The 285,990-nt window shown below is 47.7% G+C and overlaps 4 protein-coding genes across 5 annotated transcripts; 3 read left to right on the plus strand and 1 right to left on the minus strand.

Moving 5' to 3' along the window:
• Nucleotides 1-1,853: 1,853 nt before the first annotated feature.
• Nucleotides 1,854-13,809, plus strand: LOC139017684 (probable inactive 1-aminocyclopropane-1-carboxylate synthase-like protein 2). The gene is made up of 15 exons (XM_070426290.1): nt 1,854-1,875; nt 3,798-4,312; nt 5,748-5,807; nt 6,251-6,321; nt 6,661-6,730; nt 7,200-7,266; nt 8,237-8,334; nt 8,589-8,666; nt 8,990-9,090; nt 10,090-10,179; nt 10,509-10,554; nt 10,640-10,781; nt 12,584-12,726; nt 12,813-12,966; nt 13,646-13,809. Exons 1-15 carry the CDS (start codon nt 1,854-1,856, stop codon nt 13,807-13,809), a joined length of 1,821 nt encoding a protein of 606 aa, XP_070282391.1.
• Nucleotides 13,810-16,956: 3,147 nt separating this feature from the next.
• On the plus strand, nt 16,957-32,301 carry ACCS (1-aminocyclopropane-1-carboxylate synthase homolog (inactive)). 2 transcript variants are annotated; one of them, XM_070427834.1, is made up of 15 exons: nt 16,957-17,190; nt 18,406-18,678; nt 20,081-20,140; nt 22,063-22,133; nt 23,252-23,321; nt 24,008-24,074; nt 25,383-25,480; nt 26,002-26,079; nt 27,237-27,337; nt 27,998-28,087; nt 29,293-29,338; nt 29,669-29,810; nt 31,484-31,626; nt 31,719-31,872; nt 32,017-32,301. In XM_070427834.1, the coding sequence occupies exons 2-15, from the start codon at nt 18,406-18,408 to the stop codon at nt 32,112-32,114; spliced, it is 1,491 nt and encodes a 496-aa protein (XP_070283935.1). In that variant the 5' UTR covers nt 16,957-17,190; the 3' UTR covers nt 32,115-32,301. The 2 variants fall into 2 exon arrangements, with proteins under 2 accessions (XP_070283935.1, XP_070283936.1); XM_070427835.1 differs by having other exon boundaries at nt 16,957-17,163.
• Nucleotides 32,302-37,184: 4,883 nt separating this feature from the next.
• EXT2 (exostosin glycosyltransferase 2) lies at nt 37,185-159,972 on the plus strand. Its single transcript, XM_070427837.1, has 14 exons — nt 37,185-37,318; nt 41,636-42,201; nt 43,354-43,443; nt 49,470-49,586; nt 58,563-58,758; nt 60,495-60,634; nt 63,149-63,242; nt 92,414-92,545; nt 119,759-119,948; nt 128,875-129,041; nt 147,515-147,658; nt 149,387-149,515; nt 151,233-151,315; nt 159,103-159,972. Exons 2-14 carry the CDS (start codon nt 41,666-41,668, stop codon nt 159,239-159,241), a joined length of 2,157 nt encoding a protein of 718 aa, XP_070283938.1. The 5' UTR covers nt 37,185-37,318; nt 41,636-41,665; the 3' UTR covers nt 159,242-159,972.
• Nucleotides 159,973-179,524: 19,552 nt separating this feature from the next.
• On the minus strand, nt 179,525-212,612 carry ALX4 (ALX homeobox 4). Its single transcript, XM_070426487.1, has 4 exons — nt 212,165-212,612; nt 186,823-187,133; nt 180,465-180,593; nt 179,525-179,851 (listed from the first exon to the last, which is right to left on the minus strand). Exons 1-4 carry the CDS (start codon nt 212,610-212,612, stop codon nt 179,525-179,527), a joined length of 1,215 nt encoding a protein of 404 aa, XP_070282588.1.
• Between the last annotated feature and the right edge of the window lie 73,378 nt (nt 212,613-285,990).

A 285,990-nucleotide genomic window follows, 5' to 3' on the forward strand; every position in this document is an offset into this window, starting at 1 on the left:
ATGATACTTGCAGAAGACACACTGGCGGCTCTAGGAGGGGTTCTGGGCCTTCCCAGGCCTTCCCTTCCACTCTCACCCTGGCTTCTGAGTCCTGAGCTGTAGCTGCCCTGAGTTTTCTGAGCCAGGAAGGAAAGTTAGGATTCAGCGACCCCTTTTGGCAAATCCACGGGACAGCGCTGTGCTGGGAGGGGGGCCCACTGCTAGGAGAGAGCATCAGCTGAGGGAGTGGTGGGAAATGCAGGAGGTTGAGGGACATGAGGGTTTTCCTCTGGGCAAATCTTCGTTCCACCATCAACATTCACCTGGAGCTACGACTAATCAATTCCTCCATTCCTGTCATCCCTCACTAATTGGTTAGTTACCAATAATCATCAACAAACCCTAACCAAAACCCCTTGGAAAAATGGCAGAACCTGAGAAACCTGTAGTCCAGAAGGGGACCCAGACTTCGGATAATCGCATTATAGTATCATTCATCCACTCATTCATTTGTTCATTTGTAAATGTTACTGAGCTCCCCAATAGCCAATATGGTTCTTCGCATTTGAGAAAACAGCAATAAACAAAACCATCTGAGACCCTTGCTCTCATGGAGTTTAGAAGGGGGAACTGAAAAGAAACTGTAACATAATAAGTAAAGTTGCGGTACGTTTGAAGGGGAAAAGGCTAAAAAAAAAAAGGAAAGGTAGAATGGGCGGGGGAACTGCTGTGGGAGGTGGAGCAGTGTGTGGAATTACCTGGGTGGTCAGAGAAGGTGATTTGAGGAAAGACTTGAAGGAGGAGAGGGAGTGAGCCAGGCAGGTGTCTGGGAGCAGAGCAGTACGGGCGTTGCAGCCCAGCTAGAGCAGAGGCCTGAGCCCTGCCCACCTAGCCTGCTCTATACTGGAGGCAGTTTCACAGTGCAGCCTCCTGGGCCCAATGATGACCTCCTGACTCTGACCCTGAGTGGAGTCCAGGCACCTGCCCGTTAAACAAGCACCCACTGAAGTTGGAGAACAGTCACAAGGCAGGGTATTTTCAGACCACAGGCTGCTTTGGGTCTTGCTTCTCTTTGTCAGGCTCCAGGGAAGGAAGGACAGGAGCTGACCAGGGTGACACAGACTCAGTCATGGGGCAGTCCTACCTGTCATTTTGGCATGTCCTCCCATTTAGCCTTCACAGCACCCTCTGTGAGCTGGATGTCATGGCCTCCCCCCTCTCACAAGGAGAGACTGAGGACCTGCAAGGCTGGGGAGGTTTGCCAAGGACACAGAGCCAGTAGGGCTGGGGGTTGGGACCGACCCTCCTGACGATCACTCCAGTGCCTCCTTGTCAAGTTTTCCCTCTGCCCTAGGCTCACCATTTCAGATTGCTCTCAATCTCAGTCTTTTCAGAGGCAGAGAAAGTTAGTAGCTCATTTGTGATTTCAGTGAGATTCACTTGGTCCAGTGGTTCTCAAAGATTGGTAGGTATTCAAAGCACCTGTGATTTTGAGATACTTCCCTGGCCCTGGCCCTAGCCTACCTCCAACTGCCTGTAGGGTCTCCTTAGCTCTCCAGGTGGTGCCAATGCCACCAAAGTTTGAGAACCACAGCTCCAAGGTGGGGTGACCTCAGGTGTGGGCACTGCAGACCCTTTCTCTGTAATGGGGCCAAGGAAGGCCATTTTAGGTGATAGGGAGCTCCTGGAGAGATCCCCTCAAAAGGGAAAAGGTGGATCTCATTGTTGCCCTGAATAGCTCTTCTTAAAAGCAGAGCTGCTGGCCCAACACAGGAACCAAGCTTAGTGAGAGGAGGAGGATCCTGGAGCGGTGCCTGAGCCCTGGTCGTCAAGGTTGATTTCTTTGTGCGTAAGAATTTGGGACCAAAGAAGAGATGAGTGGAAACAGAGACCCACGTAAGTCTTGGTGGCAGGGTTGGGAGAGCTGTGGGATGTGGAGCGAGAGGATGGCTTTGGACCAGACACTGCCTGGGGCTTCCTAGACCCTCTCCAGCCAGTGGGGTTGGGCAGCGATGGACTTATTGGGCTTATACATCCCAAGGAGTGAATGCCAAGCCTTGAATACATGTGCATCCTTCCAGAAAGAAGCCTTGAGGGCGGTGGGGTCTGAGGGTAGTGGACTTCGTTTTAAAGCTCCCCTGACCCAAACTTGTGTTACCTCCTGCTTTTGGGCCTCAGGTTTCTCATCTGTAAAGTGAGGCTAATGGAGGTGCTCTCCTCATAGAGTCGTGTTGAGGATTCAATCACGTGTGTGTCCAAAGACCTTAGACCAGAGCCAGCCATTGATGATCATGTGTTTTCAGAGGGTTCCGTGTCCCCCAAAGTAACCTACGCCATTCATTCTCATGCTGGATATATTGGGCGACTTCGTTAAATTCAAAGGACTGTAATAAATTATGTCCTTAATTGCTCTATGTGAAAGTTGGGGAGAATTCTGACCTCCCAACATTTAGGACTAAATGAAAACAAAGCTGCCGTTAGCTGGGCAGTCGTTGGGCTCACCAATTAGGTAAATGATCCAGATTGAAAATGGGGATCTAGCATTTACTATTAAACTCTGTCTGGCATATACGTGCCACATAGGTGTAGCTACGTTACAATAAAACTGTAATTGCAGAAACATGAGGTGGGCCCCTAGCCTATAATTATACCAGTTTATCTTCTAAATCAGTGGTCCTCAACCTTGGCTGCACATTAGAATCACCTGGGAATCTTTTTTAAATCCTGATTTCTGGGCCCCATCCTCCAGAAATTCTGTTTCTTTGTTACTGTTTCTTTGTTGTAGCTCCAGCCCATAACAAAGAAATAGAATTTCTGGAGGATAGGGCCCAGGAATCAGGATTTTAAAAAGATTCCCAGGTGATTCTAATGTGCAGCCAAGGTTGAGAACCACTGTTCTAAATCATCTGTTAATTCTGTCTTCCAAGAAGACAGTAACAATCTGCAGAAAACAACAACCAAATTCCCAATCTCTAACCCTGATTTATTTCCTTGCCTAATGTTCTTGGCTAAGACTTCTGGTGCAATGTACAATTTTGAACACTGACAATGAATGAATGGCCTAATAATTCATTTAGAAGTTCAAACTCTTCAGATTTTCCCAATTAAGTAGGAAGCTGGTGTTTTGGCTGAGACTGTCTTTTGTTAAAGAGGTATCCATTCATCTTAAGTTTTCTAAGTCAAGAATCGGTGTCTAATTTTCTCAAATGTCTTTTTAGCATCTATAGGTGAAGTGATTTTTATCTTTTTAGGATTTTTTTAATGAAGTTAATATAAATGTAGAATTGAACTACCCTTCCATTCTCAGTTAACCCCACAAGGTTATCTTATCATGCTGTTGGATTTGTTTTAAGTGCTATTCAGCTTTTAAGTATTGATAATCTAATCACATGTGAGACTCATTCATAGTTCTTCCTTTACACTTCATTAAATTTGATGTCACTTTTTATAGTAAAACTAGAGGCCCACTCATGGAATTTATGCATGGGTAGGGTCCCTAGGCCTGGCTGGTGATCAGGGCCGATCGAGCTTCCTTCCCCCAGCTGCCAGCTGCTGACCAGGGCTTTCTTTCACTCTGTGCCGCCCCCTGGTGGTCAGCGCACATCATAGTGAGCAGTCGAACTCCCGAGTGGACAATTTGCATATTAGCCTTTTATTATATAGGATGTGGATTCTTTTCCTTTCCTCTAGCACAGGGTAAGTAGTATTGGAACAATATATTATTTTAAATACATGCTAGAATTCCCCTTGCAGGCTTGCACCTGAAGGTCAGGAGAGTCAATGTTGCTGCAGTACGTGGTTTCCTTTTTTCTCTGCAGGTTCAGGCCAGCCTCCTAAGGCCAAAACTAAATGCCAGAATGTGAGTCACCAATCAGACACCCTTCACAGGCCCCACCCCCGGGTGATGAAAGTGATCCAGCGTCTGCGTAAGATCATAAATGAGTACATCCTGCAGCTGGAGAGCAGGCACCAGCAGGAGGACCTGGAGCAGGAGGAGCAACAGCACAGCCAGAACATCAGGGACCAGGAAGCCATCCTCGTCCATTTAATGTGCGAGGTGGTCAACCTCTTACACTCCGGAGCCTCAAGTAGACTGGAGCTCCAACCGCCTCGCCTTTCCCTGGACTCAAGGGGTGGTGCTGGAGGTGGGCAGCAGGCCCAGTCATCCAGGGAGCCTGACCAGCTAAGTCACCAACTGAGTGATTCGGAAACTGCATTCAACAGCTGTGACCTATCCAACCGTGGGATTGACCTCTCTGCCTTATACAAGTCCAACCTCCAGGACTTCATAGCCTACCAAGGAGACAAATACCATGAGGACAAGAACACCTCGGTGAGGATGTGGGTGGTGGGAAGGGCACACTAGAGAGGCCCAGTCACTAGGATTTACTGAGTCCTGTGCCAAGTACTGTGCTCTCTCGCTTACTCTTCCCAGCCTTATGAAGTAGGTGGTATTTTCCCTTTATGGATAAGGGGATGGGCTCAAAATAGAGTGACATGCCCAAGAAAGGTGAAGGGCTGAGACTGGGTTCCCTTCTTCCCTTCTGCTTTCCCTAATCCCTGCTCTTACCTTCTAGGAGTCACTGTGATCACAGTAGAAGTGGGCCTGTTCCTATGGGACCCAGTCTAGAAATGATAGTCATCAGCCATGAGGATTTAAAGATTAATGATGTTTCAAAGAGCACTAAGGGGATACCAGGTTTGGGTGGTCTGGGAAGGTGTCTTAAAGACTGAATCAGCCAGAGTTAGTGGGATGTGGGGACCTTTGGGGTCCTTCAACAACATGTGTGAAGCTTTAGGTGGAAAGGGCTTGGAGTGAATGGAAAAGGAGGCCCATCTGGATAGAGTATGGGCAATGAGGGCTGTGACAAGAAGTGTGGACAGGGGTAGGACAGGGGTAGGATATTATCCTAAGGGTGACAGGGAGTCAATGAAAGTTTTTCAGCAAGGGATGTTCAGAACAGCTCTCTAGCCAAAGGGTGGAGGACAGCACGAGTATATCATCTCTCTGCTTCTAGCTGAGTGACATGTGCTCAGTGGCCATGTGCTTTTCTGGGGGCCAAGTGAGTCAGATACCCCGTGGGACTCTGAAGAACTATAGCTCCTGTAATAACTTGAAAGGCCTGCACATGGAAATGGGAATAACAAGAGATGGGTATGTGGTACTTATGGATCCAGGCTCTGGGCAGGCAGGTAGAGTCTGTCCATCACCAAGGACATATGGCAAGGGTAAACTAGAGAGTCAAAGTCACTAGGATTTACTGAGTCCTGTGCCAAGCACTGTGCTCTCTTGCTTACTCTTCCTGGCCCTATAAGGTAGATGGTATTGATCCTTATAGATAAGGGAATGGGCATAAATAGTGACATGCCTAAGAAAGGTGAAGGGTTCCCCTCTTTCTCTCTGGTTTCTTTCCCTGAGAAAGTTTACTTGTCCTTTCTTAGCTTCACTCCCTTTAAAGCAGGAATCATCATAGAACCCTTTTCTTAGGAGTTGTGAGAATGAAGGCAATGAACAGGAAGCACTTAGCCTAATGATAGCCTATTGATTCTAGTCAATAAGAATCAAGTGACTGGTCACTGGTATGTAACTATCTCTATGGCTCTAAAGGGGGATATTGTAAGCTGTATGATTTGGGGGCTGTGAATTGCCTCATGGGACAGTGAGCTCTCCCCTTTGGAAATCATCCGGGAAGAGTACTTTTTGACATGTTTAAAGGGTTCATCTAGGCTGGGCAGGAGGACTGATCTCAGATTCCTTTCATCAGCAGGGCTTCATTAACCTTGGCCTCAGTGAGAACAAGCTCTGCATTGATCTGCTGACTGAAAGGGTAAGCCAAGTTCCGGGCTTGCTGGGGCCCATATTCAGGCCCAGTCCCCCTAGCATGTGGTAGCTATAGGAGTGGGACTTAGGCGATTGGGAAAGGGAGTGAGGAAACGGCTTCTAGAATAGCATGTGTCATCTCCTGGATTTTCTGATTGTTCAAAGCTATTCTTTGGATGTGTATATTTTGGGTAGAATGACAAGGGAGCCCCTGGCCCAAGTGTACAGTTGGAGAGGTTGTTAATTCAGCAGTTCTCAGTAAGTTATCCATTTGTGTGATCTGATAAGAAGGTCAGGGCCTCCCTTCCTTGAGGAGCATGCAGCATGTGTCCCCATTGTCCTCTGGGAGGCCCTGTGTTGTAGGGCAAATGCCCACCTGCATCCTAGGAGTAGGATGAAGACTGTGGGGCTTCCCTGGTCTGGCTGTCCTCATGCTTTATTTGTCAACAGTTGAGTCGGAGTGACATGAACTACATTGATGATGACCTTCTGCAATATCCTGATTGGAGAGGACATGCATTGTAAGTAACTTCCAGATCTATGGCCTCCTGGTCCACAGGCACCAGTTCTCAGGCAGGGAAGAACTCAAAGTATCAGGTTCTTGGTTGGCTACCTCTGTTTCTTTCAATGAAACCTCTAGAAAATGTCTAGAACACAATTTAGGAGGCAGCCTGGTATAATAAAAATAGCCCAAGCTCTCACACTAATTGTCTGTCACCTCGGGAATCAATAATCTTTGTCAGTAACCCTGTAACATGAGATTAGACGCCTTGCTCTTTGGAAAAGACTGAAGTCTAGATACTGAATATGAAAGGGCTCCTGGGCCTGAAACCACAAGATCTCTCTGGGTCTGTCTACAGCCTGAGGGCAGAAGTAGCCCGGTTCCTGACCTACTACTGCAAGGCACCTGAGCAGCTTGATCCCAAAAATGTGAGTCAGTTTCCCAGCCTCACTTATCTCCAAGTGGGGAGATGTATTCTTAAGGTGCCTGCCTTTCCTAAAGGGTCCAGGGAGAACCAGCAGAGGCCTTCAGGGCCAAGATGGAATAAAAGCCAATGGATTCCAACTTTGGAGGCTCCTGGTCCCTGTCCCTACTGAGTGGGTGGGAGACAGAGGGACTAGCCCAGCCGTGGGCAAACTACGGCCCGTGCGTTTGAAATGAATAAAACTAAAAAAAAGAAAAAAAAAAAAAAAAGACTGTACCCTTTTATGTAATGATGTTTACTTTGAATTTATATTAGTTCACACAAACACTCCATCCATGCTTTTGTTCCGGCCCTCCGGTCCAGTTTAAGAACCCATTGTGGCCCTCGAGTCAAAAAGTTTGTCCCACCCCTGGACTAGTCCATCATTCATGGAGATTGGGTTTTTACTTCTACCTTCTGTGCATCTTCTTCAGGTGGTTGTTCTCAATAGCTCCCTCTCTGTCTTCTTGACTCTGACCATGGTGCTGTGTGATCCAGGTGGTAAGTTGATGGGCTCTGCTTTCCCTCAGGGAAATAGCAGCACACAGGCACTGGGCCTCGAAAAGAAGAGCATCTTGACTCAAGGCCCTTGCCCTAAAATGCCGGGACTCTCCTACACTGGTTATATTTTCCTGCTGTTTCTATAGGAGTGAGGGATTTGCATCCCCACTTAATGAGGAAGGAAATCAAGGGAGGGTCCTCAAGGAGGTATGCCCTTGGGAATGGTGATGGTGAGAATCAACCCATTATATTAGCTGGGATTTGGGGCTCAATTCCAATACAGAGAGCCCTGGTAAACTGGCTTAAACTATATAGAATTTCTATCACCTTCTCCTCCTCCAAAACAATGTCTATTGAGTTCTAGATCAAATAAGACTGAAAGATCTGTTCTCAGTGTCCCTCTTAACAATGTCTGAGCAAGGGTCTCGGACTTTAATGAGCTTTGGCTGCTTGGAAGGGAGTTACCAAGGTGGCCAGTTTCATTCAAATCAGTAGGTCCTCGGTTAGTTCATGAATAAGGCCAAATGATGGGAGGAGAAGCATACTTGAGACCACCAGATGTAGATAACATGAGTCACATGGAGAGAAAGAGCCCTCCGTGTGCAGGGGCCTCAGCCTCTGGTGTTTGCCCTGGAACTGACCAGAAGTTGTAAATGTTCAGTGCTCACCATGCTAGCAGGGTAGGCTTGATTTGCACCTTGGTTTCTGAGCCATTCAGAGCACTGTTCTTCCTTTGTTTCCTTCTATAGTGTAGCCCCAAAGCAAGGACACTTGAGTTTTGTTCCCCAAATATTGTTTATAAGAATGGCTACCTTTTACAGAGCCTGAGCCCCAAAGCATTTCCCCAAGTAGCAGGGATTTCCCAAGTAACCTACCCTGTCAGAGTTGCTGCTGGTCTGGGGGTCATGTGGGTGTGGTGGGTCTGACCGAGAGACCCTGGACTGACAGCCTTGTCTCCCTGTGCTTCCAGATGCCTTTCTGATCCCCACCCCCTTCTATTCTGGCCTCACATTAACTGCCCGCCTGTATTCAAAAGTTGAGCTGATTCATGTCCACCTGCAGAGGAAGGTCAGAATGGGGCCCTTTTCCTGCTCAGCCCACCATGGCAATGAAATGTTCTGGGTGCATTCCAAGGTTTGTGGGTGGGGCTAGCCTTCCTGCCATGTAAGTGATGATGGGGTGAGGATGGACAAATCGGCACTAGAGGGCCTGATTGGTACCCTGGGTATGAAGGCCAAGGATTATTCATGGTTTATGGGAATGAGGGATCAAAGCTTAGAAGCAGTCAGATGGGCGCTCCTCAGGCAGTGTTTGTGTTCCAGATCACTGAGGCGGACACCCAGCCATTCCAGCTGATTGTGGACATGTTGGAGAAAGCCCTGCTGGAGGCTAAGTTTAAGGTAAGGAGAGGACCACGGGTCAGGGTGGGCACTGCTGCCCTGAAGGGGGTTTAGTGCTGAGACTCTGCTACAACCTCCTCAGCAAGAGCATGGGGGCTCCTTCTTCAGAAGAGGCAATGCCCCAGTGGCATGTCCCTCTGGGAGCCCTGAGCTTTCTCAGTGGCAGTCCCCAGTGCTACTTCCTGCTCTGCCCTGGGGGCAGTATGGTAGTTGCTTCAGGGTTCTATGTAGACCTTGGTTATGTGACCTATATTGGGTGTCCTGACTGATATTGGCTGAATGTGAAGTATTTGTGTTCATTGGGTTATGTTTGGTTCTTTCAGGGGAAAAAGGTCAGAGGTCTTGTTCTCTTCAACCCCAATAATTCTCTGGGAGACATTGACAGTTTGGACTCACTGAAGGAATACCTGGAATTTGCCAAGAGGTAGGGGTTTAACCCTTAAAATTAAACAAGTTGCCATCGGTCATGGACAAGAAGTCAGAACCAGAAATAATTTTCCCTAACTATGCTTACTGCTTATTGTACTCTGCAAAGTGGTGTACAACTAACTGAAATGGGAACGAAGGAAAATGCAACCACATGCTTACAGCTTCCACCAATCTTTCCCCCCCCAATTTCTTTCTAGTATTTTCCATGTGCAGACATCTACGTAACAATCATCCTATAGTTTTGTTACTCAGCCACTTGTAGCATGAGCGCTTTTCCAGCATCTACTTCCCAAACTACTTGGCCTGAGATGCCAGGGAAGAGAGACTGTTGGACGATTTGGGGTGAAGATAAAGACACATCCCCACAGAACTTTATGTCCCACTCCTAAGAACATGTTCACGTCTGACATGTCTGGAGTCCCTAAATAGCCCTGTTAGGAGTAGATAGTCTTCTATTCTCTAGAAGAGAGGCACTTATCTAAGCCTCATAACTAACCCAGACCAATTAATGGTGAAGCATGGGGATAAAAGGAAGAACATTGCAAGTCCTGGGTTAGAATTTGACAGAACTGGGTTCAAGTCCCTGCTTCAAAACCTGCCGATAGAAGGTATTAACTTTGTCTCAGAAACTAGTTTTCTCATCTGTGAAATGGAGAGAACAGTACTACCTCAGAGGGCCAATGGGAGAATAAACACAATGTGCATATAAGTCTTAACCCACTTAACACCACGAAGTGGCCTCTGCTTGAGGATTGAAAGGTTCAGTAAGATTTTCTCCTGTGTGTCTTTTGTATTCTATGCCTTCCAAGTACTCCCTAGCCATGTGTAAGGTCCTTTCTGGTGCACCAGCCCCTCTGCCTCACCATGATCTTTGGTGGATGGGCTGCTGGGGCAATAGGAGGATCTGATCTGTATCCAGAACTGACCATAACAGAAAGGGAGTTAAGATTCGAGAGAGAACCTTGATGTTTTCACTTTTCTGCCTAACTTGCAGGCACAACCTACATGTGATTATTGATGAGACTTCCATGCTGTCTGAGTTTCGTGAGTCCATCCCATCCCACAGTGTTCTGAGCATGAAAAGGTGAGTTAGTCTCAGTTGGAGTGGGAATAAGAGCATTAGCTTCCTGCTTTTGCACAGTGATTTCATGTGTCATAAATTTACCTGGCTAAGTTTCAGGAGTTGAGTTAAATGTGGAAATAAACAAAGTATGATCTTTCGTCCTAAGTACCTTTGATCTAAATACCATGTTGTATATGAGATACTTGAGGGCAAGGTAGAAATAAAGATAAACCTCTATAAAAGGTCTAGGTAGTGGACCTCAAGCCAGTTCCCAATTCCCACACACAGACCTTAAGACTTCAGCACTCAAACATTTCTCCATAACCTTGATTGTACTGTCTCCTCTCCAGTTTGCCTGACCCCAACAGGACACATGTGATCTGGGGCACCAGTAAGGTGAGTCCCAACAGCCTATCCTTGGGTTGGGAAGGAATGGGAGCCAGGAACATAAGGTATTCCCTCCCTTACTCTCTTCCTCTAGAGTTTTGGGATCTCTGGCTTCCGTTTTGGCACTCTGTACACCCACAACAAGGAGGTGGTCTCTGCCATAGGTGCTTTTGGCTTCCTCCACGGCATCTCTGGCATCACCCAGCACAAGCTGTGTCGGCTGCTCCAGGACAGAGGTACTGAGCTCCATCCAGGCATCTTGGTGCTCAGGGCCACGGGGGATTCCTGGGTCTGCTTGGGCCTCTGACATGCCTTCAGTCCCCTGACATTCTGTTCGCTGTCTCAGGTGTCATGGTGGAGGACAGGAAGTTTGAAGGAAGGCAGGATGCAGCTCAGAGGGGGCACTAGGATGTAGACAGAAGCGGGAGGCGCTGGTCTAAAAGCCAGGATGGGCTTTAATTTCTGGCTGTCTGGTCGCTCGTGCTCTGCCTGGAAAGGGGATAGACAATCATATGCAGACTTCAGGGGGAACTTCAGAAATCCGTCCTTATGTCAAGGCCTCTTTCCCCTTTCCAATACTCTGCTTGCTCAGGCAAAGATTACAAAGAAATAAGTGCCCTGACTCCTCAAGTCTGACCTAACTTCACCTGCCAAGGTGGCCAAGGAAGCGCTGCCATTTGGGCAAGTTGCTGTGGCTACATCTATGGCCCTTGGGTTCTTCTGCCCCTTGGATCTGATGTGAATGCTGGCTTCAGGGAGAACTTCCCTCTTTAGTGCCATGGCCCAAACATAGAGAAGGGCCCCTTTCTTTAATTCCCTATAGAACAGATGCCAGTCTAGCAGATTTAAATTAAAAGCTGGGATATCTATAATAAACTGGGATATCTGTAATAATAAAAGCATAATATGCTAATTAGACCAGACAGCTGAATGACCTTATGGATGTCCTTCCGGATGAAGCCACAGTGGCAGGAGGCAAGGCAGAGGCAGTTAGGGGCATCAGGCAGGCAGGTGAGCAGTTTGGTGTGATCAGGCAGGCAGGCAACTGGTTAGGGGCTACCAGGCAGGCAGGTGAGCGGTTAGGAGTGATGAGGCAGGCAGAGTGGCTAGGGGCGATGATGCAGGCAGGCAGAGGGGTTAGGGTGATGAGGCAGGCAAGCAGAGGGGTTAGGGGTGATCAGGCAGGTAGGCAGAGAGGTTAGGGGTGGTCAGGAAGGCAGGCAGGCAAGCAGTTAGGAGCCAGAGGTCCCGGATTGCGAGAAAGTGCAGGCCGGGCTGAGGGACACCAACCTCCATGCACGAATTTCATGCACCGGGCCTCTAGTAATTAAATAAATGAAAGTAACCAAATAATCTGGTTGAGAAAACGACTTAACTTTAATCTTTGGGTGAGTAAAAGTATAGATAGGAGAAATCCAATTACCTGTTTCCCTACATGGTGCCAGGCCCTTTGATATTTGGCAGAAACCAGGTTCCCAGCCCTGTGAACATGGCTATCAATTTGGGAATTACATGGGAGCTTAAATGCCAATGTGTGGGCTCCACCCCAAAGTTCTGACTTAGGTGATCTGGGGATATAACCTGGCCATGAGCATTTTCACAAGCTCCCCTGGTGGTTCTATGTGCTGCCAATGCTGAGAACAACTGGGCTAAGATCATCGCCAAATACCTCAAAGTCCACTGTGTGAGGCTGTAAGGCAGGAGGTATGGGGAGCTGTGAGTTCCTGCTTCTTGCTCATTTGACAACAGCAGCATCAAACCATTATAGGAGGATGCCCTGACTCTAAACTCAAACAGAACTGTAAACTCAAACAGAACACTCCTACAGGTTTACTGAGAAGCCTAGTGTCTCCTCCACAGCTGTAGGTAGGTAGGAGGTGAGTTTTGAATATGGATTCCATCAGCTCAGATATAGTACAGAGTCAGTCTTGGACAGAAATAGCTGCCAGGAAGTCCAGGTAGGGAGCATGTGGCAAAGAATTCTTGGCAGTTCTGTGTCACAGGACCTGTGACAGCATTCTCCCCTATCACCATCCAGAATGGATTGACAACGTGTACCTGCCCACTAATCGCTCCCGGATGCAGGAAGCTCACAGGTACATCACCAACAAGTTGAAGACAATGAAGGTCCCTTTTCTTAGTCATGGCTCTGGCCTCTATATCTGGGTCAACTTGAAAGAGGTGAGCTCTGGAAATGAGGACAGGTGTCCTTGGGCAGACCTGCCTGCTAGGTCTTGGGCTCAGCTCTGTCCCTCTGCCTTCCCTAGTACCTGGACCCATGCACATTTGAGGAAGAGCAGCTCCTTTATCGCCGCTTCCTGGACAACAAGCTCCTATTGGCCCCTGGCAAGGCCTACATGTGTAAGGAGCCTGGCTGGTTCCGCCTCACCTTTTCGGATAAGCCCCTCCGCCTGAAAGTCGGTGAGTGGTGTTGACATTCCAATCCTGGTGCCTTCCACTCCTGTAATCCAATAGCTGAGCCCTCCTTATTGGCCTTGAGTAGCTATAGCTACAGCTCATCTATACCATAGGTGGTTTGCACTTTCATATTTTGATTAAGTTCCTTTGCAAAGCAGGGCACTAATCAGAAGTGGTCCTCTGCCCTGTGGGGCTTGAGTTAGTAAGTGTGATAAATAGGATGTCCCTGGATGTTATTCTATGGAGGCAGATTCTGCTCTGAAGGTTATGAGAACAGAACAATGATGTGTTGCATTCCACCACATGCTGGACACTGTTCTACCTGCAGGGAATTGAGCAGTGAAGAAAGAGCATTTATGTTATAAAATTTTTGAGCCACTGAGGAGAATAGACTATTTGAAGGGACACTAGAGGCAATAGAAACGTTGAGTCCAAGTCTATTGCCAGGTTACAGGATTTGAAATGAGACAAAGTGTCTTGCAGCACATGCTGTGTCATTGAAGCTAAAAATGAGCTATCAGGGATGTTGTGGGTAGACTTAGAAATGCATCCCAAAGAAGGGTAGGCTGAAGTTCCACATTCCTGAAGAGTGGCTCCGTGATGGTGTACCATGACCTGGGGATGTCCGGGGCCCACCTGAAAACCCACTAATTCTATTTCTATCTCCATTTGGACCCTAAAGCCATGCAGCGGTTCTCTGAGGCGCTAACCGATAAGAAGCAGAATTGGATAGAGAAACAACTGGAGGATGCACTGGTGGAAAGTGTGTCCTCCCCATCCACCGGGCGATCCAGCTCATCCTCCAGCTCATCCTCCTTTGTAAACCTGGATACCTCTCATTTTTGAGAACTTGATTTTTTTTACTCTTTGCTAGCCATTGTTTGAGAGCAAATGTTTTTATGGGGTTGGGGTTGGAAATCCTAGAGAAACAAAGGGAGCTTTCTGCTTCCCTATTTTATTTATTTATTTATTTTTCCATAATACAAATTTATTGTTGCACAAATGTACAGTGTTTGAACAGAAAAAGCCTCGCTGTCGCGTAGAAAGAGGACTTGAAGCAGCAGGTGGGAAGCAGGGTGGCTCCGGGATGTCAGGTGTGTGGTTACCGCTCTGCTCAATGTATGTGGAGATGTCCCTTTCTTCAGGAAGCTCCGCCACATTGACTTCAAACCTACCCTGAACATCACTGAGGATTTTGGCATCCTTGTCATGAGACACAAAAGTGATAGTCAGCCTTTGGTGCCAAAGCGACCGGCACGGGCCACCCAGTGGATGTAGGTGTCCGATTCCTCAGGCATGTCATAATTGAAGACGACGTTGACTCGCTCAATGTCCATCCCTGCCTCCCTATTTAGATGGGTTTATTTTTGTATTTGAAACCTAATAAAGTTCATATTCTCTTAAATTCCAGGCCTGTTTTGTTTCTTCCTCACTCTTCATAATCACCTTTGGGAACTATTAATTTTTTTTGTCCTTTTTATTTTTAAATTCCAAGGCAGGTTATACATGAAGAATAGAGTCTGGGGCAGGCAAGGAAGCAAGGGATAAAAAGACCCCTCATTGAAGGAGGTTTTCTAGGGTTGGATGCAGTGTTCCAGAGAACCCTACCGAAATCACAGCCACCTTCCACGCGAGTTGCCAAATGGCAGGGTGGTGATATAATTGCAGATGTTCCTGCTTAAATACAGGCTCTTTCCCTTCTTGCCTTTTCAAAAAGCTTTTAAAATGAATCTCTGGTGCCAAGCCTGGGGTCTTCCATTTTCCTCTCTAGCCTCTTTGGCTGTTCAAATAACACCACCCATGAGTGTTTCTGCAAAGCCCTTGCTCGCTTGGGCTTCAGTCAGAGCACTGGTTCTGTGAAGTAGACAGAGCAGTGACTACCCTCATTTTATAGACAAAGAGCTTTCAGCGCTAATAGATGGCTTTGGTCAGTCCCTTGAGTTTGTGACCATCCTCTCGTTTGGGTCCAGGTTTGGTGGTTATTGTTCCTTGATGACAATCTTCTGATTTTGTGTTTTTTAATCAAAAAGCGTAAGAACAAATCATGATTCTTCCAGTTGTTTTTTTCTCTACACGTGGTTTTTTAGAAATCAATGATGGCTAATAGAAACAGAAAGGAATTCATTGGATGAATGAGGGAGCTCATGGAATCAGAAAAGAAGGTACATGGAAACCAGAGATGCTCTTGGGATCTTTGAAATGGCAGCTAATATACAATCCTCAAAGGCAGTTTGCTATACACAGATTCACATCTACAAGTATATACATACTAGAGGCCTGGTGCACAAAATTTGTGCGGGGGGAGGGTGTCCCCTAAGCCCAGCCTGCATCCTTACCAATCTGGGCTTAAACCGGCAGTGGGGCATCCCTCTCACAATCCGGGACCACTGGCTCCTAACTGTTAGCCTGCCTGCCTGATCGCTCCTAACTGTCCCCACTGTTGGCCTGGTCACCCCCAACTGCCTCCCCTGCCAGCCTGGTTGCCCCATGCAGCCTGTTCGGTCATCCGTTCGGTTGCAACGGTCACTTAGGCTTTTATATATAGAAATCATATGTATAATATCTTTGGAAAACATAGCCTAGAACAAAGGCAGTCAGGGCCCCTGCCTGCAAGACAAGCAATAATGTGAGAGACCCAGAAAGAACCATCACCCAACAATACTGTGATCTTGTTAAATTCACTTATTAGCTCTCATTGTTTTGTGTGTGTTTTTTGGGGGGGGGGGGGGTGGGGAGGCGTTTCTTTGAATTTTCAATGTACACGATTATGTTGCTAATAAAGGTCATTGTCCTTTGTCCTTTTTGGTATTTATTTCTCGGTTCCAATTGCATTGCCTAGAACCCCCAGTACAATGTTGAAAAGTGGTGAGAGAGGACATTCTTGTTTTGTTCTCAGTCTTAGCAGAGTTGACTTCAGTCTCTCAGTCAAGTATCATGTTGTTGTATTTTTCCTGTTGCCTTTAGTGAGAATTCCACTGTCCTTACCATGGTTTATGTAAGAGTCATGTCTTCACCCCTGCTTGTATCTCTGGCCTTTCTGCCACACCGGTCAGTTCCAGAGGTGCTGGATTTGTACTGTTCACGAATGTTCTACACTGACCCTAACCTTCAAGGCCCTATCAAAATGTTTTTTCCTGCTTTAACACCCCATCATCCAGCTAGCTAACTAGGACTTATCCTTCAGGACCCAATCATCGCTTCCCAAGTGTGTAGGGTGAGTGTGTGTGTCGGGCTCCCTGTGGGGGCCAGTGCATGTGTTTGTGGGGGTAGGATTAAATCTCCCTGCTGTATGCTTCCATCGCACTCAGCAGTCCATTCCAGCACTGGCAGAGATCTGGCACGAAACAGCCCTTCAATAAGACTACTGGTCTGGATTAAATAGAATGCTATGAGGTGAACAGAGAGAAGTGGCTTATTTAACAGAACAAAACACGGAGGACTGAAAAAGCCACGAGAGCTGCTTGAGGTCACGATGCTAATTAGCGGCAAGGCCAACGTGAAGACAAATGGAGTGGTCAGAAAGCCCCCAGGTCTTCCCGCTGTGCTTGCACGGAGGGAGCCTGCTGCTGTCCTGTCGCGGGGAAAGGAGACTTTTCTACTCAAGCCTCTGAGCAAGCCGGGGCCCTGGGTGGTGTAACTCGCCGCCAAAGCCAGGAACATGCAGGGTCGGTGGCAGACTCCAACAAATGTTGCCTAGATCCAAAGGGAGCAACTACAAACTCCAGGGTACACGCTCATAGGGAAGGATGTTTTAAGGATGACCTCGCCTTACTCCGGAAAGGCTTCTCTCTGGCGGCATGCAGGCTTCAGTTGCCTGGGCACTGCGGGGGGTAAACCAGGAAGCAAAGGGAGGCGCCCCAAAGAGCCAGAGGGAGGAGACCAGAGTCAGGGGGCGGCGGGTGGCCCGCCCCTTCCTCGCCAAGGTCTGGAGCCCGGCCCCGGGCCCCTTCCCCTTCTCCTTCAGCGCCCGCTCCCTGGGCGCCGCAGGATCCCAGAGGGTCAGGAGCCCCAGCCCCTGCGGCGCGAGCGCGCGTGCGCCCCCTATCGGTCGGTCGCGAGGGGCGATCCGCGCTCTCCCCGCCCCGAGCCCCGGCCGGTGGGGACGTCCCTGCGGAAGCCCAGGTGCCCGGGCTGTGCGGGCGGAGGGAGCGACGCTGACCCGCGTCCACGGAGCGCCCGTCGCTCCCCCAACTCGGCCAGGTCCGTGGGATCCTGCCGTGCACACAGGTAGCCCTCCCTTAGCGACTGGCTCCCGGACTCGGCGAAAGGCTGTGCGCGGCCACACTTCCTCCTCCCGGCCCCCGGAGCGGCCCTCGGCGGAGGCGCTGGCGCCTTTCCGTCCGCCCCCCTGCGGGTCCGAGGCCCGGGCGCGGGGGTGGGCTGCGCTGTGGACGCGCCACCGCCTGGACGCCCGAGCCCCGGTGGGCTCCGCGCAGCGCGGGTGTCCGCCTCCCTCCCGGCCTCCCTCTCGGGCCTGGGCTGGGGGTGGGGGTGGGGTGGGGTTGGGGGTGGGGTGGGGTGAGCGCTGGGGAGCGCAGCCAAAGGGGGAGGAATCCAGAGTAGACTTCGGGGAACACAGTTTAGCAGGAGCCCCAGAGTCCCTGAGCTGCTGGCTGGTCCCTCATCATTGCTGTGTCCCCCATGACTTGGCACGTGGGGCTTGTCTGTTAGGACTGGGAAAATCAGCGAAGAGTGACGTTGGACTGAAGTTTGACTATGGGCCAGGATTTAAGCCTTTATCTACATTAACTCCCATACTTCTGTCCGCACTGCTACCGCACGAAGTAGGTGCAGGTGCGGTTATACCCACTGTGCAGGCCGGGAAACTGCCTTGAAAGGGGAGGAGCTGGCGTCCCCCCAACCACGGCCAACGCCTCCCACCACCGAGAGGGAAGAGGGCCCCTGGAGCTCTGCCAGGTGCCTGCACTTAAGAAGGACCCACGAGCAGCCCTTCAGGCCCCACCCAAGGGCGGCTTCAGACCAGCAAACTCCCATCCCACCCTTGACCCCTGTTTACATCAGAGACATCCTACCCCCACGCCCCACCCCTGGACTCCAGGCGCTTTCTGCTTTTCATCAGAGTATTTTAGCCTGGCTTTTTGAAATTGAGATCAGCAAAAATGGGAGAAGTCCAGCGGTGACCCCTTAGGCTGCCGAATGAAAAACCCACAGAAGGAAAACAAATGAAAGCAGCTATATAGTAAAGTTGTATAAAAGTAGCAAGGGCAGACCCCTGGCACGGAAGATACACTTTGCAGAATGTACTCGAAGTGATTGCACACATGGTTGCAACTAGTCAGGGACACAGGATGCGGTTAGTATATAAAATCAAAGGAGAGGCAGGGAGAGAGAGGAGGAGGCCTCGTGACTCCCAGTTCATTTTGAGGCTTGTTCCCGTGGAAAGTCCTTGGTGAGGCATCGAGTGCTTTTGTCTCTTTGCAGATGGCTACCCTCCCTAAGAAGGAGTCCAGGGCACCTACCACCTATCTGGGCCTGGACACTAACTATGGGGATGGCTTGGAAAGAGAACGCTCCAGAAAGCCAGACCACAAGCGGCCAGAGCACTATGGCGTGGGTGATCCCACCACCACGTTCTCCTCTGACAGCTCCCACCTCTCCTCCAGAGGAAGAATCAGTAAATGGTTCTGGGACTCGGCTGAGGAGGGCTACAGGACCTACCATATGGATGAGTATGATGAGGACAAGAACCCCAATGTGAGTGAGCCCTCCTCCCCACTGGACTGCAGGGCGGGGATACCCTACCTTGACCCACAGGGCAGCATCTAGCTTGCTCTTGCCAGGTTAGACTTATGGTCCTCTGACCTCCAAGAGGGCTTCTGATGCAGCATAGAACACATAGAGAGAATAGCATAACGAACCCCCAAATATCCATCACACAGCTTCAACAATTATCCATTTATCGCCAATTTTGTTTCATCTATATACTCACCTATTCCACCCTCAGATTATTTTTCATCAAATGCCAGCAGTATCTCATTTTATCTGTAAAATTTACAGTACATTTCTCTAAAAGATAAGGATTAGAAAAACCATAACTGCAGTACCATTTACACCTACAAAACCCCCCAACAGATTGGGGAGATGTGTTTTATTTAAAATTCTGCAAGAACTGGGGAGAACAAACAATATATTTCACCAGTACTCTGAAGAAGGGTGTAAAAAGCCCCAGTTTATTACCTGGGTTAGAAAATGGCCCAGTTAGGCCCAGCCGGCATGGCTCAGTGGTTGAGCATCTACCTATGAACCAGGAGGTCACAGTTGATTCCTAGTTGGGCCATATGCCCAGGTTGCCGGCTCGATCCCCATTGTGGGGCGTGCAGGAGGCAGCTGATCAATGATTCTCTCTTATCATTGATATTTCAATCTCTCTCTTCCTCTCTGAAATCAATCAATAAATCAATCTTCATATATATATGAAGAAAATGACCCAGTTGTAATTAAGGGGAACTTGATTTGTGAGGGAGGAATTTGAGAACCATGGAGTGCTCTAATGTGGATTCTGACCCACCGACCGTCAACTATTTGCCTTGAGAGCTGGGGCAGAACTAGGGTTTGGGCCACAACTGTTTCACTATGGGGTGTTGTGTTCTTGAGCTAATTACTTAACCTCTTTGAGCTTTAGTTCATCTCTAAAATGAGATAATGATACCTGTTCCATAGAACAGTCCCAGTGAAATGAGATCAGGTGTGCAAAGTTAGCACAGTGTTTCCACATGGAGCATTCAGGAAATGGTAGCTGCTGTTATTATGAATGTTATTTGTCCTGGTTGTTGTAAGTTATTCCCAATAATACCTTCAGAACTGTCGCAAATAAAAACCTTTAATAATCTTTATTTGTTGAGCATCTTTCAGATACTGGGCACTGTCCTAGATGCTGGGGGCATAGCAGTGCACAAAAATAAAGTTTCTGCCTTCATGGAGTTTATAGTCTGGGGGACGGGGGGGACAGATAGTAAACAGTTCTATATATTGAACCAAGTCAAACAGGGGTGGTTGGAAGGGTGGGATTGCAGAGAGCTCCGCTGTGCTGCTTCCTTGATCTTCCATTGGCCTCCCTCTGCCGTGTTTACCCTCCCTCTGTGCCTCTCCTCTCCAGGGCATCATCAACTTGGGCACCAGTGAGAACAAGCTCTGCTTTGACCTTCTGTCCAGTCGGGTGAGTCCTGGTGCACATCTGGGTGGCATCACCAGCTCTGAAGGCCTGGTTTCTCTTGGACTCCCTAGAATGCTTCTCCCACCAGAGCCTGCTGCTTACCTCAGTGGCCTTGGCCGGGGAGTCAGGAGTCTAGATTCTAGATCTGCCTCAGGGACAACTTTCTATGTGGTCTTGGGCGAGTCACTTTGCCTACTTTGATAACTGCTTCTTTTTCTCTTCACGTCCTGCCCCTCACACAGATCCTCCTGTTGACTGGGTCCCTGCTCTCAGGGAAAACACTCAGTGGGGTTAGTGGGGGTGTAGTTAGTAATGATCAGCTGGCTCTGGGGGGTAGGGGTGGTGCTGATTTGTAGCTTTTGCCAATTCCCATAGTGTCAATACTCCCACCAGGACCGGTTTCAGGCTACTGATATGACACTATTGCACACAAAATTGGGAAGAGAAGTGCAGTGGCACTCATATACAGGGGGGAGCAAAAGTAGGTTTACAGTTGTGAGTACACAAAACAAGGGTTTATTCTTGTATTATTAATTATTAATTTTCATATTATTTTCCATATGGACAACTGTAAATCTTCTTTTGTCCCACCCTGTATAGTATTTTCTCTTCTAGACACACAGATAGAATAGCCTCAAGAGCACAGAAGGTAGTAAAATGTAGTAACATAATCAAGAACAATATCGTTTGCGTATTTACTACCTTTGTTTTTAATGTAATTCACTTATATAATTTGTATAATTTAAGTTTTGAAATGGCTGTCTATTAACACAGCTTGAGCTGGTGCCAGCCATCTCTAGCAAACCACTGGAAATGCCTGTTAAATGTCTCCCAAGGCCTAGCAGTCAGACTTGGGATTGTAGAAAGAGTGATGCTTAACTCAAAGGGACATGTGTCCAAAGGTGACAAATTCACATCCCAAGGGGAGAGGGGTGTAGTGTAGGCAGTGGGCTTGAAAGGCATGCTCTACCTAAAGCCAGCTCCCCACACTCCAAGGTTGCTCAGCACCATCCAAAGAAATAAAATTTGAGCCACATATATAATTTTTAAACTTTCTATTAAGTAAGTGAAAAGAAACGGGTAAAATTCATTTTAGTAATATACTTTATCCTAATATATTTAAAATATGACCATTTCAACACATCATCAATGAGGCATTTTACGTACTTTTTTCAGATCAAGTCTTCAATATCCAGTTTTTCTCAGTTCAGACTAGCCCCATTCCAAGTGCTCAATAGCCACATGTGTCTAGCAACTTCCGTATTGGGCAGCGAAGCTCTAAGGGATGAAGGAGAAAGGGAAAGGCTCGAGTCGTATACGAGTGGCTGCCTGCCTTTCTTCTTATCCCACTGCCCACGGGCCCGGCCTTTCCTTGACATTGTGTGTGTGTGATGCCCTGGGTGTCACTACCCCAGCACCTGCTCAGGGTCAGGATGGTCTAGAAATGGCCACATTTTCCAAAGTGTGAGGTTGAACTGAGCCTGCAGGACGACAGTGGCCTGACTCCCTCCAGAAGTTGGCATCAAGACCCAATTCCAGGACTTCTTCTTTCACCCCAGGGTGGAGCTGGGTAGCACGGACTCCCACCACGGTCTCTGCAAACCCACCCCTCTGGGTTTTTTCAGGTGACAGTGTTGAATAAAGAGCACTCGACTGGAAGTCAAACATTCTAAGATGCTCAGCTCTGACACTTGCTAGCTCCGTGACTTGGCTGAGGCACCTGACTTTTTTAGCCTCTGTTTCCTCATTAGCACATCGGACATGAGAATGCTGGCCCCGTGAGCCCCTCTCACAGTTTCTTTGACAAGGAGACCAAGCCCTTGGCTGTAGAGGCCCTGGTGCTATGTGATGCAGGTGGTAGTGCCGACCGGCCCTACTGTGAGCACGTGTGACCCTTGGCCCTGCTCTTTCCTCTCTGTCCCCAGCTGAGTCAGAGTGACATGCTGCAGGTGAAGCCGTCTCTGTTGCAGTACCCTGACTGGAGGGGACATCTGTTGTAAGTAGTTGCAGAGGCCAGTGGCTCTCCACCCCAGGGCAGTTTTGCTCCCCAGGGGAGCAATGTCTGCAGACATTTGTGATTGTCATAACTGTGAAGTGAGTGCTACTGGCTATTGGGTAGAGGCAAGGGTTGTTGCTAAACCTCCTACAATGCCCAGGATAGTCCCCAGAACAAAGAATCACCTGGCCCCAAATGTCAATAGTGGCAGGTGGAGAAAGCCTGCCTTAGGCTGAGGGCTACCTAGTCCTGGACCTGGCGGGTGATCATGGGGTCTCCTAGAGCATTTGCAGGGGCCTGGTGCCTCCTGCTAGCCCTACCCCAGCTCAGGAGCTCCCTAGGTTGGTTTCTCTGGCTCTGAGGCATGGGGAGGGCCTTCATATGAGGAGTCCTTAACCCCACTTTCTCAGTAGCTTTAGAGGAGCCAGAGTCAGTTGAGGGGGAGCGGGCTGGGGATTTCTCCTACTGGTAGGGTGGGAGATGGTAAATAATACTCGTAAGAGTTTGTACTTACTGAGCACTGACTAGGGGCCAGATGCTGTCCTGGACGTAGTGACTTAGCAGGACTTGATTCCAAGAGTGATTCCAAAGCACATGTTCTGACAGTAATTAGGATGGTGGGCCCAGACCATGGCCTTGAGTGTGGACTCTGCCAAGTGACCTAATTTTTTCAAGTCTCAGTTTCTTTGTCTATAAAATGAGAATAATAGTAATAATAGTTACATCATAAGGTTGTTTCAGATAATACCTGCATAAGGTAAGTGCTCAATAAATATTAGCAATAATAACTACGATAATAGTCATTGTTATAACAACATTATTATTATTATTATTACCACCTAGGTCTACATAGAGCGTTGCTTATGATGTCCCTGAGGTGTGCTGATTCAGTGGGGTTGGCTGTCCTAGAACTACTGAGAATGAAAGTTTTGATGCCTGTGGATAGTGTTGGGGTGGAAGGGGAGAGGTGGGTGGAGATATTTACTGATCACATTCTCTTGTGGGAAACATTGCTGGGTAATGGCCGTTGCCTGAAGATTCGCCAGAGGAGCTTTGGGATGGACTGTGGGTTGAAGGCCCTCTGACAAGCACTGCCCCTCTCTCTGTCTTACCTGCAGCCTCCGGGAGGAAGTGGCCAGGTTCCTGTCTTTCTACTGCAGGAGCCCTGCACCCCTTAAACTGGAGAATGTGAGTAGCCCTCCTCCTCTTTCCTGCTCTTCTGTCCTTCCCCCAGCTTTTGGCTGGCCAGGGATAAGGGTTGGGGGGTGGGGGGTGGATTTGCCTTTCACTTTGTTTTGATTTATTTCCAAGAGGAATTAAGAACACCTCGCTTCGCCCCTCCCTTAGAGTTTGGGTGTGCTTTCTGCCCCACTTTGTGCTGTTGAAACCGACAACCAATGGGTCCAGACTGCCTGTCACTACTTGAGCCAATTAAGCAGAGACAGGGTAGAATCATATAGGTTAACTCCCATGTCCTGGGGCGTACAGCTCTCAGCTAGGGTAGAATGTGCTCTCTCTAGTCAGAACAGAACAATCACGGTTATCAGAGCAGGATTAATATTTCTTATAATTATATCTAGTCCCCACTATTCTATTTCTGCCCCTAACACTGTGGCCCCTCTTTGCCTCCACAACTTTGGACAAGACTCCGAGTGGGCAGCTCCCTCTTCCTTGCTCAGTTGACTTAGAGCAGTGTCCCCACAAATAAGCCACAGGAATGAACTGGGCCATTAGTCAGGAGAGGCCTTCAGAGTCCTGAAAGGCACCGAGTTGCAACCTGGCTCTCCCTCTGCGCCGTGCAGGGACAGAGGCTGCAGGGCCTGGATCCCTCCTAAAACAGACTCACTTTTGTCCCGTGGATGTGTCACCCCCAGGTGGTTGTCCTGAACGGCTGCGCCTCTCTTTTCTCTGCTCTGGCCACGGTGCTGTGTGAGGTCGGGGGTAAGTGGACTATGGCCCGCTTCGCACTGGGAGCTGCCCTGTGCCTGCAGTGTCCCCGCTGCCTGTCCTCGAGGGCTGCATCAGAATGCTTTTGGCCATAATAGACTCCTAGCCTACAGGGAGCTGAAATAAGCCGCTTGGCATGAGCTACCTAGTCATACGGAGAACACATGGACTGCAGTCATGGTCAGGAGTTACTGGTTGCCAGGAACTGAGGCCCACCCATGCTATCATAATCAGTAGTGATAACATGACTAACATTTCCTGCCCATTCTAGGACAATCACGAACGGGGTCAGTGGAACACTATCTCTCACTGGGATATGCAGTCTCCCCCGCCCCTTTTAATGCGGCCTTTCTCTGGACCTTCCCGGGTCTTGTATGGCCCAGTGGTGCTGGTCCAGCTGCCACTCCACGTGGCCTTTCCATTCAAGTTCACATCCTCACAGGTGTCTGTGCTTCTCAGAGCAAAGTCTTGAGGGAGAAGATGTGGTGGGTTTCTGGCCAGCCAGTGGATTGGCTGCCTCGGGTCATTAGTCTAGCTCTGGTCCAATCCCTGTGGCTGGGGAAAGGAACACATAGGACAAAGGCTACCCTTTTTAGCGGTGAGCAGAGTGGACTGTGCCAGTGGAAGTTTGGAAAGGGAGAGTAGCTTGACCTCTGTGTTTTCTTCAGAAGTGGAGCAATGCCTTTAGCTCTCCGTTAGAGTAGAGCTTACAGTCATCTCATCAACCCCCACCCACAGCTGGAGTCTCTGTGTGACATCCCTCCCCAAATGCTCTCAGCCTTTGTGTGAATGCCCCCACGGGTGGAGAACCCGTCTTTCTGAAGCAGCATATGATATCTCTGGGCAGTTCTATATGTCGTCAGGTTTTTCCACTTGCTGAGTCCGGATCATCACCCTGCAGCGTCGACTCCTGGGTCCAAGTCTCCTAAGAGTGACCCTCCCCATGCTGAGTGCCTCAGTGGGATCCTCTAAGCTTTAGTTTCCTCATTGGTAAAGTTAGGGGACAATAGTACTTACTTCACAGAGTGACCATGAGTATCTAAGGAGATGCAATGCAAATAAATGTTTAGCACACTTCCCAGCACATAGTAAGTGCTCAATAAATATTAGCTCCTGATTTTTAGATGAGGAACTGATCTCAGTGGAGCCCAGCTCTAGAAAGAGTTTTTGGAGTTGAGAGAGGGAACTCGCCCCGAATGTTCTCCAAGATCATTGCAGGCTTAGAGAGCCTGGGGTGAATGGACAGGGGGTCCATGAGCTCCAGCCAGAGAGTGATGAGCTCTGGCCCACTCCTGCCCCCAGAGGCTTTCCTGATCCCTGCCCCTTACTATGGAGCCATCACACAGCACGTCTATCTCTATGGCAACGTCCGACTGGTCTATGTCTATCTGGACAGTGAGGTAAGAGTTCCTAGAACCCCAGGTAGGGGTTCCTGCAGGCCAAGGCTTTCCTGCATCTGAATCTGAGGGTGGACATGGGAGAAAGTCCATGCTGAGGGCTCGGGGGCTATGGCTGAAAGGGGAGTAGAGGCTTCTGTTGCCCATGGCCAGTGCCTGGGTTCCCCGGGGGCCCCCCCATTCTCCCAGCTCTGAGATCCCTGGGATTGATGTAGAGGCCAAGGGCAATCCCAGGGGACCACACCAAAGTGGTGGGGTGAGGATGGGGCAGAGCAGACCTCAACATGGAAATCCTTGGACCCCAATCTGAGGACCTTTGGGCCTCTCCCTGAAACCTAGTAGTGATGAGGATGTCCCTGATGTGGCGGTGGGGTGGGGGCGGGTGGCAGTGAGAGGGGAGTGACCCCACCTGCATTTTTCCAGAGACTATTCTAAGGAGGCTGGAGATGACGGGCAGGAGAGGCCCCCGGAGTTCATGGGTTTGAGGAGGGAGTCACTGAATTTGGCTGTGGATCTTTTTCCAGGTCACTGGGCTGGACACACGCCCCTTCCAGCTCACAGTGGAGAAGCTGGAGGTGGCCCTGCAAGGAGCTAATGCTGAGGTCTGGAGTCAAATCAAACCAAGGCTCGGAGTGGGTGGGTCTGAGCCAGGCACAGACCCCGCTTCCTGTGGCTGGTCTACTCCGAGTAGGGGTGGCACTCGGTGATGAGATGGGGGTAGGCACCGAACCATTCTAGGGGCCAAGCAGGAGCTGCCCATGGAGAGTCTTCCCCCTAGAGCAGGGGTGAGGAAAGGCAGGCCTGTGAAATCATTTGGTCTGGCCCTGCCAAGGCATTAGGGGTGAGTTAATTAAATGTTTGACCAAATATAGCAGGCTAATTTTTAAGTTGATAATTTTGTGTGGCCTGTGAATGATGTTATCAATATCCAAATGGCCCTTGGCAGTAAAAAGGTTCCTCACCCCCGCCCCAGAGGAAGACTGAGACCTCAGTGCACAAATCATCAACCAGGGAACTTGGTTAAAAGTATTACCCCACGTCGCCTGGTTCCGGTTCAGCAGGTCAGTCTGAAGCTCAGCAGCCTCCCTGGCCATTCGAGGAGGTGGTCCTCCCGCTGTGGGGGATCTGAGGCCTCCCGGAGAGAGGCAGAGAGCAGGGATCCTCCAGCAGTTCCTTTTCAGTCCACTTTTCAACAATCTGTCAACTTATCCCTTTTTACTGTAGTAGTGAAAGCTGTCCGTGCCCACTGAGGGAATTTTAAAAGTGCAACCCCCTCCCATCATTCTACCAACAAAGGCAACCCCTGCTGGCCGTGTGGGCATATTTCCCTCTAGGCCAGCGGTTCTCAACCTGTGGGTCGCAACCCCTTTGGCGGTCGAACGACCCTTTCACAGGGGTCGCCTAAGACCATCCTGCATATCAGATATTTACATTACGATTCATAACAGTAGCAACACTACAGTTATGAAGTAGCAACGAAAATAATTTTATGGTTGGGTCACAACATGAGGAACTGTATTTAAAGGGCCAGAAGGCTGAGAACCACTGCTCTAGGCTGTGTTCTCTGCATATTTTCTTTCATAGCTGACCCGATGCTGCAGATGTAGTTCTCTGCCCTCGTTGGCTTCCTGTTGGGTGGTGAACACGGTCCCATCACATTTCCCTGGGGGCCTGCCTAGCGACCAGCCCCGCCCCAGGGGTCCCTGTGGCTCTGGCCTTTGGGAGGAACTGATGGTGTCCTGCCCCCTGGTGGTTTCAGGGTGTGAAGGTCAAAGGCCTCATCCTCATCAACCCCCAGAACCCTCTGGGTGACATCTACTCCCCGGGAGAGCTGCGGGAGTACCTGGAGTTTGCCAAGAGGTGAGGCACCCCACACTCACCCTACAAAGCATCTGGCAGATGAGGGTCCTGGCGAAGGCTTTGGGGCAGGTCCTTTACCCTCTTTTCTCCACTGTGGCTTCCATGTGCTTTGGCTTTCCTGGCAGTGGGGTGGGAGGCAGCGGGTAGTGGGATGCTAGTTCTTTCTCTCCCGCTTTGTAACAACTATCATTTACTACATACTCTTGGGGCCAGACACCCCGCTAAGCACTTCCCGTACCCATCTCACCTAATCCTCCCAATAACCCTGTTAGGTACAGATACTGTTATTACCCTGTTTACTGAGTCTATGAGGGTGGGGGGAGTCAGTCTGAATCTAGGTCTGTTTGTATTTAACTGTCTTGCACTTAACTGTGCCCTTCCTCCGTGGGGGTGCCCGAGGGCTCTGCCTCTGCCCCACAGGGCTTCAAAAGCCCCATGTCATCTGCTTGTGTATGTGGCTTCCTGTGTGTTTGAAAAATATAGTCAACAGCAGGGTGTTCCTGGATGAAACAAGTTTGGGAACCCTGGGCTGGATCCCGTCCCTCTGGATTTCTGGGTCACTGCCACCCCGCCCTGGGGGATGCATTGAATCCATAAACCAACTTCTTTCTCCTTTGCCTACCACCACTCCCCCCCCCCCCCCCCCATCTCCGGCCCCAGGCATGAGCTACACGTGGTGGTGGATGAGGTCTACATGCTGTCCGTGTTCGAGGAGTCACTTGGTTACCGCAGTGTCCTGAGCCTGGAAAGGTGAGGCTGCCATAGCAGAGCTGAGTCTGCTCTCCCCATGTCCCCCATCCCGCCCCCTGCCCTGGCCCCTCTGTGGCTCAGCCCCAGGGCATGGCCTGCCCCTGGTGATTCCTTCTCCATCCAGCTGATCTCATTGTCCTCAGAGCCCTAATGAGAACAGGGGAGAACTGGGCCAGATCCGTGGTTTTCAGATTATTCTGTTGGGTTTCTGAGAGCTCCAAGGGGGGGGCCCTTAGGAGTCCTAAGGGAGGGCTGGGTGGGTGGAAAATTGGCCTTTGTGGTTTCCTTCATCCGCAAAGTAGCTCCAGATTCATTCATTCATTCATTCAGCAAATACTCTGGAGCCCCTTGCATATGCCGTGCACTTCTGGGTATTTGGACTTTTTCATTAAATTTAGTTTAAGCCCAGAATTTGTGGCCAAAATACCTTTGGAAACACTTGGACCAGATCACCTGTAAAGTCTGTAAATCTGCCGTTCAGAGAATCTAACAGTTTCTGGTCTCTGTTCAGAGCTTGCTACGTCCCTTCTCTCAGCCCGTTCTCCCACAGCTCTGCCACATGCATGGAGCATGGGCTTCAGGTAGGGATTAGAAAAGTGAGACACAGGAAAAGCGAGGCGCTGGGGATGCAACAGCGAACAAGAGAGACATGGGCCCTTTCTATGTAGAACTTTTATTTCTAGCCAGAAAACAACATTTCAGCAGCTAAATACACGGCTGGTCATTTGACTAAGTGCTAAAATGGAGAAGCCTGGCAGTCCCGGGAGGATCGCCCGGGCTACCCACTTGGCCAGGTCTACTGGGAGGTGGTCAGAGGAGGTCTGTTTGAGGAAGTGACGCTTGAGCTATGCTCTAGATTAGGTGTTGGCAAGCACTTTGAGATCAAATGGCTATTTCAGGCTTTACAGGCCATGTGGTTACTCATTCAACTCTGCCATTAAGGCGCCAAAGCAGCGTAGACGGTACATCCATGAAAGAGTGCGGCTCTTTCCCAATAAAACTATTTGTGAAAATAGGCAGCAGGCCGGATGTGGCCTGCAGGCTGTAGTTTGCTGACCCCCACTCTAAAGGATGCGTGGGAGTTGGTGATTCAAGAGACCAGGGCTGGACCCAGATTCATCCATCCATCTCCTTCTGTGTTCAACCGCACATGTGAGCTCCCGCGGGTCTGTGTTGCCTCCATCCCCACACTGTGCTCTCTGCAGGCTGCCTGACCCTCAGAGGACCCATGTGATGTGGGCCACCAGCAAGGTGGGTCCCTGGCTGGCCTTGGGGTGTCAGGGAGGTGGGAAGGCGGAGAGGTGGGTAGAACCGGCTTTCTCAGTGGAGGGCTGGCTACCGCCTAGGGCAGTGGCTCTCAATCTTCTAGCCCTTTAAATACAGTTCCTCATGTGACCCAAATATAAAATTATTTTTGTTGTTACTGCATAACTGTAATGTTGCTACTGTTATGAATCGTAATGTAAATATCTGATATGCAGGATGGTCTTAGGTGACCCCTGTGAAAGGGTCGTTCGACCCCCAAAGGGGTCGCGACCCACAGGTTGAGAACCGCTGGCCTAGGGTGTCTTTCTCCTGCAGGACTTCGGGATGTCCGGGCTCCGCTTTGGCACGCTGTACACAGAGAATCGGGACGTGGCCACTGCAGTGGCTTCCCTCTGCCGCTACCATGGCCTCAGTGGCTTGGTCCAGCACCAGGTGGCACAGCTGCTCCAGGACCGCGGTGACTGCCTGGGCCTGGCCACCTGAGAAGGGAGGGAGGGTTGTAGTAGGTCTGGGACTGGCCAGGGATCATGGATGCTTCGTGCATGAGAAAGATTTACGGTGGTGTTTGAGAGTACCGGCTGGGGGCCCAGGCTGGGTTCACACCCTACTCAGTCACTTCCTGGCTGGGAGGCACAGTCCTTCACCTCCTCAAGCCTCAGTTTCCTCATCTGTAAAATGGGGATCATAATGGTACCCATCTTGTAGGGCTAAAGTGATTTTTCATTCAGTTAGAATAGTAGCTGGCATATACTAGACCAGTGATGGCGAACCTATGACACGTGTGTCAGAGGTGACACTCGAACTCATTTTTTTGGTTGATTTTTCTTTGTTAAATGGCATTTAAATATATAAAATAAATATCAAAAATATAAATCTTTGTTTTACTATGGTTGCAAATATCAAAAAATTTCTATATGTGACACAACACCAGAGTTAAGTTAGGGTTTTTCAAAATGCTGACACGCCGAGCTCAAAAGGTTCGCCATCACTGTACTAGACACTTGGTCAATGTAAACTCATTATTATTAGCTGTGAGCACTTAGAAAAAAGCAGAAGCTACTATGGGAAAATGTTATAATGGAAGTCTCTCTCTGTCTCTACAGGGGTCTGTTCTGTTCCCAGGCTCAGATAGCGAGTTTAGGTGGTAAAGGGACATGTAATTGCCCCCAGGTATTGAGCCCAACTATGTGCTCTCAATCCATCATCTCCGTTGTCTCTCCCAGAATCCTAGGAGGCAGGTATTCCTGTATTTTCCCCACTATTTTATAGATGAGGAAAATAAGGATCAGATACTGCACACCTGCTATAATAGCTAGAACTTTAAAAATAGTGGCAGCATCAATGTTGGTGAGGACACAGACAGCTGGAATGCTCCTGCAGCGCCGGGGGGAATGTAAGATGGTGCAGCCACTTGGGAAAACAACTGGCAGTTGCTTTTAAAGTTAAATACCAAATGGCCCAGCAATCCCATTCCTAGGTATTTCCCCTCATGGTCCCGCCAAAAGCTCTGCGTGAATGTTTATAGCTGATCTCTTCATCGTCTCCTAAACTGGAAACAACCCCAATGCCTTCCGCGGGATAGTGGAGGAGCACACACACAGTGGCCGTCCACACGGCAGGGCGTCACTCTGCCATAAAACCCACGACAGTGCGGCTTAATCTCAAAGGCAGTAGACTGAGCGCAAGAAGCCAGTCTCGAAAGATGACATGACTGTGTGACTCCATTGCTATGACATCCTGGAAAAGTGACAGAGAACAGAGCAGTGTTTGTGGGGAAGGGGATGATCAGGGAGGGGAACTCGCCCACACCTTGTCAGAGGCCATGCTGGAGTTGAACCTCAGCTGGTATGACTGGGAGGCATCACTCAGTGGGGTTCACCCTTTGATTAGGGTCTGTATCTTGAAGGACTCTGTCAGCGGGACCTGGCATTGTCAGGGCCAAGTGTCCTGATTTAAGGTGCTTTACCCTCAAAACTGAATATTCCCATCTCCCCTCATCAACCAGTTAGAGGAGGGGCTCACCCAGCCTTGGCTGCTGGTGACCTTTTCTTTTCAGCATTTTAGCCTCATGGGGCAGAGAGTGGAGGGTCGATGGGGGATTTATCTTTGGCTTCTCTTTCACCCAAATAGACTGGATCAACCAGGTGTACCTGCCCGAGAACCATGCCCGGCTCAAGGCTGCTCACGCCTATGTCTCCGGAGAGCTCAGGGCCCTGGGGATCCCCTTCCTGAGCCGGGGCGCAGGCTTCTTCATCTGGGTCGACCTGAGGAAGGTAGTGCAGGTGGGGAGGGGACTTAAGCCTCCCTCCAGCAGGTGAGGAGCGGGGATGTCTCCTCCACATCCTGAGCCCCTCCACCCTCCCAGTACCTGCCCAAGGCCACCTTTGAGGAGGAAAGGCTGCTGTGGCGTCGCTTTTTGGACAACAAGGTGCTGCTGTCCTTCGGCAAGGCCTTCGAGTGTAAGGAGCCAGGGTGGTTCCGCCTGGTCTTCTCGGACAAGGCCCACCGGCTTCGCCTGGGTGAGCAGTCTGCCCTTGCAGCCCCCCTCCTAACTGTATCCTTCCTGCCTCCTTCTGGCCCCACGTGTGACCCAGCAGCCTCAGCTATTTCTCCCCGCCCACCCAGCCATCAGTGCTGACGGGGCCCTCACTACCCCTTCCCAGGGATGCAGAGGATCCGGAAGGTGCTCACGGGCACACTCCAGGTGGCAGAAGACCCCCCTTCCTCTCGGACCCAGGAGCCAAGAGGCCAGCACATCTGAGCTGGTCATTGCCTTGTGGCCAGTGCTGCCATCCTGAGGTGTTCAGGGATTCCAAGACTGGTCGTGGCTGAGCCGTTGGCCAGGAAGATAGCCCTGCCCCTGAAGAAGAACTGTTCTTGCCTCGCTCAGTGCCAGTGGAGACCTGGTCCATCCCCTTCCCTCTCTATTAAACAAAACTGGGAGAAACTAGAGGCCTCTGTGTGAGTAATTTATAGAATGGAGGAGTCGTGACTGCCCCCAGCCCCCTGTGGTCGTGAAAAGAAAACAAACAGCCTGTACCTTCTTTTTAGCAGCCTTTTCATTCTTCCTCCTTTGTTGCCAGGGAAACAACTCAAAGGAATGACACATATAAGAGAGAGTACACCCCCCAAATAAAAAAGAGTGATAATTTCCAAACTATAAGGAGAAAAGACTGCATTCTACATGTTCAAATTGTTCTCCACACACTTAGAACCTGTAGACCTGGGACCTGGGGCCAGGGGCCTGGGACAGCCTGTTTGGGACCAGATGAACAGGACCCCATGGTGGGAGTCAGGAGGGGCTTCTCTGACTCTGGGATGCTCTTCCTCCTCCTTCTCCCTGAGAAGGAGCCACCTTCACTGATGATTCCCAACCAGAGTGACCTGCCCATGACTGGGGCGGGATGGTGTGGGGCTGGCCCCTGAATGGAGGCTGCTGTTGAGACAAGCTGACCAAGGCTGGGCTCTCCACTCTATGAGTGCAAAAAGCCACCCACCCTGTCTCCCGTTCAGAGCCCAAATGTGCTTGTGATTGCCCTTAGGGCCAGGTGCTGAGGACCCTTCCTAGTGCCAACACCCCTGTTTGTTTGTTTATTATTTATTTATTTTAATTTATTGAAAAAAAATTTTTTTTTAGAGAGAGGAACACTGATTTGTTGTTCCACTTACTTATGAACTTGTTGGTTGATATTCATTGGTATGTACCCTGATCTGGGACCAAACCCCCAACCGTGGTGTATGGGGACAATGCTCCAACCAATGGAGCTACCAAGCCAGGGCCCGCCACTTCTGTTTGGAAAAGCTTTCCTTGTTCTTCTTTTAAGAGAATGTTGGTGAAAGCAGCATTTCCTTTCCATCAACAATGCTATTTGGTTTAGGATCCTTCCTTCCTTCCTTCCTTTCTTCCTTCCCTCCTTTCCCCCCTTTCCTTCCCTTCCTCCCTCCCTCCCCCTCTCTTTTCTTTTCTTTTCTTTTCTTTTCTTTTCTTTTTTCTTTCCTTTCCTTTCCTTTCCTTTCCTTTCCTTTCCTTTCCTTTCCTTTTCTTTCCTCTTTCTTTCTTTCTTTCTTTTTTTCTTTCTTTCTTTCTTTCTTTCTTTCTTTCTTTCTTTCTTTCTTTCTTCTTTCTCTCTCCTTCCTTCCTTCCCTCCCTCCCTCCCTCCTTCCCCCCTTCCCTTCCTCCCTCTCTCCTTCCCTCCCTCCCTCCTTCCCTCCCTCTCTCCTTTCTTTCTCTCCTTCCCTCTTCTTTTTCTTTCTTTCTTTCTTTCTTTCTTTCTTTCTTTCTTTCTTTCTTTCTTTCTTTCTTTCTTTCTTTCTTTCTTTCTTCTTTTTCTTCTTTCTCTCTCCTTCCTTTCTTCCCTCCCTCCTTCCCCCCTTCCCTTCCTCCCTCCCTCCTTCCCTCCCTCTCTCCTTTCTTTCTCTCCTTCCCTTTCTTCCTTCCTTCTTCCTTTCTCCTTCCTTCCTTCCTTCCTTCCTTCCTTCCTTCCTTCCTTCCTTCCTTCCTTCCTTCCCCCTTCCCTCCTTCCCTCCCTCTCTCCTTTCTTTCTCTCCCTTTTTCTTTCTTTCTTTCTTTCTTTCTTTCTTTCTTTCTTTCTCTCTCTCTCTCTCTCTCTCTCTCTCTCTCTCTCTCTCTCTCTTTCTTTCTTTCTTTTTCTTTCTTCCTTCCTTCTTTCCTTCCTTCCTTCCTTCCTTCCTTCCTTCCTTCCTTCCTTCCTTCCTTCTTTTTTTAATATATTTTATTGATTTTTTACAGAGAGGAAGGGAGAAGGATAGAGAGCTAGAAACATCGATGAGAGAGAAACATCGATCAGCTGCCCCCTGCACACTCCCCACTGGGGATGTGCCCGCAACCAAGGCACATGCCCTTGACCAGAATTGAACCTGGGACCCTTCAGTCTGCAGGCCAACGCTCCATCCACTGAGCCAAACCGGCCAGGGCCTTCCTTTCTTTCTTTCCTTTTTTCTTTTTTCTTTCTTTCTTCTCTTTCTTTCCTATCTGTCTTTTCTTGAATGCCTTCAATGTGCCAGAGACTGTGTTGAGTTAATTACATGTATTATTTCTAACTCTGGCATAGTGAGTGCCTGGGAAACTGTCATTAATATCCCCCATTGTAGAGATGAGGAAACTGATTCTCAAAGAGATGGAATGATGTTCCCAAAGTCACATAGCTAAAAAGTATCAGCCAGGATTCAAAGTCAGTGTGGTTTGATTAAAAATCCTGTGCTCTTTGCACTCTCATGATGCCACTTTCTTTGAGAGCACTCCTTCACATTTCCTGTCAGTGCGATCTTTGCTTTGTCCTGTACCTTCCAAGTGAGTAATATAATAGCCTCTCCTCTTTTAACCACCAACTACTAGGACACTTTACTACCTTCTCAGAGACTTTAGGTCCTGGCTCATATTCTCTTTCCTTCTCTGCAGTCACCCTTGGCTTCTTTAGCTTTGTGTAGCTTCTAATATCACAGCTTCTATCCTTTCTCACCTCCAATTACTTACATGGTTCCACCCCTAGAAATATAGCCATACTATTTTAACCTCACTGGATTAACCAGACTTGTTCTTTCCAATTGCTTCTCCTTCTCCTCCTCCTCCTCTTATTAACCTTCTGATTCTTTATTTTTATTTATTGCTTTTTATTTATTTTTATTTAAAAAAATCTTTATTGTTGAAAGTATTACATAAGTCCTCCTTTCCCCCCATTAACCTCTTCTAGCCCACTCCCATCCGCCCCCAGCCCCCAGGCCCTCACCACCCCATTGTCTGTGTCCATGGGTTATGCATATATGCAGACAAGTTCATTGGTTGATCTCTTCCCACCCACCCTCCTCTGCCTTCCCTCTGCAGTTCAACAGTCTGCTTATGCTTCTATGACTCTGGGTCTATTTTTGATCATCAGTTTATTTGCTTCTCACTCTTTATAACATCAGTGCCTTTGTTCATGACTTTTTCCTCTGCCTGGAATGCCCTATTGACCTCTCTACTTATCTAAATCCTAAATGTCCTCCAGGACCAGCAAATATGTCAGCATGAAGTCTTCCTACATCTTTCCAACTAGATATGATTGCTTTCTCTCTTTACTTTTTCTAATCCTCACCAGAGGATATTTTTCCGTTGAGTTTTAGAGAGAGTGGAAGAGAAAGGGAAAGACAAGAGAGAAATATTGATGTGGGAGAAACACATGGATTGGTTGCCTCCCGCATGGGCCGGGGAGGAGCCTGAAACTGAGGTACAGGCTCTTGACTGGAATCGAACCTGGGACCCTTCAGTCCCCAGGCCGACGCTCTATCCACTGAGCCAAACCAGCTAGGGCTGCTTTCTCTTTTGAGCCCCGTAGCATTTTGTTTATATTTCATTAACTCCTATGCCACCTTTCACCCTCTGCTTTGGCTAATCTTACTTGTGCATTTGTCTTCTTGATATTGAGCTCTTCCAACTTGGGGCTTCCTTTACTCATCCAAAAAAAGACTCACTGAACATTTACTATGTGCCAGGCATTATGCATGCCTCCGTTATAAAGTAAACATGATAAGTTCTCAAAGGCTGTGCCCAACACAGGTCTTTAACACAGAAGGTTCTCATTTAATGAAAAAATGATTAATTAAAAACATATATGTATATATTTAATACAGAGAAAGACAGAAGAAAACAAAATGCTCTCCACTTATCCGGTTCTCTATTGGGGTGTATGTATGTGTGCTAAATTTCCTATTCTTTTAGGGGGGTGTGGATTTGGAATGCTGAGACCTGCTTTCTTGGGTGTGGAGAAGTGGAAGTATTCCATCTCCAGAATACTCTTGTCCCAATCTCCCTAGATCTGTGACAAGCAGGCATTCGTTCACAGGAATGTTTCTGAAATCACTGTTGCTGCTGGAAGCCCCCGTGAGTCTGGCGTGGAAGTGACAACTTCCACCAGATGGCGCTAAGGACCAGCTGGGACCAGAAATAGATTTGAATTTTGCAGCCAGTACCAGCAAATTGCATAGGCTCAGTGAGTGGGTCATTTCATTAACTTCTCAGTAACATCACTGACTTTTGATTGAATTTTTTAGGCTCCACTTATTACCTTATGACAAGAATTTTACTGGCATGTAGAAGGCTAGATCATAATACAAAAACAAAATGAAAAAGTTTCCCCCATTTCTTCCTCCACAATTGCTCTCCCCCATACTGTTAATTTCTTCTTGGATTCATTCCAGAAAAAAATATTACACATATGCCTTAATATAATCATCTACATATATATTTTATCTCCCAAGTTGTTTTACTTTTTAACATAAAAGGAGTCATACTTGCCCACTGTTTTGGACCATGCTTTTATATGAACATATCTGGAAGATAATTCCATACCAACACATATATGCATTTTTGTATTATTTTATTCTAATGATGTTCCATAATTTATTTTGGTTGAGTCCAATGTTTTTGCTATTATTAGAAATCGTGTTGTAATGCATATCTTTGATAAACAATATTAAGAATACCCATAAGGTTTCCGCATTTTACATTTAATGGATACTGACAGTTGCCTTCCAGGGATGTTGCACGTTCACCAGTATTGATTATAATAAAATATTACATTTTTTCCGGCTTTAGAAGTTTTATAAGTGAAGCATGCTGCCTCGTTGTTTCGGTTTGCAGTTTCTTTAATTATGAACTAGGCTGCCTGACTGAGTTTCACAGCGGATCCTGAGCTGGACGCGCCGGCCTGGAGAAACCCTAAGCGGGGCCCTGACTCCTCCTGTCCAGCAGGGGGCGCGGGCCGGGCCGCTGCCGCATGCGCAGTGCGGTAGGTGTCAGCCGCCGAGCCCGGTTCTCGGCCCAGCACTCCTCGCTCGTTCGCGCAGCCCTGGCACCCGCGGTGGCGGCCGCCCACTCGCCGCGACCCCTCCCGGGCTGCCGTGGCCCCCACCCTGCGGTATGAGCCGGTGACCGAGCGCGGGGCCGAGCGGGAGGCAGCCGTGGCCGAGGTAAGCGCCGCGCGGAAGGGCCAGCGGGTGCAGCGGGGCGGGCTCGGGCCTCCCCAGGCCGCGGCGGAGTCTGGTCGGGCCGCCGGGAAAGCACGGGCGGTGCGGAGGCCCGAGGGCTGCGGGAGGCGCCTCCACCCCCCGGGGCCGCTCACGACCATTTACCGCTTTGATTTCCGAACTGCCTTCTCCTTCACCCGCCAGCCCCGCACAGGGTTCCCACCTGTCTCCCCGCCCACTGCTCTCCTGCAGTTCCCTCTCCCACCCGCCGCCGTGACCTCTCCCACCCGCCGCCGTGACCTCTCCCGCTCCTCCTCCCCGCGGGCTCCGGGACCTGCTTCCTCCCACGGGGGCTTCTTGTGCTCCGGGCTGTGCGGGGCCCGTGGCATCCAGGACAGGGCAGGATACCGCGGGCAGGACTCGGCGCCCCGTGCCCCACCCCTCCCGGGAGGAGGACCGGGTGGGCAGGGGCCCCGGGGCCTGGGCTCTGGGCGTCCCCTGGAAGCTGAGGGGCATTAGGAGTTTTCCTACCGGCGGTGGGAACTGCATCTACGTACTGAGACTCAAATAATTGCTCGGGTCCATTTTAATCCTAGGTCAGTGGAGTGCTCTCAGGACTTGAACTGGGCTTGGTTTGTCAATGTCAGAGCTCGAAGGCTGCTCTCGGTCATGGAATATCTGATTCCGTTTCCGTCGTTTCTCACTTCCGCTGATTTAAGCCCCCTGGTTGCGTATGCCGGTGTGAATGGATAGATTTTCCGCGGTCAGGCTGTGCTGGCTTTGCTCCTGCAGGAGTGAGAAAGGGTTATCCGACCCAGGCTCTGCGAGGGGATCAGGGGAGGCAGCTTCCCACGTGACGACCCAGGCTCCAGTGCCAGGCTGCACCCCCCAAATCTGGCCCCGGCGTTTTCTAGTGGGGTGCCCTTGGGGGTCACTTAGCCTGGCCCTGTCTGTAAACGGAGGATCATAATAGCCTGTCACATGGCACTGTTAGGAAGATTACCCATGTTAACTCAAAGTGCTTAAAACAGATCTTGGCATGTAGTACATTCTCAGTGAAGTTTAGTTATTAGTTACTTAATTGTATGCATTGACTTGATCATTGTATAATCCCACTAACAAAGGCACACAGGTTTGTTTGTGTTTTTTTTTAAAAATTGGAAACCATTTTTAGGGCTGGTTAATCACAACATAACTTTTTTATGAAGAACTCGATCAGGTACGGCAGTGAGGTGCGGATTTTTCTGCTTTCGCTGCTGTTGGGTTTCTTTGTTTTCAGGCACAGTTGGTTCAGTTCTGTCCCGGTGGCCCTGGGAGTTCAGCTCTGAGTGCTTTTCTAGAAAGGTGAAGGGAAGAGATTGTGACTCAGAGCATTGGGCTAAGTGGACTGGTTGTAGCCTACAGCACCAAGGAAAGGTTAGTCAGGCAAATTTTAGGAATCAATAATTCCAGGAACAGAAAGTGCATCTCATCCGGACGGTAGGATGGGGCTAACAGATTTTTCCAGTGACTCAGTGCTTGACAGCCAGCCAGACAGTCCCAGTGTTTTGCGGGGACAGGTTTGATGTGTTTCAAGAAGGGTAAAGTTTGTAGGGCTCTGTTGTGAAATTCCGTTTTGATTCAGGTTATGGCATTATATGGGACAGACATGCATTAGTACGAGATTCCTTTTGGTCTGTCCTCTCTCCTAACAATCAGCTTCCCTGAAGAGGACAAGGTGGACACGGAAAGTTAGGTACCTAGCCATTTTTTCCCCTTTGGAAACTCTAATAAGAAAGAAAAGAATCATTCATCACCACATAATAACTCAAAACGTGGGCCCTAAATAGTGTGTGCACGGATGGACCTGGGAAGGGTAGAGACAGTCCTTCCTTCAGCAGACTCTGTGGTTATGTGAAATGTGTTCTGGACATGGTATTAGAGCTGAGAATACTGGGCAGAAATGAAAAACCCTGACTACAAGGAAACCACGGCCAGTAGAGGGGACAGACTTGCCATTACTTAACTAATTAATGTAATGTAGCAAGTGCTGCAATGAAGTATGTCACAGGTATGTGGATACTCCCAGAGAAGGTTCTCTAGCGCTAACCGCTTATGGGCTGTTTTATTCATGTCTCATCCTTCTCTTTTTCATTTGAAGCTTTTAACCTTATCTCTCTTATTGAGTTTTTATTCTACCTCAAGTGCTTGCCACATCTCTCAGCTTGTTGGCACAGACTTGTGGGAGCTTGCTTGGCCTGTGTAGGCAGACCTTTAGAAATGTGAGCGTACATTTCCGGGAATAGCCCTCAATCAGTAGGGGATGGGTCTCGGTGGGTAAATGTCATAGCTCCCTATCCTTCAGAGGGACAGTTTGAGGGTGCATTTTCCAGAGGGACCCTAGTGGGACTGAGCCCCATTTATCCAGCTTAGTATGGTAACCAGCTCCACAACGCACCCTAATGGCTTTCTGTTCTGCCCTGACTCCACTCTGGCTTTTTCTATTACTTCTGTGAGCTACTTGCACACAAGTCACTTCTTAGTTTGGCAGAACATAAACTAAGACAGTTGGTACTAGAAGTGGCTCTAGAAAGCAGGCTCTGAGAATAGTTGGTGAAACTACAATCACTCATCCTCAGATGGCAACAAGGACCCCTTTGCTGGTAATGAGGTGTTGACAAGCCCTGGTGCTTTCTACCATCACAATTGTAAGACTCATCAGTGGTGGATGGGGATGAGGTTCAGGTAGAAGGGAAAGCACTGGCTAGTACAGTAGCTCTGGCACTGTACCAGTATGTGGCAAACGATAATGATAAGAATAGGAGAATTGACTGACTTTTTTAATTTCCCTTAGAGGCCTTGAGGTAAGATCAATTTCAGGTCAGCCAGATATCAACTTAGGACACCCTGTGAAAGACAGAAGGCGTATGGCAGCATCTTTTGCAGCTGGCAGGCAGATTGTATCGAAATCAGACCCAAAATTTAATCATAATTGTGGCAGAACTGCAAAGGAAGCTGAATGCACAGCTTACACAGGCTGCTTCTGCTAAAGTCAGTCGTGAGACCTGGGATAGAGATATTTGGATGGATATTCTCTGCTGTGTTGTAAATATTTTATAGGTTTACTTGTACATATAGGTTTGTTAAGTATCTTAAGTTGCGATCTACAGGGGAACTCTGCGTTTTCAGTGGAGGACTAAGAATTTTCTTTGAATCAGTCAGTGTGCTTGTTGACTGTTTCATTTACCGATGGCTGAGTAATAAACAACCCAGTACTTAGTGGCTTAAAAACAGCATCAGTCATTGTTTGCTCAGGATCCTGCAATCTGTGTAGCGCTTGGTGAGATGGTCTGTGTCTGCTTCACATAGTCTGCATTGGGGTCTCTCTCAGGTTGCCCTCACTGGGAGCTCTGCTTCCTCACAGCGTGGCAGCTGGGCTCCAAGAGGACAACAGCAGCAACTGGAGGGTCTCCTAAGGCGGGGACTCCCTGCTGACACATTCTGTCAGTCAAAGCAGGTCACGGGACTAGCCCAGGTTCAATGGGAAGGGAAGTGGGTTGAACCTTTTGGTTGGAAAAGTGGCGTGCACATGCACTGATGAGAAGAAGTGTTGGCATCACTCTCCCTCCCCATTCCTTTCTCCATTCCTTGCTTCCATCTAAATGTGTCAGCTGCCATCAACTTATATTTTATTAAAGATTAAAGATTAATCTTTTCTTCTCTAATACCCTTGCCACTTTCTTGATATTTTTCTAGTGGTATTTCTGTATTTGGCATTTTGTTACAGTTTTGTTGGTCTTATCTCCCTTACTAGAACCTAAGTTCCTCTAAGGTGGGGTCTCTGCTTTCTTTGTTTCCTCACAGTGTATGCTAGTTGCTCAATAGAGGGCAGGATGAATAAATGATTGAAAGCAGATTTTAGAATTACCAAGATCAGTGTGTCCAGATGAAGCATCAGTTTATGGTGGGCAGTGTTTAAAAACAAAACAAAACGACAGTCTTTAGCTATTCCACTTGGGATTTCTCTTTCTAGTCAGCGCCCCACTTCCTAGGCCCCACACATTTACCAGCTTCTGCTCTTGGCGAATAAATACTTATAGGCTATAGTTGCATTTTAACATTATGTATCAATATTTATATTAAGTAGTATATGTAGTATTAAATATTAAAGATATTACATAGCATATATTCATCTAGAGACAAAGAAGGGTCAAAATTCCTTTTCATTATTTCATCAAACCACTTAAGGGAAAGAAATAGTTATATGGAAAGTTAAACAGTCCTTTGTATTGTCATTTGCCTAAATACTTCATTTTTCTCCCTTTTCCACCTGGTAACCAGGAGCGTGAGGAAGAGGCTGTCTGTGCCATTATGTGTGCGTCGGTCAAGTACAATATCCGGGGTCCTGCCCTCATCCCAAGGATGAAGATCAAGCACCGAATCTACTACATCACCCTCTTCTCTGTTGTCCTCCTGGGCCTCATTGCCACCGGGGTGTTTCAGTTCTGGCCTCATTCCATCGAATCCTCCAACGACTGGAGCGTAGAGAAGCGCAGTGTCCGAGATGTGCCCGTGGTCAGGCTGCCGGCCGACAGTCCCATCCCTGAGCGGGGTGACCTCAGTTGCAGAATGCACACGTGTTTTGATGTCTACCGCTGTGGCTTCAACCCAAAAAACAAAATCAAGGTGTTTATCTACTCTCTGAAAAAGTACGTGGATGACTCTGGTGTCCCAGTCAGCAACACCATCTCCCGGGAGTATAATGAGCTGCTCACGGCGATCTCAGACAGTGACTACTACACCGACGACATCACCCGGGCCTGCCTGTTTGTTCCGTCCATCGATGTGCTGAACCAGAACACGCTCCGCATTAAGGAGACAGCGCAAGCACTGGCCCAGCTCTCTAGGTATCTAGCACTTGTGCAGCCTGGAGCCAAGTCCTTCGGAACTGAAGGGAGGGAGAGCCGCTTGAGCTGGCTCCCAGCTGCTGTCTCTTTTTCTCATGGGAGGGGATGTGGTGGGTGACTGGCTTGAAGCATGAGGACAGTTCTGTGAGCAGCTGGCTTCTCCCAGTAAAAAGCAGCAGTCTGCCTTTGGGGCTGCTGCTATGGCTCACAACTTCTTAGTGTTTAAAAACTAAGGATGGCTCATCTTCCTGTACCATTTCTTTTAAATTTAAATACTTTCCCCTCCCCTTTATTACTCACAAGTACATGATTACTGTAAAAGGTCTGAAAATACAGATAAACAAAAAGAAGAGTATAAGACTCATTCCATAATCCCGTTTCTAAGAAATAATCATTATTAATGTTTTGATGTTACTTTACAGTAGTTTTTGTCTAAAAATTACGCATATGCATGAATATGTATTTTTGTATAAAAATATATACATAGCTCTGGCTGGGTGGCTCAGTTGGTGGGAGCATCGTTCTGTACACCAAAAGGTTGTGGGTTCGATTTCCCGTCAGGGCATGTATGGGAGGCAACCAATTGATGTTTCTCTCACATCAATGTTTCTCTTCCTTTTCTCTCTCTAAAATCAGTAAAACATAACCTCTGGTGAGGATAAAGAAAAAATAACACACACACATAATACATCTTTTTTGTCAAGAATGGGATCACACAATACATACTCTCTTGCTGCTCTTTCCCCTTAAATAATCATGAGTATATTTTCAAATAATGTCATATTCTATTACTATATACTTTTAAAGGCTGTATAGCATTCCATTTTGCACATGTTCCATAATGTTTTTAACTAGTCTTTTATATTTATTTTTGTTTCTTTAACCAAATGGTACACATTTAGAGAGTTTTCATTATCATAAGCAGTTCTGCGGTGGACAAGCTTGGAGTATACATCCACCCATTTTTTCCTTTCGAGGCTCCAGGCTAATGCCCAACGTGCTGCTGGGATTGCTAGACGCTCACTTTGCTGCCTGCAAAGTGGCTTGTTTCAGGTTGGGGATACTTGCCACTTGTCATCTTATAACTGACTCTAGTTTTTATTTCTTCATCATCGACATGCTAATTCTCTTACATGTTTAATTTCTTCATAGGTGGGATCGAGGTACAAACCATCTGCTGTTCAACATGTTGCCTGGAGGTCCCCCAGACTATAACACAGCTCTGGATGTCCCCAGAGACAGGTAGGTGCGTTTGGGGTTGTAACTGTGACGGGTTTCTGAGGAGTAGGTAAGTACAAGACCCTTTTGTTCATGTAGAATCATATTTGTAAGCCTTTTGTAATCAGAATTGAGTGTTAAAAAGTTGCCCTAGGTATTTCCCACCTCAAGACATAGAATTTTTAAGACCTGCTTAAATCCCTTGTGGAGAACCGATGACAGTTTATGTTCTAGCATAACATCTTAAAAAACTATCTTTTTTTCCTTAATCTGGGTTATGCTCTTCTGAGTGCAGCACCCTCACCCCCCTAAGGCCAGGTTCATGACTGGCTTGTGTCAACTCAATTTGTGAGCATTTGCCAAAAGTAGAGCCACAGCTTACTGAGGGAAGAGGCGTGGATGTGTGGAAGTCAAGCATGTCAAACTCGTGGCCTGCGGGCTGCATGCCTCATTTATTTGGCCCGTGTTAGCCTTTGAGTTTGACATGCTTGGTGTAAGTGATGCCCAAAATCTATAATGCTGGGAAAGGAGACCACTCTTGTTATCATTTTGTCTCTGTTGTTTCAGCTAATGGGGTTCTTGCCTTTCTTCCTTTTTCTTTCTCTCTTCCTCCTGTTCCCCCCCTTCCTTCCCTCCCTCCCTCCTTTCCTTCTTTCCTCCCTCCCTCCCTTCCTCATTAACCTTCCAGACAGCAGATGTGGTATGGAGTGGCCATGATTATGTGATTATGATTTTGAGTTCACTTACTATGTTTATCAGCCCTTTTATATACATGGACAGACCTACTATGGCTGGAGGCATCATGTGAAGCTCAGGACTGAAGTGCCGCTTAAGGTTCCTCTCCTGGTACTGGGTTCAAGGCTTTAAGGAGAACAGAAAGCTTAGGTCCAAGATAAGAGTCCTGGGCAATACTCGAGGTATAGGATTGTTATAAATTTATGCATGAACTCACTTATAGCCAGTTTTATTATAGTTGATGTTTAACTCTTAAAATCATTGTTACTGAAAAAGATGAGTGAACAGCTCAAGGCCAGCTGTGTTCTCAATTTGTTAGAGGCCAGTGTTTACATTTATGAAAATCTACACTTAGTACTACTTTCCCCAGATGATTAAATCTAAGCCCTCTGTGCTTCAAGTATTATCTAGAGTCAGTGTTGTGTTTCTATCTGGAAATACAGTTATCACTAGGAGAAATACACAAGGACCACTCCTCAAGTTTGCCGTGGAAACCATTTTGGACAATAGAGGGCAGTCACGCTACACAAATTCTATAGAAACCAGCTAAACCCAAAGTAATCCCTGATTTGGCTCTCAGCCCCAGTGTTCCTGAGTGGACTACTGTTTTATGGATTTGGTTGTTCTGGGAAAGGGAAATACTTTAGTGAATAGAGAAGGGAAGGAAAAGAGCTGTTAGGAATGCAATGTCTTCACCTGCTGTTCTTGGGTTTATTTTGAGAAGGGCTTATTTCTGTTTGAGACATTTCGCTTTTTGCTGACATTTTGGTATATGTAACTGCTTGGGAGAAGGATTTTATTTTTATCAAGTACACATGTTAAATAAGGTTTCATTTCTCTGCAGGAAAGTGTCAAGTAGTGAGGAGAAAGTTTAAGTTCTTGCTATTTCTTAGGTGTTAAGGATCAGGAAGGTTAAATTGTTTTCCCTGTGCATGTATTTTTGTAAGTGATTAGAAGCAATCCTGTAGCAAGTAATGAATCACCATATAGTCCTCTATCTTTAAATGTGGGAAATTCATTTGAAACTTAGGTGGTCCCCTGGTTGGGGTAAGGAATAGAAGATTTGTTGGTTAATTTTTCTTATCCTTTGTCCTTATTTCTGGATTCAGAGGAGGCAAGAACCAGGGATATAGAATGGTTTCAGCAGGAGCTGCATATCAGATTATTCGGAAATTAGAAACTAGACGGGCTGGATTAGATTGCGTTTAAGATCTAAAGTCATCGATGTGATTACTTTGCTTTTTTTGATGTGATTACTTAATAATTATTTTACTTGGGGAAATGCAAGGACCGGGTCTGAAGGAAATGTCTGCTCAGCGAGTATCTTTTATGCTGCTTAAATATGTTTTTATTTTTCTTTCAATGTTCAAAAATCATACACATGGTACCATATACTTTCTTTGTGCAAGGTTTGAACCATATGCAAGTGTATAAAGAATAAAATTTAAAACTATGCTTTCAAACCCTCCTTTATTTTTACCCCCTTACTGAAAGGTAATCACTGTTCTCAAATATTTTTCTATGGGTTTATACACAAACTATATAGCTTTTTTCTTAAAATCCTCACCCAAGGATATTTTCTTCATTGATTTATTTTTTTAGAGAGAGTGGAGGGGTGGTAGGAAGTGGGGAGAGAGAGAAAGAAACATCGATGTGAGAGAGACACATCGACTGGTTGTTTCTCACACACGCCATGACTGGGGCCGGGGATCGAGCCTGCAGTTGAGATATGTGCCTTCACTGGGAATCAAACCTGAGACCCTTCAGTCCTCGGGCTGACACTCTAACCACTGAGCAACTGGGCTACACATATATATTAATTTAATTGGGAGCATATTATACTTCTTCAATGCCTTACTTTACTGATCTTTGTTTTCTCAGATATGCTGTATAATATTACTTCCTTGGATTTTTATTCTTTCTTTGGACATATCTCTCACAAATTTCTACCTTGGGTGTATATTTGTTAATTTAAACTTGTTGTGGAGATTTTCAAACCTATATAGAAGAAGAAATGCTGGTACAGTGAATACCATGTACCCCTGTCCAGCTTCAGTAATCATTAACTCGAGGCCAGTCTCCATTCATTTGTACTCTGACCCAGATTATCTAGAGGCAAACCCCAGATGTTATGTCATTACATCCTATATAATAAAGGCTAATATGCAAATCGACCAAATGGCTGAACGACTGGTCACTATGATGCACACTGACCACCAGGGGGCAGAGCTCATACAGGAGCTGCCCCCTGGTGGTCAGTGTGCTTCCACAGGGGGAGTGTTGCTCATCCAGAAGCCGGACTCATGGCTGGTGAGTGCAGTGGTGGTGGCAGGAGCCTCTCCTGCCTCTGTAGCAGCCCTAAGGATGTCCGACTGATGGCTTTGGCCTGCTCCCGGTTAGACATCCCCCAAGGGCTCCCGGATTGCGAGAGGGCGCAGGCCGGGCTGAGGGACCCCCCTCCCCTGAGTGCACAAATTTTCGTGCACCAGGCCTCTAGTCTGTAAATATTTTTATTTGAATCTGCATGATAAGAGCTTTTCGAGAAACCTAACTATAGTACTATTATCATACCTAAAAATAAATAGTAAATTTTAAAAAATATTTTTATTGATTTCAGAGAAGAGAAAGGGAGAAAGAGATAGAAACATCAATGGTGAGAGAGAATCACTGCTTCCTACCCACTCCCCACTGGGGATTGAGCCTGAAACCCAGGCATGTGCCCTGACCAGGAACCGAACCATGACCTCCTGGTTCATAGGTCAACACTCAACCACTGAGCCATGCTGGCCGGGCAATAGTAATTTTTTAATGTTACTAAATATTTACCAAATATTTAGCCATTGCTCAGATTTACCTGTCTTATGGGTATTTTTTTTTTTAATGTTTGTTTGATTCAGTAAATAAATACAGGGTGGGACAAAAGCAGGTTTACAGTTGTTCACATGAAAAATAATATAATTGTTAGTAATAATACAAGAATAAATAAACTGATTTGCATACTCACAACTGTAAACGTACTTTTGCCCTACCCTGTATGACCTGTACAATTGGTCAGCTTTTTTTTTTTTTTTTTTTAAACCTGAAGCTTTATATTTGAGGAATTTGCAGGCCTGGTTGCATGGGTGGGTTAAAAGAAAGCCAAGGAAAGACTTGCAGACCAACTGTTTAGGCACTGTGAATGCTCAGATAGGAGGAGGAGAACTATGAGAACATCTGAGGAAAGATCTGGACTAGGGACCATGGGGAGGGTTCAGTGACAGAGGAGATGACCTAGAGTCAGGAAGTCCTGGAAAGTGCTAAAAACGCCAGAGGACATTTGAGTGATCTAACACTTAGCCTGGCATGAGTCTGATCATCATATTAATAATTTTTTAGCTGTGAGTTTTCTGCCCACTTTCTTGCAGCTTTGGAACTGATCTCTGATTTTGGGATGCATAATGGGAAAACAGAATGTGCTTCTCAGAGGCTCACTTTTCAGTCAATGTAAAACATGTGTTTTTTAAAGCAAGGGGTGCTTACAATTATTTTCTCCATTGCAATGTTATGGAAACCTTGGCAGAAGAAGATGCAGTGACTTAAAATTGAAGTCTTGTCAGTGACAGGGTTGGTGTGAGGTCTGGGTGCCTAATGGCAGTTGTGGCTGTTTTCAAGATCACAAATGGAGATTGCACGTGTATTATTTGTGACGTTAAGGCATGCTTTGGATTGCATGCTTTTTTACTATCAGTGCATAAACTGGAACAGGGTGAAGTTTGGGGCCCCAGGGACAGAATAACAGTAGAAGTTGGTGCTTCTTTTCTCACCACATACACACACCCCTCTCCTCTGGAGCTGTGGGTATAATTATCTAATCACTCACTACCCTGGCTTACCTAAACTGCCCACTGCCTGTATATTGGCTCTGTGTTTGCTTCTCTGCACAGAGGTCATGGGGGCCCATACAGTCTGCTTGCCATCATGGTCATGGAACCTGCCAAATTCATGTTGGATGTATTCACTGCTGAATGCTAATCAGGAAGAATAAGACCGTATGTTGATACTAAGGATAGTCATTAAGTTTTACAGAGTAGATTGGCAGCTGGAGAGATTTTTAGCCTGTACATTACCTCACTAGCCAATTCTTGGTTTCAGAAAGCTTAAACAAACAGATTGGGATTTCCAGGGGTGGTTTGAAAATCTTTGAACTTTAACTGGTCATGTTAGAAGGAAATGCACACTGTCATCACAACAGGGAGGGGATTGGTAGCAATCAGTATTGCAAAAAATGTGGTTTCTCAGTTCAGACAGTTAGACCTAGACTGTGCAGTGCAAGGAACTGGCAATGCTCTGCTCCAGTAAGTGATTTTGATGGCTTTGGAACCCCAAAGACAGAATAACAGTAAAAGTTGGTGTGATATACACCTGCTTCCTTTCTCTGATGAAGTGTCATTTTACTACTTGCTGGATCCAATTAAAACAGTATGTTCCCAGCTTTCTGATTGAGAATAAAAACTAGTGCATGTGAACTGCAAGAGAAGCACTGAAGGTCCAGGTCTGGATTCTGCTTCCTGTACAGGGAATTGGGTTAACAAGATTAACTAGAATGGAAGGTGATTGCTGAGAGAGGCTACATGATTCACACGTAGCTCTGGGATAACAGTGGAAAGAACTGTTTGGGGCAGGGTTGGAGAGAAGCTGGGGCATATGCAGTGAGATGTGATGCTTTGCTGTCACCGCTGCTTTCGGTGCCATTGTCTCCTGAGATTCTGGTCAATGAGTAGGTAAGTGACTGTCCCAGCCAGTCTTCCTTTCAGAACTGTTGTTATTGTAAATATGTTTAACACCAGGATATGACTTTTGGGGGAGGTGAATGGGAGCTGAATAAGATAGCAGAGGGTGTCCTCTGGCCTGTCATCTATTTTTTAAAAATGGAAAGTAAGGAAAGACTACTAGGACCTTGCAGGAAAGCTGGTAACTCAGGGATGGAATGCAGCTGATGCCCAGGAGATGTGATGTAAAACACTTAGCACCATGTCTTTTTGGAAAAATGACTAAGTTAACATTAGGTGTTGTTGACTCAATTATAGCAGCTCCTTGAATAATGTCATTTCATTCAACTTCGTTTCCTTAAAGCATTCATGAGATGCAGTAGGAATTTAACTCTTGTCTATATCAATTAGCCTATGGTAAAATTGATTTCGTTATATGTTGTTTTGCTTAAGGGCGCAGAACCTATCCACCATGTTAAGTGAAGACTTACTGTACTTCTGTCCCTTTCTACGGAGCTTATTAGCATGAAGACCTTCTTATTGTTTGACAAAATTTTTTGCTTTCAGGGCTCTGTTGGCTGGTGGTGGCTTTTCTACATGGACTTACAGGCAAGGCTACGATGTCAGCATTCCTGTCTATAGTCCGCTGTCAGCTGAGGTGGACCTTCCAGAGAAAGGACCAGGGTAAGGTGCACTCAGCACAGCCAGCTGTGCATTCTCAGAGCTTCCCCTTAGAAGCCTTCCAAAGTGAAGACATTTCTCTCCTCAGTATGTGTGTTCTGCCATGTTGTCTGGGACCAAATTATGGAAGTTACTTCAAATTTTATTCTTTAGACAATGTATAAAAAAGCTCAGATGAGATCAAACCATCTTTTACTCTACCCTTAGGGAAGTGCAAAGAAAGACTGGATCTTTCATGAATGTGTTGCTTAGATAAACTTTTGAATATTTTTCTGTTCGTGGGTTCCCATAATTGACTTTTGTTTTTTTAATTGAGATATAATTTATATACCATAAAATTTTAACATGTACCATTCAGTGAGTTTTTAAAAATTGAGATATGATTGACATATAACACTGTAAGCATTAGGTGTATATTGTTTGGATTTGATACAATTCAGTGGTTTTTAGTATATTCACAACGTTTGTATAACTATCATCATCACTGCTATCTAATTCCAGAACATTTTCATCACCCCCAGAATAAACCTAATACCTACTAGCTGTCACTCTCTATCCCTGCCCCTAAACTTCACATCCTCTGCCCCCAGCAACAACCACTAATCTGCTTTCAGTCTCTATGGATTTGCCCATTCTGGACATTTCATTTAATGTCGTTATACAATATGTGACCTTTTGTGTCTTTTATCACTTAACATAATGTTTTCAAGGTTTAGTCATCTTGTAGCATGGAATCAATACTTCATTCCTTTCTTGGCTGAATAATATTTTATCATATCGATGGATATACCACATTTTGTTTATTCCTTTCTCAGTTGACAGACATTTCAGTTGTTTCCACTTTTAGCAGTTTTAAGTAATGCTGCTATCAACATCCATATCCAGGTTTTTGTGTAAACATATGTTTTTAATGCTCTTGGATGTATATCTTGGTGTGGAATTGCTGAGTCATGTGGTTACTCTATGTTTAACTTTTTGAGGATCTGCCAGATTGTATTCCAGAATGGCTGCACCAGCAATGTATGAGGGTTCCAGTTTCTCCATATCCCTGCCAATGCTTGTTATGTCTTTCTTTTTTATTCTGGCCATCAAAGTGGATGTGCAGTGGTATCTTATTGTGGTTTTGATTTGCATAGGTCTAATGATTAATAATGTTGAGTATCTTTTCATGTTCTTATTGATCATTTATTAACCTCTTTAGAGAAATATCTATTTAAATCATTTGCCATTTTTAAGTTGGATTTTGTTTTTATTGTTGCTATGAGAACTTTTTGTATAGTTTAGATCCTTATCAGATATGACTTGCAAATCTTTTCTCTCATTCTGTAGGTTGTCTTTTCACTTTCTTGATGGTGTCCTTTGACACACAAAAGTTTCTAATTTTAGTGAACTCCCAATTTATTTTTCCTTTGGTTACTTGTGCTTTTGGTGTCATAGCTAAAAAACCATTGCCTAATTCAAGGTCATAAAGATGTACACTTATGTTTTCTTCTAAGAATTTTGTAGTTTTATCTTTTACATTTTGGTTTTTGATCCATTTTGAGTTAATTTTTCATATAGTGTGAGGTAGGGGTCCAACTTCATTCTTTTACTTGTGGATATCCAGTTGTCTTAGCAACACTTGTTGAAAAGACTATTCTTTTCCCATTGAATGATCTTGGCACCATTGTTGAAAATTAGCCGGCGATAGATGTGTGGGTTTATTTCTGGACTCTCAGTTCTGTTCCATTGGTCTATGTCTTTCCTTATGGCACTACCCTACTCTCTTGATTACTGTAATTTTGTAGTAAGTTTTGAAATTGGTAAATGTGAGTCCTCTATTTTTGAGTTTGTTTTTCAAGATTTCTTTTTGGTAGCTATTCAAGGTTCCTTGATTTTTTTTTTTTTTTTTATCCTCACCTGAGGATATGTTTATTGATTTTAGAGAGAAAGGAAGGGAAAGAGAGAGAGAGAGAGAGACATCGATGTGAGAGAGAAACATCAATCGTTTGCCTCCTGTACATACCCCAACTAGGAATTGAACCTGCCACCTTTTGGTTTGTGGGATAATGCTCCAACCAACTGAGCCACCCAGCCAGGGCAAGGTTCCTTGACTTTAATTACTTTTAAAATAATGCAACTTGAATAAGTACAAATAAAAAACAACAATCTAAACTCTTTGTGCTTATACAACTACAAAATTAAAACAAATTTACAAATTAAATACAAACAAATCTATAAAACTATCATTAATATCATTCAGATTAACATAATGTGATGGCTGGGGCTTTTTCTTTGAGACTGAGTTGCATTTTACAAGGTGAACATGGAGTTAATAAGTTTTTTGGGTTTGACTTGCCTATACTGTTATATGCTGGGTGATGCTGTCCTTCTCCATACTGCTTTTTTAACAATAGGAAGCTTCCCTTTATATAGCATATTATATTATTACTGGAATCCCGGTGCCCGAATTTGTGCACGAGTGGGGTCCCTCGGCCTGGCCTGCGGGATCGGGCCTAAACTGGCTCTCTGACATCCCCCGAGGAGTCCCGGGTAGTGAGAGGGCGATTGGGGCACGATCGGGGCCAGGGAGGGACGCAGGAGGTTAGCCAGCTGGGGAGGGACCGTGGGAGGGCTCCCTCGATCCTGATCGGCTGGACTCCAGCAGCAAGCTCACCTACTGGTTGGAGCATCTGCTCCCTGGTGGTCAGTGCACATCATAGCAACTGGTTGACTGGTCAGTTGTCTGCCCCCTGGTGGTCAGTGCACGTCATAGCAAGCAGTTGAGAGGCATTAGCATATGATTAGCATATTACACTTTGATTGGTTGAAAGGCCAACTGGCCGACCAGACACTTAGCATATTAGGCGTTTATTATATAGGATCTTTATCTTGTAGAGATGCACAATTCATATTCCACCCCACATTTTATTATGAAAATCTTCACTCAGCAAAGTTTAGAAAAATTTTAGTCCACTGAATACAAACTTGAATATTGAAAAATACTTAGCGGTATTCATCATTAAATATGAGCAAAATATGCCTGTCCTAATTTTTTTGGATCATCATGAGGCGAAAATTAAAAAATAATTTTTACAGAGAATTTGTAGACTGGAAAAAATGATATAGTTCATGTTTTGTTTCAAGGCTGGATTTCCATAAAATGAAAAGGATATTCTGTGTTAGTACAGCTTGTACTCTTTGGGGTGGTACAGTTTCTGTCATCCACTGGTATCTTAATTTGGTATATTTATGTAGCACTAGACATGAATAACTATAATAGGTAGAGAAAAGTCAATTGAGTTTGAAACAAGTTCACTCCTCTGCTTGCAGCTTCTGTGAACATTTACTGAAATTTAAGTCAGTTGTGTGATTTCTGAAAATTTTTTTTAACCCTTTGCTTTATTTCTCCTGAAGTTCTGGAAATTGTTTTAGTCAGTTCAGTTCACTTCAGCTCAACTCAAACCTTTATTGGAGGCCATTTGGACCAAGTATGGTGAGGCTGCTGGTTCTCAACAGGAGAAGAGGGTTGATTTGTTCCCCTAGAACATTTTGTCCCCCTCCAATATATGGAGCCATGTTCCACTGTTATCACTGAGGGGTGTGTGTCGGGGTGCCCAATACCAGCTTGAATTTCAGTGATTTGCCAGAAGGATTCACAGGAGTCAGCATGTAGTTGTACTCTCGCTATGATTTATTGCAGAAGGATACAAAACATAGTCAGTAAAGGGAAAAGGCGCCTGCGGTGAAGTCCAGTGAAACCAAGTGCAGGCATGCCAGGGTCCCCTCCCAGTGATGCCACACGGGACTGCTTACTTCCCCAGCACAAGTTGTGACAACATGTGTGAAATATGGCCCACAGGGACACACCTTAGAAACTCAGTGCCCCGGCTTTTTATTGAGAGCTAATCTCACGGGCATTCACTGCCTGGCATGTGCCACACTTCCAGACTCCCAGAAGGAAAGCAGATGCTCAGTATAAGCCATATCGCTTGTACAAACAGTTTGGGCACAGTTCTTTTTTAAAAATGATTTTTTTAATCCTCACCTGAGGATATGTTTTTAGTTGATGTTAGAGAGAGAGGAAGGGAGAGAGGGGGTGAGAGAGAGAAACATTGATGTGAGAGAGAAACATTGATCCGTGACCTTCCTTATGTGCTCCAACTGGGGATTGAACCCACAACCTTTTTTTTTGGTATACGGGATGACACTAACCAACTGAGCCACCCTTCCGGGGGCTTAGCTCTTTTTTTTTTTTTTTAAATATATATTTTATTGATTTTTTTTTTACAGAGAGGAAGGGAGAGGGATAAGCCCCCTTTTTAAAAAAATATATATTTTATTGATTTTTTTACAGAGAGGAAGGGAGAGGGATAGAGAGTTAGAAACATTGATGAGAGAGAAACATCTATCAGCTGCCTCCTGCACACACCCTACTGGGGATGTGCCCGCAACCAAGGTACATGCCCTGAGTGGAATCGAACCTGGAACCCTTCAGTCCGCAGGCCGACGCTCTATTCACTGAGCCAAACCGGTTAGGGCCCGGGGGCTTAGCTCTTATCAGTTCTGGGGATGATGGGAAATCTCCCAAATGGAAGTTCCCACACACTAGCCAAGGGCAAACCTTTCAAAGGAAAACAGGCCTGCTGTGTTACCTGGCATCTGCTGGGTGGAGGCCAGGGATCTACAATGCTCAGACAGCTCCCCACAACAGAGAATCATTGGATCCAAACGTCAGCAGTGCCAGGAGCACCCTGAGAAGCCTGGCTGAGGCAGAGAGTGAGCTGTGAGGATCAGGTTTGTCAGGTTGGTTTGGTGGCCTCTGTGCCTCTGTCTTTCTTTTTTAAAAAAAATATATTTTGTTGATTTTAGAGAGAAGGGAGAGGGAGAGAGAGAGAAACATCAATGATGAGAGAGAATCATTGATTGGCTGCCTCCCGCACACCCCTCATTGGGGATCGAGCCCTCAGGCATGTGCCCTTGGCCGGAATTGAACCTGGGACCCTTCAGTCCGCAGGCGGATGCTTATCCATTGAGCCAAACCAGCTAGGGCTCTGTCTTAAGACTGCTTGAGCTAAGCTCTCTTTACTATCTGATCTCTCCAGTATAATATCACTCTCTTATGTTGGTTTATGACTCTTAATTCCCTTTAGATTTAATCCAGGATAGAAAACAGAGCAAAAAGAGAGGATGTAAAAACAGAGAACAAATCATGCTGAACAGTAAAATTATTTTTAAATAGCCCTAACCAGTTTGGCTCAGTGGATAGAGCGTTGGCCTGCGGACTGAAGGGTCCCAGGTTCGATTCCGGTCAAGGGCATGTACCTTGGTTGCGGGCATATCTCCAGTGGGAGGTGTGCAAGAGGCAGCTGATCGATGTTTCTCATCGATGTTTCTAACTCTCTATTCCTCTCCCTTCCTCTCTGTAAAAAAAATCAATAAAATATTTTAAAAAAATTATTTTTAAATAGTTTCAAAGACTTAAACTTCTATATTGGTATTATTTTCTTAGTGAATATCTCTAATTATTGTATATAATTAGACTCAAATTTAAATCTTTAGATCATTTAGGTTCTCTGAGTTTCTGAAATTCTTTGCTTCAATAACTGGATACTGACACGATATATCCTCAAGGGCAGCAGCAGATGTTAAAGGCTGCACTGGGCATGATCCTCCCTCTGCTGGCCAGTTGGTGCATTTCACATCTGAATGTGGACCCACATTTCCCCTCTAGCTCACAGTTTGGCTCTGCAACTGTGGTGTTTCTTTTATAAACACCTCCCCCCCCACCCCCCCAAAGTAAAAATATAAGGCAAAGACAGGCTCCAGACTCATCCTTTCCAGGGACTTGGGAGGAGGCAGGGTGGGGGACCTCTTGGCTGCGTTTGGTATTTGTTGCTCTTTGTGAGAGTTGCTTTTTAGGGGAATTCCCACATCTCTTGAGGGCTATATAGAGTAGCAAGAACTTTGTTTTTATTTTTATATTAAACCCCTCTCTGTTTTTTCAATGGGAAGCTGAGGGTTGTTGCTATTGATAGTTCCTTCTCACAGCTGTGCTGGCCTCAGCTGGAATTCTTGTCATTTTCTCTCTAAAAGGAACTAAATTGGGAGTTTACAACTGTTACTGTTGAGGGAGACTTCAAATTCTCAGCATGATTTTACTTAAACTTAGATATCAGCACTGCTGAGAGGAACCGTGAAAGTCATAGCCAGTAATTTTAGTCCTTAAAAGAAAAACAAATCCACCTGAACATTTTGTTTGCTTAAAACTAAAATGGGTATGCTCCATCAACCATTTGTCAGGTCAGGGAGAGCCAGCATGACGCAGGGGAACATTTCAGACTCTTGTTCACATCTGCACATTTATGTTGAAAATGGAGCAGTAACAGCAGGGATCCAGTGGTCCTGTGACTGACTGTTCTGGGATTCCCAGCTGCCCCCTCACCTCACTTGGTCTCCAGCATCCCATGGGTTGTCATAACTACCTCTACCCCTGTCCATAGTGCAGAAACCCTAGCCAGTCACCCTTTTAGGGCTCTGACACCTGAGCTGGGCCACCTCCCTGCTATTTCCCAAGTAGAAAGTCTTACTCCACAAGGCCTTCAACTCTCCATGTGGGCCACCCTCATACAGAAACACCCTCTTCCTGCTAGGACTCCAACACTACATCGTCCTGCATGGACACCCTCTTGGATGCCAACATGCCTATTCTTGCAGCTGGAGCACCCGTTTTTGTTAGCAGCTCTACTGAAATAGAAAATCTCCAGAAACACCCAGCAAGTACCATGTTCCAGTGTCTTAGGGATTGGGAAGACCCTTAGGGGCCATTTAGCCTTAACTTGATGCATGACTTTTCACTATAATTTTGAAACAAAAAGTTTTCTGATTTGTAATAAGAAAAACTCTTGCAGTCCACATCATTTTCAGATAGCTTTAATTGTTGAGGCAGTTTCCCTGCTTATCTTGTGAATTGGGCTATAGCGCTTTCTCCTGTTTAAACAGACAAGATTGATTATGGAAATACTTTGAGGTGATCTGAGAGTGCTCCCTGTATCTGGTCTTTCCACCACTAAGTCATTCCTCCAAAATGAATGCTTTCACAAAAGAAAAATTGTTGGGGCTCAGAGCTGGGAATAGAAACCAAGAGTCTGTTTCAGTGTCCAGAAGAAACACATTAGATGTAAATATTCAGCTTATTGTTCAGTAAATTACAGTTTAGGGGGACATTGCCCAGGATGAGAGGAACCAGGCTGTGCAGTTGATCCAAATGGTCTCCCTGATGGGATGCTATTCCATGTGGCTCTTACTCCCACTTACCTTTCCCCGGGCCTCTGGGTCTAAGCTACCTCCTGGGGCAGCTCTAGCAAACAGAATCTCCCGTGTTGAGGTGGTGGCCTGCATCTGTGCTGTCAGGCACCCACTAGCCACATAGTGCCCACACTTGAAATGAGGGTGATGTGGCTGAGGAACTGAATTTGAAATTTTAATTTAATGTAAATGGCCCGAGGTGGCTAATTGCTATTGGACAGTGAGGGTCTAGGGAATCGGCTTATTCTTTTCTTTCCTCACTGTGGTGTGGGCAATGCCTTTTGCTTTTAGTTCAGTTGTACAAAGAAATTACAAAAAAAGTGGTTCTGAAGATTTATAAGTAACCCGGGGCTGTGGTACCTGTTGCTCTGTTTTCTGGAGTCTGTGAGCTGATCTGGCTGGCCAGGCCAGTTCACCTTCTCCATCAGCGCTCTGTGTGGTCTGGACCTGAAGCTTAGTGCTCAGTAAAAGATGGGCCCTCAGAGAATGATTGATTAGTCTTTGGCAATGGATATATGAACCTTTAAATAAGAAACTAAAGAAAAGTGAAACGATTACCCCCCCCCCCCCCCCCCTTTCTTCCCAAAGCAAGGAAAAAAGAGAGCGAGATGGTTCACAGAGCATAGGTTTTTGGTCCTTTCTTATGAACAGACTCATGTTATCATCCAGCCTATGAGATGCACAGCCCTCGTATTTCCTGTGCTCTATACCAGTTAGAGGTAGATTTAAGTGAGCATTCAATCTCACTAGGTGTGATGGGCATTTCATTTCCTCCTGGAACCTGCTTTGTATTACTCTTTTCTAGTGGTCTTTCAACCCATATAGGGTTTATGCTCTGTAACCTTTCTGTTTTCTGGGAATCTTGCCTTCCAGGAGGGAATTATGTACCATATGGTCTCCCCAAAATTTCCCCCTTGACTCTGGCTTACTAGTTTTGTGTCCTCATTTTTTATCTCTGATGGAGTTCTAAATGGTACTAGGCCCTTGGGAATCCTTTCTTCACTCCATTTTCTTTTAAGCATCCTTGTTGTCCAGATGTTAAGACTGAGTCCACCTGTAAAGACTTTTTTCCACCTGTTCTCAATGACCAATTCAGTCTTCCTGATGGCGGCTGACCGCCATGGAGCTGTCTTTCCCTGGAGCTTCTTCATAGCACTAGGTGCCATTCAACAGCCAGAACAGTCCTCCTCTCTCCTGGTCTTACAGCCAGTGCTGCCCATCAAGTTTCCCTCTTCTCCCATTTGAAGGATGCTGCCAACTCTCAGTTCCTTTTCATATCAGAGAATCAGCTACAGATAATGATAACATGTTGATGTTTCTTTTCCAATCAACCAGTCGGTCGGTTTCTCTCTTTTTACACACACACACACACACACACACACACACACGTATTTTAGCATGCTAAGCTTGGCTTGGCATATTGTAAGCAGTTTCTCAAAACATTAAGAATTTTTTCCAAATAAAATTTTTACCTATTGCATAATATTTCAGCATGTGAATGAGTCACACCTTACTCTCGTATGGCATATAATATTTTAAACAATCAGCCATGCTAGAGTATTATTTCCCAAAAAGTCAAAAGATGTAGAAACTGATGAGAAAACACTACTGGCATACGTTTAATGTCAGTTTGTCTTACCTTGACTGCCACAGCAGCTGCAGCTTCCCAGTCACCTTTTCCCTCCTTTCTAGTCCCCGGCGATACTTCCTCCTGTCGTCTCAGATGGCTCTGCATCCCGAGTACCGAGAGGAACTGGGAGCCCTCCAGGCCAAACACGGAGAGTCAGTGTTAGTCCTAGATAAATGCACCAATCTCTCCGAGGACGTCCTTTCCGTCCGCAAGCGCTGCCACGAGCATCAGGTCTTCGATTACCCACAGGTGCTGCAGGTGAGTGTCATTCATTACCTCTCTCGAGCCTCGGTAGAGATCACTTCCACAAGGTGAAATTAGCCCCAACAAACAGGAGCTCTCTCCACTGGCAGCCAGGAGAACTCCCCCAGGGGAGGAGGAAGCGTAGTATTGCTCTTTACTGGGTGCGTAGACCTAAAGGTGCTTCGATGTCTGGCATAGTGTTTGTGCAAAGCTGCTTGGCCTGTGAGTGTTCATAGGCCTTTCAAATATTCATTATACTTCAAAAATGCAAATGTGAGAGGTCTACCAAGAAGCCACATAGACAAAGCAGGCAGATGTAGTTTGCTTTTACACCTGTATTCATAAGCCAGTCAGAGAAATGGTCTTCTTTAAGCGGCAGCTTGAACCCTCTGACTGCTAGCCCACAGGCTACAGTCAGCTTTTCCTGGGTGTGGAAGGTCTTTATTTTTAGTCATTGTTTCGTTTTTTGGTGTTTAGCCACCCTTTGCATGTCCTACTGGTGGCATGTCCTGTACTTAAATATACATAACCATGGGCAAAGCAGTCCTTTTGGGGGTGTTTTATAAGCAGGGTATTTGACATTCAAAGGGCATGGGGGCTAAGAAAGGAGACGTTGAGTTTTGTTCACTTAAATATTTAAGATGCAGACAGGTTAGTTCAAGGGGAATATCAAGGTGCTGGTATGATTTTTTTTTTTTAAATCTCCAAAGAGAACCAGCCCATGCTGAGATTGTTAAAATACTTTCTCTCAAAAAGTGCTGCATCTTCTCTGGAATGTCTGACTGATAACAGTGGTGATGTGAACAGGAGTATTTATAGTAACCTTTGTCTAGACAGGAAAAATGGTTATCAGCACGTGTGTCCACATCTGGATGCCGACTCCTCAGGGCGGCGGAGCTGTCCACCTGCGCCTCTGGGCGCCATGACTGATTCTCTTCTCTGACTCTTGCTGCTTCTCTTATTTATCCCCAGAGGAGTTTGGCATATTGAGTTTCTTCACATTTTTTTCTAAATGTTCCTTTTCTCTAGCTTTAAAGTTTAATAGTCTGTCTTTTTAAAAATCTTTTTTCTCCTGACGAGGCAAAAACTGAGAGAAACTGAGTGTTAGGTCTTTTCTTATTTTGGTTTACCAAATGCAACTATTTTTCTTCCTGTGCATCTCTTATTTTCCCAGATGTTCCCATGCTGAGGGAGTGAATGAGGAACATCTTTTGAGATTTTTCATTTTGTCCAATTTATTTTTTCTAAATAGAACATTTCTGTCTTAATGTGTTTTCAAAGGTATTGCATTCATGAAATGACTATCTTCTATATGCAGAGCACACTGCTAGATGCCATGGGGAGTGGAAAGATGAAATGAGATTTGATACCTTTGCCTTAGGGGGTCCTCTAGAGAACCCGATATGCCCAGACAAAATAATTCTATTACACGGTAGGCTGCGGTACGTACACTGTGCCACATGTATTTTCATGGTACCATAGGGCTGAAAGAGACAGTCTGTGCGAAGTCATATTGTTGAGTGTCCAGAGAAGACTTGGGCGTGGGTTTTAAACATTTTCAGGATGCCAACAGAGGAGGCATCGAAGTAACACTGAAGAGCAGAAGGGTGAATTAACCATTGCACTTCTGAGTCAGGACGCCTCAGTGTTGCTTGGCTTCAGCCTTTGGGAGAACTTCATGCTCTGCAGGGATCACAAGTGGATCAGTGAAACTGGTTTGTAAATTTCTCCTTCTGCTTCTGTTCCTGCAGGAGGCTACTTTCTGTGTGGTTCTTCGTGGGGCTCGGCTGGGCCAGGCGGTATTGAGTGACGTTCTACGGGCTGGCTGTGTCCCAGTTGTCATCGCAGACTCCTATATTTTGCCTTTCTCCGAAGTGCTTGATTGGAAAAGGTGGGTGTTACTTCTAATAAAGTTTACACTAGTGGTTCTGTGTGTATTAGATTTCAGAAGCCTTCGAGTAATTGTGATGCCTTCCTAAGTGTAAGAACTACTTCTGTAGATTGTTTGGCTATGTTTTCCTTCAGGAGAGTTGGTTCATTGGCCTGGAGCAGAGATTGTGAGCCAAATATGGCAGATTGCCAGTTTTATAAATAAAGTTTTATCGAAACTCAGCCACATCCTTTCACTTATATATTGTCTTGTGCTACAGTGGCAGAGTTGAGTCATTATGGCAGAGATTGTATGGCTCACAAAACCTAAAATATTTGCTCTCTGGCCCTTTACAAAAAGCATTTACCAATTCTCGGCCAAAAAGCAGCGGTTTATAGAGACTGCAGGGTATACTTACCTGGAGAACTTTTCAAAATGCCTGAGCTTAGCCTTATGAATGCTGAATTTTAAAGCTCCCAGGTATAATTTATAAGCCCAGTTGAGAACCATTGCTCTGGAGTCTTTATTGAGTTTGCATAATGCGACTAGCTGGAGGTGGAGTGCCTCCCCATGGATGAAAGCTTAGAAACATTGACAGATGGACAGACGGAGGCTCTGCTTGGTTATGGCTGTTAATGCTATAAAAACAGACTAGCTCAAGTGGCTCATGCTATTTTATTTCCCTAGGACTTTGGAGGTTAAAGTTTATTGGAATTAGTTTCTTTTATATATGCTTCTCAGGCTTGACTTGGTCTTAAATGCTTAATTGCTTTCTCCTTGCCCAGTTTTTTTTTGATACTTCTATCCAACTATGATCACTACAGATATTTGAATAATTTAAGTAGCATTCATTCATATGTGTATTCACTCATTCATCTCACATTTATTGGGAAGCCTACTGTGAATAATACAGTCTCTGCTATTAAGGAGGTTAGAATCTAGTGAGGAAGACAAACCAATTATAATAATGAGTGTTAAGGGCTATAACAGATGCATGCACAGGGGGGCGATGAAAGCCCAGAACGTAGGAGGAAGCCTAAATCAGCCTGGAAGAGGAGGGTATGCAATTCTTGGTTCCGAAGAGAAGTGATGAGCCACTTGCGGTCATTTATACATCCATGAAAACATGATTGAGTGTCTTCTATTTGCCAGATACTGTGTTAGGAATGGGGATACAAAGATGATCAAGGTCAAATCTTACCTCCAAGAAGCGCATAGTTTGGTGGTGGCAGATAGACAAGTAAACCAGTAATTACCAAATACTGTGATGAGACTCAGCTCTGGGTGGGGTGCTTGGAGAAGAGTGAGAAGGAGACACATACCATTGCTGGGGTGGAGATGTGAGGGCTTTGCAGAGGCAGTGACCCTGAGCCAAGTCTGAAAAGATATTCCTATGGAAGCCAGATCTGCTTGGGTAGTTGAATAATGGATAAGTGGTGTAAGGGCTCTGGATTTGGAGTCAGGGAGCCTGGCTTCAGATAACCAGCTAGCTTGGTGATCTTGGCAAATCATTTAACCTTTTCTGAGCTCCGGTTTTCCCATCTGTGTAGTTGAAATCGTGTATTTATTTAGCAAATATTTATTAAGTGCTAACTGTATGTGCTAAACAATGTACCAGATGTTCAGGATATGCTGGTGAGTGGAACTAGGTGTGGTTTCCATCCCAATGGACTAGTCTACTAGTAATGTGGGGAGGGCTTCAGATTTTAATAAATTAATTTATGCAGATGTAATTGCAGTCTCTGCTCAATGCCACGAAGGGTAAGTCACTGTGGAGTCCTCCCTTTCCCTTACCTACCATATCCAATCTGTTAGCAGATCCCGCCGGCTCTCCTCTTTCATCACTCTCATCAGTTCCTCCCTCCTCAGCAGGTCTTGCCTAGATTTGGCCGTGGCCTCTAGCTGTTCTCCCTGCTTCTGGTCTTGGTGTTGGTGGAGAGTGATCCTGTGGAACATAGTCAGATCATGCCATGCTTGCCTAAAATCTCCCAGTGACTTTCTACCTCAGTAAAAGCCCACGTCCTTACAGTGGCCCATATGCTTTGCTGTAAACCTCCCTCCCCGGTTTCTGTTCATCTCCATCTTCGTTACTGTTCTCCAGCCACACGGGCCTCATTGCTGTTGCCGGAACATTCCTGACACGCTGTTTTCCCAGAGCCTCTCACTTTGTTAGTCCTTCTGCCTGGAGTGCTCTTCCCTCAGGTATTCTCATGGCTCTCTCACTCCCATGCCTTCCTTGTCTGCTTTGTTCACTGTCCCATTACCAGCACCTGGTTCCTAACAGGGTCTCCATAAATACGTGCTGAGTAAATGAATGGATTGGGTGTGCAGTCCAGCTGAAGTAGAAAAGTCCTTGTGAGTTCAGAGTGGGCACTGGAGAGTGAGGAAGAGTGTGCCACTCTCCAGAAGGAATGCAGGGGAGGGGGGCTGAAGGAGGTTTGTCATTTCTGCTTGTGAGAATTAAACAGGCAGTGTATGTAGAAGTGCTCCGTGAAAGGGCTGTACGTATGTAAATTGTTCTGCTGTTGTTTCCAGAGCCTCTGTGGTTGTGCCAGAAGAAAAGATGGCAGACGTATACAGCATTTTGCAGAGCATCCCCCAAAGACAGATTGAAGAAATGCAGAGGCAGGTAAGAGGCCAAGCAGTAATTAAGGTATCTCTTTTCCTGAACCCTCTAGTCACGAGGGCCAGTTACCTCCTCTGGTGGTGAATGCCCTACATTATGTCAACCTGCAGAAGAAAGCGGCACTTTCCTGCCTCCCTTTCTACGTCTCTCTCCTGCTTTCTGACGCCCCTTTCTTTGTGCTACTTTGAGACCTTCTAAAGCACTCCGCTGCAGTGCCCTTTCTCTGAGTATCCTATGTTCCAAAAGTGATCTCTTCCCAACCCCATATTTCTAGACTGGACTGACCTGAACTAGAGGTGAGATGATCAGGTTGAAGTAACTCCCAGATAGGTATAAAGGTTTAGCCACTAGATGCCAATAGCACACCCTCATCCCAAGTGGTGACAATCAAAACCATCTAGACATTGCCCAATGTCCCCTGCGGGACAAATTGCTTCGATTGAGAGCCACTGTTCCATTGATAGTTAAGGTCTCAGCTCTAGGGTTAGAGAGAGTTCTTTTGTTCTGTAGGACCCTTTCCAGAGTATGCTGGACACTTTGCCCTCTTTTTACTGTCCATCAGTTTAAAACTGACCTTGGCAGGAGTAGCTGAAAAAAATAGCATGCAACTGATTCTGGGAAGTTTTACACCTCAGTGAATTCTCTTTGAGGAGGTCTCATTTGGATCCTTTTGTAAGACAGGCATAAACCTCTTGCCTCGGTGGTTGATCCATAGAGTCCCTGGTTGGTATGCCAGAGTGACCTGAGGCTGAGGAGCCCAGTGATTTATTTGCTGAGCAACTCAGAACTAGTTGAAGGAGCTGCAAGGACAGTTGTAGCCAGCAGAGGTCTCCATCCACTTTTAAGTGATCATTTTCCTTCTGTGTCAATGTTTCTAAGAAATCCTAAATCCTGAATGCCATGAGCTGCTCTGGTGTTTCACTCTGACATCGTCCTCGAAGCCCCTCTCCAGAAACTATTCTTTCATTGAGGAAGAAAGAGTGCTCAGCACAGGATTTTGCTCTCCCTAGATGGGATAGAGCTACCGTTTCTGAGTTGACCCCAAGAATGTGGTGTGGGATCTTGGTGATGAAGGGATTGCAGTAACATTTTGCAACTTAGAGTTCAGTATCAAAAAGGCTATGCTCTGATCAGTGTAGACAATGGCTAAAATCCTTATTGTGCCTTGGGAATTAGCATGTACCGAGACAGAAACATATTTAGCCTCACAAGAAGAAATTACATGTTCCCCATGACCTTAGATGTGATAGTGAAGCAGCCATAATGTGAAATACAGGGCTAGAGCTGTCGTTAAGGTGAGGCTTTTGAAGAAAAGTACAACTGATGGCTCTGTTATCTACCCCTGAAGGGCAACAAGAGTGCTGGCATACAAGGCATGGACAAGCTAAGGGTGGCTTATTATTTGTTGTTGTAGTTTTGTGGGTAGGTTAAAAGCCAGTCCCTTCAATTAGTAGAGGATAATAGTTAAAACAGTATCAATCAGCCTTTTATTGTCCTATGAGCTAAATTAACTAGTTGATTAATTTAGTGAAACCCTAATTAAGTGTGGGGTTTTTTTCAAGGGGAGATGATAGGAGATGAAAAAAAAATCTGTGATCCTCACTCTAAAAGGCCTAACAGTCATCTTGTGGACATATGGGTATGAGCACAAAGAACGTTGAGGAGATGGTGCAGATTTTCTAAAGTACATTAGGGGTCTGAAATGGAAGGAAGAAGATACGGAGTAGGGATCGATTTATTGGAGAGGTGGCATTTGTGGAAGGCTTTAAAGATGGAGTGTCCCATCAACCATCTTTCTCATAATGGAAAGCAGGAAGAAGTGTGCAACTAAATACTTTTCTATAGTCAAATGGAACATTCATATCCCCAGTCTCCCTTGAATCACAATGAAAAAGAAAGCAATCGAGGATCTTGGAAGGCTGGATAGACACTAGACTGGATAGTTAGAAATGTTTGTGTAGATAGGGAGGAAGGTGTAAATGGATCCCTAGTTTTATCTATTGAGTGGAGTTTCCAAACATTGTTTTATTGGTCAGTGGCTCCACCAGTAGTGACCTCTAACCTCAGCCACACTAGGAGGTGGAAGTCAGAAGCCTGCCTTGCCTTTGAACTCTTCTTTGTACTCAGTTGACTCGGAGCCTTTGAGGTGGCAGAAACATTCAGCATCTTCTTTTCTCTCTCACCTTTAATGCTTGGGTGCGTTAAAATATTAGTTTTTCCTCAGTCTATTGCACTGACTCACTCAGTTTACCTTCATATTTCCCTACCAGGCATACCAACTATTTGGGCTGCAGAGGCATTCTTGATCATATAATGGGCTGATTAGGAACAAGAAAAAATGCTTCTATTTAAGAGAATAAAACCCCAGGCATGTGGTACCATCACCTACCAGGGCAGAGTTAGGCCTGGTGGTGGTAAAGGAGAGAGCAGAACAGACCTCAGAACAGCAAGAGTGTGTGCACTTATTCCCAGGAGCATCCCTAAAACTAGGCTCTCATTTTATCTTATTTACACATAATTTCAACACATTGAATTATCTGATTTCCATAGCCATAGTATAAAAATCACAAATTTGAAGGGGTGAGAGACTAAAAGTGAGGGTCTCTGAGATGGCTCACCTGTCAGTTTAGCATAAACTGAGAAAGTGGAAAACCTATTTTAAAAATATATCTCTTGCCTGCCTGGGGTGGCTCAGCAGTTGAGCATCGACCCAGGAACCAAGAAGTTGTTGGTTTGATTCCCAGTCAGGGCACATACTGGGGTTTCAGGCTCAATCCCCAGTGGGGGCGCATGCAGGAGGCAACTGATTGATAATGTTCCTATCTCATCATTGTTTCTCTCTCTCTATCCCTCTCCCTTCCCCTCTCTCTAAAACACAACAGCACAAGTCAATAAAAACATTTAAAAAAATGGATCTCTTTGCAACATGGATATACTGCAGGCAGCTTTGCAGGCTTCACTCCATCACTATGCTCGGGGTGTATCATTGTAAGATGGCAGAATCCTTCAATTCAAAGAAGTACATATTTGTTTGTGTTACATATTTTAGATTTCTGACATCCAAATGATTTTCACCCCGAAAACATTGAACATAGGTCTTTTCCTTCCCCCTGAAGCTGTTATTGAGGCAGTATCTTAAAGTGTAGGAAATACAGAAATTGATATTCCTTGTGATGCCCTTGAATCTTTAAGCAGAGGTTTAAATTGTTTAGTATCCTATATAATAAAAGGCTAATATGCAAATAGACCGAATGGCGGAACAACTGAACAACCGGTCGCTATGACATTCACTGACCACCAGGGGGCGTGTGTGGAACATGGCAGACAGCGGCCGTGGCGGGACGGTGGAGCAGGTGAACGGGGGCACCAAGGCTGGGTGCCAGTTACTGTCATCGGGGCGAGCCTCTGGTGGTTACTGAAAATTCTTTGCTCCTGCGAGCTACGGTCCTGTCCAGAGCTTGCACCTGCTGCCGGCACCTGGCGCCAGTCCTGATCGCTCAGTGCCATCAGTGGGTCTGAGCGGCGGCTGCTGGCCCTGATTGCCCCTGAGGGCTTCTCCATCTCCCCTTGCTCCTGAGGGGTGATTGGGGCAGAAGCTGCCTCTTGCACCTGCTGATGGCGCAGAGCAATTGGGACTGGTGCCAGGTGCTGCAGCGGGTGCGAGCGGTGGCTCCTGCACTGGCTGCAGGTGCGAGCAGAGCTGGCACCATAAGTGAATGGGAGCGGCGGCAGCCAGAGTGGGCCAGCCAGCAGGGAGGGGACTGGGGCCGCCGCAGGAGGGGCCAGGAGGTGGCACGGAGGATGGGTTGAGACCCATCCCGGTGCCCACCGCAGACTTGCGGCCCACAGTTCCTTTCAAGATGCACAAATTTGTGCACTGGGCCCCGTGTGTGTGTGTGTGTGTGTGTGTGTGTGTGTGTGTATTTATTTATTTAAAAATATTGGCTCATGTATTTTATAAAGTTTTCTATCTAATTTTTTTTATTTTTTAAAAGTGTTTTTGTGATTCATTTAAAGGTATCTCACTACGCTTTAAACAGAGTAGTGAGATAGCTAGTTGGAAGAGTAAGGTGAAGTTTTCAATGTGAAAAAACAGGATAAAGAGACGTTAAGTAATCCTCCCAAGACCACACAATATGTGAGGGACAGACAGGGAGTCCAACCTATTTTGCTGCCCACAAATTATTCAAATCACTGTGTGGCCAGGATTGAGACTGGAAATCAGGATGAACTTCCCAATGATTCAGACTAACTGCTTATTAGATAGTCTTTAAAAAGTTATTACTTGAGACATTTAGGTTGGACACATCCCTGGAAATATATTGTAAAGACTGTGGAAAAGATTTCACTTCTAATTTCCAGAATCAATATTGTAATGCCTGTCATTCTTATCCCCCCAACTGTGAAAGTGAAAAATTTTTAACTGAACTCTCAAGGCTTTTAAAAGATGCCTAATATCCGTGCCTCTCTTTCTCCCCCATACTCCAGTCCCAACCTGCCACTCCAAGCTGTTTCCCAATCTCTGCTTTCATACCTGCCCTGAAGAAAGGTATTGGATTGCTTACCCTTAAACAAAACACATTGACCTGATCCTGGAGTTCTTCCTGTGAAACAGACAACCATGGTTCAGATACAGAGTCTGCTTCTTGGCCAGTGGGAGAGCCATGGGGATGAGTGTAACCACTTCATGGGATATTTTGAATTTCGTAATACTTTTCCAGAGCGCTGTGTACTCTGTGTTTGAGTTTTTCTGAAGGCATAAATCCATACTGTGGAGGATGCTGGCCCACGTATGTTGTGGAAAGCAGGATAAAATAAGGACTCATTTAATTGGAACTCTTAAGGAAGAGCATTTTTGTGTGTTTTAACTTTTTCCCCCCAACTTTAGTATTAAGAACCTATTGGAAAAAGACTTTTGCCAAATATCTGATGGGAAGCCAAGAAAAGCATTTTAATAGAACTGTCTGAAATTTATAGTGCACTAGGGCCTGTAAATAAATTTTCTTGTCTTTAAGGTTTGGGCTGATTTGCAGTTATTTTGTATAGCTTCTGAGATTTAAATCCTCACAGGCCAGATGGAGGGACCATAAAGCTGCTTTCCTTGGCAACCTTGGCCTACCTTGTCCATGGCAAACATGAGTGAGTAGTCTATGGAACTTAGTCTGCAAATGCTCACTCACCTTATTGTGATACCAGCTTTAATTGTTTTTGTGACTTTTCCTAGAGCAGCCCACCTAAATAGTCTCTAAATTTAAGGTACAGTCCTTAATTTCATAATGCAAACAAATCGAATATGTATCAGCCACCTGCTTTGTTCCTAGTTGTACAGGCGTGTTGAGGGAGATTTTAAAAGGGGGATCCTGTCTTTAAGAAAGCCCTCAGTACTTTCAGCAAAATACATTAAAGGCCGGAAGTGCTGTGTAGTTAGTTGGGGGGGAAGGGGGAGAGGGGGTGTGTCAGGGAGGGTGATGCTCTGTTAGTGTACTCACCTTGGGGGGGGCGGGGGCAGTAGCTTCTGTGAGAGGCTTAGTAGGTAAAATGGAGCAGTTGGGGCTGGGGGGACTTTGAATTCCAGTAGGGAACTGAAGGAAATTCTCTGCAGAGAACTGAAGGCAAGGATAGTAATGACAAGTGAAGAGTAATGAAAAGATGTGTGATGAAAGGGGAAAACAGTTTCAATCAAGCAGATTGAAAAAAAAAATCAAAGAGCTGGAAGGGACCTTAGAAAAGATTCAGCCCTTTCCTCATATTTTACAATCACAAGTAAGCCCTGGAGTTTAAGTAAACTTGGGTTGTCAGGACCAGAGCTGAGCCCCGCTGGAACCCAGGTCTGACTCCCAGTCTGATGATTCTTTTTTTTTTTTTTCATTGTCACTGCAGTGTTTTCCAAACTGAGGACCATGATTCATTAGTTGCTCATGAAGTTAAATCATTGGTTCAAGACTGGCATTCTATTTTTAAATAATGAAATATGATAGAAAGGAAAATACCATCGTATTACCTAGTAAGGGTAAATATTTCCTGAAACCTTTCAGTTATGTATGTATATATGTAGGGAGTTGCAGAATAAAATGTGTTTATGTGTTTCTTAGTGTGGTTCCTAGTCCAAAAAAATTGAAAAATGCTGGTAGTGGAAAGCTTTTGAGTTGGAGAAACCTGAATTCATAGCCTCACCTGTGCTGTCTTACCAGCTTTGTGACTTCGGGCAAGTAACCTGACTTTTCCAAGCTTCAATTTTTCTTCACGCAGGCCTGGGACTAACAATACTGTAGAGCAGCTGAATGGTTCAGTGAGTAACTTGCTTGAAGCATGGAGATTCTGGTCTGTCTGCTCCATGCTGGCAGTGATTTGGGAGCGCTCCGCCTGGGTCTGGGTTTGAATATTGGAAGGAGCCTCCTGGTATGGAGTTTGGGCTTCAGGAACCACAGTGAATTACTAGCGCGGATGCATTATGCATTTGCTTCTGGGCTTGGAAACTGGAAAGATAATTTATTCCTGTGGGTTCTGATACACTCTCTACATCTTGACATTCACCTCTCTGTTTTTCTGTTAGAATCAGAATTGCTTATTAAAATAAGTGGTTTTCTAGTTGGCCTTTAAAAAAATTCATTGGCACATTTGGATAAAGTACTATTACTTTTTCCCCTTTTCAGTGAGAAAACAAATTTTAAGGCTTTTTTCCCCTCTTCTAAGTGTCTCTGCCAAATCATGATTTTTAAAAAAGTTTTTTAAAAAATGTACTTTTATTGATTTCAGAGAAGAGAGAGGGAGAGAGAGAGAGAGAAACATCAGTGATGAGAGAGAATCATTGATGGGCTGCCTCCTGCACGCCCTACACTGGGGGTCAAGCCCACAACCCGGGCATATTCCCTGACCTGGAATCGAACTGTGACCTTGTGGTTCATAGGTTGATGCTCAACCACTCCGCCATGCCAGCTGGTCCAAATCATAATTTTTATTTTATTTTATTTTTTTCAGTTGATCAGCACAGCGAGGTTCTCTTGCCAGGTTCTCCCAAATCATGATTTTTGAATTAAAAAATTAAGAAAGATAAACTTATGGAGAGAAGTTAAAACTAAAATTGACATTTGGAGTGGTGAGTAGTTGAATCAGAATTTACTGGGTCTGAACTAAAAATAAAGGATTTTCATGTGAATTTAAGTCAGGTATCCTTTAGACTTAGCTGGTCGTCGCCTTCTACTGAAAGGAGAACAGAGTTCTTCTATATGATCCTCCTGTACTCACTTCTTCCCTTCCTCTCCTCCTCCTACCTCTACCTCCCTGCCCCCGCTCCTTTCTGGCCAGCTCCATCCCATATTTGTAATCCCGCTGGAGAGCAGAGAAGAGAGCCTCATCCCAGATGAATTGGGCCAGGGGCTAAAACACTGCCATAAATCTGCAGCTCATTTTAATGCCACGTTAAAACAGTGTGAGCGGCTGGTTTCCGTGGCCCCTGCCCTCTTTCTTTATGGCCTTCTTTGGCTCTTCTTTTTAAAGAGGCCCTGTGGAGTAATTTTAAAGTTCTTATCAGTTTGCTGACAGCTATATGGGCCTCTCTGCCGAGTCCAGGAGCTCAGGCAGGCGTGTGAAACTTCTGATATTAAAATTGGAGGAAAATGCCAGGCAGAAGGGACTGGGTGGTGCAGCCGTGATTTGGAGGCAAAAGACTAGCAAGATCATTAACCTTTGCAGGTCCGGAACTTCGCCATTGCGGGATACATTTCTCTTGGTTGGTAGGGGCAGGGCAGTAAGGGTCAGGCAAGGGAGGATTTCCCAAGGTCTTTTATATTCATTCTGATTAGAAATGCCGTTCTGTTGACAGTTTGTGCTTTCAAGCTCCCGCAAGTGAGCTGGGCAGCCCTGAAGAGTTAGGGGAGCCAGGTTTACAATGTATTTTTTTCCCTAAAGGCCGTCTGGCTGGCTAGACCTTTGCATGCCTGTCTTCACCAGCTCCGGCTTGTTGTCTCTGTGTCCACAGCATCACTTATCAAATTTAAAGGGACTTTCATCAGTCTGCTTTGCTGCCCTTTTAGACCCGATTGCTAACCCCCAGTAATCCTCCCAGAGTGCTCCCTGGAAACGCCAGGCCCCCTATAAATGTCAGCCTGCCATGCGTGGCCCTTTTACTCTCCCTCACAGAGAAGCGACTGGAAGCTGCTCCTCCCTCTCCCCTACCACTCTTCCTTTCTTTCTTTGCTGGAAAGCTCCTGCAGCAGACAGCTGAGGGGAAGGAAAAACCATTACCTGGATCTAGGCCAGCAGCTTGATGGGAGCTTTAAACTCTCTGGCATCTCCTGACCAGAATGTTTTTCCAGAGAGTGCATCCTTACCCTCCTCCTTTCAGCTTTCCAGCCTCGCTTTCCAAAGGGGTGGGGTGGGCGGGATATGCCCTCACGATGGGCTTCATCTCTGCCTGTCCTTTTTCTCCTAACTAAAGCTTTTAGGAAGAGGTTAGTAGAGATAAGCAAAATCCAATGGATATATATTTTCAACTGCTCTGCCCCTTTTGGCACAAACCCATTACTTTTCTTTTTTTAAAAATAGTTTTGGACATGAGCAGTTTTGCAAGTGTGTTCAATTTAAAATAGCCATTTAGCTTGAGGTTGGGGCAAAAAGCAAGGAATTTTTGTAGTAAGTTAGTGAAATTATAGCACTGTTGATCTAGGATTGATGATTTTCATTGAGCAAACAATAAAAAAAATACTGATTTGTTTTATTACTTGTGTAGCTCCTGTGGGGAGGGTAATTAGGTATAAAAACCTAATACAAGCAATAAAACAAAACAAGGCCCCAGACTCCAAAGCAATAGAACTGCTTTTTTATACATTTCTGGGGACTGAATTGATACCCTGTAATTACTAAGAAGTTTAGTGAACTGGATGCTATTGCTTATGGTATAATTTTAACAAATTTATTAAAATAATAAATATCTTGGAGGTTCTCAATAAATATGATTATTATTATTCAATACACAGCCTTTTCAAGGGTCAGGGTAAATGCCTCATTGGGCATTGGTTAGGTTAGAGAGCTCTCTCTAAAGAAAACCATGGGTTAATCCCTCGTAGTGAGTTCCAAATATGGGGTGTTGCTCCTAATACTGGCCTCTGTAATAAAAGTATTAAGTATTAACTTGCAGCCTGTATAAGAATTGTCTAACTCTTTGGAGCTGATTTCCCACAGGGTAGGGCTATTTGTGAAGCATTTCTGAGAAATAATTACTCCTGCAGGAAAAGTAGTCCAGGCTTTGTGAATTCATTATATACCTACTCAGAAAATATCTAGGTTTGTTTATAAAACAATAACTTATAAATTACCAAGTGTTGATATGTTTGGTAAAGAATTCATTGTTTCAAATCTTCTGTAAGGGTTAAACTGATCTGTAGGATTTCTGCCTTCATTTATAAATATTAGTATGTATGACTAGAGGCCCGATGCCTGAAATTTGTGCAAGGGGCTCAGCCCTCGCAACCGTGGTGGCTTGCCTTGGCCCTCACAGCCCCAGCTTCATCTGGAAGGTCTGGTAGTCCAGAAGGATGTTTGGAAGGTCATTTGGCTGTCTGGTCTTATCAGCATATTATGCTTTTATTATTATAGATTATACATTTATGTATTCAGTCTCCCTCAGCATCACAGAGGTTGAGAGAATTTGGAGTTGCTTAATTATTTTTATCATGGCATAATTTTCAGTTTTATAATAACATTGTCTTATAATTCTGTGCTATTGTTCTTGAGAATGTATGACAGCAATCATGTATTCATTTATTTTCACTTTAAAGACCATTAAGCCCTGGCCACTGTGGGTCAGTTGGTTGGGCATAGTCCTGTGCACCAAAAGGTTGCCCGTTCAGTTCCCGGTCAGGGCACATGCCTGTATTGCAGGCTCAATCCCCGGTAGGGAGTGTGCAGGAGGCAGCCAATTAATGTTTCACTCTCACATCGATGTTTCTCTCTCTCCCTCTCTCTTCCTCTCTCTCTACAAACCAATAAAAAAATCTAAAAAAAAAGTTATTTAATACTGAATCAGATCAGGGTTGGTACGGAAGTAGCTTCACAGAAATCATTTCTGATATTACAGATACCTCTCTCCTTGTAACTTATAAGGGGAGAGGTAACTAAATATAACTTAATTTGTTATATTTAAATATGTACTTCCAATTTTATTAAGGAATTTAATGGTAGGGGAGCAGTTCACTTGTTATTTTTCAGATTCCAATACTGTTTACTAAAAGGAGCAAGTGTTTTCTTGTCAGGTATTTGAAGTCCATATATGTAGTGAAGTGTTTTTAACTTTAGCTTATTTTCACCAGATCTTGATCTTCTAAATGTACCATTTGTGTTCCAGGAAAAGCTTGCAGTTTTTGGTTTCAGCTGCAGACTGAGGGCTGAGCTCTGCAATGAGGCATTTTGGCATTTGATGTGAACGACTAAAGGTGGTGGCAGACGGAAGGGTCAGAATAGCATCCTGAAGGATTGAGCACAGTGCGGAGGGAGCAGCGGTCCTGACTGTACTCCGATTGGCTCAGAATAACCACAAATCAGTGTTCTCCCAAACCTCTTTGCTTAGCAGGTTGTAGGTAACTTTACATATGACGTAACAGCAAGCATAATCTTTGGAAATCTTTTTGGCATAACTGGCAGATGGGAAAGTATGGAAGGAGAAGATTTCAACTGTCTAATTAGCTACCATAGCTGTTTTTAACTGTGAGATGAAGGGAGGATCAGAATTCCCTGTGGGATTTTCAAACTTCACATATCTCTCTCACTGTCACTCAAATTCCTAAATGCTTTCTGGGCTAGGGGGTGTGGGTGTGGATTTCTCTCTAGAATCTCTGCCATGATGAACCTGAGTTACTCTTACTTGTGGGTATATTGTTAGCCTTCAGGTGAAAAAAGTGGGGAGGGATTGAGAACCTCTGACTTAGCATGTGGAGCTATTTCAAGCTTCTCTGTCTGTTCAATTCTGGGAACGTACCTTGGGGTTTCTACTCAGAATCAATAGGAGAGCTCACATTGATGACACTTAATCAGAAGGTGGGGCTTTCCAGCAGCAAACAGCTGGTAGAGGACTCCTGTGTGGCTGTCAGGGGAGCAGTGACACTGTTCTCAATTTCTCCTTTCCTGGGAGTGCACAGGGACAGTGAAAGGCTCTCATGAGCTGACTGCTGACTTAATGTCCCCAGCCAATTAAAGAACCTGCCAAAGAAATCTCCTTAGCTTCTCTGGAATCGTTACATCATGGGCAACAGTAGAGGAGAGAGCGCCACCCTAATGTGGCGTGACATGATGACAGCTTTGGGGATGACAGAAGTTTCCAAGTTCTGTCTTCTTAGTCCCTTCACATATTGTGTTTGTGTGTGTATCTTAATTAAAAGAGGCAGGCAGGCCTTTCAAGTGTGCCTGGTTGGAGTGAGGCTTGTTTTATATTTGCCTTCTCTAATCAAACAAACGAATGCTTGCTTTCTCCGGGTTTTAACATAGCAAACATGGGAAATCTCACCCCAGGCAGATTCCTTTGCAACAAGTTGACCCAAGGTATGCTCTTATTTATTTATTTTTGATGACAGATCCTGATTAAAGGTTTCCAATCCACCTTTCAGCTCTTTCATGGGAGCAGTCAGGAGAGAGCTGGTCAGCTGCTAATCACTACCCAGGCTCCCTGACCGGACCTAGGGAACAGTGGGACCCAGAGGCGTGGATAACTCAGAAATCTGGACACAGCAGACATGAGTCCCTCGTCTCTTAGCTGGGAAGGTTTGACCAAACACAATTTTATTGGTCAGTGGCTCCTGCTTTAGTAACCTTTCACCCCTATGGTTCTCGGTGGTGCAAGCCACTGGCCGGCCTTGCCTTTGAACTCCTCATGGCTCCTGCCACCTCAAAGGCTCCCAGTCAGAGGCTCCTGTTTTGCTTGGGATCTCTCCTCACAGCAGGATGTCAGCAGTTGGGAAAACTGATCCATCCTTAGAACATTGACATATCTGAAGGTGATACCCCTGAGACTCGAAACCTATGGCTTTCTGTTTCAGGAGCTGTCTGTCATATGTCAGGAAACATGACTCAGGCTCCCCCTTTTCCTCCTCGATCCCTTCTTGTTTCCCATAGGACAGGAGATCATAACATGGGAGCATTCCCTACGAGTATTCACAAAGTCCTCCCCTACCTTCAAGCTCTTTCACCCACTTTCATTCTGACTTGCCCCAAGAAGCATGCATTTTTAAAGAATTTTCCTTTTAAATAGGACTAAAACATGAAAATCACATTCATCCTTGGTGTCTGGAAGCATAATTATAAAGATGACATACTGAAAAAATAATGGGGTTTACATGTTCCAACACAGTGCTTCTAGATCAGAGGAGCCCTGCTTGTGAGATAGCCCTGCAGTACTTTTCACTGCCTTCTTGATTCCATTCTACCTTTTGGGAAAATTAACATCTTGCAAGAAGACAGAAATATCATGGACTGCCCTCCCACATCTGCTTGGCTTCCTGCCTAAGGAACAGGAGTGAGAGCTTTAGTATTGAGAGGCAAACCCAGGGACCCACGGATGTTAGATGACTTCAATATAGCTTCTCTGGCAAGAAATCAAACTTCTCATTCTAAGAATATTGATAGCGAATGCCTCTTCTACTCATGATGCCTGTAGCTTAGAAAAGGAGCAAATGATCTCCGTTGACATCCTCTGCTTTTCTGGAGTTCAAATAGAATATCACTGAAATCTTTTGTAAAAAGGACATGCTGGCAAGGTCTTTTCCTGCCTCTGAGCAGAGGTTGAATTTTTAGCAGCCCATCCAGGTTTCAGAAGAGCCAGGCCTAATTTTACCACTGTCTTGCTTAAATTTCCCAGTTGGCAAAGGGAAGGGGGAAATCAACATTTCTCCTGTGTCTGGTGCTGTATTGGGAGCTTCCTCATGAAAATTTGATGAGCTACTTGTTATTCTAATTTTTATAAAGGAGGAAAGTGAAAGCTAGAGGTTAATTGATGGCCTGAGGTTACAAAGTTTATGTAGCCGACTTGGGATTGGGTAGAATTTGTGGCATGTGATTAAAAAGTATGAAGTTTATTTATAATGCTCTATTTTTCTTTGTTTTGAGCACCTTTTGAACTTCTATAATCATCTACACTATTTATTAAATGCCCATGTTTGGTAAGACACTGTACATGGTTCAGAACTGTACAAACGATGGTCCTTGTTCTCAAACAGCCAGCAATCTTGAAGGGGGAGGTATGCAGTGTCACTAATGTCTATATTAGTTCGCTAGGGGTGCAGCACAAAACGTCATAGACTGCGTGACTTAAGCAACAGAAACTTATTTTCTCACAGTTCTAGAGGCTGGAAGTCCTAGATCAAGATGTCAGCAGGGTTGGCTGCTCCTGAGCCCTCTCTCTTTGGCTTGCTGATGGCCACCCTTTTGCTGCCTCTCTGCGTGTCATCCCTCTGTGCATGAGCACCCCGGGGCCTCTCTGTGTGTCCAAGTATCCTCCTCTTAAAGGACAGCTGTCAGATTAGAGGAGGGTCCACCTATAACCTTATTTTAACGTAATCACCTCTTTAAAGCCCTGTCTTCAACTACAGTCAAATTCTGGGGTACAAAGGGCTCCAACATATAAATTTTGAGGGGTCACAGTTCATCCCATACCAATGTCCATATAAGGTACAAGAGCCAAAGTCAATAGGTGTCCTTTATTTTTATTTATTTTTTTAATTTCTTTATTGATTAAGTTTTTACATAAGTGTCCTTATCCCCACATTATCCCCTACCCCCCCACTCATGCCCTCACCCCCCTGTTGTCTGTGTCCATTGGTTAGGCCTATATGCTTACATATAAGTCTTTTGGTTGATCTCTCCCCCATACCCCCACCCTCCCCTACCTTCCCTCTGAGGTTTGATGGTGTGATCGATGCTTCCCTGTCTCTGGATCTGTTTTTGTTTATCAGTTTATGTTGTTCATTCTATTCCATAAATGAGTGAGATCATGTAATATTTATATTTCTCTGACTGGCTTATTTCACTTAGCATAATTCTCTCCAGTTCCATCCATGCTGTGGCAATGGTTAAGAGTTCCTTCTTTTTTATAGCAGCATAGTATTCCATTGTGTAGATGTACCACAGTTTTTTAATCCACTCATCTGCTGATGGGCACTTAGGCTGTTTCCAAATCTTAGCTATGGTAAACTGTGCTGCTATGAACATAGGGGTGCACATATCCTTTCTGATTGGTGTTTCTAGTTTCTTGGGATATATTCTTAGAAGTGGGATCACTGGGTCAAATGGGAGTTCCATTTTTAGTTTTTTGAGGAAACTCCATACTGCTCTCAGTAGGTGTCCTTTAGTGGCTCAATTGCGACAAGAGGGATTTTGCTCCTACTGTGGAATCCACTTCTGAGGTGTTTTTTCCTAATCTCATTCTCAGCTTCTTACCAGGTATGAGCAGTAGCAATAAGGTACACCAAAAAGGTGGGTGGGGTGGAATGGGTAAAGAATAATTTTTTTAAAATATATTTTTATTGATTTCAGAGAGGAAGGGAGTGGGGGAGAGAGATAGAAACATCAACGATGAGAGAAAAGCATTGATCTCCTTCCTCCTGCATGCCCCCCTACAGGCCATTGAGCCCGCAACCTGGGCATGTACCCTTGACCAGAATTGAACCTGGGACCCTTCAGTCTGCAGGCTGATGCTCTATCAAAACAATATAAAAACTGAGCTAGGGCAAATGCTCAGTTTTTTTTTTTGTTTGTTTTTTTTTCTGATGCAAAAGCATAAGAATCTGTATTTCAAGCTAGCTTTAGCTCCCCTCCACCAGACTCACCGACACAACGGCAAACCAAGTAGCCGAGAGCAATGCTCAGTTTTTATATTGTGTTTTTGGAAAGGTTCTTAGCAGTGAGATTTTTTTCATTGAAAGTTGAAATATCACAATTCATGTTTTAATTAAGAGAAAGGGAAAGTTCAAAGTATAGGAATATGCACCAGATTGAGAGCTTTAGGACTTCAAAAATGCTTGAAAATTCAAAAAAAATTTAACAATGCAGAAAAACTCTTTTTGTGATAAAGATGACTTGTCATTCTTAATCTTGTGTCATTCAAGATTGATTTGGGTGCAGGAGAAACGGAGGATAGTAAAAGAAAAAGATATATAAAAATATTGTACTTCTGTTTCTAAAGAGATTATTAACTTAGCCTATAACCATACATGCCTACTATTTGTTGACTCATATAAATACATCGTCTGGATCAAACCACACAACACACGCCCCAACTCATACATGTACACTTGGGCCTCACCTTGTCCCATGTTCTAGTTCTTTCTCTGTATCCTTTCTCTGATGATAACTCAGGGTTTTAAACTCTTTATAGGAATCAAGCATGTAGTCCAATGCCATGTGAGTTGTAAAGAGCTTGTAAATACATACCCTTGAAAAAAACACCTGGTCTGATTAAAAACTATCAAACTTAAGCAAGCGCCCTATTTTGCCATTAGAAAGTATCGCCCTAGACTTCATCATTTAGACCTCTTTCTCACATTTTTGTGATGACTAAGGAATATATGCTGTAGCCATTTTCTCTGATAAGTATAAGTGGAACTAACTGCATATTAAATCTGTAATCACTTCCCATAAATATGAATGCTGAGACTGGAGGTGAGCAGAGGAAAGCTTTGCTTCCAAGCGGGTGAAATGTGCTTGTATATGAACCTTTGAGAATTTTCCCACCAGCGCTGTTTCAGAATAGTATTTGGGTACTGGTCCATGTACTTGCTTGTTTTTCTAACCTTTGAGTGACTCATAGTTTGGGATGGAAGAATGAGATCAAGAATTCCTAGGAACTGAGCTATACAAAGGGAAAGTTGTGTCTTCAGCTGTTCACTTGGGATAGGACTGCTCTGATGTTGAGAGTTCTTCAGAAATTCTTGGGACAGTGATAGGGAGACATTGCCTGGGGCGCCATGTAAAAATATCTTCATCGAAGTGCCAGGAGAAGGGGGAAAATGAAGAGGTGGCTAGCAAAATGCTAGGCATGGAGAAAGTTAGTTTTAAAGAGGTAAATACCTTGTAGCCAGCCAAGAGACAAGGTTTTGAGCAAGTTCTCAAAGTTCTGAGAAGGGTGAGAAAGAGAAAAATCCATTTAGTGTGGTGCAGTTCCATAACAGCATTTGTTAATATTAAGGTGATTTTTTTCTTTTCATTTTCTATGTGCCAACTGGATAAAGACTATTTTAAACAAGACAAAACAACAACAACAAATCTGTGGATTCTAAATTCTAGTATATTTTTAGAAGGCTGAGAATGTGGGAATGAGGTAAAAATAAAATTGAGACTAAATCCTAGGAGTTACTAATTCCTAGTAAGAATCATAGGCTCTGTATGAGATCCTGGGAGAAGAGCAAAACCATACTCACTAAGGTGTGACACGTTGGGTCTTGCACGGGACCGTGGCTGCATTTAAAAGGGTTCTCAGCTCTTCCCTCAGAGCAGCACAACTTAAAATAGAGACCCTACCGGTTAAGCCACATCTAGTCCTGTGTTGTTGCTGCTGTTGGAAAAAATGAGTGGTGACATTGACAAGGGCATTCTACCTTAATCCATTCCAGTTTTCCAAGACACTTGAGCCTTACTCTAGAAGGGCTGCAGGACACCAGTGTAAGAAGTCATGAGAACCCACAGAAACCCACTACCCTAAATCTGTAGTGTTTATGGGCCAATTTCTTGAGTCCTTGCCCTTCAGTGGGGGCTAGTAAATTGTTAGTTTGGCTGGGAAGGTAAGTTCCACCCCCTAAAACATCAGGGAGTAGAGTATACATCCTGACTTTTGTGTTAAAATTGTCAGATGAATTAGAAAAGGAGGTGATGGATGATGGGGAGTCAGCTGCCGTCTATCAGAAGGACTAAGAATAATCTGGACTGTGAGAAGTTGGGGTAATACTAATTCGTGTGTGTGTGTGTGTGTGTGTGTGTGTAATTTTTTTGGAACTCCTTCCTCCAGGAGATGGAGCTTAATTATCTTCGCCTTGAATTTGGACTGAACATGGTGACATGAATAGAATATGGAATGGGAACAGTAGTAACCTTATCATGGAGAAACCTCACAGACCCCGTCTTAACCAGGTGACCAAGGTTAACTTCACCTGTAATAAGTCATGTTGATATCAGATATCTCCCAATACGATGTGAAGAGAAGGGCATATCACCTCTAGTATTCTCTAATATCCATAACCTCTAATAATTAGAAAACACCAGATCAATCCAAACTGAGGGCCAGTCTACAAAATTCCTGACCATTTCAAGTCAAAAGTGTCCAGGTGATGAAAGATGAGGAGAGACTGAGAAACTGTCACAGATTGGAGGAGACTAAGGAGACATGACAACTAAATGCAATGTACTGTCCTGGGTCAGAGTTCACAGAAAAAGCCCTTAGAAGAAAACTGAGGAAATCTGAAAAGTCTGTGGTTTAGTTAACTTCTTAGTTTTGATCATTATACCATGGTGAGGCAAGATGCTGACATTGGGGGCAGCTCAGGCTGAGGGGGACCTGGGGGCGCTCTGCACTAAGATTGCACCTGTTCTCTAAAATTATTTCAAAATAAAAAGTTTAAAAAGAAAGCAGTTACAACTTTGCATGGTAAAGAAGTAAAAAACACACACAAATATTTACACTTACCAAAAATTGTGAAATGAACTCTGCTTCCTGTTTTGTGAACAAATGTCTGTGGTTTTGGGTAAAATTCCAGTGAGTGTGATATGTGTGGGTTCCTCAAGTGCCGTGTTCAAGTGATTGAGATGATGGAGCTGGAAACACTGTCCCCGAGGATGGAAAAGGACCTCGAGAGATATCACAGACTTCCAGGGGGAGGACGCATGTGGAGAGGGCAAATAAAGCAGCTTTGTGAGGGAGGAGAGAAAAAAGCACACTCGTATTTTATGTAGTAAGGTATTTTCCATGTAACTAAATTAACAAGATAAATGTTTTAAGAAAAAAATGGTGTACTGATAAATCCCAGGTATCGTAGCCTTTTATGTTTCAGGAATCCCTTTTTATTTTAAAGAAGGCAAGTTCTATTGTTGTTTATTGAATCCTTGAGTAAAGGTGTATCAAATATTTGTGAACTTCTCCTCCAGAAAATCTGGTTACATGGGCATTGTACAGTTTTCTAAAACCTTCGCCACATGAGAAATGCCTCTGAGTGATTTTGTTGATATTCTTTTCCCTAATTTTAAGTAAGTTGTCATCTAACTCTTACGTTTATAAAAATGGAGTAAGCAAAAGAAGGAAGAAAACTGGTCTTGCTTGTGTCCAGTCTCAGTTAGAAATCAGGGTGCTTGGGAAGTTCCTCATGAAGGGCCTTGGCTCCCTGCTCTTGCGCGCTCACCCTTATGGCACAGACGCCCGCTGCATAGGAAGCCTGGGACAGGCAGGGATGCTCGCGGTCCCATTTGTCACAGCAAACAAAGGAAAGGACGTGGGCGCCTTTCGTACATGTGTTTGGAAAGACTTGGAATCCCTTTGGAAGTTTCAGATTCATCTTCAGACACAGCTTTGAAAAATTAATCCACAAGGTGTGGAAATATTTTCCAGCCCTTCGCCTCTAATAAATGGTTCTGTCAGTGTGAGTGTGTTAAGAGAAAGTTTCCTATAGCTCACATCTCTTGAATTTCCTAGTTGCTCAGAGGCAGAGTACTTTTGCATCTTTAATGGTGCAGCTGTGTGTTTTTTTTAAGCTTTTTGAGGGAGAAGGTGAATGTTTTATTTAGTTTCCATCTCTCTACTGAAAACCCCCACCTAGTCATGCAAGTTAGTCGTGCAAGTTGCTTACCTTTTTCACTAGAGTCTTTAACTTACTACTAATAATTATTTTTAAAGTCCCTGTCGGATAGTTCTACCATCTTGGTCCTCTCTGGGTCTGGTTCTTTAGACAGCTTTGTATTATGGCACTGGGTTGTTTACTCTTGTTTTTTTTGTTTGTTTATTTGTTCCTGATAAATTTTGGTTGAATGATGGATACTCTGTAGAGAAACAGGAGACTAAGGTAAATGTCGTGTCCAGAAATGCACACACCGCTTCTTCTGTCAGGCCATGCATGTGGGAGGTTACTCACTCTGGTCTTTGGGCTGGGTTTGGGTTTTCCTGTTGCTAGACTTCCTTCAGCACACCCCAGACTCAGATGCCGCCAGTGGTCAGCTGCTGCTACTGTGTTATTAGTGTGGGGCCCGAGGACTGAGGTTTTTCTCAGACTTCTCACCTCACCCTGCGCTTCCACAGGCCCTGCTACCTGTGCCGCCAGGAGGTCTTCCCCCTCAGCGGGAGACTTTCACTGCTTGTGTGAGGTGCTGGCTCTTGATGGGGGCAGTAGGGTTCTCCCTACCCCCCGGCCCAGCCCAGTCCCAGGCAGGCCCATTTGTGGGGCCTTCTCAGAGTTCCTGCTTCTTCTGTCCATGGCAGCTGTCTGCTGCAGGGAATCTTGGGTTGGAGAGTGCCCTGCCCCTCTCTTAGTAGTACCTGACCTCTGCGTGGTGTCAGAGCAGGATCCTGACCTGCGTAAGTTTTCTTACTTGTCCTCCAGGGACCGGTGGCTTTTGCTTCTGCTCGCACAGGGCGTGTAGCCTAGTCTGGGATTCCTGGTGGGAGGGTGGAAGGGTGGCTTCCTCAGTGCAAGGCTTAGGGCAGCCGTGGGCAAACTACGGCCGCGGGCCGGATGCGGCTCGTTTGAAATGAATAAAACTAAAAAAAAAAAAAAGACCGTACCCTTTTATGTAATGATGTTTACTTTGAATTTATATTAGTTCACACAAACACTCCATCCATGCTTTTGTTCCGGCCCTCCGGTCCAGTTTAAGAACCCATTGTGGCCCTCCAGTCAAAAAGTTTGCCCACCCCTGGCTTAGGGTGTAGATCGCAGGGGCTGTGGCTTCAACCCTCCCCAGTGGCAGGCTGCCTTTCCTTCCTCTCCCAGAGGCAGTGCCTCTGTGCCTGACCTTGGGTTGGGAGCATTTTCTGCTCCTCCCGCAGCAGTTGAAAAGCCTTTGCTTTGGATAAGAAAAAACTCCAAGAAATGGGCAGGGATTTTAGGTGTGTGCTGTTCAGGACTCTCTTTGGTTTCCTCCCCTTCTGCAGTCTTTCTCAAAAACACCCAGTAGAATAGAACTTGCAAATGAATGCGGACTACCCTGTTTTTGGAGCTTCCACAGTGTTTTCCTAGCCCACTCAGTTTTAAGAATTCGTTAAAATTTTAGTTGCCTCCTTTGGCTGCATTTATGGTAGCCACCTCTCCCTTCCATACTCTTCCAAAGCTGAAATCATGTGTGTCCCATCTCTCCTGGAGGAGCTTGACACCTTCTGAAATTTTATTTTTCTCCCTCAAATCCACGTCCCTCATCTTTCATCTTTTAAAATTCTGTATACAAGATGCAGTCATTATTATTAAATGATTATTTGCCCCTTTAACTTCGTAGGTTGGAACTTAGAAGATTTGGAAAATTCCGTGAGTTGCCTGTGCCTCCTTGTGCCGATGAGGCAGTATTGTTGGGTGGGTTTGTTCTTTCAACAAACATTTGACTGACTGCTCTTTGACAGGCACTGTGCTAGAGGCTGGGAATTCAGTGTGAGCAAAGCCAGATGCATTCCCACGCCCATGGTTTCTGCAGAAGTACTGTCCTCTTCCTTGAAAGCATAGAGAGTCGGCTACAAGGCACATGTTATTGGTTGCTGTACTTGTCATTATAAAGTTCTGTCACACTCCCATTTGATGTATTTTATTATTTCTAACTCTACTGTCTGACCAGTTGGATTTCTTTACTGTCTATCAGAATTGAGATGGCTGGAGTGTAACATTGAGATCCTACTCTGTCTCTCTTCTTCCTTCTTCCATTCCCAAAACAAAAAGTGTTAAAGGCATTCTAATATAAGTGATGAAGACCCTAAAAGGACAGGATGAATGTAAGTTTTGAGGAGAAAGCTAACATTTTCTGATTGTCTGTTTTGCATTAGGACTTTATAAGAAAGAAGCTTCATAAACCTCATCTCATCAATCATTAAAGCTTCATGAGATAGGCGTTAGGATCTTCATCTCACAGATTTCAAACTTGAAATTGTGCAAGATGCTCATAGCCATGGCTCTTTATACTATACTGCACTGGCTTCCTTTAAACTTGTATTATTGCCGTTAGTTTTGTGGTATTGAAAATCAGAGACATTAAGTACATTTAATTGATGTATACATGTAACTTCAATTTGAAGTACCTATTTGCTTATGGTCGTTTTAAGTTGGCCTAATCCTTGCCCTTGAGGAACTTTATTATTCTCGTGCTTGAAAGGATTCTAGGAACTTTGTAATTTATATGCTTTGGAATATGCTTGTTTTATAAAATTATGGTGGTATTTGTTTAATGAGGAAAGGTTAAACACTGTGTCCACGGTTATGTTGGTATGCCTGTTCACATGTGACTTACCTCTTCAACTGTGTAGCTCCCACAGTGTAGGGTGACGGGCTTTGCATAGCTGGAAAGAATCCCTCATTTAAACTTTTCAGATAGAGATAAATGTGGCTCATGTTTTAGGGGGGAAAATCCCCCCAAACATAAGCTTCTGCATTTGGGTATGGCCAGGATAGCTGCAAACTTCTTTCTACCGACAAGTGGCTGCCATTGGGTTCTGGAGGGGCTGTAAATTATAATGCTCCTAAACACTTCAAGGTGGTACAGAGGTCCCGCAGAAACAGTTAAGCCTGAGAAGTTCACTTATCCTCAGGTTGAAACACTTGCGCTATGATTATTGGCAAAGCTTGCTTCCGTAGAGTGACTGCCATTTGGTGTACAGAGGGAGATGATTTGAGACATCTTAAATGAGAAGCTCTGTCCTACAATTGTGCCTTTGGCTGGTATTCTAGGTGGATTTGTTACCAATCATTGTTGCCTATAAATCCCAAAGGCTGCTGTCTCCACTGTGATTAAATATGAACATAAAGCTTGAAATTCTTAAGTTTGAGCATGGTTTAATTTGAATATGATTTAAAATAAAAGAACATATGATGATGGACCCATCTGGGTAGAAAGGAAAGTAAATTTTAGGATGTGAGTATTAATGTGTGGGCTCATGCTTCTTAGTGCATTTTTATACCTCTCAGTTTCTTAAAAAAGAACTATTTCCTAAAACTTACTCCTAAAACTTACCATGTGCTGATACTCTGAATTCTCTGGAATGGAATAGGGAAAGGTCTGAGTTTAGAGTTAGAGTTAAGATTCATAGATTTTAGTTGTGACTCTGCCACTTAACATCTTTGTATCTCACATATGAAATGAAACTTGTACGTATCTGCTCCGAATAAGGGACAAGCTGGTTATAAAGAGCAGAGGTGATCATGGATACAAAAGTGCTTTGCAGCAGGTAAAACATTCTTACATTTGCAAGGATGCTAATAAAAAAAGAAAAAAAAGCCTATTTCTACACCCAGGGAACTCATAATCTAGCTGGAGAGAGAAAAGTGATCATCTGAAATAACAGTAAAACAATTATAGGACAGTATATAACATGACTAACCTGTAAGGTAAAGGCTGTAAGTGCTGCGGAATTTCATCGTAACGGGAGATTGTTGATATTTGGGGTGATCAATTAAGGTTTCATAGAGAAGAGAGATTCTTTCAGGTCTCATAAATCGTAAATATTTTGACTGGATGATGGCAGGTTGGGGGTGGGGGAAGCAGCAACGTGAATTTACACAGGAATGAGGTTGGAGAAGCAGCTGCAGGCAGCCAGCCGGTCCTCAGGCTGTACCCAGATGGGAAACTACAAGACAGCTTAAGTCAGATGTCTTTGGAAACTAAATCTGTTTCAGCTTTTCATTAAATAGGAGAAATTCTCATTGTGATGCTTTTGCCTTTTTCACATAAGTAGTGGAGAGGATAGTCACATAACTTAGAAGTTATCCTGGGCTTTAACTGATGAATTGAGGACTTGCTCAGTAACAGAACTAAAGTTGACAAGACTAGACTAGAAAGTATTCTTTCCCTCCACTTCTTTGGTTATGCTTCCAATTTCCTCATGTTAAATTTTCATAGTTCACCCCTGTGTAAATCCTAATGGTCTCTGATTTTGAGTGGAATCGTAGGTCTCAATGAAGTTGAGATCATCTAGACCAGGGTGGGCAAACTTTTTGACTCGAAGGCCACAGTGGGTTCTTAAACTGGACCGGAGGGCCGGAACAAAAGCATGGATGGAGTGTTTGTATGAACTAATATAAATTCAAAGTAAACATCATTACATAAAAGGGTACGGTCTTTTTTTTTTTAGTTTTATTCATTTCAAACGGGCCGGATCTGGCCCGCGGACTGTAGTTTGCCCACGGCTGATCTAGACCAGCATCCTGCTTTGTTAATAACTTGAGTTTAAACTCTGCTTGGCAAAGAAACTGTCTTCTTTCAGAAGACTATATTGGACGATGACAGAGTAGCTGGTATTGAAGTAACCATTGCTACCAAAAAAAGAAAAAGAAGTATAAAAGCTTATTAAAGTAGATAAAACAACAGTGTAGGGACTTTGAAGAGCAACCAATGCAGTCAGTATTTGAGGGACTGGGATTCCTGACAGAAAGGAAGCACACTCAGGTGAGCTACATTGTCACTCTAGTCTTTTCCCTTAGGGCACATTCTAATTCACAACATAGGGGTATAGAGTCATAGCAGAAAGCAGTAGTACCACAGGGCTGAGAGCTGGAGTTAGGGCTTATGAAGGTATTTGAAATTTAAAAGACAGAATCCAAGGGAAAAGGGGACCACAGGGAAGTAAGATAAAATGGGTATGCAATGTCCCTTGAGGTGTTTGCCAACTTCCAAGGTGCACATGATCAGAGCAAGACTCCAAGAATCTCTTTAGAAAGAAGCAGCTGGGTGCCTAACAAGCTGTGTAAATCATATATAGTGCTGACAACACAAAGGTGTGTTCAAGCCTGCCAAGATGGAAGCGTCTGGTAATTAACCCAGGCTTTAACTGAAAGCTCCAAAGGGCCATACTTTAAGAGTAAGAAGAAGCTGAGAAAAGTGGGGCCTAACAAAACTTAAAACCAACCACTAACAGGATTAAAGTGTTCTGACTGCATTTGCTGTGCCTGACAGAATATATTACACTCTTAGAAGGAAGATAATCTGGATCATCCAGAACCTCAACAGTTTTTAATACACAGAATATCTAGCAAATGAAAAATTAAGAGGCATGCTAGAATTTGAAACCAAATGACAAAATGAAAAGATAAAACAGATAGTAGAAAGAGACCTACAGATGATTCAGATATTGGTGTTACCTGTCAGGAACTATGTTCAATAAAATAGAAGAATTTCAACAAAGATATGAAATCTGTTTTTAAAAAGTCAAATGAAAATGCCAGAAGTGAAAAATGTAAGAATTGAAAGTAAGAATTTAACACATGAGTTTAATAGCAGTTTAGACACACACTAAAAGAAGAGAGAATTATTGGACCATGAGAAAATTGGTAGAAAATATCCAGATTGGAGCACAGAGAGAAAAAATACAGAAAAGAGAATAAGAGACACGGGATGCAGTAAAAACATTTCATATGTGTGTATTTAGAGCCCTAGAAGAAGAGGAAAGTGACAGAACCAATATTTAAAGAAAGATTGTCTGAGAGTTTTCTAAAAGCAGTGAAAGACATCCAACCACAGATTGTAGAAAGCTCTGCACTCTTTAGTAGGGTAAATGCAAAGAGCCAAACTTAGGCATGTCATGTTGAACTGCTGTAAGCCAAAGACAGAGGAAGCTTAACTGCAGATAGAATTAAAAGTCATGTTGTCTTCAAAGGAGCACCGGTAAGTCCAACAGCTTTGATTTATTAGCAAAAATTGCATGAATCAGAAGACAATGAAATTGTATTTATAATGTGCTGAGGAAAAAAGATTCCTAGCCTAAAATTCTCTATCCAGCAAAGATATGCTTCCAAAGCCAATGTGGGGGGAAAAAGAAAATTTCAAACAAATAAAAATTAAGAGAACTTGCTGTCAGCTGACCTGCAGCAAAAAAAAGGAAAAAAAAAACCCAAAAACAACAAAAAAACACACCAAACCAAAAACCCCCACAAAAACAACAAGTTCTTCAAGCAGCAGGAAGATAATTTGAGATGGACGCTCAAATGTGCATGAAGAAATGAAGAATATCAGAAAGGGAAAATATATGGTAATTGTAAATGAAAATTTATTTTTAAAATCAATGATAATGTCTTATGCTGATGAAAATATGTAGAAGAAAAATATTTGGTACTGATAGCACAACAGATGCGAGAGAATAAACAGAGGTTTTCTTATATTGTCGATAAGTTGTGAAGTTACTAATTTGAAGTATAATATCATACATAAATCAATGATGCTTACTTTAATTGCTAGGATAGCTACTAAAAGAATAACAGAAGACTAAAAAACCAGCAATCTAATGAAGAAGAAAAACATGGAATAATAATTAAATTTGTTTGATCAATTTTAAAGGCAAGAAAGGAGAAATAAAGGACCAAAGAACAGATGAATCAAACTGAATGATCACACTGTAAATGGGACCATATGTACAATTGGAAGGTTGAAGATTTTTGGATGGAATAAATATTAAAATCTATTTATATTCTTTTTACAAGAGACAATTTTGAAACAAGCCTTGAGAACACTAATTTGAAAGAGTGTGGAAATAAACACATATACATGTACATATGTGTACCCACAAGTAGAAAAGAGTCAGTAAGGATATCGAATATTTAAACAGCACTGATAATCAACTTACTCTACTTGATAATTATAAAACACTAGAGGGCCCGGAGCATGAAATTCATGCACTGGGGTGGGGGCAGGGGATCTCAATCCAGGACCACTCGTGGGAAGTCCGCCTGCTGGCTTAGGTCCGATCCCCGTCCCTCTCGCAGTCCAGGGCTTTTGTAGTCCAGGGCTTTTGCAGTCCAGGACCCCTCGCTCCTTACCACCCGCCTACAGTGGAGGTGGGAGAGGCTCCCGCCACTGCCGCTGCACTTGCCAGCCGTGAGTCTGGCTTCTGGCTGAGTGGCGCTCCCCCTTTTGGAGCGCAGTGACCACCAGGGGGCAGCTCCTGCCTTGAGCATCTGCCCCCTGGTGGTCAGTGTGCATCATAGCGACCAGTCGTTCCACCATTTGGTTGATTTGCATGTTAGAGTTTTATTATATAGAACTAGAGGCCTGGTGCACAAAAATTTGTGCACTGGGGGGAGGGGGGTTCCTCAGCCCGGCCTGTGCCCTCTTGCAGTCTGGGACCCCTCGGGAGATAACGACCTGATGGCTTAGGCCTGCTCCTGGGTGGCAGAGGGCAGGCCCAATCCCTAGGTGCAGCCCCTGGTCGGGCTCAGAGCAGGGCTGATTGGGGAGTTGGGACGCCGCCCCCTGTCATGCACAGAGCAGGGCGGATTGGGAGGTTGCGATGCCACCCTCAGTCACGCTCAGGGGGGGGCCGATTGGGGGTTGGGGCACCGCCCCCTGTCACACTCAAGGCAGGGTCGATGGGGAGGTTGCGGTGCCACCCCCTGTCACGCACAGAGCAGGGCCAATCAGGGGTTTGGGGCGCTGCCCCCTGTCACGCACAGAGCAGGGCCCATCAGGGGGTTGGGGAGCTCCCCCCTGTCACGCACAGAGTAGGGCCGATAGGGGAGTTAGGGCACCGCCCCCTGTCACACACAGAGCAGGGCGGATCAGGGGGTTGGGGCGCCGCCACTGTCACACTCAGGGCAGGGCCGATGGGGAGGTTATGGCTCTACCCCGTCACACACAGAGCAGGGCCCGTGGGGGCGGGGGGGTTGCGGCGCCGCACCCTGTCACACACAGAGCAGGGCCCATCAGGGGGTTGGGGCACCTTCCCCTGTCACGAACAGAGCAGGGCGGATAGGGAGGTTGTGGCCCCGCCCCCTGTCACACACAGAGCTGCAGGGCGATCAGGGGGTTTGGGCGCTGCCCCCTGTCATGCTGATCCGGTGCCAAGAGGCCTCGTGGCTCCGCTGATCCCGGTGCTGGGAGGCATATTACCCTTTTACTATATAGGATAGAGGCCTGGGGGCCGGCTGGTTTGCCCTGAAGGGTGTCCTGGATCAGGGTGGGGGCCCCCACTGGGGTGCCTGGCCAGCCTGGATGAGGGGATGATGGCTGTTTGCAGCTGGTCACACACCCTTCAGGGTGGGGGTCCCCACTGGGGTGCCTGGCCAGTCTGGGTGAGGGGCTGAGGGCTGCTTTCAGGCTGGCGGTTGTTGACTGAAGTTCCCAACCGCTCCTTTTTTTTCTCTTTTTTTAATTTTATTCTGGGCCAGCTTTAGCTCTGGCTCTAGCTCTGAGGCTTCCGCTGCTGGTTTGTTTGCCGTTCTATAATCGAAACAATGTACAACTTCAGCTCTGAGATCCTGGCAGGCTGAAAGCTGGTTTCTGGGGTTTTGTTTAGCTTCTACATTTGCAACATAGTACATAGTTGCTTAGAATTGCAACTCAGAGGCCGGCAAGTCAGGCGGGGAACGTTGGAGTCCGCAGTCACTGGAGCAAGCAAGCCTCATGTTCGCTTCTAGCTGCCTGGCTGCCGGCCGCCATCTTGGCTGACAGTTAATTTGCATAAGGATATGCTGATTAGCCAATGGGAAGGGTAGCGGTCGTACACTAATTAACATGTTTCTCTTTTATTAGTGTAGATTATAATCATCAATGGCAGAATATACTTTTTTAATAGATTATTTGCAAGAATAAAGTGCTTAGGCCACAAATCAAGTTTAAATAAATTACAGAGTATTGAAAGAACACTTATATTCTCTGATCTCAGTGCATCAAAGTAGAAATCAGTAACAGAGAAATAGAAAATCCCAAAATGTTTGGAAATTAAACAATATACTTCTAAAATGACTCATGGTCAAAGAAGACATCACAATGGAAATTAGACAATTTTAACCTAACATATAATGAAAATGAGATACAAATGTCTGGTATGCATTTAAAATAGTGGATAGAGGTAAATTTATAGCTTGAAATGCACATATTAAAAACAAATATTGAAATTAGTTATCTCAACTTCAATCTTAGGAAACTCAGATACCAGTGAACTCAAGTCCTCCAAAATGAAAGAAAGGAAATGATAAAAATAAGAGCAGAAAAGAAAAAGTAGAGAAAATTATATGATAAAAAAATCAACAAAACCAAATTTTTTAAAGATTATTAAAATTGATAAACCTTAGTAAGACTCACATGCAAAGAGAAAACACATATTCTCAATATCATGAACAAAATGTGTATTACTGCAGATTCTATAGGCATTAAAAAGATGTTAACACATACTTTTAGTCTAATAAATTTAACAATTTATTTGAAATGAACATAGTCCTTGAAAAATACTACTTACAAAACTGACCCACACATAAAGATACACTCAATTATATATCTATGAAAGAAATTAATCCATGATTTAAAATCACACACAAGGAACACCTAGCCCAGATGGCTTTTTTGATGAATTCTTCTAAACCTTTCAAGGAAGAAATAATGCCAATCTTACATAAAATTTCTCAAAGAATAGAAAAAGAAGGAATATTTTTCAACTCATTTTATGAGTCCAGCATAATCTTAATGCCAAAATCTGACTTAAATATTATAAGTGTTGAGCAAAAGTAGTTAGAAAAGAGTAAATATTTGATTCCATTTATATGAAATTTAGTAGTGGACACATTAGAAATCAAAAGAAGGATTCACCCTTAGAGGGGTGACTGGGGCACAGCAGAAGGGGATCTTCTGGGGTGCTGGAATGTTCTCTGTATTTACCTGGGTAATAGTTATAAGTATGTACATACATGTAAATTCAGTGAGCTGTGCACTTAAGGTTTCTGCACTTTATGTCATATTTTTAAAAAGACTATAAACTTGCTCTGGTGTAACCATGATATTTTCATCATCACAACATTTCTCTTATATCTAAATTGAATCCAGTGTACGGGTCCCTTGCTCACATTCTGTTTTGATTGCATTTGATAAATGCACACTTCTGATGGAGCTGGTGTGAACAGCAGGGAGCACTTGCCATAGGCTCCCCCCTCTTTGGGAATAAAGGAATTACCCAGACCCAGCGTCGGGTGCGATAGAGCAGCTAATTCTTCCGCTCTATCTCACTTGTTTGCTCACTTAAAACAGTGTTGTTTTCTTTGCAGGCACGGTGGTTCTGGGAAGCATACTTCCAGTCAATTAAAGCCATTGCCCTGGCCACCCTGCAGATTATCAATGACCGGATCTACCCCTATGCTGCCATCTCCTATGAAGAATGGAATGACCCTCCGACTGTGGTAAGTGAATTCCAGTGCTAGCCACGTGGGGCACGGTCCAGCTGTTGGGATGGGACAAAGGACAATGTACTGAATTTGTAAAGGTTATTTAAATTCTAGCTTTCTAAGATGAAAGTGTGCTGTTATACTTTGGGGTCTGATAAGGCCAGCTTAATTCTACAATGTTGATAAAAGTAAGAAATACAAAAGCAGCAGCTTCTAGTTTATTTTAAATGTGCTTAGGAAGATAGTATGTTTATTGCAGAGATCAGCAGGGAGGCTTGGGTCTTGTTGGGAATGAAGCCTTCCTGATGACTTGCAGCAGCAGTGCTTAGAACTCTTGAAGAGATTCTGTAAATTACTTAATAATAATAGTTTCTATCTTAAGTGCTTACTCTCTGCCTGGGACTGTGCTAAATGCTTTACATGGATTATTTCAATGAATATTTCTAACACCCTGTGAGGAAAATAGCCAGCAAAGGTGATCTAGAGGCAGCATGGATTGCCACATCACTTGCAGAGGTCCCTGGGTATTTCCGGCAGAGAGGTGAGATGATCAGAAGCTGTCCTCAGGGCTTCTTCCTTGCTTGAAGGAGTCACAAGGCCCTTGTGGCATTGTGGGGATTGTGGAGTGGCCACACCTTCTTTCACATGGAATATGCCTGAGGCTGAGGGCCTGGCAGTTATTGCTTCCTAGCTGCTTTGGAGCACCTGGCTGTCTAGTTCACAGACCCCAAGCTTTCATGTAAGATAACTCCATTCCTCATTCTAATCATTGCTCTCTTTCCGGCCAGCCCTCCTTGTCTCCTGATACGACCTTCTCAATAGTGCTGTATACTGCTGCCTCGTTAATCTTCATATAGGACTCTTCTTCTCTTCCTCCCTCCCTCCTTCCCTCTTTCCCTCCTCCAATCTTTACTAAGCAGTTGCTATGTGTCAGGCACTCCACCAGGTGCTGAAATGTAGAAAGAGAAGCCAGTCCTTGCCCTCGGAAGAACGCTCCACTAACTTGAGAAGCCAGTGAGTAAGGCTACAAGTGAATGTGAAGTCCTCTCATAGAGTGGTGTACAGAATGCCGTGGGAGCACAGGGGGAGGCAGCCCTTCTCGGCGGGAGGGGTCACAACACTTCCTGAAGGGATGCCTGAGAGGAAGTAAATATAGGCTTTAGGGTAAAAATGAACAAAACAAAACCTTTCTGTTCTGCTTGAGGTAAAGTTTACTTCTGTTCATCTCCTTCCTTGAATCCATTACCAAAGGTAAACTTACAGAATGTTTGTAGTCACACATAAGCATCTATATATATAAAAGCCTAAACGACCATCCGACTGGTAGCTATGATACGCATTGACCACCTGGGGGCAGATGCTCAACGCAGGAGCTGCCGAGCTGTGGTGACTTGGCAGCTGCGGTTTTTGGGTGACGCACCTGGAATCAGAGAGGAGGGAGCCCGATTCTGGGGTGTGTTATCCAAAAAACACCCTCTTGCAATGCAGGACCCCTTGGGGCATGTTAGAGAGCCAGTTTCGACCTGATCCCTGCAGGCCAGGCGGAGGGACCCCACCGGTGCAGGAATCTGTGCACCGGGCCTCTAGTAGTTATATAATTTTAGAACAAAAATGGGATTATATGACACACATTGTTCTCACCTTGTCTTTTTTGCTTTAATAGACCATTGACTTATTTCCATTTCATTCTGTATTGTATACAATTGACTGTCTATGTCCACTGGTTTCAATTTTCTGAGTTTTGCATTTGTGGATTCAACCAATTACAGATCAAAATTATTTTTTAAAAATCCCAGAAAGTTTCAAAACGCAAAACTTGAATTTGCCACATGCTGAGCACTATACTGAATCCACAGGAATGAAGTGATATGTAGGGCATACCCTGCCATCGTCTATCTGCAAATATAGATTATATGCAAACAATATGCCATTTTTTATAAGGAACTGGAGCATTTTCAGATTTTGGACCTTTCCCCAGGGGAGGGTCCTAGAACCAATCCCCTGCTATACCAGCAGATGATTGTACTTCAGTTTTAAGGATGTCTATATAGTATTCCAGTTAGGTGTATTCTACATAACAAATCTGTTATTGAGAAATTTAGATTGCCCCCCCCCCCCTTATTTTCAAACAGTAATACAACAGACATACTTCCATATATGTTTGCCCATAAATGTGTGAATATAGTTATGGAATTAATTTTAGCTGAGAAATTGCTTAAAGAATAAACACATTTTGATGTTGATAGATATTAAGAAATTGTCCTTTCAAATGACTATACCAGTGGTCGGCAAACTCATTAGTCAACAGAGCCAAATATCAACAGTATGATTGAAATTTCTTTTGAGAGCCAAATTTTTTAAACTTAAACTATATAGGTAGGTACATTGTTATTAACTTAATTAGGGTACTCCTAAGGCTTAGGAAGAGCCACACTCAAGGGGCCAAAGAGCCACATGTGGCTCGCGAGCCGCAGTTTGCCGACCACGGGACTATACCAACTTATAGTTCACCAATAACATTTTGATTATTCTGGTTCTCCTTGACTTCTGTAACCCTGAATACTTGAATTTTTGCTCATATACTAGGTAAAAATGATCTTACATGTATTTTTTAAGTGGAAGGTTGATATTTCTGTCAGTTCCCCTCAGAATACACATATAAATCTAATTTGTATTTTAACTTGTCACATTGAATTTTTAGATTTTTAGGTATTTCTGTAGGTATTCTGTAGGTATTTATTGAGTGCCTGCCATATTCCAGAACGTGTTCCTAGTACTTGAAATGTATTAGTGAACAAAGCAGAGAAAGGTCCATGCCTTTGGGGAGTTTACATGCTATCTGGAAGCAAGATTTGTTTTTCTAGTAGAATTTTAACATTTCCCTTCATAAGTCTGGAAACATTTTCTTAGATATTATATCTTTCTTATGCTCTTATAAAGAAATACTTTCTGACATTATAGTTTCTTAAAACCTACCATTTGTATAAAGATACCTTATTGGCTTTAAAAAAATATATATTTTTATTGATTTCAGAGAGGAAGGGAGTGGGAGAAAGATAGAAACATCAATGATGAGAGAGAATCATTGATTGGCTGCCTCCTGCACACCCCACACTGGGAATGGAGCCTGCAACCCAGGCATGTGCCCTTGACCGGAATTGAACATGGGACTCTTCGGTCCACAGGCCGACGCTCTATCCACTGAGCCAAACTGGCCAGGGCACCTTATTGGCTTTTGTATATAAATTGTGTATTCTTTTACTGAATTCTACAATTGTCTCATTTTTTAAATTTGATTCTCTTATGTTTTCTAGATTTATAATCATATCTACAAATGCTAATTTTTGCTTCCATTTCCCAACCTTTTACTTTTTTTTAAAATCTAATTGCATTGACTAGTACTTCTAGAACAATGTTAAATGTAATATGAGTGTTAGAAGAGTAGGTATTATCTAGTTAGAGGAAGAGGGAAAGTTAGGTTTTATCCAGAAGGAACAGCAAATTCAGAGGTGCAGAGAGGTGAAGAGAGCATGGTATTTTAAGGAATTTCAAGGTCAGTGTGGCAGAAGTGAAGGAGACTTGTGAGGGAGCAGCAGAGGATGAAGCCTGGAGAAATCACCAAATACCTTGTGTCTTACTGAAGGTGTTGCAGTGTTATCTGCAGGTAACAGGAAATCACTGAAACATTTAAACAGGAGTAATGTGGTGAGATTGCGTTTTAGGTCAGTCTTACATCAGTGTGGAGAATGGATCAATTGCAGTGGGACAAGACTGGAGACAGGAGACTATTTCGGGAATCTAGGTGAGACCTAATAGAGGATAAATTTGAGCAATATCCTGGAGAACTGACTATCTGAATTGGCAAAAGAAGGTGTTTAGGAAAATTGAGGTATATGGTGTAGTTTATCCAGATAGAGAATGGGGGCACATGGGGTGTTCGGTGAGAATAGCACTGGAGTCCAAACTCAGTCTGACTGCAGGGCCGTCCTCAGTCTGACTGCAGGGCCGTCCTCAGTCTGCCTCCAGTCTGCCTTTTTAGCTTCATTTCCTTCTGTTCTCTTGAACAGAGTTCTAGATTTCTTTGTTCTTCCTGGGAATACTCTATGCTTTTCCTTCTCTGTTCCTGTGACTGTTGGTCCTTTTTGCTAAGATGCCTTTCATCACCGTTGCCTTTAATTGTCCACATTTGATCCAGATCTCAGTGGCCCGCTCATATACCCCTTCCTCCGTGAGGTTTTTCTGGACCCCTAAGCAGGAAGTAACCTTTCCTCCTCGTAACTCTTAGAGCATATTATCTGTATTTCTTTCCTATCACTTAACATGCATAGAAGCATAATTCCCTGTATAGTTTTAAGGGGACTTCTGGATTATCTTTGTATTCCTCACAGTACCTAGACAATTTAATTCAGACAGGAAGCCCTTGATATATAAAGAAGAGGAGGAGGAGGAGGAGGAAGATTGGGATCTCAGGATTTGAGCCATCCAAGCCCTCACTCACACACTGATGTGACATCCGTTATTTTATTGGACCTTCACCCATGGGAAGGTGGGGAAGTGATCAGTTCTTTCTCCGCTATAAAGCTGATGTAATGAGACTCACGGTGCCTAATGATTTATCTGAGGTCATATAATTGGCAAGTTGTGTAAGCAAGTGAGAACGCAGGTCTTCCACCTGTAGATTATTTTGAATTGCTTATGGAATTTTATGGGAGCCATTGAGCCTCCTCAGGGCTGAAGCATTTCCACTATTTCAAGCATTTGGTACAGGTTTGAGACAAAAAATATCACATCTGTTCCTCTGCTTGAGAATTCCTGCAGGTGGGATGGTCATGACCCAGCCGGAAAGTGTGGGCACAGTGGGACTCGATTCTATACTTTTATCTAAAGCACTAAGAAAAGTGTAATAAGAATAAATGGTTGGAATTTTGGTTCTGTCTTTCATGAGAATATAAACTAGAAGAAAATAGTACATGAAATTTTGCAGTTTTGAAATAGATGTGCTTTAATTTAGGACAAAATAGTCAAATTTGGCAAAGAACATAGGTTTAAAAAGCATAAATCCTGATATGCAGTTGGAAAATATATGCCAAATTTTTATGTTGATCTCTTTCTTAAATAGTCCTTTTCAGGGAAATTTAGTGTTTATCACATTTCTAGGTTCTCAGGTGGGTTTTAAATTCTGCATCTTCAGTGAAAACAACTGGCCTGAGTAGCAATGATTTATTTATAGTTAACTTTGCTCCTCCCCTTCAGAAATACTTAACCTACTCTAGGTATGATTACTAGGAACCTAACTTTCAGGAGAGTCTCCCTTCTGATTCCATCAACTTTACAATATCAGAGACCCTGAGGTGAGAGTAGACATGGACCTTGGTCACTAAATCAAGGGAGGTCTGATTTTTTCAAACATATGCTATCATGGCCTACAGCCATGCACTGAGCTTGCTCAGGCTGGAGAGAAAGGGGTGAGAGTGGAGCCCTAATTTGGCCAGATGCTGCTGCCTTAATCTAATGTTATAAAAAACAAACAAATAGTCTGGCTCGTGTGACTCCGTGATTGAGCGTTGACCTAGGAAACAAGAGGCCACAGTTCCATTCCCATCAGGGCACATGCCCGGGTTGCTGGCTCAATCCCCAGTAGGCAGCCAATGGATCGATGATGTTTCTCATTGATGTTTCTACCTCTCCCTTCCTCTCTCTCTAAAAGTCAATAAAACATATTAAAAAAACAAACAAACAACAAAACCCATTGTATGGATTATGAAGACAGTGTGGGGTGGCCTTGCAGAAACCAAGTATTTGCGTCACCAGATGCCCTGTCATTCTTTCCTTTAACCAAGAGACTGATCACATTATGCATATTGTGTCACACTCTCAAAACTTGAAAAAGTCTGACAAAATAATTCTTGAGCAGCTCTGTTGGTTAGAGACATTGGCTCTTTGTTTTGAATCTCTTCTTTGGGAGGAATTTCTCACCAAGCTAAGGTTCTTTATGAGGGGATGAGTTTGTTTTTGTCATTAATTTTCTTAGCTCCTCATGTCAAGGCTGTCTGTATTTTCCTACCTTTCCAGTCTTTTCATGCTTTCATTTTTCTCCCCTTTTTGCACATATCAGCAAAACTTTATCACCTCCCCAAATACTCCGTACCTGTATCACTCCTCATGTTAATGTTATTTCTGGTCTTGCTCCTTGGCAGGCCTCACCCCTACACCTGGGCCTCGCCCGTGTAGCTGGGAATCTCCTTGGCCCCCCTCCCTTGCCTTGCCTCTGGTTCTCTGCCAGATGTGCGCATGTCTAGAGGACAGAGACTGAAACGTGATACGGGGATGGAGTAGGCAGGAACTGTGAAATTTTGGATTCCTGGCATGTCACCCAAACCATATTTTCTCAGCAATAATTTTTTAAAAACTAAATGTAATATAGCCCTAAAATCATGTTGTAGAGTGGAATATTTCCCCATGTTATTTTTCTACAATGTAATTTAAAAGATTATTCCCTACCTTTTCAATGTCATAATTTTATTTACCCAGCCCTTTGACAGACAGTTGTTTCCAAATTTGCTATTATACTAGTAGATAACACTAGCAATTCTATATTTGTTTATTTTCTTCCTTGATCATAAGACCTATAACAGAAAGGGGAGAAGGTAGGGGTCCCATGGCCATTAATATAAATTGATGTGGAAAATGGGAAGTGACTTAAAATGGATTATTGTATTCAGCATAGGAATAAGGTTGAGAAAGAAGAGCCTGTTCCTATGAAATCTAGCCAGAGTGGATATTTAACTGCAGGAAAGGCCTCAGATGAGGATCACATACTTACCTGCACTTCCTGTTAGCCTCAGTCCAAGTCCAGTTTTTGAAGACAGGGAAGGGATCAGTAGGCGGGATATAGCATAAGAGTACTTGATTGGCAGTTACCACCCGTGAGGAGCAGGAATCCGAGTTGTGGGTAAAATGTGGCAGTTTGCTGTGGTCCCCTAAGATCTTAGGGAAGTGGTTTTCCACGTTAGTGTGCATCAGAAACTCCCAAAAGGCTTGTGACAACACAGATTGCTGCCACTTTACCCCAAGTTTTGGATTGAGTAGGTCTGGGTGGGGTCCTAGAATTTGCATTTCTAGGGAGTTCCCAAGTGGCGTTGATGCTGCTGGTCCAGGGACCATACTTTGATGAGGGATTGATTCACTGTGTGTGTCCTAACATGATGACCGGAGAAGGCTCGCCCTCTCTCCCCATCCAGTTCCTCTTCTGGACCCTCAGGGCTTGGATTAGAAGCATAGAGACTGGGTTCAGACTACATCTGTGTCAGCCGCATGAAAAACGCAGAGGGCTGCTTGTACTTAGTAGATGTCCAGACAGCGGCTCTCACTCACAAAGGTTATAGTTGTACAAGCAGCTGAAAATATCACTCAACTGTAAACACTAACAAGCAATAAATCACTCCGCAGGCTGAAGAGGCACCAGCTCAGATACATGAAGCAGTGCTCTGAGTTGAAAAGATACCAGGTTAGCAGCCTGTTTAACTCAACCCAGTGCCCTTTAACTTCCAGGTTGTGGAATGTTTCTCTGGAATTTGAAAGCCTACTCTGCCCCCCAGGAGGCCTTCTGGGCTTATTCTCCCCTTCTTCCTCCCACTGCCTAGATATGACTAAAGTATGTATGGAATTTAGAAATTTTAGCTTGAATTTTAAGTAAGTTTTAGCTTTTTGAAGTCTTTGTTTTTAGAAGTATCACACTGATAGGATCACAGTTGCACAAGCAATCCATTATATTCCCCCAAATTCCAAATCTTGCTTTGAGTAGTCTTTGCCTTTGAATTGTCTGCTGTCTGCAGTTACTTCTGTGGAAACAAGCTATTCCCTGGTCATCAGCAGCTAGGGAATAAAGAAAGCTGAGTTGGGTCTGCAGATGGAGAGCTGCAGGAAGATCCAAAGAGCTTGATCCAGCGTCCAAAGCAAAGAATTTGGCCTGTTCTGGTGGTCAGAAAGAAAAAGGAAAAAAAGACTAGCTCACTAGCCAGATCCAGATTGGGGGTAGGCGTGGGGGGAGGCATCCAAGACCCTTCCTAGCAGAGAGAGATGGGTAAGCCTGTGTAGCACACATCTGCACGGCAACTCCAGTAGTGGTGGGTGAATCTGTACACAATGTTTCCCTGGATGCAGTCCTTCCCCTGCTGTTTGCTTGAGAGTCCACTTTTATGGCTCCAGTGGTCATGAATCAAAACCTGGCTGCTTCCTTACAGCACACAGCTTGTAGGAGGGCAGTGAGTAGAGTACTTTTTCGGAGTCTGTGGGAGCTTGATCTGGCAGCAGAGTAATTAAGAACATATTGAATGTTTGGCAAAGTCATCCTTCATGCCCCAGCTCTCACTTATTAGCGCATCAAATTCCCTTTCTCCTTGTTTCAGGGGCCATTTTAATTCTCTCTCAAAGTCTGCTTAAATGATCCAGTAGCAGAAGTTACCAGGAAAATGTAGTTGTTGGGTATTTCGACTAATGAATTTTGTTTCTATTTCTGATATCCTATTCTAGATAACTGGCTCCCAAATAATTAACATTTAAGTGTAATTTTCTAATAAACAGTCATTACAGTTTCAGAGTAGAAAAATTTCCATATTGCTCCATCTAGAAGCATCATTTTTGGTTCTCTTTATTTTTTTTTTATCTCAGCTATATTTCTTAATTTTATATTTGAAAAATAGTACAGCTTAACACTCGTATGGTTTTAAAATTCAAATAGTAAATAAAGCATATAACCAGAAGTAAGGCTTTTCCTAAAGGGCAGTTGCTTTCAACTCTTTAGGCTTCCCTCTGCTGCTTATCTTCCTGTCTTCCAATAAAGCTTTCATGCTACTCTTTGATTCCTCAATCATAGACATTACCTTTTTGTTTCCTTTGAGCTAGCACTTTTTCTCCTGTTCTCCCTTCTTCCTCTACACATTTCTCTTTCTCCCATCTTACCAGTAGGGCTGAATTGTTATTTTTTATTAAAGCAGTATTTATTATGTACATTATTAGGACTGTATAAGTATTATTTTCAACTGAACCAAGCAGTAAACAGTGATTATGTTTCCTATATAACTTTTCATTTTCCAGGTAGTTAGTAACTGCCTCTTTTTTCCTCCTAGTTTTTCATATTCCTATCACTAATTAATTTTTATTAATTTCTTCAACAAAAGAATAAATGTCAAGCACAGGTAAACTATAGGACTTTTCTTTCTGGGTTGACTGCTCTCTAGGTCTCCTCTACAGTGGTCATCCTGAACTCAGTGTACCATGCTTCTGGGAATTCCCTTTTTTTCTCTTTTTTTGTTGGATTCTGTTTCCAGGTTCTAACATCATCCTCATTTTTGGTTTATCTTTTTCCATTAGCTTCCTAAGAAGAGGACTACAGGGAAATAAATTTTTTGTCACCTTGAATGTCTGAAAATGTATTCCATTTCACATTTGATTAATAGTTGGGCTAGTGTACATTTCTGATTGGGTGAGTTTTCTTAAGAATTTTGACAGGATTGTTCCATTGACTTCTAAGCTTCCATTTTAATATCAAAAAGTGAGATGTCATTCTAATTCTTAATCCTTAAATGTGACATTTTAATTTTCCTTGAGAATTTTATGTTCTGAAATTTTATGATGGTATGTATCCCTTGGTATGAGTTTTTGTTGTTGTTGTTCTTAGATACCAATTTGAAGATTCATGTCTACTTGTGAGAAATTTATGTGTTTAATATTTTTTACTAGAGGCCCAGTGCACGAAATTTGTGCATGGGTAGGGTCCCTAGGCCTGGCTGGCAATCAGGGCCAATCAGGTTCCCTGCCTCCCCACCTTTCTGCCTCCCCGCCTCCTTCCCTGGCCACTCACACACTGCCACCACACGATCCCCGCTCCCTCCCCCCCCCCACCTCCCGGCCTCCTCCTTCCCTCGCTCCCTCAGCGCCCCACTGCCACCACTGGTCTCCTGCTGTGTTCTACCCCGCCCCCTGGTGGTCAACGCATGTCATAGCAAGGGATCAAACTCTCCTTCTCCCAGTCGAACTCCTAAGGGGACACTTTGGATATTAACTTTTATATATATAGATATCGATTACTTTCTTCCCCTGTTTTTTCTTTCCTCTCTTTATGGAACTTCCATTGTCTAAATAATGAATGTACTAGATTGATCCTTATTTTTCTTATTTCTTCTGTCCTATTTATTACCTCTTTTTGTTTTAATGGGTTTTTTGTTTAATTTCTTAGATATTTTCTCAATTTTATCTAATGACTTTTCTTTTGATTTTTTAAAATTTTGTGCATTTTTAATTTCTAAGATTTTTTTCATCTTTTTTTTATAGGTTCCTAGTCTTATTTTTTTAAGGATACAATACTTTCTCTCTCTGAAGATATTTATGGTTTTAATTTTTCTTTAGCTCCTTGTATTGTTTATTTCCTTTGATTCCTTTTTCATTTTGTTATTTTCTATCTTTCGTATTGGAAACTTTATTCAATAGCCTGATGTTTCTCAGCAGGCTGTTCTTATTTAAGAGTGAGGCACTCAAAGCTGATTAGAAGCTCTTTGTACACAGGTAAGGTTTGTGAACTGATAGGCCTTCTTAGGTTTAGAGGATGGGGACCTGGTTGATTGCTCAAATGTTGATATTCATGGGTTATTTCTGTTGGATTGGTTCATTGATCCAGAGAATAATCTTCCTGCCTTGGATGTGTGGGAGAGGAGGGATAAGTCTGGGCTACAAGCATTTTGGGAGCTGAATGGAGGAAGGAGATGGGTTCTCCTTCATTTTATAGATGAATACTTGGTCTGCTCTGTTCAGTATAGTGTCTCACCCTGCCTTTCATGCCTAGTGTCTCTGAGTATGGAATCTTTCTAACTCATTTTCTCCAGAGAGTAAACTGCCCTCCACCTGCTAAGCAGGACAGCGAGAGGGTTGGCCTGCTTGTGCATGTCAGTTAAGGGATCTTGGGGCCAACTAGTCCTTATTCCTGTTTTCAGAGTTCCTCTTTCTGAACACCTAATACCTCCAATTTCTGAGTCGTTTTATTTTCATACTTGGAAAGTTCAGCTTTTTTTTTGCTTTGCTGGTAACATATTCTTCTATCTGCATTTTTTTGTTTTATTAAATAGAACTAAAATTCTCTGTATTTTTTTATTTTAACATAATCTCAGACTTAAAATTCCAAAATAGTAGAGTTCTGTACACATTTCATCCATATTCCTTGTGTTAATATTTTGCCGCATTTCCTTTATTCTTCTCTCCCCCTCTCTCTCTCTCTCTCTCTCTCTCTCCATATATACATATATATACACACACACTAAAGGCCTGATGCACGAAATTCGTAGAATAGGCCTTCCTTCCCCCAGCTGCTGGCACCAGCTTCCCTCTGGCACCTGGGACCCAGGCTACCCTCACAGCCCCGGCTTCATCCAGAAGGTCATCTGGAGGACGACTGGTCTAATTAGCATATTATGCTTTTATTATTATAGATGTTGTGTGTATGTATATACTGGGGTGGGCAAAAGTGGGATTATAGTTGTGAGTATGCAAAACAGTTTATTCTTGTATTATTTCCCATACGAATAACTGTAAACCTATTTTTGCCAACCCCTGTATATATACATTTTTTCTTCTGACTCATTTGGAAGTTGCAGATATGAGGTACCTTTACCCCCAAATACTTCTTGTATGGAATCACCTGTGGGGAAATACTTTGAGACTATAAATATCCTGTCACTCCTCAAACTTTCACCCACTAGTTTTAGCATCCACTGATGATTTCTTGCCTGAATCAATTGTTATAATGGTTGCCAAATGGTGATTTTCTAATTCCCATTCTCTAGCTGCTTAGGAGAGTGATTTTTCCTTAAGTTTGGGGCTCATGTCTTTAATCAGTTTTGGAAAATTCTTAGTCATTTTCTTTTTGAATATTACATAGCTGTCACTCTCACTAATCTTTCCTTTCGGAATCTTATTTAATGTATGTAGACCTCTTTCATTCTGTTGTTATGTCTCTCAGATTTTTTTTTTTTCTTCTCATGTTTTCCATATTTTTATCTCTCTGCATGCTGGATAATTTTTCACATCAATTTGCTGTTTTCTTCAGCTATGACCAGTGTGATTTTTACCCATCCATTGAGATTTTAATTTCAGTGGATATTTCTAGAAGCTCTATTATTTTTCAAATCTGACTGCCCCAGTTTTTTTCATTGTCTTTTTTTTTAATGTTTAATTCATTCTTCTGTATCTTTAATTATTTGAGATATTTACTTTATATTCTCCAATTTTTAACTTTCTTTTAAGGTCTCTAATCCTGTCATTTGTGTACTGCCTATTGCTCTTGTTGCATTGTTTTCTTATATGTTTTATAATTTTGGAATGTAAATTCATCTTCCATAGGTTTTCTGTGCAAATCTTTGCCACTGGGGATAAGGCGGTATTTCTTCAGAGAGTTTATCTGTTCTTGTGGTTTTTATTTGTTTGTTTGTTTTGTTTTTTGCTTCTGCCAGGTGTTCCAGAGCTAGTGCAGAGATAAATCACTTTTTTTTTAACATTAATTTTTCATAGGAGGTTTCCATACTACACAGAGTTTATTTAACCCCCAGGTAGAGTTTCTTCCAGTGAAGTCTTCCTCCATACCATAGCTGACCTATATAATACAATCAGTGGCTGCCAGCAAACATTTTTATACCCAGGCCAGAGAACAAGCCTCTATTTCATACTGTCATAGTAGTTCAAGTATGGGATAGTCCGATGAAACTTAAAAATTTTTTTTACTTCTCATGAGAAATAGTAGTTTAAGCCACCATTAATGTTCTCAGACACTTTGGATTGTAGATTGCCTTGTTTGTTTGAATCAAATAAGTTCAAGTCTTTTCATTGAAGCATTTCTTTTAAGTGTTTGCAGTGTACATATTAAGCAACAGATCCAGGGATGATGACTGTGTATTTCAAGGCCATGTTCTAAGAATAATCCAGATCTTTTGCACTATCAAAGAGCTGAATTATTATTTTTAACATATCAAAATATAAATCAGTGATGTGTTTTTGGAGCTCCTGCTTTATTGTATTCACCCATTTAATTGATTAGACAGTATCTTAAACCATCTTACCATAGATAAACTTAGTGAAATTTATTACTTGCAGACTGATATAACTCATGAATTATTAAAAGCATCAGCATATGGAACCTGCTCTTTTCTCATTCCAAATTCTTTTAATATGGCTTATGTTGAGCCATTTAACTGGCTTCTGTCCATCCCACTGATGGAAGCCGAGCCAGACCAGAGTTCTTATAAATGATTGGTTTGTCTTCCAGCGAGGAGGATGAAATGTCAACTTTTTCCTTCACTACCTGAAAAGCAATCAGTGGCAACCCTTCCTGCTCTTCTTGACAGTAGTTTGGCTTTACAAAAGAAGGGTGGGCATCAAGCCAAATGTGAATTTCAGTGCTTTATAAAGAAAAAATTTAAGTAGCTGAACCTCAGATAGTAACTGGAATTTTCAGAGAGGCATTCAGATGGGTTTAACCTGTGAGCCTTCAGTAAGCTAACTATAGCTCAGAAATTCCTGAACTGCATGTTTTAATCCCTTCTTTCCTGGGGGTGATCTGAGAAACCTACAGTTACTTACCAAATCTCTCTTTGTAGTAGTTTGCTCATCTGTAGGACTGGGTTTAGGTAAGAACAGAGTGACTGATTTCCAATTACTAATCAAGGTCATTGAAAAGGACATTTTAGATTCAAACCGGAGTTCAAAACCATCTATTTGCTTGACCTTGTGCTTTTTTATCGCTTTGAAATTCATTTTCCTTACCTGTAAAATGGGGGTATTACTTATTTCACAGCGTTACTATGAAATAATACTTGTGGAACCATTTTGTAAGAGGTATAGTGCTATAAAAAGTGAAGTGTTGTTAATGTAAGGCTGCTAGTTTAATGCTTTATTACATGGAAACATAGAGCTTAGAATTGGTGGGACTCTGGAGGGGAAATTTGGAATGTATTTACTAGAGCAGCGGTCGCCAACCGGTGGTCCGCGGACCACTGGTCGTCCATGAGGTCCAAAAGGTTGGTGACTGCTGTACTAGAGGGCATTTTTTGAACCCAGATAGGCTCTATTTTTTATGTTCTGTTGTTCAATCCTCACAACCACAAGAGTATCATTCTGTTAGCTCTATTCTTACAGAGTAAGAAAGTGAGACTGATTTATTTTTGAGATCTACCTCCCCATCATCCTGTTTTATAAATGAGGAAGTGGAGGTCTGGAGAAGTATGGTGACTTGTCTAAAGCAGAGATTCTCAGTTGATCATGCCACCTATTATACTGCCATATTTTCTTTCTTTAATTTTAATTTTTTTATTTTATTGTTTAAAGTATTATAAATAGTAGTACATATGTCTCCTTTTTTTCCCTATTGACCTTCTCCTGGCCTCCCCTACCCCCCGGCACATGCCCCCCCCCCCTCCGCCACAGTGTCTTGTGTCCATTGGTTATGCTTATATGCATGCATACAAGTCCTTCAGTTGATCTCTTATCCCCCTCCCCCAACACTCCCCAGTCTTCCTGCTGTAATTTGACAGTCTGTTTGATGCTTCTCTGCCTCTGTATCTATCTTTTTGAGCATCAGGTTATAATGTTCTTTATTATCCATAAATGAGTGAGATCATGTGGTATTTTTCTTTCACTGCCTGGTTTATTTCACTTAGCATAATGCTCTCCAGTTCCATCCATGCTGCTGCAAATGGTAAGAATTCCTTCTTTTTTATAGCAACATAGTATTCCATTGTGTAGATGTACCATAGTTTTCTAATCCACTCACCTGCTGATGGGCATTTAGGCTGTTTCCAAATCTTAGCTATGGTGAATTGTGCTGCTATGAACATAGGGATGCGTATATCCTTTCTGATTGGTGTTTCTAGTTTATTGGGATATATTCCTAGAAGTGGGATCACTGGGTCAAATGGGAGTTCTCCTTTTAGTTTTTTGAGGAAACTCCATACTGTTCTCCACTGTGGCTGCACCAGTCTGCATTCCTACCAGCAGTGTATGAGGGTTTCTTTTTCTCCACATCCTCTCCAGTACTTGTCGTTTGTTGATTTGTTTATGGTAGCCATTCTGACCAGTGTGAGATGATACTGCATTGTTGTTTTGATTTGCATCTCTTGGATAATTAGTTGTTGGGGTCCAACCCCAACGGGTTCAGGGATCCCCAAAGGTGTGGACGGAGTCGGCGAAGAATGAATGACATGGAAACTGGTTTCAGTTCATCAGCATAGCGAGGTTCTCCCTCCAGGATCTCCAGCGAGGTTCTGGTTAGGAACTCCAGCGAAGTTCTGGTTTCCAGCGAAGTTCTGGTTAGGATCCAGCCAAGTTCTGGTCAGGGTCTCCAGCCAGGTTCTGTAGCCATGTTCTCTTGCTAGGTTCTCCATCCAGCTTCTCCAGCCAGGTTCTAGCCAGGTTCGGTCACCAGGTTCTTTAGCCAGGTTCTATCCAGGTTCTTTTGCCATGTTCTGTCTAGGTTCTCCAGTGAAGTTCTGTAGCCAGGTTCTGTCCAGGATCTTTTGCCATGTTCTCTGGCTAGGTTCTGGTTAAGATCTGATGAGGGTCTGATGAGGATCTGATGAGGAGCTGATGAGGAGCTGATGAGGAGCTGATGAGGAGCTGATATTTATTGTCTTGTTACATCCGTATTTATACCAGCCAATTTTAATCCTGTCAATTTCTATTACAAAGGTTAGGGCGTTTCTTATCTCCATTCCAGGGAGTAAAGATTATGTAGCTTAACTACCCGCCTGGCACTTAATTAAGGGGTTGTATCCCCTCCCTAACCTCAGGGAAAAATCCCCACCTGGGGAAACAACCTTTCTCAGAGAGGTGACCTTGGTTAAAACACATGGCTCCAAGAAGGGGAGCAAACATATTAAGAACAGTATGCCATATATGCCAGGTCCCTTGAAACAGCAAGGATGGACCGGCTCCCGGCAATTAGTGACTTTGAGCATGCTTTCATATGTTTCTTGGTCTTCCTTCTGTCTTCTTTCGAAAAGTATCTATTTAGGTCAATTGCCCATTTTTTGATTGGGTTGTTTATCTTCCTTTTGTTAAGTTGTATGAGTTCCCTGTAAATGTTGGAGATTAACCCCTTACTGGTGATAACATTGGCAAATATATTCTCCCATGCAGTGTGCTTTATTGTTGTTTTGTTGATGATTTCTTTTGCTGTGCAAAAGCTTTTTATTTTGATGTAGTCCCATTTGTTTATTTTCTCTTTAGTTTCCATTGCCCTAGACCAGTGATGGTGAACCTTTTGAGCTCGGCGTGTCAGCATTTTGAAAAACCCTAACTTAACTCTGGTGCCGTGTCACATATAGAAATTTTTTGATATTTGCAACCATAGTAAAACAAAGATTTATATTTTTGATATTTATTTTATATATTTAAATGCCATTTAGCAAAGAAAAATCAACCAAAAAAATGAGTTCACGTGTCACCTCTGGCATGCGTGTCATAGGTTCGCCATCACTGCCCTAGACAGTGGTTGGCAAACTCATTAGTCAACAGAGCCAAATACCAACAGTAGTTCTTCAAAATAGACTCTCCCAGGCCGAAAACTGACTTCTGCGCATGGGCCACGAAGTTTCAATCGCACTGTGCACGCGCCCGCACATGGTATTTTGTGGAAGAGCCACACTCAAGGGGCCAAAGAGCCGCATGTGGCTCGCGAGCCGCAGTTTGCCGACCACGGCCCTAGGAGCAGTATCAGTAAAGAAATTGCTTCGGCATATGTCTGAGATTTTGCTGCCTGTGGATTCCTCTAGTATTTTTATGGTTTCCCGTCTTATGTTTAAGTCCTTTATCCATTTTGAGTTTATTTTTGTGTATGGTATAGGTTGGTGGTCTGGTTTCATTTTTTTGCATGTATCTGTCCAATTTTCCCAACACCATTTATTGAAGAGACTGTCTTGACTCCATTGTATGTTCATGCCTCCTTTGTCAAATATTAATTGAGCATAGTGGTTTGGGTCGATTTCTGGGCTCTCTATTCTATTCCATTGATCTATATGTCTGTTCTTGTGCCAATACCAGGCTGTTTTGAGAACAGTGGCTTTTTAATACAGCTTTCTATCTGGTATTGAGATCCCTCCTACTTTGTTCTTCTTTCTCAGGATTGCTGCAGCTATTCGGGGCCTATTTTTATTTCAGATGAATTTTTGGAAAGTTCATTCTAGGTCTGTGAAATATGCCGTTGGTATTTTAATGGGGAGTGCATTGAATCTATAGATTGCTTTGGGTAGTATGGACATTTCGATGATGTTGATTCTACCAATCCATAAACACGGTATATTCTTCCATCTGTTTATGTCTTCCTCTATCTTTTTTCAGTGTCCTGTAGTTTTCCGCGTATAGGTCTTTTACCTCCTTAGTTAAGTTTATTCCTAGGTGTCTTAATTTTTTTGGTGCGATGGTAAATGGGATTGCTTTTTTAGTCTCTCTTTCTGTAAGTTCACTATTGGTGTATAGAAATGCCATAGATTTCTGGGCATTAATTTTGTATCCTGCTACATTGCCGAATTCATTTATTAAGTCTAATAATTTTCGATGAAGTCTTTGCCATATTTTCTTAGTAATTGTTTTTATCTTGACCCCAGAATTAAATAGGAAACACAACAGTACACAATTAGATTGACAGTATAAATATAAGAAGACTCTGTCACTGGCTTTATGATAGATTAGATGACCTTCCCAACAGAACTAAAATACTGAATGAAGTATTATAAAGCAGCTTTAGCCTATTGCTAAGCTTGTATGAAAGGATGACATTTGTTGGTTCCCTAAACAAAGTGAAACGAGGTATTCTGGGAGGTGATTGTGAGCCAAAGCCAGCTTTTGCTGTGGAGATTTTTGCAAGTTTGATGACCTGGAGCTTCTACCTGATAATTGTATGAAGCAGAGGACAGGGGACCAGGATTAAAGCCTGTGAGCTGGAGGATCTAACCCAGGCTTCCTGGATGGCAACTAAAAGATTGTATCGTCAAAGAAAGAGTAAAGAACGGTAAGTCTGTATTGACCAAGATGTTGAGAACTGAAGTCATAAGCCACCTTCGTGGCTTTGTGGTCCAAATTCATACTACATGTGTGGCCCAAATAAGCCTTAAGAGGAGAATTTGATTAAAAGTGGCCTGAGGTGATAGGGACCAGCAGAAGTAGACACAAACTCTTTGAGGAACTCTTCTTTAACCTGGGTCTTAAATAATTTTTACAAACAAAGGGTCTAAGGAAAATGAGCAGCTCACAGTTAAAAACCACACAACCATAAATAAGGCAGACACCTGCAAGGATCTTCAGATTATAAGATTAGATTATTAGGTTCCAATAAATTATTCAGAATACAGCCCACGGAGACAAAGAGATGTGAAGGAGTCATGGAGTGATGTGGGGAACAGAACAATTCCAGCATATGTGTAATCAGAGTTCCAGAAGGAGAGAGAAAAAGAAAAGATGTTAAACACACCTAGAGGAAAGAGACTAATAATAGAACTATTTGGCCTGCTCCTGTGACCCTGATTTAGACTCTATGGCTCAGTTTCTTGGGATGTCAGAGAGTTGCAGCACCTGTGACTACAGTAAAATGTGGTTAGATACATTCCAGCTCCACCAATGAAAAAACTTATTTATGAACAGATTACTGCAAGTAGTTGTAGGAATTCTAAGTTGATAATTTATTCTCTCCCTTAGTTGAGTCTGCAGCACTAAGGGGATTTCTAGCCTGCGATTTCATCGTCTTTCATATGTCTGTTTAATGTGAAGTCAGTGAGATTTAGCCATCAGTGTTATTCTTGTTTTTCAGAACAATCCGTTATTTTTTGTTGGTGGAATGAATTAAGGACATCATGCAGCAAGTAGACTTCAGACTTGTTCCGAATCTTTTCTCTCTTGATCCTCCTTGAAGACATTGTTAGATCTCTACAGTTCTCCAGTTTCCCAAGTCAGTGCACGCCCAGAAGAGTGTGCTGCGGAGTCATTGGGGCTGCAAGAGGTTTAATGGTTAAGGCAGCACGGGCCACATTACTGACTGCCCCTTTCAAATCTCCCAGTAACCATTAACATAAATATCATCTCACCCTTTTGGACAGGGGACACCACCCCTGTGCACGTTAGTAACATGATGCTAATGCTTAACCCTTTCATTGCTCTGTTTGCTTCAAAGGCCCTGCCTTACAGCCATTGATAAGGAGTCTGTTTGAACCTAGAGGAGAAATGAAAGGGTTAGCTCTTTTTGGTTTTGCCCTCTGACCACTTCAGGATGAGAGGCATGATGAAATACTTTTCAAAGTCTTCAGTGGAAACACATCATGCATAATTGGAGCAAAAAAGAATAAATCAAAGCTTTTCCCCCCCTTTTAGTCTGGTAATTCATAATTGAAACCACATTGAGGTAAGGGTTGATAACTTCAAAACAACCAAGAAAACTGCCCTTTCTATCAAGGTAGGGATAGGTAAGGCTACTCATTACCAGGGACTCAAAGGCTTCTGTGCAACAGGCCTGTCTTCTCTTTCTTCTCACTTTTCTGCTCAGGCAAAATACCTTTATTTAAGTCAAATATGGGTTGACTCAAATATCTGCTTACTTCTCTTCTTGTCACATAAAGTTATACATAGTGACATTTTAAAAAATCTCTGATATGGTGAGTAATGGGAATTAAAGTTTGCATCATCTTGCTTTGAGCTTCATTTCTCCTGTCTGGAATTGGGTTGGTTTAGACTGAAAGAGTCCTTTGGTTGGTAATGAAATGTGGTTTTCCTCACTCTTGACTTTATAATCCTCAAGTAGTTCCAGTAGGAACATTTCAGAATGGTTAGCAAAGGCCGTTTGCTCCCCACCTTCCTCTAAGTTTTGTGTGGTAGGTAACCTTGGCTAGAATGGTTTTGGTTAGTCATATGGGGCTACCATGACCTTTCCGCTAAAAGAAAGCACACCAGGACTTGAGGAAGGGCTCAGACAACTTGCTTCGTGTGAGGTGCCAAAAGACACACTTGGTTGTTGGAGTTTGAATCTCTTTCTTGAAGGAGAAAAATCCCTTTGCCTCATCTCCCAAGGCCTTCTTTGGAGGCATCCTGAAAACCGAACCTACAACTCCCTCTCGCTAGTCTGTCTGCTCACCACTAGCTCATCCAACAGGGCTTTCCGAATAAGCGATAGGAAAGAACTTTTCTAAAGCGAGCACTGTGACCTGACTGTTGCCATGGCTATTATGGATTACTTTTATACGCTTGCAGTTTAATCATCTGGATTTCTTACTGAAGCTTCTACAATGAATATTTGTTGCAGGAGTGAGAAGCAAAGGGTGGGCAAAAGAGAACATGGTATCTTGGCGAAATGCCGGTACTCTGTCAGGATGATACACACTTCTCCTCTTGGTACCTCCTTCCATCTTTGAGTGAACAGCTTATTGAGTATATTTGAGAGGTGTATTGATAACCACGATTCCGAAGGTGCAGCTGCAATAGGTGGGCTTCCCTTTTTTTTAGATCTCTGCTGCCGAGCGCCTGGCTCCATGCCCTATCTTGCCGTGATGGAAATTTAATCAGGCAACAGAGTTAATTGCCAGCATTGTTTCCTTTTTCCTGGCAGAAGTCAGAGTCTTGAGTAAATTATGGAGGTTTAAATTTGCTTGATTTCCTGCAGAAAGTGGGGTCAAGAGGTCCCAGACTGTAGACACTCTCTTTGGTCAGCCAGCAGGGGGTTAGGTCTTAAAGGTATTTCAGAGGTGACTAAATGCCGTTTTCAAATGTCCTTCTCCAGTATGGTTTTTTCCTCTGGGGGTTAGTTTGTTGACCTTACCCCAGTGGAGCGGAGTGCCTCTGTGAAGGCATACACCCCAATTAAAGCTGCCTTTCTCCACGCCGTCACTGGGCTCCAGAGGCAAATGGGATTATGTTTGAGGAGGGAAAAAGCAATTGACAGAAGCTTAGTTGCAGATCAGTGTTTCCTATTTCTGACCTTTTGAAATAGAACATAAAGGTAGCAATGTTAAATTTATCAAACAGTACTCAGGAAAAGAAAGTTTCAAAAGCTAACCATGTGACTTAAAAACAACTTCTGTCATACAAGGCTTTGTCTGATGTGGCTGTATCCTGCCTGACTGAGTTTCTCTCATTTCTGCTCTCCCTCCTGCCTCCTCCCAACTGCGCAACCAGGTGGAATCTTCCCCGGCTTGTACGCATGTCTCAACACTCGGCACAGTTTGCCTTTCGGCTTCTTTGGCCAGCACTCTCCTGCTTGTCCTTGAAGACTACTCAGGAGTTCCCTCCTCAGAGGTGATTGGGGAGACCTTTATGTCCCCACAGGACTTTAATCCTTGCTTTAGTACTTGTTCTTTTACATTGTAATTTATCTTTTTACCTGGCTGTCTTTCCCACTACGTTATGAACATTTTGAAGGGAAGGAATTTGTTCATTTTTGCATCTCTAACATTATTCTAGGCTTACAGTATGTGCTCAGGAAACGTTGCCTGAATGAATGAGCACCAGAAATAACATTGGCAGGAATGATTGCTGTGAATGGCTAATAACGTTGTTTAAGCAGACAAGGAGAATACAAACTGGGGAGAGCTGGACGTTTTCTGTGTTTGTTTTAACTGCCATTCATGTAGGTCTATGTTGAACCCTCTGCTAAGTGTATTTGTGCATAATCTCATTTAATCATTAAAACCCTAGGAGGTAGATGCTACCACACTTCCCATTTTATTGATGAGGAAATTAATACAGAAGTAGCTTTACACATTACTAGAACTAGTCAATGGCAGGGCCCAAGTCGAACTCTGTTAAATATCCTAATCCTACACTTCTTCAGAATACTTAGCAAATAAGATTCTTGGTAAGTACTTTCAAATGAATGAACTGAGTTGGAAATCATTTCAGAATTCATGATGCCACTCATTTGAGTGTACATCAGCTGTTCACATCCGCACATAAGAACAGAAAGAACATGACCTGCATCATGTGGGTTTAATTTACTAACTCTAAACAAGGTTTTATTGAGTAACACTAGGCACTGGGCTAGGTACTGGGTGTTATAACATTTATGACTCCTGCTTTCATGGAGCTTTCCAGATAGTAAAAGCATAAAAAATAGGAAGGAAAAGAGAAAATCGTAAAGAAAAGCAGTTATTTGGAAAAGGTGAGGTAGAAAAGCCAGGTAAACCATGACCCAAAAGCATTATAACATAAAGGCAGCGAAGGATTCAGAATTCTTGGTGCTGGGATATACCTCATGATTGCTTAGGCTACTGCGCACCCCACTTTTGACACATGCAGAAAATTAAGCCCAGAGAAATTGTTACTCGCACAAGATCAAGTACTAGCTATCACTTATCGAATGTTTGTACATGCCAGGGACTTTACATATACACCTATTTACTTTCATTAACAACCTCTGGATTGTGAAATAATAATTAAGAAATGATAATAATATAAGTAATTATTACAATGTCAAGTCATACCGTCTAGAAAACGAGTCATATTATCATGATTTTATAGATACAGAAACTGAGGTGTAAGGAAGGCTGAGTACATTGCCCAGGTCACACTGCTGATGTAAGTGAGAGAACCTGGATTCAGATTAAGGACTCATGATTCCAAAACCGACTCTGCGCTTGCTGACCCACTTTTTTAAGTCATTTGCATCAATCCTGGGGTGTATCCTGCAGTAAAGCATCGGAGCCTCTATCAAAGCAAATATGTGCTCAGTAGCTAGATGTCGCCTCCATGTTCATCTCAGTGTCTGTATTTTATGGGAAAGTGATGGCAAGATTTCAGTCCTTGTTATGCTCCTTCACATGCTCTGTCTCCTCAGTGTGTGGCCTTTTCCTGCTTCTCGTTTTCAAGCTCGATTTGGTATGCGAGTGAGTAGTGTGGAAAAATTGAACACCAAGACGAGTAACTGTCTGCTTCTCACTCACCCGTACCTTCCTCTCCTCCTCTCTTCATAACTATCCTCTTCCGAGGGAGCTGGCATACGGGATGAGATGAGATCTGTGGTCTCGCCAGAGACTTCGGCTCGTTCTGCCTGGCGGGACCTTGAAATCAGAGCTGCAGTGCCTTTCAGGGGTGCCTCAGTTTCAGTCCCAGGGGATTCCTTGTGTGAAACCAAGCTTTTCCTCTCCCAGGGAATTTCCCTCTCCTTTTAACGTCACAAAGGCATCCAAGTGTTAGCATTCCCTGCTGCTCCCCAAGAACAGACCTTATTTTGTTGGTTTTTAAATGTTTTTTCCTGTGTCAGAGGTGTATGTGCCTTTTAAAATGTATGTGCTCCCTTTGTGTCAGTGTTATATCGTTGGCGTGTTTTATACCCTCTGAAATCATAGTTGTAGGGTGGGCTGTTGCTAACTGGCGCAGATTTATTATCAAGGATAAAGAACTTCTAGCATGTTTTTCTCCGAGAAGAGCTAGAAATAATGAACTCTGGAATAACCCACAGTTCCTGTTTCCAAAGTCTGTAAAATGGTGATGCTGTACCCAGGCTCAGAGTAGGAGGGCGGGGGAAGGGCCGTGAACCACCACCATTTGGTGTTCTGGAGTCAGACGGTTTGGGCTGTTTCCAACATCTGTCACTTAGAGGTTATGTGACCCTGAATATCACCTATTTTCCCTCCCTCCTTCCCTCCTTCCCTCCCTCCCTCCCTCCTTTCCTTCCTTCCTTCCTTCCTTCCTTCCTTCCTTCCTTCCTCCCTCCCTCCCTCCCTCCCTTCCTCCCTCCCTCCCTCCCTCCCTCCCTCCCCTTCCTTTGGTAAAGCAAATGAGACATCATTCACTTTTCTGATTTTATAATTTCATCATCTATAGACTGAGAATAATGACTATATCTGTCTTGGGGGTTGTTGTCAGACTCAAATAAGATAATACATGTAAAGCATAGTGCTTAATACTCCGTAAGTATGTGCTCAGTAAATCTTAACTCTTTGAACATCACACATTAAATTATTTTACACACTTCTTTTTTTTTTAAAATATATTTTATTGATTTTTTACAGAGAGGAAGGGAGAGAGATAGAGAGCTAGAAACATCAATGAGAGAGAAACATCGATCAGCTGCCTCCTGCACATCTCCTACTGGGGATGTGCCCGCAACCCAGGTACATGCCCTTGACCGGAATCGAACCTGGGACCCTTCAGTCCGCAGGCCGACGCTCTATCCACTGAGCCAAACCGGTTTCGGCTTACACACTTCTTTAAAAAATATTTTTTCTGCCCTGGCTGGTGGCTCAGTTGGTTGGAGCGTTGTCCTGTACACCAAAAGGTTGTGGGTTCGATTCCCGGTCGGGGCACAGGCCTAGGTTGCATATTCAATTCTTGGTCAGGGCATGTATGGAAGGCAACAAATTGATGTTTGTCCCTCACATCCATGTTCCTCTCTCTCTCGCTCTCTCTTTCTCCCTCCCTCCCTCTTTACTCCTCCCCCCTCTCTCCATCTATCTCTCTCTCTCCCTCCCTTCTTCTCTCTCTAAAATCAATAAACATATCCTTGGATGAGGATTAAAAAAATCACGTATCTTTATTTTCCATTTAAATGGTGTTTTTGAAGCATAAGAGAGTATTGTTTTTGGAGTAGTAGATGAGTGGGTTGGGATGAGGATGGCAGAGGGTAAACCTTGAGGATTAATTATGACTTGAGCACAGGGCAGCTTTACTGACTTCAGTTCCCATAAAAGTCAGGAAGATACAAAGAATAAGGTTTGGGGAAGAAAACTAAAAGGGGTTCCTACAAATGAATCAGATGCTAGGGCATAAATACTAAAATCCAGGCACCTTCCTAAGCCTATAGCTTAATTCAACATGTGATGTCATGGAAACAAAGTCAGTGTTAAGAAGGTAGCCTTTCCAATTGTGTCTCTCAGCTATGAAGTCTAATTATGGTCTGTTGTGGACATTTTGGCTTTAATATCCTGATTACATTAGGACTCCTGGAAAACCATCCAGTCTCCTTGAGTTCCCATCCCATGTGTATTCCATATGCTTGTGTACATTTCCTGTCCTACATGGTTCCATCTGGCAGACAGCTGTTGTCATATACGTGGTGATGGGTGTCCATCAGTGATATGGATGAGGTTGACGAGGAACTTGGGAATCCCAGATTATAAAAGACATTAGGGAAGTGTAAGCAGCCAGAATAACAGGTAGGACATTTCAGATTCAGCTGCCTTCTGGCAGAAATGAAGTTAGGTTCTGGGGTTTTCCATAATAACATATGAATGTGAATGTATTAATTCCACTGAATTGTACTTACAAATGGTTACAATAGTACATTTCATGTTATATTTTACCACAGTTAAAAAACTATAATATATTAAAAACTATTATATACTTTAAATGAGTAGATTTTATAGGATGAGTTATTTCAATAGAGCTGTTTTAAAATGTAATAATGTTTTAATACTTTCTGATTATCAGTACAAAAATATTTTTGTTTACTTTGCTGCAATAAAAATTACGTATTTTAATGGTAGCAAAGAGGTTGAATGTCCTTCATTACTTTTTAAATATATTTTTTAAAAATTTCAAACTTACAGAGCTATAACCTGCAAGGATTGTCCAGCGAACTCCCATGCTCATCACCTGGATTCACACACTTTATTCCCAGCACTCAGAAGTGATGTGCTTTGATATAGCTGTGTTTTTTGATTCATTGTTCTGTTTTGGGTTTTGTCTTTTTTTAAAATCACTTTATTATTACTTATTGGACCCTTTCAATTTGAATAATTGGTGTGTCTCATGTCATTTGTTCCAAGAACTTATTTAATTTCTTTGATAGTTTTGTTTCTTCCTTATTCTGTGGTTTGTTTCTTTAGGAACCTCCTGTTAGATGGATGTTGGACCTCCTAGATTTTCTCATATTTTCTATCCTGTTTTTCATCTGACTTTTTGTTCACCATACTGGAATATGTTATCATCTTTATCTTTCAATTCTGCCTTTTGCATAGTTATAAGCTATCAAATTCTAAGAGTTCTCTCCTGTTCTTGATAGATCTTTTAAAATGAAAATAACAGTTCATTCTTTCATGGATGAAAATCTCTCGCTGAGGATATAATTTGTTGATTTTGTTTTCATTTCCTTCTGCTTCTATTGTCTCTGTTTCTCCTGAGTTCCTATTCTTCTATTTGTTGATTTGGTTTCTTTTGTTCATGCTGAAGATGTTCTTGAAATGTCTGTGATTCTAGGATCTGCTCATGGTTATGAGAGAAGCACTAAAAACTGAATCAGAAGTTCTTTGTATGAGGGCAGCTTACTGCCTGGAAGGCTTTGCTGTAAGATGACGAGTGGCAAGCTCACCACACAGCTGCCTGCGGTTTAGGAACTGCAGGGGAAGAAGGCTGTCGTGCTCATCATTCAGAATATAGATTTTCACCTGCATTTTCCTCTCAGCTGTGCCTGTGTTTCCATGTCTGGAGCTTCCGTTTCCTCAGAGAATAAACCTCCTTGTTGAGTGGGGGTGGGGAGAAGAGTAGAGTTCTGGCTGAGTGGTGGGTGAAGGAAAAGTTTGTGAATCTGGGTCTCTCACTGCTCCTTATCTGTGTCTTGTGTGTGTGTTGTTTTTCCAATTGAAACTTTTTAAAAAATCATTTTTTATTTTTCAGTTACTCCTGTGATTTTTAACCATTCCTCCTATTTTCAACCCTATCCCTCCTCTTACCCTCACAACGTACCCACTGAGCTTAACTCCTGAACCTTTGTGGGGTTCAACACTTTGACCTTGAACCTTGTTGGCTTCCCCTTTGTAGGTCCTTAGGTTTCAGTTCTCACTCTCCTACACTGTTGCCACTTCTCTGGCCCCTTTGAGAAACATGTTAATATTGCTCATCAGCAGCTCTCCTTTCTCCTGTCTCATTGTCAATGTAGATTTGTATGTTATATTTAGTAACTGTCATTTCAGTGGATTTGGGGAGGGGATAGAGATAAATGCATGGGTTTAATCTGCCATGTTTAGCTAGAAATCTCTCCTCAGCTGCAACAATTCTCTGCTCTGTTTTTAATAGTATCAGAACCAAACTGAATTACAGAGAGTCAGTATGAATGTTGAGGAAGGGAAGATTTTGAAAAATTGCTTAGCTCTTGGATTGGTCATGGTAGAAGCCACCAAACCTCCCATGTTCGGGTTTATTGATGATGTTGGGAAAGAGATCAGCCCCGTTGTTAGTAGATCCTTCTCTGACCCTCATTAATCTATTCTCTTGCAGAAGTGGGGTAGTGTGAGCAACCCACTCTTCCTCCCACTGATCCCACCACAGTCTCAAGGTTTTACCGCCATTGTCCTCACCTACGACCGAGTGGAGAGTCTCTTCCGGGTCATCACAGAAGTGTCCAAGGTGCCCAGTCTATCCAAGCTGCTAGTCGTCTGGAACAATCAGAATAAAAGCCCCCCAGAAGGTAAGAAGAGTGAGGAGGTGGTGTGTTCAGGAAAAGGCCTGGTGGTTTGGGTGTTAGTACAACTTTCAGCTGGATCCATTATGGCTAGCCAAGTTAATTGCCTCCTTTGTTTTAAATGAATTTTTCCACTTTGTCAGCAATAATGCCATTTCTGAGGCAGCTTGACCCCAGTTTTATCTATCATTTCATTCTTGTTCTAGAATGGCCCATTTAACTCCAAGCCCATGGCTTGTTCTGTAGCCACAGTGGTAGGGCTTAGGAATCAGTAGGATCAAAGCCCATCGGCCTTGGGAAAACAGATCTCAGCTTCCCTCAGCCCTCTCAGCTGATTTGTTTACATGAAAACTCGGTTTAAAAGGCATTTGTTTTCTCCTTCCTTATCTCAGCTCTGATACTGTGCTCTTCAAAAAAAAAGGATGGCTCACCTCTGTTGGGGAAGTCAGCAAAGCATGCCCTCCCAGACTGCGAAGCAGTTCCTTAAGTGAGCACTTGCTGCAGTTGCCATTGGTTCATCTTTAATCACTTTGTTCCTTGCCTTGGCCACCCTTGCAATCTGCTGGCTGGCAGCTAGGGCCCAGGACGATTTGATTAATTGGATTTGTTTTTAATTCAGAATGCATAGAGTATGTCCCACCTCCATTTAGTTTCTCATTCAGTCCGTCTACTACTGATCCTAATCCCAGGGACTTCAAAGCTCCTGCCCTTTATAGCCTATTAAAGCCAGGAAGTTTCTGATGGATTAGAGCACGGAGTCAGTTTGAAGTTTGTAATGTGCACCACTATCACCGATAAGGTCTAGTTTATTGCCTGACAGTAGTATCTGCACTTTGTATGGCTAGTCCCCTTTAATTGGTTATACTGGAGTCGGGACAGTCAACTCTGGAAACTCCCAGTAGTCGATGTGTAGTCTAGGCTGGAAGAAGACTATGCTTCTGTCTGTTAGGCAAATCAGAAATTGCTTTACAAAAATTCTTTAGTTCCTCCTGAGACACTTAAAATGTTTCATTGAGTGGTATTTTTGTTCTCTGAGAGAATCATGTACTTTCTTTTTAGATTTAGGGAGCCAAGGTGTGTGTGAGTTAACAAAGTAGCATTTTAAATGAAGGTCCTGCATTTTGTCCCGAAGCGCACTGCTTTTTTTAAAACATGTTTTTATTGTCTCCAGAGAGGGAGGGAGAGATAGAAACATCAATGATGAGAATCATTGATTGGCTGCCTCCTGTACGCGCCCCTTACTGGTGATGGAGCCCACAACCTGGGCATGTGCCCTGACTGGGAATCAAGCCTGACCTCTTGGTTCATAGCAGCGGTTCTCAACGTGTGGGTCGAGACCCCTTTGGGGATCGAAGGACCCTTTCACAGGGGTTGCCTAAGACCATCGGAAAACACATATATAATTACATATTGTTTTTGTGATTAATCACTATGCTTTAATTATGTTCAATTTGTAACAATGAAAATACATCCTGCATATCAGATATTTACATTACGATTCATAATAGTAGCAAAATTACAGTTTTGAAGTAGCAACAAAAATAATTTTATGGTTGGGGATCACCACAACATGAGGAACTGTATTAAAGGGTCACGGCATTAGGAAGGTTGAGAACCACTGGTTCATAGGTAGATGCTCAACCACTGAGCAACACTGGTTGGGCAAACACATTGCTTTTTAAAAAAAATTTTGTTAACTATATTTTTATGTCAATCTTTTTTCTTCTCAGCTTCTAATTTTGTTTTGTTTTGTTTGATGCTCAATAAAGGGGAAAAGGGGGTAGAACAAAAAGGGAGGTGGTGTCATCATGTAAGGAGGAAGGAAGAGACTGATAGGCAGGAACAGGTAGAGAAGACAAAAAAGGAGTTGCAAGGGAGGGGCACGGGAGGGCCTCTAACAGCTGCCTTGGATTCATCAGTACAGTTGTTCCCTTTCCCCCCAAGGTGAAGTGGATTGGATGGTGCTGTATTGCTAATTAGTCTCTTCATTGATAAAGGATGAGCCATGTTTTTGTTTTTCAAATATATTTTCATTGATTTCAGAGAGGAAGAGAGAGATAGAAACATCAAAGATGAGAGAGAATCATTGCTCGGCTGCCTCCTACACATCCCCCACTAGGGATTGAGCCCACAACCTGGGCATGTGCCCCTGACCGGAATCGAACCCAGGACCCTTCAGTCCGCAGGCTGATGCTCTGTCCACTGAGCCAAACCAGCCAGGGCAGGATGGGCCATGTTTAAGAAGGAGGGCTGTGTATGCCTCGGCTCTAGAAAGCAGGTGGTGTCATTCACAATCAGCTCATGCACTTGCTCCTGCTCACAAAGGCCACTAGCTTTCAGAGGGCCTCTCAGCCCCGCTCCCTACCCAGAGGCAGAGTTGCAAAGTCCAGTGCTAAATGTAAAAGGGACTTCTCCTTGGAAAGCTTGGTTAGCCACTTTGGGCTTGAGGTAAATTATTTATTGTGAATTTGAGTCCCTTCTTTTGGGCAGGTATTCATTGCAAACTATGGGAAAGGAGAGATCTTTTTCGTCCTTCTTGGTCCAAGCCCCCATGTTGACATAGCTAAATGCAATAGCAGGAAGCTAGGTTTCGGAGCAGGGTGTTCAGTTTGAGTTTTGGTAGACCCTACTAAAATGTACTGGTTAATTTTATGACCAAGAGTTTAGTTTATTTTTGAAATATTTTGGCTCCTAATTTTGACACGTTTAGAGACTGGACCAGCCTTTTTCTAACAGTGGTTTTTAGGTCAGGGCTCTGGCCCCGGCAGTGTGGTTGTTTGGGGAGAGCATGAACCATGTTTAATCTTCTGGGGGGTGTTTGTTCAGTTGGTAAATGGGGCTGTCAGCTCTGGCTCTCGTGCCAGCAAAGTCATCTGATTTTTGTGTGTGTATAGCATTAGTAACATATATGTATTTTAAAAAACAAATCCACGGCTTTGAAATATTAGAGGCAGAAGTGATGTTTTTCACTTTCTCTACATTTACTAAGATAAATATTGTGGTTAGCATGTCTGCTGCTGGGAGGATTAGTGTAGTCAGAACCCCCCCCCCCCCCTTTTTTTTTTTTTCACTTTCCAATCCAACCAAATACTTTTTTTCTTTTTGGTTACATTTAAGTCTAAATTGCTTGGTTTGAAGTTTAAATAAATACTTAGACAAGGCAACAGAAGTTTCCAGTGAGCTTTCGTCACGTTGGTTTTGAGCCTTGTCAGAACAAAAAGGCAGCCCCTGCCTTCCTGCTCCCCAACTCTTCAGTTCCCCGCTTGATGGATCCAGGAGTTATTTGGCTTGGCCCTTGGCCTCAGTTTGAAGGAAGCCATTCCATTGTCCATTTCAGTCAAGTTGACCTCAGCCTTCTTTTTTAACTGATGTCAGTTTAAAATTTGAATTGATCTCAAGAGCTCCCAGCTTTTTAACCTTGCAACTTCCATAGTTCTTAGCAGGAGGGATGGGATTGGCTGCGTCTGTCAGGATGGTCAGCTCCGAGGAGGCAACAGGAAGTGGAAGCAGCAGCTACCTTCCTTTAGAGCTAAATTCTGCAACTGCGGGGATTAGGATCCTGGGGGCCAGGTGGTCACCAAGCAGCCGAGCCCTCCTGAAGTGAGCTCCAGGTTTGGCGGAGATAATCTCACCATTCGTGTATGGACCTGTGGTTGTGTTTGTGACAGTGACCGCCGTGATGGGCTGCGGTCATCCTCACTCAGCCTGAACATTTGGTGGTACCTTTGCCAAGCTGGAGAAAAATTCTCTTTGCTCACATCTCCCTTGGCATCCAACATGGAGAAAACGGTTAATCAAGACACATTTTTTAAAAATCTTTAATAAAAGGAGGTTTTGTCCTGCTTCGAGCTGGACTAAAGCTCATAACTGTGAAGTTACCGGGTCAGCTAGTTCAGCTGTGTGTTTTTCATAAATTTAGTGTGTGTGAAAATCCTATTTTTCAGACTTCTTTGTTGGTGAATGGAAGGGGGCATTTTTATTTTGCCAGCTACAGAGCCACAGGATGAGACACAGGATACAGGGCCAACTGTTCCATTTAGAACTTAAAGGTGTAAGGAAAAATACCCCATCTGGGCTAAGTGACGGAATTAGGGCCTGAGTACTTCTGGCCATGACACTGTTTCCTTCTGCATCCTAAGAGGTCACCACATGTCCTCTCTCTACACCTCTTCGGGTTGTTGGTAGAGAAGTAAAGATCATAAGACTGTAAGAATCCACTTTTAAGATAGTGATATGATGTTATTATAACCATGTATTGTATGCCTTCTCTATCCCAGGAACAGGAACTGTGCTAAGTGCTTTACATATATTATCTCTCGTTCTCTGAGAAAGCTGTTATTATCCCCACTTTTCTAGGATGAAATTCAGATTAGTTGAGTAATTTGCCTGAACCACAACACTGCAAATCGTGGAGTCAGAAATAAACACAGGCTTCTCTGGATCTTAAAGTTCGTGCCCTTTGCACTAAGCCCCACTGGATGCAAAGATCACCCATGAGCAGTAGGAAAATCATCATGTCTTCTCAGTTCTCCGATTTGGGATTATGTAAAAGAATTAGGTCCTTTCAGGGACTCAAAAAGAAACAGGGAAGTACAGTCAAACCTCATTTCTCCAATGCCTCCCATCATGAACAATTTGGTTCTTGACCAAGATATATACTGAAAAAATGTCTTGGAGGTCGAACCAGACTTGGATTTTCAAGCTGATACCTCAGCATGACAAAAAGTGTCTGCTAATGTTGCTAAGAGCCTGAAAAAAAAACAATGATCACAGGCAATTGAAGAGGTAAAAAAAACAAACTGTTGTTGATTTGGATAAAGGAAAAGCAGTTAGCCAGTGAGAGCCATTTGGGAGGCAGTGGTATATGAATGAGCAAAAATGCTGTATTCTGACTTGAAAGACATCCCTGAACCGAGTGCTGAAAGTGATTCATTTAAGGCTGGTAGAGGGTAGTTTGATAAATTTAAGAAAAGAAGTGTTTGTTTATAGGTTAAACAGTACATTAAGCATGTAGTGTATATAAGAAAGGTTAAAACAGGGAATTCTTTGGGGGTCTGGAATGAATGAATTCAATTTACATTAATCTAATGGGAAAAAATTACTGTTTTTCAACATTAGCTTCTTGAACAGCCCTCAGAAACAAAATAAGTTCAAGAACCAAGATTCTAATGTAAATCTATTCTTTGGAAAATACCAGTGGAAGAAAAAAAGAAACAAACTTTCCCACCAATTTTTTCTTCCTACCTCATGCTTTTGCCCTGATTTTATAAACAGAATCAAAATCCCATATTGTTGCTGAAGGCATTTAATTCCATCTTAAACAGTTTATGCCATGAGAAGTTCTTACCTATTTTGAGTCTAAATCAATTTTCCTGTAACTTTCACCCAGCTGTTGGTCATGGTTCTAACTTTAGAGGCCATAGAGAACAATTCCCTTTTCATCTGATAGCCTCTCTGATAAGACCTGGTGTATAGCTAACGTCCAGGGAGGAGACAGAAACCTCACAGTAATTTGAACAGGAGAAGTTTAATGTAAAGAACTGTTAACTAGTAACAGGACATTGGTGACTAAGGGGTAAAAAGAACTCTTAACGATTACAGAAAACAAATTTGGGAGCGTCCCTTCTCCAGCTAGGTCTGAGATTCAGACCATGCAGCTCACTGCATGGTGAGGTTTGCTAAGGCGTGCCACAGGCCAGGTCTGGCCAGCAAGAAACTGACTGTCTCCTTGGATACCCCTGGAGCTCAACTGGAACCTGCCCAGGGGGTATCATTGACCTTGTTGGGAAACTGGTGAGGGCTTCAGGGCAGCTCACTGGGAACCACGTGGGCAGAGCCTCAGCTGCCTTGCTCTTGGAGGTATCCCTAGGACTTTCCGGGAAGCTGCCTACAGAGGGGCTGTTGAACTCACTGGGTAGCTGGTTGGGGTGTCTGCAGGACCTGCTGGGAAGCTGCCTCTGGGGGGCGGGCAGTTACACTTGCTGGCAATAAATGCTCCTGCCTGCCTGTCAGCTGGCCAAGTACAGAAGGAGCAGAAGTGACAAAGCACCCGGAACCGGAAGAAAAGCCGGGTTCCTCCTGCAGTGTCCCTCCAGCACCCTCTACTGCCAGAGCTTAGCACGGTGCCAGCTGGCAAAGGAAACTGTTTGCAGGCCCCAGTTCCAGCATCACAGTTAGGGCAGTGAAGGGTGAAACTGAAGCTGAGAGGCAATACATTGACCAGTGGCACATTTTGTTTCTTAAGCGTTCTTATAGAAATCCTGGATTCAGGTGCCTGCACTATTCTTGTAACTCCCCCCAAACTGTCTTCCAGTTTGTTCAGACTTTCCCTGGATTGTGCTACCCAAACCAGACCAGTCTAGCACAGAGGTTCTCAAAGTGTGCTCCAGGGACCATGGACATCACTGAGACCCTTTCAGGGGTCTGTGAGGTTGAAATTATTTTCATAATAATACTCAGTCACCTCCCTTCCCCACTCTTATTCTTTCACAAATGGACAAGCTCCATGACATGGGTGACATCATCACTCTCACGGCAGATGGAAAGTGTTCTTGTGTTTTCAGATTTCCTCAGTTTTAATTTCTAATACAATAAATTGTGTGTATATCTCACATAAACAATCTTCTTTGGGGTTCTCAACTGTTTTTAAGAGCACAAAGAAATCCTAACACCAAAAAGTTTGAGAGCTGTTGGTCTAGTAGGTTGGACTATAACTTTTTTCATTTTAGATATTACAGATATAATCCTTTATATGGATTTGGACAGTGGGTTTATGACAGCACTTTTATTTATCTGGAAGAGGGTGTAGGAAACAAGCAAGAATGATTGCTGGAGAAAATTATTGAACTTTAGTGTTTTGTTCCAGATCTAGAGGAACATGAGATTTTCAAGCTGCAATAGATGGTATAGGTCCTATTTGGTCTTTGATACTAAACAGACTTAAACTCAAGTACTTGCCTTATCATTTATTAGCTTGTAACCCCAGCCAAGTTACTTCACATCTCTGAGCCTTGTAAAGATTGGTCTGTAAAAAATTTCTGCCCCATAGGGTTCTCAGGAGGCTCAAATGACACTGCATCTCTTAGGTGTCTGGCATATACTAGTTGCTTAATAAAGGTCCCCTTTTCTCTCTGCTTATTCTTAATCTAAGAAGAAGGGACTTGCCTAAGATCCCATAGATAATGCAGCACCCAGGTCTCTGGTCTCTAAGTCCTATGCCAATTCACTTGTTCCAGAGATATTTATTAATGATGTAATTCTGTGCCAAAAATGAAGCTACAATTAACTGTTGTTATTGATTAAAAGACAGTGACCCATAGGATCATTTTTGGTCTCCAGTTCAGTCCTTTTCCAGGCACGCTTCTTTTGGAGTTGACCTCTTTTTTAGGCTCTGTGCTTATTTGAGACTGAATATCGTCCTTAATTACAGGGCCTCTTGATTGCACAGGCTTCTCCCAAGGCCCTGTAATGGCCCAGCAAGGTGGTGAATGGATTTACTGTAGAATACACAGAAGTAAGATTTTTTTATTGTAGCCAATAAAGACAGCCTTTTTCCCTTCTGACTTTCCCTCTGTCATTTGGGGCTTCAGTACTCAAAAGCTAGATCGTCCCACAGTTACGTGATGAACTTTTGGGAAGCAGTTTAACACCTAGCTTTCCTATTCTAATTTAACAAATGTGTGAAGAACAAACTGCCCTCGTGTAAAGTCCCCTGAGGTGTGTAGAGATGGGTACAGTACCAAAGAAGGATTAATTTCATGCTATGCTAAACGCAGCAGTTTAAAATAAGGAACCTGCGGTTGAATTGCTTCTCTCATTTCAAAGTGGAATGGGGAAAATGTAAGGCAAGTCATGGGTTGGTGTTTCTTCACTATACTAGAAAATCCCACATAATTGAACTAGAAATTTGATATTTACTCTGTAAATTGGACATGATGAGAATCTAAAGACAGTAAATCATGGGGAAGGGCTGTTGAGGGGATAAAGTGCTCAGTTAAGGAAGATGTGCCCATTCAGTGAAACAGTTGGGTGAGGGCGGATTTTCACGGCCTTGATGGCTGTTTGTGGTTGCATTTTGGAGGTGGGCACATTGGAGCAGACATCTTCAGCACATGCACTGTGCTTTCTAACAGAGACACAGGCAAGCTTTGAGCTGGGGTGGACCAACGTGAATGTATTTTGCAAAGGTGGTAGGGTTCTGATGCTAAAACCATGGGCCTGAGAAAGCCAGTCCAGACTCCATTTCTTTTCTTACCATCTCAGTTATGAGCAGAAGCCAATTTGTGCATTCTGGTGGAGACAGCGATGAGAATGAGTAGTGCTGTAGGACTTAGAATAGAAGGAAAGGTGGCTCCACCCGGAGCGAAGGCGGTGCTGGCAGCCAGGGGAAGGAAGGCCAATTCTTGCACAAATCTTTGTGCATTGGGTTACGTGTGTGTGTGTGTGTGTGTGTGTATGCCTAAGCTGCCATCCGGCTGGTAGCTATGATGTGCAATGACAACCAGGGGGCAGGCACTCCGACCGGTAGCTATGATGCACACTGACCACCAGGGAGCAGACCCTCAACGCAGGAGCTGCTGAGCTGTGGTGACTTGGCAGCTGTGGTTCTCTGGTGACGCACCTAGAACCAGAGAGGAGGGAGCCCGATTCCAGGGTGCATCACCCAAGAACCGCCCTCTTGCAATCCAGGATCCCTCGGGGAATGTTGGAGAGCCAGTTTTGGCCCCATCCCCACAGGCCAGGCTGAGGGACCCCACCAGTGCACGAATCCATGCACCAGGCCTCTAGTATAAAATATTATAAAATTGCATTTGTAAGAACTGCCCTTGCACACTGTGTGTGTGGATTTGATTCTTCCAACTCATTTGTGATATGCTGCTGTCACCACCTTTTTTTTTTTTTAAGATAAATACCTTGTGTTTTCTTTTTCCAGAGTCTCTCTGGCCCAAAATCCGGGTTCCATTAAAGGTTGTGAGGACGGCTGAAAACAAGCTGAGTAACCGTTTCTTCCCTTATGACGAAATCGAGACGGAGGCTGTCCTGGCTATTGATGATGACATCATTATGCTGACCTCTGATGAGCTACAGTTTGGTTATGAGGTAAGGAGATTTTAAGCAGTATATTTACATACTTAATATTTATTGCCTATTATTGCTTACTTTTCCTAATAAAGATTATTATATTTCATTCTCCAAAGTCATAATAATTAAGTTCAAATAGATCCAAAGCTGTGCATAGGGTTATGAAGCTGTTCTTTAAAACTTTGGGGAAACCCTATCCCAAAATGACAACTGTCCCTCCACCAGTTTGGGGAACTCCCAAGGAGAGTCCCAGGGGACATTTTCAAAAGAGCATCTATAGCATTTAACAAGCACTTAATTGATGTCTCCTTTTGAATAGCGCTCCCCTAACTCCAGCAGCTGGGCGCTGCAACAATAAAAACATCAGTAAGTGAAGAAGCTGGCGACGCTGACAAACAGAAAGCAGACCCTGTTGATGGCTTTCTTTCTGAGTTTTAAGTGGGGAGGCTGGCTGCCTGTCTGAAGGGAGAAACATTCTCTATCACTGTTCATTCGATGCGGCTGATGGATTAGGCAGGGTTCAAGGGTTAAGTATGGAGACCAGTAAAGGTCTCCCCAGGGGAAAGTGCCCTGAGCTGAGGCCTGGTGAAAAGCAATAGGAATTGATGAGCTCTGTCGGGGAGGATGTACGAGAGATGCACGATGGCGACAGGAGAGGCCCGTGGCTGCAGGGGCGTAATGGTGGATCAGACCTAAGCAAAACAGAGTGTATAAATCAGTTAGCTACAGCTGGCATGTGCGAAGGCGGTGGCATTGATCCCCTGGAGTCCTCCCGCCTTTGGGAGAGAGGGAACCATCTTCCTTAGTTGACTTGGGATTTGTTGAATTTGGGGCTCTAAGAAATTGTGAAGTTTTATTAAATGAATCCATATTTGGTACATGTATTATAGAAATTTATTTTCTAGCCCTTAAGTAAAAAGTGAATTTAAAGGGGAAGAAATAAGAATCCCTCTATCAACCACTACCACCAAAAATTAAAAGCTCAAGTTTTCCTTGGTTATTTTTTAAAATATGTATGTATTTAGCTCTATTTGGGTGTAAAAGAAATTGTGGAATAGGTGAGTGATACCCTGGTCACTATAGTTACTGACCAGTGAAAGGCTTGAGAGTAGCTAATCACACACACATTCCTCTTTTTGGACGTATTTTCATTCATAGAGATGTCTTTTACATCGACACATTTAGGGTGTTGGATGATTTTTAGTAAATCTCATTCCCATTTTTTAAAAAAAGCAGATTACCTACTTGTTTCTCCAGCCAACTCAGGGCAAAAGACCAATTGTTTCTGCAGGTTTTCTCTCTCCATTGTCTATATGGCTTCAAACTATACCCATGTATCTATTTCTGTGAGAAAGGGAATATTCAGAGTGATGTAGCCTAGACGGACATATTCTTGTGGAGTCTCAGCCCCAGCATCCCAAGCAGGGGTGGGGCTGGGAGACAGTAACTAATAACTAGCACAGTCTGCCCCTACTGTAAAAGGTAAGAGATGTAGGAGGAATGATGGGGGAAGAGCTACCTGGACTGTTAGTCTGAAAATGATAGTGAGCCCTAGAATCCCTTTCCAGGAAGAAGTTCTTAGAGCCACAACAGTGCTTTCCCAGCCTTTGTTAAAACATAACACAAACCCTAACCGGTTTGGCTCAGTGGATAGAGCGTCTGCCTGCAGACTGTAAGGTCCCAGGTTCGATTCCAGTCAAGGGCATGTAACTTGGTTGTGGGCACATCCCCAGTAGCAGGTGTGCAGGAGGCAGCTGATCGATGTTTTTCTCTCATCGATGTTTCTAACTTTCTATCCCTCTCCCTTCCTCTCTGTAAAAAATCAATAATATATATTTTTAAAAAAGCATAACACAAACAGGCGATGTTAATGCTATGCACTGCGGCACATAGACAAGGCTGCTGCACTAGACGGGACCTGCCCTCAGGCCTCCCTGCTGATCTGGCCGAAAGGATCAGAATCTTAGCTTGCCTGTTAAGCATCCAAAGTCATAACATAGAGGGAACTAGAGATATCCTGCTGTTTCATTCCTGAGGAAACTGAGGTGCAAAGAAGTTAAATCCCTTCTTCTTTTAATCCTCACCTGAGGATATATATAATATTTTTTTCACTGACTCTAGAGAGGGAGGAAGGGAGAAGGAGAGAGAGAGAGAGGGAGAGAGGGAGGGAGGGAGAGAGGAAGAGAGAGAGAGAGAGAGAGAGAGAGAGAGAGAGAGAGAGAAACATTGATTGGTTGGTTGCCTCCTGTTTGAGCCCTGACCAGGGATCAAACCGCAATTTTGTGCCTGACCAGGAATTGAACCCACAACCCTTCAGTGCATGGGACAGCGCTCAACCAACTGAGCCACACCGGTCAGGGTTAAATTCCTTCTTTAAAGTGTTAAATGAATATAGCCATTAAAGGTATACCACAGCAAGTTTTTGAGAATGAAAAGCCGGTCCATGTAGGAAAGGCCTCTTTTCTTCCACTGTCTATGACTTGAGCACACAGACATTAGGATTAGAGACCTAATGCTGGGTATCATTATTTATTTTATTGGAAGAAAACACAGGGGTCATTGCCTGTTTAAATGGGTCATATTCCCTGTTGGAAGGCAAAGAGCTTTGGGAAATGTTACATTCCCTCTCCAGCCCCAAAATCAGGAGCTAAGAATGATCTTCCCTGGCCCCGCGTGCTTCTGACTTGTTTGACAAGCTCTAGCGAGCTGCCAGATGTTGAAATTCTTTTCAGCCTGGAATAATTTATTTATCTGTTTATGTATTTTACCAGGAAAGTATCTATTGAGTTCTTGATACTCATTTGCGAGGAACTCCTGGGGGAACAGTAGCAGTGTATAGTGTTACTCGAATGTTTGATTTTTTTCCCCCCCTCCAAGTCTGTCTGCTTTTATTTCAGACCTAAAGAGTGGGGAAATAAAATGCAACTTTTCCTCCTCCCCTCCCCCGCCTTTTAGAGAGACCATTTAAAACATGTGGCAGAAAATGAGCCATGCAGACTTGGCTGAATGTATGAACCCGTGAATTTATTTTTCCTTTCATACTTTGATCCTCATTTCCAACCATAAAAATTATTAGTAGCACTTAAGTGTTGAACATTTTTCACCTGAGAGATGTGAAACACTCTGGGCTAGTAATACTGGCTATAAAGTCAGTACTTCACGTGGTGAATGGACTTCACTAAGAGCTAACTGCATGTTGTTAGGTGCACAAAATGCCTAACATTTTACTTTCTCTTACTGCCTGGGTATCCCATGGGCGGTAGAGGCTGGTCAAACCTCTTGGGTGCTAATAAATTTTGAGAATTTATTTGTATTGTTTTGTTCACAACAACCCAAGGTAATGGCAAGTATATACTCTCAAAGAATCATGGGAAGACAGCAAAGTATCTTGGAATGCCCCACTTTTTTTTATGAGAACATAAAACCATCTTTGAGTGTTCCTGGTGTAGGAAACACTGAGGGGAAAGGCACCAAAGTGAGAATGAGCCTGGTATGTGTGGTTACACAGGGAGGCCATAAGCAGATTGATGTGCTGAGGGTGGGACTTGTGTTTTGGTTAACAATGGACTCGAGGTTGGTTAGGCAGTAGAGGCCCAGCTGACAGATAGGCTCAGAGGCCAGCTGAGAAGGCTCAGGTGGTAAAGAGGGACTGTGGGTTTGTAGGGAGGTGTATGGGAAAAGCAGTCAAATCACAGAATGAAGTGGAGATGACTGAGAGTGAAGACAGGGACAGGCAGTGGTAGTCGAAAATCTATCAACTGGATGTTCAAATGGATTGAAGAACCAAGGAGAAGAAAAAGGCTTACACATAGCTTAGATTTAGTTCGTGATGAGGAGAATTGGAGAATTTCGCTAACTGAAGAATTCCAGAGCTGAGGCGCTATATAACAGTCACATTTTAAACATAATTAGTGAAATTTATAGCTATCCATACATTCATCCAGGAAGAGGGTGAGAGATGATAAAATCTGTGGTCCTAAATAAACTATCCCACGTTTTCCCTTCTTACTAGAAGAGATGAAAGATGGAAACAACCTATCATGGAATTAGACTTCATAATAATCTCTTTTTAAAGCTAGCAGGCCAATAATAGACTCTCTGTGCTTCTATTCGTCCCTCTCTGAGCTCCCTGCCAGTGAAAGTGCCACAGATACCAGGTCTGGGGAACAAACAGATGCACATGCAGCCTTGGCCTGGGTCTAAGATTGCTCCTCACAGACTCATGGTCATGATCCTTCTCTCAGAAAGTTAACTGCTTTCCTCCCTGAATTTTAAGCCTCAGAGGCCTAACTGAAAATGCGCTCAGTTTTGTTTGGAATCCAGGATGCTTTTCTTTGTGATTCATGGAACCACCTATCATCCTGCCATGGACTCTAGAGCAGACTTTCCCTTGGAGTTCATCCAGGGCATGAACAAACTCAGTTCTTGCATAACCAAGACCAATAAAAAGGGAACTTCCCTGAGGGGGGGGGGGGGGGCATAAATGAAGGGACATCCCTGGATAGGTACATAATCCAGTTATTGGAAGTGTGTCAGCCTTCATGAGAGCCAGTACCTTAGATTCCCATTCCTTGACCTCTTGGCTGACTCGGGTCCTTGAGCCTCCACAGGATCTGACCCGATGGGTGACTGGAAAGACTGGGATTCCAGTATTTCCTTCTCTTACTTGGCTGATGGACTGTAGCTGGAGTGCCCAATGGGGCCAGTCCAGCAGGGAGTGCATGTGGCGCTGGGGAGCTGAGGGTGCTGAGAGCTGGGCCCGTTTGGGGCACACACAGGGTCAGACCTCGCCGACATTGTTCTGAATCAGCATTTGCCGGGTCTGACACTAAAGCTTTACAATGCAGTTAGAACCACTGTGCCCACGTTGCACTTTTTGAAAACTCTCCCTTTCTTAGGATTTGTGGTGCACCCTCTTCACTAAGTATCTGAAGAAGCTGATGGCTGTAAGCGCTCTTGGAGCCTGCGTATTACACATGAGTGACAGTCCCCCTCTGAGTACCTTTCCTGGGCCTGGGCATAATGTCAGTACAATAATAAAGATTAAAAAGACCATCTGTCTGTCTTTACTTCATTTTTCACTTTTCTTACTTACCTGAAGAGTTGCTCTTAATAGAGATTGTCATCTTTGGAAGAAGGAATGGGCCAAATAGCTCATCTGTGAGTGACCCCGCCCCCTGCCCGTGGTGTGTAGTCAGAGCTTCCCTCAGAGGAGCCTGGAAGGCTGTGGCAGAGGTGAGCCGTTCTTTCTTAGAGACTCCTCTCCCTGCGTACTCTTCATGTTGCTTCAGGCTCCCTGTTTTCAGCCTGTGGGGGAACTGAATAATCTGTTCGGTCTGTCCTACGTCCAGCTTGCTTTGATTTACACCCCCAGACCCAGGGGACCTGGCGGGAAAATAGCTGGTGTGTGTGGTTGCTGCAGCGAGAACTGCTGAAAGAAGAGCCAGGGCCGCGGCCAGGAGCCCACGGAGGTGCTGAGAGAGGCTGCGGGAAGGCTGACCTCACGGAGCTTTTCTAAAGCACCCAGTCCCCATCGGAGAATAAGTCAAACAAATATTAAGGGAAGGAAATCGAGTATGTATGCTGAACCGTGAAATAACATCTGAGCGGTTAAAAAGCACCCAGTTGGGAATTACAATAGAGTGACACTTTTTTCTTCCCCACCGAGCACATTAAAAGTAACAAGCTCAGAATTTGTTTACATAGCCATGAACGAAGCATCCCATGTAGGGCGAGGGGCTCCGGCTCCCAAAGTGAAGGGAGCACGTTTCTGGCTGGCACAACCTTCCATTGAAGGGTGTCTCCTCAGACTCTCATGCAAAGTGAGTCAGGGGAGCTGGTTTCAGTATGTTTTCCATAAGTGCCTACTTTGTGCCAGGCAGTGCTGGCGAGGAGAGCGCTCTCCTGACTCTGCCCCTCCCAGCCCCGTGTGCTCCCCCCGGGCCTCAGCATCTTTCCTGCCTCAGTACCATCAGGGCCACCTGGCTTTACCAGTATAGCTTAGTGCTTGTACTGTGGGGTGGTTCCTGTAAAGAGGTGTCGGTACAGTTGATGGTTTAAAGAATGCACACTTTCCCTCCCCCACCCTCACAGAGATAACTGCAATGATATTCCAACACTGAAAGGATCCATATGTTTGAAGGTTATTGTTCCAGAAGCTGCCTGTTGTCTCTTTGGGGTTGATTACAGGCTTTTCTCCAGGAATTCAGGCTTCAGGATTTGGGGATAGGGGGAATTTGTCTTGCATGGGCTGCTTATGTGCCTTGCTTTTGATAGAGATGCTTACAGGAGGAGTGTGGGCAGGCTTGGCCTAGGGCCAGGGGAAAGCCACAGCAGCACCCAGGCCCCGAACTCTCCCAGCTCCACTCTCAGGAAAATAGCTTTCTGAGGAAAATTCTCTGTTCCCAAATGTGAAGCCGAGCTATGCATTGCCCGTTGTAAACTGCTTACAAACTGTGAGTTTGAGGCCATGCTTGGGGATTGCTAATGCATTAGACGTAGCATTATTTGTAAGAATAAAAAGAAAGAAACCTTAAAAGATCAGAATAATCCCCTGACCTTAGAAACGTCATGATTGGGTAAGCGAGTCTAGAAAGCAAGGTGATGGTCAGTTGATATTTACAGCTCTTAGATCACATCCATTGCTTTGTGCTCAAAAATTGGTGCCTGGGATTCACATTAATGGTGCGCTGTATGTGCTACTGTCTGTTGGCTCATTTAGCTCAAGTGTTGGCAACCTTTAAAATTAATATTTCTAAGTTCTCAGCCAGCCTGTGTGTTACTCTGAAGATTTGAGGGGTGGGCCAGAAGTGTTGATGAAATGTTGACACTCTGCTCTGAGAAAAGGAAGGAAGGGGCTAACTTACAAGCAGGACCATCGTGAAATCCACAGCATAGATCTGGGACTAGACTGGAAAACTCCCCTTTAAAGCTGTACATTCAGACAAGATTGTGTCTGCCTTGTTTACTACCGTATGCCTAGTGCTTGACACATAGTGGTTGCTCAGTAAGTATTTATTGACTAAAGAGCGAACTTAATGTGCTTGGACATTGAATTTTCTCCTATATAGTTCCTATGAGTAAAATTATAAGGAACTGTTCAAAGTTAAATACTCTCCTATTTTATATTAGGTAGGGAATCCTGGTCTTCCATTTCTTGGCCTGCTAGACAGACAGCAAAGAGTAATTTTGTGCCCTAGCCAGTTTGGCTCTGTGGATAGAGCATCAGCCTGCAGACTGAAGGTTCCCTGGTTCGATTCTGGTCAAGGGCACCTGCCTGGGTTGCAGGCTCGGTCCCCAGTAGGGGTTATGCAGGAGGCAGCCGGTCAGTGATTCTTTCTCATCAATGATGTTTCTATCTCCCTTTCCCTTCCTCTCTGAAAACAATAAAAATATATTTTTTAAAAAGAGTAATTTTGTGCTATTTACCTATCTGGTTGTGGGTAATGAGAATCTCAGTCCTAACGTTGCAAACTAACTTTCTTTTCTTCCCTTGAAATGAAATCCATAAAGCTTTTTCCTTATTCCCTGCCTTCCCACCCCAATCCAGAAGTAATCCTACTATCCTCTTAATTCTATTTTGTACTTTTTCTTGTACCCTTGCTTTGTTTCATCTCTAGCTTCTTATGAATATGTCATTAGCTTTTCTGAATGATAAGCTCCTTAGTAACAAGATATATGCTTTACTTTTGTACTCACTCTTTGAAGCGTAAGACAGTCCCTAAAAATAGTTGGGGCAACTGATTTTTGACAAAAGGTGCAAATGCAGTTCAGTGAAGGAAAGATAGCCTTTTCAACAAATGGCGATGGATCAGTTGGATATCCATAGGCAAAAATTTAACCTTGATCTAAACCTCACATCTTATAGAAAAATTAACTGAAAGTGAATCATGGATTTAAATGTAAACATGAAGCTTTAAAGCTTTTAGGAAAAAAAACTTGAGAAAATTTTTCAGATCTCAGGTTAAACAGAGTCTTAGACTTAAGACCAAAAGCATAATCCTAAAAGGAAAAATTGATAAATTGGACCTCATTAAAATTTATTTATTTTTATTTTTTTTTAATATATATTTTATTGATTTTTTTACAGAGAGGAAAGGAGAGAGATAGAGAGTTAGAAACACCGATGAGAGAGAAACATCGACCAGCTGCCTCCTGCACATCTCCCACTGGAGATGTGCCCGCAACCCAGGTACATGCCCTTGACCGGAATAGAACCCGGGACCCTTCAGTCCCCAGTCCGACGCTCTATCCACTGAGCCAAACCGGTTTTGGCCTCATTAAAATTTAAAACTTCTCTGTGAAAGACCTTTTGAAGAGGATGAAAAGAGAAAATATTTGCAAACTACATGTCCAACAAAGGACTGAGCAGCTAGGATCTATAAGGAACTCTCAAAACTCAACAGTTAAAAAACAAACAGTCCAATCAGAACATGGGCAAAGACACAAACAGACATTTCACGGAAGAGGATATGCAGATGGCAAGTCGCACATGAAGAGCTATTCAACATTGTTAGCCATTAGGAAATGCAAATTAAAACCATAATTTATATATCGCTATACACCTATCAGAATGGCTAAAATAGAAAATAAATAGTGACAATACCAAAAGCTGATAAAGATGCCAAGAAACTGGATGACTCGTACGTTGCTGGTGAGAGTGTAAAATGGTGAGGCCACTCTGGAGAAACAGTTTTGGCAGTTTCTTATAAAACTAAACACGCAACTACCATGACCCAGCAGTTGTACTCTTGGGCATGTATCCCAAAGGAGTGAAAATTTATGCACACACAAATTCGTAATAGCTTTACTTGCAATGGCCAAAAATGAATCAGCCCAGATGTCCTTCTGTGAGTAAACTAGTACATGTACACCATGGACTATTACTCAGCAATAAAAGGGAACAAATGTAGATGAGTCTTCAGGGAGTTGTGCTGCGTGAAAAAAGCCAATCCCAAAAGATTACATACTGTATCATTCCATTTATGTAGCCTTTTGAAATTACAAAATTATATAGAGATGGAGAACAGATTAGTGGTTGCCAGCGGGAACCTGAATGGGGGAGGGTGTCTGGAAAAGATTGACAGGAGGGACCCTTGTGATAGAAATGCTCTGTATCTTGACTGTGTTGATGGTATGCATCACACTATCGTTTCACAAGATGTTGCCCATGTAGAAAACTGTAAAGAGGACACAGGATGTCTGCATTTTTCTTGCAACTTCTTTTTAATCTGTAGTTGTCTCATAATAAGATGTTTAATTTAAAAATAGTGCTAACTCAAGTAACTCAAGTTGAATGCATAAATGAATTAATAGGGATACTCAGATCTCTCCATCGCCATGGCTTGAGCTTGCTGTTGGATTGCCATTCTAGAACTTGATATCAGGATTAATATTTTTTTAAATAGATGGAAACTTCTGGATTTAAAAAAATTTTTTTACCCAAGGATATGTTTTATTGATTTTAGAGAGAGGAAGGGAGGGGGAGAGAGAGAGCCATGGATGTGAGAGAGAAATATCTATTGGTTGCCTCCCATACATGTCCCAACTGGGATTGAATCTGCAACTTTTTGGTGTATGGGATGATGCTCCAACCAACTGAGCCACCTGGTCAGGGCGGGGTTTTTTTTTTTTTTAATTTTTATTAATGCTGTTGAGGACATCATCTGTTTTAACAGTTTGGACTTTATTGTAGTTTTTATCTTTTATTGTGAGCCATCCCAAGTCATTTTGGGGGGGGGGGATGGAATATAAAGAAATAATTTGAAAGAGTCCCTCTGCTGTTTGATTATTCACCAAGGGATTCTGGGGTTTACCTACACATACAGGGCACTGTGATGAATTTACTCATTAAGAAATTATTTTGAGCCTGACCGGTTTGGCTCAGTGGATAGAGCGTCGGCCTGCGGACTGAAGAGTCCCGGGTTCGATTCCGGTCAAGGGCATGTACCTTGGTTTCGGGCACATACCCAGTGGGGAGTGTGCGGGAGGCGGCTGATCGATGTTTCTCTCTCATCGATGTTTCTGGTTCTCTGTCCCTCTCCCTTCCTCTCTGTAAAAAATCCATAATAAATATATATATATATATATATATATATATATATATAAGAAATTATTTTGAACCACATTTATGCTTTGAATTCAGCCAGGATTACAGGGTTTGCGGTCAGTGCCACTTGCTCCTTTTCTACAATGAGAAGAAAACAAAATCCACTTGATATTTTAAAGACTTGCTAATGGTTATTTATAAAACTAACATCTCTTTTTCCACTCGTGCAGGATTTAAAGAGAATAGCCATTGGCTTATGATTACTCTTCTTTTAACTTCATGAAGCAATCCCCTGGGACTAGACTTAGATTAGTATGGCCCCCATTGGAGTTGAGCTTATGGAAATAAAGATGATTTCATGTTTAGTGGGTTTTAAGGAGCACAAAATTAGAAAATCCATGGCCCTATCCTGACCTATCTCTTCCTCCTCCCATACCCTCAATTTCATGTCTCCTCTTTCCTTCTTTATTATCACTCAAGGGATTCATTGCCTCATGAAAAATAGTAGTTGAGTTTAATCTTTTGTTCAGCTGCTTTTTGGTTGTATTTCCTTCTCTGCTCCAGAGCCTCACAGATTACAAGGTTCCAGTAGGCCTGGGGATGTCATATGTGGAATCTCTCTGGTTTGCTACATAGCTGACGGGAGTTCCTTCTTTTAATGGTGTGAGCATGTGGTGCTCTTTGCTAAATGGAAACCACATTCATGAAGAGCCTTCAGCTTTTAGAAGATGAGTACTGCTGAGAGCAAAGGGTTTTGTCACTTTCCCCACCTCTCCCTCCTCCCGTTCTATTTTCAACTTGGTCATCAGCATGCACGTGCGACTTTACCATCTCTGTCCCGATGACACTGCGTGTGATTTAAGACAACATCTGACTTCTTTGTTTATGAGAGAGGATGGAGCATGGGGAGATGAGGTGCTTTTTAGAATCAGAAGGGTGGGAAATCATGACGTCATGAAGAGACGACTGGACTGGCAGTTAGGACCCAGCTTGAACTAGCAGTGTCACCTTGGGACAGCCACTTCCTCTCCAGCTCTCAGTTTTCTCATTGTGTAGTGAGGGAACTGGGTCAGAGGATCTCTGCCTTCCAGATGACCTCTGCCTGAGAGAGTGTCGGCAGGGGTCAGCAACTTAGACCATCAAAGTGAGCCTCTTCTCCTTACCACCCACAGAAGGCACAAGGAGGAGTTCTAAAGCCACCTTCGGCTGTGCCTTCCTCGTAGTGGTAACTGGTGCAAGTTTAGTAGCACACATTCCTCTGTCAGCTGTGGCCAACTCCAGATGGCCTCTTTGCCTCGTCACTGCCCCAGACTTCCTGAAGCAGGAGGGTGGAGGGATTGGAGATTGTGTGCCCCATCACCAAGCACTAACCTCCAGCCAGGCTGAGCAAAGTAGGATTGCGGCCAAGATCCCAGAAGCCTTCCTGTGATACTGTTTTTCCCACGTGGTTTTTGTTTTGTTTTGTGTGCTTTTTAGAGGAGAATGAAGAGAGAGAAAGAGAAACATCGATGTGAGAGACAAACATTGATTGGTTGCCTCCTGTATGCGCCCTGCCCAGGGATCGAACCCACAACCCAGGTATGTGCCTTGACCGGGAATCCAACCAGCCAGGGCTCTGCTTGGCTTATTTTAAGCAGAATCCTGTATTGAGTTGGAAAGGTCTCTCAGGTGTGATCCAACAGGTAGATCTTAATTCATAACACAGCATGCACGTGTATTTGTCAGAACCAGTCAGCACGAGGGAACTCCGGGTGATAACTTCAGGGCTCCTTTCCTCTGAGATGTCTAACATTAGCATTTCATTGTGTCTCAGGCACCCCCTTGACAAAAACTACCAACCACCAGTGTAATGAAAAGCATGAGCTGAAAATGAAGCCAATCAGTCCTCCATTCTTATTTCAGGAAATTCCAAATATAAAAGGTGAGCTTTGTTCCCAGAGGGCTGAGAGTGAATCCGATCACTGGCTCCTCTGTGGAAACCAGCTAGGAATTGGAATCCAGCCAGCTACCCCTTTCCCATCTGGGCAGCATGCAGCACAAGCCTGAAGGGCCAGTAATTCAAAGACGTTTGCAAGTTGGGTTCCTTGCAACTCTGCCCTGGCCAAGCCCAGCATGTGACCACAGGGCTGGCCTGGTTCATAGAGCTCTGTTCCACTTTGATGGTTAGGTATTCCAACACTCAGGGGCGTGTGCAAGGAGAGAAATGAAACCCTGCCCGGTTTGGTGCACCTTGGATCCGTACTTACCTCACCACTTCTCCGTCCCTCTCCTAACACATGTGGCATCTTCTCACCCAGTAGCAATATCCCTGTGGAGCTGTGCCTTTGAAAGTGTGGTAACTGTAGCAGCCACTTCAGAGAGTTACTTTTCTCCTGGAGCTGACCCATGATTTCCTAATTGAATATCCCACATGGGCACCACCTGTGGCTGTACCTTCCCCCTCTCCCCCCCAGTCAGTTTCCTGAATGTGACTGTGGTTAGCACACACCCTGAGTTTAAAATGCGCTCTCTAAGCTGGCTTAGAATACAGTGCATTATCCTTTTTTCAGGAACATTTATTAGGTACCCATATGTGTATGGCATTTTAAACAAAGTTAAATAATGCAGGCCATGCTATTTAGAAACCTATATCTTGCAACTGATTGCAATTAATGGGTTAGTTTCCTTGGGAATAGCTTAGTAAAGGAGAAGATATATGATTTTAGCTCTAAAAGGACATCGGAGGTCACTTAATCCAGCCCCTCATTTGGCAAAATGAAAGGACAACTTGAATAGGTCACTTGCACTACTGCGGCGGAGCCAGTCTGGATCTGCTTTAACCATGTCCCCCGTTGTCTTTTCTGTAGGAAGTAATCTAGGCTGCCCCTGTGCCTTTTAAACAAAGGTAGAGCTTAGTTTGATCCTCTGGTGATGGGAAGCCACAAGGACCCCAGAAGCTTAAAAATTAAAAAACAAAATCGGTAACTCTGAAAGCAGCCACGTGATCACAGCTGGGAGTCCGAAAGAGGAAGTTTTCATAATCCTGGGAAGAGGTGGTTAGGACCAAATGTATAAAAATTAGGTTGGAAGGAAACAGTTGGAGGATGGTATTATGTTATTATAATCTCTGGCCCCAAATGTAAGGACTGTTCAAATTATTGCTGAGCCCCTAACCAAGCCATGGAATTTATTATAAGAGACATTGGCTTTTGTCTTCAAAAATGTGTGCGATTAAACACAGAGGAGGACACAATATGTGGAGCGCTACAGTAGGCTGGGCCAACAGTGGAGCCATGGCTTTGTGACTTGAGAGAGCTATGGAAGCACTATTACTAGACCCGCAGGGGTGGAGTGTGCAGTCTGAAATGCCTGCACTGTACAATATATAAAGGCATTTGCTAGTAATGTCAAAAGCTGACCCCAGAGCAGTCTCCTGAGGTAAAAAGAAAAGAGTTGAATTAGAGTAGGAGGTGGGTAGCCAAGAAGAGAGGGGGGTAGAGTTTGAGTTCTCACTCTGCTGGCTGGGAAAATGCTTTACTATCTACATAATCGACTCTGTGCTACACTGGGGCTCGATTAGAGAGGGCCCATCCCCTTCTGCTCCACTCCGTTTTGATCCTGTAGTCAGCTGCAGAGTTATAGATGAAGTGACAAGGATGGTATCTTGATTGTATCCAGCTGCCTGGAATAAGTCAAGGGCAGAGAGGCCCCACGTGAGGAGCAGCGTTCACTACAGGCTCCAAAGGAATCTGAAACTGGGGACACCTCGATGCTTTCAGAGCAGCATGGTTTAGCACTCTGCGACCCAGTGTCACCAATTAAGTCCCTCTGGAGAGAATGCTGATAAGTGGCTTCAGCTAACAGGAAGAGGACTGAAATCTTAACAGCGTTCGACCCTAAAACTGAGCCTGTATTACTGTTATTGCTGGAAACGGGGCTTGAAAAGAAGAACCCCTTGGGAAAGTGATTTCAACTTCCTTTGCATGGATTACAGAGCTCTGCTGACTCAGAGTAAATGGGGGTGCAACTTCCATCTAGCAGAGGTTCCCACTGAGTGGGTACCTCCCTCTCGCCCCACCTCACCCCTTTTCCTCCACCTCGTCCATCCTGGTGTTTACTTACTTGTGCTTGGAGCCCTTCAGAAATCTCTCTCACTCCATGGAGGTGAATCAGTGAGTGTTGTGCTGGTGTGACTTGCATAGACAGGTGCTGGGTGCTGGGAAGAGGATTCTGGCTGTGCATTTTAATGGAGCCTGCCCAGGCCCACAAACCAAACAGAAGTTATGGCTCACGTACTATGTTGTTGCTCTGGGCTCTATAAAACTGTAATAGTATCATATTATTTTAATCTGCTGAAATACAAACCCCAGAGTAGGGAACACAGCAGCAGCAGCATTACACATCTGAGGAAATGTTTGACATGGATTCATTTGTCTGCAGCTATTAGGATGATGCCTGTGGCCAGTTAACTCTGTTGGTTACAACATGGTGTTAATGAGGCCAAGGTTGTGGGTTTGAGTGCCTGTTAGGTGAGCTGGTTTTACACAAAGGAAAGTTCTTTTCACAGCTCCAGACCACGCTCAAGACCCAGGGCAGACATCACATAAAAAGCATGTAGTAGATGATCACAAGGAGGACTGGGCAAGAGAGTGTAATGACTCAGCAAATCTCCCTATACCCGCTTCTGGAAAAGCAATTTGAACCATGTGCTTTCATGATGGTGAATTATTACTGTGATCACACACAAAGGATATCACGTTATTATTAATGGTGCCGGTTGATCAATACTGTTGCAGACATCCTTTCTGAATTAAGGAATATAATGGCTCTGGCTGTGAAGAACAGAGAAAGGCTCTCTGGTTCTGTTCTTTCATTCTCAGCAATTGCCTGCTGAGATTCTGCCCGTTCATGCATTCAACACGTGTGCATGGAATGCTGGCGTGTGCCGGCCCTTTTCTTTGTGCTTCAGACACCACAGTGAATAAGACAAATTCTCTGTCCTCACAGACTTTAAATTCTGTGGGAGGAAAATAGATAATAAATAAGAAACAATAAATAACCAGCACAATTTTGAAAAATGATAGTTTGGTGAAGAAAAGCATGGAGTGAGGGGAAGTGATGAAGACTGGCTGGTTGGGGGACAGTGTTTTCCTTAGGAAGGTGTGAAAATGCCTTTCATAGGAGGTACATAAGCAGAAAACTGACTGGTGAGCAGGAGCCAGCCTTCTGAAGAGCTGGGAGAACATTGCAGTCAGAAGGAAGAGCAAGCACAAAGGGCTTGAGGTCCGGTTGTGGTTAAGGAACAGAAAGCCACACAGCAGTCTGAGAGAGGTGGTGAAAGAAGAGGTTGAAAAGCGGCAGATCTTTTAGAAGAGGCTGAACAGTTTGGATGTTCTTAGTCAACAGAAAGCCATTTTTTGTTTTGTTTCCGGGTGAAACATTTAAAGATTTTTGGGGGATGCTATGGGTTGAAGTGTGTCCCTCTAAAAAAAGGTATGTTGAAATTCTAACTCTTAGTAATTTTATTTGGAAACTAGAGGCCCAGTGGATGACATTTGTGCACTGGGTGTGGGGGAAGTTCCCTCAGCCCGGCCTGTGTCCTCTTGCAGTCCAGGACCCCTGAGGGGGCCTTAGCGCTGCTGCCGCTTTGCTGGTCAGCTGTGAGCCCGGCTTCTGGCTGAGCGGTGCTTCCCCTGTGGGAGCGCACTGACCACCAGGGAGCAGCTCCTGCGATTAGCGTCTGCCCCCTGGTGGTCAGCGCGTGTCATAGCGACTGGTCATTCCACTGTTTGGTTCATTTGCATATTAGCATTTTATCATATAGGACAGGGTCTTTTCAGAGGTAATCCAGTTAAACTGAGGTCATTGGGTGGGCCCTAATCCATTTTGACTGGTATCCTTATAAAAGGAGAATTGGCTACAGAGACATGGAGGGAAGAAGGCCACGTGAAGACAGGTTTGGAGGGATGCATGTACAAGCAAAGGAATGCCAGAGACTGACAACCAGCCACCAGAACTCAGAGGAGGCAGGGAAGGATCCCTCCCCCACAGGTTTCAGAGGGAGCATGGCCCTGCCAACACCTTGATCTTGGACTTGTAGGTTCCTGTTATTTTCAGCCACTGGTTTGTGTTACTGTGTTACAGCAGTCCTAGCAAACTAGAAAAGAGAAGTGCTAGCTCACTGGCTCTGTCCTTGGGAAAGCAAGGAGCATCCTCCCTTGCTCAGGGGCTCAGGGGCACTTGGGAGTTGGGGAAGCCTCCAGTTGCGGTAGCAATATGACCATAGGACATATCTACAGGGTGGGGCAAAAGTAGATTTACAGTTGTGAGTATGCAAAACAGTTTATTCTTATATTATTATTTATTAATTATTGCATTTTCCATATGAACAACTATTAAGGATAGAGCCATTGGTTGAATTATCCTGTACAGCATACTCTCATATTACTTTAGGAATGGTCTTTTTAGGAATGCTCTTTAATAATTTGGAAGAGCAAGAGTGGAAGCAAGGAGATAAGGAAGAAGCCTGTGACAGTCCAGGTGAGAGATGAGGGTGGTTTGAGGTAGAGAGAGGTAGTACAGATGGTAACAGGAAGTCAGAAGTAGAGCCAGAGGATTTGTAATGGGTTGGATATGGGAAAAGTGGAGAAAGAAAAGGAAGGAATAAAGGCTGACTCCCAGCTCTTGGGCTTGGACAGTTGGGTAAATGGTTTATTGAGATGGAGATGATTGAGAGAATGGCTTATCTGGAGATATGGAATCAAGAGTTATGCTTTGGACATGTTAAGTTTGAGGTGTCTATTGTTTATTCAGTTGAAGATACTAAGTAGTTGGTTATCTCAGGAACTTTCAGGGTCAAACATAAATTTATAAGGCATCCTATACTAATAAAAGACAAACATGTAAATTGACCATACTTTCGCTACACCTTAAGCCATGCCCACCAGCCAATCAGCAACTATATGCAAATTAGCCCAACCAAGATGGCTGCCGGCAGCCACGGAGCTGGAGCGAGCAGGAGGCTTGCTTGCTCCAGTGATGGAGGAAGCCAAGGTTCCCCACCTGCCACGGCCTGGCTCTAAGCTCCACTGAAAGCAACAAAGTTTCAATTATAGAAGGTAAACAAACCCCAGATACCTGCTTTCAGCCAGCCGTGGCCACGGAGCTGGAGCAAGCAGGAGTGGGTTGCCCCAGGCGATGGAGGAAGCCAACCTTTCCGCAGGCCTTCGCTAAAGGCAACAAAGTTTCAATTATAGAAGGTAAATAAATCCAAGAATAAAATAAAAAAAGAAAGGAAAAAAGAAGAGGCTGGGAGCTTACGTCGCCAGGGTGCTAGGCCAGCCTGGAAACGGCCCTCAGCCCCTCACCCAGACTGGCCAGGCACCCCAGTGGGGACCCCCCACCCTAAAGGGGGTGTGGCCAGCCTGAAAACAGCCATCAGCCCCTCTCCCAGGCTGGCCAAACCTCCATGGGTTGAGGGTCCCCACTGGGGTGGACATCCTCCTAGGGGTCCCACACTGCAAGAGGGCATAGGCCGGGCTGAAGGACCCCCGAGTGCACAAATTTTTGTGCACTGGGCCTCTAGTCAGATTATAGGTGGTTTTTAAAGTGTTTGAAGCTAGATGAGATTACTTAGAGAGTTTAAGGAAGATCAGAGGGCCCAGGGCTGGGTCCTCAGGAACTCTGCTGACTAGAGGTTTGGTAAAGGGTAAGGAATCCTAATGCTGACAAGCCAGCGCCCCATGAATAGCAGGCAAATTGTCAGTACTCATTAATGGTTAAACTAAATTACACAGAAATACATGGGAAAGGTATTGGAAGTACCTCAACCCCAAATTACCAAATTCTTTTTAACAGAACTGTACCTAAGAACATTTTTGTTTTCAATATGTCACAGATTATAGAATCAGACAAATTGCCTATACTTAAATTATGGCTTCTAAAAGATCATAATAATGGCTGGCTGTGTGCTCTGGAGAAATAGTTTTTTGGGTTTTGTTTTCTTTTTAATTTAATTTTAATTTCTTTTAGAAACAGAGACTTTACAAGTTTTTACAATTGCCAAAATTTAATATAAATCAGGACAGGTGAGTTAGTTGCAGGATTCCATTTAGTCTTCATTTGTATGTTCTTTAAGGATGAAACCTATTTCATTAGTCATATGTTAAGAGGTTACCTACCTTGACTCAATTCAGTAAGTTATTTCTCCACGTTATTTGAAATTGCTAAGCAAGCACAGGAAGTGTTGGAGGATATCAGAATCAACATCTGTCTTTGAATATTGGTAGAAGGGCTAGCACCTGTTCAAATAAACATCTTCAGAAGTGCATTCTGACCTTCGTTTGTGAAAACTTGAACCTCCAGAGTCTGTTTGTTGATACCTGTTTGGATTACTTCACACTCACTCTCTGTGCTTGGCTGTGTGTGAACTGGGAATGGACTGTTGATGTGCTTCTGTCCTTAGGTCTGGCGGGAGTTTCCTGACCGGTTGGTGGGTTACCCAGGTCGTCTGCATCTCTGGGACCATGAGATGAGTAAGTGGAAGTATGAGTCCGAGTGGACCAATGAGGTGTCCATGGTACTTACAGGAGCAGCTTTTTATCACAAGGTAAGGTGTAGGGCAGGCATGGGGCAGGTGGGTCTGAGTTGACAAAACAGAGTATGATACTCTTTTATTTGGCCCAATTTAATTTTTGCAGAGTTTATGAATAATGTTCTACTCAGAGATCTTAGAAAGGCCATGTTGTATGATACTTTTTAAAGAATAAAGTTATTATTTTTCTACTTGTGAAATAATAAATGCTTATAATAGAAAATGTGGAAAATTCAGAACAATTTTATTATATAAAAAAGTCTCTTGTATATCACTTAGAAACATTATTGTTGTTTAGATGTTTTCCCACTTTGTCTTTTATTTACTTAGTTATGCATATGTACACACATGCATTACAAATATTTGCATTAGCCTGCTATTTTTATGTATTATGTTGTGAGCATTTTCTCATGTCATTAACATTCCTCCATAATTTTTTCTTAACAGAATTGCTAATATACCATTATATTGGTATTCCGTAAATTATGTGTAACTATTATTCTGTCATTGCTTGTTTAGATTGTTTTTAACTTTTTTGCTATTTTAAATAATGCTTAATATCTAATGTTTAAATAATGATTAATATCCATTTTCATAACTGTTTATACTTTTGAGCATTATGATAGATTCTATCACAGGGACTGAACATTTTGGGAAGGTTTTGATAAATATTTTTGTCTATTGCTTTCAGTATTGTTTGTGTCAGTAGACACTTCCACCAGCAAAATATAAAACTATCTTACCATAGCCTCCCTTGCATGAAATGCACATGAAAATGGATCTCAGTGTTTTAACTGATTTGATTATTAGTGGGATTGAAATTCCTTTTGCTTATTTATGAGCCTTTTGTATTTCCCTTATCTAAGAATTATCACTTCATGTTTTTGACTCTTAATTAGGGAGTGGTTGAAGGGTATGCATTGGACTTCAGAATATTCGGTTTGGTAATAGAGTGTTCCCTGGAAGTGTATGGTTTAGTTAAATAGTAACAACTGTCCACTGTGAGTAGAGGCGTAAGGCATGATGCAGGAGCAAGGTCTGTTTAGCCGGCGCAATTCAGGTAGCTTGGCCATGTCTGCACTGATTTCTGTTGTTATCTTGGCGCTGCTGCCCTCGTAGTTTTCAGGGCTCTAGGTGCAGAAAGGTTTTTTGCTCTTAGCAACAGATAATAAATAAGGTTTATAATTTGGGAGGTGTGTGGTAGTAGATTATATATACTTTATTTTTGGACGTGAATTTCTATACTATTTCATATGTAGGTAGGTTATGGTGGTTTCAGAATTGCTTCATTTTTGTTTTACTGTAAAAAGCATACACCTTTGCAATGTCAACCCACTTTAATTTATCTCTGTTTCCCTTTGCAATCTATGGAAAGAATAGAGAAAACAGGATTGGGCATTGTGACTCCAGGGAAAGATTTAGTAAAGATGAATGTATAGTATGTCTCTGAACAATATTTGTAAAACACTTCATCAGTCCAATGGGCCTGCATCCTGCAAGGGCTTCATGTTGTACCTCTCCTCTGCTCTCAGTGGATGTTTTGAAAAGAGTGACAATATTAAAGATTTTGATCACTTGGCCAACAGCATTCTAATACTTCCTTTGCCCTTCCTGTGGATACAGCCTTGTGATTAATCTTATGAGAGAAAGCTGTCCCCGTGCCTTGACTGAGTTTTACTTTATGTATCAGCAGGAGGGAACTGCTATTTGAATGTTTCTTCTTTTTGTTTCTTCACCTGCTAGTATTTTAATTACCTGTATACCTACAAAATGCCTGGGGACATCAAGAACTGGGTGGACGCTCATATGAACTGTGAAGACATTGCCATGAATTTCCTGGTGGCTAATGTCACGGGGAAAGCTGTCATCAAGGTAGGAGGCATCCTGGTCCCGCTCTGCCGCTGACTTGCTCTATGATCTTGAGCAAGTCTCTTTTCCCTGAGCCTGAGACGTTCTCATAACTAGATGAAGTATGGGACTAGATGAAATGAAGTATTGGACTAGATGAACTTGGAGCTCCCTTTTTCACTTTTTAAGATTCTGTGATTAACATTGTCACCTTGTAAAATTGAAGGGTAGGCTTTGGTAATTTAAACATACTTTCTTTTTTTATGCAATTTCTTTGGTTACTGGTTTTAAACTTCAGTATCAGAGGTAAAGGCTGTGATGGTCCATCTACAAATCATGTTTTTTAAAAAAATAATTTTAATCTCAAAGCTGATTTGACATCTAGTTCTGTTAGGTAAAAGATACAGTTTACATCTTAAGGTAGCCAATCTTTTTATATATATATATATATATATATAGACATTGAAAAGATAGTACACTTTGTAAATTATAACTATAGTTGCCCTAAACGATGTTTTTAAATATTGATTACCGGATGTTAAAAATTACCTTTCCTATAATATATTAATGATCCCCTGAGGATAGATATCTATTCTTGAAATGTAGATTTTTCTCAAATTAGATCCCTAGATATGTAGAGAGCACACACTTTTTATATAAGTGGAGTCATCTCAACCTTCTTTCATTCTGGGTCAGAATTCTGTGTATGACAATGGGCACTACTTCTAGGCCAGATTCCTGATGCTGGAATCTTCCGATACTGGAAGCTTATATTGGAAATATAGTATGACATTCCTGGCTGACTCCTCATACTATTAATTGATGAGAGAAGCCAAATTAAACCACAGTGACTAAGGAAAGAGGAAAAGTCATTACTGGTGCTCTCTAACCCTGCAATCCTCATCCTCTCCCCCGGCTCTCTAAATAACTCCATGGACAGCTCACTGCAAGGAAAGGGAAATAATGTGAATTGTGAAATTCATTTTAAAGGAAGTTTATCTCCAAATCTGCTTTTTGACAAGATGTTTTGGCTGTGCCTGCTTACTCTGGACAGTAATTCCTGGTGTCCTATGCTTCTTAATCTGACCTAGTTAGTCATCTAGCTTCCCCCCCCTTAGTCTCTCTGCTGTTTACTTATCTTCACTAAGTTAGGATAGTAGCTTCCCCTGAGTGTGCTAGAAAAGCACTGGAAGTTTAAGGTTTGGGAGGGTAGGGGAGAATCAGGGAAAAGGATTCAGAGGCTGAGGGACCATTGGGTTGTTTTTTTTCTGATTCAAGGGAATTGCAAAATAACCTGGCATCTTCTAGAGCCTGGTGCAGCTCAAAGCATTTGCCATGAGCTGGAAGAAGGAGAAAGAGCGCCTGTTGGAACTAAGGTTACGGTGAAAGTTATGGGAAGCTGTATTTCATCGCCCTTATGGCTGCAAGAACAAATGGTGTTTATACAAGGACCTTGGCAGTGAGAAAACAGTCATTAAACAGGAATTAAGGAGCTTGTCATCACCACTTCTTTCCAGCTACAGAAGGCAAAAGCCCTCCAAGCCTTTTTTATTGGGCCCTTGTGAGTTTGCCGTTGGCCGAGCCAGACAAAATTGAATGGAGAAATGGTGAGGTGTGTGAGTGTGTGTATGGAGGGAACAGGCATCTCCACTTACAGAACAGAAGCATGCAGAGTGGTGTCACAGCATGGTTTTATTGTCCTGGGTGCTGACAGCCAGATATTTTTGTGTTCCTCTGGTAGGTGACACCGCGGAAGAAATTCAAGTGTCCAGAGTGCACAGCCATTGACGGGCTTTCTCTGGACCAGACACACATGGTGGAGAGGTGAGTGAGCCTCTTACCAAAAGTCTGCCCTGGCTTCTGATCCCCATTTCCTGCCTTGGGACTGTTTATGGGACTTTTTTGGAAATATAAGGACAGCAGCTGGTAGCCATAGTCACCTCCTTTTGCACTGTGGGAGTTGGGCTAGTTCAAGCCCAGGTCACCCAAAGAATTAATTTGGAATGCTACTTACTCAATTTGTAATGGCTGGAAGGCTCTTAAAAATATTGCTGGCCTTAAGCTCCAGAAGCCAGATTCTCCATTTAGACTAAGCAGTTAACCATCCACAGTCATTTGAGTGGAAGGTAGTTAATTCTAAGGAAATACTGGATTGTTTTCAGGGTAATATCTCCATGTTACAGTAGAAGTTTGATCAGAAAGAATTAAGCCAAACCCACCAGGGACACATTACCTGTGCTGACACTACTACAACACCTACCAAGAACAGCCCTGAAAGCACAGCTCTGCATTACAGAGAGGGCAGCGGGCAGTTCTGAAATACTCCCTTATTTCCATGCAGGCAGCTCCTCAACAAGCACACCTTTGTGCGGAGTGTAACACCAGGCCTTGTAGGTGCATGTAAAAGGAGTGGAGATGCATGTCTTCCCTGGAGACCGTTATAATCTTACAGTAAACCTAGGAGTTCTCACTTGTAACCCACAGGTACCCGAGCTTCGAATCTCTTGAATCAAACCCAGTTATTCCAAAAGGCAGCTCCTTATGTAAGACAGCAGGCTCTGGCATCCAGTAGCGCTGTTTTCAAGGGACCAAAATTCGCTCGGAGAATGCTGCAGTAGTAGAATGAGATATCTAGTTCAAGTTTCCACAGGTCTCATGCTTCTGCTTGCAGCATTCATTTCTGAAATCTGTCAGCCATATTAGCATCCTTCAAGCCTGGAGGATTTTTCTGTACAGAGCAGTGTTCCTTTTCAGTTGAACTGGATTCTTCTATATAATTCTTTACTCCTTACTCTTCTTACTCTTACTCTCTAAATAATTTATCTCTTTCCTATATAAATATCTTACCCAAATGACAGGACTTTTATCAACTGTTAATACATTATTGTGATTTTGGAAATATCTATCACTGGTATAAATATTACACTGTCAAAGGCAGTGACATTAACTGTCATAGCTCATTTGGAAGAGAGACCCCAACTATAGTTCTATTTGGAGTACATGAAATTGTTCTTTAAACCTACCACTATTCTCTATGTCTGGGAGAATTTATAGCATTAAGCAATTGGTTGTTGATTGGGTTAAGTTAAAGTGGTGGGATTATATGGTCATGGTCCAAGAAATGAATTGTAGAAAGAAAATTTGACCTGATAATGGCCTTGAAGCATGCGCTAAGGCTAAACATCTCTCCTCTCCCACCACTGAGATCATTGCAAATGCAAAGCAACCTAAAATGCAATGAGAAACTATTGATCATTGCAAGTGTAAAGTAACCTAAAATGCAGTGAGAGAGATTTAAGTTGGATGTACTTATTACTACACACTGAAGAAAGTAAATAAGGGAGATGTATGTGAAGACTTCCAATGAGAAAAAGGCTTTTGAAAATAGTAAAGGCAACTTCCCAGATATTGTTAGGCTTGAGTCAGATTATATCAGACTTTACAATTAACAACAACAAATGCGTGCACACACACACATCAAAGTTAATCCAAAACTATATGTAATAAGTAACATAAGGGAGGCTCAAAATGTTATAATTGAGCCCTGGCCTGTATGTTCCGTGGTTAGAGTATTGGCTCACACACCGAAGGTTGCGGGTTCAATTCCCAGTTGGGGTGTGTGCAGGAGGCAAACAATTGATGTGTCTCTTTCGAATCGATGCTTCTCTCTCACTTTCTTTCTCCCCAACCCTCTCTCCCTTCCACTTTCTCCAAAAATCAATGGAAAAAATATCAAGTGAGATTTAAAAAAAAAAAGTTCTAATTGATCAGAGGAAAGAGAAGTGACGTCTTGCTAGGTCAATTTTTAGGAATAATTTTGTAAAAGGGATAGCATTTGAAGTGAGTCTTCAAAGACCACTAGGATCCCAACCAATGATGCACTAGGCAAGAGGAGATCCCAGGCAGGGGAACTGTGTAATTAAAAGTGCCCATCAGCAAGTTCAAGGTGTATTTGGCCAGCAGTTAAGTTCATTCTAATATCAACTGTACTTCAGGCATTCAAATAGTTCATGAAGGGATTTTAGTCTTTATAGAAGTCCAGCTAATTAGGGGAAAAAAGATAGGACTAGAATATCACTGTAATACAAACTCTGGAAAAGTAATAGATCTAGGCAATGATTGTCAATGGCTGCTAACAACAAAAAGAGACATAACAATTACACATTTTGTGTCTCCTGATAAGTGTTCACCTCTGAAGTATTCTTATCCCCAAATCAAACCTGATGAAGACTCCAAATTTAGCTACTGATAGACAAGACATACAAGGGACACATGAACATATCAAAGGACACCATGGGATGCAGTCAGCGAAGTCCACATGTGGGGACAGGATGAACAACTCCGTTTCTTCAACAAATGAATAGCTGGAGGAAAATAAGAGGAGGGGTAACCTACAGACTAAATCAGCCAATTGCAACATGTGGAACTCATTTGGATCCTGAATCAAATTGTAGAAGAAATAAAATTAGGAGTTAACCTAGGGGGAAGAAGTTCACTTTGGCTAGAGCATCGAGTTCTAGCCTGTTAGTTCCAAACTGCCTTGAATCCCCAATTAAGGAGCCTGGACATTTTTCTCCAGGCTCTGGTAAGCCATAGAAGGTTTTTGAACAGGGGGGTAGCTTTTTTTTCTTCTATATTACCAGTCTGTTCTTTATATGCAACAGGAGAGTAGCTTGATCTAAGTATTGTTTTGAGATTAATTTGGAAGTAGTACATAGGATGGAATGAAGTAAAGAGATTGAAGAAAGAGCAGTTAGAAGGCTTGAACTAAATTGAGTGTGGAGAGCAAAGAAGGAATTAAATTGCAAGAGATTCACCCCTCCCCCAAAGGAAGATATACTCGAACTTATTTCAGCTGGATAGGTGTGAGAAGGTTATGGAGAAGGAGTTGAGAAAGATAACTTCTAGATTTCCAGTCCAGAAGAGTGGTAGTACCTTAACAGTGTAACTAATACAGTTAGGAGGAGACACTAATTAGCAGAGAGGATGGGGTGAACAGTCGTACCTTTAACTGTATCATCAATGAGGAGTTGGAGAGCAGTAAGGTATGTGATTTGGGGCCTTTTGTCCTCTCTGTGTGCAGGTGTAGATATGGGACAGGCAGTTGGAAATGTGGAACTAGAACTCTAGAAAGAAGATTAAAACAAAGCTATTTGAAGGCATCTGCCCAGAGGTGGCAGCTGACTTAAGAAAGGCCAAGGGCAGACTCTTGAGAAATTCTGACATTTAGGAGAAAGAAAGAATAACCAAAAACAGAGAAGTGACCACTGGAGAGGCCAGGAGAGAACCGGGACCTGCAGAGCTCAGAAGCAGGGGAGGAGCAGGGACCATGCAGAGTGTGAAAAGGCCTCTGAAATGAATGGTCATTGGTGACTTTGAAAAAAATAATGCCATAGAGTGGTGGGGCCCCAGGGCGTAGGGTGTGCGCCTGTGGTGAGGAAGTAGGGTTAGTGAATCTTGATAGAGAAATTTGATAGGGAATCAGTCTTGAAATCAGTTAGAAACTGGGAATACAAGTATTTGGATTAAAGACTGGATCACCAGATTATTAAATAAGGTCCTTAGATATTGAGGGAAGAAGACATGATTTAAGCCTCTTGTGTAAACCAAGAGGTGTACTGTAGAGTATTAATTGGTGTTTTATTTTTTGTAATTGTTGCCTTTGCAGAATCACATTTTACACACAATAGTGAAAGGGATTAACCACTTTGCAAGTTATGAACCTTGTGTTGGGTTTTGTGGTTCAGTGAGCTTATTTATTCTATCTTTGGGTTCTAGAATCAGAAATCTTAGTTGCACTACCCAGCATCCATTTCTTCCAGGATCTGCTATTACTTCTTTAAGCTGCTCATTTTGACCAATCACTTTAAAGAGGTCAAGGCAGTATGGCAGACAGACAGTGTTGATTTAAGGAAAAGAAAGTAGTATTTTGATTCAGGCCAATCTTTGTTCAGATTATGAGTTTGCCACTTGTTAGCTGTCTGATTTAAGGAAAATGACTTACCTCATCTGAACTTCCATCTTTCACCTCCTAAAATGGATATTAATATCTATCAAATAATGGGGTATTAATAGCTATCAAATTACAGTGTCCATTCATTGGTTCAACAAATGTTTATTGACCATCTTTGTACCAAACACCATATTACATGCTGGTAAATAAAATAATAAGACAAGAAAGCTTGTGGCACAGTGCCGGGCAGAATTCGTTTCCTTCCCAATTTCCCCAGCATTTAGTCCTAAAGGCTCCTGGTTGTTTAGGTAATTGTATGTGTTTAAAAGGAAAACAGAACACCATTAGTCCTTTATCCCTCTCCCTACCCCCCCCCCCCCCCCCCCGCCCACCTCCACCCACCAGATGCTTCCAGACTTTAGAGGTAGACATTGGCAGTTCTTAGCCTGTTTATACCCAATTAGAAAACAGACCCAGGGAACACTTACTGATGGGGTAGCTGTACACCTGACAGAACAACTCAGAGGGACGTCCAGCAGTAAGCCAAGTTTCTGTTCACCCTAACCTGTTCCCCAAACCAGATGCCCTGAAAAGAAAGGAGGAAGTGTCAGTTCCTGGCGGGAGAGTTCAGGACCTTTACCATTCAGAGTGGCCTGCCACTTCTCCAGTGCAGGCTGTGTGGAGAGAAAGAAGTACACACGGAGCCTGAGTTAGCCAGGGGCAGCTGTCAGCAAGTCAGGCTGGCCAGAGCACCAGTAGCCTCTTGCCAGTGGCTGGGCCCTGCTGGCAGATCTAGTTACAAAGGAGACATTGTCCTCAGTTCTCCCCAAGGGGCTGTGGAGCCTCTCTGCTCTGCCAAGAGCCATGGTTCTTCTTTAGTACATGCTCGCTGGTACCTATCATGGCACCGCTGGGCTTTGCTAGCCAGAGTCTACAGGCCTAATAACTGAAACCGCAGAGTCGGTACATAATTACAGGCAGAACTGTCACAAGTAAGGCCTTGCAGAGATTGACTTTGCCATTGCCTTGACTCTGTTATTTGAGGAGATGGAAGCTGTTGTCCAGTGCTCGCTTCATACCATTTTGTTGAAAATGCTCAGTCTTTTTGCCCAATTTCTCCTCAATTTGAAACCTGTGACTGCCTCCTGAGTCTTAAAAGACTGCCAGCAAAAGGGAAGTTCCGTTCCTTGCGAGTTGTGGTTGAGGATGGTGAAGAGTGAAGGCTCTGTTGCCATTGCAAGCCTGGTTTGAAACCCGCCCACCACTCCAGCTCTTGGTCCGTGGCCAAGTTATTTAAGCACTGTGTCCTAATGCCTCACCTGCATCACGCAGTTATGAAAGCCCTGCTCTTGGGTGCATAGAAGGGGAATACTTTAAGGAAGCGGTAAGAGCATCGATGTAAATTGCTTGGCATGTAATAGGTGCTTAACAGTTATTCATTCCCAGCTCCTCCCCTTGGACCCTAGAATTGTGTTAATAAATAAATTTGTGTCATTTTATCATTAAGACTTTAGCTTTAGGAGCCAGAATGCCTGGTTTGGGCCCTGCCTCTTACTAGTTACTTGATGTTTGGACGTGTTACTGAGCTTGTCTGTGTCCCAACCTCCCCAATGTGAAATTGGGGATAAATTAGGACCTGCCCTATAGGGTTGTTGTGAGGATGAAATGGGTTACTACTACATGAAAGCACTCTTTAAAAAAAAAATATATACACACACACACACACACACACACACACACACACATATATTTATTGATTCCAGAGAGGAAGGGAGTGGAGGGAGAGAGAGATAGAAACATCATTGATGAGAGAGAATCATTGATTGGCTGCCTTCTGCATGCCCCCTACAACCTGGGCATGTGCCCTGACCGGGAATTGAACTGTGACCTCCTGGTTCATAGGTTGATGCTCACCCACTGGGCTATATGAAAGCACTCTTTTTTTAAAAAATATTTTATTGATATTTTACAGAGGAAGGGAGAGGGATAGAGAGTTAGAAGCATCGATCAGCTGCCTCCTGCACACCTCCCACTGGGGATGTGCCCGCAACCAAGGTACATGCCCCTGGACCAGAATCAAACCTGGGACCTTTCAGTCCGCAGGCCGATGCTCTATCCACTGAGCCAAACCGGTTAGAGCTGAAAGCACTCTTAACACAGTAAGTATTGGTTGTTGATTTGTGGTGCTGGTGGACATGGTGATGTTATTAGTTAGAAGAGCTCAAATGTAGTAGTAACACATTTTTCTAGAAACATAATGACCAAGTGAAAAGAATTGATAACGACGGATTTATTAATTGATTTCTTCCTAAAGCTCAGAGTGCTCCAATAAAAACTGATTGATTTGCCGAAACCGGTTTGGCTCAGTGGATAGAGCGTCGGCCTGCAGACTGAAAGGTCCAGGTTCGATTCCGGTCAAGGGCATGTACCTGGGTTGCGGGCACATCCCCAGTAGATGTGCAAGAGGCAGCTGATCGATGTTTCTCTCTCATCGATGTTTCTAACTCTCTATCTCTCTCCCTTCCTCTCTGTAAAAAATCAATAAAATATGTTTTAAAAAAAAAACAAAAAACTTGTTGATTAAAATACTTAGAAATAAATCTGACAGTACCTCTGAGGACAGAAGAGACTTCTAGTCTATGTCCTGAAATTTAGCCCATTCTTGTAATGGTCCTGCCTCTGATTAGTTTGTTCTTGTTGTAGCTCCCAGGTGCCAGGGGCCTAACTGAGGAGAGAGCATGCTGACCTTTCTGAAATCCATCTTGGAGCTCCCCTCAACTTCAAAAGCGGTTTTTACAGGCTTGTTATTCCCCCTGGTCGGAGGCTGAAGTGTCCTCATTGCCAGCTGTCACACTCAGTTGGCCTGATGGGCCAGAACCTTTTCCCCGCCAGCCTGCTTGACCCACTCACCTCCTAGGAGGTTGCTCAGCAAGCTGCGGGGTGGGGGTGATGAGGAAATTGACTCCCCTCCTCCAGGGCTGGGCTGTCCTGTCACCCAGTGGGCTGTGGGCCGCTGGTTCTCACATGGCTGTGGCTCCCATCATGGAAGCTGTTCTGTGGGAACTTCAGCTTGTGGAAGTTGACTGGTAATTAATTCCCAGAGATTGCCACTTAGAGCCTTCAGCCAGTGTTGGTTGAATGAGTAAAGTGTTTATTGTTTGAAATTGAGGTTCACCGTTCCCATTAGCTTCTTTTGCCTTCTGTTGCTCCTCTCTGCCTGTTAAACTTCAGTGAGCTCAGATCCGAGTGGCTTTTTCCTCTCCACTGGTTGCCTTCTCTTTAGCTGGCAGAGACGGGGTTAAGATTGCTGGCAGCTAATCCACCTTGGTTTGAGGCCTGCTGGTGCTGATCTGGAAGAATGACTGGAATGTAGGGGGAGGGGAAGAGATAGTCTGACCTCTGCAGGCCCTCCAGACAGCATTCCCTGCTCACTTTCTCTTCGGAGCTGATAGTCAGAGCACAGCCACATCACTGTATCCACACCCCTCCAACCTCTTTTGAACCTGGGAGCAGGCTGGGCCTCCTTGGATTTCTTCTGTTGATGTTGAATATTATGTATTTTGCTATCGTCTCTCAGCCTCTTGAATATTTTCTCTTTTTCCCCTACCCCCATCCCTCTCATCTGCTCACCTGCCCTCCTGCTGCCCGAACCCCACAGGTCTGAGTGCATCAACAAGTTTGCTTCTGTCTTTGGGACGATGCCTCTCAAGGTGGTGGAGCACCGAGCCGACCCTGTCCTGTACAAAGACGACTTTCCTGAGAAACTGAAGAGCTTCCCCAACATCGGCAGCTTATAAACCCGCCACAGGCGGGGGTCTGAACACTAAGCTTGGACCAAGGGAGAGAACACGCCCCCCAGCATTTCTGATAGCAGGGAGGGTGTCAGAGTGGAAGATTGACATACTGACCCGCTTCCTCAAGAACGGGAAGCTCAGGAGGATGCCTGAGCATTGAGAGGCATCCTCTGTTCCTGTTTCCATGGTTTCCAGTGGCTTTTCTTTAAAGATGCGGAACGGAAGCCTTGGTGGCACTCCAGGTTCAGGTCCAGCTCAGGCTCCTTGGTCTCCAGTTCCTACAGAACCACCCGAAAGGAACTTCGCTGACTGAAGACTGCTGAGGAGAGAGCCTACCAGCCCACTTTAGATTCTCGGAATCGTGGAAAAGATACCCTATCTCACTTTCAGTCACTTCAGATCAGTGAGTTTTTTGGAGGAAAAGCCACAAGCCCGGAATTCGGTGCAAAAGCCAGACATCGTAGTGGGATTTGATATACAGGGTGGGCAAAAGTTGGTTTACAGTTGTTCGAATGGAAAATAATACAATAATTAATAAAGTACAAGAATAAACTGTTTCACGTATTCACAACTGCAGACCTACTCTTGCCCCACCCTGTGTGCCTGGCCCTGGGGTGCTGGACTCTTGGACAGAAGAGCATCAGCTGCCGAGCGGGGATCTTATGAGCACCATAACTACTTCTGTTTGATTTGGCTTTTTAATGTGATTAAAATAATTTTTATTCCTTTTTCTACTCTGTCTAACGCATTGATTATCGGTGGTCTGAGGAGCATCTTTCTTCTTTTGTGTTTAACTGCATCTTCTCCTAACTCCGGTCTACGTCCATGTCTGGGAAGACACAGCCAGGAGAAATACGTGGTGCCTTGTGTACCAAGCAGAATAAGATCCCCAAACTAAACACTGTAAGAGAAGATGTCTCCCAAACCTCCAAAGGTTTTGTTTTGTTTTTTCCCTTATTAGGTCCAGTCAGTCTTTCGTAGGTTTTCTCGGGGAAAAACAGGGGCCTCTACTAGCCGTGCACTGAGTTGCTCCAGCGAGTACCATACTGTGAAAGTTGAGGGAGTTGTGACCCCACCCCTAGGGGATGCCAAACTTCCCTCATTCTCTTGGTATAAATGTGACATTAGCCAGGGAGGTTCTGGCTAATGTTAAATGCTGCTGTAACAACTGCTTTGCAATGGTTGCTGGTATATTTAAATCATTAAATTTCAGCATTTAGTAATACTGCACATGTGTGAATTATACCTCTTTAAGCCCAGTTGATGAACAAATCTACTCTGGCAAATGTTAGATGTTATGGATTCGAAACAGATTTATCTGGCTCTAATATTAAGATTAGCCACAGTTTGGGCTTTAGCCATAACATATGTCCCCAGAACACAAAATATATAACAATTTGCCTGGAATATGGATATAATTACTGAAGCCTAGTTGTGTGCCAGTCGAAGTCACTAATACATCCCACTGTTCTGTTGAGTGACACAGAGGTGAGTGGTGATTACACTGTCGTGTAACCTGGTTGTTTTCACGAGTCCCCTCATGAGTGTTCAGACAGACTTTCGAGAGATGGGAGAAATTTCAGGAGAAGTAAAATTGGAAGTGGAAGTCGAGAGAGCTTCATCTTGCATGTGAAGGAGTGAAAGAGTCGTGGACTCTCACAGGTGGGAGGGATGAGAGCAGAGGCAGAGGCTGCGGCTAGGGCTTGCTTAATGTATACTTTTGATTCATTACATACCAGTCGGTAGGGTGCATGGAAGGCATTTTGGTCTCATATTCCTAATACTGGAGATGGCATGATAAAAACCAGGAGAAAGTGATGTCTTGTCACCCAGATGCTAGGAGCTGACACAGACAGTGAGTACCTTCAAGTTCGGGGCAGGTAGACGGGGAGAGCCTCACACCACGTCCCTGCTAAAGGCGAGAACTGTGCTAACGTCACGTCTGGTCCATCTGCCTGTGTCCGGCTCTCGTCCCGCTCCTCCAAGTGTCTGCCCTTTTTCTCATCACCGAATGCACTGCCTCAGCGGCGGGTTTCTCATCCAGGCTCCCTCCCAATGGGTACATTTTTTCTTTTTTTTTCAAGCCTTGTTAGCCCTGCGATTTTGGAAGAGGAACTCTTTAATCTGAGGTCATGGGAGCCCCAGGGAGCTGTGTTAGTGTGATTTTATCACCTTTGTAGGAGTCACTGGCCTTCTAAGGCTGTTAAACCTTCATTTAAAGTACCTCACTACTCTCAGAAATAATGGGGCTAGGTCTTACAACACAGCATAAAAGGATGTATATTACAGAATGAGTTTTATATCCCAGGCACTTGAAACTAACCTCAAAGGCTCTCTCCTGCGACTAGACAGGTTGTCCAGGTCACAGGGAAACTCAGGACAGGCAAACAGGCCGTGACCATGATTCAGGGACTCAGCAGAGCTAGCTCCACCCCCTCGAGAGCAGATTTCTGAGCTGCTCACCAGCAAGCCTCACCCATGAGCCCGGGTCGGGATCATCTGCCCTTGGATGCCATTGGGCCTGGTTTCAGAAGCGGAACAATAATGCTGATTAAAATGTCATGTCCTGGCCTACAGCAGGCAACAGCTGGTTTTAGATTAAGAAATCTTTTTTAAGAAAGTGCATCCTCCCGGCCTATACAGAAGATAAGCCAGAGCTGGCCCCGGCCCACGTGTGCCCTTGGCCACTGCCTTTGCCCCTCGGAGAGCCGGCTTGGAGAGCAAGGTTGGGAGCACGTTTTCACTGGCGAAAGTTAGATAAGTGTTAATGTTTCTTACTCATGTATTTTACCAAGCCTCACACACGTGTAGACAGGAACCTCCATTTCTGGGAAAATACGTATTTTTGTTCTCAGAATGTCTGGTTCTTTCCTGTGCACGATGCCGCACCGTCTCCTCTTGGTACTGTGTCATGACGTTCAAAACGGACTGCTCTGGCTTCTGCGCCACAGCCTGCATGCTTCCCGCTGGGCTTCAAACCTGTGGTTCTTAGGGGCTCGTTTCTCTGCTGCCTTTTGAAGAGCGTGACCATCCTCCTGGCCTGTGCTGGCCAGGACTGGGAGCTGGAAGAGGGCAGCTGCCTCTTTGTCTCATTCGCCGAAAGAGTTGCTAATGCGCCTTGATTTCAGCCGCTTCCTAGGATGGTGGTCTCTGGTTGGAGTGTGGAGTGTTCTTACCATTGAGAGCTAGTTGGTTTCTAGCCACAAGTTCCAAAGACATGACCGCTGGGTTAAAATCCCAGGCGCTTTGATGGCGCTCAGCCAAGGTAGAATGCAGAGGTAGGTAGAGCGGAGACGCGGCTTGGGGGGTGTTTTGTTCCGGTGAGACTGGCCTGGCGCTGCAGCTGGGAGATCGTGGGAACCAGCTGCGAGAGGAGAGGTTTGGGGTGTTGGAAGTTTCCCATCAACCACCCATTCTGAGCCTGGGGGTTTCTTTAGCTTTGGGGAAGGTAGCTGCTTTTTGAGTAGGCTGCTTTTTCCATTTCCCTTGGCCGAGGTAATCTGCTGCAGCGAAAGAAGCTCAGCAGGCAGTTCCCCACGCAGCCCTGGCGCAGAGGCCGGGACAGAGCTCCCTCTCCCAGCCATGTCCCGAGGGAGGCGCAGTGCTGGCAGCAGCGCTGAGGCTGGCAGGCAGCTGCCGTCCAGGAAGGCTGTGGAAGCCCTCGAGCTTTCCACTGTGGGCAGGGCTTCCGCCGCGGGCCCGAGGCAGTGAGACTGCGGGCCTGTCTGCTCACCTCGCCCAGAGCTCTGTTCCAGGCCCTGGGCTCCCGTCCCAGGCCAGCGTTTGATCCTCACCTTTTCTCCTGAGTAACATCCAGGATCGCTTCTGGCCCCTTTAGGCCAACTGTGCCTAGTCTGAGCATCAGACAGGCTTCCTGGGCTGCTGCCGGCAGTGGGAAGTAGGCAGGCAGAACTCCACTCTCAATCTAGGATAGCGCAACTCACAGCCTCTCCTCTACCTCCATTAGTGGACTCTCGGGGACCCCCAGCTTCAGGCTTTGTGACATCCAGGTTCCCAGGAGGGTGTGTGGGTCTGCATGGGCAGCTTTGGGCCATGGAATTTTAATGTCAGGCTCACCTCCTGGCAACCCAGGGAAGGTGACAGGAGAGTTTGACCCCTCTCCCAGCTTTCCAAGCTTTCTTTCAAGAAAAGGGTGACCATCCAGTCAGCATGGCTCAGTGGTTGAGCGTCGACCTATGAACCAGGAGGTCCTGGTTCAATTCCCAGTCAGGGCACATGCCAGGGTTTGTAGGCTCGATCCCCAGTGTGGGATGTGCAGGAGACAGCCGATCAATTATTCTCTCTCATCATTGATGTTTCTCTTTCTCTCTCTCTCTCTCTCTCTCTCTCTCTCTCTCTCTCCCCCCTCCCTCCCTCCCTCCCTTCCTCTCTAAAATCAATAAAAATATATTTTAAAAATAAATAAAAAGAAAGGGGTGACCAACTATCATCTTTGCCATTTTTGTTTTTTCCTAGTTTACAACCTTTTGGGGAGAGAGCTTTTTCCTTTCTTCTTCTCCCAACTGGTTGGGCCTCAGATTGCATTTCTTCCCGTTCCCCTGAGGGCACAGGCTTTCAGGTAGAAGACGGGGGAAGGGAAAGATGTAGGTGGTTTTCGAGAGGTACCAGGCAGCTGTGCCTGCTGGACGTTTCCTCAGCAAAGCACCAGTTTGTCTACAACCTCAGGAGCTGCAGAGGGTAAGAGCTGCCCGCAGAGCAGGGACTGGAACTACCATCTCAGACCCAGGCCCCCGGTCAGTTCACAGAGCCGCACCTTCAGAATACAGTCTTTGACCTATGATTTTTCAACTTCACCTGGTGTGGAGTTTATACCCACTCAGTAGAAACCATAGTTCACGTTTTGAATTTTGATCTTCTCCCCGGGCTCGCAATATGTGGTACGATACTCCCTCGTGATGCTGGGCAGCAGCAAGCTGATTTTGCCCTACGCAGGCTATATTGTAAGTGCTCTGAGCACCTGTAAGGTAGGCAAAGCTAAGCTCTGATAGTCACTAGGCTATATGATTTAAGTGCATTTTCAACTTACCGTACTTTCAATTTCCCATGCGTTTATCAGGACGTAACCCCACTGTAAGTCAAGGGTCATTGGCATATCTATTTGGGCTTTTATATATAACTGCCAGCATAACAGCATTAGCTCCTAAACCCAAGGATATGCTCAACGGATGTCTGGTTTTTTGGTCATCACAGCTGAAGAACAGCCAACTAGGTACTGATCCAGGTGAGATAAGAGCATTTATTCAGGCATTCATCAACATAGACTCTGGGCCAGGCTCTGTACTAAATCTAGGAGGTAGGATTGAACAAGACTGCTGATTGCAAGGAGCTCCGATTCTAGCACAGCTCTTGAGTTCTGTAGGATGATGTGAGCCTGTTAGTGGTTGAGGACTCTACACACATACGTTTTAGTCCCACGGTACATGAGTATTAACACCATCTCCTTTGGTGCCTGGAGGATTAAGGATTTTTCATTTTTTTAAAGAAGAAATGTTTTTTTTTATTTTTAAATTAGTTTTTTGTTGGTAATCCTCACCTGAGGGTATTTTTTTCCACTTTTTTAGAGAGAGTGGAAGGCAGGGAGAGACACAGAGAAAAACATCGATGTGAGAGAGACACATTAATTGGTTGCCTCCCGCACGCACCCTGACGGGGGCTGGGATGAGCCTGCAACCAAGGCACATACCCTTGACTTGAACCCGAGACCCTTTAGTCCACGGACCAGTGCTCTATCTACTGAGCCAAACCAGCTAGGGCTCAAGGACTTTTTAATTTCCTCTTCTCATAGCACCTGCCCTTGAGTTGTACCCTTGCCCTTCCCTGGCCTTGAGGGAGTCCATTCAGGGCCTTAGTTTCCTCAACCAGAAATTGGACACAGCAAGAGCACTTGGATCTGGTTGATGAGATGGGATGATGTATCAGATCGCTTCTCCGTCTCTTAGCCGGGACCTTTACCAGATTGTACCTGATGATGCTGGCAGCCAGCCCTCTTCCGGCCCCGATTTCTGTTACCAGAGAGCGTGGGGGTCTGGATCCTATCTGGCCCCGTCAGGGTGGATTACCAAACGAGCAGTTCTTTTGCCCCAGTCCCTTTCCTGTGCTATAAATAGGCCCATGTTTATTTTCTTATGTTATTGAAATGAGAACTTAGGATTTGGGCCTCTTGACGAGTCAGGAGAGCGTCCATCCGGTGCCTGGTGAGGGCCCTGCCTGGCTGGCTGCTGTCTGAAGCTATTTGGAGTCCTCCCCTATGTTTTGGATGTGGCTTAATTTCAATAGTAAGGGCTGTATGCAGCCCTGGATCTGCTGATTTTCAGGTTTCAGCTTTCTTCCAGCCTCAGTGCCTGCTTAGAAGTGAAGTTGTGTTTCTCATTAAGGGGATAACAGCCACAATTGAGGTAATTAACAAAAATTGTGCATTGGTGGCAGCAGCGCCTATAAGATTTCCAATAGCCTAGTAGATCCTGAGGGGCTTGCCTTCATCTCCTTCCTTCTGCCTACCCTGCACCCCATCTCTGTCCTGGTTTTCTGGAGGTAGTCCCAATAATTTCTCTCCCAACAGCCTTGAGGCTTGTTCTTGTTACCAGGTTGGTTTGGTATACTGACAACTTGGGCAAATGAGGACTTCATTAACTCTACCTTCTCCAATGCCTGAAAGATACAAGGATTTTTTCCCCTCTCTCATAGCAACTTCCAGTTGCCAGTTGTACCTTGGCCCGTTTTTAGAAGTCTCAAGGAGGAATAGTCATTAATAACAGATAGATGCTCCTTTGGTCCCATGGCTACACTACCTCAATGGAGAAGGTGACCTAAGGCAATGGGAGGAAAGGGAAGCATCTGCCCAGTGCCATGTGTTATGTACTGTGTGGAAGTCTGGACATTGGGAAATGCTCCAAGTTAGGACTTCCTACGGAGTGATTTCTGGCTTCTCCAGGCTTTGGGAACACATCGAGAGTGTCCAGTGAGACTATGAGCTGGACACAGCATTTGTTGTCTATTTGAACTTGGGCTAGGGATCACTATATTCTCAGGATGGGTTAGCCTGGTAAGTCACTCAGTAGCGAAATCTTTGTGGACACAACCTGAGCCTGAAGTCTATTAATGAAGAGAAGTGAAATGAACAACCAGATTTAGATCGCTTAGAGAAGGGACCAGGCGAAAGTAAATTTTCACTCGTGAAAATTTTAGTCTGTTGACTCACAAAACGTGATGTGATGGATTCACTTAATAAATATTTATTGAGCACTTACTGTATGCCAGATATGGTTCTTAGTGTGAGGATATTGCATTGAACAAAACAAAGTACTTGCTCTCATCAAATACACATTCTTAGAAGGAAGACAAGCAAAACAAGTAAGTGACTATAACTTCAAAGGGTAATCGCCGCCACAGAAAATGAAGCAGAGTAAGGGGAGGCAGGTGTTGACTTGGGCAGGAGGAGGTATTTTGGATGGGTCGGCCAGGCCTGACATTTCAGCACAGATCTAAATGTAAGAGTGGATCATGAGGATTCCAGGCAGAGGGAAGAGCTAGCATGAAGGCTTTCAGGGAGGCACACGCTCAGCTTGTTTTCAGAACAGCAAGAACCCCCATGTGGCTGCAGTGTACTGAGTGTGGAGAGCCCGGTAAAGATGGTGGCAGAAAAGTAGGCCAAGGCCAAATTGCATTAGGACTGTGTAGCCAGAGGCTTCTAGATTTTTATTGTGAGTGAGATGGAAAGACGCTGAAAGGTCTTAAGCAAAGGAATGACATCTGATTGGGTTTTTTTTAAAGATCATTTCAGCCACTGTGTAGAGAATAGGCTGTGAGGAGTAAGAATGGAAGGAGGGGAATCAGGAGGCTATTTTAGGGAACCTAAGAGACAGTGGTGGCCGAGGATGGTAGCAGCAGAGGTGGTGAGAAGTTATACTGGGAGTAGAATCTATTGGGTTTGCTGATGAATATAGTTTAAAACAATAGAGGATTCACAGCTAACTGAGTGATCCCATTCACTGAAATATAGCAGACTGGCAGGGATGAGGGCAGGGAAGATCAAGACCTCTACTTTAGACATGCTAGGTTTGAGGTGTCTATTGAATATGTAAGGGGTAGAGTAATTTAAACATATCTAGAGCTCACAGTAAAGGTAAGACTGGAAATGTAGGTGGGATATAGAATCACAGGACTAGATTAGATTACCCAGAGAGTCAGTCTGAGTGGAGAAGAGAAGAGGGACTGGGCCTGATTATTGGGCCTACTCTGTCATTTACAAGTAGAGACGGAAAGGAAGAAAGAGAAAGGAAGCCTGAGGAGTTGCCAGTGAGTTAGGAAGATATCTGTAAAATAGACACTAAACATTTTTAAAAAGGCATAGCTAATAAGACGATACTGGAGACGGAATACTAGAAAAATACTTTCATTTTATTATTCTGAATTAAACAGCAAGAGCAGTTATATGTGACCTACAAGGAAAACACTCTAAAGACATCCACATCAGCATAAGTCTCAGTAGTTTTAGAGGAAATGAGAACACAAGAATGCGCTCTGATCACAATGGCATTCAATCAGAAATCAATAACAGATATCTGGGGAAATTCCCAATAGTTGGAAATTAAGTAACACTTCTAAATAGTACATGGGTTATTAAAGATACAAAAGAAATTACAAAATATTTTGCACTGATTGAAATGAAAATGCTATGTATTTAAATGTGTGGGATGGAGTACTTGGAGATGTGTAGCTTGAGTGCTTAATTAGGAGTGAAGAAAGAACTAAAATCAGTGATTTCAGTTTCTACCTTAAACTTGAGCAAATTAAATCAAAAATAAGTAGAAGATACAAAGAATAAAAATAAGAGTGGACATAAATGGAATCGAAAAGGGACAGGGAGAAAAATCAAACAAAACTGGTTCTTTGAAAAGATCAATAAATACTCTAGACCAGTGATGGCGAACCTTTTGAGCTTGGAGTGTCAGCATTTTGAAAAACCCTAACTTAACTCTGGTGCCGTGTCACATATTGAAATTTTTTGATATTTGCAATCATAGCAAAACAAAGATTTATATTTTTGATATTTATTTTATATATTTAAGTGCCATTTAACAAAGAAAAATCAACCAAAAAAATGAATTCGCGTGTCACCTCTGACATGCGTGTCATAGGTTTACCATCACTGCAGACCAAGCATGTTAAACTCAAAGGCTAACACGGGCCAAATAAACACGGTTTAAGTTTATGTGGGCTGCAAAAATTCAAAAGCTTCAATTTTCATAGAAACGTAGGTTTATTTCAAAAAGTATAGTATATATATATATGAAGAACAAGAGCAATGATAAAATTAATGTTTTCTTCCTGACACTTGGCATCTCTTCTCTGCTCCTATCTTTCCTACTTTGGGGAAAATCTTGTTCATAGTGATTACTTTCAAAACTGACTCAAGGTGAATGTCAGTAATTCTGGATCTGACAGGAGACTTATTTCCTTTCCTAATTGTAAATAACTGCTCATACAGTTATTGTTATATTGGGTGGACCGCAAAAATATTTGTTGTGGGCTGCATGCAGCCCGTGGGCCGCGAGTTTGACATGCTTGCTCTAGACTTAAGGGGCAAAAAAGAAAAGATACAAATTATCAGTATTGGGAATCAGAGGGGACATTGGTACAGATTCCACAAATATGAAAAGGGGAATAAATATGAACAATTTATACTAGTAAATTCTACAACATAGGAGAAATGGACACAATTCTTGAAGACACAAGAAGAAACAAAATCTGAATAGCCCTGTATCTGTTAAAGCAATCAAGTCTATAATTTAAGACTTTTCGCAAAGAAAAGCCAAGTCATATAGCTTCACTAGCAAATTCTATCCAACCATTAAGGGAGATATAATACCAATGTTATAAAACTCTTCAGAAAATTGGAGAGAAAGAGATATGTCCCAACTCATTTGATGTGGTCATTATTACCCTGATACTAAAGTCAGACAAAAACATCACAACAAAAGAAAACTGCAGACCAATAGCCCTCCTGATCATAAATGCAAAATCCTTAACAAAATATTAGCAAACTGAATCCACCAATATATGGAAAGGGTGATACCACATTACCACAGAATACAAGGTTGGTCTAACATTTGAAAATCAATCAATGTAATTCAGTGTTAGCAGAATAAAGGAGAATAACCATATGATTATTTCAATATATCTAGAAAAGGCCATTGACAAAATTCAATACCCCTTCAACGCAGCTTTATTCATAACAGCCAAAAACTGGAAACAACTCAAATGTTCAACAACAGATAAATGGATAGACAAATAGTGGTACATCCACTCAATGGAATATAAATAAGCAATAAAAATAACCAACTACTGAGACACACGACATGGGTGAGTTTCCAACATAGGTGAGCAAAAGGAGGCAGGTACAAGAGAGGACATACCGTATGGACCGACACATGTACTCTTACGAAAATAGATTCCACTCGGATAAACTTTTGCAACAGACAAACTAGAGTCTCAGAATGTAGATCAGCAGTTGCCTGGGGCCGGGGATTGACTGGGATGAGGTACAGGGTACTTCTGGGGATGAGGGGGATGTTCTACATTTTTATGGAGGTGATGGTTACATGTGCATATACACCTGTCCAAACTCATCCAACTCTAAACTTAAAATTGGTGCATTTAATGTTATGTAAATTATACCTCGATACTGATGATTATTTTTTAATTGGTGGTTAAAATCTCATCTTTCGGAATTTCTCACTTTTGTTATGGGCCTGCATCTCTTTCCCTCCTTAACCTGGATGATGGCTTGGGGCTTCTGGATCTCGGCTGCCTCTTGTCACAGTGTCTTAATATTTTTGGCTGTGTTTTTAATGTGGGAGGCAGACTGGCCAGCCACCTAGCTGACATCTATTACGTGCTTGCTGTGATACTGTGCTAGGTGGTACAAATAGGTGAAGAAGACACCATTTCTGCCTTCAAGGAGCTTGTAAATGAACTAATAATTCATCAATAGTCCTATCTACTGTATAAGACAGCGCATGACTAAGGCTGAATTGCACACATTCCCTGCTATGACATGATCACTTCTGACTAGTGAGGGAGGTGGCACTCAAGGTGGGCTTTGGAGAATTAACAGGTGGGGGCAAGCATGAGGTGGACAGGGGTGTGGGGAGGATGGGGCAGGCACTTGGAGCTGAGAGGAGTGACAGGAAAGGGATGGGAAAATATAATGATGTCCCGATTGGCAGGAGCATGGAGTCCAGTTTGGGAATTAGAAAGGGTGAGGCTGGACAGGAGTTTGGGACCCAACAGAGAGCTGGAATATCCGTCTGTCAGCAGTGTGAAGGCTTTTCAGATGGTGGTTTGGGTTGGAGTGTGATGGGCTGGTCTCTGGCTATGTCACGTTGGCATCAGCAGTGATGGAGTGGAACAGGGCAGGACTAGGGTGGGGTATAACCACCTGGCAGAGTCCAGGTAGAAGGTGACACGGCACTGAACCAAGTGGTTGCTGGGCCCATTCGGAAACTTGCTGGACCCACTGAGACCCTTTGGGATAAGGGGAGGGAAGGGCAGCCACTTGTCCATTTCCGTGTCTTCCCGTAACCTTTATAACATATCCCAGCCCACGCCACCTGTTGCAGACTGAATCGCTCACCCTCACAAAGTTCAGATAGTGCAGCCCTAGCCCCGGGTAGGCCCTATAAGGGTAGTAATGAAGGTCAAGTGAGGTCATAAGGGTAAGTCTTCATCGGATAGAGCTAGTGTCCTTCTAAGAAAAGGAAGAGACACCAGAGCGTGTGCCTCTGGGTGAGCACAGAGGAAAGGCCATGTGAGGAGGCCGCGAGGAGGCAGCGTCTGCAGGCCAGAGAGGCCTCCCAGAAACTGATCCGCCAGCACCTTGACCACGGGCTTCAGTCTCCAGGACTGTGAGAAAATAAATGTCTGTCCCTTAAGCCACCCAGTGTGTGGTCGTTTGCTCTGGCAGCCTGAGCAGACTAATACGCTGCTCACCATCAGATCCCTTGCCAATCCCATGGGTATAATATCGAGGTTCCCGGTGCTTCATGGTAAGAATGGTGACACTCTGTGACCAGTACCCAAGCCTTTGGCGTCCTGCCTTTAGCCACTTGGATGGAAGTCAACCCCATGGCCCTTCCCAATCACCTGGGTACATGATTCCTCCCGTCTGTACAGCTCTTCACGAGTTCCAAATATTTTAAACTCTTGGACTTCATAACCACCTTGCAAGATAAGCAGGAGAGTTGGGACCCCCATTTTACAGACAAAGATATTGAAAATCTGAGAATTTTAGTGGCTTACCTAAGATAAGTAAGCTAATAAGTTGCAATCCGTTCTTTTTTTTTATTTTTAATTCTTTATTGTTTAAAGTATTACATATAGTATTACATATGTCTCCTTTCTCCCCGCCCCCCCATTGACTTCTCCCCGGCCATCCCCCACCCCCGCACATGCCCTCACCCCACTAGTGTCTGTGTCCATTGGTTATGCTTATATGTATGCATACAAGTCCTTCGGTTGATTTCTTACCCCCCTCACCCTGCCTTCCCTCTGAAGTTTGACGGTCTGTTTGATGCTTCTTTGTCTCTGAATCTATTTATGTTCATCAGTTTATGTTGTGTGTTATATTCCACAAATGAGTGAGATAATGTGATATTTATCTTTCTCTGACTGGCTTATTTCGCTTAGCATAATGTTCTCTATGTCCATCTAAGCTGTTGTGAATGGTAAGAGTTCTTTCTTTTTTACAGCAGCATAGTATTCCATTGTTCAGATTCCACAGTTTTTTAATCCATTCATCTGCTGATGATCACTTAGGCTGTTTCCAAATCTTAGCTATGGAAAATCATGCTGCTGTGAACATAGGGGTGCATATGTCCTTTCTGATTGGTGTTTCTGATTTCTTGGGATATATTCCAGAAGTGGGATCACTAGGTCAAATGGGAGTTCCATTTTTAGTTTTTTGAGGAAACTCCATACTGTTCTCCACAGTGGCTGCACCAGTCTGCATTCCCACCAGCAGTGCACGAGGGTTCCTTTTTCTCCACATCCTCTCCAGCACTTGTCGTTTGTTGATTTGTTGATGATAGCCATTCTGACAGGTGTGAGACGGTACCTCATTGTTGTTTTGATTTTCATCTCTCGGATGATTAGTGACTTTGAACATGTTTTCATTTGTCTCTGTGCCTTCTGTATGTCCTCTTTCGAAAAGTATCTATTTAGATCCGTTGCCCATTTTTTGATTGGGTTGTTTATCTTCCTTTTGTTAAGATGTATGAATTCCCTGTAACTTTTGGAGATTAGGCACATATCGAATATAACATTGGCAAATATGTTCTTCCATGCGGTGGGCTTCCTTGTTGTTTTGTTGATGGGTTCTTTGCTGTGCAGAAGCTTTTTATTTTGATGTAGTCCCATTTGTTTATTTTCTCCTTGGTTTGCATTGCCCTAGGTAGGAGCTGTATCAGTAAAGATATTGCCACAACATATGTCTGATATTTTGCTGCCTACGGATTCTTCTAAGATTTTTATGGTTTCCTGTCTTACGTGTAACTCCTTTATCCATTTTGAGTTTATTTTTGTGCATGTGTAAGTTGTTGGTCTAGTGCGGGAAGGCGTCCATTGTCAAACACTATCATGAAAGTGCAAAAAGGAACTCGGAAGGCTAATGAACCTTGAGTTTTAGCAAGGGCTAAAGCTATGCACCGATTGTTCTGTCAAGATAGTGGTGGCTTGAAGCAATTTCCTGACCTAATAGTCTCAAACTAAATTCTTTACTAATATGTACTGACCTTTGAGATAGTCTGCCTGCTACCAGATTGCTGTGCCTAACTGAGGGCAAGATGTGTATCTAAAATTGAATAAAAGCTAACAGGTCCAGGGCTTCAGAGAGCTTCCCCACTAGAGGGAAGTTTCCACCTGGCTCCCCCATGCCTTCTAAATTTATATTTCTTGTCTAGTGTTTTCATTTGTGTGCAGCCCCTTTTTCAGATCCTGAACCCTAGCTGCAAAAGGATGCAGCATTCACAGTCTAGTTTCATTTTTTTGCATGTATATGTCCAATTTTCCCAACATTATTTATTGAAGAGACTGTCTTGACTCCATTGTATGCTCTTGCCTCCTTTGTCAAATATTAATTGAGCATAATGGCTTGGGTCAATTTCTGGGTTCTCTGTTCTATTCCATTGATCTATATGTCTGTTCTTGTGCCAGTACCAGGCAGTTTTGAGAATAGTGGCTTTGTAATATAGCTTGATATCTGGTATTATGATCCCTCCAACTTTGTTCTTCTTTCTCAAGATTGCTACAGCTATTTGAGGTCTTTTTTTGTTCCACATGGATTTTTGGAGCATTTTATCTAGGTCTGTGAAATATGCCATTGGCATTTTAATGGGGATTGCATTAAATCTATAGATTGCTTTGGATAGTATGGACATTATAATGATGTTGGTTCTACCATTCCATGAACATGGTATATTCTATTTGTTTATGCCTTCCTCTGTCTCTTTTTCAACGTCCAGTAGTTTTCTGAGTATAGATCTTTTACCTCCTTAGTTAAATTTATTCCTATGTATCTTAATTTTTTTGGTGCGATGGTAAATGGGATTTTTGTTGTTGTTGTTCTCTTTCTGTGAGTTCATTATTGGTGTATAAAAAAGCCATAGATTTCTGGGTGTTAATTTTATATCCTAGTTGCAATCCATTCTTAAGCCCAGGGTTCTTGTCTCTCACTTCAACACCCAGCATCCTGACTGGTCCTTTTCCATGCTCTCATCTCAACAGAGCTATCTTCATGACTCCTTCCTCTGCTCGATCCCCTTCCCTTGTCCCCCAACACACACACACCCATTGATTTTCATTCTCTCTCTACATTGCATCATGGCCTGAATGCCACCGCCACAGCGAGCTCCTCCTTACCCCCAGAGTTTGGAAATTAGGGGAATGGTGTGGGTAGAGGACAGAGAAGAGTTGGGGAGGGGGCTTGTGGGGCAGCCAAAAGAGGGGCCCCAGGAGGCATGGCAAGAGCATTGCAGCCAGGATGCCAGGGAGACCTCACGCAGGCCCCACAGCGGGTTTGCTCCCAACTAGTTAAGGCAACACCTTAACACATGGTTTGCACATGGTCCTAAACTGAAGCTCTTTTCGGTAGTTTGCCCTTCCTCAAGCCTGTTGGTCTGTGTTGAGCTAAAAAAAAATCTGTTTGGAATCAGAATTCCTGGGGAAAACGTCAGCTCTCACACTTATTGTCCCTGGTGCTGGCACTAGACACTCTGAGAAAGCAGACAGTGTGCAGCAGCCCTGCGTCGGGGAGTGGGCTGTCTGTGGAGGGCCTATTGTTCCTTAGCTGCTGAGTCTGCGAGTCTGGGCCTGTGTGAGGAGTCGGACCATCACTGCTGCCCCTCCCAAGCCCTGCCAGCAAATTGAAGATCTCTGCCCATGCGTGGACCAGTGAGTGCATGTGTATGGCCTGTAATCCTCCGCTAGTTGGTCACCCAGGCAGGGCTTACTCCCCTCCTTCAGGTTGTGTGGTGAACGAAGATGGCTCCCTGGAGCTAACTGCCTCTCCCGGGGTCACCTTCATTCGGAAGGCGAGAGAGCATTTGTCTGCAGCAGAGCCTGGGCCCTCCTGTTTGATCATTTGTTTCTAGAGCTTTGATTTAAAAGTCATCTGGCTGGACCTCCGGCAAGTTCCCTCAGCCACCAAGTAGGAGACCAGATCCGGGACCTGCCTGTGCTGAAGGCCTGTCCTGTGCTCTGTGCGAAGCAACCAGGCCTCCTGCCCCAGACCTGCGTGTCCTGGCCCCAGCTTGCTTCCAGAACAGCCCCTGGAGACACAGGCTGGCATTCAGTGACTTGGAGGGAGCCCACGTGGCTGGGAAGACCCCAGGCACGGGCTGTGCTGAGCTGCCCGATGCAGGGGTGCCAAAGAACTGCTGCTGGGACCCCTTTTTGCTGCCAGAGAAGTAGACTGTGGTAGCCCTGCTTCTCCCCACCCCCAGCCGCGCAGGCGGATCCCCTGGGATAAAGGGGGACCGTCCCAGACCCTCGCAGGCCACGCACCCCTCCTGGCGCAGGAGCCCGGGCGGCCACCTGTTGTTAATCTAGGCCTCATAATCCACCCTGCACTGTGTCAGCAGTTCAAAAGGGCACTGTTAGTATTTTTTGCCGACTTCAATTAACGTGAGATTTCAGAGGCCCCTCTGATCACATTTCATCTGTCACAAGTCAGGAACAAAACAGACAGGTTCCAGTTGAGAGGAGGAAGGAGAAGGAGTTTATTGCAAACAACAACCAAACAGACAGTTTGGGCTGTGCCCAGCCAGGTGCTCGGGGGCGACCAGGGCTTGGCTCTCCAGCGGCCCCGGGCCTGGGCCCCCAGGTCTCCTTCTCCTCCGTGTTGCTCCCCTCCCCAAAAAGATGTAAGTGCAATAACTTACTTGAAAGGCAAGAACGTTTCTATTAATATTTTGCTGTAATGTAGTTACTTGGTGGTATAGGCAGTAAAACTTTATGGAACCGACCTCATTTTTTATACATTTTTTTTCTGAATTTTTAATGTATTTTTAATATATATTTTTAATATCCACCCCAGGCCATTAAGCTAAAGGAAAAGTTGCGTTTATACAGGGTTAAAATATCTTACAATGAGAACAGTCAGTATTGGTTGAGGTTCATGTTCCTTCTAGCACTCAGCCCCTTTTCCAACCACTGCACCCCCAGATTGTTAGACATTGAAAACTGTCCTTCAAAATCAGTAGTATAAAGGCCTAGCTCTGTGAACGTAAGCTGGGGGGGTGGGGGGGGGGGGAGAATTAGGTCATGTGTTTACTGGGACACCTCTCCTGCCGCCAGCATCCTTCATGAAGGGAAGCGGGCGGCGCAACTTGGAGAAGTAGGGTTCGTGTGATCTCCTTTTTCTCTTTTATGTTCGTGGAATATTATCCTGGGGGCCAGCTTGCCAGCCGTCCTCCCCAGCGGGCCTGACAGTCAGGGCCATCACGCTGAGCAGAAGCCCCAGCCTGTCTCCCAAGGTGGCCTCCCCACCATCCAGCCCAGAGGGAGACTCATGCGGAAGCAGGACTCATGGTTGTTTTTATGGGACAGTTCCTCTGGTCCACCCGGCGGAATCGAGGGCGGAAAAGGCGCTGGAGCTGGGCCCAGCGTGGCTGCTGCCATGTGTGCCGGGCCCCACCTCACAATCGCGGAGTCTGTGAACCAGCCTGGCCGAGAGCTTCCCAGGGCTGGGGGCTCGGCAGCGAGCGCTGAGAATCAAGTATCGTGGGAAGAACTCAAGGAACAAGGAACGTTACAAAGCCCACGTCCCCAAGCCCAGTGAAGACTGTGGACAAGCCCCTCCGTGTGCCGGCCCCCAGGCCCTCTCCTCCTCCCCTGCCCCGGAGTGGTGACGGCAGGAGGGGGCAGCACCTTAGTGTCAAGCCTTGGCCGCAGGGCCACCCCCAGCAGGATGAGGCTCTCGGCGTGGGGGGCTGCCCCCCACTTCAGGTCTGCATCGCCACCTCTGCTGAGATCCTAGGCAAATGGCCAAAGGAAATCACCTCTTCAGCTTCTCCGCTTCGCAGCGACCACCGACCACCGAGCAGGGCTGTTCCTGCTCCTCCCTGCCTGCCGTCCCGAGGAGCCACCGGCCAGGAGAGCCCTCAAGCCGGCTGAGCCGTCCCAGGCGCGGCTTCAGGGAGGCCTCCCGGCCTGGAACACGGAGGCCGGGGCCTAGCCCCCCGCCTGGGGAAGAACCCGGGAGAAAGAAGCTGAGGCGAGGGAGGCACTGGAGCAGACAGCTGAGCGCTGGTCCTTGGGGGGTAGGGGGGGGTCATGCAGCAGCAGCTGCCCCCTAAGGCCCAGCAGACAAAGCCCGGGCAGCATGTCAGCTGCTCTCAGCTTTCTTGGCCTCTGGTTAAACCTGTCAGGACAGTCACTTCTCCCCTGGGAGCCGGGTCTTCTGTCTCCATTGTAAGGGGATTGAACTAACTAGAGTAACCCGCAACTCCCCAGCTCCGAGATGTGGTTCTCAGCGTGTCAGGCAGGCCCTAGTGGGCAGGACAGGGAGGACAGGCCTGGGGGCAGGTAGCTACCCGTGGGGAGATGAGCAGGGACATGTTAACTGTGAATATCGGGCTCGTGTTAACCGTGAATATCGGGCTCCGGTGGTGGGACAAGGGGCCAGAGCCACAGACTGACTTCCCTACGAGGCCTTCTCTTAAAGCAGACGCACAGGGTTGGGCGCAGGGCTCCCTTCCAGAAGGATCCAGCGCAAGCCCTCCTCCCTCCTTGGGGCTTTCTCTTCCTGGTGAAAACGTGCCTTGGCATTTAGGAGGAAGCCGGTTGCTCCCAGCCATAGGCAGTTTGCCCTTCCCTCGCCAGGGTTGGGGGGTCTGGGTTATTTCAGTGGCCCTCGGAACTGGAACGGCTTCCCAAGAGCCTCAAGCAAATGAAATCCGGAAAGCCACGCCTTCCAGGACGTCCAATCCCATGTCCGAGACCCTGTGGCTCTAGCAGAGCGACCTCAGAGCTACGGTTCACAGAGGCCAACTCGCAGGAGGGAGGCCAAAGGCTGAGGCTCCCCGTTCTGACCTGGAGCCGATGAGAACTCCAGGCCGAGGTGGACACCGATTTCCTGTAAACCCAGAGCGGCTCAGGGGCAGGGGATCTGACGCCCGTCCGCCCAACCCAAGAGGCTGGCCTGCGTCCAGGCCCTGGGGCTGACAGGCCTGGCCCTCCTCACTGGCAGGATCAAGGGAGAAAGTAAAAAAGACAAGCCCTTCAGGGGGTGGGGCTGCCTGCCAGGGACCTCCTGGAGGACGGGGGACGGGGGACGGGCACTGTGTGCCACGGCTTTGGTGGCGGCTGGGGCCAAGCTGCAGGTCTCTAGTCAGGCAGACGTGGAGTGCCCTCCCCCCCACCCCCCTAAACTCCCCTAGAAGGAGGCTCCCTCCTACAGGCAGGGAAAGGCGGCGGAGGGCATCCTGCCACCACAGCTAGGACAGAGCGAGTGGCTCTGGGAGCTCGGCCCCAGGAGCCTCCCAGAGGCCAGAGAGAGGGGCTGGGACTTCCGATCCCTTAGGAAGAAGCGTGAGGTGGGCTCTGTCTGCCCTGTGCCTGGAAGACCACGGAGCCCCACCGCCGTGGAAGGTTCTGGAAGGTGTGCCAGAGATGGCAGAGGAGGGCAAGGCAGCCTGGAGACCGAGTGTGGGCACAGGTCCTCCAGCAGATCCCGCACGCGCTCCTGACCCTGTGCCGCCCCCAGGCCCTGGCTCGAGTGTCCCGGGTGTCAGTCCTTCCAGGCCAAGACACTGCTCGGCAGCCCCAGTGAGTGACAGGTTGGGACAGGAGGGAGGAAGACCCTCCTGGAGGGGCCTGATGGGATGGAGAACAGACCTGCCCCACCTGCCCACAACCGGATGTCAGGGGCCAGAGGCAGAAGTGTGTGTGCGAGCCCCTGCCCCCACCTACACCTCCCTGTGGCCCTTTCTCCAGAAGCTTTTCTCCCCTGAGCACCGTGGGTACCGTGTGGTCTGCATCCTCCCCCTGCAGTTCACCCAGATCCAGAGTTTCCGGGGTGCGTCCCCCGCCTGCGTGTCAGCACTGCTGGTGACAGCTGGATTCTCTGGCTCCAGCTCCTCTGCCCATTCATTCCCTCTGGGCGTGTCCAGCCTGGGGACAGTCAGGACGGGGACTCCTCCATTCTGGGTGATGGTGAGGCAGGTGCCTGGGGTCCAGGAGGTCCGGTTTCGTGGGGTGTTAGGAAGAGAAAAGGAGCCCGGAGGGCGGGAGGCTGACCCTGCAGGGCAGCCTGTTCTTCAGACAGTCTTGGGCCCGGTGACCGGGGGCCACATAGAAGAAGGATGGATGGACGTGACTGCACTGTGGCTGCCGCTGGGTCTCGGCGGGAATTTAAACTTGACTCAGTGGTCACACCAGGCGGGATGGAGGAGCCGGACTGGGGAGAGGGTCTTCAGCTTATAATGGATGCGAAGCCACAACCCTGGCCTCGGCTTCCTCCGCTGCCCCTGGCCAGGAGCAGGGGTCTCGGCCTCGGTGCGGGGAGGGGCAGGGGCTTGCTGTCCCCTCCCTCCCAGCCGTCCGCGGGGGCCTCCGACCTGGGGTGGCTGAAAGTGCTGAGGGTCAGACCCCTGGCCCGGGCCAGGTTCCTAAGAGGAAAGTTGAGCACGAGGCTGGGGGCCTGGGAAGCATGGGCGTGGCCAGTGCCCCGAGGTGGGGGAGGGTGCGGGATGGGGCGGGAGGGCCCTGTCATGTGGCCCAGGAGATGGCCGCACTGTGCTCCTTGGCCTTCATGCGGAGGGCCGCGATGCTCGAGGTCTTGCGGTCCGGCTCCCCGTTGAGCTCGTAGCCGTTGAGGCCTGGGCTGAGACCAGCTCCAAACAGGCCGCCCATGTGCGTCTGGCCCACGTGGCTGCCGGCCCCAGAGACACTCAGGAAGTCGGTGACGCCGCCGGCCCCGGAGCCAGGGGGGTGGGCGTGAGGGGACATGCAGGCTGGCACCGGGTCGCAGGGGACCACGCAGGCGGGCACTGGCGAGGCTGCCCCATTGTTGCCGATCCAGGACGGGTTCTGAATCTGGGGAGGAGGAGGGAGAGATGTCACCAGCTGCCCGGGGCGGGGGAGTACATAGGAGTACCCCCTGAGTGACCTCTCCCCACAATGACCTCTGGGCTGAGAGGTTGTGGTGTGGAGGGGGTGCGAGTGGGCAGTGGGGACCTACATCTCCCAGAAACCAAAGTCAGTGGCTGAGGTCTCAGAGCTGACGCCCTTGAGGTCTCAGAACTCAAACAGATATGCAGCCTCAGGAGGTGAGTGCAGCGACTGAGTGGATGGAGCCAGCTGGGCACCCACATGTCTGGGGGGGAAGGGGGGAGGGTGCCCAGGCAGCGGTGGGGGCTGGGCGGGATGCAGCTGTGATCCCTCTCCTCTCCCCAGCTTCCACCTCCGGGCCCCACTCCCCTCTAAGCATTTATGGGAGGTGGCGCAGGGGACTCAGCCAAGCCTGGGGCAACGCTCATGTGGGACAGAAATGCTCTGGCCTCCCACGTTCTGGCGTAAAGAGCACACAGCTGCACTGGGCCTGAGGGACCTGAAGCCATGAGCCCCATCTCAGAGGACTCCTTCTCCGAAGTGCGGGTTCTGAGTTCGAGGGTGGGGGTCGGAGCAGGCAGCTGGGGCAGGGACTTACCTGGGCATAGTTCTCAGCGCGGGTGAGGAGGGGCAGCTCGTAGGCTGTGGAGAAGTGGGTTCGAACCTGCTGCATCTGTCCAAAACGCTCCCTCTTCCGCCACTTGGCCCTCCGGTTCTGGAACCAGACCTGCAGGCAGAGCAGTTGTCATAGGGTCAGAGGCCTAGCCCTCGGCAGTGTCCGTGAGCCCAGCAGGCCACGGGGCTGCCGGGAAGCGCTGCGTCGGTGTGCATCCCCAGGGCTTACCATCTAGAATGATCGAAGCTGAGAGTCAAGGAGGCAGCTTGCTTACCCCCAACCAACCAGGGGCGTGACCTTGGCCCGGAACTTCATTTTTGCTACATTTCAGGATCTAGAGCAAGCAAGTGTCGCACACACAAAACGTGTCCCGGTCATGAGCATTTATGGGGAGGTGTGGCTCAATCTGCCGTGGAGAAGCTGATAAAAGTGCAAATCCCCCTCCAGAAAATGGTCCTGCTAGAGTCTAGCAGCTAGACCACCACACACGTGGTTTTCCGAACGGCCCGTGGCTCCCTGTGGCCCACCAGCCAGGTGCACCCCCCTCCTGACTCCGCCTCCGTCATTCTTGTGGGAAACAGTCTCCCAGCTCTGAAACCCCCGTGTTAAAGGGCCTGTGGATTACAGGGCTCAGCTGGGCAACAGAGGCGGTCAGGGAGGGCTCCTTGGAGGGGAGGGCTGGAGCGGGGCCTTGAGTGCTGGCTAGAGAGAGGAGAGTCCAGGCCTGAGTTTAGAGACACGGGGACACGCTGCCCCGTTTGGGGAGTGGTGGGAGAAAAGAACCGAGGAAGCAGAAGTCAGACTGGGGGGGCCTCGGGTGCCAAGTGGAGGGGTTTGCCCTGGTGCTGTCAGCAGAGGCAGACGCGGCCATTGTAAGCTCTCACTCAGAAGGGGGCCTGCTGTGAGGAGGGCTGGAGGCTGGCTGTCACTGAGCATGGGTGGTGGAACGCTGGCCTGACAGGGGCCTGATAGGAGGGTGGTCTTTGAGGCAGGTGAAGGGGCTGGAACCTCTGGTGGTGGCTGGGGCACTCCTGGCAGCTGAGAACTTTCCCAAGGCTCATGGGCAAGAGCTCACCTCGGGGCCTGTGACCCCTGCCTGGCTTGGAGTCACCAGGTGGGAGAGGGGGTGAGGAGGGATCCGCTTGCAGACCAGGGATGGCCTGGGGCCAAATCAGAGGCGGTAGATGGGCTCCCAAGGGGCAGTCCGTACAGCAAGCATGTCAAACTCAAATAGACGAGGCATGCAGCCTGCGGGCCGCGAATCTGACATGCTTGCTGTACAGGCTTGCAGTGTCGCCCGGGAATGGGGTGCCCACTGGAGCGCTGGCACTGCCAACAGCCTCCGTTTCCGCATCTGGAAAATGGGCCAATATCTGTATTGACATCTCCCAGGGGTGATGCCTCACAGGTGAGACAGATGGGAAATTCTGTCCGTTTTTTGAGTGCTCCATATTTGCTTACTTATAGCTCCTGACCTTTCTTACTGTCTTTCGCTAGAGGAAAGGCTCAAGAAAGATGGAGTATATGCATCTCATGTGAGAGTGGGAAGGGTGGGGTGAGGAGGTAGTGTGCGCTGCACCTCCCTTCCCCCAGTCCCAAGTGTGCATGTGCACAAGTATACACACATGCACACGTATGCACACGCACATGTGCATGCACACACACACGCCTGCCGACGTCTCTTTCAGTCACTCCTTTCCCCCTCTTGACTGGTACAGGAGAAGCCGTCTTCCTGTGTCCTCCCTGGAGACCGGCCCTCTCCTGGGCTTGGGGTCTCAGCCCTGCCCCAGAGCCTGCTGGGAGCCAAGGGCGGGTCAGATCTCCTCTCTGCGAGGCTGAAACGGGATCCCCCTTTATCAGCGGCCTGGAATGGGGGGCTGGGGGCAGGATGAGCGAGTGCATCAGAGGAGCTTGTTTTCATTTCATGTTTAATTTCCTGCAGGCTTAGCTCCGTCTTTCCGCTCCTTCCTCCACCTCCCGGGGCTTTCTGTGGGGGGAGCCAGGGGGAGGGGAGAAGCCCACCGGAGGCATCCAGATATATGGCTTCGTTCTTTTGTTGGGGGCGGGGAGAAGGCAAGAAGAGGTTTAGTTGCCGCCTGCTGGGGTTTCCCAGAGTCTGAGGACTCGGGTCCCTGTGTGGGAACGCAGAGTGGAGAGGTGCTGGTGAAGCCTCAGCAGGCCTGGATGGGCTGGGAGGGACGCGGAGCGAGGAGGGAGGAGGCCAGTGTCCCTAAAGGAGTCTGGGATTGAGGGGAGGAGCAGGGTGGTGGTGGGGGGGGATGGAATGTGGGGGAGCTGAGTGTGGGGGAGGAAGAGGCCGGGAGAGGGGAGACCTGGTTATCTGGGAAGATAGATGAGCAGGCGAGGGAGAGGCAGCAGAGAGAGCACCGGCTTAGGGAGGGGAGGGGACCGGGGTCAGGCTGAGGGCTGAAGATGGAGATGGTGGGAGGCGGCCGGCTGTGGGGGAGCAGACCTGCCACCTCCCCCTGCAATTCCTTCCTCCCTGGGCCCCACCCCGTGCACGAGGCTGGAGCTTTCTGCCCAGATCGGGGCTTAAGCCAAGTTAGCCTCTCTGGTCTGCAGCCTCCTCCCACATAAATGGGGTGGTGGCAGGGGCACCCTCACGGGCCCCTCCTGTGCTGACATCGGTGGGTCCTGAGGCTCGGTGTCCTTCTATTTCTGACCCCTGGAGCCTGGTGGTCTGAGAGCCACACCCCCGCCCCCTCCACCCAGACTCTGTGCCCCAGGCTGTCTCCACTGCACACCCCCAGGAGGAGAGCAGGCCACAAGGTTCTGCGTGTCTCACCCCAGGACCACCCCATTCCCAGGCCCCCCGGCATGGGCCCACTCGGCACAGACCTCTCCCCAAGGAACCAACCTTCTTGGCAGAGGCCTTGCTAACCGCAGCCCATCTGGGGCCCTGGCGGGGTGGCCCAGGGCGGGGAAGGCCTCTGTCTTATTGTCTTCAGACACCAGCTGCGCAGCTTGGAATCCCAGACACAGAGAGCGGCCCCTGCAGCCCCCTGGAGCAGGGCCAAACCCCAGGCTTCTTCCCAGGAACGGTCCATCTCGGCACCCCCATCACCTCCTCCTGTCCCACCGCCACTCTACCCCAGGCACCTGGCTGCCCACCAGCTGGCTGTGGGCCCCAAACAAACTGAGCGGAGGCAGGCAGGGGGTTCCATCACCATCCCCCCTACCCCCCAGGGCACTGCCAGGCTCGGGGCTCAACCCAGAGGTCTGACGCACATGAACATCCCACCCACCCTGCGGCCTTTATACAAAGATGTCTCGGAACAACCTGGCCCGTGTCCTAGTACAGCAAACTACAGCAAAAGAAGCCCTGGGAGTCTCAGGTCCTAGTCTCAACACTGCCACCCGCGTCGAGTTCCTGCGTCCCCTGATCATAGGCAGTTATTCCCCCCCTGGCTTCTTGTTCCTTGTTATCAAATGAGAGGACCAGGTGGTCCTCTCCAGCACTAATAGCCTATAATTCTATGATCACCCCCTTAGATCAGAAAACATGCAACACTTTAGGGTTTCCCTTTCTGCCTTGGCTGCCAGGAAGCTCAGAGGCGAAATTTGTGCTCAGCGGCAACTATGATCCTAAGCCTAGATTTTTGACGTAATTACCTTCCCATTTTATGAAATTGTTCTTGTTCTTAGGTGAAAACAATAAATCTTCAATTATAAGCTACCTCAATTCCTTTTGGGGGCAGGCATAGATGTGTGTGTGTGTGTGTGCACGCAGAGAGAACACTATTTTAGCTGGATGGTGGTGACCAAAAAATGTTAGGCGTGCCCCAGTGTCATTTCCATGTTTTGTACTGGAAGGGCCATCCTCCTTTCAATACTAAGTGAATTCTACCCCTGGGTACTCCCATCCATTGTTAGGAACACATACAGCACACATATATGTACACACACATCCTACACAGAAAATGAACCGGTTAATCCCACGCCAACACAGCACCTACAGGAATGTCCCACACCCAGCCCACCCCTTCTCCACTCCTGCCAAATCCATTGGCTGAGCTGAGGCCAGATTCTGGGGTTCCTGTCCAGACTCTGAGCACGTGAGGTCGTGTGGCTCGTTATCCCCGGACAGTGGGTGTGAGAGGGCTTTTGGGATCCCAGTAAAGCCGGCCCTGTCTTCCTTCCCCAAACATTTACTTGGTGCCAGAGCGAACAACAACAGACAGCCTGCCCTCGGGAACCTAAGGCTTACACAACCCCACCTGTTCACAATCACTTTGGTACAGAACCACTTCTGGATGGCTACGTATTTACTGAAACTGCCAGTCCTTTTCCACATTAGCCATCGTACATAATGATTCTGGCCTAAATGACAAATGCCTGTCCCTCCACCTGCTAAGACTGATGAAGCGTGTATTGCCTTAGAAGAGCTCTGCTAAGACTGCTTAGTGAACTAATGCAACAGGGGGCGCCCTTGAGTCTACTGAGTAAGGAAGGGTTCTTTGTCCCAGCACCGAAAGTCCTTCTGAGCTGAGCTGAGCTGAGCTGCTAAAAAAAAAAAAAGCAAAAACATTCCCTTTTCCTCAAGCTGTTGATTTCCCTAAGCACACTGAGGGGAGACCTGCTGACAACACCTTATTCGCTATTTCTAACAAGCTCTGGGTGGGAAGCAGGCTGAGCATGGTACTCACTCTGTGTGAAGCTGACGCCTGAGCTTTAGTGCCTAAGTGTTGTCACCTGGTTGGGGTACTCAGAGGTCTTGGTTTCCCGTCTGGTTCTTTCTTTGCTGTAATTTCATGCAGGGAGGCAGGGACACCCTCTCTGGACAAATGAGGTCCACTGGTCCTCATTTAGTAACTTTTTGCCTTTGTTTCTCTGATTTTGGCCTTCTCTAGTTGGAAGGAGGGATGAACAATCACATAGTGCTTGCCCTCAAAGGCTCATATTCTAGTGCAGCAGTTCTCTCGAACGACCCTTTCACAGGGGTCGCCTAAGACCATCGGAAAACACATCTATAATTACATATTGTTTTTGTGATTAATCACTATGCTTTAATTATGTTCAATTTGTAACAATGAAAATACATCCTGCATATCAGATATTTACAATATGATTCATAACAGTAGCAAAATTACAGTTATGAAGTAGCAACGAAAATAATTTTATGGTTGGGGGTCACCACAACATGAGGAACTGTATTAAAGGGTCACAGCATTAGGAAGGTTGAGAACCACTGTTCTAGTGGGAGGAGACAAACACAAAATACTTTAAGCCAGTAATTTCTACAAAGAAGATAAAATAGGATAATGTGGCAGTAGGTAACCTGGTTTGGTTGTGTTGTGTTGCGTTGCGTTGACTTGGTTTGGGTTGAGTTGCATTGTGTTGATTAAGTTGGATTGTATTGAATTGAGTTGTGTTGGATTTTGTTGGGTTGAGTTGTGTTGCATTGTGTTGGTTTGGGTTGAGTTGGGTTGTACTGGATTAAGCTGTGCTGGATTTTGTTGTGTTGTGTTGAGTTGTGATGGGTGGTATTGTGTTGTGTTGTGTTGTGTTTTGTTGGTTTGGGTTGAGTTGCATTATATTGATTAAGTTGGATTGTATTGAATTGAGTTGTGTTGGATTTTGTTGGGTTGGGATAGGTTGAGTTGTGTTGCATTGTATTGATTTGGGTTGAGTTGGGTTGTACTGGATTAAGCTGTGCTGGATTTTGGTGTGTTGTGTTGTGTTGAGTTGTGATGGGTGGTATTGTGTTGTGTTGAGTTGTGTTGTGTTTTGTTGGTTTGGGTTGAGTTGGGTTGTATTGGATTGAGCTGTGCTGGATTTTATTGTGTTGTGTTGGGTGGTGGAGAGGGCCACTGCTTTCACCATAATGGTCAATAAGATTTCTCAAAAGAGGCGTATAGAGTTGGGACCTGAAAGACAGAGAAGTAGGTGGCCATCCTGGGCAGGAGGAAGAGCTGGATTGTTCTCGGTCTCTGCCCACTGGGCTGCTGTGATGTCTTTAAGTTTACCCTGTTTCCTTCCTAAGAGACAGGTCTTCCATAGCAGAGACTAGTCATTTACTCCTTTATGAAACCACGTAGACTCTCACAACTCTTAGAGCCCAAATAGAGCTAACAGGCTTCCTGCCCCCCACAGGGCCCTGCTTCTTTCACTCCTGCTCCAACCAGAGGGAGAGGCCCAATGTTAAAGTGGACAAAAGCAGACTTGGAGCAGGGGCAGGAGGGGCGGGCTGGGAGCCTCTGGGGCTCTCCTTGGACGAGGTGAAGACAGTGTGGTTGAGAGAGAGTCCGTCAGTCTCAGCTCCAGCCACCAGCCCAAGGGCAGGCCCTGCTCTCCCACCCCACCCAGGCACCTCACTGACCTGCACGCGGGCCTCGGTGAGGTCCGTCCGCATGGCCAGCTGCTCCCGCGCGTACACGTCGGGGTAGTGGGTCTTCTGGAAGACCTTCTCCAGCTCCTCCAGCTGGTAGCTGGTGAAGGTGGTTCGGTTCCGCCGCTTCTTGCCCTTGTTGCTCTCCGAGTCAGCCTTCTCCAGCGGGCTGGGAAGGTCGGCGCTGGCCCGGTCCTGGGGCCCCTTCACCCCAGCCTCCTTCACACTGAGGTAGCTGCTGTCCATCCCCACGGTGTCAGAGTCAGGCGGCAACTCTGGCTCACTCAGGGAGCTCTCTTTGGCTGAGGGGGAAGGAAACAAGGTCAGAAACCAGTGGCTGAATCAAGAAAGAGAGGAGGGGGGGACAGGGGTGCCATCCCCTGCCTTGTCTCATTGGATGTGAGGTCTGGAGGCCTGGGTTCTGACCTTGGCTTGCCATTACTGTGCTGGGTGACCTTGGGCAAGTCCCTTTCCCTCTCTGAGACTTTACCCTCATCTCAAAATGGTCCCCTTTCAGCATTAATGCTATGTGACTCTGGGTCAGTCAATATGGCCTCTATGGCCTTTAATTCCCACCCTACTGAGCCCAGCCTCCTCCCTCTAGAAGGCCCCCCTTTGCCAGCACTTCTCCTTTGGGCATGGAGGATGTGTCAGTGCCTTGGACCCCTGAGATGGAAGGGAAAACTCATTCAGCGGTCATTTCTGGCCCAACTGAGCTTGAGGTGAGGAGGAGAGGCCAGCATCAAGGCAGGCAGAAATGCCCCTCTTTCCCGGCCTGGTCCTTTTGGAGGTTCAGCAGGAATTGCGGAGATTCCTCTCCAAAAATCCACATCCCCTTGCCCTCCACACTGGTCTCGCCAATTGGCCAAGCAGCGTCCTGCCCCCTCCAGGTGGGCCCTGGTAGATTTACACAAAGCTGGAGGCCCACAGCCACTGCTGTCTGTCTGTCAGAATGGGGCTCCGGCCACCGGTTCTTAGAAGCTGGAAAGGACCAGTGAACCCATGCAGGTCAAGGATGAGGAGGCAGAGGCCGGGTGGGAGGGTGGGGTGGGGAGTAGCTCGTCTGCATCCAAAGAGCCCAGTTAGCAGCTGGGCAGACACAGCAGCCTCAGGGGTTGGAGCGAGGGCTCTGGAGCCCGGCCCTCGGTATGACTCCCACAGGGATGACTCTCCAGCTGTGCGCTTTGGACACTTCACTCAGCCTCTGTGTGCCTCAGTTTCCTCCTCTGTAAAATGGGGCTGAAGTTGCCAGTAGGATAGGTATCCTCATAGGGTAGTTGTCGGATCAAAGAGGCCACCATGTAAAGCACGAGGCACAGTACCGGCTGCGTACGCTTCTGCCAATGTCCTTACTCGGTGTGGCCTGGGCTTGCAAACAGCAGAGGACTGACCCTGGAGAAGTCCTCCGAGTGGGCAGACCCTCGCTGGAGCCCCTGAGTGCGAGAGCACGTGGGGCACCGTGGGGAGGGAGCGGGATGGTGTCTGCAGACAGGGGTGTGAGCCCCTCTCGGAGCCGCAGTCCCGGTCCGTAACTCTGTGCAGTTAGATAACGTAACAGATTAACGAGGCACATGCGCGCAGCGTCTGACAAGACCTTTCACACACAAGCTCTGATGGCCACAAGCATGAGGGTCACTCTGACCCTCGGTTTCCTCTTCTGGGACGAGGTCCAGGCAGTGGGCAGTACGTGTTGGGACGATGCCTCTGGCCCAGGTCTCCTGGCCCTGCCCGGGTCCTGAGGCTTCAGGTTCATGCCAGGCTTTGTGGGTGCACTGGGCTCTCCTCACGCCGGGGAAGCTGCGAGGGACATGTGCTCTGTCATCCTCACCTCCCTGTCCAAGGCACTGCAGACAAGGGGGTGGAGGTGAGGGAGCCTGGAAGCTGCTCCAGGAAGACATTTCGGGGTCACTGCCAGCGCTGACGCCACCAGGGGGTGGGCCGGCCCACGGCATCACACGTGGCACCATGTGAGCCCGCCACACACTGCCAGGCCTCAGTGACAGCTTCATGTGAGCTGCAGCTGGCAGCTGGGCCCAGAGCTTTCAGCAAAGATATTTATCTTCCTGGCAGACAAATAAGTTTTATATTTTGGGTTTTTTGTTTTTTTTTAAAGAGAAGAAATCCCACTCAGCCTCACCAAAAATAAACACTCTGTTATGCAACTTCCTGTAGGCCAGACTGGCAGGGGGCAGCCCCTACCCCTCCTGCCCTCGCCCTGCTCCCCGGGCCCCATCCCAGGACCCCATGGACCCTTAGAGCACCCTCTGGCCCCAGGGCTAGGGTTGGGACCGCCCCGCACAGCCTCATGGGCTGAGCAGAAGGAACTCCATGTTATAGAAATGGAGGGTTGGTAGGGACCTGCCCAAAGTCTTGGTTTTAACTGGGGGGAATGTGTGCTAACCCTCTCAGCTCCTGGGTCCTTCCCCGAGGAGCGCGCAGGGGCAGGGGAACCCCGGGCCTCCCACAGCCAAGGAGCCCTGCTCGGCTTGTCCTGGAGCAGAAGGGCTGCCGGAGGATGAGGGAGCAAGGATGCGGCCTCTGAGAGAAGCCCCTCCGAGCTGTGCTGGGCTGGAACAGCCAGTCTTCCACGGTGAGGAGTCAGAGCTCAGTTTCCCCACCTCCAGCCACCCACTGAGAGGGAGCGAGGAGGGGAGAGAGGGAGACAGCACTGTCTGTGTGCGACACCACACCAAGGGCTGGGCGGTCTGCGCTCCACCCCAGTTCCAGCCCCGTCTGCCCATGACTTCATGGGACTCACTTCATATCAGTCTCGTCTGCAGATGGGGCAGGCACGCTCCCTCGGGAGTGGGGGGAGCAGGGAGAGGGGGTGTCACGCCTTAGTGGGGTGGAGAATCCCTCCCACCCTGGGACTATGGACCTTCCCCTTGGGATCTGGATGGGGAGGGGGGATGGTAGGCATGTCTGTGTCCAGGCAAATGTCAGCTGACTTGAAAGGCCAGGAGTTGCCGGGACTCTGGCAAACTGATGCTTCCGGTGCTCAAAGAGGAAGGAGGGCCTCCCAATCTCAGTCCTGATGGGTGGTCGCCTTGCTTTCCGTCCTTAGACAGCAAAGGAGCCTTCCCCGAGGTTCTGTGGCCACCCAGCTGGTAGCATGACAAGCCAAGGCCCTCTCCGGTCCCCGGTCCAAGCGTCCCGGACTCGGGGCATCTAGCTCAGCCTCCTTCCACCCCCAGCATCTCCACCAGGTGCTGCCGCCCTGACTTTGGTGACAGAGAGCTCACTGCTCCCAGGGCAGCTGGACACCCGTCCTGAGGTCCAGCCCCTGTCTGTCTCCTGTAGATCTGGCGCATTGGTCCTGGTTCTACACCTCCAGGCTTCCCCAGGACAGCCCTGTGGACACTGAGAGCCGGCTGCCCCTCCTCCAAGTCTCCCAGCTCCTGACTATAAAGGTTTGGTTCCCACCGCTGCTCCTCAGGTGGCCCTGAGTGTATGGAGCCCGTCTGAGACGGGCGGATGCCAGGGATGGTGCCAGCAAATTGTTCTCTGACTAGATGATCCCTCGGGGCTGGTGGAGAATCAGCATGGCATCCTGAGGCCTGGGTGCGCTTCTCGGTGAGATGGCCCTAGAAACAGAGCTCCTGCAACTCCCCCCGTCTCCCAGGTGGGCCCGGAGGCAGAGGCTCAGAGATGGACTTAGGCGTTTCAATGTCCAGGAACCGCAGCCAGGCACCTGTCAGGAGCCGGCTCCGCACCCACCATGCTGCTGTGGCGGGTGGGGAAAAGTCCCTGGGAGTCTGCCCGCTGGCCAGGCTGCAGGGCCGCCGCCTTCAGGACGATGGCACCCGGCACCGGCACCGGCACGAGGCCGAGGAGCAGCAAGCCCTACCAGGGGCCAGGTCACCGGCCTGCAGTTGGGCTCCTCCCCAGCCCTCCCTGAGGCAGGTCTTCGAACGGGCGCTGTGCTGACACCCCATCCACAGTGGGCTTTGTCCCGGCCTTGGGGCCCAATACATTGAAATCCTGATTTGCCGGAACCGGTTTGGCTCAGTGGATAGAGCGTCGGCCTGCGGACTGAAAGGTCCCAGGTTCGATTCCGGTCAAGGGCATGTACCTGGGTTGTGGGCACATCCCCAGTGGGGGGTGTGCAGGAGGCAGCTGATCGATGTTTCTCTCTCATCGATGTTTCTAACTCTCTATCTCTCTCCCTTCCTCTCTGTAAAAAATCAATAAAATATATTAAAAAAAAAAAAAAAAAAAAAAAAAAAAAAAGAAATCCTGATCTGCATCTTCCCTGTGGAATGTCCCGATGTGGAAATGACCCCCAGGCCACCAGGAGAATCACTAAGGTGGCTAAGATGGAGGGTGAGCACTGCCAGCCGCACGGAAGGTGTGCAGGCCCTGGTGGCCATGGCGGTACCCGCCTGCCCTTCAGACACTCCTAGGTAAACGCTACTTCCAGCGCCTGCTTCTGATGAAGTGGGAGCTTTCGGTTCAAGGTTCTGTCCTTAATCCGCAGCCCCTGGGGCCCTGGGGCCTCTGCCTGAGCTCCTTCAGGCTGGAGCCTCTCCTGGGAGCCGCCTGGTCCACCGCCGGACCGTCCTGGCTGTGGGCTTTCTTCATCCCCTTACCCTCTGCCCACTTGTCCTGGTTCAACCCAGAGGCGTCACTCTAATCTAGCCTGACCTTTGTCTGACGTGAAAGCCTTTGAGAGATTTCCAAAGGTGACTGCGAATCTTTTTTATGATTATGATTTAAAGAGACTGTTTTACGACTGTGGTTTAAGGAGAAGGGACATCTGAACCCGTTTGGGGAAAGGGTGCCGGACGCCCCTGCGTGGTCCTCCTTCCGTGTGCCCGGACTGCGCCCTCGGGCGTGTGGCACGGCCACAGTGGTGAATGGGTGGGGACCTATGTGTACTTGCCCGCGGAGCGTGCGTGCTTGTGCGGGCAAGTGGGATGTGTGTGCTGTTGCGTGTGGGTGTGTGTAGGCAAACATTATCCTGCAAATGCACATGGGTGGGTATGGACATGGGTGGTGTGTGTGTGTGTGTGTGTGTAGCTGTGCCCAGGCCCTTGCATATGGAGTGTGTGTCTCAGGGGCCCGAGTAATTGTATCCTCCCTGGCTTTGATTACATCTATTTTTCCTCCAAACATCTGCTTTGCGGGGACATGCTGCCCGCTCTGCTCACTCTGTTCTCGGGTGAGCCGGCCTCACACCCCCTGTGGCAGAGCGCACAGCGCCGATGTAATCTCCTTAAACAAAACAGGCCAGCGTGAGCCCTTTCATGCTATTTAAAGGAGAGTGACTAAACCCACTGCTGTCCAAACAGTCGTGTGGGGGCGGGGCGGAGGTCAAAGGTCACCCATCGATCACGTCCCGGCCCACCTCCTCTGCCACTGGGCTCTGCCCAGAGCTCAGCTCGACGGCCCTAGTTTAGCTCCAGGCCCGGTAAGGAAGGCCGAAGGAGCGACATTTCAGCGAGCACGCATGGAGCCTGTTCCGTGTGCACCGGTGGGGGCAGTGTCCATGCCCCACGGAGCTGCCTGCCTGCAGAGGACCGTGGGCGGAGGCGCAGGTGCTCGGGCCGGGCCGGCCCGCCACCAGGTGACTCCGTGTTCCCGGTCACCTACACGCACCAGCCCCAGCCCTAAAAACGCTTCTCTGGACAAGGGCCGTCAGGAACTGTCACCAGCCACAGGGGCTAAGGACGCCAGAGGACTCAGGGCCAGGTGGTCTCCTCCATGGGCCTGGAACAGTAAGAGGACATTAGGGGGAGCTAGTGACACCCGAGTGAGCTGTGGAGTGCAGGTGACAGTGATGTTTAAAGAAAACAAAAACAGTGGGCAGAGCATGTAACAGACCCTCCACAGAGGTGGCAAGTAAGCATGAGAACACGCTCGGCGTGTTGCCCACCATGAAGGGCAGACGAAAAGCCCTGGGAGATGTCACTACACACCCACTGCAATGGCAATGCAAAACCTGACGATACCAAGTGTTGGCGAGAACAAGGAGCAACTGGAACTCTCACGTCGCTGGTCAGAGCCATACGCTGACCACACGACCCAGCAGTCTCACTGCCAGGCATTTGCCCGAAAGAAACGAAGACATTTTCGGTGGGCGGGAAAGGGGGACACCAAATCTGCATGCAATGTTTAGAGCAGCTTTGCTCATAATCGCCCCAAAACTGGAAACAACCCGAATGTGGATGGCTGAGCAAACTGTGGTGCAGCTATGGGATGGGGTACTGGTCAGGGATAAAAGGAACATGTGTTGATACAAGCCATGGCATGGCTGACTCTCAAAGGCAGGTTATGGTCTGTAAGAGAAGCCAGTCTCGAAATGAACGCAATGTATCACTGCACTTATTGATCGTATGGCATTTGGGGGAGGCGACAGTGTCAGGACGGAGAACAGGCTGCTGGTGGCCGGGGTCGGGGGAGGGGATGGGTTTGACCACAAAAGGTGACACTGGTGTGTGGACCCATCGGTATCCCAATCTGTACAGGAATGTGTTAAAATTCATAAAACTTACACCCCCCCCCCCCCAAATTTAAATTTTACAGCATCTTATTTTAAAAATAAAAGAGTTGTGAGTAAAGAAAGTACAGAATTGTGTTTAAATATACTAAGGGAAACGAAGCAAGTAAAAAGTTTGTATGTCTTCACCCAGTAATCCCACCTCTAGGAATTTATCCTAGAGGAATGATTATGATGACCGCAAACAATTAACTAGAGAGAAAGCTCATCATGGCATTATTATACAGAAACCCTGAAAATAACCGGGATGTCATGAAAGGACATTGGTTAAATTAAGGACGATGGTTCTATAAATGGAAGATCTTTCCCCTGCAGACTGTTTCTTTCTTGGCATTTGACACATATTACTACGTATTTACTAGTGTCAACATATGTGTAACTCCACCTGTTGAAAAAAATCGGCATTATTAACCGGTACACCTCGTATTTGTTTTTTCCCCTTTGTTTATTGTCTCTCTCTCCCTTCCATAAAATAAGGGAGTATATCTGAACATATTTGTTTTGTTTACCTTCATTCTATTGCCTAGCATTGTGGCTGGCACGTAGTAGGTGTTCACTAAACATTTGATGAACAAATGAAAAAAACCGACATTATAGAATAGCATTTTAGTACTTGGGAAAATGTTCATAATATATTAGTAAGTCTCATTTGAGAGATGGGGAAAAGGGGTGGGTGGGTAGAGTATCTGTCCTTAGAAAATACTAAAAGTTTCCAGAGGTAAGAACACAGGTATATGGGTTAATTTTGTTCCTTTTTTTGTTTCTGGTTTGAATTAATTTTCTGTTTATCCTACCATGAACAGGAATTGCCTTTATCACTTTAAAATGCTATTTGAAAGCAGCCATCAGTGATGCCTGCTCTGGGTAGGTGCTGGGCGCCGCTGTGGGATCTTGGGAGGAGGGACGTGAGCGCCACTTGGAATGGGGTGGAGGAAGGGGAGAAGCTTCAGAGAAAGCCCCCTTTTGCAGTGGGCACTGGCCACGCCCTCACAAACCAGGCTCCTCCATGACTCCAAGGCCTCTTGGATCACACACACACTCACACAAACACTCACACACACACACACACACACACACTCACACACTCACACACACACTCACACACACACACACAGACCCTATTTTCTGTAAGTCTTTTTTAACCTAAGACTATCCTGTACATCTTTCCATGCTGTTCTATATTCTTCCACCACATCATTTTTCATGGCTGCATAGTATTTCACCACGTAGACAAACTCTATTTTATCTTATCAATCCGCTACTGCTGGGTTTCTGACTCTCTGAAATTACCACAGGCCTGTGATGACCATCCTTATCATTAAATCCCTCAGTACACTCGTGGTTTCCTTAGAAGCAGCTCCAAGCACTAGAAATAACTGAGTTAAATCATGCACACACCTTCAGACCTCGGATGACACGGCCAAACTGTCTTCTAAAAATGTGCCCACTTCCTCAGTGACCAGCAGCGTGCCTGCTGCTGCAGGGCTATACTGTTTTTAAATCTTTGCCAGTGTGACGGATAAAAGCAAAACTGTGTTTGAATTCACATGTCTGAAATAACCAGTGAAGTTAAACCTTTTATTTGTTGTGAACCGCTTCGGTTGGGTTTATTTTTGTGAATTGCTTCTATTGGGTTTCCAAGGTGACTCTTCTCCCAACCTGACTCCTAGGGTGGGGGGCTCCCCTCTTCAGCACTGAATTCCCTGCCTTTGAGGCTGATTCATGGGGCTGCGCCCCCACCAGACTCGGAGGAGCTCAGAGCCGGGCCTCCCTGATGCGCTGCTGGGTCCTGAGCCAGCGCCTGGGCTCCTGCCCTTGGGGGCACTGGGGCAGGTTGGTCCACCCTGCTGAGGGTAACAAGGGCTCCATAGAACAGCGACCCAGGCCTTGTCCCTCGGCACACACTGCTTGTGGGGTGGGGGTGGGGGGTGGCTGCAGCATCGGGTGACAGAGCAGACCTGGTGGAATGAGGGGGCGCAAGGAAGCCAGCCACAGGGCAGGCCATGAAGACCAAAGGTGGCCCCGCAGCGTCTGTGGTCGGGGACAAAACGCTTGGCTTTTCTGTTTCCTCAGCTCGATCAGTATTGTTCAAATCTTAGCCAGGGAGTGGGGGGCGGGGGAGGGTTGTGGAGAGGGAACAGCCTCTACAGGAAGCTAAGAGGAGGCGTCACTGGGTCTTGGGATGCTCTGCTCACCCCAGGGTGGGGTCCCTGGCCCCTGCCAGAAGGTAGGTGAGCCACACTCCCAGGTGGCCAGAATCAAGGCTGCAGTTGCTCGCACTGGCCACCAGGAGGCACTGCAGTCCCAATAAAGTTCCTCTGGGCAAAGGTGGTGCCTCAGGGCCCCAGTCCCCTGATGAAGTTTCTATAACTTTGGTTGAAGACCCAGGCCCTCCCTGGGAGGGTTTGCCACGCAAGTAGTTACTCAGTCCTGCTATGTGTCTGCTGTTGTCCTGGCACGACAAGGGACACAGTTGGGTGAGGTGGGTCCCTGCTCCTCCCCACAGAGCCATTTCCTCCTCTAGTTCTGAGGGTTTTCACATTCTTGACTCATTTTGATCCTCTCGAAATGCCCCCATGGTGGTCTGAGCATCCTCATTTGAGGTAGGAAAACAGGCTCAGAGAGAGGGAGCCTGCGCATGGCACCGGCGGGAGCAGCAGCCTGCCCGAACTCCCTCTATTCCCGAGCTGCTTCCCTTGCAGAGCCTGGGAGTCCTGGCTCTCCAGCTACTTGCAAATGAGCTGAGAAACGCACCCCTCCCCAGGGCCCCTGGTGTTTTGCCTAGTTGGCTTTCCATGTGGCTGGCAGATTGGATGCCAACTCTTCTGTGGGTTCTTCCCAAGGGAGACTCAGCAGAGACCGGGCTGCAGACAGAAGCGCTCTCTGTTCTTCCTGCCCAGGCGGGTGGGGGTCTTTTTCTGGTCGAGAGGATGGAGGGGGCTTCCCATTGCCAAGGAAGGAAACCAAATGAGCACTGAGCTCTCCCTAAAAGCCAGGAGCTGTGCTTCATGCTTTGCCCAGTCCTAGGACATCTATCACCCATCACGGTCATGGTTACTGACTCTTTACAACTTTGTGAAATACCCCCATTCCACAGGCCCAGAAACTGAGGCCAGAGGGAGTAAATGACTTGTCTAAGAACATTCAACTGATAAGAGGCAGAGCTAGGGTCTGAACCCAAAGCCTGGGCAGGCATTTCCTCTGGACCTTCCTGGGGTGGGTTCCTGTGTGGGACGGGGACAGGGCACCAGGACACAGGTCAAGGAGGAAGCAGAAACGATTGGGACTCCAGAGAATGGCTTCCCCCAGATGCCTCTACGTCGGCCCCATCACAGCCCACCTTCAGGGCTGGCCCCGACAGAACCTGTGACACCTGGGACCACCAGTGTGGACCAGTGCCTTTTCTCAGGACTTGTTTTCAGGGTCTCCAACATCCCCCAGCTTACACCCAACTACCTCTTTCTTATTCTCTCCCTGACATTAGGTCTTGGTTTGCATTCATTTTCTTCCAAATACTGAAGCATTGAGAGGTAAAGAGGCATATGTCTGCAACTTTCTCTTACGTTCGTAAAGAAATAATATGTGTATGTTATGTTTATATGCATATTATGAATATAGATACAATATATACATAGAGAGAATGCAAGAGAGATTGATACCGCAAATATGATGAAATATTAACATTTGGGGAATTGGCATAAAGGGCATCTGGGAATTCTTTGTACTTGTAAACCTTTTCTTAAAGTCTGAAATTAACTTAATATAAAAATTTGTTTTAAAGAAGAATGTGGATAAATGGGGAAAAACCACTTTGTCCAGGAATCCTACTTCCGAACCTGTATTTGTAATCCTTTGAACAGGACCCAGACTGGAGTTCAGTTAGCAACCTCCCACCTACCCCTCACCGGCCACGGCCTCTTGTGATTTTGTCATTAAAATCACAAGGTAGATGCCAACTCTGGGAACAAGCCTTCCTTCCCGGCCCTTCGGAGACCTTCGCTTTCACTCAGAGCACATGGTCTCCATACAGCTCCCCTGAGGCCTGTAGGAGGCAGTATTTTGTTTGGTGAGGTCCAGCTACTGTTGGAACTTAGTTAAAAAAATATTTTATTTTTTGAGCCTATTCTGATTTCAGCTTTCTACAGTTAGAGTAAATGAGTGAGGTTTCCTTGTATATAAAAAAAAAGTGGTGAGATAGAAAACCTATCGACAACTAATACACGGGGATAACCCAAGTGTCCATCAGGGGGTGAAGGGATAAGCAAACTGTGGCGTATGCAGTGCATTGGAGTATTATTCAGCCTCAAAGAAGGAAGTTCTGACACATGGATAAATCGTGAGGATATCAAGCTGAGTGAAATAAGCCAGTCGCCAAAAGACAAATCCTGCAGGACTCCACTGCTATGAGGTACCTCGAGTAGTCAAGTTCATGGAGACAGAGAGCACCATGGGGGTTGCTGGGTGATGGGGGTGGGGACTTGTGGTTTAATGGGGTACAGAATTTTAGTTTTACAAGATGAAAAGAGCTATGGAGATGGATGGTGGTGATGGTTGCACAACATTATTAGTACACTTAATACCACTGACCTCACACTTAAAAATGACGAAGGTGGTAAATTTGTTATGTGTATTTTAGCACAATAAAAAATTGGGGAGCCCAGCCAGCAGGGCTCAGTGGTTGAGCATCGACCTATGAACCAGGAGGTAGGGTTCAATTCCCGGTTGCGGGCTCCATCCCCAGGAGCGGGCGTGCAGGAGGCAGCCAATCAATGATCTGTCCCTCTCCTTTCCTCTCTGAAATCAATAAAAAATATTTTTAAGAAATTGTGGGGCGGGGGGGGGGGGGGGGGCGGGGAGAAAAGAAAGTCCACTAGCCAGTGTCCCTTAGGCCCTCTGTCCTGCCTGCAGCCCGCCCAGCCTGCTCCATCCGGTCCTAGGTCTCCTCCACCCCCAGCTTATGCCCTGATTCTTTTTCCCTGTCTTCTCCCACATGCTATGTCTATATTTCATTTATCAAATCCTTGGGTCACCTGCTTGTTCATTCACTGAAGGCCTCCCCTTAGTCATGGCCTCATGGAGGGGACAGACAGGTCAAGGGTTACCGGGCCCAATGGGCAAGAGCATCCTGGGCACAGCAGGTCCACAGGGAGGAGCAGGCAGTCCTGGTGGGAAAGGTGGGGAGACGTTTCAGCCGTGCATGGCCTTGAACCGAGTACTGAAAATCAGAGAGGTCTTGGCAAGGCAGTTCCATTTCTGGTAAAACAGGACACTCCCAACTCTCCAAATTGGTCATAAATGACCCAGTGAGAAGCCTTCGGGGCCTCCCACCAGGGCTGCTGACAATAATAGAAACAACAATAACGTAATCTCTTGTGTCTGAGCGGTGCCGAACCATCCACTGCTCTGTGTGATCCTCCCCAGATGCCCAGGAGGTCAGTGTTGTTGCCCATTTAGCAGAGGAAGAAACTGAGGTCAGACTAGTTTAATAACTTGCCTGAGATCACAGAGCTAGGAGGGGGCAGAGCTGGGACTGAAGCCCAGCGGTCCAGCTGGAAGCCCAGTGGGGTGCCTGTTGCCTCTCAGGGCAGCCATGAGGTATCTTTCTTACACAGCCGGGCTCTTGGGAGGAGCACAGAAAGGCTTCATCGGGCCCCCGGGAGATACGATGGAGCCACAGCAGAGATTTCCATTGCAGAAGGCTACACTGAGCTTTAGGGTCACCATGAGAAGCCCCCTTTATGGCTAAACTTGAATATCACTTCCTGATATTCACTGGGGTGGGGCTCCTGACCTCAGTCTAAGGGACTCTAACTGCCCTTAGCTGCTCTCCTCTCACAGGCTGGAGGTTTCCCAGCTCCCACCTTCCAGGCCCCCTCCCCCAGCCCTGCCTCCAGTCCCTGCAGGAGATTCTGGCACCTGGCAGGGGAAGGGGAACTGACCCACAAGGGGTCCACTCTCAGAGGGGCAAAGGGAGCCTCCCACAGACCCCTTCACCCCCACAGTAAGTCCCAGAGCTCAGCACCACCCCACACCTTACAGGCAGGATATAGAGACGACTCCCCCTCGCCCCCCAGTGCTCACATGGACCCCCAGGACTGTGTCTCCCAATGGGAATTGGCTGTGATGTATTAATAGTTATTATTTGGGGGCAAGTTAGGCCAGAGTAGCTGTAAGAGCTGAGCAAAATCACTCAACCTGTAAATGTCTCACCCACGCGTGCCTCCTTCCCAGGTGCACTCTCCTCAGCTCAGGTTCCCCATCCAGTCCAGCTGCCGTGGACATTTACAGGCATCTGTCCAAAGTAGCCCCGGGACCCCCTCAATCAGGGCCCACTGCGCATCGATACAACGAAGACTACATGGGGTGAAGCCTTTGTCACCACTGTACAAATCAGATGTTAACTTTATTTTACGTATTTTTTAAAAAACTTCCTGTTTAATCTAATGAACTAAATAAACTGATGAACAAATATAGACTCAGAGACAGGGAAGCATGAACAGACTGTTGAACCTCAGAGGGAAGGCAGGGGAGGGTGGGTAGGAAGGGATCAACCAATGAACTTGTCTGCATATCTGCATAATCTGTGGACACAGACAATGGGGTGGTGAGGGCCTGCGGGGAGGCAGGGAGGAGACGGGAGCAGGCTGGGAGAGGTTAATGGGGGGGGGGGGGGCGGCGAGAAAGGAGGACCTATGTAATACTTTCAACAAGAAAGATTAAAAACAAACAAACAACTTCTGGTTTATGTTTAAGGAAGACCTGCACATAAACACACTGACTGACTGAGGCGGCCACTCGAAGACACAACCACGCAATGGAAACTGTCGTTTTCATCCCTGCATTGAGCTCAGTGTGGCTCAGGGGCCAGCAGACCGTGCTCAGGTCATTGTGAATGACTTACAGAAACCTCGCTGCTACTTATACTCCTGGTGACACCTGGGCCACTTTTTTACGTGGGCGTGTGAACGTTCAAGTGCTCAAGGACAGGTTTCTCCGTGGGCGCATCCTGTGCCTCCTTCAGACCACCTGAGACTGGGGGTGGGGAGTGGCCATTCCAGAAACTGACCGCAGTGACTCAGGGCCATGTTGGCTCAGGCAATGCTTCTCCAAGTTGGTCCAGATGCTGATGCGGAGCTGACCAGGAGGCCATTTCACGTGGTCAGTGATCAGGAGTTTGGGGCAGGGTTTGTTGGTTCCTCCCACGCGTGGGAGCAGCCCTGGGCTGGTTCTGAGGAAGGCTCTGGAAGGAGGGGGAGGTGGGCCTGGGCAGTCAGGATGCGTGGCCATGTCAGCTGCGGAGGGAGGCGGTGGGCTGTGTACTGACAACCCCTCCCAGGTGCGCTCCAGGCCACCGTTTAAGGAGCTCTCTCCTGTCTGATGGGCACAGGCATGAGGCCACCCAGGCAGCAGGCATCAGCCCCTGGGGCAGAGGCGTGGGGAGGAAAAGGCCCAGACTTTGACTAGGGGGTCTGAGCCAAGTTCACAGCAGGGACAGTGGCCCTGGGTGGCTCTCCCCTCCTTCATCTGTAAATCGGGGCTGCTAGCACCTCCCAAAAGGCTTCAGTGAGAGATCCCAGTCAGGCCTGGCCCCTGGGCGACACTGAACAGATGTTCCCTATCACAGAGGGGCCAGCTGGAGCCCCGAGAAGGTGAGAACCCGCTGCCATTCTCTGTGCCCAGCTGTGCCCACACAGAGATGAACACCGCACAAGCCTCGCCCTTGGGGGCCTCCTGGTCTGAAGGTGGAGGCCAGATGAACAAAGAGAACAGACATTCGCTCACGCTGCCTGGGTACAAGGTGCAGTGGGAGGGGGAGGGGGCTGTAGGAACCGAGGGGCCTAGGGGTGCCCCTCCCCGGACTTGGATGCCTCCTGCCTTCATGCGAGGCAGAGAGCCAGCCTCATTCCTCTCATCACTCATCCATATTTGAAAAGATTTTGTTAACCACACAGTGTAGCTCAAGTAATAATTTTCCAATTTTATGCATTGAGGTCAGCGATAACTCTGTTACAGTTTTGACCAGACCGACACAGTCAGAGTTCCCACAAAACCCCCTCGACAGCAACAGCTAACGTTGATCTGCTTTAGGAACTGTCCTGAGCTCCTTGCCCACGTTCCCTATTAATCCTCACAATATTCCTGAAAGGTCGGTATTCTTATCCTCACCTTAGAGATAAGGAAACTAAGGGAAAAGTTCAACCCATGTGCCAAGTGCACAAGCGGAGATCTGTTTCCAGGTCCCGGCTACACCACCCTCCCCAGACCAAAGGCACCTGAAGTTTTAGGCAGCCTTCCAGCCCAACTGGGGAAAGAACAAAGTTTCTAGAAGATTCTAGGAATACTAGAAACTGTGCCTGAAGCTTGCCTTTGACACCCGCTGGGTGACAGGCTCAAGCAGTCCTGTCTATCACCAGCCCCTTTATCCACGGCCCCTCTTTCCACACTTCCAGTTACCCGTGGGCAGCAGAGGCCCAAAAATATTTAATGGAAAATTCCAGAAATAATTCATACGTTTTAAATGGTGCGCCCTTCTGAGCAGTGTGATAAAATCTTGTGCTGTGACCCTCATTTTACTTAATAATGGCCCCCGAGCCATTCACATAACTTTTATGACAGCATATTGTTATTATTGTTCTATTTTATTATTGTTGTTAGTCTTTTACGGTGCCTAATTTATAAGCTTCATCATAGGTGTGTGTGTATAGGACAAAGCATAGTGTATGTAGGGTTCAGTACTATCTGCAGTTTCAGGCATCCTGCTGGGGGTCTTGGAATGTACCCTCCATGGATAAGGGGGGGACGTGCTGGAGTGGGGAGGGGGGCGTGGACAGAGGCCTTCCCTCCTGGAGCTCCTCCAGCTCCACAGAGCGGGGCTCTGGGGTCATCTTACCTAAGGAAGTAGGTCCCACATGTGGGCCTGTCAGGTGTGTGGACCCTAAGAGCACCTGAGAATTTCCCCCAGAAGCAGGTACTCACAGGAGGGTCAGTGGGTGTACATGGAGGCTCCGAACCGGCTGGGGCCCAGCCAGATGCCTGGGGGTCTGTCCTCCACCCCTTCTCACCAACCCGGTTCCTGGGAAATAAATGTGTCTCTGAGCTGAATCTCTTTGACCTGTCAGTCACTGGCCTGGAGGGGAGGGGAGGGGCGGATTGACTTGCAAGGTTCCCCATTTTCTGGGATTCTGGACTTAAGAAGGCATGCAAGGGACAGGCAGGCAGACCAATGGGACAGGACAGAGCCTAGAAATAAGCTCTCAGATATATGGCCAGTTGGTTTTTGACAAAGGTGCCAAGATCATTCGATGGAGAAAGGGCAGTCTTTTCAACAAATGGTTCTGGGAAAACCAAATGTCCACATGCACAAGAATGATGTTGGACCCTTATCTCATACTATCGGCAAAAATTAACTCACAATGGATCAAAGACCTCAACTTTAGAGGCAAAATGATAAAACTCTTAGAAGAAAACCGAGGGGAACTTCTTCATGATGCTGGAGTGAGCACTGCTTTCTCGGCTATAACACAGAAAGCATGGGAAACTAAATGAAAACTAATGAACTGCATTTCATCAAATTTAGTAAAAACTTTTTGCAACAAAAGGACACCATCTGGAGAGTTAAAGACAACCCACAGAATGAGTGGAAAAATTTGCAAATCTCGTATCTGATAAGGGATTAATATCCAGAATAGAACTCCTGCCACTCAACAACACCCACCAGCACAGCAAAACAACCCCATCCAAACACGGGCAAAGAACTTGAATAGACTTTTCTCCAAAGAAGATACACAAATGGCCGGACACAAAAGGACAAGTATGGCTGTTGATCCCACGTCTATGAGATACCTAGAGCGTCTATGAGATACCTAGAGCGTCTATGAGATACCTAGAGCGGGACAATTCCTAGGGACGGAAAGTGGAACAGAGCTCTTCGGGGGAGAGGAGATGTCAGGTTCTCACCCCGGGCCTTGATTCAAAGGAAGGAGGAAGGAAGAGAGGATAGAAATATTTTTAGTTCACTTATATGTGGAAGCTGATGAACAAAATAAACAAACAAACAAAGTGGAGACAGACTCGTGTATACTGAGAACAGACTGACAGCTCCAGAGGGGAGGGGACAGATAATGAGAGGGAGTGGGGCCCTTCGTCCTCCTCCCAAAAGCACTTGACCTTGCAGGGTGCACCTGAGGGGTTAACTGAGGCCACCTGACTGACCTCCTCCGCTCTCATGGCATCAGGCACTTCAGTCCCCTCTTCTGTGAAGATGCTGCAGGCACAGGACCTCTCTGCACCAACACCCCTCGCTCCCCTTCCTCACAGGACAGGCCCAAACAGCCCTGTTTTACAAATGAAAAAATAGGAGTGAAATCAGCGAAATAAGGGGACTGTTCCAAAGACACATGGCTATTTCCATGGACAAGCCAGGACTTGAACTCGGAACTCTTGATCTCCAGAGAAGGCATTGGGGGCAGGGGGGCGGGGAGGAGAAAGGAGAGAAGCAGCAAGGGCTTTTCAGCTACCAGAGAAGATCTGGGCCTGTGGCAACTCCCAGCTTCCCTCAACTTCTCTGAGACCGCCCCTTCCTGGGCAAGGTGATGTCCACCTTGGGGGGGGGGGGGGGGGAGGGGCGGGGCTTCTAAGGAGCTACACGCCTGGCAGACAGCCCTTCCCGCCACTACACACCCAAGCTGCCCTCCTCTGCCAGCCTGAGTCAGGACTCCCCATTCCAGCATTGCCTGATGCACTGGAACAGCCAAGTTACTATCCTGTGCCCGCCCCGGACCTGAAGGCAGGGCTGTGCCCAGTATTTCTCGGAATCCCCCACAAGGCCTGGCTCAGTGACGGGCTAAGTTTGGTGAGCAATGAGTGAGTGGAATCAGGCACTTCAGTCCCCTCCTCTGTGAAACAGGACATCTGGGCCAGCAGACGTCTGGTGCCTCTTCCAACCCTAGGTGGGACACCCCACCTGACACCAGGACCCATTGTGTGTGGGTGGGCAGGACCAGGGCTCCTGGGCGCCACTGAGGCTCCAGGCCTGGCACATGGTCAACTGAGAGAGGAGGAGGTCAGTCATGGGGCCTCAGTTAACTCCCCAGGCACAAACCCTCGTGGTTTCCATCCTTTAGGAAAGAAATCCTGGCCCAGGGAGCCAGGCAGAGGGCAGGGATCCAGCCCTGCCCGGTCACAGGTAGGATGAGTACCTGCAATCCCACAGGGACTCCATGGGTGCTCTCCTGTTGCCACTGCAATCTCCAGGAACTGGTGGTGGGGTTGCCCTATTTCTAAAAAGGAAGGAACAAGCATCTACCGTATTTGGTGCACAGAGAGTGTGCCATGTACAGGAGGGGTTACAATGAAGGAAGTGGGTGAGCCTGAGCAGATATTTCCCAAGTCCTTCCTCCTCCACCCCCAGCAGTGGAAGAAGGAGAACCCAGCAGTGGTTCCCTCCTTCCCATTAACTTGTTTACAGGGTCCCATTTCTCTTCGGGCCTCAGTTTGCTCATCTGCTAAATGGGATCTGCAACATGCAAAAAGATGGTGCAGACGATGGTTTCTCTCCAGAGTGAGCCACATAGGGCAGAGGGTATACTCAGGAGCTGGGGGTTAAGGGGAGGCCTCGCTGCAGTGTGGGTGGGCTGGGGGGGACCCTGTGGAGGCCCCGGGAAGATGCTGGGGACTGGGTGCCACCCCCATGGGCCACAGCGAGACTTTGCCTCCAGGAGGAGCCCCAACCAGAGGCAGGGAAGGCCACTGGCAGCGATGCACGGGCGCTTAGTACTGTTTCCCTGGCATCGTGCGTAGATACTTGCCCTCGAACACACGACGCTCATGTACACTGGGGATCGTGCCCTTCTGCCACACAGGAGTGCACACAGATGAGTACACTCGAACACCCCCCTGTGTTCATGCTGTGGACGTGTTTACACAAACCCCAGGCCTCCACTCACGACAAAGGTCCTGGGATATGCTCACGGGTGGCCCTACCCATGCTCCAGACACACTGTGAATGAGACACAATTCTTCATTCACCCTTCCAGTCAGTAAGCACTTACTATGCCCAAACATATGCCCTGGAAGGACGTAAGCCAGAGGGTAGCAGGCAGGTGCTCGGCTTGTCCTCCCAGGACCAGGTCTGCGCGTAGGTGCTCAGTGGATGCAGAGCAGGGAAGATGAGTGGAGACAGCACCTGAGTGGCCTGGAGGGGCCAGGAACTCCAGAGCCTCGGCTTGAGTCTGGCCACTTGTGAGCACGAAGACACCTATAGCTCCCCCCTCCACATTTAAGCCCCAGCCTGGAGTCTAGAGCCTGCACCCCACTGCAGCCCTCCCCCCAAGACTGCAGCCCACTTGGTCCCTGTGCCTTTAGCACACCCTAGGGCAGTGATGGCGAACCTATGACACGCGTGTCAGAGGTGACACGCGAACTCATTTTTTTGGTTGATTTTTCTTTGTTAAATGGCACTTAAATATATAAAATAAATATCAAAAATATAAGTCTTTGTTTTACTATGGTTGCAAATATCAAAAAATGTCTATATGTGACACGGCACCAGAGTTAAGTTAGCGTTTTTCAAAATGCTGACACGCCGAGCTCAAAAGGTTCGCCATCACTGCCCTAGGGAGCCCCCAGGGCCCATCTTCTGTCCACTCTGTCCGATTTCTCCTGGACAAAACTGTGTGTACGGGTGGGAAGAGGAGGGAAACACGGGGAAGGCAGGTCCAAACTGGTCCAGGCACAGAAACCCCCTGCCCCGAGGGTCTTTGAAACTTGTCCGAGCTCCAACGTTTCACAGCTACAACCCAGACCAGGACGGGAAGAGGAAGGGACTCTCCCAAGGCCATGCTGACCGCCCTGCCCGGCTTGTGTCGAGCTGGACCTTGGTGTCGCGGACAAAACCTTCCACAGCCTCTTGTCTGTCTTCCCCAGCACAGCCGAGGAGCGCGCCGCAGGCTGGCCGCTTTGCCCCGACTGGGTCGCCGGCAGTCCGCATGTGAGGCGCCCAGTGTGGACACCCATGATGCCTGGCCCGTTTGGAAGGAGAATCCGCTCCAAGGCCATCTGCTCTCTGAACCCCATGAAGCACGCAGGGCTTCGCACAGGCGCCCAGCGGCCTCTCTCTGGAGGTCCCAAGTACAAGCAGCGGGTCACAGGGACAGCCTGGTACTTGAAGGACTATGGCACCTCTTTCACCCCCACCCCCCACGCCAGTATCTCCCAGTCACCCTCCTCTCCTAAAAGGCATTTTGGATGCCATGGGCACCACGGTGATCCGCCCCCCTCAACTGCCTCTGGAGCCAGAATTGGAACCTGCCTGCTGCCCCTCATTGCTACCCTGCGCCCCAGCCTTTCCCTCCTCTGAGTCTCCCCTTTGCCTCTCTTCTCTCCACGAAGCTTCTCCCTCCTCCTCCTCTTCCTCCTCCTCTTCCTCCTCCTCCTCTTCCTCCTCCTCCTCCTCCTCCTCCTCCTCCTCCTCCTCCTCCTCGATGTTGGCAGTCTAGGGCGGGAGGGGGTAGAGAAGTGGGTCTTTGCTAAGGAGACAGATCGCACTGGGGATAGGTGGTGGGCGCGGGTCTGGTGTGCCCCGTGGCCTGGAGGCAGCACCCTGGACACACGGGGGGCAGGGGGCGGCTTCTGCTTTCTGGGGATACCAGCTCCCCAGTGGCACGGTGTTTGCTGCTCCCAGGCCCCTGCACCCCAGTACTGGGCGAGGAAGGAGCGTCTTGCATGGAGGTGGGGGCGTGGCTCATTTGCACACCTGCAGACCAGAGGAGAAGGTACGGGGCTGCACCTCTGAGGGGAGTCGCCTGGGGGCATCAGTCCCCTGAGAGACACCAGCCTGTGGTTGGGGGCTTGTTGACTAGAGAGAGGTGCCTCCTCTTTCTCTTCTCACTGTCCAGGGCAAACCAGCCAATGGAGTGCGGTGCCCAGGGGCCCAGACCAAGACCAAGGGTGGCTTTCATTTTTAACACATCGGTTGGTTGGCCGATGTCACTTCTCCATGTAGCCGGGCCTCGCTGTCTTGGTTTCCTAGTCTGGTGGCTCCCCAGTCACCTTAGCGATTCCCGGGCACCCGCAGCTGTTGCGGGAAGGACGCGGGCAGGTGGCGCCTGGCAGGCGGGCTCACGCACACACTGGGATCTCACTGTCCCAAGACAGTGAGATCCTGGGCCAAGGTCCCTGGGGGTCGTGGGAGCTGAGGATGCTGAAGCTCCTAGCAGAGGAAACATCTCCTGCCAAGCTTTCTCCCAGCTCCCCCTGCTCGCGGGGACCGGCGCACCACTCAACCGTTCCAGCTTCATGCCCGCGGTGCCGTGGGCGCTTCCGGCAGCCTCCCCTTTCTTTCCCCGCTTGCGGCTTCCAGCACCTGGTCCAGGGGGCAACGGAGAAGCCAAACGCGGGAGCCCAACCTCCTCTCACCCCCGTATCTGCAAAGATTGCAGTATTTCCAGTTCGAATTTCAATGTGTCCATGTGCCACCCAAACAAAGCTGTGCGCGCAGAGCTGCGGGAAGAGAGAAGCGGGCTAAGGCCAAGATAACGAGAGGGATGTCCCCTGGGAGAGTGCGCCCAGCCTTTCTCCAAAGCTAAAGTCCTCGGGGGCTCTGGCTGGATTGGATGCGTGTATTTTAACTAGTTTTCCTATGGCGGCTCCGAGCCGCGGCGCGCACCGCTTGGGGTTTGGCATCCCGCGGTAGCCAGGCAGCGGTGGCGGCTGCGGCGGAGGCGGCGAGGTTCCGGCCGCAGCGGCGTCGGGACTGCGCAAACGCGGGACAAAGTCATCCAACTAAGAAAACTCCACCGACTGGCACAGGCGTGGTCCCCAGCTCACCGAGGTCTCTTCTGAAATTTTCTTAGAACAACTTACCCAAAATGTCCCCCAAAAGTTTCCGTGTGTGTATATACACAACACAGACAGGGGCGCTGGGTCCAGGTGGTAGTTACAACACTGCACACACGCAGCAGTTCTCCCAACGGACTCCCCACTTAGCCGTGCGGACTTCACTGTGCGTCCACTATTCGTAAGAAAGAAAACTTCGTTCAAATCGATCGGTTTAAATTAATACTAGCTCTTTAACCCAGGCCTTCTGTTTTTCTCTTTAAGAAGGTATGTGTTTAAGGGGGATTGTTGGAGCAGGCTGGCGGCTATCGAAATTATAAAACTAGAAAATTAAAAGCATCTTCCTTTGCTCCCTCTCCTCCAAAATTGACGGGGGTCTGGCGATGTCACGGCTCCCAGGCGCCAGCGCTCCCTGGACCACCCCTCACCACCAGCGAGCTGACTGCTCCCGCCAGCATCTCGTTTCCCACGCTGGTTCTTCGACTAAATTCAAATACCACCCGACTGGGGCAGAGCTGACAATTTTGTGGTGTGTGCTTGTATCCGTGCGGGGAAACCAATACCCCGAGCGTTCAAACATTGCGTCTAATTCCACAAACCAGGACCGGCCCTCAGTGCGCCCCAGCGGCCTCGGGCCGGACCTCTGCGCGGAGAGCGCTGCCTTCGCCGGTGGATGGGAGGGTGGCGATCCGCGAGCAACGAAAACCTGCGTGCACCGAATCGAAAGCGAAAGAGAGAGGAAGGGGGGCTGCTCCCAGAAGAGTCGGGGGCACACGGCAGGGCCTGGCGCGCCTGGGGCGGCCCGGGGATCTGGCTCTGGGTTTGAGGGCGAAGTGCCTGAGCCCCCACCCCGGCGGCGAGGAATGTCGGGTCTCCAACCTGGCGTGTCTCCTGGGGCCCATGCGCTCAAACACGGGCCAAAGATAGGCAGGGACGTCGGAAGGTCGACGTGCTGACCTGGAGCCTGGCGCCCGAGGAGCCCGGCGCCCCAGAGCCTGGCGAGGTCGGTGCCGCAGCCGGCCAGACCCCGGTGGGGCTCTCGGAGAAAACGCGAAGGTGTCCGCGCTGCAGGGGGCCGCCTGCGCCGGGAGCCCTCGCCCGTTCAGTGCTGATCGGAAAACCGAGGCCAGGTCAGGGGTAGAGAGGGCCAGGGTTTCTCACCTCTACTCCTGGCGACTTGGAGGAAATCCCGCTGACGCTGACGGAGACCAAGGCGGCTGCCCTGCCGCGCGCTCCCTCCGCACATCCAGGCGGTGGCCCCCACCCCCAGGCCCGCACCTCAGTAGCGGAAGACCCCTCGATCTCGCGGAGTGGCTCCCAGGGCTGAGGGCCGGGAGAAAACTTCGGTGTAGTTGCTGGCTTCCGCCCCTGACCAACAGAGCTGGGAAGGGGGCTGCGAGGTGGAAGCTACCTGAGGTCAGGCCCGAGGTCTGCCAAGCCCAGCGCCGGGGCCCTGTCTGTCCCCACTTTCCCCGAGCTCCTGGGAACATCCCAAGGCTTTTTCCTCGAACCTCATTTCTCCCCTTTTGAACACACAGTCTAGCAAGTGAGGGAGGGAACGCGCCTCAGTTCCCCTCCTTGCTGGCAATCTAGAGAGTCTACCCAGAGGCTCCTCTCCAGGTGCCCCTGGAAAGGGCAGAGCCTCACCTCTTGGTGCCTGGGGCTCCTGATCTTGTACCTCACGTGCCTAATCACTTCTGTACGAGGACCAGAGATCTCCTCGGGGCAGGGAAACTGGGTGCTGAGAGGAGGGAAAGAGGAAACAGAGTTGCTGGTTGTTTGTGGCTTTGCCCTGAGTAGTGCCTCCACCTGGGGCAGTCAGGGAGTGGGGCCCTGTCTGCCTGCCTTTTGTCCCAACCTTCAGCTTATGGCTTTGCCCACAGCGGGGGGCAGGCGCCTGTCCTGTCCTCCGAATTGGGTGCTTCGAGATTCCCAACGGCACCGAGCCCCCCTCTGTCCGTGATGGAAATGTGGAAGAGGTAGGCTAGACTCCCTGCTCTCTCCTCTCTCCCTGGGAGACATTTACCACCCAATAAGGCCTTACTATTATCTCCCCACCATGCAGATGAGGACTGGGGTGTGGGAGAGTTACTTGCTCTCAGGTCACACTGTGGGCAGCCCCAATGGCTAACAGAGAAAGGGCCAAGCTGGCATGTGAAGGAAGGCCCAGTGGGGCTCAGAGGGGGTGCTTGGAGGGGGCCAGCCCTTATCCCTTTTCCTCTGGACCTGAAGGCATTTTCCAAAGAAGAACGTGGAAGCAACGTGGGATCTCTCTTTGCCTAAAGTGTAAGCCTCTTCAGCAGCCTCACCGGCGAATTTCTTTAGTAGTAAAACATGAAAACCCAGTGCAATGGAAGAGAAAGCACGCAGTCTCCTGGGGTTGCACAATGCACCTCCATGGGGCCCCAAGTTTGTGACTTGCTCTCACTTAACAGTCCCAACTGTCATGGATGAGGAGGGCCCTGGGCGAGGCCAGGAGGCAGGCCAGTGCATGGGGACAGGGCCGAAAGTCGGCTGCGGAGAGTGGAAGGAGCACCTGTGTGCGCTATGAGCTGCTGTGATCTGAATGCCTGATCTCATTCCAACAGGAAGGTGGAGGAAGTGGGGAAAGGCCACCGGATCCTTCTAAATCTGCTCAGTCCTGCCCTATGGGTTTGGGAGTGTGTGACTATGTGCGAGGCCACACGAGTGAGTGTATCTGATGTGTGACCACGTTGGCTCATGAGGAAGAGGTTGTGTGTATGTGTAGAATGCAAGTGTAGACAGGGGTATGATGGTGTGAATTTTTGTGCGTGTCAACAACCACCGAATGAACTAGTTCTGAGCCTGAGGGAGAGCCCCTTTGAGTGCAACAAAGTGCTTGCTGCTTTCCTAAGGTTATCCCACTGCCAAGGCCTCCACCATGTCCCACTTCTGTCCTCAGGCCTGGTGCCTCTCCATCTGGCCTGGGTCGGCTCAGCCAAAGCCACTGCCCTGTCAGCACCGGCCCATCTCCAGGGCCCTGCCTGAGGCCTCAGGGGGAGACTGTGTACCTAGAGTTCCTAGTCCGGAGAAGACTTCCCCTCCCCTCTCCGTTTCCCTCGCTCCCAGCTGGGGGCTCACCAATTCCCAGTCTGTGGAAGACAGGGTTTAGGCTTCGCACTACTCTGGCTCAGGCCGCCCTTGAGAGAGGCCCTCTTCTCCATTATGGTCGCTGAGCTCTGGGGCCCAGGCCTGCGTTTCAGGGGCCAGAGGTCATTCAGGCCTCGGTTCCCTGTGGGCCCAAGTCCACACCAAGAAACTTTTCTCTTCCCCGCTCACTGAGCCCCTCCAGATCTTCGGCTTTCTGCCTGCCTGCGGTCACCCCTAAACCATTGTTCCAGGGCTGGCCTAGAGAGAAACGCTCCGGATCCCTGGCCGGCCCACCTCCCGGCGGCGAGCCGCGCTCGGGTGGCCACTGGACTCGGGTCTTCCGCGGCCCCAGGCGACTCCGGACCCGAATCCGTGCGGCGTCCCTGTTCCACGGCATCCCGGGCGCGCTCCGACGGCTGCGCTCCAACCGCGCTCCGCACCTGCGACGCTCCCACCTGTGGCGCCGCCAGAGGAGCCTCCAGGCCGGCGGGGAGCGAAGCCTTGGCCGCCGGGGACCCTGCGCCCGAGCGCTGAGCCGCAACTGTTTCCCGCCGGGAGCCGGGAGCCGGGGCGAAACAGCCGCTTCCGAGCCGGCCCGAAGGCACCGCAAAGCGAGTGGTCGGGGAAACAGCACAAAGCGGGGACGCAAACTTCAAGTCGGGTTTAACAGCTCAAACCTCCTGGCCTTGGCGAAGGGAGAGATGAAGGGGCCAGACGGCGCCTTGGGAACAGCGGATCCCCATTTCTCTACCGGGAGTCGCCCGCTGCTCGGCCCCGCACCTCCTCAGCCCAACAACTCCTGCTGCCCACAAGCCTGATCGGTTTCGAGGGCGCCGAAGCCACGGGCCCGGGGGTCCCCCGCCTCGAGGGACCCGCACGTGCACTCACCGTAGCAGGGGACCTGCAGGGCCGCGTTGTGGCCACCGCTGCCTTCCTGGAGCTTGAGGCTGCCGTCCGGGGGCGTCTTGCAGGCGCCTCGTGGCAAGTAGAGGTGCGGCTGCGGCGCCGGCGGCTGGGGCTGCGGCTGCGCCGGCGGCGGCGGCTGCGGGGCGGGGGGCTGGGGCTGGAACTTGTTAAAGGAGCCCCGCGCCCCGGCGCCGCTCTCCAGGGGCGCCACCAGGTCCGGCTGCCCCGCGCTGTAGCGAGCCCGGCTCTTGGCGTCCCCGAAGCCCTGCCCTTTGGCGGCGGCGGACAGGAAAGTGGTACCGAACTTGTCGCCGCCGGGGTACGCCCGGAAAGGTGACGAGCCCTCCCGACTCTGCGACACCGGGCTGTAGTAGGCGTCCATGGCCGCGGCCGGCGACTCGCTGTAAGAGACGCAAGTCTCCGCGTTCATGCTGGGCGAGCGCGGGCGGCGGGCGGGGGCGCGAGCGAGAGCGCGAGGACGCCACCGCGCGCCCTGGCCGGGAGTTTGGAGAAGCGAGGAGGCTGTGGCTGTGCGCTCCGGGCGGGCCTGCTCCCTCTCCCTCCTCCCACCTCCCTCCTCCCTCCTCTGCGCTCTCTCTCTCTCTCTCTCCCCTCCCTCTCTCTCTCTCTTTCTCTCGCCTCTCCCTCCTCCCCTCCACAGCTGGCCCAGGAAAAGAACCGAGTGCTGTAAAAAGATTCAGATGTTTCGGAAAGTTGACCAGATCTCCCAAAACCCTCTTAAGGTTTTTTGAAGGGGTGAGGGGGGCGGGGGGAATAGAGAGAGAGAGAGTGAATTTCCCCCTCGGAATCCCTTCTTTCTTCTCCCCTCCCCCTGCCCCCCTTCTCCCTCCTCTCCCTCTACTGCCCCTGCTCTTTCTTTCCTCTCTCTGGTGGTGGAGAATCTTAAGGATTCCACCCGAGGCGCGGGGCCGCGGAGGTGTCAGGACCCTTAGGGCTCCCGAGGCTGCGCTGAAGAGATCTGGTCCCAGCTTTGGCCTAGGGGAGGGGGGCATGCAAAACTTGAGCGACAGATTAAAAAACAAACAAACAGAAAAACAAAAACACCCAACAGGTTTTGACATTCGGAATCAGATGGGCCGCTAGCCTGGGGAGCAGGCGTTCGTTTGCACACTTTTCTGCGCGAATTGGGCCGCGCAGCTGCCGGCTTCCCGGCTGGTGCCTTTTCCTCTGTGTTCCCCACGGCCGGTTCCTCTGTGAAATTAACACACACGCCGCCGCCGGCTTGTGCTCTGCCCCTTTCGCGTCTGGCTGTTTCCCTCCGCGGGGAGGGCGCGGGGTAGGGGCGCGGAGGGCCTTGTGTTCACGCAGCCATGGGAGAAGCCCTCCGCTGCAGAGGGAGGCCTCTTGCCCTGCTCGCCCCTCCTCGCCGCGAACAGACGCCCGCACCTCAGGTCTGCGCCCAGCCCAGGGGACTCTGGCTGGCCCGGTGGAGAGCGTGTAGTTCGGAGACCCGCTAGCATCGCCCGGTCGCTTCGCTGTCACCTGCTCACTGCTGGGGTGAGGGTGAGGCGGTCTGTAGTCTCTGGTTTGACGGGTTGTGGTTTCTTTTACCGACGCGTGCCTCGGGCCCTGGGACAGGCCACAGCCCCTTCCACATTAACAGGGAGTGGTGGAGATTGGGGTCCCCAACTTTCCGACGAGCAGATGGAGGCTCAGAGAGGTGCCATCACCAGGACGAGGTCACACAGCTCGGAGGTAGCCTGGGAGCCCAGGCAGAAGCTAGCCCCTTCACCAACCTGGGAGGACCTTTCGGACAGAGAAAATGCAAAGAACAGGGGAAACGGGTCTCCCCACTGTGGAATGACTCCGTTGAAGGAGACCGGTTAGAGAAGCTCTCCATAAAGTGCAGGGAAAATCCCCGGATGGAGGAGGTACCTAGCTCAGGGTGCTGGCGCTCGTTTACACAGTTCTGCACAGAACTCCTCAAAGGAGACTGGGAGTGGGGTCAGAGTTGAAGGGGCAAAGGAAAAGGAGGGCCTGAGCGCCCTGAACCCAGGACTGCAGGCCAGAAAGCGATCTTCTGCACATAAGGTCTCAAAGAAAAAATAACGCGGGAGGAGGATTGTGCTTCTACCCTCAACATCATCCCCACTAATGCCTCAGTGTGACCGTGTGATCCCACATCTGGTTTCCATCGCGGCTTACCTTGAAGTGCATGTTAATAAAGATGTTCCTCAAACAGTGGCCAGGGGTGCCCAGTCCTGAGCCCCTCTCCTGCTGCCCATCCACCCACCTTTCTGGCTCACAGATCTAAGCCCCATGAGGATCTTGTATTTGTTTAGCACCTATTGTGTGGAAGCCATCCACAGGCCGTCCTCCTGGACACCCCCAACAATCTGGAGGTGCTTGCCTTGTCAAGCCCATTTGGCAGATGGGTAAAGTGATACTCAGAGACACCAATTCACTTTCCAAACTCAGATAGCAAAAAGTGGGTGAGCTGAGCCTGCCATCATCCCAACTGGCTGCTGTCCAGCCAGTTTCTTTCAGTTCTTGGATCCTGCCAAGTTCTGGATCCCCCCATCTTACCGCTGCACTTAAAAAAAATATATTTGTATGACTTGAGAGAGAGAGAGAGAGAGAGAGAGAGAGAAACATAGATTGGTTGCCTTTCACACCCATCCTGACCTGGAATCTAACCTGGGTGTACCCTGACCAGGAATCCAACCAGTGACCCTTCGGTGCATGGGGCAACGCTCAACCAACTGAGCCACACCAGCCAGAGCCCTGCTGCACTTTTGTCTCAACAATGATTGGGGTTCTGCCTAGAGTCTCTTCCTCCAGGAAGCCTTCCCATCTGTCCCAGTTTGCTTTAGTGCTTCAATTTGCAGCATCTGCGCCCTGGGCTTCACGGTTGTCTGGTTGCCAGGGTGGGTGTTCATCTCGATCTCACTACTTGGAGGTTCCCCCAGGGCAGTCTCTGCCATGCCAAATATTTGTGGAAAAATATTAAAACCAGGGCTCAGACCCTCGGTCTTTCCACTGCCCAGCAAAGGCACCAGTTCCCAACATCTTTGGTTTCCTCTTGCCATGGATGGCAAGTTGCTCTCCCCCTCCCTCTTCATGAATCAAACAACAAAATTAAGGGCGCGCTGGCTGGCCTCTTCGAAGCTGCGTGGCAACAGTGAGTTCGCTCAGAGCAGTGCAGCGCTTGCCACATAGTAGGCACTCATAAAATGTGCGTTGAATGAATGAATGAAAGCACCATGTGACCTGGGGGCTGAGAGGTGCACTTTTGCCGAGGAGTTCCAAGCGAGCAGGCTGCTTCTATCCCTGTGCCCAGAAGCTGCCTGCAAACACCCAGATGGGGCAGCAACCCCTCCACTCTCCTCACCCTCAATTTCAGGCCTAGACCCAGGGGAAGACTATATGAAGTGAGACACGTGGGGTGGGATCAGAGGAGGAATGACCCCAAGACACGGGTATAATTGCACTTACGAAATATTCCCGGTAACCTTTGCAATATTCCCGGTAACCTTTGCACTGTGTGCACTCGACACAAAAAAATGCTTTCTGCTTTCTTTGGGTGCTGCCTCTGATCACCTACCCACATGCACCTTTAAAAAAATTATATATATATATATATATATATATATATATATATGTATGTATTAGAGAGGAAGGGAGAGGGAGAGAGAGAGAAACATCACTGATGAGAGAGAACCGCCAATCGGCAGCCTCCTGCACGCCCCACACTGGGGATCTAGCTGCAACCAGGGCATGTGCCCTGACCAGGAATCAAACTGGGACCTCCCTGTTTGTAGGTTGATGTTCAACCACTGAGCCACACTGGTAATTACTTGTTTAATTACTGAGCCACACCGGTAATTACTTGTTTAATTACTGCCTCATTGTTCAGCCTTTTCCCAGCCTCCAAAGGATTTCAGACCCAGAGCACTGGGGCTCAGCATTTGAAGTCCTCAGTCAGAATCGGCCTGTGTCCTTGGAACCTGCTCTCTTACATTGTACCTTAGAGTTGGACTCAGAAAGAGGGAGTGTGTGCCTGCAAGGGAGGCAGTGCTGGTGGTTTGCCCGCAACCATGTGAGAATATTCTGGGCAAGTCTTCTGCCTCAAGAAAAATGCCACCTGAGCTCATCTCCTCGTCTCTTCAAACACACCTTTCTGAGGCGAATGCTAACAAGTGTAGCTGATTATTTCTGTGTGCTGTGCCTTCGTCGTTTTTTTGTCTATGGGCTGGCCCATCCGTCCACCCACCCATCCATCCATCCACAGCTGAAAGCTGAGCCACCCCCACTCAGTTCCTCCCCAAAGACACACGGGGCACCCTTGCAGCCACCTGGCAACTTCCAGGGCGCGGAAGGCTGGTTCTGGCCGTGGTCTCTGCGTGTTATTTCTCCTGCAGCTAAGGCTCCCCTTGGTTTACTGTTTTTCTCCAATCTTCTCCCACTGCCCCTGACATGCCAGGACCTTCCTTGCACTTCGGATTACTCCACTGGGAACCCGGAATGGTGGGGGTCAGCAGAGCCCTCTGCTTCAAGTCTTTTTTTGTCTCAGTAAATATCTGTTGAGTGAATAACTAAAGGCCCAAGGAGTCAATAAATGAATGAATGAACCAACGAATATCAGAGGAGCATCGCCCCATGCGGTCTGGCGAGTAACTGCTCCCGTGAGAGTCGGTTAAAAGGTCCCTGAAGGGAGAGGCACAGCAGATACTCCTTCCTTTCAAAGGGGAGGACACGTTTGGAATTACCTTCTTTGGTCTGAGCTCTCTCCCTGCTGCCCGCGGCCCTCTGCCCGAGCCTTGGACAAACAGCGGAGATGGGGTGGGGGCACTCCGGCTTCCCCCAGCAGATGCCTTTGGCATCGATGGCTCTGTGACCTCGCCTGACATCCTGTGCGGGTAAAATGGGACCACGCCGACCTCAGCGCGTGGGACACTACTCGCTGGGAGTTGCCACTGTAAGTGCGGGGCACAAAGGCTGCTCGGAGGTTTGGGGACACTGAAAGGACACTTTGGACAAGTGCAGCGCGGCAGGATCTCGCAGCAGGAACCCTGCAGCCCTGCAGACCCCGGCACACAAATCTCACAGTCTGGGCGTAACATATCAGCAAGTATGTGTCAGACAACTGTTACATCAGCTTTTGCACACCGAGACCTTTGCCGTCCCCACAAAAGCCCCGCGGTGGTTCCATTGCCCTTATTCTACAATGATTAAAAGTCGAACAAGAAGGCGGAACCTCAGAGAAGTGAAGCTTTGCTTAGGGTTACCCAGCAGAGCAGGGACTTGGGGTTCCCACACTAGGGAGCCGACCTCAGAAGCCACGCTTCGCACCACTGAGCTTCCTAGCAACCCAGGCGGCGCTCAGCGATCTCGGGAAGCGGCGGGTTGGAAGATTCCAGGTCCCTCCTGGCGGGAGGGCGCGCAGAGAAACTCTACCTCCCAGGGCCTCGGGCGCGGGAGCGGGCGCCACGGCGGCGAATCGGGACAGCCATTCGCTGGAGCCACCGTGCCCTCCGCGGGTAGGGAACGAGGCCGCGACAACAGAGCATGGGGCCTCCCGCACCCGGCCTTCGCGACACTGCTTCAGTCCCCCCGCACCCCGAGGCGGCGCAGGGGCACCTCCCCGCGCTCGGCTCCCGCGCCCATGCTTCCCGGGGCCCCGCGCCGGGTATGGGAGGAAGGGAGGGAGGGAGACGTTCCCACCGAGGCTCCCAGGGGCCCTGCGAGGGTCCCCCTTTTGGGGGTGGCTTAGGCGCTCTGGGCCCCGCGGGAGGACTCGCAGGCGGGGTCTCGGGACTAGGTCCCCACGTGCCTAGCTGGGCCCGGGGAGCCCGCGTCGCCCCCTTCCTCCTCGCCCACGGAACCCCAAGTCCCCAGCTCTGCTGGGTAACCCTAAGCAATCGCTTCACTTCTCTGTGGTTCCAGTTTTTTGTTCGATTTTATAATCGTTGTAAAATAAGGGCAATGGAACCGCCGTCTGCAAGCACCGGACCTTCCCGGGACCCCCGCTTCCCCTGCCTGTGCTGCGCGGTTCGCGAGGGGGCGGGTGGGGGGGAGTCTGCGTTCGGGGGCGCGTCATCCTTCACCTGGGAATAGCCCTAACTCCCGAGATGCCGAGATGCCGGGTGATCCAAGCGTTCTAGAGAGTTCTGCGTCTCACAGTGGTGAGCGTCAATGACGTCCAAAGCGGGAGGGACGGAGGTTTCAGAAAATGATCAACCCCGCCGTCCACGCCCGGAAACACACACCTTTGCCCCATCCCCCGCCCCCGTCGTCCCAAGGGCTTCAGGGATCCGCCTCCAGGCTCGCAGAGGGGAGGGCAGTGGGGCGGGGGCGAGGAGGGAGGGCGCCCGCTACTTTTGCGCGCCGGGCTGGGGTTCCAGTCTGAAGGCGCAGGCCAGGCACCAGCAGAGCGGGGTGCCCTGCCCTCCGCCCCTCCTTGCGCAGGAGCGAGCTCCCGAGCGGTGGTTTGCTGGGCGAGCCTCGCGGGAGAAAAAAAAACCAACTCAAAAGCTTGTGAGACCTGGTCTCCATTCTGCCAGGCGATTTTCTCAGGGATAGAGCTTGGCTGGGGAGCCTGTCTGTGCAGTGCGGAGGCCTATGGGGCTGGAAAAGGGAGGAGAACGGAGGAAGTAGCAAAATGCCCAGAAGGCAATTCCATTCGTGGTCAAGAGCCCAGCTTTAGATTCAGTTTTGAACCCCAGGTCGGCCGCTTTTCGGCTGTGTAATATGGGCAAAGTGACTTCCTTCCTTCGGTTTCCTCGTCTGTAAAATGGGGCTAAAAAACAACTGCTCTGTAAAAATAGCTACAAGGATCAAATGAGACTGTGCTCAGTTAAGGTATTTTCTAGTAACAGCAATAGTGACCTCCAGAGATTTTGCTATTTAACTACCATAGTCCAGCCTTAAAGAATCAGAAAAGACCAATTGAGGGTCCTGCCCTTCAAGGTTTGGAAAATGGATCCTATTCATTCTTCTCTTCTGACTCCAACTCCTTTGGTCCTTTCAAAGCTTTAGGAGTGAAGAGGCCAGAGGTGCAGGCACGATAAGGCATGTGAGTGTTCTGCCGGTTGTGTGTGTGTGTGTGTGTGTGTGAGTGTGTATGTGTTGGGCCAGGCTAGGGGAGAAGGTGTCTGCTGCCCTCCAGCTCCTGGCTCCTGGCTCCAGCCCACCTCCCACTTAAAGCAGCAGCACCTTCGCATCGCTGATTCTCTCTGTAGCTCACCAATGCCTTGTGGAGCAGAGTCCAAGTTCCTGTTTTACAGCTTGGAAAATGGAAGCCAGGAGAGGGACACCCTTTGCCCAAAGTCGCATTGCAAGCTAGAGGTCAGGCCTCATATCTTTGCCCCTGCAGCCATGGTACCCCCGAGATCTCACCGAAGAGGAGTGAGGGTTGGGCATTAGCACCCCCTGCGTGCACCCCCTCTGCTGCCAGCTGCCAGCCTCAGCAGGGAGGGGTCCTAGCCCTGCACCTGTCGTGGGAGGCAGCCCAGTGCACATTCTGTTCGCATGATCCCAAGGCTTGTGATTGGCAGGGAGGAAGGCAGAGAGGAGGATGGTTGGGGGGGGGGGGGTGGAGGGCAGGGCGGAGGAGAATGCATGCCGGAGAGATGTTCTTGAATAACTCGAGGCACCAGAGACAGAAGGAGCGACAGATTCAATCAGCTCTGGCACATAGTAGGTGCTTAATAAGTGGGGGTGGTTACATTTTTATTGCTTCTTGCTTTCACTGCCTCCCAGCCTTCCCAGCCCCCTCCGAAGGGCCAGCAGTAGCTGAGGACGCCATTGGCCTGACCTCCGCGTTCTCTTTCCCACCCTCCTGTGGTCCTCCCCCCCCCCCCCCCCCCCGACCTGTAGGCGCACAGCTGGCCTGGTCGCATCCCCGAGCACGCAGGGAGCCCGGCCCAGAACGCACAGGTGCGGGGAGACTGTGGGCACTTCTCGAGTCCACCTGTCCACCCCAGCCGAGGGGTGTGTAGGGGGGGGGGGGGCGGGAGGGACCTGGGGAGCAGGGGCGCTGACTGGCGAATTAAGGGGGAAGCGCAGCACCGCGGCGCGATTCACCAACCCGGAGCGCTGCGGGGAAACTAAGATGCGCGCTCCGGGTCTGACCTGACAGATGAAGTGAATCTACTTGGAAAACCAAGCCGGTGGCTGCAGAGATGAAAGAAACAATCAAATTGATTGGGGACAGAGGCGGGGCCCCAGGAGCCGGGCTGCAGGTGTCCCTTCGAGGTGCGTATTCTGGGCGCCAGTTCAGGGCCCCGGGCACCTCTGCAAATCCGTGCAACGCATCCGCCTTCGGTTCTCGCCCAAGGAGGCAGGTCCCGGCCACCAAGAGGAGCCGCCCGCAAGCAACAGGGAAAAGCAGATCCTGCAGAGCTGGCGGCGGACCCGGACGGACGGAGGGTGGCTGGAGAGCCGAGCGCTGGTGTCCTCCTGCTTCCACGCGGAGACGCGCTGTGGGGCCTTCCTTGGACACTCAGCTTCCTCCCTCAGCCGATTCCTCCCCAACTGCTCCACCACCCCCAGGAGCGTGGGAACTCCTAGCTGCTTCCTCTAAATTGAATTCGTTTCCGGGTCCGGTCGCATTTTCCGAGGGGTGTTTGAAAACGCGCAGGCTCTAGAGAGCCAGGCAGAGCCGGGTGCGAGCCCCGGCCTGCAGTGAGGCGACCTGGGGCAAAGCTTTCTCCTTTCTGTGCCCCATTGGGATTGTTTGATCTCCTAGGAAAGTTGGTGGGCTCAGAGATCCGCGGGGCAGGGCTCCCCTCGCTCCAGTCTTTCTGCTTGTTGGGACAGAGCCGGTTTTGCAGGGCTTGGAGGAATGGGCAGTTCGTGCAGCCACACGGTCTTTCACGTCCAGTGGTGTTCAGGTGACCAGTCTCCAGGTTTCCCAGCTGCTCATCCTCCCTGGGCCCTGGGGCCACGTGGCTCACTCCCAAGTGTGGCCAATCCAGTCATTTCAGGATTTGCCTCCTTTGCAATACCTCACCAGTCTACCTGTGGCATTGAACACATTCTCCATGTTGGACAACCACCACCTCTGGTTCTGAGACATGTTCACTGCCCCGAAAGGACCTGCTTTCCCTTTTCAGCTGTTCCAGGAACCGAGCTGTGTGCAGGCAGACAACTTAGACCACCAGGGCTCCATGCCCTTTCGACTCTTTTCGATGCTTTAAAAAAGAGCTCAGTTTCCAAAATGATTTGCAAAGTTGATCCCAGAGGACAGAGGGCACCACGGAGGTGGGTGGGAGTGAGAGGAAGGTGGGACCCAGGAGTCAGTGTGTGTGAGAGCAGCGGCTGGGGTGACGGGACAGGGAGCTGGAGAACCAGCCCCAGGGAGGGTCTCTGATGGCCCCACCCATCCAGATGCTGGGACCGATTCTCATTGTGCAGGAGTGAGGGCTCCACACATACTGGGGGTTAGGACCTGGACATATCTTTTTTTGGGGGCTACCACTTAACTCAGCACAAATGCATACCTCCAAGTCTAGATACCCCTTCAGGGGCCCCCAAACGCAGGTCCAAGCAAGGAATCCGATTTACCTCCACTGTCAGGAAGGTGGACCCGTTCTCTTTAAGGAAGGACACACCCACATGTGCTTAAGGGGAGAAGATGAAACCACCGTTCTGCCCCCTGTGGTAGCATCTACCCCTCTGAAGGACACTCACAGCAGAAGCCTAGGGGCAGACACGGGTTGCCTTTTTTTACTTCAAGCTCTCGAAAAATGCAGCATCAGCCAGAATCTCCATTTGTGAAAATGGACCAACAGGAAATGTCGCCCTGTCAGACAAACTTCATAAAGGCCCTGTAGGGGCCCCGCGGCTCAGAGAGGCCTTTTAAGAAAATTGCAACTTTTAGCCAGACGCCAAGGGAAGTGTGGCAAAGATCTTTACGCCCCTTCCTGGCTTCTCCTCCTGGGGGGTGGGGGCGGTGTGGGAAGAGCTAGCTCTTTTCCAGGGAAGGAGAGAGGTGTGGAGGAGGAGGAGAGCGAGCAGGGCCGGGGAGAGGCCATCCCCAGAGCTGGAGAACAGGACCAGGGCGGGCCCCAAAGATAGAAGCGACAGCTTCCTCAGCTGGGTCCCCGAGTCGCCACCTGTGTCCTTCCTGCGGATCGGATTTATAGAGTGTAACATTTTAATAAAAAACACACACACCTTCCCATTTTGGTACATTAAGAGATTTCTAACAAAACACTGTAATGTTGCTATAAATTTTTCTCCCAGCACCCTCACAAGTAATAACTCAGCTTGGGCATTTTGCATTTAATGTTTATTTTGATGGCTACATTCCAGCCGGAGTTGGCGGGGGGGGGGGGGGGGGGGGGGGGCAGGCGGGCGCTCAGGGTGGGGAGAGAGAAGGCAAAAATGCCTCCTCTTTCCTAGCCATTAACTGTGTGTTTTTAATAAAATCCCCACAAATTGGGGAGCCAATCCTTGGGAAGGAAGGAGGGAAATCATGACACCTTATCAGGAAGTGCCAGTGGCCTCAGTTCTAGGAAGGAGCTGGGGTGAGGCCCTGGCTGGGCCCTGCCAAGATGGGTCCCCAGAGGGTTTCTGGAATGTCTCCTTTGCCCATGCCATGCGTTCAGCCTGAAATGCCCTCTCTCTCTGCTCCCCAGCAGCTTCTGGGGCGCAGCTCAAGCCTCATCTTCTAGACTCTAGAGTTTTCCCCATACCCTGGCTCTACTAGAGTGATGGGCCCCTCCCCTAACAATATTCATTCTAACCTCTTATCACCTATAATGTCATCTTAGCTGGAATGGGCTTAGGCAAAGAATGTCCAATGAATGAATGAATGAATGAATGAACGAAGTGGAATTGGTTGGGAAACTGTTTCACTACATTTGAGTTACCTCCAATGAAGGCAGCTATTTTGGGATTAATTATTTTCCCCTTTCAAAAGGATCTGGGTAGTTCCAAATCACGTGGAAACCAGTTCACAACCCCCTTTTCCTTCGAAGGTGCTGTATTTCAGTGATCTTATATCTAGGACACAGGTCCAAAGAGAGGTCAGTTAGGCCTTCTAGTCCATTCCTTTGCCTCCAGGTAAGAATGGAAGGTGGGATGTATACAAACTGTCACAGATGTGGGGGCTGCTTCCTGGAGGCTGAGGCTAAGGGCCCCGGTGCCTGATGGCTGATTAAGGCTCAGCCTCCAAAGCATGGGACTCCCCATATCCTCCTGCCACCTGTGTCTGCTCCTTAGGCCCTCACAGCCACCGAGGGGCTGCTGATGGAAGCCTGGGTCCCGGGTCGCCCTATTCCAGAGGCTCGCTCAGATCCTCAGTGGAGATGATGAATGGAAAAAGTGCGTGTGAACTGCAGAGTGCCTGGGACACGGAGGGTGGCACTTGACCTGGTGTGTGTCTCAGTGATTGTGAGTCACGTGGGTCGTGAGCAGGTCAAACACTGGATGCAGAATGATTTGGGCTGAGTCACCATTGGCTGCAAACTGGGAATAACTTTAGTAACTGGGTCCTGGGGAGGAGGAGGAGAGGATTATTTGAGAAAGTCCGTGGGAAGTGCTTGGCGTAGGGCAGTGCCCACTTTCACTGTCCAGGGTGGGAGAGGGCCTGGTTGCACATCTGCCACTCCCTGGTCTCTGGGCAGGGCTCCCTTCTTCCTCCCACCTCTAGCCCCCCTCCCCAGAAGGGAAGAACAGCTTCTTCCAAGCTGCTTTGCTTCCCCTTCTCTACGGGTATAAACTGTTCTCCCATCAAGAGTTTGAGTCCTGCCTCTGCCACATATTCGCTGGTCCACCTTGGGTGAGTTACTAAACTTCTCTGAGCCTCTGTTTTCTTATCTGATCAATGAGGATGATAATGCCGGCCTTGATCCATTGCTGTGAAGACTGAAGGAAAAGATGGGCAAGCCTGGTACCTAGCAGACACTTGACAAATGAATTTTATTTCTTCTCCTTCCTCAAGTAGATAAGCAGATACTGTATCTGCTACTCCAGGTGCCTCTCCTGCCGCCCCCCCCCCCCCCCCGCCCCCCGCTCCCCCCATACACACACAGTTCCTACTAGCTGCAGTGGAGGGCTGGACTGGCAGGAAGCTGCATTGCCCATCCTGGGGAGCTCTCAGGGACACTCCCTCACTCATCCTGGCTCTGAGAATCATATGTACTTTCCCCTTTACAAAGGCTCAGCCTGGCCCATGGCATTTTAAAGCTGAGATTAAACAGTTCCAGGGCAAAGCCAGGGATCAGGGCTGATCTTGGCTCTTTCCAAAGTGTTTCTGAGCCTTTTAGGCAGGTTCCCAGCCCCCACCCTGCAGCCGCTCTAGCTTTAATGGGTGCTGAGCACTTTACACCCCGTGAAACCAGCGGCAAATGGTCCCAGTCTCTGATGTGCCGGCCTGGCCGGCAGCAGGGCGCTGGCACTCAGCCTCCGCCTGAGGAAATGAAAGCCTGATGGGGGCTGGAGAAGGAGGTGGCGCAGGAGCTTCCAGAAACAGCATGGCAGCCAGAGTTGGCCAGGCCTTCCCTCCGGCGGGGCCACCCCCAGACATCTCTCCTCTCCCTTCCCAAAGACCTGCTCCTGCTCTGCAGCTCCCAGAAACCCCTCCTGGTCAAGCTGTGCATCTGTGTATAGTGATAATAACCAACAATTAGCACTATTTATTGAGCACCTATTACATGCCAGGCCCACTTCTTGGCTTGTTCTGTAGATCCTCTCTTCTGGGCCACCCAATCCAAGTTAGCTCTCTCCCCATCTTTTAATTCTTCAGAGCACTCATCCTTAGCTGTAATGTCTGGGTAATTTATTTATTTACTTGTCTACTGTCTGTCTCCCCATTATAATGCCAGGAACCTTGTATGTTTCTTCATGCTCCATCTCCAGGGCCTGGAGAAGTGCTTGGCACAGAACAGATGTCCAGCAAATATTTAATTTTTTGTCTGAACAATGGATAATGTTCAGAGCAATCTTCTAGGAGGGCACTATGATAATCCCCATTTTGCAGGTAAGAAAACTGAGGCAGGAAAGAAGCCAGGATGCTTGATGAAGGGCACACTGTCAGGAAGGGCAGCACTGGGATTCCAACCTCAGAATGTTGGGCTGAAATCTTTATGGTTCTCCTATTCCACATCACCTCCCCTTGCCCACTGGACTGACTCTCTTTAGGGCAGCAGAAGACCTTGTCAAAAATGAAGACTTGGGGCCCTTATGTTTGAAGAAACATTTCCCAAATAATTGTGTTCACAACCAGACAATATCTTGTTTTCACAGAAATCAGTCAGGTTGTTATCATTAGATGCCATTTCATGATGAAGCAATCAAAGCTCAGAGAGGTTGTGCACTTGCCTAAAGACACACAGCAAGGAAGTGGCAGAGCTCGCATTTGACTCTGGATCTGGCTAGCAAGGCTGTACACATCTTGCCTCTTAGACTCATGGCCTCTCGGGGAATTTGAGTGACGCCTCTGGGCTCATACAGCCAGGAAGTGACAAAGCAGAAATGGGGCTGGAGTTCCTGGGATGCCATGCCCAGTTCCCTCCCCCAACTCAGTACTGCAGCCTGGAAGCCAGGTGGGCAGGAAGAAGGTATGAGGTTCTGACTGAATACATGGTCTGCATGCCCTGAGGCCCAGGACCTGGCGAAGAGTGATGGACCCTTTATTGATTTGTGTGTGCATTTACTTGTGTGTGTGTAAAATGCTAAGGCCCGAGTAGTCATAGCCTCTCGCCCCACCCGCACCCCACCTCACCATGGAACAGAGTAATTGTGGAGGGAGGGCTAGCTAGGGGCTGAGAAGCTAGAAAACCTGACCACATTTACATGGGAAAGGCTGCAGAGACCTGGGATGTAGGTAAAGTGCAGGCGGGATTAGGAGAGTGAGGTTTTGAGGATCTGGAGTTAGAGAGAAGGAGCCTGGGGTGCGGGACCACAGGGGAGAGCGAGTGTCTTCAAGGAGTTTTCAGTGTTACATATTATGAATATAATCTTCGTTTTCCTGTGAGTCTGCAGTAAACATTTTTTAAAAATATTTTTTATTGATTTCAGAGAGGCAGGGAGAGGGAGAGAGATATAGAAACATCACTGATGAGAGAGAATCATTGATTGGCTGCCTTCTGCGCATCCCTTACTGGGGATCAAGCCTGCAACCCCAGGCATGTGCCCTGACCAGGAATCAAACTGTGACTTCTTGGTTCATAGGTCGATGCTCAACCACTGAGCCAAGCGGTCGGTCTGCAACAAACATTTGAGTGGAATTTTAAGGTACTTCTGGAGGCTGGCTGATGTTTCTTGAATTGAACCTCTGTGTCTAGAGGGGCTATGAGCTGGCTTGGCTTTTGAGGCTTCATGTGTCTATGCATGTGTGCACATGTCTGTGCTTGTGTGTTCATGTGCATGTAGGAGGTTGTTCTAACTGAAGGCATGTGTGCATGTGTGTGTGTGTGTGTGTCGGGGGGGGCGGGGTACCAATAGCCTGTCCATCCCCATTGTTCAGTCCCAGTTGTGAAGACAGCCCCCACAGGGATGGAGTCCGATAATGGGGTGGGGAGCATTCAGAAGGTTTGAATCAGGACAACCTCCCACCTTCGATTTTGGGGAATTGGCATTGGCCATGGGATAGAATAGAATATGGGGGGACGGGCTCACTGGGCCAGAACACACAAAATGGCCTTTAGGGGGATTTAGCCGAGAAAGGGCCAGAGAGCAGAGAGGGAAGGAGCCATGGCAAGGGGGTGGGGAGACTCTAGAGGTGGTGAGGTGCACCCGGGGAGGTTGTCTTCACCTTTCCTCTGCCCCGTCCCCCGCCACACAATTCCTCAGAGTGAGTGGCGCTGGGCCCTCTGGGAAATGACAGCGTGGCTTCTGCATCCAAGGTGATGGGCACAGGGAGAAAGTCTTGAACTTGGAACCAGGAAGCGGGGTTCTCATCCTGGCTCTGTTCACACTGACAGGCTGTGCAACCTTGGGCAAGTCACTTGGCCTCTCTGAACCCAGCTTCCCCACAGGGACATCCACCTCAGACCGCACTGCTGTGCCGATGATGACGTTATTTGCCAACTGCCTCAGACATAAATCATCCCCAGCTTACTTCACTGACTGCACTTGTTAAACTTGTATTTCTGGCTGATGGATGCTCACTGTTCTGAAACCCACACACACGACCAGCTCTGGGCCCTCGGAGCAAGCAGATCCCATCACCACCGTCTTGTAGGGGCGGGTATAACGGTACCTCAAGCCTTGCTCCTTCCTGCATTTTTTTTATGTTGTTTCCTCCCATCTCTTGTTCTGCTTCTCCTTGGACTCTCCCTCTCTCCCCAGTTCTCTCTCCACCCACCCACCCCCTTTCAACCTGGTTGCCCCCGCCTCTGCCTCTCCCCCAGGCCAGCCTCTGGAGCCAGAGCCCGGATGAAAGCTGCTGGCCAGGCCCATAAATCAGCGGCCAGTGCCCCTTAACCTTCCCCATTAACCTCTCACACTGGCAGGCATTAGGTGTTACACTTGGCTGCCATAAATTACTTGCCAATGAATTTATGAGCGCTCACCCCTGAGGCCTGCTTCCTTATCCTCCTCCGATTTCCCTCAGGCCTTCCCCACATCAATGTCGGCTGTACCTGGTTCTGGCCCGACTCGCAGACTCCCCACCTGGCACTCTGCACCCAACCCTTTATCACAGACAGGGACTAGAGGCCATGAGTCCAAATCAAGGTGTCGCAGGGCCATTCCCTCTTCAAAGACTCTAAGGAAGGAATCCCCCTTTGCCTCTCCTGGCTTGTGGTGTTGGCCAGCAACCTCTGCTATTCCCTGATTTGTAGATGCCTCGCTCACTCCCTGCCTCCATCTTCTCAGCACCTTCGCCCCTGAGTGTCTGGGTCCACATCTCCCTCTTTTAATAAGGATGACAGTCCCGGGACGAGAGCCTCACCCACTTGAACAGATTGCATCTGCAAAGACCCTCTTTGCGAATGAGGTCACACTCACAAGGTCCGGGTGGGGCTGAGCTAGGGGCTGGGAGGGGGGGTCACTATTGGACCCAGTTCAGTTGGGATTCGCACCAAGTCTATGTGACTCCAATGTGCCTGCCCTTCCCACGGTAGAACGGGGCCCAGGCCCTCCATTGCAAGGGGCCCTCTGCCCTTTAGATACAGTTCCTCATGTTGTGACCCAACCATAAAATTATTTTCGTTGCTACTTCATAACTGTAATGTTGCTACTGTTATGAATTGTAATATAAATATCTGATATGCAGGATGGTCTTAGGCGACCCCTGTGAAAGGGGTCGCAACCCACAGGTTGAGAACCGCTGGACTAGAAGGTAGAAGGGACCGAGGGGAGGGGCAGGGCGTGTGTGGAAGTGACCCCGTAACTCCACTCCCCAGAATTTTCCTCCTCAAGGGCCAGTGCCTCCAATTTCCACACATTTACCTGGGGAGGTGCCCTGGTCCTATGTGTGGCTTCAGCGCTGACCCCTGACTCCTGAAGCCGTGGGGCCTCCACTGCGGCCTCCTGAATGCAGTAGGAGGGCAGGAGAGCAAGTGCGGGATGATAGGGGAGGATCTGTGGAGAGCGAGCTGTTTCCTGGGGCCCCAGGGACAGCAGACTGAGAGGGACATGGTCTCAGAAGTCTCAGAAGAGGCCTCTGGGCCAGCTGCCATCAAGGGCCATACGCCTACCCCCCTCCTGCTCCTCCCAGAGCTCTGGCATCTGCAGATGCCCCCTGTGCAACTTGGCCGAATAAGTTGTGTATGACCCTGGCATAGAGGGCACAGGGCTGGGGAGCCAGAAGGCACTGCCGCCACCTGCCACCCGCCTCCTTGCAATGGAGGGCCTGGGCCCCGTTCTACCGTGGGAAGGGCAGGCGCATTGGAGTCACATAGACTTGGTGCGAATCCCAACTGAACTGGGTCCAATAGTGACCCCCCCTCCCTGCCCCTAGCTCAGCCCCACCCGGACCTTGTGAGTGTGACCTCATTCGCAAAGAGGGTCTTTGCAGATGCAATCTGTTCAAGTGGGTGAGGCTCTCGTCTCGGGACTGGCATCCTTATTAAAAGAGGGAGATGTGGACCCAGACACTCAGGGGCGAAGGTGCTGAGAAGATGGAGGCAGGGAGTGAGCGAGGCATCTACAAATCAGGGAATAGCAGAGGTTGCTGGCCAACACCACAAGCCAGGAGAGGCAAAGGGGGATTCCTTCCTTAGAGTCTTTGAAGAGGGAATGGCCCTGCGACACCTTGATTTGGACTTGTGGCCTCTAGAACTGGGAGAACATAGGTTTCTGTTGCTTACGTCACCCAGTGGGTGGTACTGGGTTATGGCTTCCCAGGCCTCTTGTGTCCCAGGAAACTAACGTGTGAGATCCATCACTTAGGAGCTGGATCACCTGTGTTGTCACTAGCCTCTCCAAGCCCCTGAGCATCCCTACAGCCAGGAGGACTGTCGCTCAGGGTGTGTTGTGAGGATCCAATGAAGTGATGTACACCAGCCCAGAGCAGGTCAGTACACGGCAGTGGAGTCTGACAGCAGTTCTCCAGAGCTGGGCTCCCAGTTGCTTATGGAGGGACTGACAGTCCCCTGTTATTTCTTATGGTTAATTCTGGAAATTCCAAGTTAACAAGTAGGTAAAGCTGATCATATTTATGCAATCTTTATTAAAAGTATCACCAGTTGTATATTCAACATGTCGAAGAAAAGGGGGGAAAAAACAGCCACAGATGACATGTTTGTAACCAAGTGAATGAACAGTTAGTTTATACCAGATGCCAGCTGACTGCCTGATGCCAACGGGAAATAAGGTTATGTATGTATATACACTCCCATAAACGGATCTCTAACCTTGTATACAAAACCATATGTGTCTATCTATTCATGCCTATTGGACACATATCTATTCATCACAGATGCATGCATATATATCTTCAACAATTCCTCCCAGCAAATATTTACTCAGTGTTCACTCTGCAGGGCGTGTGTATGTGTGTGTGCAGTTGGAGAGGGGTATGTGTTTGTAGATAAATAATACATGCACAGGGCTGATTATACCAGAAGCCAACCAAATACTCGATGAGGGAGTGGGAACTGTTGCCAACGCCTGGAGGTGGACACGAGCACCCAGGCTTGTGTACATCCTTTCATTTCATCCTCACAACATCCCCCTGAACGACAGTCCTCCTGGCTGTGGGGATGCTCAGAGGCTTGGGGAGGCTAGTGACCAGCACAGGTGATCCAGCTCATAAATGATGGATCTCACGTGTTAGTTTCCCGGGGCTGCCATAACCCAGAGAGAGGAGGCAGCACAGAGCATGGTGGGTGCGGGAGGGCAGGCCTGGGTCTCCTCTAACGTGAGCAGGGTCAGGTTCAAGCTACCAGCCCCTTCAGGTCAGTTGCACCCAGGCTCCGCAGTGTCATCTTGGCGGGGACATGGAATAAAACACCTTTTGAAGAATAGCCTCTGGGATGCGTGGCTACCTGCTTCTGCCTCCCACACCGAGCGTCTCAGGATACCGGTGCACCAGTGCTCCCTGGCGATGGCCTCCATGTCCCAGGCCTCCCGGGTGTCCCACAAGCTCCACTCCCTCCTCTAAGGCTCCTGTCTCCACGTGGGGCCAGGCCAGGCCAGGCTGAGTCAGACTCGCTGGGGGCCCCTGTGCTCTCAGCCTTGCTCTCAACCGAAGGGATTCATTCTTCCCCTGCCTTCCCTACTAGACTCGGAGGGGGCTATGGGGGTCTTGCTGGCTGCCCTGTCCCCAGAGTCCAGCACAGAGCCTGCCCCCGAGGAGGCGTTGGATAAAATGCTGGGAACACGGAGGCTTAGAGAGGGGTAGGGGCTTGTCCAAGGGCAGCAGGGCAGTGGAGGGGGGCGTGTGTGCCCACACCCCCGACTCAGCAGACTCATGCTAAAGAAATGCAGCAGCTCTTTGTCCCAGTGAACCCCACTTTTGTGTCTTGATCTGACCCCGCCCACCAGCCCATGAACTCCAGGGGGCAGGCCCTTGTCTGGCTCAGTCACACATACATTCCTGGCACGAGCACCCCAAGTCCACTAACTTGCCCATAGTAGTTGCCCAGCAGGTGTTTGTTGAATGAATGAACAACTTAGGGGCCTGGTATGGAGCTCTGGGCCTTAGAGACCACAAGGGCACAGAGGGACAGTGTTTCTGTCCAGGTGATCTGGAAATTGTCCCGCTAAGGCCCTGGGAGCCCAGGCTTCGTCCTGGGGAGAGGGAGTGGGCAATCACTGGGGACAGGAGTCGGCTGCAGGGTTGCCTGAAGACGAGGGGGATTTGCCTGTGACAAAGGGGCCCCCGTCAAGGACACTTCCCATAATAACTAAACATTTCTGAAAGGACTAAAGTGAAACACAGTCATTGAGTCTATGTACAGGAGGGCAGTTCAGGGTGGGGATTATTTCCAGGTGAAGTTGGGGATGGAAGGGAGGGGCAGTCTTTTTTTTTTTTAAATATATTTTTATTGATTTCAGAGAAGAAGGGAGAAGGGATAGAGAGATAGAAACATCATTGATGAGAGAGAATTATTGGCTGCTTCCTGCACTCCCCACTCTGGGGATTGAGCCCACAACCTGGGCATATGCCCTGATTGGGAATGGAACCGTGACCTCCTGGTTAGGAGGTCGATGCTCAACCACTGAGCCAAACCGGCCAGGGCGGGGCAGTCTTTTTTTAAGCCCCGTGAAGACTGACCACTAGGGACCTAGGGACTGAACATACTTTGTCCTATTAAAGGTAGATAGTTAATGACCTCCGTTTAACAGATGAGGGAACTGAGGTTCAGAGAGGTAAAGCAACTTGCCCAAGGTCACACAGCCTGGTATGAATCAACTCCCACACTGGGCCTTAGGGGAAACCCTGCTGGTCTTGCTACTGAATCTAGCATAATGGTTATTGCCTGCTTTCCTCTTTCCCTCTTTTTTCTTTTTCTGTGAGGAATTTTGCTTTTTCTCCCTAGCAAAAAGGATACATTTGGGGCATGAAAATTTTGGGGATTTCCCCATCCCTGCTGGTATACCGTCTAGGAAGGACATTGGTTTTGGTCTCTTCATCAGAGACAAGGGCTACATGAGGACATGGGCTTCTGGCAGTGCACCCCTCCCCCTCAAGCCCACCTCCCAGTCCTCTTGGGGAGCTCCCTGATGCTGGGATGAGTGAGAGGGACAGTTTCTATGGGTGGCCACTAGTCCCCGTCAGCTGGCCCCCAAATAAAACGTTTGCAAACTTAGGTGCTGGATAAATGAATAAAGGGACTTAAAGTGGGCCCCTCATCACCAATAACACACACCTGTGGACCCACACAGACCTGTACAGGTGGACCGAGCCTGTGCCAGTGGCCACGGCGTCCACACGGGTGTACCCCACCCTGCCACCCCAATTCTAGCTTAGTGGCCAAGCAGCATGGTTTAGTCATTCTAGGAAGCGTCCTTGACTGGAGACCCTTTGTCACAACCAAATTCCACTAAGCTTGGGAGCTCAGGGACCTGTGTAAGTAGCTGGGTGCCCTTGAGCAAGTTACTTCAGCTCTCTCTTCCTCAGTGTTCCCATCTGTTAAATGGGGATAGTAGTATCTGCCTCCTCTGTTTGCTGTGATGTCTTAGATAAAGCTCTCAGTGCAGAGCCTGGTGCCTGGTAAACTATGAAGAAATGTTAGCTGTTAAGACAGAGCTGCTGTGAAGGGTGATGGGGGTGGTGAGCAGAGGTGTGTGAGGGGGCGAGGGGTGTGTGTGACCTCCGCCTCTGCTTTGGGGATCCCAGGCCGAGGGCAGACTCTGGCGGCAGGGACATGGCCCCCTGTTTTGCTGAGCCCTCCAGCTAGGAGCCCTTCCTGCCCACAAGGCCGCCTCCGGCCATCTCTGTCATTTGGGCTGGCCCCTGTCCCCGCCCTGGCAAGGGCAAAGCAGAGGCCCAGCCGGGGCGCCTGCCCCATGGCTCACCCTGACAGGCCAGGACTCTCTGTCCTGGGAGGGCAGCAGCCCTGGGTTGCAGCTGCTCTTCCTGGGAGGGGCAGGACCCCTCTCTGCCCTCTCCGCCCAGGGGTCAGCACCCCTGGGGGTCACAACCCAAGACCCTCAAGTCCCCTTAAAGCTGTGTCCTCCTCCTGTTCCTCCGCCCCAGAGACCTGAGAAAATGAGCCAAGTGCTTGGGAAATGGGGCTCCAGCTGGGGGCCTGGTCCCCTTGACCCCAATTGCTTCGGGCTGGAGGTCTGTCTTCTTGAAGATTCTCTCCCCTTTCCTCCCATCCTCGTTCCCACACTCCTGCCTGCATTCTCCCTCACACACCCAGTTCTTCTTAAAGGGGCTCTAAGAACGCATTTCCTATGAACAGAACAATGCCCTATTAATCTTACGAGGGATTTGAACTTGGCAACCTTTCAGCCTTTGATTTAAATATCATTTTGGTAATGGGGAGAAAAAAGGAGGCTGACTTTGAGACAAGGCTGACTTTCCAATACCTCCCGAGCGCGAGACGATTTCGAACATAAAATTACGTCCCCTCGCTCTCTGCCCGCTCCCACCCTCCTGCCCTCCCTCACACAAAAGCCCACTTCCCACATACTTCATGGGGATATTTCAAGTTAAAGTTTTGTTTACCTTATAGAAAAGTTAATTAGTTCCTTTTGATCTCACAGGGAAAACCACACAGGAAATTTTGCTTCGTAAAGTGTACACACGAAGGCACGCTCTTGCCCGCCTAACCAGAGATATTCATTAAAACAATTCGCTGCGATTTTTAATTTAAAGAAAACATTTTGCATTTTCCCTATTTATTATTAAGAAAGTAGCTGTCCGCAGGGCAGAGCATAAAGGCGGGGAGGGCCACCGCGGTGTTTTTGCTGCGCTAGCAGCCAGCGCCGGGCACTTTATAATCTGTCTCCAGTTTGTTTTTCTTCTTTGGACAACAAGAGACTTCTGCAGAGAGGCAAACCTTCCAACATGCCAGGTTCCCGTCGCCAAAATATTAAAAACCCGGGGTTTTGGAGATTGAGACTGTATGGTTTAAATAAAGATATTTAAGTTCTGAAACATAAATATTCAAGATCCCGAAAAGAACATATCATTGCATTAAAATCTGAAACAGGCAGTGGATGAATTGAAGGGAGAAGATGTTTACTTTTTTGAGGTTTATCTAATGAAATATAATAAATAGTACATCACGTTCTTTTTTTTTTTTTTTAACCCCTAGAGATATTTAACCAGTACCTGGATTTGTACAATAAGCTGCTTAGCAAACTAGCAAACGCCTAGAAAGAGAAATGCTTGGATTTTCAAAATGCGATTTTCAATCTTAAGCACATTTTCCACATCTTGTATTGTTACAGGATAAGGGATGCCGAGGACCCTGTGAATTGTGGAATTCATTTCCAGCCCAGACCAAGCGAAAAAGAAATAGTACGGCTTCCCCAAGGTTGAAAGAACAAATTTAAAGATATGGCTGATGGAGCAGCCAAAGCTGTGGTCCCGATTAGGGAAGGAAAAAAAAACGTCTTCCATGTAGATACGGCGCGGACAAAAAGCCCGTGGAAAAGACGCTTTCCCCAAAGAAAAACCACAAAAGCATAACAGCTCGGCAGAGTGGTGTTGACATCAGTATATAATTTTGAGGATATTTTGGGGTGCGTATCCTTTTCCTGCCCCTGACGCAAATATTTGGAGATTGGGACTGTCATTGTTGATAGAAATTAAATTGATGCCGCATTCAAAAGATATAAAAACCATGTTAACATATGGGGCGGCTTTGATGGTGTTCTGTACGGCGAGAGTATAAGAATCTGATGACATTTTATTGTCCCCAATTTTGTGTTTTAATCTGCACCAACGACTGCCTTTAGAAACAGAATTCTTAATATAGCTTTCTTTTTAAAATACAGATTCCTTTATCAAAAGTTTCAACTGAAGATAACTTTTTTAGTTTAAATATACCCTATTCCCCCACCCTTTTTTTTTGAATGGTGAGGGTGTGCGATTTTCTATTTATGAAGTTAGAAGAGAAGGCACGTATTTGGAAGAGGGTTTAACGTTGCTGGCTGCAGGAAGGAGCAGCTCCCTGCAAACGAACAGCCCCAGGGAAGCCAGTCATCAATGCACGTTCCCAAAGCCATTCTTTTCAAAAGCAGATTACAAAATCCTCTTTAAAGTCATCCTTCTGTAACACAATTATTGTCCTTTGCTAAGATACCTTTAATATGGTCTTCTAAAAATATTTAGGCTTGTTAGAGTTGGAAATAGCCTCTCTCTCTTTTTTCTTTTTTCCTTGAGAAAAACGGTTTAATGTAAAGTTCAAGGAGGAGGGAGGCACATTTAACAAAATCGACGAAAAAGAGAAGCTTCAAATGGACACCCGATTCCCTCTTTGGATTTGCCAAATAACAACTACAAATCGAATACTTCCCATAAGGCCATCGATGGCATTCCTCCCAAATAAATAGGCATCTATTTTTATTTTCATCTAAACAAATCATTTTTGCTGGCGAGGAGTTCTGGAGGCCGGGGGCCCTTACTTCCCTAGGGCTCTCCGCGTTGGGAACCTGGAGATTTCATTAGACATATAGATATAAAATTTTCCTTTCCACGAATTCCCACAGAGTTGACACTCTTTCTCGAGGGGGGTAGTGGGCTGGGATGGAGTTGGGACCCAGGGTCGACACTCTGTTGGCCTGAATGCAAGAGAGAAAGGGGTCAAAGAACTGAGGGGAAGACAGGATCCAAAAGGAGAAAATGTTGGCAGACTCATAAAAAGAACAAGACCAGTAAATATTTTTCTAGCGCACTTCCAAGTTAAAACCAGCGAAAGCCACCCGGTTAGAGAAAGGAAAAAACAAAAGGCGTCCCTACCTTTGTCAGATGCAAAGTAATGGGGGAACTTGTTTCCAGAGTGGTTATGACCTACACAGAGCTTCTTACCTTAAATCTATACATTTTGAACAAAAACAGCTTGGAGCAATTCTCTCCAAACAACCCCAAATGTTAACCATTCCATCTCAAGATCAGGTTTCTCCTGCAGCCTAGACGGTGATATCAGTTGGGTTTTTTTTCTTTTCTTTTCTTTCTTTCTTTTTTTTTTTAATGTGTATTCTTGTGTTTCCAATCCTCAAACGTACTTTTTTTCATCTTTGTTAACGCTCCTTCTGGCCGCTGGATGGGACGGGAGTCGTCAGGAGCCCTTCTTTTCAGGACAATTAGCCTCTCACTTGATCATTTTAAGACGGAATGATTTGTTATGGTCACAGGGCCGGGGTCCCCCCCCCCTCCACCCCCCCCCCCCCCCCCCCCGCTCCTCTAATATTGTTGCAGATACGTAAAGTTTACTGCGTGCTGTAAATATGTCAGCTTTGCCAGGGAGTTTGCTAATAAAGAACTCAGAGGTATTATTGATGGAAAAGATAATGTTTTCAATAAGACTTGCCGGGGCCGAAGCTCGAGACATTCCACACCCAGCAAAGCACAGGCGCGTTTGAAACACCGACCCGCTGGCCGTGGGTGCAGCGGGGGCCTGCGGGCCACAGGCCAGCCAGCTGCCCGTTTCCCCCGCGGTCACTGCGCTGCTTTTAATGCCTGGCTGGTTTTCAGAGCTCTGTCCTTTCTAAGTGACCTTCCTGGCCATCAGTAAGAGCCGAGCTTATCGGAGAATCCCCAGAGACCATTTTCCCAGGCCGATCCCGCCTGCCTTTCTGAGCTCACCCTGTGGGCAGGGGAGAAAAAGAAACCCAACGTTTACATTTTAATCTCGCGTTTTCGTTTTCAACGGCAACTTCTGAATGGAAGTTGGGTTCATTTTTCCTTTCCGTTCATTTGCGGGTTATCCTTCTGCTTTCTTCCCTGACAAAGAATCGAAGAAATCACAGAGATGTGGTCTCTGTCCACCCCGCAGCCCTGGTCTCACAATCAGTGGCTCGCTCTTGGTTTTTGTCTTGTCGCCGTACAGGACAGTGTCCTCTGGTGCTCATGTGGCCGTCACAGGGGCTGGCCCTCAGGATCCCTTGCTCGTTTACCAGGACTCAGAGGCATCATTATGAGCTGAGCATGCATTTTAGAGCGGACCCAGGCCCGGCTCCATGTCGAAGTGCATTTTTCATTCAGGTTCAGCCACAAAACTCACATCTGCTGTGAAGATTAACGGCAAGGCCAAAGGGACATTCTTTGTTTGCCTGGCCCGGAAATCTATAGCCCTAAATTACAGGTTGGTAAGCCATGTCCAGGTAGTGTTCGTTTGGGGGCATAATTCTTATTATTACCTATGGGCCACCACAAGCATCCCCAGCAAACTGACACTGGTGAGAGAGAGGAGCGGCCAGACACAGCTGTGGGAGAACCAGCCAGGCTTCCCAGGAGCCTGAGGTGGGGGCTGGGTCCCTCCGGTCGAGTTTTAAATTTCATTTAGTCAAAATGGGGACTTGCCATTCTAATTTGGAAGAATGCGAAGTATTTGCTGGCTGAGCGTGGGTGGTGGGGGTGGGGGTGGGGGCCCCGGGGTGTGAGTGCTGAACGCCTCCAGGAACCCAGGGCTGTGTTTTCCTGGGACCCGTTCTGAGTTCCAGAACCTTCCTTGGGAGACCTGCCTCCTGTCAGTCGGTGGCTCCTCCGTCTCCTGGGCACGTAAAGAGGGTTTTTAACTGGGGTCTCCCAGCGATCAAAGTCTTTTCCTGAGGACGGGACCACATTTTAGGTAAAAAGTTTCCTGAGCTGTCACCATAGTTCCAGGAGGTGGGCCTGGGGCCTGAGAGGGAGGCCCCGCCCTGACCCCTCTCCCAGAGAGGCTGGGGGGACAGGTCTGACTCAGGGTCAGCTCACATTTTGATGTCCGGTTCCAGAACTCCCCAGCGCAGATCAGGAGCACAGGACGGGCTCAGTCCCGAGCAGTGACGAGAGGTGGGAGTCGGGGACTGTGGTGCTGGCTTATCTTGTGACATTATTTTCCCTCCAAGCAGACGGCTGGGCCTGGATTCTGACCTGGTTGCCTCTCCTGGGGAGGTGAAGGCTCTCTTGTCCCAGAAAAGGTCTCTGTTGTGAGGTTTCCCTGGGTCACTCCAAGGCCCATGAAGTCAGTGAAGCGCGTTAAAAATAAACATCTTTTTAGAATATGCTGCTCGAGATCCGCCTTAGCGGGTGGCTGGGGAGGCTCAGGAGGGCTGAGAGCGAGGAGCTGCTCAGAGGGCTTGGTGCCAGCTGGGCTCTGTCACGTGGCCCCCTGGGCACCTTTTGGGAACTCCTCTCCCTCAGAAGTCCCTGATCCCACCCTGGAAGGCCTGGGCCACTTCCTCGTAGGGGAGTTCAGGGGCACTCAGCCCCCTTCCTCCTCTCCTGGTCGCGGGGGAGGGACGGAGCAAACAGTTGGTGCAGAAGCAGTGATCTACAGAAGCTGCTTCAGAGCGCTGGGCCAGGCGGCAGCTGCCTGCGGAGGGTTCAGTGCTGGGAGGGGCCCTCTGCCCTGGATGGAGGAGTGTGGGAGTGGTCTAGGGGAGTGGGGCTGCCCTTACTCCCTAGGCCAAACCTCAGGCTCCATTTATGTCCCCTTGGGCCCTCTTTCTCAGTGGGGAAGTGGCCCATGCTGTCTACTTGGCTGAGCCTGGAATCTAGCAGGTGTGACCTCAGAGGGGAGGGCAGCTGGGGCAGCACTGCTTTCCCTCCCACCCCGTGACCCTCGGGGCCTGAAACAAGGCGGCGGTGTCCGGCTTTGGGCCCAGGCTTAGCGGAGGCCTGTGGTACAGGGCTTTAGGGGTGCTGCTTTCTGAGCACAGTTAGTACAGGGTGTGCCAATGACCAGTATTTGACATGGAAAGCCGCTCACTACACGCGTGAATTTAAACTCATTGTTAACGACAAAAGTAACACCGATACCATAGAAACTAAAACTCTACAGAAGTAACTTTAAAGTAAATGAAATGCGTTAATATTTGTGCCATGTTAGGAGAACAGCACCCGGCATCCGGGGAACACGCTAGAACTGCTTATTAAATAAAAATAGATTAAAGTAGATCTCCTCACACGCTACACCTGTTGTCTCCCTCTTGGGAAGCAAGCACATTAATAATTTCTTATCTCTTCTTCCAGAAATTCTGTGGGCTTATGTAAGCATGTGGGTGCACACAATCATTTACCTTGGCAAGAGGAGGCTATAAAACAGCTTTGAACATATATGACCCCATTTTCAAAACAAACAAACAAACATGTAGACCAGGGGTTCTCAACCTTCCTAATGCCGTGACCCTTTAATACAGTTCCTCATGTTGTGGTGACCCCCAACCATAACATTATTTTTGTTGCTACTTCATAACTGTAATTTCGCTACTGTTATGAATCATAATATCAATACAGTGGGGCCTTGACTTATGAGTTTAATTCGTTCCGAGACCGAGCTCGTTAAGGAGATCGTTAACTCAAATTACTCTATCAACTCAATGCAAAAAATCGGCCAAAAATAAATGAAAATAAAAAATATATAAAAACAAACAAACAAACAAACAAACAAAAAATTGGCCGAAAGACAGCTGGTATCTCAAAAAACTCGTTAGTCGGGACACTTGTAAGTCAAGGCCCCACTGTATCTGATATGCAGGATGTATTTTCATTGTTACAAATTGAACATAATTAAAGCATAGTGATTAATCACAAAAACAATATGTAATTATATATGTGTTTTCCGATGGTCTTTGGCGACCCCTGTGAAAGGGTTGTTTGACCCCCAAAGGGGTCGCGACCCACAGGTTGAGAACCGCTGATGTAGACAGTCATCCGGGTCGAGTCCGCCAGAGCAGGCACAGAGGTCACCTCCGGAAGGGGGTTGTAGGTGGCCTTCCTTTTCCTTGTTGTCTCCTTCTGCTCTCTCCTTTTATAGTCCCAAAAACTAACTAAAGAGGAGTGCACACAACTGAAGAAATGAATGGATGACTATGTGGACCCTGCTGTTGTAAGGGGACCAACACCGGCCGGGGACCAGGACCCCATCGCCGAGTCAGCCCAGACGCCTCCCACGGGCTCCCTGGGATCTGCCACTTCGTTACTGACCCTGAACACTGATCTGCATTGGCCCTGCCAGGTGGCTGCAGGCCTCCCCTCGGGTCCCTGGACTGATGATCCCACCAGGATAAGATGTCCAGGGCGGCCCCGCGCGCACTTTGCAGCCTCGGCTGCTGTTCGTGTTTCCGCCTCCATATCCCCCCCGACAGTCATTGTGAAGAAAGAGACCCTCCTCCGTCTGCTGGCCCGGCCCTGGGGGCCTGTCTGGTCAGGCCTGACTCCCCATCAGGAATGAGAGCGACACCCACTTGAAGTGAATCTACTTATGTGTCCATCCTGAGACCCCAAGCCTCATGGCATGGGTGCTTGGCCTGTCAGGCGGGCCCCTCTGGGAGTGCCTGTGAGATGTGAGCAGCAGGCCAGCGGCTCCCTGGCTCTGCGGCCTGCTTTATTGGAGGCCAGTCCGACTCCTGCAGTGGCCGGTGGAGCAGAGGCCCTGGAGGAGGGTCCTGAGTGGGCACCGCTGACTGCTCCCGACTCCATGCACGTCTGGAGTCAGACAGACCTGGGCTGTGAACTGGGCGCTATTGCTTACCGGCTGTGGGACCTGGAGCAGGTCAGTTCCACCTTTCTGAGCCTCAGTTTCCTCATCTCTAAAATGGGGGCAATATGGCACCTTCCTCACAGTGCTTCATTTTCAATGTATTCCTTCAGTACAGATTTTTCCAAGGCCCTCCTGTGTGCCAAGCTTTCCTGGACCTCCTATAGGCAGCAGACACATACACCTCTACATAGGAACCAGGCAGAACAAAAGCCATGCTTTGCAGTGCGAGAGCACGGGGACAGCGGGGGAGGCTTGCTGAGGAAGGGAAGGAGCTGTGATGCGGGGCTCAGGAGAGCTTCGGAATTTTCGCAGCCCTTCCGCGTATAGGACTTTGCCTATTTCCACAACAGTCTTAGAATTCAACTTTTGCTGAGGAGGGGGAGGTTGAACTTATTCTTTAGCCAGGTTGAGTTGGATAGTAAGTAGAGGGGCATTTGCCAGACAGTAGAGCACAATACTCAGAGTCCAATCCATTCTCCCCTTCTCCCCTCCTCCAAGGGTAACCGGTTGCTTCAGCTTTGAGGTGGGGAGAGCTTGAAAACCATCCCAAAGACAGCCTTTCCTGGGTAACCCGTCTTTCGCTTTCCCACTGCTGCTGTCCATGGGCTGGAAAGGACACGGTCTTTGGAGAGAGCAGCCCCCAACCACGACTCTGCCGCGTGCACACCAGAGAGCTCGGGCGAGCCTCAGTTTGCTCATCAGAAAAATGGGTATAAGGACCATGCCCACCTTGCCAAGCTGCTGTGAGGATTCCAGATGGTGCGAGGCACCCACTTAATGCCTAGCACATGCCAGGACGTCTGAGGCAGGGCTGGGTCCTCTGCCAGCAGGGCGGTGTCTGGACTCAAGACATTGTTCTCCTTATTACAAAGCCACACACCAGGTCCTAGCTCATCTGGGGCCCACGTGAAGCCTGCGGCTCCGGAGAAATTTCATCCTTTTATTTGGCTGAATGTGCCCACCCAACCTGCCGCCCCACCAGACCAGCAGGCAGAGAAATTGTGACCCTCGCAGAGGGAGAAGGCAGCTGTGAGTTAGAGGCCAGAGGTGGGTTGGCAGGTGCGAGTCGCAGGAGTGATGGGGACCCCAGACACCGTTTGTGGGTGATGGGACCTTCTGGGTGACAGGGCCAACCCCCAAACCTGCCCCAGTCCTCTCCTTCCCCCAACACTTCCCAAGTCGAGAAGGCAAAGCTGGGTTTGGTGTTTTTTCCCTCCCTCCTCTCATCTGTAAAATTGAGACATTACAGTTCCAAAATGGGCTTTGAGCCTGTAAAAATTAATCCGGTTTGGCAGGAGGTCTGCAAATAAACATATTGTTTCGATTGGTGTTGACATTTGGATTGTGAGAAGGTTTGAAAATGTAACTGTAGTTGGGATTTTCCAGCCGATCGAGTGTTTCCGTGGAAGGGGCTCACCAAGCGTAAACTGGTGACTGGGAGAAGGCCTTCTTTAGAGCAGCCTTGGGCGTGGGCAAGGCCGGTGGCGCCGGGCTCTGAGCCTGCGCTACCGGAGGGAGCTCATGTTCTTTGGGCAGGGGGTCGGGGTGGGTAGGCATTTCAGGAAGCCAACCCTCTCCTCCGGGCAGCTGGGGCCACCAACCACTCCAGGAGTTCCCAAAACATCTAGAGCACCTACTACGTGCCTGGCCCCGTATAGCACAAACTCATTTAGTCCTTGCACCAGTGGGCAAAGTGTGTATGGGTAGCTCCACTTTACGACTGGGACACTGAGAATCAGAGAGGTTAAGTAACTTGCCCAAAGCACACAGGAGCAAAGTGAGGACTTGAACGCAGCCCTTTCTGGCTCCTGATGGTTTGCCCGACACCGTCTACTTTGTGCCAGGAACTTTCTGGAGGGTTATCTCACCAAGAGAATGGCTCTTTGTCACAGGGAAAGGGCTGAGCCTGAACTGAGGTTACCTAAGTCGCCATTGTGTTGGGTTGTCAAGACTGCTAGCTCCGTCCCATCTCTGGGACCCTTGTGGATTTAAGTCCCCCTTTACCCTCCTGCCTCCATGGCAGTGGGTCTTGTCCCCCACCTGCACTCCATGCACTGGAGCTCATCCTTCAGTGGTTGCTGGGCCCCAGAGCCTTCCCCTCCCACCCAGCCCCAGCGTCCCCACTCAGGCCCCAGTGGAGGAGCAGCCTGGTTCCCTGTGGGAGGGGACAGCCCTGGCCGAGCCCCTATTCAGGGCAGAGGTGTGCACAGCATGCTGGCTGGGTGGAAGGGCCAGGCCCCTCATTTTGGGGAAAGGCTTGGCGATTTCTGCACTTGTCAACTTCTGTGTGTCCCAAGCCTCATCTCCAAGGCTCTCGGCTTCTGAGCTGCAAAGACCAATTTCCAGTGGCTTCGATCACCAGAGCTCCCTTCTCCTGCCTCCTTCCCACGACTCTGCCCCTGTCCCTGCATGGCTGAACGTGGCCAGGAACACACACCCACCACCGGGCTGCCTGGACTCACTTTAACCTCGCCATCAGGAACCTCCTGTGGGCCAGTAGTGGTGACTGGCCATCCTCCAACTTCATGACCAGATCACTATTTCACCAGATGTCAAAGTTAGACCAGATATAGCAAGAATCCTCCAGGGCGGGCCTCAGGACTACCTGATGTAGGCCCCCTGCACCCGCACCCACACCCGCACCTGCACCTCCACTCCCTTCGCAGCCTGGAGGACAGGGAGTGGGGCTTGCAAGGTGGTAGCCCAGGCCCAGCCCCACCCCCTGGCTTCACGGGGTGGACCCCATGCCTGGCCACAGTTCTCACTGTCTTCTCTGCTCCATCCCTGCCCTCCTTGGGCTCTGGGGGTAACTAGCATCCTCTGAGGGGAAGGACCCACCTCATCTGTTCCCACAGGTGAGGGGAGTCTCTCCCACAGATATGCCAGGCTGAGAGGCTTGCCTCTGCACCCTAACACATCGGGGACCCCTTTTCTCTGTTCCCACCCCCTGTTCCCATTTGGTTTGACTCTTCAACACTTCACTTCTCAAATTCAAAGGCTCAAAACCATGACCAGAAGTTTGGGGATGTTGGGTTTGGCCTGACACCATTCTGGGGGCAGGTGTTTGGGCTTCGATCGGCCTGGGTGTGTTTTGTTTGTGGGCTGGCTTGGCCTTCAGGAGGCGTGAACCTCCGACTGGGCCTGAGGTCCTGACAGTCAGGAAGGTTTGTGTTCATTTCAAGGTTCAGGAAATCACTGTGGTTTGGGGTCCCAGTGGGATTTGACTTACATGCTAATGGCAGTGGTGACCCAGGGGTTCAGAATTAGGCCTCTGCAAGGTCCTTGTGGGGTTTGAGTGAGGGACACACCTGAGTGTGTCCCTGGGCCGCGTGGCATGGTTCTGGGAAGTGAGATGGAGAATTTGCTCTCCCGTCGAGCATCTTACCACAGAGCACCCCCGGATATGATTTCCAGGGATGCATGGGCGGTGGTCGGGGGGAAAGCATGAAGAAAGAGCTGAGCTGCAGGTCTGCTGGCTCCAGAAATTGATGTGAGTGAGCAGCCAGGTTCTGCCTCTGCCCCGCACCCGCTGGGTGACTTGCGGGAGCTCCTCAGCGTCTCTGAACTCCAGTCTCCTAGTGCCTCTTTCTAAGGCGGTTCTGAGGATTAAAGGGGATCATGTTGGTAGAAACTCACAGAGGAGGTCAGACTATATTAGTTTGCATGAGCTCTTTATGCCTCATTAATCATGTTCTTCCCACATTAGCACAATGCTTGGCCCCTCCCGAAGCCAGATGGGGGCTGGCCTCGCGGCGCTCCTGCCAGTTCTAAAGGCAAGCCTGTCCCCTGATCGCAGCGTGGAGTTAGAGTCCAGACCCGCCCTGACCTGCTCCGGAAGGAGCCTTCTCTCTGGGCACAGTGGCCTGCCTGCAGTGGGCACTAGTCTTTGGTTACCTCCCAAGGCCTATTCCTGCCAAGGCCTGTCACCTACCGCCTCCGAAACCAACTCGATCCATCTCCATCTTCCCACTGTGCCTGGCTTCCCTCCCAAGGCACAAGGAGTTCCCACTATCTTTGGGTTTTTCATCTTCAGATCAGTGTGCTGCGGCTTGAAGCCTTTGGTAAAAGGCCCTCGGGTTTCTAGCTGCAGTTTAAAATCCTCACTGCCATTGGCCCTGTGCGTGTCAGCCCAGTGGCCCTGGATTTTGGTCTGTAACTAATAATATTGGCCTTGGTTTGCTGACTTACTTGGCTTTCTGTTCTGGGCGCTTACTTAACCCTCACGGCTGCCCTGGGGCATTATAGCACTACCCCCTTTTATAGATGAGGAAAGGAGGCTCAGAGAGGTTAAGTAGCATGTCTGAGCTCACACAGCTTGTCGTGGCAGAGCTGGGACACAGAGCCAGGTCTCTGGCTCCATGGTGAACCATCTATTCTGCACAGATTAGAATGAAGGGGAGCTGGTGCTCAGAGGACCCCCTCAGCCTCTGACTTGATCAGTGACCCCAAATCTCTCTGGAGCCCTTCTGTTTTCCCCTGCCCAGAAACCCATCTCCAGTCACAGAACGTGAATGGCTGGCTGCCTTGCAAGGCTGGGCCTCGTGTTCTGCCACCAGAACCAGGAGCCTCAGGGGAACAGCCACACGCCCCCTCCCCGGCAGAGGAGGGACCCAGGCCCCGTCAATGCCCCAGTGTCCCACTGGCGTCGCCCTGGTCAGCGTTCCTTTGCCCTCTTCCAGAAGGATCTGCTGCTACCCACGAGGCATGACAGGCTCTGGGCTCGCTGGGTGGGAGCACTGAGGGCCTTTTGAGGCTGATAAACCGCCTTTGACAGAAAGTCACGTTCGCATATGGAAGGACACAATTTACTTGTCAAAAAGCATTTTTGTTTCCTTTCGCCTTGTTGGGTGGGAGTAAAATGAGGCAGGAAGGTTTCGGTCCCAGTCTCCAGGCTCTCCCTGAGATTTCTTCTCCTGTTCCCTCTTCCCTCCTGCGGGAAGGACACCTCCAGCTTAGCTGCGCTGAGGTGTCCCACTGAGTCTACCCTCGAGTAGCTCCTCAAATGCTCCGTGTCTCTGGGGTTCAGGCTCTCAGTCAGCATCTCTGCAATAGCCTGGTGCCTGGCCGCTGGGCTTCCACTCCTGCCTGCCTTGGACTCTCACAGAGGCCAGGATGACATGGGAAACCGCCAGTCTGATCGGTGGTGTTCCTTTCGCGTAGTCTCCGAAGGAGGTCCCAGCAGATATGCAGCAGCAGATAGCACAGGGTTTAGAAAACTTCCTGGGAGCAAAACGTAGGAGGGAAATGATTCTACCTGTTAGTTTCATGGTGTATGTGTGAATATGAAAAATAAATAAAAAAGACCATTTCTCCTAGACTTTAATGCTGAAATAAATTATCCATGGCTCATAGGATCTCAAGAAGGATCATTATTTTTTATTCTTTACAATAAATCTTAAATTTATTCTCTGAAGCAGTGGAACATTACAGAAATATACACGACATAGAGAGTGAACGTGCTTCAATAGTGTGCCCCCCTCTTCAACCACAGGTAATATTAATTTTTTTTAAACCTACTAAGGGGGTGTCAGTGTCTAGGTAGGCACTGGGGGGGATAGCAGTGAACAAACACAGATGTCATTTGTGTCCTCATGGTACCCATAGTTGAATTGGGAAGAGATATGAAATCATCATACAACTGTAAAAATTTAACCGTGTTTTGCATTAAAAAGGACAGATATGAAGGCATGAAACTGGGGAAAAGGACCTTGATAAGGAGGTCTGGGTAGGGGAAGTATGTCAAGTTGATGTTGGAATCTGTTAAGTATGTGAAGATGGGAGGAAAGAGTTGTCAAAGGAGAAGACATGTCTATGCAAAGGCCCTGTGGCAGGAGGGAGAAAAACCACGGCTGAGGTAGTGACTGGTTCAAGGTAAGGTGCAGGCACACCTGGGGGATCTTTGAAGCAAAAGAAGTATTTCATTGGCTCATTTTGCTGCGGCTTGGCCTAGGGGCTCCAACAATGTCCCTCCCCAGTTTCCCTCAGCCTCGTCATCTATCCCGCTGACTCTATTTCCAGGCTCCACGCGGGGCCTCCTGCAGCACCAGGTGCTTACTAGTACACACCATCTTCCTACCTGCACCGCAATAAAAAATAGCGCCTGCCATTGCCAGCATGTCAGTTTCAGCCCTGCTCTGGCCAGTGTCAACCCCTGAGCCAATCACTGTAATTAGGAGAAACTGACCCTCTGATGGGCCAGGACCAAATTCTATGCTCCAGAGGTGGTGATGGAATCAACTCTGCCCATGCGGACATGGCTTGGCCAAAAGCAAACCCATGAGCTCAGGAAGACCTGTGGCTAGACACCCCAGAAACCCCTCTGTTACCCTATGGCCTGATGGCCACCCGAGCTCTGTGTGTGTTCCTCTGGCTCCGGAACCCTTTTATCTGTTAGCATAGCTGGTGAAAAGGGCCCAGGCCTTGAAATTAGATAGACCTGAGTTCCAACACAGCTCAGAGGAGAGTCACTCCTGACATAATTTCAATGTCCTCAGTTGGGGCATGTGGTCCGTACTGCACCTGGCAGGGCTTGGAGAATTAGATGAGATCATGTGTGTGTGCCCGCACACAGTAGGTCTTCAGGACATGCTTGTTCTGTTTCTCTTCTGCCCGAGTCATGAGATTCACTTGGCAGTCTTGTTTGCGGTGTGTGTGGTCCAATGAATAGGGGCTGTATTAGTTTGCTAGGGCTGCCATCACAAAGTACTATAGAATGGGTGGCCGAAACAATGGAAATTTATTTTCTCACAATTCTGGAGGTTTGAGATCAAGGTGTTGGCAGGACTGGTTCCTTCTGAGGCCTCACTCCTTGGTTTGTTCATGCTTGTCTTCTCTTCCTGGTGTTTTCACATGGTCCTTCGTGTGTGTGTGTGTGTGCCCACTCCTGTGACCTCCTTTTACCCAAGTTACCTCTCTAAAGGCCCTACCTCCAGATACGCTCGCATTCTGAGGTCTTAGGGATTACAACTTCAACATGTGAATTTCGCAGGGATACAAGTCAGCCCCTAGCAAGGGCCTTGAACCAGAGCCATTTGCCTGCCTGTCATGATTCATCGGCAGAGTTTCCTTGCTTTGGGCCTTGAAGGTTTGTTGAGCTTCAGGAGTTCCCTCTCGGAAGGGGGCCTATCTCTAGGATGGAGCCTCCTCTTATTGGCCAGCTCATAAGCAAGGGCAGAGATGAACCGAAGCCGCTGGAGGGGGCACCGGGAGGACATACATAGGAACAAAGAATGCTAACTTACCTCATCTGCAATCTGGTTTTATTTAACAACCAAGTGCTTGTTGAAGCGCTTCACAAAGATGCATTTGTTTAATCTTCATAACAACTCTAGGAGGTGTGTATTAGTCTCATTCCCATTTTGCAGATGAAGAAACTGAGACAGATGGAAGTCACTAGCCCCGAGTCACATGGCTATTAAATGGCAAAGCCACGGTCCGAATCCAGGCAGCCTGGCTGCGGAGCCCCTGCTCGGATTAGTGCTGTTTCACAGCGCGGCCGGTCACAGGCGGCGACCAAGCACTGGCTTTTACGTTGAATTGGATTTTAGTTTTAATAGCCGCCTGCAGCTAGTGGCTGCAGTATCAGACAGCGCATTCTTGATGTTGGCGGGAAGGCAATCTGGGCGCCATAGTGGAGTTGATTACAATTTGCAGTAAGTATCAGGGGCCTTAAAAAATTCCTTCTCCATCACTACAGCAAACATTTTCTGAGCACTTATAATTCGCACTTAATTATGCTTCAAATCTTGGGACATAGGTACTTTTCCCAATATACCCGTTTAACAGAAGGGAGAAGCACACTCAAAGAAGATAGGGAAGATAGGGGTCACATGGCCAGCATGTGGCAGAGCCGGATGAGAACCAAGTCTAAGTGACTGTAATGCCAAATCATGTTTCTCTGTTTCTTGTTTTGTTTTTAAAGTAAAATGTGCTCTCCTTCTGACTCCTTCGGCCACAGGCCTGTCAGCTTCCTCCAAAGTAAAGTTTCTGTTATTGACTAAAGTCAGCATTTTTGAAGGAAGAGAAGAGGAAGACAGAGGTGGTGAGCAGAGGCGGTGATGTGCTGGGTCAGCACAGATGTGAACAGCTGGCGAGGCTACGCATCACAGCGAAGAAGGCTCGGTGGCTACCAGGGGTCGCCAGGGTGATGCCCAGGGAGCTAAGGACTAGCACCACCTCCACCAAGAAAGGTCTCCTGCTGGAGAGGAGTCAGAACAAGACATCTCGGTTTCCTCATCTGTCTAAGGGGGATAAGGATGATTAAACAAGACAGCGTCTGAGAACATGCCTGACAGATAAAAGGGTGGTGCTCTTTCCTGTCTCCGAGCTGGTCCCTGGGGTAGACGCTCCCAGGAGCCTTTGCAGGGGAGAAGCCATCCCCACCCTCCACCGTGGGCGAAGGAAGGAAAACAGCTTGTGAGCCGAGGGTCGGGGTGGGCGGCGGGGGCTGCAGCGCATGGCTGTCAGCTGAGATCACTGCTTCGCCCTTCCAGCTGCCTGGGGATATTATGAAGTTGCAGAGACAGGGAGAGGAAGCTCAAGCTTGGGGGCCTCTTGGGGGGCTGGGGAGGAGAGCAGAGAAGGAGGATGTTAATGAAAAAAACATTCCTCGTTCAAGGTGACTGAGAGGGTTTGGGGCTGGTTGGGTCAGGGTCTGGCTTTGGCTGAAAGCAAGTCCCCCAGATGTGGAGGGGCCAGGCTTGGGACAACACTGAAGAGGAGGCTAGTGCAGGCCCAGCTGACTGACCCAGTCAGGGTCTGCTGACCCGCAAAGATCCCCCGACTCTGCAGAGACACCTGAGAGGGGGTAGCTGTGAGGTCCTGGGACCAGAAAATGCTGATGGACTAGGGTTGCCCTGGTCTGTGGCCTCCCTCTTGCTTTGCAAATTCCACCCCCTCCTTGCTGCCTGACTCTGGGGTGCCTGCTGGGGGACTCCAGCTGACCCTGGGATGACATGACGTATGCTAGGCCCAGCCCGAGAAATGGCAGAACCTGCCAAGATGGGAAGGCGGAGATGGGTTTCTTCGGACAACTCCTAACTCAACTGCTGACTTTACCACTAGACACTTTCTAGACGTGCAAGGAGCGTGCGATATCTGACTAGCTTCTGCATAAGGGCCCCTCCCAATTAGAGAAAGCCAGCCACAGGGCTTGTCCTCATGACAGGCCAGTCAGACAGGATTTCTCAGTTCACAGTTGGGGAAACTGAGGTTCAGAAAGGTTAAGATTTCAAGCCACTCAGTTGAAAATGGAGTGTTGCGGAGATAGATTTTTGATCCTCGGGGAAGAAACCCCTTGAAATGGATACCCCCTCCCCCTGCTCCCAGAGACCTGGAGATAGAGAGAGCCCCAGCCTGGAGTGCAGCATGGAGGGGCAGAGCTGCGGTGAAGAGCACCTGTGATATGTCCCCAGGCCGCTTTGACAAAGGGCAAAGGTCCTGTTTCTTGGAACGAAGGCCCTGGGATGCTAAAGGAACCGATCAAAGCCACATGGAACCAAGAACAGACCCAGCTGGTGCTGGGACCCCCGTCCCCTCTTCCAAGCTCGGTTTCATCGTAGCTGGCCTCCTGGCAGTGTGGTGAAGCGCACACGGAGCCCACCTCACTCCTCTGGGAAACGTGGCTTTCCTTGGGAGTGAAGCTATGGTTGGCCTTGCAGACAAGTGCATCTTTCACAAGGGTGGGGACCAGGCTACCCCTCTGCCAACTACATCAGTGTCTCCGGGCGCTCAGCTGCATGAGAAGCTGCGGGAGATGCTGAGGGCCACGAGCTGGCTCAGACGCGGATGCTGCATCTGGAAGTCCCGGTTCCGCATCTGAAAGCCTTCACGTGCCGGACGGCAGCTCAGGCCTTCACAGGCTCTGGAAGAGACCCTGGGAGTCATCTCGTCCAACCTTTTTGGCACAGATGAGTAAACTGAGGCCCAGAGAGGGGAAGGCGCTGCCCCTGGGGGACCTGCAGTGGGCTCCCGACTCCCAGGCTGCTGAGCCTTCAGATGCCCACGCTGCCTTCCTGGAGAAGAGCTGGTTGGATGGGCAGGAAGTGGATAGTCCAGGGCCTGCTCGGAGGTTCTGGGAGGAACCAGCCCTCGGACTATTGAGAAACAGACTCTGGGCCGTAGGCTTCTGAGGGTGCAGGAAGTGCCACTCTTTCCCAGGTCTCGCTTGGCTCTGGTTGGCTCAAGATGAGATGAATGCACCTCCCCTCTCCTCTTTGGGGAAGAGCAAGGCCCTCTGTCAGCTCCGAAGGTGAGAACCTTCTCCACACAAGGACGTCCTGCATCTCCAGGGGGTTCCAGAGGAAACCAGACAGGAGTGTTCCCAGGAGAACCAGCCGCAGTGTGCTCCCGGGACTGCACAGCTCCCCGATGACACCCCCACGCCGAGCATCACTTTCTGGCCACGTCACACTGAATGTCACACCAGGCAGACACTTCCTCGTGGGTCACCTCGAGCCCCATGGAGAAACAGAGGGAACAGTTACGTGGGTGCAGTGACTCGCCCAGGCCCACAGAGCTGGAAAATGGAAGGCGACAGGGCAGGTGGCAAACCCAAGTCCATCCGTGGTGTGACACTCCCTCCGGCTTCCCTTGAACTGGCACTTTAAAAAAATCCTAACTGGCCATTTGCATTCATTTCCGTCCACTGCAGACACTATATTCTGCCTCCTTTATTCTGTTCTGTTTTAAATTGAATTTGTAAATCCCTGGCACCCAAAGAAACCCAAACCCAAACCAAAAAGACCTCTCCAAGTCAGACAGATACGCTGGGCCGGGCACCAGCCTGTGTGTCTTCCAAAGTCCAGGACTCCCGGGTTTCTGTTCAGAAGCAGAACGGCTTTTTCCTCCCCCTTTTCTTTTTTTCTTAGACAATGTGGTTCCAATATATATCAACAGAGCCAAAGAAAAGGCCTTTTTTTTTTTTTCTAAAGAAGTTAACTTCATTTCAAGAACTTGTGTGTTTCTCATTAGTAACGCTGTCTTTTGAAATCCAGCCGAGGGAGGCGATTCCAGTTGAAATCAAAACTGATATGCGAGGCTTTGACTCGAATGCCGCTCTGTCCCCCACTCACTGCCTTGTTGGGGCTGATGGATGCGGGGATGGGACAGGCGGCCAGCTCTCGGCTCCCCGACCTGCGGTCCCACGCCTGCAGGGGGTGTCAGTGGAGCGGGGGAGTCCAGCAGGCAGGGGGTCTTTCAACCTGGCGAGCTTCTCACCTGGTGACGGGGGTTCAGACTAAACTCGAGCCTTGAGACCTCGAAGGAGAGAAAGCCAGACCCCTTGACCTGGCGACCTGGCCATGACCAGAGCCACCAGCTGAGTGCATCGTACCTGAGAGGCCTGGTCAACGGCTCCCCTGAGGAGCCACATGGACCCCCAAGTTCTAGGTTTTTCAAGCTGTTTTGAGCGGGGAAACTCCCACTTTTTGCTTTTTGGGCCAGTTTTGGCATTTCTCCCCTGTGAGGCCAGGCCTCCTGCTGAACGTTAGGGAAATGGAAAAATCTTTCCACTGTCAGCCAAGGGGCCGCTCATCCCTCCGGCCGGCGGGGCTACTTTCTCCGGACGTGTCATTTTCTGGATGGAGGAGGAAGGCCGAGGGCATTCATTCTCTTCCTGCTTCTCTCTTCTGCCCACTGACCCCAAATTGGATACCCCCCCACCCTCCCATAAAAAAGTCTTGGCTGTAGGAGAGCTGATGTGGCCTGCTCTACATGTCAAAGGGATTTATCTCAAGGATGACAGAAACCAACAGGATGGCTGCCCCCACCCCATCCCCTAATCGAATGTCCCTCATTCCTCAAGACCTAGCAATGCCCTTCCTTTGATGGGAAGCCACCCCTTGGTGACAGCTTCAGCCTCAGGGTTCAGCCGGAACCACTCCCTTTACAATTAATGGGGTGACATTTTTAAAAAATCAGATCGTCCCTTCTTGTTTTTATTCTTTTTAAAAAAAAAATATTTTTATTGATTTCAGAGAGGAAAAGAGACGGGGAGAGAGATAGAAACATCAATGGTGAAAGAGAATCACTGATTGGCTGCCTCCTGCACACCCCACACTGGGGATGGAGCCCACAAGCCAGGCATGTGCCCTTGACTGGAATCGAACCTGGGACCCTTCAGTCCACAGGCCGACGCTCTATCCACTGAGCCAAATCAGCTAGGGCTTGTTTGATTTCTTTAACTTTCCAGACATCCAGATGTTTCTGTCTTACCTCCTTAGCTGGGAGGTTTGATGTTTCATGCCTGCGTCTCCAGCCCTTTATCACACAGACTTAGCACAGTTTGCAAATAATAGCAGTGATGATGAAAATGACTATTAAAAGGTTTTTTTCCCCCCACTTTAACCTGTATCTTGTCTGACCCCTTCATGGTGACCCCCTTAGACAAACAAAAATGGTTCCTAAGAGTTGAGCAGACTAGTGATCGAGTCGCCTTCTCTTGAAGGCCCCTTCTGGCCCTAAGAGTTGTGATGCTCCAACTGGTTGGACAGCCACCATGGACTTGGCCTTTGCTGGAAGCTTTCTCATGCTTCACTTTGTTTAAGGACTTTAGGGATCTGTTCAGTTCTCCACGAGGGGAGACCACATCCTCCTCACACCCCTTTCCCCAAATTAGCTTTGGAAAAACAGGAGGCAGTGTGTCTCGGAGGCGAGCTGGGAAGACCTGCCCGGGCTGAAACCCAGCTCCGCCCCACGCTTGCGATGGGATCCTTGGAGCCGCAGTGTCCACACCTGTAAAGGGGGGTCATTATGGTGCCTTCCTGGCACTGTGGTGCTCTAGCCCAGTGGTTCTCAACCTTCCTAATGCCGAGACCCTTTAATACAGTTCCTCATGTTGTGGTGACCCCCAACCATAAAATTATTTTCGTTGCTACTTCATAACTGTAATTTTGCTACTGTTATGCATCATCATGTAAATATCTGATATGCAGGATGTATTTTCATTGTTGCAAAGTGAACATAATTAAAGCATAGTGATTAATCACAAAAACAATATGTAATTATATATGTGTTTTCCGATGGTCTTAGGCGACCCCTGTGAAAGGGTCGTTCGACCCCCAAAGGGGTCGCGACCCACAGGTTGAGAACCGCTGGTCTAGATGATGTGACATCGCACTTGCTGCCTTTCACTGAGCTTTGCTAGGCCAGGCGCTGTGCTGAGCACTTGACCCAAAAGTAAATGTGAGAAGCTCGAACATCAGCTATCCCGGAAGTCTCTCCCACCGCCCTTCCCCAACGGTCGCCCCTTGCTCAGCTCCCTCTCTGATACACACCGTGCCTTCCCCTCACAGCGTCCAGCCCATGTGTATTTCCTGTGCATCATGTGAGGGGTTGACATCACTCGTCACTCTATAAGCTCCCACATAGCCAGGGCCTTGTCTGTTTCCACTCCACTGCTGACCCAGGGCCTACCTTGATAGGTACTGAGCAAACATCAGTTTCTGTCTTCCCTGGGTCCCTTTTGTGAATTCATCAGAGCTCCCCTGGTTTCTCTGAGAGCCCTGCATCCAAGACTGACCACACGGGCCACTGGATGGGGCCTTCAGGTCCATTTTATGGATGCTGGAGCCCTGCGGAATATTCTTTCCTGATAGGAACTCACAAGATCCCTGTGTCCGTGATCCTGCTGAGGGGTTGGCATTTGATGGCCACCCCACATCTCCACCCAATTAACCTTACTCCTCCTTTAGGGATGTGCTCCAATGCCACCTCCTCCGAGAAGCCTTTCTTGACTCTCTATATAGGCGCAGAGAGCTGAAAACAGCCCAGGCAAGGTCGTGCTCACGGACTGCAGCTCCCCAGGGACTTCCCAGGGCCGAGAGCGGTGATAGTGGCCAGTCAATGCTGATGGAATGAATCGCCGTGAAACAAAGCCAAACCCAACTCCTCCCACACTGTCCCGAGAAGACTGGCACACCCTTGTGATTTACACAGCTAATTTCTTCCTCTCTTTTTTCTTTCTTTCTTTCTTTCTTTCTTTCTTTCTTTCTTTCTTTCTTTCTTCTCTCTCTCTCTCTCTCTCTCTCTCTCTCTCTCTCTCTCTCTCTTTCTTTCTTTCTTTCTTTCTTTCTTATTTTTGTTAATCCTCACCAAGGAATATATTTTTTCCATTGACTTTTTTTTTAGAGAGAGTGGAAGGAAGGGAGGGAAGGGGATGGATAGAGAGGGGGAAAGAGAGAGAGAGAGAGAGAGGGAGAGAGAGAGAGAGAGAGAGAGAGAGAAACATCTATGTGAGAGAGACACATCGGTTGGTTGCCTCCCCCATGAGCCCAGGGCCAGGGATTGAACCTGCAAACCAGGTACCTGCCCTTGACCAGGACTCAAAATTATGACACTTCGGTCCGTGGGCCAACGCTCTAACCACTGAGACACACTGGCAAGGGCTAATTTCTTTCTTAATTCATTCAAAAATTATTTGTTAAGCCCCATGCTGGGTGTGGAGCAGTCTTGTTCCTATGTCCTGGCCAACCTGGAGGTCCCTGTCCAGGCCGGTGGATTCGTGGGCAGGACCAATATAAAACCAGGGAGATGAAGGGCACAAGCCTACCCACCAGATGCTGCCTGGAAATCACCATCCCTGAGCTGACCACACATCCCCAAAGAAAAGGATGAAAGTGTTAGCCATCTGTCCACAGAGTGGGGGAGGGGGTGGGAGGTGGGAAAGGGGAGCAGACAGGCGGGGCCAGGGCCATCCTGCTGACCCTCTGAACCTAGAGCCGGGGGGCTCAGTCCACCCAGAACCAGCTGGAGCTGACCAGATGCGGGCCGGCACCGCTGAAGGGTCCTAATTAGCTCATTTCCCCAGCCCCGTGGGCTGCGAGAGGCTCCTTTCACCCTTTGCCCTGCCCCCATCTCTCTCAATGTAGCAGTTCAAGGTTCACCGTGGTGTCAGCGTGGGGACAGGGAAAATGTCCCCCCACTCCCATGCCATTAAGTGAAACCATCCCATTGCAGCATCTCCACCCTGAAGACTTTGGAATCCATCCCTCCCAGCTGGTCCTGGTGGCCGCACTGAGGGGAGAGGCTGCGCCGTGGGCCAGAGACCCAGCTGGAAAGGCTGGCTCGCCATTTGAGGAGAAGCTGTGTGGTTCTGAGCAAGCGGTTCACCCTCTCTGAGCCCAAGTTTCTTCAATTTGGAGGATACTAACACTCTTCACTTGGTGGTTATGAGGATGCAGCGAGACAAGGCCTGGGAGGGAAGGAGCACAGGGCCCGGGCCGCGTAAGGCCTCAGTCCTAGCCCCTACGCTCCGCTCAGCTTTTCCCAGACCGTAAACCCCTCGGAGGCAGGCACAGTGTTTGCTCAACTCACCGCTGTGTTCCCAGCATCTTCAGAGGTCCCGGGCATAGGAGGAGCCTCCTCATTCCTCTCCTTAATCAGTAAGTACTTATTGTGCCGGGCCCTGGGCCCGGGACATAGCTGTTGAATGAATAAATGTTTCCTTGCTCCTCCCACCCCTTCCTCAGAGCCAATCCCTGTGCCAAGCAAGTAGGACACTGTGGATGGAGCATGGGACATGGGGTCAGGAGGCCAGGAAAGAGCCAAAGCTCTGAATCCTGGCATCCCCCCTCTCTTAGGAATTGGGGGTTCACTTTTTCTTCCCTGTCCCCTCCCCATTCATGCCCGTACTCCCAACCTCAGGGGCTGATGGGTGAACCTGAGTTCTCAGCCTAACCCTGATACTGGGTGGAGTCTGAAAAGTAAACTGTAAAGAGCCCAGCACAGTGCCTGGCCAGGACAGAGTCCACCATGGCAGCTTCCCTCCCTTCAGCCAACTTGTTTCTCAAAGTGTGGTCCTCGGACCTGGGAGTGGGTCGGAGACGGAACCCTGGCAGGAGCCACCCCAGACCCACTGAATCAAACCCTCATTTGCACAAGATCCCCAGGTGTTCGCGCACCCACCCGGTTTTGAGAAGCACTGCTCTACGGCGTGCTCTTGAACGGGCCACTTCTCTGTGCCTTTTCTCCTACCAAGTCTTAGGGTGATGTGAATAATGAACAACTGTCCAGCATTGGCACAAGCCAAACAGAACGAGGAAAGCCAGTTTGGGTAAAAAGAATAGGATGATGCACTCTAAAGCCAAGCAGACATGAATGGAGGGCTTTCTGCTGGCCGCTGGGCCACAGCTCTGATGGTCGCTGGAAGCAGATGGAACCCAGGCCTGGCGGTGGGGCCATCTCCTCCATCCTGTGTTGGGTTTAAAAATAGAGCTAAGGCAGCGTTATGCATCTGGATGGGTCGCATACCTTCTTGGGCTTCTCCGTGTGACGGGTCTGTGCCGGGGAGGTCAGGAATCACGCCCCATCCTGGGTTTACAGGACCTTTCCCTAGTAAAGCCGAGGGCCAGGAGGCCACGCATTCCAGGGGAGGTAATTAAAACCACTGAGGGTTATTTGGAATAACAGACCATTTAGTCGGAAGCACTTGCCATGCTAATTCAAACAAGGTGATTACAGGCGATTAGGGAACCTAATGCCTTCAGTTTAAAACCAGCCACTGCAAAAGAGATGAGCCAGCGGCTTCTGCTACTTCCTGTGGGAGGTGAGGGGACTGACTGACCTGGGACTGAAGTTTCTCAAGGTCAGTGCCAAACAGGGCTCCTGAACCCCCGACCTGGGTAAGATGCTCTCCCACTGCAACTTCTTCCCCAGGTGGAGAAGACAGACCTTGCCCAGGGGTGGGGGTGGGGCGGGGGAGGGTTAGAAATAAACTCCTCAAAGTCTCTGGGGAGACCAACCAGGGAACACCCCACAAGACCTGACCCTGTCTCCCTCTTCAGCTCCATCCCCTGTGGCTGCCTGAGGTCAAAGGCGTGGGCTTATGGTCCCTGTATTCCCAAAAGGAAATGTTTACCCACCTCCTAATAACAGTTTATTTAGCACTTATGTGCCACGTGCTGTGCTAAGCCGTTGATGCACAACATCTCATTTAATTATTGAAGTCAGCATTGCTATTGTCTCCATTGACTTGAGGTACAGAGAGAGGTCCACTGCTCCTGTCCACACTGCTGGAAAGTGGTCAGGCTGGGCCCTGGGCCTCAGTCCACCTGACTCTCAACGCCTCTCATGACTCACTGAGGGTTTTAGGAAACCCACCCGGTGGGCACCATCACTGCAATCCCATCTTGCAGCTGAGGGGATGGAAGCTTAGAGAACTAGGAGACTTGCCAAAGATCATCAGCTGCTGAGCAGCAAACCTGGGGTTTGACCCTGACGTTGCCACTTGGAATTCCTCCGTCACGTGCTCTGGAGAGGGCACAGGATGGCAGCCAAGCCTGAAAGCAGAGGAGGCCACCAGGGAGACTCGTTAGGGAAGGGCAGCCGAGATGAGGGGAGCTGTACAGACACATGAAATAGAGAGCTGTCAGCTGCCCGGGACAGACTCCTAAATCAACGGGCTTAACCTTATTGAATAAGGGATATTGAATGTTACCAGCAACCTGGAATCCTGAGGGCTGGCTGATTTAGAGTCTCCAAGCGTCACCACAAATACAGGTCTCTTCGTTCCTTCCCTCCTGCCTTCCATCCATCAGGCATTACTGGCACCTTCTACGTGCCTGGCACTTTCCTAAGCCCTGGGGTTACAATGGTGGAAAAGCAAAGTCCTTGTCTTCTTAGAGTTTATATTCTTGTGTAAAAGACTGATAAACATATACTGTGAATATATATAATATATAGTGTATATACAATATCTACACATGTATTATACATAATTATATGTATATTACATATAGTGTATATCAACACAGTGTGTGTATATGTTATATATACATACTGTATATATGATATATAAATAGCATAATGTCAAGTAAGAGCTGTAACAAACACAAACAAGGGGATAGAGAGTGGTGGAGGGAAGAGAAGTCAGGGAAGTCCTTCTGAAGAGTCAACATTTGAATAGGGACCAGACTAAAGTAGAGAAATGAGCTCAGTGAAATCTGGGGGAGGTGTTCTCTGCAGAGGAAATTGCATGTGCAAAGGCCCTGGGGTAGGATAGTGCTTGGAGCGGCGTGTGCGACCTCCCTGCTGTGCATTCTCAGAGGGTTGGCGTCTCCTCCAGATGGCGGCCAAAGCAGTTGTAGCAAGTTCATCCACTGTAGGCAGACGCGATACTGGCTGGTGAATGAGAGGGATAGCTCTTCCCTGTCTGTTTGCTTTTTTTGTAAATCAGTGGAGAAACCCTACCTGGGAGCCCTCAGTCGGTTTCTCTTCAGTCTTGTTGGTCAGAATTGAGTCACAGGCTATGTCTCAATCATCCCCAAGAGGGGAATGGACTTAGTGGTTGGCTTAGCCCAGTGAGGATACGTGTGTCTGGAGATGGGGCCACGCTTCTTTGAGTTGTGGGAGGGAGGGGTAGACATCCCCCAAATAAAATGGGGCCCTACCAGGAAGGAGGAAGGGAAGTAAAGTAGACGTGATGTGCACAACTATGGGTCATGCCTTTAAAAGGAAGTGGGGCCCGGCCGGCATGGCTCAGTGGTTGAATGTCGACCTATGAACCAGGAGGTCAGGGCTCGATTCTGGTCAAGGGTACATGCCTGGGTTGTGGGCTCGGTCCGCAGTGTGGGGCATGCAGGAGGCAGCTGATTGATGATTCCGTCTCATCACTGATGTTTCTATCTCTTCCTCCCTCTCCCTTCCTCTCTGAAATCAATAATAATGATAATAATAATAATAATAATAATAAAATAAATAAAGGAAGTGGGTGTCCTTTCCTTCCCTGGTTGGAGTGTGGGTTTGCAGGGAGTTAACCAGTCTTGACTGTGAGGACAAGGGCAGCTGGCCAGGGATGGCAGAGCAATATGACAGAAGGAGACTGGGAACTGTCAAATCACCCCTGGAATGCTTGCACTTAGATGGTGGTGGTGGTGTGGGGCGGGGTTGGGGGGGTTGGGGGGGGGGCACAGAGATAGAGATAGATACAGATAAGGATAGCGATTGGCCTGGCTTCACTCTAGTGCTAAAAAGCAAAGTCTGATTCAGCCCAGTGTCTTTACCCATGGTGCACTGCTCTTTCCATCATGCCATTGACCTGTAGGGGACACTGGAGCCTCGGTTGGGGCTAAGGTGACTTTAGATGGTGACTATAACGGGGTAGGGTGAAAGTGGTCAAGGTCTCTGCCACATCTCAGGCAGCCACGGTGTAATGGGCAGATCACTGGTTCGGTGTCAGCGATGGAATTCTGCCATTTACTCTGTATTTGGGGGTTCGACTACAGGCAGTTAATAACTATTGACACCTCTCTGTGAATGAAGGTTATGAGAACAACATTTGTAAGGGAGAGAAGGGAGTATTGGGTAGGAAAGGAGGCGAGTTCAGGCCCTACCAATGGGGAAAATGATTAGGACAGGGAGGCTGTGGCTGTGCCCTCCCTCCGGCACTGCCCCAGAGGCTGGCTCCTCACTGCCTTGCGTTCAGCTGGCTGGGAGCCTGCGCTGGGGGCAGTGAGTGTAATGAAAGGAAGGTGGGCTTTGTAAACGTTCAGAACAGGGCAAGAGTCCTGAATCTGCCCCTTACACACCCTGCCAGGCCTCAGGCAAACAACTTCATCTCTCTGAACTTGAGTTTTCTCATCTGTGAAATGGGGATCCTATTGTCTCCCCGACAGGGCTAGTCAGTTAGTCTCAGGATCTGTGAATTACATTTCAAGACCCCACACTTTGGCCTTCCAACTTAGACTTTCCGAAAGTGGTTGGGTTGCTAAGGACCTTGCTATGCTCTTGAGCAGCCCCATCTGAGGGATCCCCCATCTCTCCTGGGCCCCAGCCCTGACTTCAGGGAAAAAAGCATCAGATCCTTGAGGAGAGGCTTCCAGGGTGGGGTCCTGGCCTGCAGTTCACCACCAGGTCCAGAGGCATCTTTGTGCCTCCAACACCCCCCCCCCCCCCCCCCCCCCCCCCCCCGCCGCATCCCACTCCCCATATCAAGCACCGCCATTTGCTTATCAAGGAACTTGGGCCCACGTGGAGCTCAGACAATAGCAGCTTTGTTCTTCCTTAAAGTATCTTAATTGACTGAAGAAGAAGAAAAAAATCTGAGCTCTTCCTTAAGAAGCTCATAATTTAATAGATGAAATGTCAGGGAAAATCAATGCCAGGCAGTTTCCTGGAGGCCTCATTATGTCCATTAAACAACCTCTATGTTTTGTTTATAGTTGCTCGATCGCCCCCACCTCCCCCTTATCCTATGCCCCCTTCTTATTTTTATAAAAGAACATTTAAAAATTCATGATGTTGAATAGGGACATGGGCTGAGAAACCGAGTTACAAGAAACCTACCGACCGACCCTGGCAGGGCTGGGAAATCGGGAAGGAGGTGTTCTCACTCAGGGCCAGCCCAGTAGGACGGGCGCGGGGTCTGCACATTCTTACCATTTTGCCTATTTTGAGGGGTTTTCTGAGGTGGAAAGGTTTGTTGGGTGACGATCGGGGAGTTCCCTGGAGGCCCCGGGGAGAGAAGAGCAAGTGGACTCTGCAACTTTCTGTTTTCCGTCCAGTAGAGAAACTCCAGGCCTCGTTGCCTGGCAGGATCCAGCGGGTCAAGAGAGGCGCTCGCCTGGTTGTGGTCTTGTTTCCAGGCCTGTGAATGCGCAACTCAGCACGCAAAGGAAAGTCTTAGGAAATGAGGCTCTGGCTCCGCCAGCTGGCCCTCATGCCCAGCCATGCTCTGGCCACAGCGTGACCACGGGGGACACCAAATGTAAGAAATGACTCAGGTTTAAGGCGAAGCTGTCCCCAACCTCGGGGGGGGGGGGGGGGGACATGGGGGTGGAGGGGGGCGGAAGTCCATCTCTTGGAGCTTCTAGATCAGTGATGGCGAACCTTTGGAGCTCGGTATGTCAGCATTTTGAAAAACCCTAACTTAACTCTGGTGCCGTGTCACATATAGAAATTTTTTGATATTTGCAACCATAGTAAAGCAAAGATTTATATTTTTGATATTTATTTTATATATTTAAATGCCATTTAACAAAGAAAAATCAACCAAAAAAAATGAGTTCGCGTGTCATCTCTGACATGTGTGTCATAGGTTCGCCATCATTGTTCTAGATCAAGCATGTCAAACTCAAAGGCTAACACGGGCCAAATAAACAAGGTTTAAGTTTATGTGGGCCGCAAAAAAAAAACCAAAAGCTTCAATTTTCATAGAAACGTAGGTTTATTTCGATAGAGACATGCTGAATACAAAGGGCTGAAAGAAATGAGTCATCGTTAACATAAAATAATAGAACATTTTAATAAAAATTAATATTTTTTTCTTGAACGTTAACTTACCAGACACTTAATAACTGCACAAATTAATAAGCGTCATGGAAATAAACCTATTTTTCTTGTTCTCTGAAAGCAAAATATTTCCTGTTGCGCACACCAACCATGTCAGTCCACGATTAATGATGTGGCAATCGGCTGCTAAAATATTCACTGCTGGTATTGGCGGAGAGAAATGGTGTGCCTGCGTGTGCGCGTAAGGCGCGTAAGGGAAATGAATGCAACACAATTATAGTAATCAGTCGGTAGTGGACGTTGTAGTTTGTTATTGATAATTATGTATAACAGGATATTGTCAAAATTAAGTTATGAAATTTTTATTAAAACGTTTCTTGCTAGTACATACCGTCAAATTGGCTGGGCCGCAAAAATATTCGTTGTGGGCTGCATGCGACCTGCGGACTGCAAGTCCGACATGCTTGCTCTAGATGGTATGTCCCCCACCCGCCTCCCCAGCTCTGGAATTCTGTAGAATCAGCTCAGACATCAGGGTCCGGACCGGCTCCTGCCCTCAGGAGAGAAAAGGGGTTCTTTCGGGCGTTGGTGGAAGGTTTCTCCCGTGTTGTCAATGGAAGTCAGCGTTCCTACCTGTGGCCTGCGCTGTGGCTGGGAAGGTGGTTTACTGTAGAGGTTGCCTCCTTGTTCCGGACTGACTTGCATCCCACCCCCAAATGTATACTTTGAAGCCCTGACTTCCAATGTGAGTGAACTTGGAGACAAGGCCGTAGGGTTAATGAGGTTTTAAGGGGGAAGGCCCTGATCCTAGAGGACTGTGTGCTATAAGAAGAGGAAGAGACAGCAGAGATTTCTCTCTCCATGCGCACAGCAGATGGAGCGAGAAGGCAGCCTCTGCAAACCAAGCAGCGAGGTCTCACCAGAAACCGACCCTGATGGCACCTTAATCGTAGACTTCCAGCCTCGGGAACTGGGAGGAAACACACTTCTGTTGATGCAGCCCCCGGCCTGGCATTTTATAATGGCCCCTGAAGACACACCTGAAGCCTGCAACAGACCATGGGGGTTTGAATCCCACCCTTGTTTACATGTAAGCGGAGGGAAGCGTTTACTTGCTCTCAACTTCCTCATCTGTAAAATGGGGAGAATGATGGAACCTGCCCCTCTCGATAGGCTCTCACGCCACAACCCAGTGGCTGCAAACAGCGAACATCCACTCCTGCGCATGCCCCCTCATACAGCACAGACAGGGAGACGTCACTCATGTTGCTCAAAGTCCGCATTGCAAAGGCACAGATTCAAGAGAGGCCATCGAATGGGGCCATGGATGCAATCACTCTAATCAGAGGGCATTTCAGGGACAAAATGGGGCACCAGGCAGTGCTTGGAAAGGCTATGGCTGAAATGATGCTCTCCTAACATCTTTCTGACCAGGAAGTTGTCAAGATAAGGCTGGATGCCCATGGGTCAGGAGACAGAATCCAGTTTCTTCAAAGCCATAGCTTCTGTTCGCTCAAACCTTCCCCTAACGAGGTGAACACAGGGGTAAACATTTCTCTCTCTCTCTCTCTCTCTGCTCTCTCTCTCTCTCTCACACACATACAACACATTCATACGTAGACACACAGTGAGGTGAGAAGAGGAGGGAGCCGGCAGGGTGGGTGGAGGCATGATGACTATTCCCATCTGGCCCCAGTGCCTACTAGAGTCTGAGACACAGCAGACCTGGCTTGGCATTAGTGCCCACGAGGCAGGCTCCAGGATGCCCTGTAGATGCAAGGTAGGGGGATGATGAGTCCTAAGAGGAGGGGTGGCCCTTTCCAGTGGGGGCGTAGCGTCTGAGGACCAAATGCCCCTTCAGCAGCTCCCATGTCTGCTCTGCCCTCTGGGACGTTGTACAGGCCCCGGACAGAGCAGGTTGGTTGAAGCTGCCCAGACCCAGCCACCCAACGCCAGGCATTTGTTAGCAGGCGGTTTGAGGTGACAGTGATGATGAAAGGCTTCCCCAGCTTCATACATCACATGGCCTGTGCCACAGCTTCTTGGACATCAGAGCCCTGGCAGGGTCTATATAGGGCGAGGCAGCAGGCGTCTGAGGCTCAGTCCTCCGCCTCGGAGACCGTGATGGCCCAGCAGGCACCACAAGCGTCCCCTGCAGGTAGTGACTATGGCTTTGAGGGGTTTACTGTTTCTTGGGGCTTTGCATCATTGGGGTGACTGTCCCAGAATCCAGCCCTCTGGGTTTGGGATGTCTTAGGGCAGAGCATGGGATACTCTAGGAGGCTGAGAGCTGTCTGTGGCCTGAGGACAGCCTGGGCCTGGTGAAGTCAGCTCAGAAGAAAGATGTGCAGATTTGCTGGTCTGCCCCCAGGGGCTAAACGCCTCAGAGAAGGAAATTTCAGGGCCACGGGGAGAAGGTGATGGCTGGCAGCCGTGGCCACCGAGGCAGGTCCACATGACAATCTGAAATTATCTCCGTGGTTTCATTCTTGTTCTTAGTGGTGGTGGTGGTGGTGGGGGGGGGGGCGATGATGGTGTATGGACAAGCTGGTGAATATGCTTTCCTCCAGGGATAGGTCAGCAAATCTTATCTGCTGCCTGTTTGCGTAAATAAAGTTTTATTAGAACACAGCCATGTCCACTGAGGATGCATTGCCCCTGGCTGCTTTCGCACTATAACCACAGAGGTGAGTAGTCGCAACAGAGGTCTGATGGCCCACAAAACCAAAAAATATTTACTATCTGGCCCTTGGCAGGAAAAGTCTGACAATCCCTGCTTTATTTTATATCCTCAGAATAAGAACGTGGGCTTCAGAATGAGAAAGACCTGAGACTGAACACCACTGCTTAGCTCACTCTGTGACCTTGGGCAGGGCACTTCACCTCTCTGAGTGGTCCCATCTGTAAAATGGGGACAAGCACACCTACCTGATAAGGTTGCAGAGAGAATTAGAGCCCTCCGTCCAGCGCAGGGCATTTGATGTTGCTGAGTAAATGGCAGTGTTTATTCAGGGGTTTACCAGAGGTTCCTTGTCAGTGTTTCTCCAGGTGCCTGGTGAAAAGAATCCCTGATAAGGGCCTTGATTAAAAACACAGCCCGCACCCACCCCAAATCTGCCAGTCAGCCATGCAGGGGATGTGGTGAGCCAATCAGGTAGAGAGGGCGGGGCCAAAGTGGAGGTGGGTGTGGCTTAGGGCGACCAACTCATCTCCATTATGCTTAGGACAAATGGGTTTGCCAGGGATACATTACAAGCAGGAAAGTTCCGGGCAAAACAGATAAATTGGTCACTCTAAGTGGCTCATTATAATAACCATCCTTTGAGGTTGTCTGGCAGGCAGAGGCCTGGACCTGGGGTACAGCTCAGTTGAAATGACTTGCTCCAGGTCCCAAACGGATAGAGCCAGGGCCCTCAGACCTTCCTGGAATTCATCTTAGGTGGTCTAGCCCCACCCACCTCCTCCCGCCTGTCGCCTGTCGCTTCCCATCTCCTTGCTATGCATGTTTCTGTAAATTTGGGGTCTCACACCTTCCTTGTCCTCACTGAGACTGGCTCTCTCAGAAAAGGATGAGCTATCAGTTATTAAAACCTTGGGAATAATTTAAGTAAGTGAGCTGCCTTTCAGGCTTTGCATTTGAAACCTCGTTTTAAGAATGGAAAGACTAGCTTTTGTTTTCTTGGTGGGGGAGATATTTGTGCAATTAGGTGTCAGGCCCAGGAAAGAAACGCCTGGACTCACACGGAGCAGTAACATCTATTCCTGAAAAGCTTTTTGCCTTGGGAGCCCCAGGAGAAACTCAGGGGTGTCCTCTCACCCCCGAGGGGAACCCCGGGCCCTGGGCTGCCCTGGCCAGCCTTTGTCTTGACTCCCCTGAGAATGATGAAATCTCGGCTTTTGAGCCAAGAATATTGTTTTGAAAAAATGAAACGCCCGAAGAGTCCCCGTAGTCCCCAAACCTCATTTTAAAGGGATTATAGCAGCTGGCCTGTAAATCCTGTTTCTTATGGCGGGGGACTTAGAGCAGGGCTCAAGCAAGGTCTGGGGTGGGGGAAAGATAGGAGGTCATTTCATTTCCTGGAGAGGAGGCGCAGGTTCTCCCCGCTGTGGTGCCTGGGACTGGGCTCCCTGCCTCCACTGGGAAAAAACGAGAGGGGCAGGAACGGGCCCTGGACTTGGAGCGGGGACCAATTCAGGTTGACTTGGGGGCTCCTCCACGACCCGCTCCCCCTCCCCCGCGAGCCTCTCTCTCCTGAGTGACAAGGATTGAAAATAAGAGTTTTGCCATCCACCCTTCTTTTCTCACTCTCCAAGTAAGGGTCCCTCTCTGTGGGAACAGGAAAGCTTTCTGGGGACAGCTGAATGTCCAAGAGATTTTCTAAAAACTAATTTTTAAGAAATGAGGCTAATTTGGGAAGGGGTGCTGCGTGGAATTGGGGAAGAGATTTGACCCCTGTTAGGAAGTGGGACGAGGGGAGGGCCAGGTGGGGGAGGAGGGCTTTCGGTAAGTTTCACTGGTAATTCCCCTCCACCGCACTCCCTGCAGTAAAGCTTCAGTTAAGGTCGACCAGCCACCATAGAGTTTTGGGGTCAGATTAGCAGTTCTTTGGCGCAAGTGCCTATGCAGATACAGAACGGGAAGCCCACTCCTAATTGCCTGGTGTTTCTAGAATGTTCAGACTGGTCCAGACTGGCGATGGTCGGAGTGTGGGGAACAAATCGCTAGTGATACGTGCGATGATTTGGGGTAGAACACAGGTGAATTAAGGAGACAACAACTCATGCATCAAACCTGCAATTTTGAGGATAGTGTTGCTTAGGGCAAGGTCCAAAAAGATATTTATGTTATTAAACTATACGTCGATTCGGGGGGAATGTTAAGTGATACTAACTATGAGGTCCATGGAAAAAGGCCAAGGGCAGGACTTTGGTGGGCATCAGCTGGCCCCACCTCAGAGGGCCTGGCTCTACGCCCACCGCCCAACCCCCGCATGCCAGGAGATTATCAGTCTCTTCCCCACATGCCCAGTGGTTGTCTTAAGAGGAGTCGGGAGAGCTGGGGAAGGATTGAAAAGCGTGAGCCAAGAAAATGAGTCGATGCTATGAGAGTGTTGAGCTGATTGGACTGGAATGAGTTTTTAATCAGATTGAATAAAGCTCAGCTTTCCTCTCTCCCTTTCTCACTCCCTCCTTCCTCTCTGCCCTCTGTCCTTCTCCCCTTTGGATGAAGGCTTCTAAGGGAAGTTAGAGTGATCTTAGAGAAACAATCTACATGTTCTTGGCAACCTTGCTCCACCTGATAGAGTAGTGGACGACCCTGACACACACACATATAACATTCCTCACATTAACATACATTTTTGGTCAATAACATCCCATGGCCCTTTCTTGGACAGTCACAGCACTACTCCTGCAAATTTAAGGTTCTGAGAAGGCCTGCACTTCAAAAGAGTGCACTTGACTGTGAGCATTTCTCAAATGCGTTTGATTCTGGTATGTTAGCTCCTCGCACACGTCTGTTAACATCTAGAGAACTGATTCCTGAAGAACCCATTTTGGGAACTGATGGACTGGAAGCGGCGGGAGGGGGTCCATCCGCACGGTTTGTGCACTGATGGTCCATAAACCCCCGGAGACTGCTGGCTCCCAGGCCAGCCTCTCCTGGGTGGGCAGGCAGACTGGCTGTTCGTGGGAGACTTCCAGCCAAGATCTGCCCCCAACGCCTCCCCGGCTCCACCAGGGAGAAGTCACAGTGACCTGGCAGCCGTGGGTGGGGTTTTTTTTCAGAGCTCCCAGTTTCCAAACGATGCCTCCCCACGGCTCAGGCCTCCTATTGGGATTAGCAAGAGGACAACAGCAGCAACAAAAATACAAAACACCAAACAACAAAGACCCTGGACTGAACAATACCCCAAGCCACATCAGAGGAGCCCTTTCTCTGCTGGCTTCATGCCTGTGCAGAGCCAGGATGTCTGGGTACAGCTCCCAGCTCCACCCCATGGTCAAGGCCAATGCACTCTCTGGGGACCTTGGTTTCCCTAATGCTTCCCTCCTTCTGGGCCACCCTCCTTGGGTGGTGTGAATGAGTGGGAGGTCAGGGCAGGCCCCATGGTGAAATCTCAGCCCAGAAGTGTTTGGAAGCTCTTTACGTAAATATTTAAAATTCTGAACAACCTGAATACTGTATTAATAACAATTCATAACTGATAATTTGTTCAGCATTTTGACAGTTTACAAAGCATTTATATAGTCACTAGAGGCCCGGTGCATGAACTTCGTGCACAGGAGGCGGCGGGGGGCGGGGGGGGGGGGGGGTGTGTCCCTAAGCCCGGCCTGCACTCTCTCGCAATCCGGGACCCCTTGGGGGATGTCTGACTGCCGGGACCCCTGGCAGTGCTGCCTGGGCCCCGGCTTTGTCAGGAAGGACATCCAGAATGACATCTGGAAGACGTCTGGTCTATCTGGTCTAATTAGCATAATATCCTTTTATTAGTATAGATTCCTAAAAAGAGCCCAGGACGTTAATAGTACTTCTCCACAGCATCAATGCGGAAACAGAGGCACAGAGAGGGTCAGCAGCTTACCCAAGGCCACACAGCCAACTTGACACTAAGACTTGACACTAAGTCTCCCGATTTTAAACTGGGTGTTGTCATAGAGCAGAAGACATGGTCTATAACTGTGAGAGTTTTTAGTCCTGCTTAGGACATGTGGCTTCTTCCATTCCATTTTCTGTTGTTTGGTTTTTGGATGTGTGTGAAGAAATGAATCTTATGAGCGTTGTAGACACTATCCCACTCGGGAGATCTGAATTTAGAGAAAGGAGACTTTCTGTGGGCTGGGATGATTAGGGAGGCTTCCTAGAGGAGACAGACCTGGAGCTAGGCCTTGAAGGACAATACACAAAGCACAAGAAAAATGTCTAATGTATCAGTCACTTACACCATAGTGTAAAATTCACTTGGTACCTCATCGCTCAATGCAGGATGATAGCAAGGCTCTTTTACTCATTCATTCAAGACAACATTTTGAGCCATTACTGTTTGGCAACGCTAGACAGGTGCTGCTACCAGCTTGTTTCCCTGGAATATGTCCCTTAGGATCAGGATATGCCTCTAATTTTAAGAGGAAAGAGGCAGGGGTCCTCCAGGGGGTTAAGGAGCAGGAGCTGCACCCAGCTTAAGCTCTCAATCCACTTCTATCAAAGTGGCTGTCCTGCCCTCCTGGGAGCAGTGTCTGGAACTCAGACAGGGCTGAGCACTGAGGCGCTGGGCATGGGATTTTGGTGGGAGGGTTATGAAATCCAGGGACCATGAATTTGAACCTTGGGATGTGGAAGGCTGGAGTTTGAGCAAGGGGGAAGTGATGTCTAAGAGCCTGGTCTACCAAAAAGGCAGAAGAAGAAAGAGTTCTAGAGCAGGGATTAGTGAAACCAGAGGAGGTCAAGAGGTCAAGGAGGTCAAGAGTGCAAGCGGTGTAGCAGGATCCAGGCAGGCTGAGCCTGTGGGCGCTGGGGAAAGAGCTACAAGGGTCCTTGGTCAGGTTGGACAATTAACAAATGAGTTGTGTTTCTACTTACATTTTTCATCTCAACCTGTCCATTTAGTGAAGCGAAATAGTGATAGTAGGTGAGAAATTGCTTTGAAAAGTGGAACAGGCTTGTGATGGAGCATGACACACGGAATCTTCATTAAGGGTTTTAGCTCATCTCTCTGCTGTTTATCAGTATGGGGTGCAGATAGGGCATTGGGGCCTGAGTTTCTGCTTTTTGCTTCCTACGGGGACTCTTTTTAAAAAATATATATTTTATTGATTTTTACAGAGAGGGCTAGAGAATTAGAAACATCGATGAGAGAGAAACGTCGATCAGCTGGGATGTGCCCGCAACCAAGGTACATGCCCTTGACTGGAATTGAACCTGGGACCTTTCAGTCCACAGGCCAACACTCTATCCACCGGGCCAAACCAGTTAGGGCTCCTACAGGGACTCTTGAAAGCAGGGCCACCTGATGTTTGCTCGCTGCCTGGCTGATCTCCCACGTGACCCCTCCAGCTCGGATGTCTCCTCAGGGCTCCACCTCCATGGCCACCTCTCTAGTCCAGGCCCCCCTCGACAGCACCCCAGAGGGTCTCCACTCTCCTCTCCAAGTTCAATCCAGCCCCTCCCCTTGCTCTCTGACACGGCACAGGCATGGCCTTTCTGTTCCTTAAACATACCAACCTTGGTCTTGCCCCCGAGCCCTTGCCCATGCTGTTCCCTCTGTCTGGGATGCTTTCTCCACAGCCTCATGTGGCTGACACATTTTCACTTCCAGTGGAACCTTTATTCCAGAAGGCTGTTCGAGAAGTGATTTGTTAAAAAACGGAATCATTTTCCCCCTATTAGAAACAATGTAAATTCAATGAATCTGTTCCAGACCCCCAAATGATTCCCTATTTTAACCTTCCTTATATATAGTACATGTGTAATGTACTGTTCAATCTATAAATAAACACTTTTTTTCTTAAATGTATCGAACCACCCCTAATTGCCTTGAATGAATCACTTTCAGCACTCGGTCCAGGGCTATCTTTTAGGCCAGCACGCAGCATCTTTATGTGTTCATATATCTTGCCTCCAAAATGCTGTCACAGGCCAACTGCTCTTTGTTTACCTAAATCAATAACAGTTTTTCTACCTCTTCCATTGCCTGTGATCATTTTTTTCCAACATTAACACTCTTGATGGCCTCTTTATGTTAACTTCCTCAGCAACAAAAGCATTCTCTGCGTTATTTGTGGCCTGAGAGATGCTTTTTGTCATGCTGAGGTATCTGCATGAAAGGGTTGTCAGGCCAAAAACTGAAGTTTGGTTCCACAATGGAGACATATTTTTCCTGTGAACTACTTGGTCGAGAACTGAATTGTTGGAGATGGGAGACCTTGGAGAAATGAGGCTTGACTGTAGTTCTAAGTTCAAAGGTCACTTAGTCAAAAGGCCTTCAGAGACGACCCACCCCGAGAAGCATCCTCACCGACTCGTCACTTCCATTCCCCACTCTCTTCTTCACGGTGCTTCATGACATGGGGTGATTTCTTTCTTTCTCATGGACTCTTTTGAGATGCAATGTCTGTCTTATTCAAGTAATATATGTTCATGGCTTTAAGAGTCAGATAATAAGGTGTATATATAAAAAACCCAGCACATTCCTGACCCTTCTTCTCTTTGCTCTACAGAAGCAAGCATTTTTAGTTCTGTTAGCTTTTCTTCTATTAAATGTTTTATTTTAGCGCTCACTTTTCATTTCAAAGAGGTGTTTCTAAATGTGTTCCTTTTTATGGCTGCCTATAGTCTCATGGATGGAAAATCTTCCCCTGTGGTGTGAGGATGTAAATGATAACATTTGGCATTTTCTTCTGCTTCGTGAATCACCTGTTTCCCCTGATCTTCTCCTCCGCTTCTTCCCTTTCCTCTGTATGTTTTGTTAGAGCAGTTGTTCTCAACCTTCCTAATGCCGTGACCCTTTAATACAGTTCCTCATGTTGTGGTGACCCCCAACCATAAAATTATTTTCGTTGCTACTTCATAACTGTAATTTTGCTACTGTTACGCATTGTCATGTAAATATCTGATACGCAGGATGTATTTTCATTGTTGCAAAGTGAACGTAATTAAAGCATAGTGATTAATCACAAAAACAATATGTAATTATATATGTGCTTTCCGATGGTCTTAGGAGACCCCTGTGAAAGGGTTGTTCGACCCCCAAAGGGGTCGCGACCCACAGGTTGAGAACCACTGTGTTAGAGGATTTCTCAGGTACTGGTGACCTTGGCTGTCTGTGTGGCAGGAGCCTCTGTCACGCTGCCTGGAGGTCTGTGTATGGGATGAGCAGGGTTTGTGTAGGATTATTGGAGAGGAACCCAGGCGTTTGGTTGGGAGTTCCGCTGATCATGGATCTTTAACACTTCTTTTGGCTGAAAGTCCCTGCAGGCATGGATCACCAATCTCCTACCTGGTTAGGAGGAAGGGAAAGGTGGGAGTCCCTGGGTTCTGAGAGTTGAGAGGGAAGAGGGAGCTGGAGGGCCACTGCTCTGGCTGTGGACTTCCACTTCATCCTTCCACTTGCCCCCAAGTCCAGGGTTTTCCGGTTCAGTTTCTCCTGAGTGTCATTCCCACCTCCCGTCATATCTGGTGCATCTAATTCCTGGCCTTTCCTGGATTTGGTGGCTCACGTTGGCCTCTTTTTTTCCCAGGGATTCTTGGATTTCTGTTCCTCTGGGCGACAAAGTCAGTTTCCACGATCCTTCCACTTTCCATCTTCCAAAAGTTTTTGACCTTTGGTGGCCTCTCCTCTTCCTTCCTTGCTGCCCTTGCTGTTTGTAAGGCATCTTAGGAAGGAGAGGAGATAACTCACGCATTTAGGTGCGTGCTCTCTTTATCCTACTCTTGGCTGCTTCCCTGCTGCTGGGCTTTGGGAAGGCGGGGAACTTGTCAGTGTGTGGCTTTGTCTCCATCCAAAGGTGCAGAGCAAATCCTGGACCTAAAGCCGACGCAGGAGGGGGCATCTGGGGCTGTGTGAGAGGTTCAGGAGGCCCCATCGTACTTAAAGCTGCATCTCTTTCATTGAGCTTCTCTTACTCATGCTCCTCATGTTTCCTGAGTACCTCCTATGCGCTTGCACTAGGGAGACAGCAATCGGCAGCTGTAGCCCCTGTCTTCATGGACTTAGTCTAGGGTCAATGTCACAATCAAGAGTAAGGTGAGCATTTAGGAAAAACACCAGACCTTACTATCTAGGGGACTGAAAAGTAATGGTTTAGGTGGTACCTGTTGGCCAGTGGTGGTGAAGCATCCTGTTACGGAGGAGCCTGGCTGGAGAGTGGAGTGTCCTGTGTAGAGGGAGAGCATGCGCAAAGCCCAGTGTATTAGTTAGTTACTGCTGCATAACAAATAACACCCCCCAAAGTTAGTGGCTTAAAAAAAACCACATTTATGATATCACAGTTTCTGTGGGTCAGAAATCTGGATGTGGCTTAGTATTGTGGCTCAGGGTTTCTCACAAGCTGCAATCAAGGTGTCAGTGGGGCTAGCAATCATTGTAAGGCTCAACTGGGAGTGATCTGCTTGTGAGCTCGGTCACCTGGGTCTTTGCAGGATTCAGTTTCTCCAAGACTGTTGGACTGAGGGTCTCAGTTTTTCCCCAGGTTGACCCAGTGGGTTCCTTACTGTGTAGGTCTCTCCATAGAGCAGCTCACAACATAGCAGGTGACCTCATCTGAGCAAGAAGGTGAGAGGACAAGACAGCAGCCACAGTTTGTCATGACCTTGGAAGTGACACTCATCGTATCTGCTGGTCAGAAGTTATCAGAAAGGAATCCCTGGGTCTAGCCCACTCTCAAGGGGAGGGGATTCCACGAGACCATGAGTCCCAGAAGGTGGTGACCCTGATCTCTGGGAGCCACTTTAGAAGCTCCTCTGCACCTGGCATGTGAGACTGGGTGTATGTATGGAGTGTATATATCTGGCAGAGCTGCAACCAAGAATGTGAGGGGGAGAGTGGTGAGTGAGGGCCTGGAGCATCAGGCAGTGGGCACTGGAGGTTTTTCAGCAGGTGTCATAGCTTTGGCTGTCATAACAAAATACCACAGACTGGGTGCCTTAAACACCTGACATTTACATCTCACAGTCCTGGAGGTTGGAAGTCCAAGGTCAATGTGCAGGCAGATTTAGTTCCTGGTGAGGGCTCTCTTCCTGCTTTGCAATTGACTGCCTCCTCCCCATGCCCTTACATGGCTTAGGGAGCGAAAGATGGAGAGAGACAGACACACACACACACACACACACACACACACACACAGAGCGCATTCAGCTGTCTTTTCTCATAAGGGCACTAATCATAGCATGAGGGTCCCACCCTCATGACCTCATCTAAACTGAATCACCTCCCAAAGGCCCCATCTTCAAAAATTATTACTTTGGGGAAACATATGAACTTGGGGAACCACAATTCAGTCCACAGAAACATGATCATGATCAGATAACAGTTTTTGGAAGATCAGCTGGGCTGCTTTGAGAGGTTTAGAGGAACCAGACTATAAGACAGCGATGAGTTAGAATGAGGAGAAATGGATAAAGGAGACCAAGAAGGGGCAGTCAGTGTGGTCAGGGGACACCTGAGGCCAAGTAGAGAAAGTGTTTTGAGACTGGCCCACCAGTCCACCCACATAGGTCCCACCTCCTTGTAGGTCTGTTGGTAAAGGCATCCATGACTCAAAAACTCTGAAAAGCAATTGATTGGTTCCAACCCCCTCATTATAGCCGAGGACACTGAGGCCCAGAGCAGTGATTTCTGTGGGAAGCAGCACCGGATGGTGCTGACAGGCCAAAGGTGACATTTTCCAGGTCCTGTTGAGTGAGTGAATTTGGGTTCTGCCTACCCTCAGCATGTGATGGAAAGTTCACAAATCTGCCTGCCTGTGTGTGTGTGTGTGTGTGTGTGTGTGTGTGTGAGAGAGAGAGAGAGAGAGAGAGAGAGAGAGGCAGTGAGAAATGTCTCTTTTCGAGAACATGAGCCGATGTGGTTCTGACAGGGCCATGGGCAATCTCCTTCCGTGGGGGCTCAAGGGGAAACGGAGCCTGACAGAGGACCAGCCTTGGAGAGATTAATTGTTCTCCTTTCGAGGCTCTTGGCCACAACTCCCTGTGCCCAGCCCAGATTAAAGCCCCATGTTGCTGCAATCCTGGGCCTCCAGTGAAGAGATTTCCAACAATGCAAAACCAGTAATGAAGCAATCCCGATGGAAGGCGTGGGTCCCCTCCCCGGACCCCCCTCCTGGGTCTTGGCTTTGAAATCTCATCCAACAGGGGGTGGGGGAGGGACTGTGACTCTGACTATCTGGAAACCCCTCTCCATGGGGCTGGAGTTCCAGGACCAGCCAAGGCAGGGGTGGGCGGGGGGGGGGGGGGGGGGGGGGGCGGGGAGGGAAGGGGTGTGCTCCCTAGATGAGGCTCAGCCCCTCCCTGACCTCCTGCTCTGGGGCTGTGCCATCATGAGCCTCACTTTCTTGGTGGGGTTCATCTGTTCCAAGCGTCAGATCCCGCCATGGGAACCTCGCTGGTTGGGGCCACCTTGCCAGACTGCACAAGCATTTACCACACACAGGCAGGCGGGAGCTGCGGGGGATTTGGGCTTCCTTTTCTGCAGAAGGAGCAGGAGGAGGAGCTGCTGTCACTCTGTTGTGCCTGAGCTTGGCAGGAGGCCAAGGCGACACTTCAGGGACCCCTTCCCACACCCGCCTGGCCCACCCAGCCTTGCCTTGGAGCTGCCAGGCTATTGGGCGTTAGAATGAGCCACGGGAAAATGCACCCCACCCCCGGAAACGCCCCACCTCTGAGTTATGAAGGAATAATGGAGGAGTGTCTCCATGGGGGGCCAGTCACTGAAACAGATGTGCCCTGACCCTGTCCTCTCAACCCCTGGGGAACCTGGGCAGGACAGGGGAGGCCCGGGTGACCCATCTCCTCACGACCTTCACAGCCAATAGTGAGTAGGAGGGCCCGTGATGAGGGGTCTATTGCAAACCTTCTGAGGCTCATGTTTGATGCCTCAGAAAAGGGGCTCATCCTTTTTGCCCACCTAGTCCACAGGGCAAGTGGCCTTCTGGTCAAGGGGCCAGCTGAGGACATTGTCCCAGAGTAGTTTTCCTGGCCAAGGACCATGGAAGGTTCTGGACCTTCTGAAAGATGCTCCATAAATTCTCAGGTGGTTTGGGGGGAAAGGAATGAAAATATGTTCACTATGAATGGAGCACATTATATTCAGCATCACATTCCTCCTTCAAGAGCTCTGAGACAAGTACCACTATCGTCGTCATTTTGTCAATGAGGATGCTGAGCACAGAGACGCTGAGGAAGATGCTCCAGGTTGCTCCGACAGTAAGTGCAGAGCTGGGGCTGAGCCCAGGGCCGTCTGCGTGTATGGTCCGTGCTCAGCTCTCCTCTCCTTGGGTACCAGGCTCCCAGAACAGGAGCCCAAGGAGTTCTGGATCCTCCTCGTCTCTACTGCACCTCAGCCCCTGTGAAATATAGAGGAGGGATCCCTTGGTGAGAAAGAGACAGAGGTTCTGCCCCCCCGCCCCCCCCCTCCCTGTTCTGCCAATTCCAAGGTGGTGACTTGGGTTACAAACCGCTGCAGCGAGGCGATGGAGCCGACTGAGGTCTCCTGAATCCTGCCTACCTCTGGAAGGGCCTCTCTGCTGCCTGCTACAGTCGCTGTTGGGACAGTTCAGAAAGCCTGCAGGTTTCAAAATATGCAGAGTCCCAAGGTGCAGCCTCTCTGCCGATTTACCTACAACAGACACATACCCCCTGACCCTTTTAGGCCCCTTGTTAGCTTCCTGATCTTGGGCAAGTGACTTCATCTCTCTTAACTTCAGTTTCTTCACCTGTAAAGTGGCGAGCATACCAGTACCTGATTCTCAGGACTGTCAGGAGGTTACATGTGATGATGTGTCATTTTCATTTTCTTTCATCTTTGCCCCAAATCAAGACTGTCGCTATCACTTTCCAGACACTGTCATCCTCTTGGAGAGGGGGTGGTGTAGGACATGGAGCCTTTAACTACTATTCCAGAACCATAGCCCAGGCCAGATTCATCATAGGCCAACACCCAATATAGAAGTTTGAGGCATTCCTTATTTTCTTTGCCCGGCATCATTTCTGCCCCCCCCCCCCCCCCTTCTTTTATATGATAACTAGAGGCCCGATGCACGAAGATTCGTGCAAGAATAGGCCTTCCTTCCCCTGGATGCCAGCACCAGCTTCCCTCCGGTACCTGGGACCTGGGCCTTTGCTCTGGCCGCCATCTCCAACCTTCACTTCAAGCCAGAGCCACCTTCCCCCCACTCTGGCCGGTTCCTAGGCTGCCACCCAGAGGCTGGCCCTTGGCGGCTGGCTGGGGCTTGCTGGAGGCTTGGCTTCCTTCGTCACTGGGGCGATAAAGAAAGCCAAGCGTCCCACCCAAAGGAAACCAAGTGTCCCACCCGCTCTGGCTGGCTTTATGGCTCCGGCCGGCACAGCCATCTTTGTGGCTATGGGTGCCATAATTTTTGTTGTGGAGTGATAGTTAATTTGAATATTACCCATTTATTAGTATAGATAGAGTTCAGATTTTTCTCTGGAGAGCCATTGATCCATGAGATTCAGATAGACCCAACTTTGTCTGGTTCCAAGACTGGGTAGGTGATCATCAGGTCTGCCAAATCAGAACACTGCATTCTCTGGCCAAGTGACTGGTTCAGGATGGTCATGTGATCCAAGCTGGGCCAAGCTGGACTTCTGCAGGATTTGTCCACCCTCTTTCCTTGGATTGCTAAACTGATAGAATGTAAATGTGAAGGAGCTGACAGACAGCTTAGACTTTGCTTGGGGAGAACCTGGGCAAAGCTGAAGCCGTCAACCCATGTGTTTGCCTTTTTCTCAAGAGGAACCCAGATAAAGAAAATGTACAAAATCCCTATATCCCCTTCACCAGGCTTTCCCTGATATTAATGTCTTACAAAACCACAGAGCAGTGAACCAAACGAAGTTAACCTTGGTCTAACAGCAGAAACTGAACTGTAGACTTTATTTGGATTTCACTAGTTTTCCCACTAATGTCCTTTTTCTTTTCTATTTCAGAATTGAATGTAGGGTGCCACATTGCATTTAGTTGTCATGTCCCCTTGGCCTCCTCCAGTCTGTGACAGCAACTCTCTGGTTCACTTATTTTGACAACTGCATAATATTTCCCTCTGTGAATTCACCAGGCTCATCCACCTGTCAGCGAGCATTTGGGTTGTTTATGGGGTTTTGCTGTCATGACCAGTGCTGCTAATGAAACTACTCACACATGTGTAATGTTGTACAGTTACCAAGAATTTATCTTGGAACAATACCCAGGAGTTCAACATTCTGGATTATAGGTTTAAATGTTGAATATTCTGAGTCATAGGTTTAAATGTTCAACTTTAGGAGATAATGCCAGAGCGATTGCACCAACCTACACATCTACCATCAACATGAGTAGTCCGTGACTTCTTCCCTATTTAGTCACATTTAAGGTTTGCCCATTGACTGGGTCTAAGTGGGCTTGGTTGCCCTCAGAACATACATTGTCTTGTCCCCATCAGGACCATGGGAGAAGCTGTCTCCCAGTGGCATGCCCCTCCTTGCCAGCTCTCCACTTGGCCCCATCCTTTGCTCTTCAAATACCTGGGAGGTCTTCCTCTGCCACCCACCTCAACCCCCTCAACCCTCCACATTCCATCTAACACATTGTCTTTTCTTTCTGACCGTAGTGTCGGCTCCATGAGGTCCATGATCGCATCACTCTTCCCCATCCCCGTTCCCCAGCCGGGCACAGTGCCTGGGACCCAGTAGATGTTCAACACGTGTCTGTTAAATGAATGAATGAGTGGAGCTTGTCTGTAAAAGATGCTTCCTATTGAGACACACCCTGGCCTCACAGCCAGTAAAAGTAAAAGCTTCATCTGGTTTCCAAACCCCAGCCTCCTGTTTTCACCAGCAATAATTTGCTGCAAACCCTGCCAGTGAAGGGCAGACCATTTGGGATGCATAAAGCAAAATGGAATCATGTGCAAGATCTTTGGGGTGGGCTGGGCTGCTCGTCCCAAGTCTGGGGAGCCACGGGGGCATGAAACAAAGTTGGAGGAGGAGCTGGGTGACGAGAGAGAGGAGGTGAGGGAGAAGAGCATTTGCCTCCTTGTTTGCCTCTGTTTTCTCCATTTGAGAAGTGGGGGGGGGGGGCGTGGAAAGAGGGGGGTTGAAGGCCTTGCAGATGGTCTAGGGATCTCCCTATCCAGTAGGAACTTCTCTGGTGGTGGGTGGTCTCTTAGGCAGCCCCACTGATGGGTGGGCTTGGATGCTGGCTTTTCATGACTGGAGGGCTGCTGAGGGTTCTGGGAGAATTTGTGGGGTTCCATCAGGGTTGTTTGCTGATCTTTTAGGAAAAAAAAAATACTATTGTACTGTTTATTTTCTCTGATTGTACATAAAAAACACGTGCATTGTAGAAAAGCTGCAAAAGCAAAAGTAACTAGTAAAACCATAAGCTGCCTCCCACCACCCAGAGACCTCACTGGGTCCAAGCCGCCATAGCTCCTCTGGGCTTTCCGTCTCCTCCCTCGTTCACTCAGGCTGGAGTGGTTAAGATCATGTGCTTTTCAGACCGGCAGCCATAAATGCAAATCCCGACTCTGCCTCTTGCTAGCTGCATGACTAAAGGCAAATTTCTTAACTCCTCCAAGTGTATTTTTCAGTCTATAAAACAGAACATTGGCCCACCAATAAGGCCCGCTTCTCAGAATGGCCGTGAGGAAGTTGTGAGACATACAAAGCCCCTGGTCCATGGTTAGCACTGAATCAATGTCAGCCACTGCAGTGTCAATCAAACTCATTCAGTCCTTCAACAAGCATTTATTGAGCGCTTACTGTGTGCCAAGCACTGTTTGAGGGGCCAGGGATACAGAGGTGAACAGATCAAAGCATGTTACCTGCCCTGAGGGGAACGTATAGCCTCTTTCGGGTGAGGGTGGGAGGCAAACACAGTCCAAATTAGATGCTAAAGAATTTATGGAATAAATATGCTAATAGCCACGGGTTATGATGAGCTTTATAAGCATAAAGAACAGGTTACATTTCAGTGTGGGCCTGAAGGACAATGAATGAGATGCAGTGAGGTGTGGGGGCGGGGGGGGAGGGTGGTGGTGGTGGTGGATTTTGGCAGAAAGTGAGAAGACTCTGCTAGAATGAGGTTTGGGTGTGTGTTGCTGACAGCCAGCCTTGTGGCTGAATGGAGCTGAGCAAGGGGACAGGTGAGCAGCATAAGGTGGGACCAGGGGGGCGGCCAGTCAGTGTATGCAGGGTCTTGTCAGTGTCCTTGCAGATTTTTAATACCATTCACATACAAACAGAATAAAATGATAAACAAATGTGTCTAAAAACATCCTATTTTCCCACCATTTCATGCCCTGCTCTTCACTCGCTTAGCATGGAACCTAGCTCCTCTAAAAAGGGCGTGTAAGCATCATTTTAAGTTACTGTGCAGAGCTCCAGTGTATGGGTGAATGTATAATAATTTATTTAATCAGTGCATCCTCCACTGTTGGAGGTTTTGGCCTATTTCCTTCCAGTGGCAGCCAGCGGCTGCTCTTTATGCTCCTGGCAGCTTTCCATGGGGACAAACCCCGGGGCCATCCCACCAAGGCACAGGCCCTGTTGGACGAAGGGAGGGGAGTGGGGGCTACCGCCCTGCCCGGGCAGGCTGGGCCAGGCCACCCTCTGATGTCATGGAAAGTTGGCCGGCACTGCTGGCTCTCACCGGAGCTGGCTGACCAGCCTGGCATCCGCCCCTTGACCACAGCTTGGAGCCCAAACGCTCCAACAGGACATCAAGGGCCCAGGCAGGGCCTTCTGGGGCCTCGTTGCTCCATATTCTGCCTTCTTGTTTCATCCCTTTGTTTTGTCTCCGAAGCCGCCGTCCCTTCCCCCAACAGTAGTCCCCATGGGACGGGAGCGCTGGGAGGGGTCTCTGGCCTGCTACTAATTATTTCCAAATGCCACTTGCCACCAGGCAGGTCAGGGACAGGCACTGGGTCTTCTCCCACCGCCCTAAAGTTCATCACGCAGAGAGGGGCCAAGGAGTGAGGGTCCAGGCACGAGGGGAGGGTTTCCCTGGAGGGATGACTCTTCAGGGAAAGGCCCCAAAAGAAGGGGTTGACATGGGACCTGCTGTGGCTGGTGGGAGGGCTCCTCACCAGAAGAATTGTAAGGGGCGCTCACGTTTACGTTCTCTTTCCACTCTGAGGACCATCCTGGGAATGTGGGACCAAAGGGCCTCTGTGTGTGACACAGAGGAAGAGCTTGTAAAGGTTTGTGTGAATGAAAGGGCGAAATGACCCGTGGACTCAGAATCACAGACCGGCCGAGCACGACGGCACTCGGAGAACACCCGCTTCCTTGTTCAGAATCTCTCGTGGGCCAGGCACTTTGAGGAGGAGCTAATACAGGTTTGGGTTCTTTTCTCCTGACACTTACTCCTATCCACACTCACTCAGAGCTTTTAATATGACTTCGAAGAATCCCAAACCCCTAGAGTCTTCCCATGGGCTGTCTAACCCTCTCTTTTTACGCCCCATGGAACAGACGCTCAGACAGTTCCGGGGACCTGCCCACGTCCCCAGAACGTGGTGGCCACGCTCCTCTCATCCTCCTTTTCACCCCAGAGCTTGGAACCCCGCTCAGCTGTCATCTGGCTCTGCCGTCCACCTGCTGTGAGATCAAGATACCTGAGCTCTCTGGACCTCAGTTTCCCTCTCTGTAAATGGGGATAAGCCAGACGCATGCCCAGATCTAAGCAAGTGTGAGTGAGGGTGGAGCACGCAGAGTCCCCATGTCATGGTGCCTGTCCCCTGGGGCCTGAGCACCTCCACCACGTCAGCCACGTTCCCAGGTTTGGGTCAAGGTGTCGCAGGCAGGCCGTGCGGCTTTGGGCTTTCACCTGCTGCTTTGTTGCGTAGGATGGGGGCTAGCTCAGTTCCCTTCCAGGTTCAGAAGAAAATCCTTTCTTTCCAAAAGATACTCTTTTACCATCTGGAGGAGTCATTTCCCCAGATCATCAGGCCACAAGGTCAGCAGCCGGGCAGGGTTTTGACCATCCCTTTAGCGGGGGATGGGTGGGAGTGGGCAGAAGGGAGCGTGGCCAAGGGTCTGCTGACAAGGACTAAGTGACCTTGACTTTCATCTGCAGCACAAGGGAGTTGCATGAGGGACAGGTCATTGTGATAATGAGGTGGGCAGGAGAAGTTGTAGAGCTTCCTGCGGGAGAAGGAAATGTAAGATTAAGTCTAGAACGTGGGACCTCATACCCTCAATGCCTAGGCTCCTGTTTCTTACAAACAGTCTCTTCTGTTCCAACTCCAAGCTTTCTGGGGGCAGGAATCGTGCCTGAATTGCCCTTTCGATCCTGCGCAGGGTCTGGCACATAGTAGGTACTCAATAAATATTTGTGGAATAAATGCACCAACTGGGTTGTAGCAGCTTAGGCCCTGCTGGCCCTGGCCCTGCCTGAGATCCTGGTTAGCGAGGGGACAGAAGCAGCCCCAAATGCAGGTGGCGCCCACCGATGTTCATGCAGCCACGACCCTGCCCCCAACCCTTTGACATGCCTGTTGGTATTGAATGCGTGGAGGCATCCGCTGGGCCACTGAGCGCTTTCCTATCCGTGAGGCCCCACAGAGTCCCCAGGGAGCTGGGCATTGTCCTGCCCAGAAAGCTTCCACGTGGGTCATTAATAATAGCACATTTTATTAACGGAAAGCGGGCTTCAAAGAACTGTGGGTTTTTGGGAAGAGACTTGGATGGAAGTCATTATTCCTGCTGCCCATCTCGCCGCTCATTCTCTGTCTCCTCTGTCTTCCATTCAGCCCACGTTTGATCTCCGGCCTGTGCTTTCTTTTGCCGGCTCTGGGTCCAGGGGGAATGGCCATTGTGTCCATCATGGGAGGGGTAGGAAACCTTTTAAACTTGCCTCTGGTTTCGGAGGAGCAGCGGGCATGGAGGGACGGGCCTGGGGATGAGAAATGGAGGCAAGGGTGGTGAGGATGGAATGGGAAGTTCTCCCAGGCCAGGTGACGACAGGGCTCTGGTTCGCACGAGCCTGCTTGAGAAGGGCCGGAGCCTTTTTGCTCCACCATCTCGAACAGGTAGTATAATAACCACAGTGACTGAGCTAGCTCATACGCACTGAGTGCCCACTGTGTGTCAGGCCTGTGCTGGGCAGGGGCGGTGCCTTATTTCACCTTCACAATGACTGTCCCCATTTTACAGATGAGGAAACAGAGGCTTCAATAGCCTGTCACTTCTCCACAGCCACACAGCTGATACCACTCCTCCGTGTGACCTGGGCCGTGATGGCTCACCTTTCTGAATTTCCCCCCTCATGTGTGAGATGCAAGGGCTGCACTAAGTGCATCTGGTTCCCAGTATGAGTCACATGCACTTTCGTGTAAGTTCTGTCTGGTTGCAGCAGGGCAGGCCGTGCAGAGATACTCAGCATCATTGCTTTGGCAACACAGCCCCCAGTCCCAAGGGAAATGCATGGAAAGGAATTCTTCAGGAGGTGCCTCTCCAAAGCAGGTGGGAACATCTGATGGTATAGCTATGGCTGGAGGATGAGCTATAGTCGTCAGGAATCACCTGTTGAATGTGGCTGTTGGAAGACCATCTGTAAAGGTAGCCAAGTGCAGCCCCCTGGAGGAGGATGGGGCCTTGTGTGTGAGCCAGAGACCATGGACCCAGCCTTGGAGAGAGAGGGGAGGGAGACAGAGACAGACGAGAGAACATGGGGGGAGACAGAAATAGAAATATCAAGAGAAAGATAGGGATGGGTTGCCATACAGGGAGATGGTGAGATAGTGAGAAGAGAGAGAGAGGGAGAGAGAGAGAGAGAGAGAGAGAGAGAGAAAGAAAGAAAAAGAAGAAGAAGAAGAAGAAGAAGAAGAAGAAGAAGAAGAAGAAGAAGAAGAAGAAGGTAGAGGAGGAGGAGGAGGAGGAGGAGGAGGAGGAGGAGGAGGAAGAGGAGGAGGAAGGGGCGGGGAGAAGAGAAGAAGAGAAAGGAAGACAGGAGAGAAAGAGCCAGAATGATGGAAAAGACATGGAGGGCACGGAGCAGAGGCTGCCTGGGGAGCCCCTGTTTAAGACGCGCTGCATCTTCCGGTGACTGCTGTTCTGATGGCCCAAAGACAGCAGTGGAGGAGCAAACCCCTGCACACCTCGGAGAGGTGCAGGGGGCAAGGGCCTGCATGGCCATCCTGAGATTCGAGGCCTCAGAGGTGTTGGACGGGGAGGGAGAAGCTTGAGGTTCTTTAGGTTAAACCAAAATTATGATTGTCTGCCCCAATTTCAGGAGCAGCCAGACCGTCCCGAGGAGCCCGTGTTCTTTCTGTGTTTTATGGGAGCTGGAACGTTGCGGGTGTTAAGCAAACACAGTCTCTCAAGTTCAATCACGGGAGGAAGCTGGATGGGAGCTATTACACAGAGCAGCTCTCGCAGCTGGAAAAATAAACCCACGGGCTGAGGCTGGCCCAGGCCCCTAATCCAAGATGGCAGGGAAGCCCTCTGCTCTGTTGTAAAAGGGGGCCTGGGGTGGTCATTGAGCCCAGGTCTTCATTTGAAATCTCAAGGTCATGGACGGTCAGAACCAGACAGGCTCTTGGAAATGAATAGCAATGGCAACTGCCCTTGGGGAGCACTGCTGAGGGGTCAGCCTCATCGGGTTCCTTATAAATATTCTCTTTCCCCCCAAAATAACCCTATGAGGTAGGTCCTATAACGCAACCCACTTACCTACTACTTTTAAGTTGTTGTGTTTTTTTTTCATGGGGTAGCTCCATTTCATTGTCAGGAAAACTGAGCCCTGCTGACCACAGCTAGAAAAATGGCAAAGCCAAGACTTAAATCCCAGGTCTCCCACTGTCCCTGCATTGCTGCCCATGTAGGCCTGGGGAGATGCTGCAGCACCTTCCAAAAGAGAAAACAGGGAAGACCCTGGATGTGGTCACAGAGCATCCCCCTGCCCTCCCCTCCCCCTGCCAGGGGTTGGAGATAAAGGACAAGGGCCCAGCTGGCATCTTCTTTCCAGGGAATAGCTTGGGAATGCAGCCTTGCCCTTCTTTCTAGACCTTCTCTTCCATTGCAGACAACCTGTACCCTCTCCCCCGGCCCAGGCAGCTTCTTCAGGGGAGTGAAGAGGGGTGAGTAGGTGTGGCCCCAGAGGCTGAGACCTGGCAGGTGATGAGCAGCTACTGCTGTTGGTGCAGCATCTTTTTTGTTTCCCCTTTCACTGGTGACGCACTTTGCTTTTCCTGCAGGAACCTCTCCCCCTCTGGTCACATGATCTGGAGGAGATGTCCGCCCCCAAACTCTCCCTGCCCTTCACACTGGCTCGCATATGACATCGTGTCTCTGTTACCAGTGTCTTCCCCTGCAAGTAATGGAATGTGCAACTAACAATAACTTCAACAATAAAGACATTTCATTATCTCCCATAAGAAAAAAATCTGGAAGCCAAAAAGTCTAAGTTTGGTGCAACCGTTCATATCATCAAAGACCCAGGTTTTTACCATTCTCCTGGTTTTACTGTGCTAGGTTGTTGCCTTGTGGTGGCGAGATGGCTGTAGTGGCTGCTGCATCATGAATGCCTCCAAGAGCAAGGATGCAAGAATCTTCCCTCATGCTGACCTGGCTTTTATCATGGAGAGAAGACACCAGCATACTTCTCTTTATATTTATAAAAGTCAGGTTCCCTGCATGGACCACTAGCTAGCTCTCTGAATTATTAAAGTTGTCCAGGTGTAAAACTTGGATTCTTTATTTTTGACATGGCAGTTCTAGGTTGAAATCCAGTGCTATCTTGCCTTGTGATGGAATGGATACGCATGGAATTGGGTACAGAGTAGATATTGTGAAGGTGTGGGGATGAAGGGCCGTGTGTGGGGCTGCCTTTCTTAGAGGTCTTGTGAAATAAGATTGTATTGTTTATTATTATTTTTAATGAATAACGCACTATACTGGTCATATTACAATTGAAGAACTTTGGCCCGTTTTGGGCATCACATTGTTTTAAAAATATAATTTTATTGATTTTAGAGAGGAAGGGAGAGGGATAGAGAGAGAGAAACATCAATGATGAGAGAGAATCATTGATCAGCTGCCTCCTGCACGCCCCTTACTGGGGATTAAGCCCACAACCCAGGCATGTGCCTTTGGCCGGAATTGAACCTGGGACCCTTCAGTCCTCAGGCCAATGCTCTATCCACTGAGCCAAACTGGCTAGGGCTGTTTTTCTTTTGTTGTTGTTGTTTTGTTAATCCTCACCCGAGGACATTTTTTCCAATGGGACCAGAGATAAAACCTGCAGCCCAAGTATGTGCCCTTGACCAGGAATTGACCCTTTGGTGTGTGGGCCGATGTTCCAACCACTGGACAACACTGGCCAGGGCAGGAATGTATAGTTTTTCTATTGCTGCATAACAAAG

This window comes from Myotis yumanensis, unplaced genomic scaffold, assembly GCF_028538775.1.
Source record: "Myotis yumanensis isolate MYYU_CA2020_CCGP unplaced genomic scaffold, mMyoYum1.0.hap1 SCAF_10, whole genome shotgun sequence".
Lineage (NCBI taxonomy): Eukaryota > Metazoa > Chordata > Mammalia > Chiroptera > Vespertilionidae > Myotis > Myotis yumanensis.

Bases quoted from the DNA above. Each gene is read 5' to 3' on its own strand.
- LOC139017684 (XM_070426290.1), top strand. From the start codon at position 1,854: ATGAGTGGAAACAGAGACCCAC. The intron at 9,091-10,089 runs GTAGGGGTTTAA...CCTAACTTGCAG, and splicing joins TACCTGGAATTTGCCAAGAG to GCACAACCTACATGTGATTA. The intron at 12,727-12,812 runs GTGAGCTCTGGA...TGCCTTCCCTAG, and splicing joins TCTGGGTCAACTTGAAAGAG to TACCTGGACCCATGCACATT.
- ACCS (XM_070427834.1), top strand. From the start codon at position 18,406: ATGGCTACCCTCCCTAAGAAGGAGTCCAGGGCACCTACCACCTATCTG. The intron at 26,080-27,236 runs GTCTGGAGTCAA...TGGTGGTTTCAG, and splicing joins TGCAAGGAGCTAATGCTGAG to GGTGTGAAGGTCAAAGGCCT. The intron at 29,339-29,668 runs GTGGGTCCCTGG...TTTCTCCTGCAG, and splicing joins TGATGTGGGCCACCAGCAAG to GACTTCGGGATGTCCGGGCT.
- EXT2 (XM_070427837.1), top strand. From the start codon at position 41,666: ATGTGTGCGTCGGTCAAGTACAATATCCGGGGTCCTGCCCTCATCCCA. The intron at 58,759-60,494 runs GTGAGTGTCATT...CTGTTCCTGCAG, and splicing joins ATTACCCACAGGTGCTGCAG to GAGGCTACTTTCTGTGTGGT. The intron at 151,316-159,102 runs GTGAGTGAGCCT...CGAACCCCACAG, and splicing joins CAGACACACATGGTGGAGAG to GTCTGAGTGCATCAACAAGT.
- ALX4 (XM_070426487.1), bottom strand. From the start codon at position 212,612: ATGAACGCGGAGACTTGCGTCTCTTACAGCGAGTCGCCGGCCGCGGCC. The intron at 180,594-186,822 runs GTCAGTGAGGTG...CTCTGCCTGCAG, and splicing joins TCACCGAGGCCCGCGTGCAG to GTCTGGTTCCAGAACCGGAG. The intron at 179,852-180,464 runs GTAAGTCCCTGC...CCTCCTCCCCAG, and splicing joins GCGCTGAGAACTATGCCCAG to ATTCAGAACCCGTCCTGGAT.